The 285847-nt window shown below is 34.1% G+C and overlaps 2 protein-coding genes and 2 long non-coding RNA genes across 16 annotated transcripts; 3 read left to right on the top strand and 1 right to left on the bottom strand.

The window, feature by feature from the left end:
• The first annotated feature begins 62557 nt into the window (after positions 1-62557).
• LOC141453744 (uncharacterized) lies at positions 62558-226032 on the top strand. Of its 3 annotated transcripts, XM_074127307.1 has the most exons (4): positions 62558-62658; positions 63676-63742; positions 84803-85392; positions 223619-226032. In XM_074127307.1, exons 3-4 carry the CDS (start codon positions 85362-85364, stop codon positions 224812-224814), a joined length of 1227 nt encoding a protein of 408 aa, XP_073983408.1. In that variant the 5' UTR covers positions 62558-62658; positions 63676-63742; positions 84803-85361; the 3' UTR covers positions 224815-226032. The 3 variants fall into 3 exon arrangements, with proteins under 3 accessions (XP_073983408.1, XP_073983405.1, XP_073983407.1); XM_074127304.1 differs by lacking the exons at positions 62558-62658; positions 63676-63742; positions 84803-85392 and adding exons at positions 89278-89748; positions 195971-196000; XM_074127306.1 differs by lacking the exons at positions 62558-62658; positions 63676-63742; positions 84803-85392 and adding an exon at positions 89280-89748.
• A 9744-nt stretch (positions 226033-235776) lies between these two features.
• LOC141453720 (uncharacterized) lies at positions 235777-250861 on the top strand. 11 transcript variants are annotated; one of them, XR_012458140.1, is made up of 12 exons: positions 235780-237003; positions 239117-239323; positions 240800-240998; positions 241076-241142; positions 241228-244021; positions 244475-244656; positions 245085-245304; positions 246198-246363; positions 247075-247238; positions 248638-248807; positions 249515-249604; positions 250721-250861. It is a non-coding gene; the product is annotated as an uncharacterized lncRNA (long non-coding RNA). The 11 variants fall into 11 exon arrangements; XR_012458138.1 differs by having other exon boundaries at positions 235784-237003; positions 241076-243144; positions 243658-244021; XR_012458137.1 differs by having other exon boundaries at positions 235784-237003; positions 241076-243161; positions 243658-244021.
• Positions 250862-252651: 1790 nt separating this feature from the next.
• Positions 252652-268491, top strand: LOC141453718 (superoxide dismutase [Cu-Zn]-like). Its single transcript, XM_074127258.1, has 4 exons — positions 252652-252809; positions 266341-266541; positions 266732-266982; positions 268264-268491. The coding sequence occupies exons 1-4, from the start codon at positions 252756-252758 to the stop codon at positions 268361-268363; spliced, it is 606 nt and encodes a 201-aa protein (XP_073983359.1). The 5' UTR covers positions 252652-252755; the 3' UTR covers positions 268364-268491.
• Positions 257217-262644, bottom strand: LOC141453719 (uncharacterized). The gene is made up of 3 exons (XR_012458133.1): positions 262430-262644; positions 260672-260899; positions 257217-257500 (listed from the first exon to the last, which is right to left on the bottom strand). It is a non-coding gene; the product is annotated as an uncharacterized lncRNA (long non-coding RNA).
• Positions 268492-285847: the final 17356 nt, after the last annotated feature.

Below are 285847 nucleotides of genomic sequence, written 5' to 3'. Positions count from 1 at the left end.
CTTTAGATAATAATTTATTTCAAACTTTTATTAAAAACAAAAAACAAAACAAAAAAAGCGAAGAAAAACAACTTAAAATTAAAAATAATTACTTTGAACAACTAGAAGAAGATGGATTGTTAAAATGAGTGACCTTGCATAGAGAAAGAGAGAAGGAGTAACAAAAAGAGAGAGGAAACAAGGTCAAGTATTAAACTCTTCTAGAACACTATAACACTCAACATAGTATATGTAGGAGGCTAGGATTCATGTGACAGTGGCTCGTTCGTTTTAATGAGCATTTCCAATGAGCCCCCAGTGGCTTTACAACCTGCAGTCTAGCAAAACTAGGTTAATGAAGCTTTAGCATCTAAAGTTTCATACAGATTCTTGAACCAGAATAGCGGCTGATCTCCAACACAGGCGTATAAGGCTTTTGTGCTTGAAGCGCCAAAACTTCAGGTGCCTTTAATCGAAGTGGCTTTTAAGTTCAGCACTAAAAATTAAATAAAAAAAAAAGCAAACTCCTACATTTTTTTTTCAGTATTATTCCCCATCAATGTACAAGAAAATACATATTCTCAAAAAACCATAAGATTAAAAATTGATAAAGAGAAAGTTAAAGTTGTTTTTTTTTCTATGGTCCCCAATTTGAATCACGGAGTTATAAAGAAATTTCAGTCTTGAATTCGTCTTACAGAGGAGTAGTAGAGCACAAATTGCATAGATTTACTAATTGCTAGAGGCGCCACGGTAGCCGAGCGGTTAAGAGGCGAGACCTGCAAAGCTAATAAGCATTGCGGTACTGGGTTCGATTCCCACTCTTAGGCCGTGGATTTTATCTAAAGGTTATTGAAAGAAATTAATAGTAAAGTATGTTTGCTAGTCGCCTCCGTCCACGACACCTATGTAGGTAGTTGGATGTAAAGCCCCGCCTGAAAAAATAGGCAATTACTTTACTTTACTTACTTTACTAATTGCTAGTCACCTCCATAGTTAGACGTACAGCCGGTAACTTTCCTTTATGTTTGACGTTAACAGCTCAGAATTTCATACGCATTTCAGAAGCTTCATTTCAAACTAGGATCAAAACCTCACTTGTGAGATGGGTTACATTACATTAGTGAATAACTCGGTTACATTACTAGGCAATTACGGACTGAAACAATAAAATTAAACCAAAATAGCTAGCAGAATTATTTCTATATGTAGCTGCTTTGAAGTGACCCTATTCTTTTTGATTGTTTGTCCTAAAATTTATTATTATTATTATTTTGTTTAATAAAATAGTTGTCTTAAACTTAAAATTGACAACTTACAATTCAGAAACCAAAGAATTGTTCAGAAATTTCTGTAAATGCAGGCATAAATGCAGAGCTCTGTATACTGCTATCTCCTGATACCAATCCTAATACTTTTACCGTTTTCAACACTTAAAATTCTTACAAGTTTGAGCTCTTGTTCAAATCTAGTTCCAATTATTGTTAGTTTACTGCATAAAAATTTGATATATATTTATATACTCGTATATATTTTTTTTGTATTTGTACAAAACAACCTCTCGTTTATTTTTTTATTTTAATTACTTTTTTATAGTCGCACACTCGTTTGTATTCAAATAGCAATCGTTTAATCCATTACCTCTAATGAATGAAATCTTTAATAGCAATTAATAAATATATTTAAATTATTAATAAAATCTTGAGAAGCTATTTTTTTAATTATTTTTATATCTTCCTTTTCATTCTCACATTAATTTATTTATTGCGTTTTATTTGTAAATGCAGAGAAATTATATTCTACAAAAAAAAAACACAGCGAAGTTATTCTCCCTTAATCTGCTATTTTGAGATCTTACAGCGACTGAGCAGTTTTTGGAAATTGTATTTTCACTGGAAATATACATTTTGTGGCCCCCTGAATTTAGTAAAAGTAAAGTAAAGCCTATTTTTCAGGCGGGCTTTACATCCGCTTACCAAATTAGTGTAGTGGACGGAGGCGACTAGCAAACATACTTAACTATAAATTCCTCATATTAACACATTAAATAGAATCCAAGGCCTAGACTAGTACCGCAATACATCTTAGCTTTGCGGGTCTAGCACGGCTGCTTTGGCGCCTGAATTTAGTAAATACCTCTTAAATGTACTAGTAGCGGAGAGAAGTTAAGGAAATTCTGATCTAACTTAGCTATCAAACGTAGGCATTACCCACAAGCTTGGTGTAAACATGCACAGACTGGTAAAACAGAATTGTTGTTTTGTAAATTTTGTAAAAAAACTATTTTACATTATTTCTAAGCATTTTTAAATATTTGACAGCTTAAAAAATCAAGCGTTTATAACAAGTAAGTTATTCTACGCATGTACATCTATTTAAGAAATTATGTAAATATTACTCTAAGGTAGATACTGTAAACTTTACAACATCACTTAAAAAATCCGCATAAACACAAACCAAAAATGTATGAAAATGAATCTCCTTAAAAATGAAAAAATTATTTTCCACCGCACAATTAGTTAAGTTATAACTGCTGTGAGGAAACATCTCTCTTACTTCTTTTTTTACTGATGTATTGTTTTAAAAAAAAATACCACAATGACAGGCGCACATGTTGAGTTATGCATTTTGGAAGATAATACATTAATTTGCACGTAGATTTTTTAGTGTTTCATATGCAAATTTAATGTGCAAGTTTGTAATTTTTTCTCATCTTGAGTATTAGTGGGGTGTGTACAATAGATTGGATGGTAAAAGTGTAAAAAAATACCCAGGTATGGCACTTCAGAGAGAAGCAAGAATGTGCCTCATAAATCCTATTAAAAATACAATAAAAATTATGAGGAAAAACGTTTAAAGTGAAATAGACTATTTCTATGAGTAAGTAGGCCTATTTTTTTTTTCAGGCAGGCTTTACATCCAACTACCAAATTAGGTGTCACAGACTGAGGCGATTAGCAAACAATACTTTACTACAAAATTCCTCATATTAACACATTAAATAATATGCAAGACCTAGACTAGTACCGCAATACATCTTAGCTTTGCGGGTCTAGCCTATAACCGCTCGGCTATCGTGGCGCCTTACATAAATGAGTATGAGCAGTCGCATTTTTTACAGTTTAGTGAGTTCAGTTCAATTTATTTTTGAACTGTAAATTCCAAATTTAAAGAAATTGGCTGTCCGGAAATGACAATTATTTTATTTTTATTTTTTAAGCATTATTTTCGAATTATTTCTCTTTTAAATTGAACATGTCCATATTGAACTCAAATATTTTTAATTACAATCATAAAGTTTCAAGAAGATTTTACTTAGTTGAAGAGATAGTCGTCGTAGTGTTCGCCACAGACTTTTTAATTATATAATCAAATGATGAAAAACAAAAATCATTAACTTAAAGTATTACTTTAAATTTAAGACTATTATGAGAATCATTGCCAAGGTTATACTTTGATTCTCATAAATATAATCACTAATCAATTATTTAATTTTTGTTTTATTAGCATGCCCATATAATTTGATTTTAAATTAACTAAAGGTGAAAGTGGCTTATGTACATCTTTTTACTGATGATGACCTCTTCAAGGTTAAGAATAAATAATATTCCATCAACACTAAATTCAAAATTGGTATAGAAACTCATAATAATGATTTTTAATGATGCAATTAAACTAAAGTCTTAAGAGTCAATTTGCCTTCGGTAAATTATTATTTTGTTTATAATGGTAATTTTTTGATGATATTCTGCTGAGAGGCCAGATTGTGAGCGTCGCAGGGACTCAAGCTTGTGTGGGTGAGTCTTATTCTTTCCTCCCCAGGACGGTCAACTGTCTCAACGAGATCGCCCAAATCAACAAATGGAGGCCCCCATTTCTAGGTAATACGAGGGTCGTTTGAAAAGTCCGTGCAAAAATAAAAACTACTTAATTTTTTGGGGTAAACCTTTTTTATTTTTCAACATAGTCTCCTTTTAGGCTTATACACTTCGTCCAACGCTGCTCTAGTTTGTTGATCCCTTCCGAATAATAGGATTTGTCCAAGTCTGAAAAATAGCCATTCGTTTCTGCAATCACCTCCTCGTTTGAATAAAATCTTTTTCCCGCCAGCCATTTCTTCATATTGGGGAACAAATAGTAGTCCGAGGGAGCCAAGTCTGGAGAATAGGGGGGATGTGAAACGAGTTGGAACCCTATTTCCATTAATTTTGCGACCACAACTGCTGAGGTGTGAGCTGGTGCGTTGTCGTGATGGAAAAAGACTTTTTTGTGGGCCAATCGTGGGCGTTTTTCTTGCAGCTCGGTTTTCAAACGGTCCAATAACGATGAATAATTTGCACCTGTAATAGTTTTACCCTTTTCAAGATAGTCGATGAGGATTATTCCTTGCGAATCCCAAAAGACAGTCGCCATAATCTTTCCGGCCGAATGAACGGTCTTCGCCTTTTTTGGCGCAGATTCCCCCTTGGTAACCCATTGTTTAGATTGTTCTTTGGTCTCAGGAGTGTAGTGATGTATCCATGTTTCATCCACAGTGACGAAACGACGCTTAAAGTCCTGCGGATTCTTCTGGAACAGCTGCAAACCGTCCTTGCAACACTTCACACGATTTCGTTTTTGGTCAAGCGTGAGCAATCGCGGCACCCTTCTTGCGGATAGCTTTGTCATGTCCAAATGTTGATGCAAAATATTATGTACCCGTTCATTCGAGATGCCCACAGCACTAGCAATCTCATGCACCTTCACTCTTCTGTCATCCATCACCAAATCATGGATTTTATCAATGATTTCTGGAGTAGTAACCTCAACAGGGCGTCCAGAACGTTCAGCGTCACTTGTGCCCATATGGCCACTCCAAAAATTTTGAAACCACTTATAAACTGTTCTAATCGAAGGTGCAGAGTCACCATAATGTTTATCAAGCTTCTCTTTAGTCTCCTGAGGCCTTTCATAAAGTAGTGTTTAATCAACACACGAAATTCTTTTTCGTCCATTTTTTGAAAATCACTCGACTTACTCGATTCAAACGAATGCCAAACACAAAGAAATAGACCGATCTGGCTGAAACTTGGTGTGTGTTCTTCCAAGAGATGCTACTAACTAAACATAACCTCGATACGCGCCAGTGGTGCTAGCTCTCTGACTTTGCACGGACTTTTCAAACGACCCTCGTAAATAAGGTATATTGCTTCTGTGGCAAATTTAGGTATAAAATCATTGGAATTGGAAGCTGTAGACCGTCTTAAGCGTTGCAACGATCAACAGAGTATGATTTTAGGTTTAGTTAGCTCGTAAGTTTCGAATTCCGCAAAGCTAAGATGTGTTGCGGTACTAGTCTAGGCCTTATATTTTATTTAATGGTTAATATGAGGAATTTATAGTAAAGTATGTAAGGCGGTTATAGGCTAGACCCGCAAAGCTAAGATGTATTGCGGTACTAGTCTAAGCCTTACATTTTATTTAATGAGTTAATATGAGGAATTTTGTAGTAAAGTATGTCAGGCGGTTATAGGCTAGACCCGCAAAGCTAAGATGTATTGCGGTACTAGTCTAGGCCTTGCATTTTATTTAATGAGTTAATATGAGGAATTTTGTAGTGAAGTATGTTTGGCTGTTATAGGCTAGACCCGCAAAGCTAAGATGTATTGCGGTACTAGTCTAGGCCTTGTATTCTATTTAATGAGTTAATATGAGGAATTTTGTAGTAAAGTATGTTTGCTAGTCGCCTCCATTTTCTCTGTGACACTTAATTTGGTAGTTGGATGTAAAGCCTGCCTGAAAAAATAGGCCTACTTACTCATAGAAATAGTCTATTTCACTTTAAACGTTTTTCCTACCTTCGGGTAGGATGCCCTTTTTTACAAACTTCAAAACAATCCATCTCTGATTAGTATCAGTTTTAAAAATTGGAGTAGAAAGCAAATATTTGACTTAGAACCACAACAGGAGCAACATCTATTTTATATGCAAACTTGATCGCGAGTGATTTATACTCCCCCAGTTTACATCATATTATGTAACAAAAATTTCCCTACTTCTTTGTTTTTCTTTTCATTCTCTTTCTGAGCGATTACCTGTTGCCAGCTTAACAAATTCTCATTGGGCAATTGGCGAATGATGTAAGAGATTGTCTAATAAAATTGAAGTAACAAAACAGAATCTTCAACATTTTAAAAATTCACGTCAGGTCACAAGGTCCTCTCACTGTGTAGTTTTTTTTTTTTAATGTGAATTTCAAAATTCTAATAAAAGTTATATTTAAATTTTAAGAGATTATTAAATCTCTTACCATACTAGAATGAGAAGTTATTGTAGTCTTGCAGTTTTGTGTTTTTCACCAGGAAATAAATATACTAATTTTGAGATCGTTTGAAATCGGAAAATTTGTTGCGATAAATCAGTGAATAATCTGTATTTGGTTAGCACTACTTAAAAATTCTGAAAAGCGTGGGAAATTTAATTTTAATAAACTTTACTAAATTATAGTGAGTTTTTTTTTTGAGATAGATTTGGTTTTCGATTGTTGTTAATTGACGATTTTGGGGAAATATTGTGGTGCAGGGGGGGTCAATCAATACATTTAAACGCAAATTTTGGTTTCTCATACCAACGTTTCAGTAATATATTACCTTCTTGAGGGTATTGTAAAATTTGTGGAGTTTTATGTTTAATAATTTTAAGATGATATAGATCAAGGATGAGCAACACGCGGCCCGCGGGCCGCTTGCGGACCTCCAAGCATTTCTAAAATTGAATTTATTTTATCGACTTTCCCCCATCAATATATTGTTATAAAATTAATTATAATAAAATGGTAGTACATACTAAACCGAAATATTTTTTTATGGCGAGTTACTTGTCGACGACGTTTTTAAACATGCAATACGAACGCGCCGCGTCTGCGCGATTTTTTTGTGACGAGATACACACTATTCGGTTTCTTGTTCAAACATGCAATACGGACGCGATGCGTTTCGTACGAAGTTTCGTAAATTATTAATAAGAGTTAATCTATATGCGGCCCGCCAAAAAAACTTAAACTTTAAATTGGCCCATTGATTGAAAAGGTTGGTCACCAATGATATAGCTTAACATTAACCCCCACAAATTTTACAATACCCTGAAGAAGGTAATAATAAGAAGGTAACTGAAACGTTGGTATGAGAAACCCAAATTTGTGTTTAAATTTATTGATGGACCCCCACACCTAATTATTCCTCCAAAATCATTTACTGAATTAATTTTACAAGTTTCTTTTGCTCTTTTTCTAATGATTTTCTTTTAACTTGGAAAACACATATTATAATTTCCATTTGTTACATTATGGCCGTTCTATATCTCCCACTGTGAACCACGTATTCGCATGAAATTTTGTTCTCTTGTACACTTTGTTTTTCTCAATTATAAACTATAGTTATTTTGTGCACAGATCTATAAATTAGAAGATATAAAGGGTTGAAAATTTTTTGGGTCATGAAATTCTGTAAAATTATGGCCGTTCTATATCTCCCACTGTGAACCACGTATTGATATGGACTTTTGTTCTCTTGTACACATTGTTTTTCTCAATTATAAACTATAGTTATTTTATGTACAGATCTAAAAAGGTAAAAAATATAAAGGGTTGAAAATTTTTTGGGTCATGAAATTCTGTAAAATGATGGCCGTTCTATATCTCCCACTGTGAACCACGTATTCGTATGAAAATTTGTTCTCTTGTATACATTGTTTTTCTCAATTATAAACTATAGTTATTTTGTGCACAGATCTATAAATGTAGAAGATATAAAGGGTTGAAAATTTTTTGGGTCATGAAATTCTGTAAAATTATGGCCGTTCTATATCTCACACTGTGAACCACGTATTCGTATGAAATTTTGTTCTCTTGTACACTTTGTTTTTCTCAATTATAAACTATAGTTATTTTGTGCACAGATCTATAAATTAGAAGATATAAAGGGTTGAAAATTTTTTGGGTCATGAAATTCTGTAAAATTATGGCCGTTCTATATCTCACACTGTGAACCACGTATTCGTATGAAATTTTGTTCTCTTGTACACTTTGTTTTTCTCAATTATAAACTATAGTTATTTTGTGCACAGATCTATAAATTAGAAGATATAAAGGGTTGAAAATTTTTTGGGTCATGAAATTCTGTAAAATTATGGCCGTTCTATATCTCACACTGTGAACCACGTATTCGTATGAAATTTTGTTCTCTTGTACACTTTGTTTTTCTCCATTATAAACTATAGTTATTTTGTGCACAGATCTATAAATTAGAAGATATAAAGGGTTGAAAATTTTTTGGGTCATGAAATTCTGTAAAATTATGGCCGTTCTATATCTCACACTGTGAACCACGTATTCGTATGAAATTTTGTTCTCTTGTACACTTTGTTTTTCTCCATTATAAACTATAGTTATTTTGTGCACAGATCTATAAATGTAGAAGATATAAAGGGTTGAAAATTTTTTGGGTCATGAAATTCTGTAAAATTATGGCCGTTCTATATCTCACACTGTGAACCACGTATTCGTATGAAATTTTGTTCTCTTGTACACTTTGTTTTTCTCAATTATAAACTATAGTTATTTTGTGCACAGATCTATAAATGTAGAAGATATAAAGGGTTGAAAATTTTTTGGGTCATGAAATTCTGTAAAATTATGGCCGTTCTATATCTCACACTGTGAACCACGTATTCGTATGAAATTTTGTTCTCTTGTACACTTTGTTTTTCTCAATTATAAACTATAGTTATTTTGTGCACAGATCTATAAATGTAGAAGATATAAAGGGTTGAAAATTTTTTGGGTCATGAAATTCTGTAAAATTATGGCTGTTCTATATCTCCCACTGTGAACCACGTATTCGTATGAAATTTTGTTCTCTTGAACACTTTGTTTTTCTCAATTATAAACTATAGTTATTTTGTGCACAGATCTATAAATGTAGAAGATATAAAGGGTTGAAAATTTTTTGGGTCATGAAATTCTGTAAAATTATGGCTGTTCTATATCTCCCACTGTGAACCACGTATTCGTATGAAATTTTGTTCTCTTGTACACTTTGTTTTTCTCAATTATAAACTATAGTTATTTTGTGCACAGATCTATAAATTAGAAGATATAAAGGGTTGAAAATTTTTTGGGTCATGAAATTCTGTAAAATTATGGCCGTTCTATATCTCACACTGTGAACCACGTATTCGTATGAAATTTTGTTCTCTTGTACACTTTGTTTTTCTCAATTATAAACTATAGTTATTTTGTGCACAGATCTATAAATGTAGAAGATATAAAGGGTTGAAAATTTTTTGGGTCATGAAATTCTGTAAAATTATGGCTGTTCTATATCTCCCACTGTGAACCACGTATTCGTATGAAATTTTGTTCTCTTGTACACTTTGTTTTTCTCCATTATAAACTATAGTTATTTTGTGCACAGATCTATAAATTAGAAGATATAAAGGGTTGAAAATTTTTTGGGTCATGAAATTCTGTAAAATTATGGCCGTTCTATATCTCACACTGTGAACCACGTATTCGTATGAAATTTTGTTCTCTTGTACACTTTGTTTTTCTCCATTATAAACTATAGTTATTTTGTGCACAGATCTATAAATGTAGAAGATATAAAGGGTTGAAAATTTTTTGGGTCATGAAATTCTGTAAAATTATGGCCGTTCTATATCTCACACTGTGAACCACGTATTCGTATGAAATTTTGTTCTCTTGTACACTTTGTTTTTCTCAATTATAAACTATAGTTATTTTGTGCACAGATCTATAAATGTAGAAGATATAAAGGGTTGAAAATTTTTTGGGTCATGAAATTCTGTAAAATTATGGCCGTTCTATATCTCACACTGTGAACCACGTATTCGTATGAAATTTTGTTCTCTTGTACACTTTGTTTTTCTCAATTATAAACTATAGTTATTTTGTGCACAGATCTATAAATGTAGAAGATATAAAGGGTTGAAAATTTTTTGGGTCATGAAATTCTGTAAAATTATGGCTGTTCTATATCTCCCACTGTGAACCACGTATTCGTATGAAATTTTGTTCTCTTGTACACTTTGTTTTTCTCAATTATAAACTATAGTTATTTTGCGCACAGATCTATAAATGTAGAAGATATAAAGGGTTGAAAATTTTTTGGGTCATGAAATTCTGTAAAATTATGGCTGTTCTATATCTCCCACTGTGAACCACGTATTCGTATGAAATTTTGTTCTCTTGTACACTTTGTTTTTTTCAATTATAAACTATAGTTATTTTGTGCACAGATCTATAAATTAGAAGATATAAAGGGTTGAAAATTTTTTGGGTCATGAAATTCTGTAAAATTATGGCCGTTCTATACCTCCCACTGTGAACCACGTATTGATATAGACTTTTGTTCTCTTGTACACATTGTTTTTCTCAATTATAAACTATAGTTATTTTATGTACAGATCTATAAATTTAGAAGATATAAAGGGTTGAAAATTTTTTGGGTCATGAAATTCTGTAAAATGATGGCCGTTCTATATCTCCCACTGTGAACCACGTATTGATATGGAATTTTGTTCTCTTGTACACATTGTTTTTCTCAATTATAAACTATAGTTATTTTATGTACAGATCTATAAATTTAGAAGATATAAAGGGTTGAAAATTTTTTGGGTCATGAGATTCTGTAAAATTATGGCCGTTCTATATCTCCCACTGCGAAGCACGTATTGATATGGAATTTTTTTCTCTTATACACTTTGTTTTTCTCAATTCTAAACTATAGTTATTTTGAGTACAGATCTATAAATTTAGAAGATATAAAGGGTTGAAAATTTTTTGGGTCATGAAATTCTGTAAAATGATGGCCGTTCTAAATCTCCCACTGTGAACCACGTATTGATATGGAATTTTGTTCTCTTGTACACTTTGTTTTTCTCAATTATAAACTATAGTTATTTTGTGCACAGATCTATAATTTTAGAAGATATAAAGCAGTGGTTCTTAACCGGTGTTCCGCGAATATGGTCCAAGTGTTCCGCGAAATTTCAATTTTAAATGTATTGAAATTTAGAAACTTAGGAAAGATAGGAAAACAAAAAATTGTTCCTTTTTTTTAATTTGAATTTAATTTTAAGTTCTTGCTAAATACCGAATTTAAAATTATTTAATGTTAGTGTTCTGCGAGAAAAATATATACATATAATTGTGTTCCGCGTCTATGAAAAGGTTAAGAACCACTGCCTTATTGTAATATTATGCAAATGAAAATTTAATTGAAATGCCTAAATTCGTGGTCGATAAATGACGTGGCAGTATCGATTTCGGGGCGTCCCTCAAACAGCAGCTAAATTTTGAAGAAAACAAGTTTGCTTGTATTTCATTTGAACTAGAGGTAAGTACGAATTCTTTCTTTTGGTATCACAGATTTAGAGTCAACCGAAAATCAGCCTACCGGAAATGAAACTTTAATAATTTGATTTATTTTTTTTTTACCGGAAACCAAAAATACGTAATCCAAGGTATCCTCGAGTGAATTTTCATTTTTCATTTTTTTTGACACATCAACGGCTTTGGTTATCATATACCCATGATTCTTTCTTTGATTGGCTCCTTCAAAATACAGAGTTAATGGGATTCAGGCATCATTTTAAGGACAAATGAAGGTCAGATGCAATATTGGCTAATTAGAACTGTGGAGAGATACAGAAGCAGGGAGATCCATACGTGTGCTATGTTTACAAGAGATTTTATTTAAATTTTAATGGAGGTAGGGGATACAAGTATGAGGAACAATGGGCTGCTATTAGCAACAATATCTAATAAAACAAACATATAAATACCTAGGAATAATATACAATGCATCATAACTTTCATATGATAGTTTGTATTTATGGCATATGCAAATAATACAGCCTTTGTCAACACTAATAATATTGACAAGGCCTTCTTTTGTCTTAATTTGTAATTCTAATAAAATACCTATTTTTTTCTTTTTTTTTCAGTAGTTTCATTTGAAAAAAAAAAGCTTCACTTTACAGCATCCCTAGGGAATGAACCAAGTCACACAGTTCCAGGAAGTGAATAACCACTTCCCCAAACGTCTCCTCATTCAGGCGAGAGCTCCTCAAATAAAAGAGAGAGAGATATGTACATATTTCTTGGAAACAATTACGTAAGTTCCCATTGGAAGCTCCTGGTAGAGCGGGGAGTAGGTAGCAGTTAGATGACTCACGTCAAACTCCCTAAATGTTTTGTAGATGTCCTGAGGTTTGACTCACCAAATAAAAGGGAACCAGACTCACACCAAAGTAGTTCTGGGTAAAGACAGTAGTTAGTCAGGAAAAATCACAGTTATGTGTCCTTTAAAACCCTCTCCACAGATATTCTAAAGATAGTAGTCTAAATTAACTAGTAAGGAAGATTCTAGGAAGGCCGTTCTATCCTAGGAGCATTCTATAGTAATCACATGGATTGTGGAACCGGCAGATTGGATAAATCAAACATCTCACCACACAATGCCCGTCTGGAAGGTAACCTATCTTCACATCACCTCCCAGGCTCTCTAGGGAAGCCTCAGGAAAAAGAGTGGTTGGCTGTCCACGACGCTGCCCCCAGATATACTAAAGATAGTAGTCTAAATTAGCCAGTAAGGAAGATACTAGGAAGGCCGTTCTATCCTAGGAGCATTCTACGGTAATCATATGGATTGTGGAGCCGGCAGATTGGATAAATCAAACATCTCACCATACAATGCCCGTCTCTGCAAGGAAGTAAACACCTTCCAGGCTCTATAGGGAAGCCTCAGGTGAAAGAGTGGTTGGCTGCAGATTGGGATCATCTCTCCCTGGTGCCTCGTAAATCGCTTCTCCCCATCTCCACAGAGGGAGATATCCTCCTCTACCATCAAGTAACTGAGCAGATATTCTAAGGGCTACACTATGCTCTCTTCCAACGTCGCACTGGTTAGAAAAGTGTCGGACATCTTTGGCTTAAGCGAGGATGCGGACTAACTTCTAGCTCATTATCTTTAAACAATACTTTAAGCATTCATCTTCACACTGTTCCCTTTACAGACGTTCACAATCTATGAAGATTGTGGCTGCCATGGGACACGGGGCATCATGGGTAGGTAGAATTGGTATTCTATTTTAGAAAGGGTATTAGGCTATGGTAGAATTGGCTTTCTTACACCAATCTTTATCGTTTTTTTTTACAAATTATATTTATATTTTTTTTTCAATGTTCAAAAGTAATGCAACAAAGTAATTTTGCTGAGCTGTACCTTTGTCTTGAGTGACGTGAGAGGTGAAGTGACCACTGCCACCTCCTAGACAGGTTAAACCTCTTCCTCTGACAGGAAGTAAGGACCATGGGCGTATCAAAAAGTTTGGGAGGATTCCCAAGGAAGGTCCGGGAATATATGTTGCCGACGTGTCGATTATTTGTGTACGGTCTAGTATGTTACAGACCCTCCAGTTAAGTTGTGCTAGATCGTTAGTTCAGATCGTTGTAAAATTTGTTTGTGACTGTAGCGGCATGCGCAATGTTGCGTAACTATTTTAGTTTTTTCTGTATGAATCATAATTCACATCAGTTAACTACCAATATCATAAATTATTATTTTTATTATTTTTTTTCATTTATAATTGTTTTTGCTGGAACGAACAGTTAACATTAATTTTGCCGCTTCTTAACATTAACATCCATAGAATATTAAACACAGAACTGACATTACTTATCTCCTTTGTAGATAATAACATTTCTTCATAATGTGATTACCATCTTCACTAACATTAAACTTATTATCATTCTGTCCTTCTCAGCACGAAGAACTATTAGTTATTTTATCCTATTTACTTGTCTAAATTCTCCGCTGTTTACATTACGTGATTTGATTTTGAAATAAAAAAAAAAGAAAAAACATAAACTGTTATAATTGTACGTGATACAACTATTTCTGCAAATCGTTCGCGTTTTCTTTGATGTACTAGATAAAAATATGGGTAGGTTAGACGTTCTGACGAAGGTACTGGTAGGGTCTAATTACAGGCCTGTAGCAATCCGTGGATTTATTTGCCATGGTCAACATTTTTGTGCGGGCCACAGGTTGAAATTGATTAAAAAAGAACCAATTAATAAACAAAGAGAATAACTAGATACTTAATTTAAATTAATATATAGCTTTTTATAAAATTTCTTCGTGGGTGGAGGGGAAATGACTGAGATTTGAAACCCAAAGAGAAAACCCAGCCTTGAAGGATGCTGGTAAGAAGGTGTCAGGATTAAGAAATCAAAAGTTACTCCTACTGTTTGTAACCTCAAAGAGGGAAATGCCACACGTGTTGCTCACGTCATAAACTGGTAATTAATTCTTCTTAAGCTTAATAATGAGAGGGGCAATCAAAAGGCTATTGTGTCCGAGCGCTGGACATCCATGACGAAATCTGAGTTAAATATTAAAAAAAGGATATTTTTTCATAAATTACTTAATTAAAAATAAAAAAAATTGTGTCTCTCAATACGTCAGGCTTAATAAGTAAAGTATTGCCTATATTTTTTCAGGCGGGCTTTACATCCAACTACCTAATTAGGCGTCGTGGATGGAGGCGACTAGCAAACATACTTTACTACAAAATTCCTCATATTAACACATTAAATAAAATGCAAGGCCTAGACTAGTACCGCAATACATCTCAGCTTTGCGGGTCGAATGCAAGGCGTAGACTAGTACCGCAATACATCTTAGCTTTGCGGGTCTAGCATCTAACCGCCTAACATACTTTACTATAAATTCTTCATAATAACACATTAAATAAAATGCAAGGCCTAGACTAGTACCGCAATACATCTTAGCTTTGCGGGTCTAGTCTATAACCGCTCGGCTACCGTGGCACCTAGACACTTCATGATTTACTTGTCGGATAAGAACCACACGTTACGGGATCGATGGAAGGGAGGACATCTTCTCCACGGCTCACCACACAAAGCAAAGAAAGAACTAGTAAGTTTTTAATCTGACTAAACGGTAGCTCCAGTTGTAGGCTGTCTGAGTAAATATAGACATTATAACCTGAACAGGTTAAAACAATGAAAGGAACATTCCTCCGGGAATACAGCTTTCGTACGCGTTAAGGATTTATTTATACATTTTTTAATTACACTTGCTTCCTTCTTGAGAAAGTTGGTCAGCTCCGGAACAGGAAACAAAGATATTTTTTATTCCGGTAAAAGTAAAAGAGGTTACATTGCATAATATCTCTTTTCTCTTTGAAGTAAAAAACAAAAAACCAGGATACCTCTATGGAAGTACAGGAAGAAGAGAACCACTACAAAGGACTATCAATGGACAATAAGTATCCCATGGAATAAAATCAGTGATGAGGAGATGTGTGCGTATCATTATAATTGCAAATCTCCTACAGCATCCGCATCATATTCATCCTGTACGTCGACTTGTTTTTTTAAAAAAACAATAAAACAAGGACGATTTTCTAGTAAATTATAATTAATGAGGTTAATTTGAATATTAAATTGGTGGAGCCATCTATTATATTTCTGAATGGTATTTGTAAAAAGGTTCTTGCGCCATAATTTAATAGAGCCACCATTTAAGTCGTGTTTTAACTTGTCATTTTAAAGGCTAATCTGGTTATTAATTTAGAATATTAAATAGTTACTGCGGTAGTTTATTTTTATGGCCTATAATCGGTAATCATTACTAGTAAAAGGAAATAGAATGAGCAGGTGTAATTCAAAATTAGATTTACTTCCGTTTAATAGCCAATTTCGAAATTTTTACACGACTTCGGCAGTTCCTGTTACGCGTCTGAGTGATAAAGATGAAACAAACAATAAAAGGAAATAAGAAGTTGGAAAGGGGGGAAAGTAGGGGAAGAATAAGAAAAAAGCAGGTTAATGACGTAATGACTTAGAGTGTAGGTCGGCGAGGTGGGGGGGGGCCGCCCAAGTGGTGTTAGTGACCTAGCTACAGCCCTCTGTATCTCCACGCACATACAAACAAAGATACAAAGGCACCACACTGCAAGAAGATGATTTATTGTATACAAAAAAAAAAAAAAAATGACATCATTTCAAAACTATATCATTCATTTTATCATCATCAGTGCCAACCCCCTCCCCAAACACACAGCATCCCTCGTACTTAAATCTCACTATAAAAGCCATGATTTAGTATTTGTGCATGCTTATGTTTAGATACGACTAACGCAAACATATACACAGTTTGAACTTCAGTTTGATTAATAATCTTTTCTGATGATCTCTGGGAATTCTATTCTGTTTATTCTACATCCTGTTATTCTACAATTCTTTGAAATCTATTTCTTAGCTACTCCGTTGCACTGACAGCAAGTACGGAAGCGTAATGAATGCTGGATATCATCCGTTAAGATATGAGAGACCCACTGATGTGTATAATAAAGGTCATGATAATTTTTAATTAATTGATTTTACTGATAACAATAATAACACATCAAGAAATATGATTAGTTTTTTCTTACTAAACAATAACTATTGAAATCATGTCGAATATTCGATGTAGAGTTTCATCACGGGAAGTAATAATTTTGGGGTTCCCTCAGTAAATAAAATGTAGAAAAGTAATGCCTAATTTTTCAGGCTGGCTTTACATCCAACTACCAAATTAGGTGTCGTGGACGGAGTTCGACTAGCAAACATACTTTACTACAAAATGCCACATATTAACACATTAAATAGAATGCATAGAAAATAGTACCGCAATACACCTTAGCTTTGCGGGTCTAGCCTATAACCGCCTAACATACTTTACTACAAAATGCCACATATTAACACATTAAATAGAATGCATAGAAAATAGTACCGCAATACACCTTAGCTTTGCGGGTCTAGCCTATAACCGCCTAACATACTTTACTATAAATTCCTCATATTAACACATTAAATAAAATGCAAAGACTATACTAGTACCACAATACATCTTAGCTTTGCGGGTCTAGCCTCGAACCTCTCGCCTATCGTGGCGCATGTCTGTTTGAACACTAGCTTCAAAACGAAAAACGGCAGGTCGCTCTGACTTTCAGTACCTCCTTCCATGAGACCTGAAAGTAACTTGTCTAATTTTATTTACGATTTACTCAAAAACGATGCCAACGCTTTCATAATATTAGCACTCTTATAGGACTCATACTAAGATCGTTTAAGGACATTGGCTTATCCTTTCATGCGGTAAACGGAAATAACTGCATCAGGAGCTACACCAATCGCCATTAAATATAATTTTTGATTATTACTATTATAATTTGGTTATTTCTCTGTTACAGTTAACTGGTTATAAGGGTTCTTACAGTCTGTTCGACAGTACAAGATGAAATTATTATGCTGGAATAGCCAGAAGGACGGATATTGGGTACATTCCTAGTCGAAAGAGGGAGAGAGTGAGCGAGGAGGAATAATGATATCCGGATAAAAGAATAACTAAAAAGAAATAATGTTGACTAGACATTGCTAAGTGGTAGCTTGATGTTTATATTTTAAGGTTAGGACGGCTCTTTGGAAAGTATGCAATCATATTTAATGCAAGCCAAACTAGCGCATAGGAAGTAAAAGAGACAAAGAAGGAAGGTTTCACTAGAACTAAGATATTATAACCTTCACAGATAATACCGGAAATACATTATTTCTGGCGCTTTCTCACTTTCTGTACAGAGCTACTATTACTATTATTTTTTATTTAATTCTGAATTTGACGAAATTCGCTTGAGGAAAGAGAGAGGTTGTTTAGATTTTAAGATAAATACCAAATATAGTCTGAAGTAGTCTGAAACTTAACTAATAACAGCAGGCTTGCCCTGAGCAAAAGGATCGATCGAACGAATTAATCGAATTATTTCAGTAATTCCTAAACTAAAGTTGGTCGATTCATTCAAATGGTACAAACATGTTTTCTACCTTCTAATGGAGTGGTCACCAGAATTTATGATGGCGTCAAAATGAAGGCATCAGAATTAAAGAAAAAGAAAAGAAAATGAAGAGTTTACTACGAGGGGGTACCCAAAAATAACCGGAATTGCGTTGCCGCGCATGGAGCTTATGTAGTACGCATTTCTGCCGCTAGACGTGTATAGCGCAATTCCTTGCCAGTTCAGTCCTGCCTGTGTTGTCTGCCTGGCTTGTTCTGTTCATCTGCAGTGATTGTTTTTACCAGCGCTGTTTTGTTCTTTTTTCGTTTTTTATGATGGCAAGTTTAAGTGAACAACGTGCAGCTCTGAAATTTTGTTTTCTACTCGGCAAAAATGCTGCTGAAAGTGTTTTAATGTTGAAAACAGCTTACAAAGATGACGCTATGGGAAAAACTCAAGCATGCGAGTGGTTTACTCGGTTTAAAAATGGCGACATGTCGATTGATGACAAACCTCGTTCTGGACGTCCATCAACTGCCCGAATCGACGAAAATGTTGAAAAAATTCGAGAGCTGGTGTTCACAGACCGTCGACAGACAATTGATCAACTGTCAGAGAGTAGTGGGTTATCTTGGAGCTCGGTTCAGCGAATTTTAACGGAAGATTTGGGGATGAAAATGGTTGCTGCCAAGTTTGTTCCTCGAGTTCTGACTGACAATCAAAAAGAACATCGAGTTGAAACATGTCGTGCTTTGAAACAACAGCTTGAAACTGATCCAGACTTTCTGTCAAAGGTCATTACTGGTGATGAGTCATGGTGCTATGGTTATGACCCAGAAACAAAGCAACAGTCGAGCCAATGGAAGACGTCATCTTCACCCCGACCAAAAAAATGTCGTCAAGTCAAGTCAAACATCAAAACAATGCTGATTTGCTTTTTTGATGCCAAAGGCGTAGTCCATTCAGAGTTTGTCCCCCCAGGTCAGACCGTCAATCAAACCTTGTATTTGGAAGTTTTGAAAAGATTGCGCAATAGTGTTCGCCAAAAAAGACCCGATTTGTGGCAAACAGGAGACTGGTTCTTCCGCCACGACAATGCACCTGCACACACAGCCATCTCTGTTACACAGTTTTTGGCTAAAAATGGCATGGTTCCGCTGCCCCACGCACCTTACTCGCCTGATCTGACTCCGTGCGACTTTTTCTTATTTCCACGCATGAAAAAGGGCATGAAAGGTCACCGATTTGACAACATTGAAGAGGTCAAGAAAAAAACGAAGAAGGAGCTGTCAGCCATTTCTAAAGATGACTACAAAAAATGCTTCGAACAGTGGAAGCACCGTGGGACAAATGTATTAGTTGTAATGGAGAGTATTTTGAAGGGGATAAGGTTGTTCTGTAAAAAATTTGTAAATAAATAGCTTTTAAAAAATAATTCCGGTTTTTTTTGGGTACCCCCTCGTATATCAACCGAGATAAAGAAAAAATTTGACGTTAAGAAGGAAATTCAAAAGGTCCAAGGTAAAAATAGGAAGTCCTACAACCTCCGGCTAAAAGCTGCAGCACATTACTGTGTATGGGGACTTAGTTCGCCGTAGGGTAGAATGGAAACTGAAGCTCAAGAGTTTAGAACTTTGGTATAGTGACTTCCATAAAAGGTAAAGACACATATAATGTAACAAAGGATGGGGTTTTGTGTAGGGCTTACTAGAACTTCTTCCTGCACTAAGTTTATCAAGAAACGGATAACCTGAAAAGAGAGCAAACCTCCCGGGGGTGGAATCTGTTTGGAAAATTCTAATGGGGAAAATAATTGGCAACGTTAGGTTAGTGAAGAGAGGAGGAAGGTTTTTATTCGAAGTTAGGTCCTGGTTAGATCTATACATATTTCATCTTACTTTTCCTATACTTATATTTTTATTTTATTGAGACTGTTTTTTTTTTTATCTGCATTTTACATCGTGTATTATAGTATAAAGTATCCGCCATCTAGAGATACTTTTGTATGCGCCAGTGTTTTGTTTACTTTCCATGAAAAGCTTTTGAAAACACATTGGTGATTGTAACTGAGAGTGTATGGGCGGGGTGCCAGAGAGAGAGAGAGAGAGAGAGAGAGAGGGGTGGTTGGGGGGCGTAGAATTCAGTTTTGGCTTGCATGCCCTGACATGAAACAATACCAGCAACACCACCGCCACCCAAAAGCACCCTGCTGACGTCACATACACACCCATAACATCAGCGTTGACAGCTGGTACTGTAGTTAGGTTGGCACATCGTGTCCTACAGTCTATCTCACTTCCTCTTGCCTCAACGCTTGCCCCTAGTGTACCACCACCACTACTTCCTGTTCTAAAACAGGTAGTTTATATTTCTCCTCTTCACTTTTCAGCTCACACTCCGACATTGCTCTTATCAAACCAGAGCACTTCTTGTGTACAAACCTTTAGTCAGTCATTCACTTCTCTCCATGAATAAATTGAAACTATTTATTTCAATTTGTTTTGAAAAAAAACAACAATAATATTGTTTCTGGGCACAATGAAGAAACTTTTCCATTTTCCAAAAAGTGTGGTGGATTGTGATAAGGATTTTCCTTTTTATGATTTTTTTTTTTTCACAAGTATTGACAATTCAAAATGAACTACCAAACGTACAGGTTGCAGTACAAGATCCTACTTTGATTGCATTAGTTGCAAGTGATTAGAGAACATGAACGTTATAATTATTATTATTGACCCCATGGGGTGGAAACCCGCTGTAGGTTACCGAAAAAAAAAGTCCTTTACAACGAAAAACTATGATAGCACAAGCCAGGAAGGCGCTACGATGACCGAGCGGTTATAGGCTAGACCCGCAAAGCTAAGATGTATTGCGGTACTAGTCTAGGCCTTGCATTTTATTTAATGGTTAATATGAGAAATTTATAGTAAAGTATGATAGGCGGTTATAGGCTAGACCCGCAAAGCTAAGATGTATTGCGGTACTAGTCTAGGCCTTGCATTTTATTTAATGGTTAATATGAGAAATTTATAGTAAAGTATGATAGGCGGTTATAGGCTAGACCCGCAAAGCTAAGATGTATTGCGGTACTAGTCTAGGCCTTGCATTTTATTTAATGGTTAATATGAGAAATTTATAGTAGAGTATGTTAGGCGTTATAAGCTAGACCCGCAAAGCTAAGATGTATTGCAGGTACTAGTCTAGCCTTGCATTTTATTTAATGGTTAATATGAGAAATTTATAGTAAAGTATGTTAGGCGGTTATAGGCTAGACCCGCAAAGCTAAGATGTATTGCGGCACTAGTCTAGCCCTTGCAGTTTATTTAATGTGAGGAATTTGAGGAATTTATAGTAAAGTATGTTAGGCGGTTATAGGCTAGACCCGCAAAGCTAAGATGTATTGCGGTACTAGTCTAGGCCTTGCATTTTATTTAATGGTTAATATGAGGAATTTACAGTAAAGTATGTTTGCTAGTCATCTCCGTCCACGGTACTTAATTGGTAGTTGGACCTAAAGTCTGCCTGAAAAAATAGGCAATTACTTTACTTTTTTACAAGCCAGGAATGAAAGTCAATCATTCCATCGTCAATCATCTTGTTCTTTGGACGAATGTTTTGACTAATCTTTGGATGTCCTTTGAGTTGTCATCGTCCCTTGAGGAAATCTGTCAGTTTGTGGATTTCATGTTTCTAGATGCTGAGGCTGAGACTGAGAACTGTTACGGTTACCCCAGTCTGTTCTTCGTCTACCTCAGACAGGTCTAGATTTGGATTCAGCAGGTATCTTTCTCCTTTTTTCAATTCCAACGCGAAGAAAACTATCTCCTTACTCCCATAAAAGTGTACAAGTCACATAAATTAGGTATAGCCAAGGCGTCTGCGGTGTCATTCCCTTTTCTCGCAGGCATATCCCGTGGAGCGTGCGTAGTAAAGTGACTCAGTTCTCAATCCCCAATTCATTAACTCCGTTGTGGCATTCCCCGGACTAACTTTAAGCTGACATAACAACACATGAATTCAGCAGGTCTTTGATGACTCCTGGCTATCAGCAAGGATGATAATCTCTGGGATCCTGATAGCCCTTTTTTCGTGATTCCGCCTGGAAGTTGCTAGAAAATTTTCCCTAGTTCTTGGCACCTAAAACTCCAGTTCCAGTTCCAAACCCATCGCGTCTTTCTCAACAACAGAATGGGAGGATTTCCTGCAGCATTCCCTCTTTTTATTCATCTTTACGGAAAATTTGCTGACGAAATTATAGTAAACATTTCATCATCCCTGGACAGCTTAGGGGAGCTAGCGATTCTAGGGCAGTAAGAGTTCGAAAGTCTGAAATATGACTCTTTGAATATAACTTCGCTTTTATTTAAGGCGTTATACCCTCAATTGGATCACTTCCTAGTTAAGACTTACTTCATACACTTACTGCGCCCTCTATTTAACAAAAATCCAGTTTACTAAAAAACAGATTGCATAATCTTAACAAGGGAGAACAATTAGCAACAATCAGCGTTTAGAGCACCGTCTTTGCATACATAAATACACTTATATAAGTTAATAATACATGCACCTTCTCTTGTAAAAACAAAAAATGTATCCCTCATACCAATGAGTATATTACATAAGAAGAGGCGATGTCGTTTTAAGGAAGAACAATTATAAGAACTTCTTCTACAAGCTACGTAGAGAAACAAATATACAATTTAAACATGTTTTGTAAGTAAATAATTAACAAGACAGGAAATGGCGTACACTAAGTATTTGTAAAGGAGTCACCCGCCACACCGGTCTGCGGTAATTGATCAAGCAAGGTTGAATTTGGTGCGCTTTCTAGAAAGTAAGGAAGATAGATACTGAAATCAGGAAGGAAACTTGCTAGGATTAGCGATATAGATAAATAAAATGATCTTAGATCAATAAATAGCGATTTCTAGGGCACTAACCATCCTAGAAATGATAAATTTTTGAATGCCTTTTTTGTTTTTGTTAAGGCAAACAAAACTGTATATTATATTTAAGTGTAGGAAGGTTTTATTGTGCAGGTTATGATAACCTTACAATGTCAATGCTCTCGCATAACCTACACATTAGTAATGTATACAAACAGTACTATTAATAAAAAAAAATGATCAGAAAGCAGTATGTAGGCGGTGAATACACGTTCTTGTTCTCTCTGTCATTCGCTCATGTTATCACACTAAACAGAAAATGAAATAATAATCGTAATAATGATTAGTTATCTATTTTCTAATTAGAAATGCTGTGATATCTGTTAATTAAAGTTGACTTATCAAAAGAGCTATGATGGAATTCTGTTTTATCGATAATCCCTGCGAGAAAACATTCTCTTTAGGGATCAACATTCAGTACAGGCGCTATCTATCAGTGACCCAAATAATCCGGCCTCTAAACATAGTCAATATTTAATTACTGATAACTAACTGGCCCTAACTGATATGAAAGTATGTACTTTTTTTGGTAAATTGGATAGATTGGATTCCCAATAAAACAAGCTGAGAACTGCGTAGTAAATAATCACACGACTTCCTCCATATTTGTGTACAAAAAATGTCAGCTAAGCGCATTGAAAAATGGGAAGGACCTGATAAGAACCTGCACAATGTACTTGCTTAGCAGCAAAACGCAAGCAGGTCATGGTGAGAAAGATTACTTTCCTTAGTTTAAAGAAGATTACCTCTGATGCAAGCATCTAGATCAGGTAGGGACTAGCAGCGGGACTGCTCGTTAGAAGAATGGCCAGCGAGAGACCATAACTGATATGAAAGTTTCAATGTTTAGGTAGAGGCTAGCAGCGGGACCGCTTGTTGGAAGTATGGCCAGCGAGAGGCCAAAAACGAACACCGTTCCATTTCCTAGAAAGAACGAGCGCATTACGTACGCCGACCATTCCTAATGTTTAGTTTAAAGAAGATTGCCTCTGATGCAAGCATCTAGATCAGGTAGAGGCTAGCAGCGGGACTGCTCGTTGGAAGTATGACCAGCGAGAGACCAAAAAGGAACACCGTTCCATCTCCTAGAAAGAACGAGCGCATTACGTACGCCGACGATTCCCAGTGTTCGGGGCTCGCTCGCCTCCACCCTAAAGTTCTTGATTGGGATACCGGGAACTTTTTTTTCTAAAGGCCCTTATCTAAACCCATACTTTACTTCCTTAAGGAAGCTTCAAATTCTAGATTGGATTAAATTACTATATTTACTCTGTAAGGAAATTTTGTCAGCGAGGCCTTGTATTACACTAAAATGGGTACGTTTAGAGCCTTACCAGGTTTTATATGAATCGTTATCGGGAAAACGTGTTTCCAAACAAACGCTATTGAATAGCAAGGTTAAAGAAAATCGTGTAAATCAAAACCACAATCAACCAAAACATATATTCTACATTTTATAGCCTCTTAAAACTAAATTAATTCTATTTTCATCCAGAATTTTTAATAGAGTAAAGTAACTTTCTATTTTTTTCAGGCGGGGCTTAACATCCAACTGCCAATTAGGTGTCCTGGTTGGAGGCGGAAGCGTATACTTTACTATTAACTATATTTTAGAACAAATAAAGAGTAGTTATATACGCAGGAATCAGAATTTTTAATAATTAATGATAAATAGAATATTTCCTCCACTCCTTTCTACGAACATTGGAATGTCTTCGTTAAAGTGTTTCGTAAGATTCAATGATGGATTCTGCGCAGAATAGAGTCCATTGCACTCCAGTTTAAGAACACTTCCTTATACATAATTAATCTCATGGCTGTCCAAACTATTTTGGGCTTCATTAAAAGGCTAAAAATGTTTGACACATTTGACAGTACAATCGTAATCAATGCTATTGGTTCGACAAGTCAGCGTCAGGGTAGAGTTAATTTTTTTTCCCCTTCTATTTTTAAACCACAACAATATAGATTGGATGGATTCTAAGAAGAAGAAGAAGAAGCAGAAGAAGAAGAGGACGACGTAGTAGAAGACATGGAAGAAATCCTTTAATACCAAGAAAGCATACGCTACAGCAGCATCTTGCTTGAACGATGATCATTTTATTGACAACCAGTGGATGACTTGCCATATAATCCAAACAAAACTTAAGAGTAATCCCAATCTAGAGGACCTTTTTTCGTCTAAAAATGATTCTCAACTTTTTTTTCACTTGTGAGAAATACTTACAAACGTTTTCTTGAATAGTTTTTATAGTTAATACATGATTTTTCCCCATCTCAATTATGCCATTCTCCGATAAAATGCTCATGCAAATGCTGAAAAGTGATTCTGAGGAAGGATCACTATAAACATATATTTGATATCAACTATCTTTTAAAAGTAAAGTAAAATAATTACCTATTTTTTCAGGCGGGCTTTACATCCAACTACCAAATTAGGTGTCGTGGACGGAGCCGACTAGCAAACATACTTTACTATAAATTCCTCATATTAACCATTAAATATAATGCAAGGCCTAGACTAGTACCGCAATACATCTTAGCTTTGTGGGTCTAGACTATAACCGCCTAACATACTTTACTACAAAATTCCTCATATTAGCACATTAAATAAAATACAAGGCCTAGACTAGTACCGCAATACATCTTAGCTTTGCGGGTCTAGCCTATAACCGCCAAACATACTTTACTACAAAATTTCTCATATTAGCACATTAAATAAAATACAAGGCCTAGACTAGTACCGCAATACATCTTAGCTTTGCGGGTCTAGCCTATAACCGCTCGGCTACCGTGGCGCCTAACTATCTTTTTAGAATAAATTCTAAGATTCCCTACGTAACGACCTTTAAGAGCTCATATTTAATTGAAGAATAAAAATATCGGGAATTCTTTGGACTGTCTTCCTCCTTCCAGCACACAAATCCTCTTGTTCAAAAAATCTTGCCTCCAGGGATGATTCCAGATAGTGCTATACGTCGATAGAAACGCTGTTGATCTTTTGTATCACATTGTAACCAATTCCAGCGAGAGTGTTGCCTGTGGGCCACACTTCTCACTTCCAGCTGATCCAATCTGGAAGACTTCTTACATCAGATTCGCTGTTTACTCCCCCCCATGTAGATTACCCTTTGTAAATAGCATATAAATGAAAAAAAAGAAATCTAAGTTTTACAAGAACAATTAATTACGTAAATTGCCGCAAGAGTGGGTCGTGCGACTGATCACATGTGACTTTATTTTTGCGCCTTAACCACTTCAAGGTAACCTATAAAATCCGTTAATTGTCTCAATAAAACGATTAGAATAATCAGCCATTAAAAAGAGATTAATAAATTATACTCAATGCATCAAAAAATTTCCACTAAATTTTCCATTTGATGTGGATAAAAATAGCAGATTTATGTATTTATGGACATGGATGTAAATTACTGGTTGCTTTTAATAGATGTTTTAAAAGACGCTTAATAATGTGATTAGCTTAACCATTAAATTGCTTAAAAGGTCTTAAATTTCATGATAAGGGTAAATTTAGCTTCATCTTTGACAAATTATTCAAACAAAAAAAATCCTTGCTAAAGAATGTAAAGGTGGCTGCACTGTCTGTTGCATCATCTTAGTTCCTGCTGTTTTTTTTTTTTTTGTACCATCCTGCTGACATGCTCAAAGACATCTTTCGACCAATATTATGGTTTTTATGTAAAAGACTTGATAAAAGCGGTCAAAGATTATTGGTATACATTTTATTCGAAGTCCAACCTAACCCTACCCATTCTTTCTGATTTTCGCCTTCAAGCAAAATAGGGTACGTCTGTACGATGGCTGGAAACTGTTTTTGCAGTTCTTTACAGGATTAATGGCGTTTCTAGTTCTCTCAAATATATATCCTCACAAATATATCTGTAAACAAAGCTACAGTAAGGCGCCACGATAGCCGAGCGGTTATGGGCTAGACCCGCAAAGCTAAGATGTATTGCGGTACTAGTCTAGGCCTTGCATTTTATTTGTGTTAATATGAGGAATTTATAGTAAAGTATGTTAGGCAGTTATAGGCTAGACCCGCAAAGCTAAGATGTATTGCGGTACTAGTCTAGGTCTTGCATTTTATTTAATGGGTTAATATGAGGAATTTATAGTAAAGTATGTTTGCTAGTCGCCTCCGTCCACCGACACCTAATTTGGTAGTTGGATGTAAAGTGCGCCTGAAAAAAATAGGCAGTTACTTTACTTTACTTTTACTACTACTTCGACCAAGTCAAATTTTCGATTTTGACTTTTTACTAGAAGTATTCTTTTTGAAACTAGATTGCAACAATAAATCTTAGCTTTGCAGGCCCTGCTTCAAATCACTCGGCTAACTTGGTGCTTAAAAACCGAAGTATCAAAACGAGTCAATAGTTTTAAATGTTGAATCTCAAGTTTAGGCTTTCTGAAGTATTAGACTTTAGTGAAATTCAGTTCTCATATCCGTACACCCCTCAATCCTCAAAAATCACATTTCTCTTCTTCAGGGGGTCTTAGAATGCGCTTTTTTGGGGGAGGGGAGAGAGAGGGATTTCAGTTACTTAAGAGAAAGTCAAAAATCTGAATGGCCTTTTAAACGTAAAACCTTTTTTTTTTTTTCTTCTTGTTTTAAATATACAAAAGGCATTTGTGTAAACAAACCGCCATATAAAACTATGTCACACTATTGACTACAGCAGTAGCTAGAAGCATTGTAACAGTGTGTTTACATTTGTTTGACAGGTGTACCGATAATGTCATAAACTTATAGCACACAAAAGGAACTCACACAATCCTAAGTACGCATGTACCAATTGTGAAATCTCTAAACAAATATTTTTCACGGTAGATAACACTTCTACGTTTGCTATGATTCAATTCTATTATAATGAAAAGTAGAAACAGTGGAAGAGCGGGTGGGGGGAGAAAAAATGTTACGCAAATGTTTTCTGCAATAATTTATAACCTAAATTTTGAAAATAGTTCAACTATCTTATGGTCAACAGTGTTGCCAAGAACATTTAATTGTAGAGAAAATAAAATACAAAATACTCGTATAAACAATAATTGGTACAAAAATAAAATAAAAGTTAACTTTTCAATCACTTTGTTTCGGAAAAGGAAATACTGCATTCATGTACATTTTCTATTATGATTTTCCACAGGAAAAATCCTATTTCCATATCCCCGAAGTGGTTTTTACTAATTGGTATATATGTTTATATGTTGATCGAGTCTGTCTGTCTATAGAGATGTGAGTATAACTCAAAGGCGCTGACAGCAAAATTAATCCGTAAAGGAAGTGGGGCTGTAAGGATAATTGTAGGCCTATTAACTGGACAACTGCAGACTCAGAAATGGGCCGGGCAGATGATAGCCTTAGTAGATTCTGTCAGGAAGAGAAGGAGGAAACGGCGCTGCAGGTATTGTGTCAGTGTGAGGGCCTTGTCTGGGCTAAGAATGTTACTTCTCGGGAAGGGAAAAAACCAAGGCCTGAGTGCTGCATACAGGAGTCGCTCTCCCAGAATTAGGAGTCTGATTAAACGGACGGGAGGACTCTGGAGCGTGAGCTTTAGATTTGGGAACCAAGTCAAAATAGATCCAAAAGGGTCGCAGTGGCGTAGGCCTTGAGGCCGCCCTAGCTGAATCTTATAACTCAAATGCGTAAGATTCGGTGAAAATTCAAATCTGATATTTGAATCAGTTTGAACACGACAATAAGCACTTTTGGACAAGCGAAAGGGCTGCTTTATTGAATTATTTCTAAACTTAATATGTACGAGGGTCGTTTGAAAAGTCCGTGCAAAAATAAAAACTACTTAATTTTTTGGGGTAAACCTTTTTTATTTTTCAACATAGTCTCCTTTTAGGCTTATACACTTCGTCCAACGCTGCTCTAGTTTGTTGATCCCTTCCGAATAATAGGATTTGTCCAAGTCTGAAAAATAGCCATTCGTTTCTGCAATCACCTCCTCGTTTGAATAAAATCTTTTTCCCGCCAGCCATTTCTTCATATTGGGGAACAAATAGTAGTCCGAGGGAGCCAAGTCTGGAGAATAGGGGGGATGTGAAACGAGTTGGAACCCTATTTCCATTAATTTTGCGACCACAACTGCTGAGGTGTGAGCTGGTGCGTTGTCGTGATGGAAAAGGACTTTTTTGTGGGCCAATCGTGGGCATTTTTCTTGCAGCTCGGTTTTCAAACGGTCCAATAACGATGAATAATATGCACCTGTAATAGTTTTACCCTTTTCCAGATAGTCGATGAGAATTATTCCTTGCGAATCCCAAAAGACAGTCGCCATAATCTTTCCGGCCGAAGGAACGGTCTTCGCCTTTTTTGGCGCAGATTCCCCCTTGGTAATCCATTGTTTAGATTGTTCTTTGGTCTCAGGAGTGTAGTGATGTATCCATGTTTCATCCACAGTGACGAAACGACGCTTAAAGTCCTGCGGATTCTTCTGGAACAGCTGCAAACCGTCCCTTGCAACACTTCACACGATTTCGTTTTTGGTCAAGCGTGAGCAATCGCGGCACCCATCTTGCGGATAGCTTTGTCATGTCCAAATGTTGATGCAAAATATTATGTACCCGTTCATTCGAGATGCCCACAGCTCTAGCAATCTCACGCACCTTCACTCTTCTGTCATCCATCACCATATCAAACGAATGCCAAACACAAATAAATAGACCGATCTGGCTGAAACTTGGTGTTTGTTCTTCCAAGAGATGCTACTAACTAAACATAACCTCGATACGTGCCAGTGGTGCTATCTCTCTGACTTTGCACGGACTTTTCAAACGACCCTCGTACATCCTATAGATACATATATGTAGGACGGAAACGTACTTTACTATGAAGTTCTCGAATTAACTATAAATAAAATCCAAGGCCTAGAACGTGAATCGAAACCAGTGCCATAATATACATGAAACAACCCCTTTTATTAATGACCTTAGTTTTTTTTCATGTACTTTTTTCACAAAAGCCTTTTGAATATTTTTAATACAAGACCCCCCCTACATGCCAACTTTTCAGCAATCGAAACTTTCAATAATCGGAACTAATCGAAAGAAATTGTAATCGTTAAACATTTGTTAATTACGTTTAACTGTATAAAGTTTATTGCATTAAAAATCGATTTTACTATCTTTGGCTAGATAAAAATGAGTACGATTTTCTGCTTAAAAAACTTTCACCAGACAAATCAATTTTTACCAGACGAGAGATAAGTGATCTCTAATCATTATTGTTATCAATAAAAGAAGAAGATGCTGTAGAAATTTCTATTTTTTACGAAATGACCATGCAATTCTGCATTTTTTTTTCTTTTATAAAAGTTTTAGGTCCATTTCTGCTTCCTTATTGATGGTTTTGTTGTATATCCACCAGGTGAGGAATACTAGTTTGATTATGGAGGCTGTGATGGAATAGAAAGTGTATGTTGGCAATATGTAACGTTGTTTATAGAAAGTGGGTAAAATATTTTTTTTTTTACAAGAATTTTTATGAATTTTATAATATTTTTTACACTGTTAACATCTAAGATTGGTGTGACTGCTATCCTGGTTGTTTAGGTACAGTTTTACAGCGTAATAATTGGTAATAAGCATAAGCCCTGAAGATGACCTCGTCCTTAGGTCGAAAGGTTGGCATTAAATAATGAAAAATCATGGCAGAAATGGGCAATAATCTTACTTCCCTTTGGATCAATGATTCGATAACCAAAATCGATGAACAATCCAATGTTTTCCGGATGAGCTATCCAGGCTGAAGAATTCATGTGCTTTTTTATTTTCAGACTGTACGTTGTTCTTCTAAGGAGTCTCATAGTATTTGATTGGATACTGTGGAAGATGTTTCTTCTGAACCATCTTCTAAGTTTGGGTTACCAAATTTCAAGTTATGAAAATTCAATAGTACAATCGAAACTAACAATAATCGGAACTAATCGAAAGTAATCGAATTGAAAAGTTGGACGGGCTGGCAAAATCGATTTTTGATTTGCTGGCAACTATGAGAAGCGTTAAAATTTTTAACTTTCTGCCAATTTTTTTTTTTTTTTACGTGTTTTGAGTTATGAGTTTGAGTACTGGGTGATGCTTCCTGGTGTCAAACACAACAAGAGGGTTGTGCCCCTGTTCTACAAACAAAGAACCAAAGTGACTCTAGGTTTGGGCAGGAATCAGATCACTCTGATTACTGACCCCTATTCACAGGGCACGGAAGGTTCAAGAAGCACCTGCACAAGGTGGGGCTTATTAGCTCGTGGAACCGTTGGGCAGATTGTGCCAGGAAGAGGATGAAACGGCCTCTCACCTGTTATTCGATTGCTTTGCAATCGAGAGACTGCGCTACCGAAATCTTTGGTACCTTGAGATTATAGCGCAGAAGGAACTGGTAGGTAAAGCCATCAACCTTCTTAGAAGGGGAGGTTTCATCTACTAGACTTAAAGGGGGAAGGCACAATAAGCCTCTTGGTGGCTGCAGTGCCGTGGGGCATGGGTCCCGTCCCGTCGTGTAATGCTTAATCTCTTAATCTTATGGAAACATACTCGTAGATAGATCAATTTATTAAAAATCGATTTTTCGTTATAAAGCGAACTTTATCGATGTAAACTGAGAATCGGATGTCTTACGATTCCTGCACTTTTTCCTTTCGAGTAATAAGAGAATGAATACATGGAAAAAAATTTAAATTTTTTAAATAATTTAAAAAATAAAAAAAGGATAAAAGTATCAATTAGGGAATAACAAGTTTGTTAAAATTCTATTTCCGGTTGAACAATTTAATAACAAGGTAAAAAAACTTTTTGATTAATTGATAATCAAAAAAAAAATATCTGAGTTAAACATTTAGTTTCTAGAAGCGACCAAAAAAATTTTTTTAATTTTCAAACTCATATAAAAAAAAAAAGTAAAAGTGATCTGATAAGTTTTTTTAAAACAGGATTTACGTACGTCCAACTTGGGAGCCAGCAGCTGGTTTTGACGCAGATGGATCACAAACAACATGACTTGTTTTATAACAATCTTTCAGGGGAAAAAAATAAATATTTTTTTGGCTTGTCTCGACATGAAAACATGTCCGGTTTTCGAAAGTTCACTTTCTCCGGAAGTTTGTCCTGTATGCGAAAAAAATTTGGGTTTTTTTTCCGGAATGCTTTACTGTGTGTATGTGTGTGTATTCTTCAGAATAGAGATAACAAGATTTAATTAGACGATGAGAACGAAAGGAAAAAATCTAAAAAGTGGGATCTTTCCGTAAAAATAAAATCTCCTCGAACCTGGTAGAGCACTCTCCCGATTTTTCTTTACCACCATTTGTAAAATTAAATTTTCTTGAATCAGGAAGAAAATCTTTTTTTGGTTTTCCTTACAGATTACACTATTCCAAACCACTGGGTGCAGTATTTTCACAGCTTTCCGGTCCTGCTGAGCTCATGTCTTCACTTGCTCATCACATCTCTTAATCTCCACACTTTTCTGTTTCGCTCAGAGGGACTAAGGCAAAGGAACTAAGCTACAAAACATCTAGGGAGTGGAAGGAAGCATACGTCATTGGGAATCAAGTTTGTTGTTTCCCTATAGACGGCTATTTTTCCCAACACTTCCTCACCAGTCCACTCAAAAGAATCATGGTACCCACAAATGGCAGAGGCGATGATTGTATCCAAAACGGATCCTCCCAAAACTAGCCTTTTCCTCGTACACGCGCTTGCAGGTTACTTGAACTTAGCAACAAAGTCTTTATAAAAGTTTTGCTTGTGAAGAAGTATCATAGCCTACTTTGGGAGAAGGAAATTTAGGTCTAAAGGAAGGAAGCCATCCTAAGCTGCTGGGCTTTTCCAATTCCCAAATATTTTTCTTGAGATCTAAGACTGTTACCATGGCCGGAAGGTTCTGTAACCTTCTTTACTACATCCTCCAACATTTATTTCGGCGCCAATTTAGGAAATCTGGTGTGATCTTGGCGGAAAAGGGATGCGCCTGAGTCCTGAAGGTTATTATATACTTGACTACTGACTCCACAATCTTCTGAGAACTTTCCTTGGAGCACTTAATTCTTTTCTTTTTTTTTTTGGAGGGAGCCATTGAGGAGCTTGGCTTTGAGAAGAGAGCCCCACGCTTTCTGGAGAGCTTCGGTAAGCTTCTAGTGTTATCCTAGGGGAAATTCTTGAGGGGAAGATTGCTTCAAAATATTCAGAATAGGCAGTGGTGGAGAGGAAGGATTAGTTGACTCAAGAGAGTGGTTAGCTCTTGCTGCAGACTGCTACTTCTTCTCCTCGAAGTTTCCAAAGAGAATCACACGTTGGGAAAAAAGCTGGAAGGTTCTCTCATTGGGCAGGAGTAAGAGGTACAATAAGATCTAATTAAAAACAGCAAAAATATTTTGGAATAATTATTCAAATAAGATTTTTTTTTTTTTGCGCATCAACAGCTGAGGTTATTGGCGCCCGGAGCTTTTTCCAGTGCACTGCCGGCCTCCGGACAGTGTTCTCTCGTTACAGACAACACTGTCCATCACCGGACAGTGAGCTGTAAGAAGCTCATAGAAAGAGAAAATCTAAGGGTCAGCTGCTGGATTCGAACCCGGGACCTCTGCATGGGAGTCCAGTATGCTAACCTCATAGCTAATCCCTTCCCTATTTTTATTATTATTATTATTATTATTATTATAAAGCTAATATTGACACACATAAACAACCATTCCCCAAAAACCTCTTTTTCTTGGTGGAGGGTGGAGCTCAATGGAAATCAAAACTAATTTTTCCGTTGAAAACACGTCATCAAATATTTTGATGCCATCTCAATAACCAATAGCAAGAGAAAGCAAGCAGTACAAAATAAAACAATAATTTTAAAGTCATCATAGAAAAATAAACTTTACTCAGAATGGGCAAAAAATAAAAAATTGGTCACTATGATGTAGGTAACTAGGTCATGAAGAATATTTTTATATTGTTAGCCGTAACAAGGCGAAGAAGATTCTCCCCAATTCTGCCAGTGAAAATGAACTCTTTTGATGCTGAGAGAGGGAGGAGAGAGAGTGAAATCGTTGAGAGAAAGAGAGATGAATAACGAGACGAAAGAAGAATGACGTGTCCAGAGATTTGTCACGGAGTCGATCGTAGGTTCGCATACCAGCAATATATTCTACTATTTTTTCCTCAGCTAGCACACTCTAGGAGTGATTCCAGGTACTAGTAGTCTTTTTTTGTTACATCATTCGCGTATAGAACTCCCTACTTACTAGCAATAAGCATAAAATACTGACTGTATGGAACTAGCTTTTTTTTTCTTTTCAATACAAGCTGACCTAGATCTAGTATCCATCTTAAGACCACCCCTTAACCGGCCTTTATACAACTACAAATCATCAAGTGGGGAAAAATCAAACGCACTCTTCGTTGTAAATAAAGAGCATCAATTCTTATTCAGGTGATAGATGACAGAAACTATTTTCATGGTGCTTATTTTTTATATAGGACGGGATATTATTGTTGAAAAAATTAGACGCAGAACTATGAACAGTTTTGGATTCCAATGATTTTTTTTTTTTGCTACGTAATTGTTGTACAGTTTCCTTTAAAAAGTTAGGTACTTTTTTTTAGTCTTCTTCCTGTTTTGCTTTAGTCATTTTAGAATGTCCTTTTAGAATGTAGATCAATTGATATGCGTGTGAAGTATATAAAGCACATAGAAAGAAAAAAAGAAGCATGCAACATTCTATTGATGTAAATTAGACCGGCTCTAAAATGTTGAAGCTGCAAAGAAGTAGACACACAAAAAAAAGACCTCGCTAAATATGATCTTAATCAATTATAAAAAAAAAACACTTTTGGCAAAATCGATTGTAATTGGCAATCGAAAAGGGTAAACCTTGCTGGAAGACACGACAATGGTCAAGAGGGCAACAAGCTAAGATGCATCGTGTCAATTAGTGGGTTCCATTCCCAGGTCCTAGGCCTTGCATTTTATTTAATGTGTTAATATGAGGAATTTTGTAGTAAAGTTTGTTAGGCGGTTATAGGCTAGACCCGCAAAGCTAAGATGTATTGCGGTACTAGTCTAAGCCTTGCATTTTATTTAATGGTTAATATGAAGAATTTATAGTAAAGTATGTTGGGCGGTTATAGGCTAGACCCGCAAAGCTAAGATGTATTGCGGTACTAGTCTAGGCCTTGCATTTTATTTAATGTGTTAATATGAAGAATTTATAGTAAAGTATGTTGGGCGGTTATAGGCTAGACCTGCAAAGCTAAGATGTATTGCGGTACTAGTCTAGGCCTTGCATTTTATTTAATGTGTTAATATGAAGAATTTATACTAAAGTATGTTAGGCGGTTATAGGCTAGACCCGCAAAGCTAAGATGTATTGCGGTACTAGTCTAGGCATTGCACTTTATTTAATGGTTAATATGAGGAATTTATAGTAAAGTATGTTGGGCGGTTATAGGCTAGACCCGCAAAGCTAAGATTCCAAGTCCTAGGCCTTGGATTTTATTTTATGTTTGCTATGTCGCCTCCATCCACGACAACTAATTTGTGGCAGGCTGGAGATAAACCCTGACTGGAAAAACTAGGCAATACTTTAAATAAAATATTGCTTATCGCTTTTTGGTACCTGGATTCAAAGGGAAGAAATATTATTGCCAATAGTCATTTTTATTTATTTTTAGCCAAGCTTTCGATTTAAAGACGTAGGTCTTCTTCAGGGCTGGGACGGTACAATTGGTAACACTGGTCTGTTCACAAACAATATTAAAAATGACCGCTTAGTCAGTCCAAATCAGTTAGGAACAGAAGATACAACAACCTTTAATGTTAACAATGTTTCTAATTCATTCTAAAATCATCAATAAGAATGGTCAAAATATAATTGATTAACATTTATTGTGTATATCACAAAAATTGTGATTTATCCCACCCTTAAAAACCGAACGTACTTATTATTTGCCAACCCATTAAATGTTAGTAAGTATAAAATAAATAATTTATGTTATTTTTTTTTGTGGTGTAGTGGACAAGAAAGTAGACTTGTAAGTGGGAGATCCCCTAGTTCAAATCCAAGTGTAGCTTCTTATTATTTGTTAGAAAAAAAAATATATATATCTCTTTGGCTTTCTGAAACCAGAGAAGATTATGTCGCCAAAAGCATAGTGGGTAGAAAAATCCTAGATTTGGTAGAGGAAGTGGGCTATATCTTACGATTAAGCGCCTATGCAGGTGGCTACAGAACCTGTCCCGTGCAATAAATCAAATCAAATCTACAATTCGATATTTACACATATTTACACCGATTTTATTTATTTGCACAATTTTTCATTTCCAACTTCTACTTCCTTTATTTGAAATAAAAGTAATAATTTAAATTTCCCATAAAAATTATTGATTCAATAAGACATATGGATGGACGTAAATCATTCAGGTTTTTATGGCAGCATAACCGTGCCAAAAGATGCATACATGTAGGTAGATACTTAATGCATTTTACTTGTGAAAGTGTAAAGGATTTACGTTGTGTTCTTATGTTTATGATCGTCAGTTATCGAGTCTCCCGGTAGAAGATAAGAATTTTTTCCCCAATAGTAATTCACGCATTAGTTCCTCTACATCATTGTATTCCTTAAGGAGTGTAAAAGGATAAGTTCCTTTTATATACATATAATTTTATGTACTTTTAACCCATTATCCCTTTTATGTTTACAGGATATAACCTAGAAGAATACTTAGTTGTTTTGTGGAATGAATATGGCCAAAGGTCAGAAAGAAAGTGGTACATCGCGCTGTTAAGGGGAAAAAAAAGAAAAAAAGATGTGCATACACGATTTACACTCAAAAAAGAGAAGAAAGTGATTAGCTTAGTGAAGATCCCGGGTTCGAAACCAGCTTACGGTTCCCTAGGTTCTCGGTTACTAGCTAGCGGCTTCTTATAGCTCACTTTTCTCCGAGAGAATTCTGTATTCTGACGAACCTCTCTAGTAGCAATTTTATAAATATTTGGATCTCTACATCCTGTGGTGCCTCTCCAGTCTCCAGCTACGCCTAAGCAGCAGGCCTACAGAGTTCGGTATAAGGACTTAACTGGAATTAAGGTGATCCCTCAATCTTACAGCACTCCATCTTACTGAGAAACGGATAAAGGGAATGATCCTTTCAACCCGTGGGGAAGATGTTTGTGGAGGAAGGAAATATTAGTGTTGTTAAAGAGCTGTGAGCTATAAGGCTATAAGGTTCGAGCGTTCAGCGCTCGAACTCTCAGGGCTAAGCGGGTGTCTCGAGTCAAAGCTCGAGCTGAAGCCTCACAGAGAGCTCGGTGAGCCTCCAAGGCTCGAGCTTTTTTTTCTTTGTTTTTTAAATGAAGCATTTTATTTGTACTATTAATAAATTCATTTCTTAAAATAAAATCAAGTTATAGCAGCTAATGGATTTTTCAAACATATTTTTTGTATAAATGAATACAATAATTTCTAAAATGTTCGTTGCTCATTGATTTCTCGTCATTCCTTAAGAATGAAAAAAGGCTTGCACTTTGTGAGCCTCCAACTTGAGCTTCACGCAATAAATAATTGTGACTACAAATACATCCAGAAATTTCAGATTTTTTTAATTTTGTTTTTATCCTAAAGTAAAACGTTTTTTAAGTTGAAAAAGAGAGCGGAACAAGTGTTAAAAAGAGTTTCCGTCAAATTAAATAAATTCCCACCAACCGGAAAGAAACCACATGTTCCCTCCACAAGCTCCATCTGTTCGCCAAGTATTCCAGCCAGACCTAACCAGCGGAAATCCGTAGCACCTGCTCAGTTCTCTTGTTCTCAGCTGATCGTTTAATAAAGTATACTTTTTACCATTTCCATTTATGGTAATTTAAATGGTGGAGATATTTTACTGAATTTAGGATAAATGTCTTAGAAAATTTATTTTGATTTTATTCATTATATCAGTTTTGAACTCTGACCTGTTTTGAGCTCTCATCCATCGTCAGAGATCGATTAATAGGATTTCGATTTCACTTCCGTTACTGTCTCGCACTAAACTTGCTCACCGAGTGTGAGTAGAGCAAGACAGTAACTTTAGTCAAATCGAAATCCTATTAATCGATCTCTGACAATGGATGAAAGATCGAAACAGGTCAGAGTTACAATATAAACATGGATACTACAACAGATAAATTCAAATATATTACCCAGCCCTGGGAACCAAACCAAATTTCTATTTTCCTTGACTGGGTTTTCAAGACATCTGTGCAATTCATCCAAAACAAGGAAAAATGCAATGATTAATTACTAAATCTGTTTCCGGTAGGACAGTTGTATAAGGTTTGATCGTCAAAAACTGCACGAAAAAGCGTATCGTTGATAAACACCCAACTTTGACAATTTTTTTCTCTTTTTCTATCAAATATAAAATTCCCAAATTTTCTTTATAATATAGGGCAAATCCTCCTTTATAAACGTAATTTTTATGTTTTGGGAAAACATTGGTAAACCGCAATTATAAGATTCATTAAAAAGATCTCTTCAGTTAAGGGTAGAAAGGTCAATCAACCATTATACTTAACTTTTTCAACTGTAAGTTTTTGTTAAAGAGATTCATAACGAGATATAGAAGGTTATTAAATTTTGGGTGTTTTCAAATATGTTCAAATTTCAAACCTCTATATCTCTCTTTGTGTTTATCAGATTTCAATGAATCCTTTAGCGAATTGTAGAGAAACGTTAGCTCTATAATTGGTATAAATTGCAATGTTTTAGTGTTAGTAGTTAATGAGATATGGAAGGTTAAATTTTGGAGGTTTTCCGGATCCTTCAAATTTGAAACCTTTAAATCTCTTTTTGTGCTGTTATATTTCAATGAATTCTTTACCAAATTGTTGAGAAAAGTTAGCTTTATAACTGGCATGAATTTCAATGTTTTAGAGATAACAGTTAATGAGATATGGAAGTTTAAGTTTAGGAAGTTTTCAAATTCGTTCTAATTTCAAACCTTTATATCTCCTTTCGTACTGTTAAGAAATTAAAGAATTATTTACCGAATAGTAGAGAAAAGTTAGCTCTATAACAGGTATAAATTGCAATGTTTTAGCTCCTAAAATTTCAATAAAATTCAAGAATTTAATTGTTTGAAAACCAATTAGCGAACTTTTAATTGTGAGAAATACGAGTACATTAAAAAGTAATGTAGTTTACGGTACTATTTGCTATTGCTTGAAATATTGCGCACTATCTATTCATCGAACTACCCAACTAAATAATAATTACGTACTGAAGTGTGATTATAGTCTCTACTCTTGGTATATAACGGCTTTGAACTTAATCGTTTCATACAGTCATCATCTATTGACATTTGACTAAACCAGGCATACACGATTGTATTACTGGTTTAGCAGCTTCAACATGTAAGACTATGTGTATACCAGTCAAAGACCTTACATTAAATATGGCCTCATTTTCAGTACATAGTAGTATAAGTCATTAAAATAGTCTTTCATGGGTAATAGTTGTAAATTCACAAAAATTACATTACTATCTCTAATCAATTTGTAGGTGTTTTAATATTACAATCGAAGTGCTAGACCAAACGATTATCGATTACTCATAATTAAATGCCACCCGACCATCATTCGTTTGTAAATTTCCAATTAAATAGATTTCCGCTCCGAAGTGAAATCTAAAACGACAGATTTAAAAACAAACATTAAAAATTATGTTTTTCGCGTTCCCTTCAAAATCGCAATATTGGGAAGCCTATAACTTTGAAATTGAGCTTATCGAACACGGAAACAAATACTTCGATTATTCGATTATCGTACTTACTGGTAAGTTTACGATTGCGTGTGTGTACGAGAGAGTGTGATTGAGAAGGGGGTAGGTAGTAGCCAGGTGATTGTATCGATTTTCATAATAGTCCATCTATCTATCAGAGAATAATGGTACATTATGAATATTCCATTATCGTGAGAACTACTCCCAGCCAATCAGAAATTGAATACATATTCGAATAAATTAAACCTAAAGATTATATAATTACCTTTTTTTAATTGCAATTCATTTATTTTTTTTTTTATATTTATAATTGAAAAATGAAAATGTTATAAAAACCAGAAGAAAATTTGAATTTTCTTTGTGGATAAGGAAAAAAAGAGAGATAATAATTTTTTCTTTTCAAAATTATTTTGCCCTTGCTTTATTTACTTTTAATTAATTTATTGTTTAACTTGAAGATTCATACTCCTGAAAAAGACGCCACGACAACCGCGAGCGGTTAAGTTGCTAGACCCGTAAAGCTAGGATGTATTGCGGTACTAGTCTAGGCCTTGCATTTTATTTAATGTGTTAATATGAGGAATTTTGTAGTAAAGTATGTTTCTAGTCGCCACGATAGCCGAGCAGTTATAGGCTAGACCCGCAAAGCTAAGATGTATTGCGGTACTAGTCTAGGCCTTGCATTCTATTTAATGTGTTAATATGAGGAATTTTGTAGTAAAGTATGTCAGGCGGTTATAGGCTAGACCCGCAAAGCTAAGATGTATTGTGGTACTAGTCTAGGCCTTGCATTTTATTTAATGTGTTAATATGAGGAATTTATAGTAAAGTATGTTAGGCGGTTATAGGCTAGACCCGCAAAGCTAAGTTGTATTGCGGTACTAGTCTAGGCCTTGCATTTTATTTAATGTGTTAATATGAGGAATTTATAGTAAAGTATGTTAGGCGGTTATAGGCTAGACCCGCAAAGCTAAGATGTATTGCGGTACTAGTCTAGGCCTTGCATTTTATTTAATGTGTTAATATGAGGAATTTATAGTAAAGTATGTTGGGCGGTTATAGGTTAGACCCGCAAAGCTAAGATTTATTGCGGTACTAGTCTAGGCCTTGCATTTTATTTAATGTGTTAATATGAGGAATTTATAGTAAAGTATGTTTGCTAGTCGCCTCCGTCCACTACACCTAATTGGTAGTTGGACGTAAAGCACGCCTGCAAAAATAGGCACAATGGAATATCCCTTAGATCAACCCAAGCTAAAGTTGGACAAATTTCAATTTTCACTTCTAAGGTACTCATTATTTAAGGAGTTCAATTTAATTGTATCAACAATACCAAATTTAGCAGCTAAAAGGTACAGTACTCATCGTTATGTATTTCTGAAGCCATTTTCAATAACACGATAATAACTATTCTATTTACAATTTATGAGATAGTACAATATAATTTAAGTTGAAAATTTCGAATATTAAATCCAGTATTATAACTACACGTAACCGTACATAAATTTGAAGAGAATTTGACCTTGATCCATGTTTTTAAAGGAATGGAAAACAATTTTTTTAAATTTTGAACCAAAGTTTCCTTTCACCCAGTATTTTAAATACCCATAAATCGTTATTATTTTTATTTTGTATTTATTTATTTTTGGGCCCACATTATATGCCTGCCTTGCACGTCCAGCCTATGTTCCTTCAGGCTATATACTTAAGTATTTATTGTTTATTTAAATGCACGAATTTTTATTGTCGGCATTTTTTAAAGGTTAAATTCTGATTATTTATTTTTTTATTTATTCTACATTCTTTTGCTCTATTTTTAAAAGAATTTATTTTCGAGTATTTTAAATTCTCATCGGAAGTGACCGTTTTGAGATTTTTTGAGTCCCCCCCCCCAAAAAAAATAATTAATGTTTACAAAAACGGTGTGTTTGTGTGTGAGTGGTGAGCATAAATAAATAAATAAGGTTTAAAATAAATATTTTGAATCGTTGCTAACATGGGGTTGGGTAATAAAGTTTTGAACCAAATCAGCCTACCGGAAAGGGTTATGGTGGAGAGAAAGGTCTTCTAGATCTTCTATCTAAAGTGTCCATATTCAAGTATAATGGACGGCTTTATAATCTGTATAATATCGATAGGGAATTTAATTCAAAAATTACAAAATGAACCGGACATAGTTGCAGGAAGTATAATAAGAAAGGGAATAGGTTGTGATGGTCGGGTTTATGTGGAAAGTATGGATGGAAGGAAGAGTCCTTCAAGAAAATGTTGTATGGCTGGGTAGGGGGGTGAATGGGAAAAGGAAGTCCTTTGGAGGAGGATTAGAGTTGAAAGGCGGATCAAGGAGGCGGCAGGGGATAGGCAGCGCTAGCGGAAAACACAATTCCAAATAAAAAAAAAACAATTGAATGGAAGTGGGTAAATTTTATAATTTTTAGCTAAAAAAAAAAAAAATTATTACATGAATTACATTAAAAGTAAGGCGCCACGTTAGCCGAGCGGTTATAGGCTAGACCCGCAGAGCTAAGATGTATTGCGGTACTAGTCTAGGTCTTGCATTCTATTTAATGTGTTAAAATGAGGAATTTTGTAGTAAAGTATGTTTCTAGTCGCCACGATAGCCGAGCAGTTATAGGCTAGACCCGCAAAGCTAAGATGTATTGCGGTACTAGTCTAGGCCTTGCATTCTATTTAATGTGTTAATATGAGGAATTTTGTAGTAAAGTATGTTTGCTAGTCGCCTCCGTCCACTACACCTAATTTGTGGTAGTTGGATGTAAAGCCCGCCTGAAAAAGTAGGCAATTACTTTACTTTTTTTGTTTTACTCATTACATTAAAAGTAAATCATATGAATGTTTCACACAGATTTTTTTTGTGCGTTTTCTTAAATGAATATATTTATCTCACGATTCATTTGTATTATTTGCTTATTTAAATTTATTTTAATAATAATATAAAATAAATAAATAAATAAATTATAGAAGAAACTAATTAATATTCACGAGATGTTAAACAAAAATAAAATCAACCTGTGGCCATTTAATGTTCTGAGGTAGGGGCACATTCTCGAAGAATTATTATATAAGTAAGGAATTAGTGATATTTGCATACAAAAGAGTGTTCTCATTGTATGGTAAGGTGTTTTTTTTTGTTTTTTGTTTTTTAAACTTCCCGTTAGATTGCGTTCTCAAATCCTTTTTTATTTATATTATTATTATTAATAACAATTAAGAGGTTTAGGATAATGAGCTTCGTCTTTACTAATCGTGAATGGGAAAAATGAATGAATTATTACCAAACGAATGCAATGCAAGTTATTTGTTCACATTCTTTTATATAACTTATTGGTCAATCAATTATATACCGGTGTAATTTTATTGGACGAAGTATGTGTAAATGATGGATCGCGTGAAGTTTCTTTAAAAAATGAAGCAAGAAAATTTAGCAACTTATTAAGGAATTTTGCCATTCACTAGAAAAGATTGGGTGCTGTCACTGTAATGAGATATTATTTTTTTTACAGGCACACAGCATTCTTCCATATTTAACGTCAATTACTTTATTCTGGAACCAGGTTGTCCAATTCACTTGAAGCAATCAAATAAATACGATAATTTTTGTTTTCCCATAAAAAAAAAAGCTATAAATTTTTTCGCATATAAAACCCTGCTTTCAGAAAGTTGGCCTTTTTTGCAGTAAACTTTTTTTTTCTGCAACAGCAGGTCTCGATCTAGATAGTTGTTGTATTATTTACACGTGTATAAATCTACTTAAAAATGTATATCAGTACCTCGGAGGTACACAGCACTATGTCCAATTTTAAATTTTTTACAGGAGAGCAAATGAAAGAGTTTATTCGCGGTTTTTCCTTACTTGTAAGCCCAAGGGAGTTATTTTGGTTAAATCTTTGGTGGATAACAAGTAACATAGATGCACCATAAGTGATGATTGGGTAATAAAAAAAAGAAATATGTATTAGAAACATTAAAAAAATAAATTTCGAAAAAATGAAGTTAGTGTTGTGTACCTCCGGGGGGGGGGTACTGATATATAGACCCCCAAAAGGCACATCTACATAAAATTCCGAATCGAATGACACCTCACACATGAAAATCGGTTCATGCGTTTAGGCGCTTTACAAAAAAAAAAGTAACGAGAACATTTTCTGAAAATGCCGTTTTTCCCATTTTCAGCAACGTATTTCTCGAAATCTAATTAATCTATACTGTTGCAAAAAAATTACAGTTATAAAAGAAGATTTGCCCTATATTTTAAAGAAAATTTAGAAATTTTATCTTTTATAGAAAAAGAGAAAAAAATTGTCAAAGTTGGGAGTTTTTTAACGTCACGCTTTTCCGTGCAGTTATTTGATGATCAACCCTTATACAACTGTCCTACCGGACAGTTTTAATAACCGACTAATTCCAATTAATTAATTGGAAAACTAATGGGCCCTTCAAAGAAAGGGAAATAAACATCCCAAGATAGAGGAGAAGTTAACGATATTTTCAAATCGATTTGAAAGGTTCAAGTAAAATTACGATCGATAGTAACTCATCTATTTTATATTGTAAAAACATCTAAACAAATTTATGTTCTATATGGCCGGGGTGTTTATTGCCTTAAGAACGATTTCATACGAACGTTTTCTTAAAAAAAAAAAAATAAACAACCAATAGCAGCCGCGAAGAATCGTGACTCAGCGCTATGATTTTGAAAACCTCCAAAGAGGATTTTAACAATCAAGATTTACACCAATGGTTGTAAATTCTACGGCAAGATTTACTGCGCTACTGGCCTAAACGTATCTCCACAATGGCTGCCAACTTAAATGCCAAACTCACACAATAAATGCCAACATTGAATTTTTGAATGTAATCAATTATGTATTTATTTTTATTTATTTTATTTTTTTTTAACTTCCTGTTACCTCTCTTGTCCGGCTTTCAATATGGTCACCGGAAATACTTTTACAGCGAACCCTACAATATCGTAAAAACAATTATTATTTTTCAAATTGGTTTCTTTGTAAGTCGGTTTTATGATCTGCGTAACATAAAAATGACTTCCGGTATTAATTTTTTTTTTAAATTAAAGTAATTGCCTATTTTTTAAGGAAGGCTTTACGTCCAACTACCGAATTAGGTGTCGTGGACGGAGGCGACTAGCAAACATACTTTACTATAAATTCCTCATATTAACACATTAAATAAAATACAAGGCCTAGACTAGTACCGCAATACATCTTAGCTTTGCGGGTCTAGCCTATAACCGACTAACATACTTTACTATAAATTCCTCATATTAACACATTAAATAGAATGCAAGGCCTAGACTAGTACCGCAATACATCTTAGCTTTGCGGGTCTAGCCTATAACAGCTCGGCTACCGTGGCGCCTGAGAAACCCAAGTATTTCTACTGGAAAGAATCGAGAAACCCAAGTAAGTATTTCTAGTTGAGAGAATAGACAAAACCTTGCTTCTACAACTTCCGGTATTACTATTTTGGCGTTCGTAAGAAACGATCTAAATTAGTTTTGTGTGTGTGTGTATATATACTCGTATATATTCCACTTTCTAATCTATATTTGTCTAAAACGATAATTAGACCAACCCAGAGTTGTTAGTATAAGTGTGTAAGGGTTACATTACTCTCACCTACGTCAGCATTTAACAAATATTGATTTTATAGTGTCTACTTACAACCAATGATAATAATGTTTTGATTAAGAGCCAATGGAAATTTTGAAACCCAAATTAACGAGTAGTTCAAGAAATTTTAACTTTTTCCACAGGCAGAACAAAATTTCCAATCCGCCTTTTAGATTTTTAATGATGGTTTTTTATATTAAAACAATAGGTAATTAGGGAAGGGATTAGCTATGAGGTTAGCATACTGGACTCCCACGCGGAGGTCCCGGGTTCGAATCCAGCAGCTGACCCTTAGATTTTCTCTTCCTAGGAGCTTCTTACAGCTCACTGTCCGGTGATGGACAGTGTTGTCTGTAACGAGAGAACACTGTCCGGAGGCCGGCAGTGCACTGGAAAAAGCTCCGGGCGCTAATGACCTCAGCTGTTGATGCGCCAAAAAAAAAAAAAAAAAAAAAAATAGGTAATTCCCCCGTATTTCATAAAGAATCTTTGCAATAAAAATTCGTACCACAAAAATTAATGTAATTTTTGACTGTTTTATTCCGACCAAATTTTTCAATCAAATCTAAATTAGGCATATTATAATTATAATATAACTTATTCTGCAATCATACATAAAACCCTAGTTGATGGTTAACCGTAAATTAAATTCTCAAAATAATTTGTTATTCTTTTTGCATAGTTTCATTCTTTATTAAATACCTATGGAGGAAAAAATAGTGCGAAAATTCTAGAGTACATTTTTCTTAAGAAAATATAGCCTAAAAAGTCTTAATGGTGGAAGTTGGGAGTGGTATGCAGGCGTGTAATTGGGCGTGGTTTGCCCCTTCCTACCTACGGTTCTATTGGCCAGTAGGCACGCCCACTAGACCCCACTTCGATCCGCCATTAAGATTTTTAATCATAAATATTTCTATTAAAACATTAGTTTAGATTTTGTTTACTACTTTTCCCCCATAGGTATTTCATAAAGAATCTATTTACGCAATAAAAATTTATACTACAAAAATTAATGTAATTTTTAACTTGACCGTTTTATTCCGACAAAATTTTTTTGAATCAAATCAAAATTAGGCATATTATAATTAAAATATTACATATTCTGCAATCATACATAACTGAATGAGATAATTTAAAGCTTTATCGTTTTGTGTAAAAAATTCATCAGGAACATGATGAGAATAAAAGCAAACCAGAAATAGGGAGCGTAAGAAGCGAAAGAAGTTCCCGTTATTAATTATATTTAACGGTTTTCTTACTTTGACAGCGATGAAGTAATTAAAACTAAGAATCTTTTGAACCTTCACGAAGTAGAGAAGCACGCAATGAAGTCATTTCTCATTGTATTGTTGTTTTATTAATTAATTATTTGTTATTATTAATTACAAAAAATTCTCAATTTACTAATTTGATTACGAATTTCAGTCGTCAGACTAGGGACATCTTCTGAGAGCTTGTACTTATTTAACACCTGTAATCACATACATATGTGGGGCTAACTCCTTCCCTAATAAGTATATTATACATCATCAAGTCCACTAAAAGGTACATCTACATGACAAATTTCGACTCGAAAGCCACCTAACTCATGAAAATAGATTTTCGCTAAATCTATAACTTACAACCAACGAGAATTATAAGTAAGAGAAAGCCGTCTGAGTTTCCACGACTGATTTTTCCGAATAGAATTGTTGGGAAAATAATGTGACAGTTTTTCAGCTAAACAGGATATTAGCGTAAATGAACTAGCCTATCATTACACGAAACTACTAGGAAGTAGTGTAGTAACGCAGCAGTGCCGACCTACGGGAAACTAGCTGTACTGGAAAACTTGGATTTCTATTAAAAACATATCCGACAATAATAATATCATTTTGATTACCAACAGGAAATTAAACTTTACCATTAATATAGCCTTAAACTTCTGCGTTTATTTGTGTTAATAGTTAAATTTTCGATTAGAAGTTTTCAAATTATGTGTAAAATTTCATGAAAATATCCGGTACATTTCAGGAATGAGGAGTTTTTCAAATAGGGAAAACCAGTTTTCTTCAACTTCCTGTTGATTTTAGGCGGGTTTAACGTCCAACTATCACAAATTAGGTGTCGTGGACGGAGGCGACTAGCAAACATACTTTACTACAAAATTCCTCATACTAACCATTAAAAAAAATACAAGGACTAGACTAGTACCGCAATACATCTTAGCTTTGCGGGTCTAGCCTATAACCGCTCAGCTATCGCAGTTTCTATTTCCTGTTGATTTAAAAAGCATGATAGTTTTTTTTTTTTTACGCTGAATCGTTAGAATCTCCAAATAATAAGAGTGATCGTTGACCCCCCCCCCCCCAAAAAAAACCCTGACTTTTAAGCTAATTTCCCCCAATTCAGGCTACAGGAAGTTTTCTACATCAAGAGTCACCTTCATTAAATCAATTTTTGTAGATTTTGAGAAAAAAAAACCACTTCGTTTTAAAGCAAAAATGGGGGTGCCCAGAAATTGTTTCTTTCAAAAATGCCGTGCCCCATTTTCTTCTAACTTCTTCACTGGAAGTGGGTCACTGTTTTTTTTTCCTTCTGTTTTTGGTTTCAAGAGAAAATTATATATATATATTTTTTTTATATTCTGGATAAAGATTAAAAGAGAAAGAAACAGCACATGTTCAAAGGGCACGTGGCACAGACATGTGACACGACATCTCAGCACTTGTTAAGAGATTCTCCAGTCTGAAAGGACTGGAAGGAAAAAAAGGAACGTCTGCACCAATCAGTTTCAGAATTACCAACCCCCTTCCCAAAGTAAAAAGATGAAGTGTGACAGTCTGACCAAAGATATTTCTCTTTTTTACGAAATTTCCCCAACAAAAACACGCACGCACACCAATTTTTTTAAAATAAAATTTTCCAAGATTTTAAGGTGTTACCGATTTTCACGAATATTTCTAACATTGAAAAAGTGTCTTTAATCCTGCTCCCGTATGATAGTTTTATATATAGTTTTCCACCAATTGGGCCCACTATAAAAACTATCAGGTTAAACGTAATTTTCAATTAAAAACTATATTTTTTGTTCCTCCCTTTCACCCCCCGGTGCACTTCTCAATGAAGGGTCTCAGAAAACTATAGCAAAATTCTGTAACATCCGGTCGGTCCAAATTTTAGGAGGCTGAATATGAAGAGAGAGAGAGAGAGAGTGGTCACACGAGAAGTTCCTGTTTCAGGGCTCTAAGGAAAGAGAAGAGAAAACCAGTTTCGCAACTATCCTGTAAGGAGGAGAGAATTATAACCCTATTAATGATAGATAAGGCACTAAATGTAGGAATGCAGCTAATTGCACAATTATAGAGGAATATTTAATAAATGCAGAGATTCGGGGTGGAAGGGGGTCATTTACGTAAGAGTATAAGTGGAAGAGCGCACTTTAGCATATTAGAGGCATATAAATGATCATTAAAAATGCATAGCGATATAGGTAAATAATATAGTATAGTTTTACCCAAATAGATTGAATACATAGTTCAGATTTATCTGCGGTAATTGCCAAATTATACACCAGGTAGAAATAATTGGCATACGTTTAATAAACATTTTAATATAGACCTGATAAAACAGGTATTTGAGGGAAATCATTTTTTAAAAAAATACAAATACGATATCTACGGGGAAAAAACTCTCTGCCAGAAAGATTTTTTTGTAGGGTGTTGTTGTTCATGTACCTGGTTGTAGCCACAATAGATCCCAAAGGGGTCGCAGTAGGGTGTTGTTGTTCATGTACCTGGTTGTAGCCACAATAGATCCCAAAGGGGTCGCAGTGGCGTAGACCTTAAGGGCCGCCCTAATAGAATGTACCTGGGTTTGAGACTATGGAACAGTCCGCAGTAACCAAGAAACTGCTTTCGTTTAGAGAGGAAATAGGCCTCGGGCGGAAATCGAACTCAGTATCATAAATACATGTTAACTTTGTGGGCATTGCCTCTAATCCACTCGGGAATATTCTAGAAATACTTGTAAGTTTATAATTGTGTCAGTACACATCGAATTCCGTTCAATAGTATTCGAGATATTAGGGCCGCAAAGTTCAGGCAAAACGAAAGGTCACTAAACATTAGCTTCCAATATTTCCATTACTACAATTATATTTTTCTCGATTCTAGAGATAGTCAAAGTATATAATTGTACTATTATACATTTAATTATATTTATAATATAATGTATAAAATAAAAGGTTAATTGATTATTGACTACTATTGCTCTCCACAGATTGTTTTCTTTAATTTTCATAATAAAAGTCACAAAGAAACATACGGGAGGCCTTTGGACACTTTCAAGGTATTGGTAAAGGTTATTCGCCAGCCCATAAAGGAGCACTCTAGATAATGAAGTGGAACAAAGGATATGGCCAGCATCGAGGATATAAAGTTTTTATTGCTTGGGCAGAGCGTCATAAAAAAGAAAAGTTCCGTCTAATGAAATGTGTGATGTTCCAGGTGGTGGCAAAGTGATGAATGGGTCTTTAAGCTGGAAAATGAGATGGGAAGACCTCGCTTGGAAATTGCTCGTTGTCTGGATTGGAATTGGATATGAGGGAATCTACGGGAAGTTATGAAACTGGAGATACAGATCCAATTGAAGGAGCAGGCAAAGAATAAATTGGAATCAGATTTATGGAAATCTTTAGAGCGAAAGTGGGTGGGGAGGAATCAGGAGATCGTCCAGGATTAGTACTAAATACAAAGACAACTAAGGATCGAGTAAGAAGATGATAGATTAACTAGTGGCTTATCCAAACTTCAAGTTGGGTATCAATACGCAAATGACGGTTAACCTGAAGGAGGAAGGAATCCACGGAATCCAGGGATAAAGGTCATAGAATGAAGGAACAGGAAAACCGAAGCACTCTTTCTACTCCTTTCTTTAAAATATTAATAAGGATTCAATGTTTAAGATAAATTCCTAATATGAATACAATCACTTATCAAACAGAAGTGCCTGTGATTTTTCCCGGGCAAAGTCTAAGTTGCAAGAAACTAAGTCTAAGTTTAAGAGGAAGTCCTGTGAGTGTACAGATAGATACTGTCCCTGCGATAGTCAGGCGAGTGAGTCAAGGCAACTGAGACAGCTCTGTCCGGAAACGGACGTAGTCTCCATAGAAGATTTAATAAATTATTTCATCTCACTATTTTCTTTTAGTTAATTTTATATTACAGCCTTTGATTTAAATAAGTTTAATATTAACTAATTACTCATGAGTTATTTAGTTATAATTTTATGAAAAGAATCTTTAATAAAAATTATTAAAGATAGAATTAAAATAAAAATAATTTCATTATAAAGGACTTATTTCCACCACAAATCATGCTGAGATTTCTATTTAAAAAAATCCGAAGACTAGAGGAAATAAGGAGCATAAAAATGACCACCTAAATCCATATCCTACCTTATTATTGATGCAGACTGGGGATGCATAACCATTTCAAAGCAGTCACATATCCATCAATGCCTGCTCCTGAAGATACCTGCAGAATTCCGCACCATCTGTAAACAGAATGCTATAAAAATTATTAAGAAATTTGGAAGATTTTATTTTATTTATTTAAAGTAGCTTAATAATTATATAAGAGTATTAGATTCTGGGTTCGAATCCAACTGCTGGCCCAAAGTTTTTTTTTTTCTCTCTCTCTCTCTTTCTCTTTCTAAGAGCAGCTCAGCTCACCTGTCCATGATGGACGATATTAACTGAAGACCGGTAATGCCCTGAAAATACACTCCACGAGCCAAAGATCTCAGATTTTTGAATTGCCCCCAAAAAATAATAGTTATGATAAAAAAAAATAGAATTTAAATTCCTGGGAAATATCAAATTAAATTTTCCATTCCAAAATTACAATTAGTTGCTTTTCCTCCTTCAATACTGACCTCCTGTCGTATTCTCTCTCTCTCTCTCTCACACACACACACACACACACCTCGTCAGAGGAAGTATGGAAATCTAATTTATTTTTCCTCCGGATATACCCGCTTTCAAGTCCCCCCGATTCCGAATCAATGTCTGGTATGTATTTTTTGTCAAATTTTAAAACCGGAAATTAACTTTTATCATTCACTTCCTCTAAGGCAGCATTTCACAACCAGTGGTACCACTGGTGGTACCAGCGCATTGCTGGTTGAGGGTACGTGAAAAATAATCAATAATAGCAGACATAAAAAATTTTTTACGTTTTCAAATTCCTTTCTAATTCGTTCAAATTTAAAACGATTATATCTTTTTTCATGTTAATCAGATTTTAATGATTTCTTCACCGAATTGTAGAGAAAACATTGGGGTATAACTGGCACAAATTGCAATGTTCTAGAGATATAAGTTACCGAGATATTGAAGGTTAAATTTTGGAGGTTTTCAAATTCATACAAATTTCAAACGTTTATATCTCTTCTAGTATTTGTCCGATCTGAATGATTTCTTTACGGAAATGTAGAGAAAAGTTAGCTTTATATGTGGTATAAATGGCAATGTTTCAGTGATAATACGAGGGTCGTTTGAAAAATCCGTGCAAAGTCAGAGAGATAGCACTACTGGCGCGTATCGAGGTTATGTTTAGTTAGTAGCATCTCTTGGAAGAACACACACCAAGTTTCAGCCAGATCGGTCTATTTCTTTGTGTTTGGCATTCGTTTGAATCGAGGAAGTCGAGTGATTTTCAAAAAATGGACGAAAAAGAATTTCGTGTGTTGATTAAACAGGCAAAACGCCTCAGGAGACTAAAGAGAAGCTTGATAAACATTATGGTGACTCTGCATCTTCGATTAGAACAGTTTATAAGTAATTTCAAAATTTTCGGAGTTGCCATATGGGCACAAGTGACGCTGAACGTTCTGGACGCCCTGTTGAGGTTACTACTCCAGAAATCATTGATAAAATCCATGATATGGTGATGGATGACAGAAGAGTGAAGGTGCGTGAGATTGCTAGTGCTGTGGGCATCTCGAATGAACGGGTACATAATATTTTGCATCAACATTTGGACATGACAAAGCTATCCGCAAGATGGGTGCCGCGATTGCTCACGCTTGACCAAAAACGAAATCGTGTGAAGTGTGGCAAGGACGGTTTGCAGCTGTTCCAGAAGAATCCGCAGGACTTGAAGCGTCGTTTCGTCACTGTGGATGAAACATGGATACATCACTACACTCCTGAGACCAAAGAACAATCTAAACAATGGGTTACCAAGAGGGAATCTGCGCCAAAAAAGGCGAAGACCGTTCCTTCGGCCGGAAAGATTATGGCGACTGTCTTTTGGGATTCGCAAGGAATAATCCTCATCGACTATCTGGAAAAGGGTAAAACTATTTCAGGTGCATATTATTCATCGTTATTGGACCGTTTGAAAACCGAGCTGCAAGAAAAACGCCCACGATTGGCCCACAATAAAGTCCTTTTCCATCACGACAACGCACCAGCTCACACCTCAGCAGTTGTGGTCGCAAAATTAATGGAAATAGGGTTCCAACTCGTTTCACATCCCCCCTATTCTCCAGACTTGGCTCCCTCGGACTACTATTTGTTCCCTAATATGAAGAAATGGCTGGCGGGAAAAAGATTTTATTCAAACGAGGAGGTGATTGCAGAAACGAATGGCTATTTTTCAGACTTGGACAAATCCTATTATTCGGAAGGGATCAACAAACTAGAGCAGCGTTGGACGAAGTGTATAAGCCTTAAAGGAGACTATGTTGAAACATAAAAAAGGTTTACCCCCAAAAATTAAGTAGTTTTTATTTTTGCACGGACTTTTCAAACGACCCTCGTAGTTCATGAGATAATTAAATTTTTTACGTTTACAAATTCGTTTCGAGTTCGTTCAAATTTAAAACGTTTATATATTTTTTCGTGTTAATCAGATTTTAATGATTTTTTTACCGAATTGTAGAGAAAACATTGGGGTATAACTGGCACAAATAGCAATAATGTGCTCTAACGGATAAAATCAAAAGTTACTATCTAGCACTGCACTCCTAACTACATTTTTAACTCCTAGTTAAATTTTGTAAAAAAAGAGGGAAACCACCTTAGTCGAATTTAAGGAAAACTTTTGGATGTAAATAGAAATACCGGCACTACTACCAAGTAAGCGGAAGTAAAAAAATCCAAGCATAACAGTTTTGCTGTTATATTCACCATAATTAACAAACTTAAAAGTCGATTTGTCTGTTTGTTATTGTTGTTAAACCACTTAGAAAATACTTAACGAAAGCAAAAAAAAAATTGTGATTTCTTAATTGGTTGATAATATTTTTACCATGATAAATGTTTGGTAATCACCGTATCATGAACAAACAAATAAGCGCCAACGTTAAAGAGATTAACAAACAGTTAATTACTGTTTGTTAAAAGTATTAAAAATATGAATGGATAATAAAAGTTGTGGCAAACACTCGGCACGCGACCGAATGTCTCCATTCAGATTTACGTGTTTGTTATTTTTATTTTGTTGCTAAGTTGAATTTTATTTCTTCTTCTTTTTCTTATAATTTCTTGCACAATATTGTGAATTGATAACTTAAGAATTCTCTTTCTCTCGTGTTTTTCTTTAAATCTATCAGATCACTTTAAAATGGTCAAAGAATTCCTCCATAACCAACCTCCTTGTTCTATAAATCCGAAATAGTACAAGAAAATTCCCTTACAATCCTAAATAGTACAAAGAAATTCCCTTACAATCCTAAATAGTACAAAGAAATTCCCTTACAATCCTAAATAGTACAAGGAAATTCCCTTACAATCCTAAATAGTACAAGAAAATTCCTTTACAATCCCAAATAGTACAGGAAAATTTCCTTACAATCCTAAATTGTACAAGGAAATTCCCTTACAATCCTAAATAGTACAAGGGAATTCCCTTACAATCCTAAAAAGTACAAGGAAATTCCCTTACAATCCTAAATAGTACAAAGAAATTCCCTTACAATCCTAAATAGTACAAGGAAATTCCCTTACAATCCTAAATAGTACAAGGAAATTCCCTTACAATCTTAAATTGTACAAGGAAATTCCCTTACAATCCTAAATTGTACAAGGAAAATCCCTTACAATCCTAAATAGTACAAGGAAATTCCCTTACAATCCTAAATAGTACAAGGAAATTCCCTTACAATCCTAAATAGTACAAGGAAATTCCCTTACAATCCTAAATAGTACAAGGAAATTCCCTTACAATCCTAAATAGTACAAGAAAATTTTCTTACAATCCTAAATTGTACAAGGAAATTCCCTTACAATCCTAAATAGTACAAGGGAATTCCCTTACAATCCTAAATTGTACAAGGGAATTCCCTTACAATCCTAAATAGTACAAGGAAATTCCCTTACAATCCTAAATTGTACAAGGAAATTCCCTTACAATCCTAAATAGTACAAGGGAATTCCCTTACAATCCTAAATTGTACAAGGAAAATCCCTTAAAATCCTAAATTATACAAGGAGAATCCCTTCCCTTTATTTACTTGAAATAGTATCTCTCCAAATTCTTTTAAAACATACAATAATCTCCTCCAAGATCAGTTGAAGGCAATGTTCACCGTAGCAGTAGTGCAAAAAATAATAAAGTTTTCAATTTATACAAAAAAAACTTTTTTACAATAGTTTTGAGCACCCCCCCCAAGTCTCAAAACAAAAAGAAAAAAATAGTTTTTATCAATTAGGTGTACATTCTGAGGGTGTGTAGAACTTTAAATTTGATTTGTACTCTTGGTACGACCAAAAAAAAAACCTGTAAATAAGCTTTTAGACAATATTAACCTATCGATTAACACCCATCAATTAACAAAATTGTTTTTTCAGTTTATTTATTCGAGAATGTCTCCAACGAATTTATTTAAACTTCTTCTCTTGAGAAAATACAAATAAAAAGAGAGTAAGAAGATTTCTCAGATTTGGTCCAAGATAAAAGAAGCTGAAGACCAAAAAGTACGCTTTTGATCCCAGAGCTTCCTTTTACCTCTTACCAAGAAAAGCTGAAGAAATCAAGCATCATTACTGGGAAAATGTCTGGAAAAATCAGAGTGTTTCCACTCACCATCAATAAAAGCTGCAGCGCAGCAGCCGTTACAGTTCCTGAAAATAGTTTTTCCCCCCCACATCATCTGGACTACCAATAAGCTGAAATCACTTCTACCCTACCTCCCACGCAATGATTCCCTCTCCAGCAAAATTTTACTTCATTATTTTATGCAAATTGAAGTCCCAAAATACAGTTTGTTCCTTTTTCTTTCTATTTCTATGAAGCTTAAATTGCTTTTATATTGGTTTTGCCACCATGCTGGAGATTAGAATTTTGTTTTACATGATGTTATACAGTATTAAAATGCATCAATTATTTTATATTTATCAGAAAACATTTAAGTGCAGCTCCATAAAGGCGGAGCACAAAAATGCACATGCTCCGCCAGCTCATCCCAACCAAACTGCTGGCTCTGTAATCAATGCAATTGAATATCTAATGTAAATAAAATATCTTATATTTTCCAGTAATGACATGAATTTATTATCTAATAACTGATATTAACGCCATATGGTAATTTAATCTAAAAAAAAAAGAAAAAACCTTCACATACATATGTACATAAATACCGTTGCGAATCAAATGTATGTGCATTCAATTAAAAACAAATAATTCTATGCAACTAATTGATTACATCAAATTAAATAAACAAAAACAAATATATTTGATAAAATTAATTAAAAATTTTGGCAATTACATTAAAGACTAAGCTGTTATACACAGAATTTTCTCAAGGATTTGTTGTATGAGTCGACAGAAATCCTAAAACCTATGAATCAGTCCTCAGCAGTATAGTTCAAGGATATACTAGAACACGAGGTAATGTTCATGGGGAAATACAACAGAGATGGCATACTGGTGCAGATGACTGCGCAAAAACCAGAGCAGAGAAATATTGAAATGAAATTGATACTGATGGGATTTGGGCACGAACAGAAAAATTACAGCATTGGTGATCCTGACAAGTGAGTGATCATTGGGTAGGTGGAAGAAGAGGACATGATAGGCCTAGTGGAAAGAGAAGTAAAGGAGTAAAGCATGAGGGGAGATAGGATTGTACAGGAATACTGGGGATCTCTGGGTTAAGGCACAAAGAAAACGACAATAATGTGCAAATGTATTGGTTCATCGTTTCTCGTGACCGATTCATTAATCCGAAAGGAAGAAAGATTTATAGTCAATTTTAGTCCTAATTTTGTTCATTACTTTTATGCCAACCTTTCAACCTAGGGATTATGTCATCTTCAGGGCCTTTGCTTATTACCAATTATAATGCACCTGGATGCCCATCTAAATAGATCACGAAAAATGAAAGATGAACCAGAAGAAAGATGACCGAATAGATGCGGTAGTAAAGTTATTCCGAGCGACCAGAAAAAAAAAAAATCCTAGAAGAGATAGAGAGAGTGGGAAGGAAGGGAAACAGAAATAACAGCTCCTTAAAACGCAGCTTTCTTCCGAACTTTAAAAAGCTCAACTGAGTCTTAGATCACCCCCACTCCCAAAAAAAAACTAAAGAGCCAAGTAAAGGCAATGGAGATTGAAGTATCTGAGAAAAGCAAGTAGGCCTGTAAAAGTTAGGATCCAGAATCCCAAAACACGGTCAGAAGAGACCTAGCAGCCATAGCAACCACAAAGAGTGAATCTACTTCGCTAGAACGGAGGACGACCGTATTGCAAAATTCAAGTGTAAGAGAAAGAATTAGATATTAGAGGATAGAGTAGAATAGAATAGAATAGAATAGAATAGAATAGAATAGAAAAGAAATTTATTATTCTGGGACAATTGTCCCCTAAGAATAAATACAGGAACAAATAGAGGCCTTAACAGTTTGGCCTGTGATCATACAGAAATTAAATAAATAAATAAGTATTTACAAAAGTGAAAATATAATAAGTGAAAATGAAAGTAAAAATAAAATAATAAAACAGCAGGAATTAAGGAAATAAATTAAAACAATTAGAATTTCGGAGGAAGCTGAATAGAAAGGAGATAACTGAATAGACGGGATTTAAAGATGGATAGGGTAGGAGCATGGCGGACAGATGAAGGCAAGGAGTTCCAGAGAGAGGTAGCACGTATTAGGAAGGACTTGTCAAAGGATGAGGTACGGTGAGAGGGAATATAGAGATCAGATGAGCGAGATCTAGTGTTACGGGAATGGATGGAGGATTTAAACTTAAGGAGTTGAAAAATATAGGAAGGCCTTTGAGACTGGATGACTTGAAAAAGGAAAGAAGCCAAAAAATACTGGCGGCTATAGACAGGGGAAAAGCCACTTCAACTCATCGTAGCAGTGCGAAGAGGGATTGCTGGAAACAGAAATAGAGGGGAAGAAAAGTAAGGAATTGGCCATGAATAGTAGAGTAGTTAATGGAAAACAATCTTCAAGTTCTTTAGACAGTAGAAAGGAAGTGGATAATCGTGATAAGATAACTGAACAATAAATCTATTCACGATGGGCTACTATCAACTTGTTTCAAAATATTGGAATAAGTTATCACTTAGTATAATTCTAATTCAGTATACTTATCAGTATAACAATTATCAGTTTTCCTCCCCTCAACAATATTAATATTCTGCGAACAAAAATAATTCCTAGTATAGTTTATATTACGTAGTTTTTCAATGTAAATATTTATTTTAGTGTTATAAAACAAAACGAACCAAAAAAATGATTTAATAAATAAAAATAACTTAATTTATAATATGAATGTGTCACCTGAGGAACTGTAAATAAGGTAACTAAAAAAGAGTATATAAATATAGAATATAAAAGATAGAAAAATTCTGTTATCACCCAGTTTTTATAACAGTAGAAAAAAATGAAAAATTAATTATGTATAAATTCATGCACATGTTTATTTTACATTCATTTATGCATGTAAATAACCCACCTTATTATAGTAACACAACTCATCTTGCCTACATAATTTAAACAACAACCAAAAAAAAGTATTTTGGATTTAAAAATGTTCACGATAATGTAGTCAACATCATTGGGTGCATGCTCCACCAAAATAATACTAACATTGTGCAATCTTGTAGCATACTTGCTTGTTGCAACAATTGTTACTATAAGTTGTAAATAACCATAAAAGATAAAAAGAAGAAATGAATATTTTGGTAGGCAATCATTTTTTTTACAGAGAAGAAGCAAATTTCAAAAGATTCTTTGGAATAAAAACAAAAGTTTGGTGAGTACCCTCTAGACCAGGGATGAGCAACACGCGGCCCGCCAAGCATTTCTAAAATTGAATTTATTTTATCGACTTTCCCCCATCAATATATTGTTATAAAATTAATTATAATAAAATGGTAGTACATACTAAACCGAAATATTTTTTTATGGCGAGTTACTTGTCGACGACGTTTTTAAACATGCAATAAGAACGCGCCGCGTCTGCGCGATTTTTTTGTGACGAGATACACACTTGTCGGTGACTTGTTCAAACATGCAATACGGACGTTTCGTAAATTATTAGTAAGAGTTAATCTATGTGCGGCCCGCAAAAAAAAAATTTAAATTTAAATTGGCCCATCGATTAAAAAGGTTGCTCACCCCTGCTCTAGACTTAATACTGATGTCCTAGATCAGGGATGGCAAACCTTTTTGTGACGTGGGTCAAATTTTGTTCATTTTTTTTTTAGTACTAGCTCTTGGGGTCACTATTGCCCATTTACACCAGAGTTAAGTTTAAAAATTTTAAACATAACATAACTGAACAAAACCTTACAAAAGTGTGTTTTATCTGAAGAAAAATCTGAAATATGGTTATTTGCTTTGGGTTGACGATTTTTTTAACAAACAAAATATAAGTAAAATTATACATTTTATTTGATATTTTGTAAACACTTTTGCTTTATTTCCAAATACTACAAAAGCATTTGTCGTCATTTGCGCCTTTAGTACTGTAATGATCAAACTAAAGGTTTATAGATAGCATTTAAATTGCTTTTGTGTCAATGCGTGATTGAAAAAAAAATACAGATAGAATATAAATTATCCACAACAATTAGAAAATCTAAATCAACCCGCGTAAAAAAACAAATGGTTGCCTAACAATTGTGGGTCAGTGTCTGCGGGTCATAGGTTCGCCATCACTGTCCTAGATGGCTCCTACAAACTACAGAGATTCCATTCTGGACATAGATTGACCCAGGGAAAACTCTTTATAAAGAAGAGGAGATCTGGCAGTTTACAGGATAATCACTCTTCAGTCCCATATGTTCCCATCTCTAGCCCCAGACATCCTACCAGAATGTTTAGAGAATGATTCCTTTCAACTCCCCACTCAGCTACAAGTAAAGAAACCACAAAAAAAAAAACTTGGTGGGGCAGGATATAGAGGTGTCGAGCTACAGGGAATGATTATTTCCATCTGCCGGCACCCTGATATTTCTCCAGAGGGTCAGACAAAAAGTTATTTATCCTCCGTATTCTAAAATCATGATAAAGGACTAAAGATGGCCGAAGAAAGCTGTAAATGTGATAAAAGCAGTTGCTGGAAAAAAAAAAAAACCGAAGAGAAGAGACCCCCCCCCACGCAACTTGGAGAACTGGCGTTACAGTTACTAAGTACAGGCACTGAGAGAACGACACTTAGAAAAGGAGAAAGTACAGAAGGTGATGAGAGAAGAGATAATGAGAACTCTAAACTAACAAGTGGGAACTCAAAAAAACTCTAGTTCAGAATATATGAGTACATCTGGTTATTTGTTCAATTTCAATTTTAACGAGCATTCAAGAAAAAACAAACAAAACTAAACACAAATTTGAACATTGCATCTTACTTTTTGAAAAAATTCAAGATATATATATATCTTTCACTAAAATTAAACTAAACTACAAAGAATGAATACGAGGGTCGTTTGAAAAGTCCGTGCAAAGTCAGAGAGATAGCACCACTGGCGCGTATCGAAGTTATGTTTAGTTAGTAGCATCTCTTGGAAGAATACGCACCAAGTTCCAGCCAGATCGGTCTATTTCTTTGTGTTTGGCATTCGTTTGAATCGAGGAAGTCGAGTGATTTTCAAAAAATGGACGAAAAAGAATTTCGTGTGTTGATTAAACACTACTTTATGAAAGGCTATCCGCAAGATGGGTGCCGCGATTGCTCACGCTTGACCAAAAACGAAATCGTGTGAAGTGTTGCAAGGACGGTTTGCAGCTGTTCCAGAAGAATCCGCAGGACTTGAAGCGTCGTTTCGTCACTGTGGATGAAACATGGATACATCACTACACTCCTGAGACCAAAGAACAATCTAAACAATGGGTTACCAAGGGGGAATCTGCGCCAAAAAAGGCGAAGACCGTTCCTTCGGTCGGAAAGATTATGGCGACTGTCTTTTGGGATTCGCAAGGAATAATCCTCATCGACTATCTGGAAAAGGGTAAAACTATTACAGGTGCATATTATTCATCGTTATTGGACCATTTGAAAACCGAGCTGCAAGAAAAACGCCCACGATTGGCCCACAATAAAGTCCTTTTCCATCACGACAACGCACCAGCTCACACCTCAGCAGTTGTGGTCGCAAAATTAATGGAAATAGGGTTCCAACTCGTTTCACATCCCCCCTATTCTCCAGACTTGGCTCCCTCGGACTACTATTTGTTCCCCAATATGAAGAAATGGCTGGCGGGAAAAAGATTTTATTCAAACGAGGAGGTGATTGCAGAAACGAATGGCTATTTTTCAGACTTGGACAAATCCTATTATTCGGAAGGGATCAACAAACTAGAGCAGCGTTGGACGAAGTGTATAAGCCTAAAAGGAGACTATGTTGAAAAATAAAAAAGGTTTACCCCAAAAAATTAAGTAGTTTTTATTTTTGCACGGATTTTTCAAACGACCCTCGTATCTTTCACTAAAATTAAACTAAACTACAAAGAATGAATACAATTGCTTAAAAGACCATTCTTATAAAATGAATTTAGAAAATAAGACCAATGCAATTAAGAAAAGATTTTCATTAAGTTCTCTCTTTTATCTTAATCTTTAGATTTCAGCAGAAGCCATTTAAGTTTAACTGCTACTTCTGAAATTCTCTAACAAATCTCTGAGATGCCGATTGTAGAAAAAATTAAACAAAAATACTTTTAGAAAAAAAAAAAAAAAAATAAATCATTTAGATTGATTACCTACTTAAAAGGTGAAATCTAATTAATGGATTAGATATTAAAATTGCAATTATATTGTTGTAAGTGTTCACTAATCACAAATTAAAGCAAATTATATGATAATTTGTACAAAATTACAATAAGTTTGGATATTAATTCAATAATATTCATCCATCTTATACTACTAACCTTTTTAAGATTCATACTGTGAAATTGGGGGCAATTAAAAAAAAAAGAATATATTGAGGCATAAAATGTAGGCCGGCCCCCCCAAAGAAATATTTATTACTAAAATATTTCGACTTAAAATTATTAAGCATTTTTTTGTGATAAGAAATAATACAAAAAAAAAAATTTTTTTCACAATCATTTACAACTATTGTAGAAACCATTTTACATTTAGCCTCAAGGTTAATTGATGATTTATGGAATAGCATTTTCATTTAATAATTTCAAGTAAATGAAGTTAATTTTTTGAAAAATACACACAAATCTTAAAAATAATGTTTTTTTTCCCCAATTTAACCATTCCTATAATAAGTGATTAGCGTATTGAAACTCTTTAAAAATGAATGCAAAATTTAATCTTACATACCTTATCCCAGCTTATCCCTGAAGTTATTAGATTTGATTCTTTACTGGCTTTAAAAACAAATTCAAAGCAAGGGACTCTAAACAACTAATATTTGCAAACAATTTTTATAAACCACATAAACTTCTATAAAATACTTTATATTAAATTATCTTCTTAGGAATCAGTGAATTAAAAAAAAATCAAACATGGCTCCTCCTTTTCTTGGACGACTCCAGAATGTTCTAGAACAAAATGACGTCATAAATAATTTAATTAATACACATTTATATAAGAATAAATTAAACACTAAAAGCAATAAAAAATAATAGTCAAATTATTAGAAATTCATTAATTATTTAAATAAATAAATAAACAAATTCAATTTTTGAACTATGAAAAGAAAATAAAATTGAAAATTGTTTTTAAACCCTTTTTTTTGTTTAAACAATAATTCTAAAATAAAATTAAAAAAAACGATTTTAAAAATAGTCCATTCAATTGATATTTTTAAAAATAAAAAATAAATATATTCAGAAGTTTTCTAGTTTCATACAATTGCTTGGTCTTCTTCGGTGGGCTTTGCGTGTGACGCCACTTTTTTTCTTCTCATCATCAATGGCCGCCTCAACTTGAATTAGAAATTATGTAAGTAATATTTAAATTAAGTCATTATTAGATTCTTACATTAAAAATAAGAGAGAATCATAAAATGAATTGATAGCAATAAAACTATTAAAAGAAATTAAGAATTCTATCTTTAAAATGGTGGGAGATCTAATTTGAGTGATGCTGCTCTTTTGGGATTAGTGAATCTGTTAATTTAGCTCTGAATATTAGCTTAATTACTTTTAATAACGTTATTTATTCTTTTAATAGCTCATCGACATGTAATAAAAACTGTTATTACTTCATTTTATTGTTAAATAAATAAAATGAAAATGGATTAACTAGAATTTGAAGTGGAAGCTGATTTTTGGAGGTCATTTGAAAGTGAACTCTGCTCTCTATAAGTACAGATTGATTAAGAACTTTTAATGTGTTACTTTAACTGATAATTGGTTTCAGATTACTAATTAAATAATTAATTCTAAATGATTCAGATTTTAAATAAATAAAATTTAGATTTTCCAAGTTTTCTGTGAAAATGCTAACTTGAAATTTTGTTTTACCACTACGACTTTTCCATTCTGTTGTATCAGTAACGAATTTTTAAAGCTTGTACCTTGATTAATTCTTAAATTAATTGCAAGTAGGATCAATTCCTTTAATTTCAAGCATAATTTCCTGTTTTTGTCCATTTTTTCGTCTCAGAACTACTAGAAAAGCCCAGCTTCTTAACAAGAATAAGACAATATAGTTGCATTTTATGGTTTCATTTTCAACAATTAAGACTAAATGTTATAATTAGTGCATGTTTAATCAATTTTTCACATTGTGTCTTTCTTTTTACTTAAAACTAATGTAGATAAGCTCAGCTTAAAGACAAAAAGATGAACATTTTCTTCATCAATCCATTTTTGTAAATTTATTAAAAGGTACTTACCCAGGATTTACCCAATATCCATATGTACTGAGACTAGATTTAATGATTCTTCTTCAGGAATTAATTCTTATTTATATTAGTAAGTACCTAATTTAAGTTTTTTGTTGTTTTTATTCCAGGCCTTATCAAAAGTGTCCAGTGTTCTGCTACTCCAGAATCTTCCATAGAATGTACAGTTATTATCAGGTAAAAAAAACTTAACACAATGATTTCTAATTAAGCACTAATTAATTTACAGCTTCTACAATATTTGAACAATTATTATAACCTTAAAGATCAACCACAGTACGAAGTTGGCACCGTAATGGCTGGTCAAACTAACAATTTCTAACCTTTCTTTAACACCATCGCTAATAAGCAGTATTTTACAGCCACAGAATCTTTATTTGTTAATTTTGTTACTTAGTTTTTTATTTGCTTACTTTAAAATTTTACGAAGAAGCAGTAAGTTAGTTGTAACTAAAAAAAAATTCTATAATAATGAAAAGGATGACTAAAACGCTTCAATAAAAAGAATAAATAATAATTCAATTCTAGTATTCCGGGTTCTAAAAGTTCTACTAAAGATATTACCGGGACTAGATGACTTTTTTTTGTCCCCATTTTTGGATTCTTTTTAGGGTTTTCCAAACTTTACACCTCTTCATAATCGACCTACAGTACTCGATTCTCCTTGAAATCGACTCAAGGACAACTGCTAATCGGTTTCATAATTGTTGAACAATTATTAATATGTGGGTGTGACATATTTTTTATTTTTATTATCATTAATGTTCATTCTGATCCCAGTTAATGTTATTATGATTATTAATTAATACAAATTCTCTTAAAATTAATGAGGCCTCACAAAAGTTGAATAACTTATTAGAGGAATTGTGGCCACTCATTTTACCCAGTTGTCTGGGTATTAAATAAATGGTTTTTAGAAATTCTACGTGTTTCAAGTATAGTGAATGATTTAGCTGAACCAAAATATGGGAAATCGCAAAAAGTTTAATTTTTGGTTAAACTTGGTACAAACATTGGTTCTGCAATAAGCTTTTGGAAAAGTGATCCAACCGGAAATGCCATGTCATTGCACATATGTTTCTTATTTCTTTTTTTTTTACGATCTTCTCTAAAACGGCTCATCATGATTTCCTTTATAGGGTAAACTTTTTGCCCAATCCTTACTTCTATTTGAGACATTTTGCCAGGAAGATGACTTCAAACTATTCAAAGCCAGGTGAGAGACCTGGCTCACTCCTGTGTGATCAAATAACTCACCCAGGTTCTCTGGGAAGTCGAAACCGGCTGTTTACCTCTGTCATGAAAAGTTATTCTCCTTTATTGACTACATTGTCTTCCTGAAGAAAGTCAGATGCTTTTCTTAACCCACGTTAGTCAGGAAAGGCTAGTGATGTCCTAGGGGACTCCTACGACTTCAGAGATTCCATTCTGGACATAGATTGAGCAAGGAAAACTCTTTAAAGTCGGGGAGATCTGTCAGTTTTCAGGATAATCACTCTTCAGCCCCATATGTTCCCATCTCTAGCCCCAGACATCCTACCAGAATGTTTTAGAGAATGATTCCTTTCAACTCCCACTCAGCTACAAGAAGGGGTTTGAGATTCAGGTTTATTTCAATTTTCGACCTTTGGGACAAATCCTCAAACTATCTTTGTTGGCTAGCTCCTAGAAGCTGTTATCAGCGTTTTGGGGCGGAATAACAAAACCACTTTGTGGTAGAGATGAGATTTTTACCTACTTCAACCATCATAGCTGTCCATTCAACCATTATTTACGTCCTTTTTCTTCCATCATCAATTGCTTGTGGTGAATTCAATTTCCTCTTATCAAGCTTCAGCCATCCATTTATATTTGCTCTCCAAGTAAGGGAGTTTATGTTATGCGTGTGATTTGGAATGTTTGTGAAAAGTAAACATTTTTAGAAATCAGATTCTCTACATTTAACTAGATAAATCAACCACTGGTGATGGATAAAAAACCGAAATGGCAAAAACAGATGAAATCAATGATGTTGTCCTAGCAATGGGTACCCAAAAAAAATGTACCAAAAACATGTCAGAATGAACAAAATTAGCTACCGACGGAACTACTATTTCCTTTATAAAGATTCCAAATTTTAAATTTGAAGTGAATTTAAAAATAAATAAATATAGATAATTCTAACAGCTGTTGATTACAAAGCTATGGACGAGTAAATATTTTAACGCATGCGCGATAAACACACCTGTGTTTACATGGGATTCTATTTCGCTCTCCACAATGTTTATTTATTTTTTTATATTTTCGTTTTCTTTACTACAGTAAGAGAATTATATTAAACGCTCCTAGTTTTTAAGTATATTTTGTGAGAGAAATGAAAATAATAAGAGTAAGAGAAAGTCGGTGTGAGTGTGAGAAATAAAAAAATTATTACTTATTAATTAATTTTTTAATTAATATAATTAAAGTGCCTTAATGGATGACGGAAGAAATTGTCCCACTTTGGTTACATATTTTTGCAATTAAAGTGATAATTGATTCCAAAATCAGCAAATGTGTTGAATTAATAATTAATTTTTTTTTTTTTTAATTTACAAGAACTTTCTATTAATTTTTTTAATTTGGAATAATTAAAAAAAAAAAAAAAGATGTCCTAGAAAGTTTGTACCATTATTATTGGAATGACCACAACACGAATAAATGTTTTTTTTTATTTATTTTAGTGCACTACACAAAGAATGCGCTAGTATCACAATGTTGACGAGGTTTTTAGTTAGTTTTCTCTTATTTTTTTAATTTATTTTTTTCAAATTTTCACGGTGCTCCTACTTGTTGATTTTTTTTTTTTTGGAATGACGCATGTTTTAGCTGCATGTTGTTGTCTTGCGTCTAAGCGCACGTGGACGCGAATATCTAGGCAACTTGTCAACATGAATACTTCTAACGGCAACATTATTAGGACTTTCAAAAAACATGTTGCCTAAAAAAAAAAAAAAAAAATTTGATTATAACAACTTCAGTAGCAATCACATCCGCGACTACATTCTATAATTTGGCGGGCGAGGGAAGAATTATCAAGTATGTCCAGACATCAAATATTTTTTATGTAACCGCTACTGAATACTTGCCTCACAGCCAGTCAATAAGACGTCACAGCTTGTTCTTTGCTGGTGGAACCAGTATAAAATCCTAAATACTACCATAATGGCAGGGGCTAGTGTTGGTCTAGCGTGGTCATGAGCGTGGCTTTGTAAGTGGGATATCCCCAGCTCGAATTGCGCGAATATGGCTACTTTTTGATTGGTTAGAAAAAAAATTGTTTTAAAGTATATGCTTCCGCCCCCCTCCCCCGTCCATGATACCTAATTGGACGTTAAGTCCCGCCCGAAAAAAAAATAGTCGATTACTTTACGACTGCCACAGTGTACTGATAGTGCAATGTACTTCTCTTCAGAGCTAATTGATAAGTTTCTTAGCACAAAATTGATCAAATTTGAGTAACTACTTTGCCAAACGGATGTGCCACAGTTAACCAACTGGAATCGTCAGCCATTTCACTGAATTGTTGCTTTGCTACTTTCTTTTAAACGATTTCCTTAATCGACATCGATGTTCCAACAACTTCCTTTGAACATCTTAAGCTCAATCATCATATTTAGGCTAACAACGATTATTTGAAATATTTTCCTAATAAATTTTACTACTTAAGGAAAAATCGTGGGAACCATTTTTAAGAAAATCATAAATCGTGAAAACAAAACCTTTAGTAAAGAGGATACTTCCGAACCAATAACTTTCTGACAGGAACATCCGGGGGCGAAATATAAAGTTTGGACTACCTGCGCTGTGTTGGTTTTTCAGCAGGGGTTACCATAGATACCATTTTCTTGAAACTCTTTTTTTTTTGGACTCGGAAAACCTTTAAATCTGACATTTCCTCTACAAACTCGATTTCGAAAATATGGTCGTAATGCTTTTCTTAAATAGTGAGAGAAAAATTGATTTAATTTCATTGTTATTAAAGAATAAGCTGGAGGTATTCTTGCCATTCTGTGACGGCCATCTAAAGGTGAAAGTACTAGTATAGTGTATCGGTCAACTTGAAGCAAGAGGAAATCAACCAACAGTAACACCAACCATTCTCTATGGGAGATTGGTAGAACAGTGCTCCGGTCAGAGGGGAAACCTGGTCGTCTACTTCCGGTTATTGTGATTGTTTTTATTTCAAAATGAATTCATGAAAAATTGGTCGGCTGCGTTGATGAATTACTTTCTATTAGAAAATTATCATTTCTACCTTTCTAATTTTCCGCTGCTGCCCAAATAATTGTTATTGTTGGTTTCTTTTTACTTCCTGTTACCATACTAGTACGAAGAAGTATGGAGATGGAGTCAAATTTTCTGTGGTTTCCGGTGTTCTTAAAAGAGTTTTTAGTAAATGATCTGCATGTTTGTTTGTGTAGGTGAACATTATAGCTCAAAAAAGGAAAAATTACCTTGCAATTATCTCAAATCGGATTTTTCTTTTGTTTTTTTTTGAGATTTTCACAAAACAATTTCCATTAAACCTTGTTGCCACATTGCACGCAAGTCCTAAAACTTTCTGTATAAAATATTTATGCAAGTAAATTTGATTAAAGTTACTGTTAGAGGGAGTGTTGGTTTCCCTAAAGTAAATTAAAGGCTACTTTTCTGGCAAGCATTACATTCAACTACTAGCTAACAAATACTTTACTATAAATTCCTCATATTAACTATTAAATAAAATCCAAGGCCTAGACTAGTACCACAATACATATTAGCTTTGCGGGTCTAGCCTATAACCGCCTGACATACTTTACTGCTAAATTCCTCATATTAACATATTAAATAAAATGCAAGGCCTAGACTAGTACCGCAATACATCTTAGCTTTGCGGGTCTAGCCTATAACCGCCTGACATACTTTACTATAAATTCCTCATATTAACACTTTAAATAAAATGCAAGGCCTAGACTAGTACCGCAATACATCTTAGCTTTGCGGGTCTAGCCTATAACCGCCTGACATACTTTACTATAAATTCCTCATATTAACACTTTAAATAAAATGCAAGGCCTAGACTAGTACCGCAATACATCTTAGCTTTGCCGGTCTAGCCTATAACCGCCGAACATACTTTACTATAAATTCCTCATATTAACACTTTAAATAAAATCCAAGGCATAGACTAGTACCGCAATACATATTAGCTTTGCGGGTCTAGCCTATAACCGCCTGACATACTTTACTGCTAAATTCCTCATATTAACGTATTAAATAAAATGCAAGGCCTAGACTAGTACCGCAATGCATCTTATCTTTGCGGGTCTAGCCTATAAACCGCTCCGTCTATCATGGCGCTTTTGCTTTATTTAAAAGAAGATTATGTTGGAGGTGTTCGGAATTACGCTGAATAATGGACTTTTTGTGTGTGACCATTCGCTGCAAAGAACGTTTTAAGCACAACCAAATGACCACCTTTCACACCAAACGAACACAAACTACAGTTCTTTCTCTTGTTCTAGGTTTTAGTTCATTTTGTGCAAACTTTGCTTGACTACATAAATTATAGTGACGTAAACTCCTCTTCCTCTAAATTTATTTCCTTCTCAATAATATGGGAAGTTCGTAACAAAGAAAATGGTAAGTAGGTAACTGTATTAATACTTTCAGATAAAAAAAAATACAAGAGAAAAATCAAACATCCAGACAGTAATTGCTATTTACTGATGGCTCAAGTCATTAACAATCTATTCATATTTTCCATTAAGTTAATGAAGTTTTCCTTCAATAACGGTGTAAATGTTTTTATACATTTAATTGTGCAATGAAGGAAGTGTATATTATATTGATACACTGCCGCCAAGATTAGTTTTCTATAAAATGTAAACAAAATTCTTATTATCGATTAAATATTTATTTTATCAAAATGCGATAATCATTTTAAATATAGAAACTGTTGTCATCTACTAAATGGGGATGACGTCAGCTGTTTATAAATAATTAAGGAAAATTTTTTAAAATAACACTAACAGCGGTGAGAACTTGGACTAGAGTCTTTGAGGGGCTAAGATCCTGGACACTCGGATCTAAGTTTGGAAGACATCTTCCGGTCGGGAATTCACGCAACTGGGTTTCCGTTTATAACCTCGAAAAGGGGATATTGGGATCATACTTCTTGTTGGCCGTCAAAGCGTATTGAATTCATGAGTCATCAATTGTAAGTTAGTCTGAGGGATACCTCAACAAAAGAAAATAAACTGGGTAAAGACTTTTAAAATCAATCAAAGTAATCATTAATCTCAATTTAAAATTATAGATTATTAATAAAGTGAATATTTCGTTAAAATTACGGAAAATTGGGCCACAGAGTTTTCTATCTTCTTTTATGATGTTGTTTATTTACGTACCATTTTTTGTTCGGCATTTACTCATCCTTCCATTTTTTTTAACCATTTTTTTAAGAACTGTGGCCCTCCTCACCAGCCAATCTGTATAGGAGAAGCGTACAGTAATAACCACAAGACTGAGCACGCACACACACTTGCGTCTTGCAGTCTAGCAATTTTACTAATACACAGAAATAATGGGTTTGAATACCTCTTAGCTCGTATATACGTATAAGAGACGCGCAGAAGTTGCTGTCTATAATAAGATTCGCTTTTCTCTCTGAGCAACCAACGTCAGGGTTTGATATGTCCTTTATATGCATAATGTTATGCGTACATTCCAGTCCTCTCCCTTCGTCTCCTTGTCTACGTAATAGAAGATGGAAAAAAGTAAGAGTAAAAAAGTTATTCTCTGTTGGTTTATCTCTCTCTCTCTCTCTCTTCTTCGAATTCCTTCCAAAAAACTCAATTATAAGAAGAAAATAGAACTTTACCCTCAATCGGGAGGTGCTCATTGGGAGTTTCATCCGAACGGACGCGTGGTAAACTTAGTTCATCATTGGATGAAAAAATAACGGCCAATTTCAGACATATTTTGTATTTTTTATTATGCCGAGCTTTCGACCTAGGGACTAGGTCATCTTCAGGGCTGTGGAACATATTTTACAGTGTAGTTACAATAATTATATTACGTGTAAAATGAATATGTATAATGTAATGTAATTTACAATTACCTTACTCCGCTGGAAGGGATTTGCCGATGCTGATATTAGGTTCTTCAATTAGGCTGCAATTAAAGCTCTGACCTCTCCTAGTAAGAACCAAATTCTTGGAATTTGCTGGGAGCTTTGAATACTGTTTCGGTTGCTTGGTCTCCTGGTCACTCCGGGATTCCGCCCGGTAACGCCAGCTGGGTTCAGGTTGATTGAGTGGGACATGCGAATTCTAGCGTACCCATCTTTGTGGCCTTATCTAGTCGCCAAATTGTGCCAGCTGTGGTGAGTCCAATGTCACTGTGCGGCACTTTCTAGAGGTGTGTCCAGTTTATTCTAAAACTAGAACCCTCGTCTTCGGGGGAGGTTAAATGTTTCCCTCCAGGAGATTGTAGCATCTGGTAATCTTAACGAACTTTCTAGGTTTATTCCAGTGCTCTGAGGCGATTGAGTCGCCATGCTCCTCTAGTGTCCTGTTACGACTTTATTAGTTTATTATATTAGCATCTGGCAAACTTTTAGCCAGATTTGTTTTAAAGCCCCGGTATCTCTCATGAGATGAGGGGTGGGCGGGGAACATTGGCCATTTTGGATTGCCTGCGTTCCTTCCCCTTTTTGGTGGACTCCCACGCGGAGGTCCCGGGTTCGAATCCAGCTGCTGACCCTTAGATTTTCTCTTCCTAGGAGCTTCTTATAGCTCACTCTTCGGTGATGGACAGTGTTGTCTGTAACGAGAGAACACTGTCCGGAGGCCGGCAGTGCACTGAAAAAAGCTCCGGGCGCCAATAACCCCTTAGATGTTGACGCGCCTTAAATCATAAAAAAAAAAAAAAAAAAATTAAAATAATATTTTTTTTTTTTTTATGGAGGGGGAAATGCCCACGGTATGTGGGACCCTCACCCACTAAAAAACCCACCTCCCCAAGAGGCATTGAAACCCACCCTGGAACCACTTACGCATTACTTCAGGGTGGTGCCTCACAGTAGCCCATATGAGCTCCCACCGGCCTTTATTCAACTCTCTGGAACGACCGGAGCAGACGGAAATCCAGCTTCTGCTTCTTTCTTTTTAATACTACCTTGGCAAAGGTAACCACCCGGTCACAGCAATCTCTATGGGAGAGCATAATCCCCACTACGGTCTCGGGCGTAATTCTTCCGATCTGCTGTTCCAATCTCTCCCTCTCCGGCACCCATCTATCACACATAAAGAATGTGTGATGGGCATCATCGAGGTCAGAGTCTCCGAAGATGCATGACGGGTCTCCAACTTTCCCCATCCTATACAGGTACGAGGTGAAGCACCCGTAATAATAATAATAATAATAATAATAATAATAATAATAATGGAAGGAATTACCTATGCGGTTAGCGTGTTGGATTCCCGCGCGGAGGTTCCGGGTTCGAATCCAGCTGCTAACCCTTAGATTTTTCTCTTCCTAGGAGCTTCTTACAGCTCACTGTCCGGTGATGGACAGTGTTGTCTGTAACGAGAGAACACTGTCTGGAGGCCGGCAGTGTACTGAAAAAAAGCTCCGGGCACCAATAACCTTAGAAGTTGACGCGCCTTAAATCATTGAAATAATAATAATAATAAATAATATTAACAACAATAATAATACTACATTGACACAATTAGCCCTGAAGATGACCTTGTCCAGTGATGGCGAACCTATGATACGCGTGTCAGATGCTGTCACACGAGCTCATTTTTGGTGGACACGCATCTTCAAAGATAAAAAATTTCATAATTCAAATATTTGTCTCTCATAACGGCCAGAGTTGGTTATTGATGATAATATTAATATAAGTCTCAAAATGTAAATCTTCGGTTTTTGTAATTTAAATGGCATTAAACAAATAATTAAACTTTAAAAAAATTATAAATATTTCTATTTCTATTTTTTTTTAGTCTTTACTTCTGTGATGTGTGGACAGGCCACGAAAATTATGTTTCAATTTTTCAAAACATTGACACACCGAGCTTAACAAGTTCGCCATCACTGACCTAGTCCCCAGGTCGAAAGCTCGGCACAATGAAAAAAAAAATACATAATATTAAACTATGAATCAGCCACCAAAAATAACAAACAGTACTGCGATCTACAAAATTTTATTGTGGCTCCCTAAGATATGTGTAATTGTTTTTTAAAAAAAACTAAAATTTGACTTTCGATTTGCTAGATCCAAAATTTTACAACCAACTTCAACGAACTCTACAGGCCCCTAACTGTAATTGTATGAAATGTGTTGTAATGCCAGTGTAAATGTTGTTTTAGGATGAAGGCCAAGATTCCTGCCCATCTGGCAGGATATAGTGTACCTGCATTTAATTATTTCAAATTTGACCGGAAAGTTCGATAATTACCGCCTGTAGTTGCGTAGTAAGCGCTAAATATCGATTTAAATACTCGATACTATCAAGTTAAATGATTCCCCCCTCCCTATTAGGACAAACTTTCAAATTATTATATGGAAAAGGTAATTATTAATTAACAAGATGGTGGAAGGAAGTTCGAATAAGAAGAGAAAACCGGAAATAATTAATTTATCTTCTTTTTTTTCTGCGATTTTCCTTTCCTGAGTAGCTGTTGTGTTTCAAGTAACTACTTATCAGCAGTGAATTGTTTTAATTTCCATTTCAATAAAGCACCACTAGCGCAAGTAAAGGAAAGGCAATCTTCTTATCTTCACTGTCTACCTCTCCCTTTGGCCACATCTCCATTGTGTTTCTCTCTAGAGAACGTCGTCTCTACAATATGAGAGTCGGCCGCACAATGAAAGGGGACAAGGTATAATAAAGGCCTCCCTTTTTTTCCATTTTATGCCCTAGTTATCGTTAGGGCCCCAAATATTAATATCGATCCTGTAAACTCTACAACTATTACAAAGCTTATTGCTTTCTTTTTCTTCTTTCATGCTGATTACTCTTTCTTTTTAAGTCTTATTGTGTGCAGTCTTTTTTCTTTTTAGATTAAACTTATCGATCAGAGGAAGTATGTTTTGTAATCGTGCTGAAATTCTATTTAATTCTTTTCACCGGAAGTAAAGATTTGTGAATTCCGTGAACATGAAAAATCTGCTGTAAAAAAAAAATCATCTTACTGAAATTCTCAACGTCGTTCTATAAGTTTTTCCTTCAAGCTTCGCATATTTAAGTTACATTCCATTTTTTTTTTGTGTGTAACATTATACTTTGTAGAACCGTACAATACGCTGAATTATTATTTCTTTGGGAACTGTCCTAAATTAAATTTTTCTGCAAAAAAAATTATTCAGATAGAATTTACAGTATGTAATTGGTACTGAGCGACAAAATACGTGTCTCATCCCATGTTAGGATGTATTGGGTTTCCAATTAATTGCTCACAAACAATTTTAATGATTTTTATGACAAAATAACATTTAATTTGAAACGTAACAATTTATCGCCACTAGATATCCTGATATCAATACTTCTATACTTCTTTCAAACCTTCTATTTATCACTGCTTGCCTATGTGTCATCACCATTCTCATGAGCTTTCCCGCTTATTCCTGAGGGATATTTCCATGTTCCTCACTCAGAGCAAACCTCATGTCTCGAAGAATTTCTCGAAAAGCAGGAAGTCTAGTTTTTTCAATCCGTCTTTGCAGCACGTCTCATAGATGTTCAATGGTGCTTAGGATCTGGACTACAGCCGATCATTCTAAATATAGAATTGAAACATTTCCTAGATAACTTGCCATACCAACCTTGCGGATCGTGCATGAACAAAAATTCGTCCGAAACAGTGGGCGCTAATGGGATAACTTCCTCTGAAAAAAAAGTGTCTTGCACCTAGTCAGCAGCTGCTAACAAAGACGTACTATAAAAATTAATTCAGACCAAGCCTCCTGGTTAATTTCAGCCCAAATCTTAAATTCTATACCGCCACCAGAGCTTTGCCTTTGCAGCAGCGTACAGCTCGTACATCGTATCTTCTCCGAAACCAGTTCCAGGTTCTAGGATGTCCTCAGCAGTGCCCCTGTAACTCGAATGCCCGGCTGAGCAGACGGCAAAGACCTTATCTGGGCTACTTGATTCTCATCATGATTTCTAAATATACCCCAGCTATATGCGTCATGGTTATAGGCTAGAACCGCAAAGCTAAGATGTATTGCGGTACTAGACTAGGCCTTGCATTTTATTTAATGTGTTAATATGAGGAATTTATAGTAAAGTATGTTAGGCGGTTATAGGCTAGACCCGCAAAGCTAAGATGTATTGCGGTACTAGTCTAGCCCTTGGATTTTATTTAATGGTTAATATGAGGAATTTACAGTTAAGTACGTTAGGCGGTTATAGGCTAGACCCGCAAAGCTAAGATGTATTGAGGTACTAGTCTAGGCCTTGCATTTTATTTAATGTGTTAATATGAGGAATTTATAATAAAGTACGTTAGGCGGTTATAGGCTAGACCCGCAAAGCTAAGATGTATTGCGGTACTAGTCTAGCCCTTGCATTTTATTTAATGGTTAATATGAGGAATTTTGTAGTAAAGTATGTTAGGCGGTTATAGGATAGACCCGCAAAGCTAAGATATATTGCGGTACTAGTCTAGCCCTTGCATTTTATTTAATGGTTAATATGAGGAATTTTGTAGTAAAGTATGTTAGGCGGTTATAGGCTAGACCCGCAAAGCTAAGATATATTGCGGTACTGGTCTAGGTCTTGGAGTTTATTTATTGGTTAATATGAGGAATTTTGTAGTAAAGTATGTTTGCTAGTCGCCTCCGTGCACGACACCTAATTTGTGATAGTTGGATGTAAAGCTTGCCTGAAAAAAATAGGCATTACTTTTTACTACTTAGTCTTCATAGGACTTCATTGTCTGCAGCAAGCGCCAGTCTAGAGAAAATTATGGCCCCTTAAATCAATTAATCCACATCTTATAATCCTCGGCAGCGCAAAGATAAATTGCGCTGAAAGACTGTAGCCAGTCTATCTTCTAAGCTGACCTAAGTGTCAAACTCACCGGTTTAGCTCCCTGGCTCCTACTCCTTCCCAGTCTTGGGAGTCGTCAGTGTTCCATTACAGGATCTCCTGTAAATATCCTCTGACCTCGGTACATCAATCATAATGAAAGGAGAGAATAAATCGTGTTAATACTTCATACATTTCTCATCCAAATATTCCTTAAATTAATAATATTTATGGGTATCACACAGGAAACAGGAACTTTAGTCATCGCAGTTTTATTTTTATTATTAATATTTTTTTTAAAAGTACATCTTTTCCTTTAGCCATCATTTATTATTATTCATCGTGCCATCTTTTAATTAATTTCCTTTTAAGACTCTATTCTCTTTTAAGTCTCAGTTTGTGTCGCACTTTATTCTCTTTATTTTATTTTATTTTTTTTGACCACGATGTCCTGAGTACAATTATTATTCCAAAGATGCTATAAAAGTTGAATAAGGTCTTAGTACACGATATTTCCGTCCTTTGTCCACAAGTATTTAATTCGGCCTTCGAATAGTGTATATTCGTGACGTAGCGTTCACTCACACGAACAAATTCATACAGGGGCTAGCGATCGTACTTTGTGTTGTTTCCTGTCAGGACGTTTTTAAGTAATCAAGACACATTTTGATTACGTAAGTAATTAAAGATGTCTTCTTTTTTTTGTATTTTGTATAAAACATCAAGAATCGATTAGATATATATATATATTTTTTTTAATCTCATACATAGATTATAATTACTGTTAGTTTACTTTGCGTAATCGTACTTCCGGTAAAATTGATGCCTCTAAACCTTGACTTAGACGTGATGTTAATGGTTATTAGTAGCGTAGCTAGGAATTCGTCAGATACATAAACTAGTTGGGGGAGCCCGGCCCCCATTTCGTTTGCAACTAGCTGGCTGTCAAGTGCGTCATGCCTTCTCGAACAGAAATGTATGTTTTTGGCACGTTGGCAAACAGAAGTGGTAGTTTACTGCTGTAATTAAATTGTTTAATTGCTGGAACTCTCTATCTCTTCAGAGGTCAGACAGGAGCGTTATGTAAGTGTAAGTTCTAGTGCCCTAATGGTAATCCACTAGAAACAGAAAAAAAAAGAATAGTTAAGTTTAACTAGAAAGCAGTTTTTGACGATCAACCCTTATACAACTGTCCTACCGGACAGTTTTAATACTACTTGGGTCTCTCAGGCGCCACGATAGCCGAACGGTTATAGGCTAGACCCGCAAAGCTAAGATGTATTGCGGTACTAGCCTAGGCCTTGCATTTTATTTAATGTGTTAATATGAGGAATTTATAGTAAAGTACGAGGGTCGTTTGAAAAGTCCGTGCAAAAATAAAAACTACTTAATTTTTTGGGGTAAACCTTTTTTATTTTTCAACATAGTCTCCTTTTAGGCTTATACACTTCGTCCAACGCTGCTCTAGTTTGTTGATCCCTTCCGAATAATAGGATTTGTCCAAGTCTGAAAAATAGCCATTCGTTTCTGTAATCACCTCCTCGTTTGAATAAAATCTTTTTCCCGCCAGCCATTTCTTCATATTGGGGAACAAATAGTAGTCCGAGGGAGCCAAGTCTGGAGAATAGGGGGGATGTGAAACGAGTTGGAACCCTATTTCCATTAATTTTGCGACCACAACTGCTGAGGTGTGAGCTGGTGCGTTGTCGTGTTGGAAAAGGACTTTTTTGTGGGCCAATCGTGGGCGTTTTTCTTGCAGCTCGATTTTCAAACGGTCCAATAACGATGAATAATATGCACCTGTAATAGTTTTACCCTTTTCCAGATAGTCGATGAGGATTATTCCTTGCGAATCCCAAAAGACAGTCGCCATAATCTTTCCGGCCGAAGGAACGGTCTTCGCCTTTTTTGGCGCAGATTCTCCCTTGGTAACCCATTGTTTAGATTGTTCTTTGGTCTCAGGAGTGTAGTGATGTATCCATGTTTCATGCACAGTGACGAAACGACGCTTAAAGTCCTGCGGATTCTTCTGGAACAGCTGCAAACCGTCCTTGCAACACTTCACACGATTTCGTTTTTGGTCAAGCGTGAGCAATCGCGGCACCCATCTTGCGGATAGCTTTGTCATGTCTAAATGTTGATGCAAAATATTATGTAGCCGTTCATTCGAGATGCCCACAGCACTAGCAATCACACGCACCTTCATTCTTCTGTCAACCATCACCATATCATGGATTTTATCAATGATTTCTGGAGTAGTAACCTCAACAGGGCGTCCAGAACGTTCAGCGTCACTTGTGCCCATATGGCCACTCCGAAAATTTTGAAACCACTTATAAACTGTTCTAATCGAAGGTGCAGAGTCACCATAATGTTTATCAAGCTTCTCTTTAGTCTCCTGAGGCGTTTTGCCTTTCATAAAGTAGTGTTTAATCAATACACGAAATTCTTTTTCGTCCATTTTTTGAAAATCACTCGACTTTCTCGATTCAAACGAATGCCAAACACAAAGAAATAGACCGATCTGGCTGAAACTTGGTGTGTGTTCTTCCAAGAGATGCTACTAACTAAACATAACCTCGATACGCGCCAGTAGTGCTATCTCTCTGACTTTGCACGGACTTTTCAAACGACCCTCGTATGTTAGGCGGTTATAGACTAGACCCGCAAAGCTAAGATGTATTGCGGTACTAGTCTAGGCCTTGAATTTTATCTAAGGTTAATATGAGGATTTATAGTAAAGTATGTTTGCTAGTTGCCTCCGTCCACGACACTTAATGGATGTAAAGCCTGCCTGAAAAAAATAGGCAATTACTTTACTACTTTTACTTACTTGGGTTTCTCGATTTTTTCTCAACTAGAAATACACGATATTCAGCCACCTTTACCACTAAAAACAACTTTAAGTTTTCCCCTCAGTTCACTATTTCATAATCGAAGAACATTAAATGCGTGAAAAGAAAAAGAAGGGAAATCCCATGCAAATTGACAATACAGTATTGCTCCAAAAGAAAAATCAGTTCTTAGCGAAAAAAATCAGATTCTTCACCCACCAGGAAAATGATTTATCAATAACATTATTTCTTTCCCAAGATGAAAAAAAAAAGAAAAATGTTTATACAAGCCTAAACTGTATGAATCAACAAAACATTTTACTTTCTCCTCGATCTAATTTAACAGAAATATAGATATACTAGTGAAATCACAAAAGGACACGTTACAAATAACTATTAGGTAAGAATTGAATTAGCTTAAAAAAAAAAAAATTATATAATAAACAAAATTGACAATTACATAAAGTTACGGCTTTATTGGTGACTGGAGTGGACATATATATATTTTTGTTAATGTGCAATAGGCTGAAGGATATTGCAAAAGAAATGGAATAAAGCAATTCAAAATGAATCAATAGAGAAATGGACGACATTTTGATTTACGTTGTCTGTTCATATGTTTCCTATACAATGCTAGATTGAGGTTTCATTGTATTAGGTTACTATATTAGAGAGAGAGAGAGAGAGAGAGAGAGAGGGTGTGATAGAAGGCGTAAGTGGGTCTTATTTCTCAGTTCTTATCGCAGGTATTGTCAAGAGTTTAATTGTATTTATTTAGTCCTCTGGGTTGACAATGAAGTGATTGTAAAGTGTAGAATTATTTAAGAGTTTATTGGCTTTATGAAGTATCAAAAAGGCCGTGACAATAAACGAAAAGTTTACTATAAACAAACGTTTGAATACCGCCATATTAGTAGATATTTCTGTTAACAAATTATAATAAATTTAAAAAAATAAAATGTTTTGTCAAAGAGGAAGTTGTTACGTAAAACTAGGCTTACCATAATTACGAAGAGCCAAACCGGGACGCAGAGGAGGAAGAGGCTCATTTTCGTTTTGCTTTTCGCTTAATTTGTGTTTTTCATATTTGAAATGCAATCAAAATTATTAAGAACTGAAAAAATTTAAATAAATGGGCGCGGGGGAACGATCGGCCGGGGTGTCGGTGTTGTTCAAGTTTGACCGGGACGCCGGGTGCAGGGATCTCAAACCGGGACCATCCCGGTCAAACCGGGACGTATGGTAAGCCTACGTAAAACCCTTTTAGAATATAAATTCAATAATATTCCCTGGAAATGAACCCCCCCGGATCCCCCTACTTCGCGCCAAGAGCCATTTAATTGGAAATTTCTACAGGAAATAAGCGTTCGAGATTGAAAAAGAGGGTTTTTCAAAGGTTTTTTTTTCCGTGTGTGTGTGTGTGTGTGTGTTTTTGAAAAAAATCCAGAAAAAAAATTGCCGGACGCTGTATTACGATTGGGTGCTTACTCGATAAGAAGTTAGCAGTCGAAGTTCCTTAACCGGAATTCACCGCTTAACGTTGTTTTTTTTTTTCAAAAAACTCATTCATGTAAAATAATCGCCTATTTTTTCCAGGCGGGGCTTAACATCCAATTTGGTGTCTTGGACAGGGGGGTGGAAGCACATACTTTACTGTAAACGATTTTTCCTAAAAATAAAAAAAAAATAAAAAGTAGCTATACGCGGGATTCGATCTGGGGATCTTCAACTTACAAAGCCACGGTTCATATCTATTCGCAACATTGCATTCCTGGATCTGCAACTTTCATTTGAAACAGCTTTCCTGGAATATTCAGGTGGGTGCAATGGGCTTTTAAGCCTAATTCCACCTATTTAATTGTTGGCATCTAGGATTTATCCCATTTGAACTATTCTAAATATACCTCAGCGTCCATTATACCACAGATTTATGCCAACCTGATATCCCCTTATGGCACTAATGATAAGCGAATGATTCATAACCAATGCATTCCTCAGCGTAGCACCTGCATAATAACCAGTTATACATAATTAAAGCAAAAAAAAAAAAAAAAAAAATTCAAAGATAACCTCACGGACTTGACACCCAACCTAATCATAAAATTATGTATTCTACAAATTACACCAACTTACTTGGCCTATTTAAATCAGAATCTATAATGTTAAATACAACAACCTTGCTCCCATTTTGGTGTGTAATTTGTTTACAAAACAAATGTTTAAAAAAACATTTTTGGCAGTAATAAAATTGTTTAAATGGTGGGAGGGAGGTGATTAGCTATGGGGTTAGCGTATTGGATTCCCACTTGGGGTACAGCAGGGTTTGAAGCTGCCAGCTGCTGACCCTTAGATTTTCTCTACCTAGGAGCTTCTTACAGTTCACTTGTCCCAGTGATGGACAGTGTAGTCTGTAACGAGAGAGTACTGTATGGAGACCGGCAGTGCCCTGAAAAAAGCTCCGGGTGCCAATAACCTTAGATGTTGACTCGCCTTAAATCATAAAAAAAAAAAAAATAATAATAATGATGGTTATGGTTTTTTCGACCGTGGTTGATAGATGATTTTTGGTGAATATCGAGTTACGCTCTTAAATAAAACTTTTTTGCTTTATACCAACGTTTCGGTAATTTTTACTGCCTTCTTCAGGGTCTGTACAAAAGAAATATTACACTAATATAGATAAAATTGGAAAAATAAAAATAAATAAATAATAATTATTTCTAAAACACAAAATTAAATAGATAGATAAATATAATTTGGAAAGACATTATAAAAAAAGTTTGTGAAGTTTAATGTAGAGCTATATCATCGTAACTGTTAAGGATTCATGGAAAAGCGGGTTTATATAGAGGTAAGGGAGGGGTGAAAACAATAGGGCTGGAAAAACCTAAGGTATGGGGTGAGTAATTTGTTAAGTTACTGTTTGAAGAATGTTATTGTAGAAATTTGAAAGGTTGTCCTCATGTCTGTCCTAAAGTTGATGGATTTTTGTTGTTGTTTATTGTGGATCATTTCTAATATGTGACGTTTGTTTCTGTTGGTGTTAGTTGCAAGTATGGGAAAGTGTTGTCAAAATCAAATTCGTGTTGCTGGTCTAGGATGGTGTTTAGTGAGAGCAGATAAGGTATCGTTAGGTTTTTTAGTTTTGCAGTCGTGTTGGTGCTGGTACGAGTCTCTTGTTCAGATATTGGTGATGTTTGTCCGACGTATGTGGGCATCACAATTTTTGGCAATTGATTTTATAAATCACATCAGAACGGAACAATTTTGATGTAGGGTCTTTTAGTTTTGTGAATAAGGTATGTATGGTGTTGGTGTTCTTAAAAGCTGTCGAAATATTATGTTTTTTGAATATTAATGATATTTTTTCTGAAAGGCCGTGGATAAAAGGTATGGAAATAAACTTTGGTGGTTGTGAACTAAGAATGTGAGACAGAATGTTGTTAGGAAGTGTCAATGTTAGTAAGGGAGAGTTCTCTGGTGACTTGGTTCAGTATTTTTTCAATTTAAAATTCCACATTTTTTTGGGGGATAATAAAGATAATATCCAATCGCCCTTAGATTAAGGACTAACCAAGAACATCCGTTTTCCTTTTTCTTGATTTAGAAAGCCAGCAGCAGCAGCGGCAGCAGAAGAAAACCTAGAAAGCATTATTACTATCTTTCGATAATGTTATGGTCACTGGCGTTGAAAGAGGTTACGGTGAAATGGTTGTCTCACGACGAGATGAGGAAACATGTTCTCAGGAAGATAGGGGAAGTTGGGAGTGGTGTGGGTGAGAGCAGCGGGGGGGGCAGGAGAGCAATAAAAGCTTGGCTTAGAGGAAAAATGGATCCTCTGATGGTGCAGTGAACTGTTAAAAAGTGCTCTTTACAAATGGAGCGAAAGACAGAGCAATTTATTGCGAAGCATTTTTTCTCTAAGATGTTACGTTGTTGTATTATTTGTGATATTAATATTTATTTAATTATTTTTGTTAATAAAGTCTTGCCGCACTTTGGCTTTCTTGTATGGGCAAATAGTTAGAGCTAGTGTGACCCTATTAGAGCCTCTGGGAGCACACCCAGTTCTTTGGAGGTTACTAGGAGTGAACGCGGAAAGCCTAGGAGAAAGGCAACACTATCTGATACCAATGCACTGTTAAAGGGAAACGAGGCGGCAGATTTATTGGCCCGGTAAGGCTCTGCGGGACACTTCGTTGGTCCGGAGCCCTGTTTTGGGGTTTCGAAGTGTGTTAAGTCTGCGACCATTAACTTATGGGTGCAGAGTAGGTCTCAAGAGTGCTCTCACTGGGCAGAGACAGGCGAAGGAGTTCATAACGGGCTATTCGCCAAGGCTGACTGGCCAAATTAATCCGTCAAGGCCCGTGTGGGGCTATAAGAATAATTGTATGCATCGCATGAGTACCTGGTGGATTATAGCCTTTGTAGGTTCTGTCAGGAAGAGGAGGAGGAAACGGTACTGTACGGTGTTGTGTCAGTGTGAGGGGCTTGTCTGGGCTTTGGTTGTGATTTCTCAGGGAGGAAAAAACCAAGGTCTGTGAGCTTTATCCAGAAGTCGCTCTCCAGATTTGAGAGTCTGATTAAAAGGACAGGTCTGGAGGGTAAGCTTTAGAGTGAGGGGAGCCACAATAGATTCAAAGTGGTCGCAGTGGCGTAGGCTTTGAGGCCGCCCTAGTCTAATCTAATCTAGCGCACTGTTCCCTTACAAATGGCCTCTTCATTTGAAAAAAAAAACAAAAAACAATGTACTCAGGGAGGTGATAATTCCCCTCGAATCACTGTAAACTTTCCAGGCTCTTTGGTAAGCCTAGACTAGAGCGGCGACGGGAGCTAGGCTTATTTGGAGATAATCATTTCCTGGATGCAACACACTTCATCCACCATTTGTCACTGTAGATGTTCTGGAGGATTTTGCCTTCCCCAGGAACCAGGCTTTCGCTCGCTCTCTGTCTTTCTTCTTCCCTCTCTATAAGTGTGTGGTTTTAGCGAATACACCAGCTCGGAAACTAACAAGGCAGTTCCTTCCTTTCTTCCTTCTGGGGGCAGTCCCCCAAAAGGGGTCCCGGGTCTCCACAACCAGCCTCCTCCATTCCTCACGATAGTGGGGGATTCTAGATCGTCATCTAAGCACGCCCATGCTCCTCAGGTCTGCCTCCACATTATCTAGCCACCTCATACGAGGCCTCCTTCGATGAAGTCGACCAACTGGAGTGCAATATTAAGTTTAAATCCTCGATCCATTCCCGTAATACTAGATCTCACCTCATCTGATCTCTATATTCCCTCACACCGTACCTTATCCTTTTATAAATCCTTCCTAATACGTGCTGCCTTTCTCTGAAACTCCTTGCCATCATCTGTCCGCCATGCTCCTACCCTATCTATCTTTAAATCCCGTCTATTCAGTTATCTCCTTTCTACCCAGCTTCCTCCGAAATTCTAATTGGCTTAACTTATTTCCTTAATTTCTGCTGTTATTTTTATTTTCACTTTTTGTAAATACTTATTTATTTATTTTCTGTTTAATCACAGGCCAAACTGTTAAGGCCTCTATTTGTTCCTGTATTTATTCTTAGGGGACAATTGTCCCAGAATAATTTTCTTTTCTATTCTATTAAAATTGCACTTCCGGTTAGCCAATTAAAAACTTATGACAGGATCCCAAGTGCCATCTTAATCATAAAATCAAGTACCAACTTTCTTTTGCAATGTTCCAGTTTCCAGAGGTACTCTAAACCATAGATTTCCATAAATCTTTCTGAGGATCTTCCTCTCCCCAGACAATTCAGGGCCCGGCTCGTCTTTCCTGGTCAAAACCCACGTCCCACTTGCATAACTTACTATTGACCTCCAAAGAGACGGTGGTTGGACGGGGGGGGGGTGGAGCTGACAACCCACCTCCATAAAAAAAAAAAACATTTGTTGCGAAGACTCAACAACAAGGCAGTTAACGGATCAAAATCCGTCCACCGGAAGTAGCACGACAAGATTTTCTTGAAAGTGGCTCCAATTTTTGCACAAACGTAGATTACATATTTACATAATCTACGACTTTTATTTCCTATCATTTTTCTGGCGCCAAAAAAAAGAGTTTTAGGATATTTCGGGGGCTTGACAGGTGCCTAGCGTCTTTCTAATGTGTCTTTTCCGGTATAAGAAATACATTTTCTCTTTCTCCCAAAAATTCTGAGTTGTGTAAGTTATGACCTTGAGAGTTCTTGTAAGAGAAAGTCATGAGAGTGTCAGAGATAAGTCATGGATTACGGAACTAGCGTTTCAATGCTCTTTATTATATTCTATATAATATATACTAATAATACAAGTTTTTCTAATCAGAATTTTTCATTTTTCAGGTGGTGCGTGATAATCAATTTCCGCGGAGTGCTTTTTTTTTTACTTCCGGGAGTGTTTTTAATATCTTTAATTAAGGAATTTATGTATTAAATTTACGTTTTATTTATTTATATTTTTGCGATATATTTTGTTTTGAATTGTGTCAAGTGTCAAAGTGAGTGATTTCTAGAGGATCGGCGACTTCCTGTAACGTCATAAAGTTATATTTTCTCTTTGGTTTATTTGATGATGATTATTTTATTTTAAAAAGCATTTTGGCCTACAAAAGAATGAGGCAGCGAGAGTGTACTCAGAATTTTACATTTCCTCACTAGTGTTACAAGTTTTTTCTAATTAGAATGTTTCCTGCATTTTCAGTTGGTGCTTGAGAATTAAACTTCCGGCGGTTACAAAAAAATGTTTTTCTTCAAGTTTAACTTGTGCGTATTTAAAAAAAAAAATAAAAAATCGTGTATTCCAAAATTTATTCAGAAAAATAATTGTACGTAATACATTTTTTTTATCGGCGATACATTATTGCATAAATTGTGTCAAGTGTCCAGTGTCTGATGTTTCAAGATGGCTGCCAGAGCTACTCTGGCAACAAAAGGTGAGTTTTTATTTCATTTATTCCCTTTTTAAAATCATAAAATTATCGTAAAAAAAAGATAATAATGTGGAATTCAATGAAAATGTATTCATTCAACAAAATTTATCATCCTAAACTCAACCTCAAAAAAATTGAGTACCTCAGAGAAAAGTGCCTCAAAATTGTGCCCAAATTATTTTATAGGCCAGACAGCTGATTTTTCCATTTCTATTTTGTTTTAATTAAATAAACTCAAACTGGGTGAGTGGATAATTCGCATGGAAATCTATTCCACTTTAAAGGTCGATCAACTAAACAACCCAATGATGATGTAATGTTTATATGGTAACCATTCGTTTCCGGTGATGGTCAATCTTGTTAATGTAGGCGATTTTGTTAGAAAATGGGCTGGCTTGTTTGCATTTTTTTTTTTTTTAAAGTTTTGTTCACTTCCCATAATCGATTTAATTAAGTTAATAAGTCCAACTGCTTGGAATCTGTTGGAGTGAATAATTCGAACATTGATTATTAAATTTTAAATTGATAATTTTGGGCGATTTCTGCCTTAGAACCTCCAATTTCTCTTTAATATAGTCATTCCTCAGCATCCAAATATGTATCATCTTTTATCTTCTTTGCTGATGATACCATAATCCTATCTATTATAATTGATCCTGATACCCCTAGCTCTTTAAAAGTACCTGATTCACTTGCAGAAAAGCTTCAAAATTAAAACTATCTCGTAGGGGGGGGGGGGTGATCATCAAAAAATTGCACGAAAAAGCGTAACGTTGTAAAACATACAACTTTGACGGGCGCCACGGTAGCCGAGCAAAGCTAAGATGTATTGCCGGTACTAGTCTAGGCCTTGCACTTTAATTAATGTGTTAATATGAGGAATTTATAGTAAAGTATGTTAGGCAGTTATAGGCTATACCCGCAAAGCTAAGGTGTATTGCGGTACTAGTCTAGGCCTTGCATTTTAATTAATGTGTTAATATGAGGAATTTAATAGTAAAGTATGTTAGGCAGTTATAGGCTATACCCGCAAAGCTAAGATGTATTGCGGTACTAGTCTAGGCCTTGCATTTTATTTAATGGGTAATATGAGGAATTTTGTAGTAAAGTATGTTAGGCAGTTATAGGCTATACCCGCAAAGCTAAGGTGTATTGCGGTACTAGTCTAGGCCTTGCATTTTAATTAATGTGTTAATATGAGGAATTTAATAGTAAAGTATGTTAGGCAGTTATAGGCTATACCCGCAAAGCTAAGATGTATTGCGGTACTAGTCTAGGCCTTGCATTTTATTTAATGGGTAATATGAGGAATTTTGTAGTAAAGTATGTTTGCTAGTCGCCTCCGTGACACCTAATTTGGTAGTTGGACGTAAAGCCCCGCCTGAAAAAATATGGGATTACTTTACTTTATTTTAAAAAATTAAATAAAAGCGATTAAGTTTCAAAAAATTGTGAACTATTTCCAATATTTGCTTACCAAAATAAGAGAAATCGAAACAAATAAACAGAGGGTACGCGTTTAAAAGAATAAAAATATAAGAATTCAGTAAGTAAAGTAATCGCCTATTTTTTCAAGCGGGGCTTAACGTCCAACTACCATTTACTAGGTGTCGTGGACGGAGGCGACTAGCAAACATACTTTACTGTAAATTTCTTTTATTTAACCATTAAATAAAAAATCCAAGGCCTAAGACCGGGAATCGAACCTAGTACCACAATATGCATATTAGCTTCGCAGGTCTGAGAATTCAGTAATTTAAACAATAATATCATAAAGGCCGATTATATTTATCAAAGTTTGGGGGGTAATTGTTGAAAATCGGCCTATCTAAATCCGTCAATTGATTGGCCACAATGGAGGAGATGATAAACGGTTCAAAACGGAAATGAATAATGGAAACGGTCATGTACGCAACACAATGCCCACATAATATTCACTTATTGACTCTAGTCATATTGACAATATGCCATTGACAAGATTCTATGGGTAACCAACTCTTTCTCTTTCGTATACACAGGACAAAAAGAATTAATACGCGGATTTAATATCTACCCACAGATTTAATATTTCCACCACACTTACTGTCATTGTAACCGGAAGTATTACGTGCTTTTCAAATTTTTTTGGAAATTGTGATCACACAGGAAATAGTCAAATTTTGATTTCTGAGGTTAGATTAGATTAGACTAAGCCACTGCGACCTCTTTGGATCTATTGTGGCTCCTCTCACTTTAAAGCTCACCCTCCAGACCCGTCCTTTTGATCAGACTCTTAATTCTAAAGAGCGACTCTTGGATAAAGCTCACAGACCTTGGTTGTTCATCCCCGAGAAGTAACATCCTTAGCCCAAACAAGCCCCTCACGCTGACACAAAACGTGCAGTACCGTTCCCTCTTCTTCCTGACAGAACCTACAGAGGCTATCATTTCTAAGGTTACAGTAAAAGATATTTTTACATCCTTGCAGTCCGACAGAATGAGAATCTCATTATCTTTAAGGCTAAGTCCTCCAGTTCTCCTGAGATACTTTCAGCATAGGAAACTGTAGATTATCTGCAAAGAAAATGTTCAATAACTTGGGCGAGTTTCACTTCAAAGGAAGGCTCTGCGGGACACTTCGTTGGCCCGGAGCCCTATTTTGGGGTCTCCAAGTGTCTTAAGACTGCGACCATTACACTTTAGATGCAGACTAGGTCTCAGAAGTGGTAGCTTGCCACCCACAGGGCAGAATCAGGCGAATGAGTTCATAACGGGCTATTCGCCAAGGCTGACTGGCCGAATTAATCCGTCAAGGCCGTGTGGGGCTATAAGGATAATTGTAGGGTCTATTAACTGGGCCACTACAGGCTCACGAAACACATGCATTGCATGGGCACCTGGTGGATGATATAGCCTTTTGTAGGTTCTGTCAGGAAGAGGAGGAGGAAATGGCACTGCATGTGTTGTGTCAGTGTAAGAGGCTCGTGTGGCTGAGGATGTTACTCCTTGGGGAAGGAAAAACCAAGGCCTGTGGGTGCTTTACCCAAGAGCCGCTCTCCAGCATTAAGAGTCTGATTAAAAGGACAGGTCTGGATGGCGAACTCTAGAGTAGTGGAAGCCATAATAGATCCAAAGGGGTCACAATGGCGTAGGCCTTAAGGGCAGCCCTAATAACTAGAATCTTATCTCTTCACTTCAAAGACCACAAGCACATCTATAAAACCGGATGGATGCTTTATCGAAGAATGGTCCAGTCTGTAACCGATTCTTGTTCACCAAAATTGTGTACAGCGAGAATTTGGGCCTTGATGTTTATTGCCAAAGAGGAAAATCTTTTTTTCGCAGAGATTTTATTGCAGGCTCCCCCCCACTGGTGGCCAATTAAGCCAAATAATAAATTTAAACTTCATAAGCTTTTCCAAATTTTGAATTATTTTAATACGCGCAGATGCACAGACAAATTTGTGAAAACAATATTTTTGCGTTCAGAGTCATGAAATCACAAAACTAGTATGGCTGGTGAAAATTTTCGATAATATTTGCCAAATTCCTTCAGAGAAAAAATAAATTTAAAAAGAAAAAAAGTCTATTTCCGGTGAACTTCCATCATTAAAAAGTTTTTACGCGCGTAGATGACAGGTGTTTTTCTTTTTTTTTTGGTGCCACGGTTGATGCAGGTGTCTGGACTGGCACCAGCTTTGTGGAACAGAACAGAAGGGCGGCCAAAGGGCATTAATACGAGAGCTAATGATAATGAGCAGGATTCGAAGATTTTAATTGTGAAAGAAGCGAGCGCTAATAGAGACGGTAGGACGGCTAGAGAGAGATAGTGCTATATAGTGCTGGAGCTGTAAGTTGGGGCCGCTTCAGCCAAGAGTGGGGGACAATATCGTTCTCTTTACTTGCACAGAGCATCCAGTCACGTGCAGACTGTGCTGGCGTGCAGTTCGACCAAAGCCGAGAGTGCAAGATCGTTGTCTTTAGTTTATCCATCTCTTTTTTTTCTTGGTTTGGTTCATTTATACAGTGCATTTCTTTTGTTTTACTTATGTCTTATTTCAATTAAAAAAATTTGCAAATCAGATGGAACGGTGAATATTAAGAACCGGAATCTTGTTGCAAGATTTAAAGACTTTTTATTTTTTTTGGTTTCCGTTTTCATAAAAACGGAAGTGTGCTTTTAACCTACTTTAAAAAAAAAAAAACAAATACACAATATGGAAGAAACATTTGGCCCGAAGGATTTCAAAGAGAGAACCCTACGTAGGGTTAAAGAAGGTTTAGGACGTCTTTGTAGGCGAAGATCTGTCACAATAACGGAATACGATCCAAGTTTTAAAGTGTTATATTTGGGCAACGTGTTAACTGGTTGGGCAAAAGGTAAGAGTGATTTTTTTTGATTTTTTTTGTTTTTGAGCATGTTATAACTTGTTTAATTTGGTCCAACCTTCTTTTGCAATTATTGTTTTGTTGTGCCCTGATATGTGTGTCCGGTTTTCCTGGTTGACCTTCTCTACTACTTTTTCTCTTTGTAAGTTTTTGTACTTTTTAGTTCTTTTTCTTGTATTCTCATACTTTTTCAAAAATAGATTTTTAAATGATGCCAACATTTCTGCAAGGATATTTCTACTTCTTCAGTGGCTGTACACATTATTGTGTTGTCCCTGCTTAGCAGCTACAACATCAAGATTTATTTTCTCTTTCTACAGCTCTCAAAATTTTCCTTGAAACTCTGAATGTTTATTAAAATGTTAGTCAGCTTCAATATAATACCTCTACTATTGATGTCCTTTAAAACTGAAGTATAACATTCCAGGGACGTACCATAAAATCAATTTCCATGATGGGCATTTCAAAACAAACAAAACGATAGGCCTTCCTCATCGAATAGTTACAATGAAGTCGAAAAAGTGTTTTTTTTTTTTGTTTTTTTTTAATATTTCAAGTGAACCAACGTTTTTGTAAACTGGCGAGTTCTTCAGCAATATGGTTTATTGTTAATTATTTTCTTATTTTATAATTTAAGTCTTTCTCGTGCCATTTTTTGAGGCATTGCCAAAATGCTTGGTAGGATGAAAAAAATTCAATGCCGGCTACTCATCTAAATTTATTGCGGTAGTAGTCCAACAAGGCCAAGCGAATATTTAAACGACTACCTACATACAAGACTGGTGGAAACGCACGCATTGTTTTGAGCCTGAAAGCGGAAAGTCAGTGCAAGTTTTAACAGGAAAAAGGGAAAAGCGGTTTTCTATAAGGTTTGGTTCCTCGCGAGGGAAACACTAGAAAAATTCCCCATACTCTCCACAGTCATTAAGCGGACAGATTAAAAGAGATGCTGTAACTGCTGGGTGCCGATCATCAGCAGTCCCAGTGGAAACATAATGACATAGGGCTTCCTGGTCAACCCCCCAAGGAATTGAATCTCATAAGTGTTACAGGACCGTAAATCTCACGAATAATGCCACTTCATAGTTAGGCCTAACCACCCTTATAAGCCGCATTAAACGTGAACCTTCCTGTCTAAGCTTGATATCGAAAATTTGATTTGATCGTAACAATTGATCTTCCTAAAACAAACAGAAAATAATGACGTCAGAATTTCGAAATGCTCTTTTGATTGTTTTTCTGAATGTGTGAATGTAGTTGGTTATTTTGTCAATTAGGAAAAATCTCAAGAAGTCAAAAATCCTGAAGTCCATTTCTATACTAATCAGTAGATACGTCCAAGTACGAAATACTTATCATATTTTCAGGATTAAATTTATTACAAAAATGCTGAATTCAAAGAAAAATTTCTCAAGCACAACTTAATGTTTAGAATTGTCACTTTTTACGCGTTTTTCCGAGAAAAAAAAATTTAGGTCTTCTACTTTTAACTCCAAATTTCGTATATTCAAAAAAAAAAAAAAAAAATGTTCTGAGCAGTTTTACAATCTAGAAAGTGTTATTAATTAATAAATATATTTTGAAATTGGACACCACGATAGCCGAGCGGTTATAGGCTAGACCCGCAAAGCTAAGATGTATTGCGGTACTAGTCTAGGCCTTGTATTTTATTTAATGTGTTAATATAAGGAATTTATAGTAAAGTATGTTAGGCGGTTAGATGCTAGACCCGCAAAGCTAAGATGTATTGCGGCACTAGTCTAGGCCTTGCATTTTATTTAATGATTAATATGAGGAATTTATAGTAAAGTATGTTAGGCGGTTAGATGCTAGACCCGCAAAGCTAAGATGTATTGCGGCACTAGTCTAGGCCTTGCATTTTATTTAATGTGTTAATATGAGGAATTTTGTAGTAAAGTATGTTAGGCGGTTATAGGCTAGACCCGCAAAGCTAAGATGTATTGCGGTACTAGTCTAGGCCTTGCATTTTATTTAATGTGTTAATATGAGGAATTTTGTAGTAAGTATGTTTGCTAGTCACCTCCGTCCACGACACCTAATTTGGTAGTTGGACGTAAAGCCTGCCTGAAAAATTAGGCATTACCTTGCTTTTTCTTTTTTAATAAATAAATTTTAAAATTCGGATTTTGGAAAAAATGCAAAAAAAAAAAATAGTAGAAGAGTTTGAGAGTCGTAGTTAAAGAAAATCAGATTTCCCATTTTCATTGTTAGTAATATATTAGTCGTAAGATTAATTTCAAGGAAAATATTTTTTTACGTAGTTTTTACTTTATTACGTTTTGACATTTTCTTTATTGTTCTGTTTATTTCTACTCATCTTCTTCTTTGTTTTTTTTAAATTAATAGTTTTCACGAAAAATTAAAAAAAAAGGGGGAAAAACATTTGTATTCAAATCAAGCTGGTCGAACCAGTTTATCCGATTATCATTTTAAAGGTTTTCTAAAAGTGAACAATGAAAATAAACTTTTCTTCTTTAAATTTATTTTTAAAGCATTTATTTAGTTCCCAATCTTCAATTTAAGCATCAAGGACGGTCCAAACAAGTTTTTATTCAGATATTACGTCGTTGTAGAAAATTTAGGAAATATTTATAGTTGCCGCTAATTGTCGTCTGAGTTAATTGTAAATAATAATATATATATATTTTTTTGTATTTAAGGCGCGTCAACAACATTTGAGGTCATTGGCGCAAGCAGTTTTTTTTTCTCGCTTCCGGTCTCTGCTAGTTTACGTACAGTATTCTCTCGTTATAGATACTGTTGATAGTGACAGCGAGCTGTAAAGTTGCTACTAGGACGTTCCTTTACTCGATTTTTTTTTTGTTTTCCGAGAGAAAAGTTTTAAATAAAAGTTGTGGATTTATGCGCCACAAGTATTCTAAGTGTAAAGAAAAATTATATAAGCTGTTTTCCAGAATATCTAAAGAAAAGAAAAATTGGTTCGGTTAAGTGACAGTTTTATTTATTTATTTATTTTTGTTATTCTCGCCAAATATTCCAATATTCCTAATATTCCAATATTCCCAATATTCACATATACATAAAAGGTGAAAGAGACTAATCTACGAAAAAACGACTATTTGAGCCTGAAAACGGATATTTCCGGTGTGAATTCCATATCGAAAATTTGACCCAATCCCACAACTTCCTAAAATTTTTGAATTAATTTAAAGGAAATTCCTTCCTTGCAGGTACCATTTATTCGATGGATAGTTCACTTTTATTGGTCAGGCTTCTCTGTGAGGGTTAAAAATTCAGTAATTTTACTAATACTACAATACTTCCAAAACTTATATGAGTATTCAAATCATGCATATTCTTTTTCAATCTTTTATTCTTTGATTTCCATTTTCAAAATTTATTATAGTACTTCCATTGTGGAAGGAAACAGTGTGTTTATTCTCCTCCATTGATCTCAGGAAGTGACTTTGCTACTTGTATCCCATTATCTCGCATGATATTACTGTGTGTAGGAGTTCCTTTTATTCCCTCTTTTCTTCCATTATCTTTTATAATTCACGACGTCTTTATTTCATAACCACTTAATGTTTATTATATTCATCAATTCTGATTTATTTCTACATTTATTGTTATTTAAAGTAACTTTTTTTTAAAAAAAAGACTACGTTTGGTCACCCTATAGTGAGCGCCCTATGATGCCTGGCTACTTTTCCTAAACGTTTCCCTCCACCCCCTCACGTTAGCTTTGCAGGTATTTCCATTCACCTGTCCAACAAAACCTTGACCACCATAACGTTGGGCATTCATGTCGGACAATTCCTCTCGTAACATCCACCCACACTAATGATATTTAAATTATTTCATTATTTATTATTTATTTTTTTTTTAATAAAAGGTTATTTGCATTTAGTGTAGGCGCCACGGTTGCCGAGCGGTTAGAGGCGAGACCTGCAAAGCTAATATGTATTGTGGTACTGGGTTTGATTCTTGGTCTTTAGGCAAAGACCAAGCAAAGCTAAGATGTATTGCGGTGCTAGTCTAGGCCTTGTATTTTTTTTTTTTTTTTTTTTTTTTTTTTTGGCGCATCAACAGCTGAGGTCATTAGCGCCCGGAGCTTTTTCCAGTGCACTGCCGGCCTCCGGACAGTGTTCTCTCGTTACAGACAACACTGTCCATCACCGGACAGTGAGCTGTAAGAAGCTCCTAGGAAGAGAAAATCTAAGGGTCAGCTGCTGGATTCGAACCCGGGACCTCCGCGTGGGAGTCCAGTATGCTAACCTCATAGCTAATCCCTTCCCTGGGATGTATTTTATTTAATGTGTTAATATGAGGAATTTATAGTAAAGTATGTTAGGCGGTTATAGGCTAGACCCGCAAAGCTAAGATGTATTGCGGTACTAGTCTAGGCCTTGCATTTTAATTAATGTGTTAATATGAGGAATTTATAGTAAAGTATGTTAGGCGGTTATAGGCTAGACCCGCAAAGCTAAGATGTATTGCGGTACTAGTCTAGGCCTTGCATTTTATTTAATGTGTTAATATGAGGAATTTATAGTAAAGTATGTTAGGCGGTTATAGGCTAGACCCGCAAAGCTAAGATGTATTGCGGTACTAGTCTAGGCCTTGTATTTTATTTAATGGGTAATATGAGGAATTTACAGTTAAGTACTCGTATGTTTGCTAGTCGCCTCCGTCCACGACACCTAATTGGTACTTGGACGTTAAGCCCCGCTTAATAGGCATTTAGTGTGAAGTACCTTTATAGGTGTTCCTCTAAAAATTACTAAAACTAAAATCTATTAACTAACTAAGTCACTCAAGCTTTCATTCATATTAATGATTACGTTCATGCTAAAATATACGATCATGCTAATATACACGACCATGCTAATAAATACGTGCACAACAATTAATACAAGCACGCTTTATAATAAATATAACATAATTTCTTGTATTATAACAATTGTTTTCAATTGTTTTAAATAAAAAATAAATATTAATTAAAAATCCTGGGTTCGAATCTGAAAGCTTATAGATTTAAATACGTGTTATTTCTGGTCATATTAATTTAAACAAATTTTACATATTGTTATTGTAATGTTAAATTACGATTAATTTAAGATTTCCTATTTATTGTTATCCAGGTTAATTATTGATTAAGTTGAAATTAAAAGAACTAATTAAAAACCATTAAATCCAGGAAGTCGAAAAATTGGGTGGGGGTGAGTTATTATTAAAACAAGGACAGGAAAGGAAGGATTTAAAATTTTTTTAAAAAAAGTGGGTCGATGACCTCTGAATTAATAAAAGTTCTTTTTTAAAAAGTGGAGTATATAATTTGAATTAATTTTTTGGGGAGTTTTTTTTTATTACGAAATAAATAAATAAATAAATAAATAAATAAATAAATGCTTGGCTATGGTTATGTGTAAAGAAATAAAGAGCCGCGTATTTAGATAATAAATGTGAATGCTAGTTCGCCTTTATTTAGTTGGAAATAACCTTGTAGTGAAGAATAAATCTCTGAAATAGTTACGTCAATTTCTTCAATCACGTTTAAAGAAGTAGAAACTTAATTGTGTACTTTGACGCACTTATAGGTAATCTTATTACATGAACATCACTTTATTTGTTATTTTTAGAAATAAATTTCCTTTTTTTTTTGCCTTATTTCCTCTTGAATCCAAGTAAAAGGAAGTGATTATTTTACAATATTCAATTTTTACCGGAAATCTATGGTTTAGAGTACCTCAGGAAACTGGAACATTGCAAAAGAAAGTTGGTACTTGATTTTATGATTAAGATGGCACTTGGGATCCTGTCATAAGTTTTTAATTGGCTAACCGGAAGTGCAATTTTAATAGAAATAGAAAAGAAATTTATTATTCTGGGACAATTGTCCCCTAAGAATAAATACAGGTACAAATAGAGGCCTTAACAGTTTGGCCTGTGATTATACAGAAATTAAATAAATAAATAAGTATTTACAAAAGTGAAAATATAATAAGTGAAAATGAAAGTAAAAATAAAATAATAAAACAGCAGAAATTAAGGAAATAAATTAAAACAATTAGAATTTCGGAGGAAGCTGAATAGAAAGGAGATAACTGAATAGACGGGATTTAAAGATGGATAGGGTAGGAGCATGGCGGACAGATGAAGGCAAGGAGTTCCAGAGAGAGGTAGCACGTATTAGGAAGGACTTGTCAAAGGATGAGGTACGGTGAGAGGGAATATAGAGATCAGATGAGCGAGATCTAGTGTTACGGGAATGGATGGAGGATTTAAACTTAAGGAGTTGAAAAATATAGGAAGGCCTTTGAGACTGGATGACTTGAAAAAGGAAAGAAGCCAAAAGATATTGGCGGCGATAGACAGGGGAAAAGCCACTTCAACTCATCGTAGCAGTGCGAAATGCGGGAGTCTCTGGAAATGCTGAAAATAAATCTTATGAAGCAGTTCATGAGGCGCTTGAGCTTAGCTTCAATATCACCAGAAAGACCGCCATACACTAAACAACCATAGTCGAAATGGGGGAATATAAGAGAGGAAACTAGGAGTTGCCGGGTCTTAATTGGAAAAAGGTGACGGGAACTATTAAACTGCTTAAGGATATGGATGGAACGACGAGAGATTTGGGAAACATGGTTTTTCCAAGATAGGTTTTGATCGAAAGTGATACCAAGGTTTTTCACAGAGGAACAATATTTTATTGGGTTATTGTAAAGGAAAAGATTAGGAAGAGGAGCCAATGATTTAAGGAGTGGGTTGGAGCCAATAACTATAGCTTTGGTCTTTTCTACATTCAGGGTAAGCTTATTGTTCGTGGCCCATGCTGAGATATTATTGAGGTCTTCTTGAAGTTTAAATACAGCTTCAAACAAATCCGACGGGGAGAAGGATAGGTAAATCTGAAAATCATCAGCATAGAGGTGATACTGGGAATGAGAGATGGAAAGAGGAAGGTCATTGATGTAAATTGAGAAGAGGGTGGGTAAAACAATTTTACTGCAAATTGTTCAAGTTTTTCCTAAAAACGGTACATTACGCTGATTATACTCTTGCAGATCTAGTAACTTCCTGTATTCTTGCCTCCCCTTAGGGGAAAAGTTGTCTTAAACTTTCGTCTAAGTTGGTCCTCATATCTGTTCGAATCTGGACTGTTTGGCCCTTCAGATTTTTTCTAGGAGCTACTTACAACTCACTGTCATTTTTGATAAACAGTAACGAGTGAACACTACCGTAGGGCTGAATAATGAGCCGCCTCAAAATACTGTAATATCCTTTAGAAATTACGTATGTAATTTTGAAAAGTTTAAATTTTAAAGGAAGTTAACTGAACGGAAGGGCTGCTTAAATTCTGTGAGTCCCCCACCCTCTTTTCCTGCTCAAAAACGTTAATTTTCACCACAATTAGCACAAATTTTGAGTTTTTTTTTTTTTTTTTTTGAAGACCGGAAAAATGTTTTTCTTTTTAGAAAAACGAGTTTTTGAATACGTGTAACAAATGACAGGAAGTTTAGAAAATATCCAGAAGCTTAAACATAGAATATCTTGCTCACTTTTTATTTGCCTAATATATTCCAAGTTTACAAGCAACAAAGTATAATATATAAACTTTTTAAAAATTTAAATTATATGTTTATTTGTTGACATTAAAAATTTTTTTTAAAGTATCATTTACTACATAACTATTACTATCGGTACAATATTTTCTCCCCCCGAGAAAGAGGGAGTCCATGGAGGGGGGCAAAAACTAGCCAATTTAAAAGGAGTGGTATAACCTTGAATAGCCAACTATTTTGGCTACCACCTCTATTCAGGATAAATATTTGTTGATAATTTGGTTGGTGCTTTGTGTTGATATTATCGATAGCTTATCATAGCAACAAAGAATAAACAATATGCTTTATAGTTTGATTATTAAAATTAGAAATAGTAATAATAATATTTCTTTTTAATGTTTCGCTTTCTAATTCCATTTATATTAAACTCTTAATACCATTGGTAACCTTCTTTTTCTTAGCGGGTAACTAATCTATAATACTATTGGTTAGAATCTTTTTTCTTTTTATTCATTATTATCTTACTTCTGTTTCTAATCTGTGTCTCATTGTGCATTGTTATTTTGTATATACTTATTGTGGTTAGTGGGTAGAACCAGTCAGACTATGGCCACTTTCTACCAAAAATAATTTGTGAAAGGAGGGCAGATTTAGATCGATTCCTGTCCCCCCTCTCATTTTAAGAATTTAGTTATGAGGAGGAGGAGGAGAAGGAGAATTGTTATTAGATTTTTTTTTCCCTCCGTTCTTAATTAGTTGTTTTCCTTTTCACTTTCTCTTAACGTCGCTCCTCCACCTAAAGGGAAAATATTGAAATCGAGATTTGGGAATTTCCACCAGAAGTACCAATGTGTGTTTTGAGTTCACCCGGGGTAAAGGTCTAACGATCTATAGAAATCGAGCTCTGCCGGGAAATCAGGTAATGTTCAATTGTGGTAGCAGTGAAACGTGACAAAGTTTTCGTTTAAAAAAAATCTGAGAAATCTTTTTTTTTTCTAAAAAAAATATTATAAGTAAAGTAGTGAAGTAATTGCCGATTTTTTTCAGGCATGTGCCTTACGTCCAACTACCAAATTAGGTGTCGTGGACGGAGGTGACTAGCAAACATACTTTACTATAAATCCTCATATTAACCATTAGATAAAATTCAAGGCCTAAACTAATACCGCAATACATCTTAGCTTTGCGGGTCTAGCCTATAACCACCTAACATACTTTACTATAAACCCTCATATTAACCTTAGATAAAATTCAAGGCCTAGACTAGTACCGCAATACATCTTAGCTTTGTGGGTCTAGCCTATAACCAGCTAACATACTTTACTATAAACCCTCATATTAACCTTAGATAAAATTCAAGGCCTAGACTAGTACCGCAATACATCTTAGCTTTGCGAGTCTAGCCTATAACCGCCAAACATACTTTACTATAAATCCTCATATTAACCATTAGATAAAATTCAAGGCCTAGACTAGTACCGCAATACATCTTAGCTTTGCGAGTCTAGCCTATAACCGCCAAACATACTTTACTATAAATCCTCATATTAACCATTAGATAAAATTCAAGGCCTAGACTAGTACCGCAATACATCTTAGCTTTGCGAGTCTAGCCTATAACCGCCAAACATACTTTACTATAAATCCTCATATTAACCATTAGATAAAATTCAAGGCCTAGACCAGTACCGCAATATATCTTAGCTTTGCGGGTCTAGCCTATAACCGCCTAACATACTTTACTATAAATCCTCATATTAACCATTAGATAAAATTCAAGGCCTAGACCAGTACCGCAATACATCTTAGCTTTGCGGGTCTATCTTATAACCGCCTAACATACTTTACTATAAATCCTCATATTAACCATTAGATAAAATTCAAGGCCTAGACCAGTACCGCAATGCATCTTAGCTTTGCGGGTCTAGCCTATAACCGCCTAACATACTTTACTATAAATCCTCATATTAACCATTAGATAAAATTCAAGGCCTAGACCAGTACCGCAATACATCTTAGCTTTGCGGGTCTAGCCTATAACCGCCTAACATACTTTACTATAAATCCTCATATTAACCATTAGATAAAATTCAAGGCCTAGACCAGTACCGCAATATATCTTAGCTTTGCGGGTCTAGCCTATAACTGCCTAACATACTTTACTATAAATCCTCATATTAACCATTAGATAAAATTCAAGGCCTAGACCAGTACCGCAATATATCTTAGCTTTGCGGGTCTAGCCTATAACCGCCTAACATACTTTACTATAAATCCTCATATTAACCATTAGATAAAATTCAAGGCCTAGACCAGTACCGCAATATATCTTAGCTTTGCGGGTCTAGCCTATAACCGCCTAACATACTTTACTATAAATCCTCATATTAACCATTAGATAAAATTCAAGGCCTAGACCAGTACCGCAATATATCTTAGCTTTGCGAGTCTAGCCTATAACCGCCAAACATACTTTACTATAAATCCTCATATTAACCATTAGATAAAATTCAAGGCCTAGACCAGTACCGCAATATATCTTAGCTTTGCGGGTCTAGCCTATAACCGCCTAACATACTTTACTATAAATCCTCATATTAACCATTAGATAAAATTCAAGGCCTAGACCAGTACCGCAATATATCTTAGCTTTGCGGGTCTAGCCTATAACCGCCTAACATACTTTACTATAAATCCTCATATTAACCATTAGATAAAATTCAAGGCCTAGACCAGTACCGCAATATATCTTAGCTTTGCGGGTCTAGCCTATAACCGCCTAACATACTTTACTATAAATCCTCATATTAACCATTAGATAAAATTCAAGGCCTAGACCAGTACCGCAATGCATCTTAGCTTTGCGGGTCTAGCCTATAACCGCCTAACATACTTTACTATAAATCCTCATATTAACCATTAGATAAAATTCAAGGCCTAGACCAGTACCGCAATACATCTTAGCTTTGCGGGTCTAGCCTATAACCGCCTAACATACTTTACTATAAATCCTCATATTAACCATTAGATAAAATTCAAGGCCTAGACCAGTACCGCAATACATCTTAGCTTTGCGGGTCTAGCCTATAACCGCCTAACATACTTTACTATAAATCCTCATATTAACCATTAGATAAAATTCAAGGCCTAGACCAGTACCGCAATACATCTTAGCTTTGCGGGTCTAGCCTATAACCGCCTAACATACTTTACTATAAATCCTCATATTAACCATTAGATAAAATTCAAGGCCTAGACCAGTACCGCAATACATCTTAGCTTTGCGGGTCTAGCCTATAACCGCCTAACATACTTTACTATAAATCCTCATATTAACCATTACATAAAATTCAAGGCCTAGACTAGTGCCGCAATACATCTTAGCTTTGCGAGTCTAGCCTATAACCGCCTAACATACTTTACTATAAATCCTCATATTAACCATTAGATAAAATTCAAGGCCTAGACCAGTACCGCAATATATCTTAGCTTTGCGAGTCTAGCCTATAACCGCCAAACATACTTTACTATAAATCCTCATATTAACCATTAGATAAAATTCAAGGCCTAGACCAGTACCGCAATATATCTTAGCTTTGCGGGTCTAGCCTATAACCGCCTAACATACTTTACTATAAATCCTCATATTGACCATTAGATAAAATTCAAGGCCTAGACCAGTACCGCAATATATCTTAGCTTTGCGGGTCTAGCCTATAACCGCCTAACATACTTTACTATAAATCCTCATATTAACCATTAGATAAAATTCAAGGCCTAGACCAGTACCGCAATATATCTTAGCTTTGCGGGTCTAGCCTATAACCGCCTAACATACTTTACTATAAATCCTCATATTAACCATTAGATAAAATTCAAGGCCTAGACCAGTACCGCAATGCATCTTAGCTTTGCGGGTCTAGCCTATAACCGCCTAACATACTTTACTATAAATCCTCATATTAACCATTAGATAAAATTCAAGGCCTAGACCAGTACCGCAATACATCTTAGCTTTGCGGGTCTAGCCTATAACCGCCTAACATACTTTACTATAAATCCTCATATTAACCATTAGATAAAATTCAAGGCCTAGACCAGTACCGCAATACATCTTAGCTTTGCGGGTCTAGCCTATAACCGCCTAACATACTTTACTATAAATCCTCATATTAACCATTAGATAAAATTCAAGGCCTAGACCAGTACCGCAATACATCTTTGCTTTGCGAGTCTAGCCTATAACCGCCTAGCATACTTTACTATAAATCCTCATATTAACCATTAGATAAAATTCAAGGCCTAGACCAGTACCGCAATACATCTTAGCTTTGCGGGTCTAGCCTATAACCGCCTAACATACTTTACTATAAATCCTCATATTAACCATTAGATAAAATTCAAGGCCTAGACTAGTGCCGCAATACATCTTAGCTTTGCGGGTCTAGCCTATAACCGCCTAACATACTTTACTATAAATCCTCATATTAACCATTAGATAAAATTCAAGGCCTAGACCAGTACCGCAATACATCTTAGCTTTGCGGGTCTAGCCTATAACCGCCTAACATACTTTACTATAAATCCTCATATTAACCATTAGATAAAATTCAAGGCCTAGACCAGTACCGCAATACATCTTAGCTTTGCGGGTCTAGCCTATAACCGCCTAACATACTTTACTATAAATCCTCATATTAAGCATTAGATAAAATTCAAGGCCTAGACCAGTACCGCAATACATCTTAGCTTTGCGGGTCTAGCCTATAACCGCCTAACATACTTTACTATAAATCCTCATATTAACCATTAGATAAAATTCAAGGCCTAGACCAGTACCGCAATGCATCTTAGCTTTGCGGGTCTAGCCTATAACCGCCTAACATACTTCACTATAAATCCTCATATTAACCATTAGATAAAATTCAAGGCCTAGACCAGTACCGCAATACATCTTAGCTTTGCGGGTCTAGCCTATAACCGCCTAACATACTTTACTATAAATCCTCATATTAACCATTAGATAAAATTCAAGGCCTAGACCAGTACCGCAATACATCTTAGCTTTGCGGGTCTAGCCTATAACCGCCTAACATACTTTACTATAAATCCTCATATTAACCATTAGATAAAATTCAAGGCCTAGACCAGTACCGCAATACATCTTAGCTTTGCGGGTCTAGCCTATAACCGCCTAACATACTTTACTATAAATCCTCATATTAACCATTAGATAAAATTCAAGGCCTAGACCAGTACCGCAATACATCTTAGCTTTGCGGGTCGAGCCTATAACCGCCTAACATACTTTACTATAAATCCTCATATTAACCATTAGATAAAATTCAAGGCCTAGACCAGTACCGCAATACATCTTAGCTTTGCGGGTCTAGCCTATAACCGCCTAACATACTTTACTATAAATCCTCATATTAACCATTAGATAAAATTCAAGGCCTAGACCAGTACCGCAATACATCTTAGCTTTGCGGGTCTAGCCTATAACCGCCTAACATACTTTACTATAAATCCTCATATTAACCATTAGATAAAATTCAAGGCCTAGACTAGTGCTGCAATACATCTTAGCTTTGCGGGTCTAGCCTATAACCGCCTAACATACTTTACTATAAATCCTCATATTAACCATTAGATAAAATTCAAGGCCTAGACCAGTACCGCAATATATCTTAGCTTTGCGAGTCTAGCCTATAACCGCCAAACATACTTTACTATAAATCCTCATATTAACCATTAGATAAAATTCAAGGCCTAGACCAGTACCGCAATATATCTTAGCTTTGCGGGTCTAGCCTATAACCGCCTAACATACTTTACTATAAATCCTCATATTAACCATTAGATAAAATTCAAGGCCTAGACCAGTACCGCAATATATCTTAGCTTTGCGGGTCTAGCCTATAACCGCCTAACATACTTTACTATAAATCCTCATATTAACCATTAGATAAAATTCAAGGCCTAGACCAGTACCGCAATATATCTTAGCTTTGCGGGTCTAGCCTATAACCGCCTAACATACTTTACTATAAATCCTCATATTAACCATTAGATAAAATTCAAGGCTTAGACCAGTACCGCAATGCATCTTAGCTTTGCGGGTCTAGCCTATAACCGCCTAACATACTTTACTATAAATCCTCATATTAACCATTAGATAAAATTCAAGGCCTAGACCAGTACCGCAATACATCTTAGCTTTGCGGGTCTAGCCTATAACCGCCTAACATACTTTACTATAAATCCTCATATTAACCATTAGATAAAATTCAAGGCCTAGACCAGTACCGCAATACATCTTAGCTTTGCGGGTCTAGCCTATAACCGCCTAACATACTTTACTATAAATCCTCATATTAACCATTAGATAAAATTCAAGGCCTAGACCAGTACCGCAATACATCTTAGCTTTGCGGGTCTAGCCTATAACCGCCTAACATACTTTACTATAAATCCTCATATTAACCATTAGATAAAATTCAAGGCCTAGACCAGTACCGCAATACATCTTAGCTTTGCGGGTCTAGCCTATAACCGCCTAACATACTTTACTATAAATCCTCATATTAACCATTAGATAAAATTCAAGGCCTAGACTAGTGCCGCAATACATCTTAGCTTTGCGGGTCTAGCGTATAACCGCCTAACATACTTTACTATAAATCCTCATATTAACCATTAGATAAAATTCAAGGCCTAGACCAGTACCGCAATACATCTTAGCTTTGCGGGTCTAGCCTATAACCGCCTAACATACTTTACTATAAATCCTCATATTAACCATTAGATAAAATTCAAGGCCTAGACCAGTACCGCAATACATCTTAGCTTTGCGGGTCTAGCCTATAACCGCCTAACATACTTTACTATAAATCCTCATATTAACCATTAGATAAAATTCAAGGCCTAGACCAGTACCGCAATACATCTTAGCTTTGCGGGTCTAGCCTATAACCGCCTAACATACTTTACTATAAATCCTCATATTAACCATTAGATAAAATTCAAGGCCTAGACCAGTACCGCAATGCATCTTAGCTTTGCGGGTCTAGCCTATAACCGCCTAACATACTTTACTATAAATCCTCATATTAACCATTAGATAAAATTCAAGGCCTAGACCAGTACCGCAATACATCTTAGCTTTGCGGGTCTAGCCTATAACCGCCTAACATACTTTACTATAAATCCTCATATTAACCATTAGATAAAATTCAAGGCCTAGACCAGTACCGCAATACATCTTAGCTTTGCGGGTCTAGCCTATAACCGCCTAACATACTTTACTATAAATCCTCATATTAACCATTAGATAAAATTCAAGGCCTAGACTAGTGCCGCAATACATCTTAGCTTTGCGGGTCTAGCCTATAACCGCCTAACATACTTTACTATAAATCCTCATATTAACCATTAGATAAAATTCAAGGCCTAGACCAGTACCGCAATACATCTTAGCTTTGCGGGTCTAGCCTATAACCGCCTAACATACTTTACTATAAATCCTCATATTAACCATTAGATAAAATTCAAGGCCTAGACCAGTACCGCAATATATCTTAGCTTTGCGAGTCTAGCCTATAACCGCCTAACATACTTTACTATAAATCCTCATATTAACCATTAGATAAAATTCAAGGCCTAGACCAGTACCGCAATACATCTTAGCTTTGCGGGTCTAGCCTATAACCGCCTAACATACTTTACTATAAATCCTCATATTAACCATTAGATAAAATTCAAGGCCTAGACCAGTACCGCAATATATCTTAGCTTTGCGAGTCTAGCCTATAACCGCCTAACATACTTTACTATAAATCCTCATATTAACCATTAGATAAAATTCAAGGCCTAGACCAGTACCGCAATATATCTTAGCTTTGCGGGTCTAGCCTATAACCGCCTAACATACTTTACTATAAATCCTCATATTAACCATTAGATAAAATTCAAGGCCTAGACCAGTACCGCAATATATCTTAGCTTTGCGGGTCTAGCCTATAACCGCCTAACATACTTTACTATAAATCCTCATATTAACCATTAGATAAAATTCAAGGCCTAGACCAGTACCGCAATATATCTTAGCTTTGCGAGTCTAGCCTATAACCGCCAAACATACTTTACTATAAATCCTCATATTAACCATTAGATAAAATTCAAGGCCTAGACCAGTACCGCAATATATCTTAGCTTTGCGGGTCTAGCCTATAACCGTAAATTAATCATAGGTTAAATAGAAAACTCTCACGCTAAACTCGTAAATGTACCTCAGACTACGCTCAGACTACGCGTGTGCTATGACGGATAACATCAAAAATTTTTTCAAGTTTTTCTTAATTTGATTGATCCATCTTAGAAAACCTTCTTCATGTAGATTTCTATGTGGTAGTTGGACGTATAGCCCTCCTGAAAAAAATTAGGCATTACTTTACTTAGTTCTTTTTAAAATCAGAAGAGTTCAGTTAAATTTCCACGTTCCATTATTCTTCTAGGAATGATAATAATAATGTCCAACATGTTATAATGTTAACGTTCGCATTTATCACCAATGATTTGTCGCTTTACGTGATCGCTAAGAAAATGTATTGTATGTTTATTTCTATTGGATGTAACAGGTAAATAGGTATTATAAAAAGAGTTATGTGCTCCCATTCATTCTTCTGAAACCACTTACCCCTCCACTGTAATAATGATAATAATAATGACGACAATAATAATAATAATATTAACGTCTCGTTCCAGAATCTGTAAAGCGAATCGAATTCAGAGGACCCACTTTCCCTGTTTTACAAGTTCATGACACAGTTTTCTTCTTTCTTTTTTTGTATGTTATTCCTTTGTTGTGTCAGTGTGTGTGTGTTCTCTCTCACACTCTGACGAAAAAGGAGGGAGTAACATGACAACTTTCTAAGTATGTGTTAAAATTGGTGTCTTAAAGAAAATGCAATAATAGATGTATAATTAGATGGTCTCTTAGGTTTTAAATATATTTTGGATTATTTTTTACATATTTAATAATTAAGAAATTTAAAAGAAAAGAAAATCATGAAATGTCGAATTGGAAGAAATTTGGATTAACCGGAAGTATGAACTTATAAAATTATTTATTAATTTTTTTTAATTTCTAAAATAAAGAAACTGCTTTAAATTTTTTTTTGACTTTTTCTTGGTAGAGGTAAGGCAAAGTATTGCTATAGAATTTCCTGTATATATTTTTCACAGGGTATTTCCGTTTTGATGTGACAATAGGAGTACGTGAACCCAATATTTCTCTGGAATCCTTAACTTTATCCTTTTTAATTGGTTGGGCCTTACGTCCAGCTTATAAAGATCGTAAGTCTTGAATGGAAATTTTTTGTTTCAAACGGTTTTCATTAAACGTTTAACCCCTAATTGTACTTAGTGATTTGGCCTGAAAACATTACTAGGTACAGTTTTCCTGTAAAAAAAGTAATTGCCTATTTTTTCAGGTGGGCTTAACGTCTAACTACCTAATTAGGTGTCGTGGACGGAGGTGACTAGCAAACATACTTTACTATAAATTCCTCATATTAACCATTAAATAAAATGCAATGTTTAGACTAGTACCGCAATACATCTTTGCTTTGCGGGTCTAGCCTATAACCGCCAAACATACTTCACTATAAATTCCTCATATTAACCATTAAACAAATTGCAAGGCCTAGACTAGTACCGCAATACATCTTAGCTTTGCGGGTCTAGCCTATAACCGCTCGGCTGCCGTGGCGCCTACGTGTGTTTTTACACATTTATCTTTGGTTCAACCTATCTTACATGTCGCTTTCGTTCTTCCATCCATTCTCAGAGATAGAATAATCTGTTAGGTGTAAATATTTCAACTTCACTTATGCTTCCATCTTGCATACTACATTTGCTGGGCTCATGTTACTGTGGCCCGGAAACTTAAGTGAAGTCGAAATCTTCTACATCAAACTAATTCATCTACTTCCTCTCAAGTGTAGGATGAGATTCCTAAACCAGGAACACAATAAGGATGCGTGCACGAGTAAAGGCGGAAGTTATTATCCCCAGAAATGTGGACCTAACCACGATGTCAGCCATATTTATATGTTGCATTCAAGTGTGTATTTAAATAAATTTTCTTATACATTCCTTTAAGAGCAGTTCTAAGATCTATGTTCTAAGGAATAGATTTTGCACTCTGAAAAAATTGAATACTGTTACGAGAGTTATTAATTATTAAGGCGCTATGGTAGCCGAGCGGTTATAGGCTAGACCCGCAAAGCTAAGATGTATTGCGGTACTGGTCTAGGCCTTGATTTTATTTAATGTGTTAATATGAGGAATTTGTAGTAAAGTATGTTTGCTAGTCGCCTCCATCCACTGTCACCTAATTTGTGGTAGTTAGACGTAAAGCTCGCCTGGAAAAACAGGCATTTACTTTACTTTATTAATTATTATTTATATAAGGAGGTCCCCCGGGGACAATAGAATTTACTGTAAAATTTTGAATCATCGTTCTAAAATTGGATGGTAGCATTTTATGGTAAGGAATTTAATTGTGCCACAGCCTTTTGAATTTGTTTTTGGTTTTTTATCTAAACCAAATAAAATTTAAGTTTAAAATAAAATAGTTATTTTTCTGTTTTAAATAACTCACAATCTCGAAACTAAATAGTTTAAAAAAAAAGGCCTAATTTTTTTTTTCTTAGCAATGTTGAAAATAACTTCTTTTTTTTCATTAAAAAAAATGATCAAAGAGCTTTAGATGCCGAAGCACGCTGAGGCATGTTTACTTCTCTACTCAACACCGGCCGCCACTGCTGCTATCTGTCTATTTAATACCAAAAAGTAGAAGACGAAATGTGGGCAGGGTGAGCGGGGGGGACAACATTTAATAACGGTTATTATCCAACAAGCCTCCTACTTACTGCATGTCCGTATGTTTGTACGTTATTCAAGTGGGGGGGGGGGGAGAACCTCTTCTACAAAAAATAAAGAAAAAAGGGAATAATAATAATAAAATATCATGATGTTCTTCGTTCTTCTGCCACAAAGTTCTTCTAAAAAATCTTCTTCGTCATTCCAACACACTAAAGAATATGTCTAGATCTTTTATTTACGTTTTTTCTTTCACTTAGCTTTTCTTCCCTCTCTATAATGGCCTCCATTAAAAAATATTACTAGATTACCATTACAAAAAATGGGATGATAAATAAATAAATGATTTATTTAAATGGGAAAGATCTTTATAGAAATCTCCTCTCTCTCTCACTCACTCACACAATTTTTTTTAAAAAAAACGTGGACTTTAGATTTATTATTCTAAATTTTATTGTGAACAATTTATTTTAATAGTTTGATAAGTTGAAGGTCATAAAATTTGGTGGCCATCTTTTTTTACGCCATCTTTCTTCCTAAATATTAGATTTATTGCTACTTAAAGGTGAATGAATATCAGATCTTTTTGTAGTAACTTAAGTACCCAGGTTCCTCAATGATAAAACCCCTAATAAAGATTTTCGTATGATGGATCAAATCTTGGAGATTAGATTTTTTTTTTTGAAATTTTGTTCAAGGCGCGTCAACATATGACGTCATTGGCGCCCGGAAGTTCTCTCGTTAAAAGGAAACACTGCATTGCCGGCTCTGGTGGTCGCATCATCTCCCCAGCAATTAGGGGATGCAATCAATCACTGGCTTTTTCCCTTTTCCCCTTGTAGGGATGCCTGCAAGTGTGCCGGGTTATTGAACCTCTGTCCTTCCAGCAAATGTCTGTCCTTCCTGAAAAATCAGCAGGTGACAAGGTCAAGAGGCGTGCGAACAGTCCACTTTATAAACTTTAGTTTTGAAATACTGAACTGTTACTGAACTACAATTGGAGTTAGTTTTCGTAGTGGGGAGGATGGCGTCAAAAAGTAACTTCAATGAGTTATGCGGGTTTGGAGAACCGCTTTATAAATTTGTATGTGCTAGCTTACAGCTGGCACTTGCTAGTTGAGCCGGTTAGCGTGGGCCTTCCCCGATTGCAGTAGTGTAACCTAGTGATTATACGAGTTTAACTTGTTCCTTAAATGGGCCAAAGGGAAGTTGCTACCCTAGGACGCTTTTTGCTTTCATCAGGTCTTGTACATCAACACCCATACAGGTAACTGTATGCTCTGCGGGTCTAGCTTATAACCGCCTAACATACTTTACTATAAATTCCTCATATTAACACATTAAATAAATTGCAAAGCCTAGACTAGTACCGCAATACATCTTAGCTTTGCGGGTCTAGCCTATAACCGCCAAACATACTTTACTATAAATTCCTCATATTAACACATTAAATAGAATCCAAGGCCTAGTAAATTCTCCCCACTTGTAAAACGATCCCCCAACCTTTGCTTTAAAAGGGACCTCTTCACCAGGGTAAGTACATTTATTGGAAAAGTATTAAGAGGGACTGTGAATTGCAAGAAGAAGCTCCAACGAACCCTTAGCTAATCCCTTCCCTTTAAGACTATCATTTTTTTAAAAAAAATTCAAGCCGTTTTGTTTTTTTAGTTTAATATTAATGGAAATCCATTCTCTTATTATACGAGTACCTTACAGGCGTAATAAAAAATGTTTAGGGAATGCTCACCAGGTTTAATCCCCTCTGTTTTTTTTTGGATAATTCGTTTCATTTCCAGGAAACCAGGAAAAAAAACGTGATTTTTCGATTTTCCCAATGTAGGACATTCCATAAAATTTTCTCTATTATCCCTGGAAAAAGTGCCCTAAAATTTATATTAATTTGTTTTCAGATAAAGTAACCCAAATTTTTAAATTAATTTTTCTAAATATAGTTACTTTTTATTTGGACAATACAAAAAAATCATGTTCATGCTGATTTATGTTTTGATTTATATAAAAAATAAAAAAACACAAAATAAAGATGGAGTCTAGTTTAGAGAACGCCACGAACTAGTCATGAAAGCGGTCTACTCCAATGAAGGAGAGTTGGGGAATGTAGGTCTTCTCTCTTGAATGATGCAATGAGGTCTTAGCGCTCTGGCCGCTGACTCTCTCTCTAATTCTCTCATCTCTCTCGAATATTATTCTAGACATTTTTAAAGTGAAGTTTTTATTTATTTTTGATTTTATTTATTTTTATTACTTTCTGAAATTCTTCAATTGATGAAGATACATATTTTGATGGTGCTTATTTTCTATTTTGAATATTCATTAGAAATATTAAGTTATGAGGTACCTTGAGATCGACAAGTAAAAAGTAAAAAAAGTAAAGTAATCGCCTATTTTTTCAGGCGGGGCTTAACGTCCAACTACCAATCAGGTGTCGTGGACGGAGGCGACTATCAAACATAGTTTACTATATAAATTCTCTCATATTAACCATTAAATAAAATCAAGGCCTAGACTAGTACCGCAATATATCTTAGCTTTGCGGGTCTAGCCTGTAACCGCCTAACATACTTTACTATAGATTCTCTCATATTAACACATTAAATAAAATCAAGGCCTAGACTAGTACCGCAATACATCTTAGCTTTGCGGGTCTAGCCTATATCCGACTAATATACTTTACTATAAATTTCTCATATTAACACATTAAATAAAATGCAAGGCCTAGACTAGTACCGCAATACATCTTAGCTTTGCGGGTCTAACCTATATCCGACTAATATACTTTACTATAAATTTCTCATATTAACACATTAAATAGAATGCAAGGCCTAGACTAGTACCGCAATACATCTTAGCTTTGCGGGTCTAGCCTATAACCGCCTAATATACTTTACTATAAATTCCTCATATTAACACATTAAAAAAAATCAAGGCCTAGACTAGTACCGCAATACATCTTAGCTTTGCGGGTCTAGCCTATATCCGACTAATATACTTTACTATAAATTTCTCATATTAACACATTAAATAAAATCAAGGCCTAGACTAGTACCGCAATACATCTTAGCTTTGCGGGTCTAGCCTATATCCGACTAATATACTTTACTATAAATTTCTCATATTAACACATTAAATAAAATCAAGGCCTAGACTAGTACCGCGATACATCTTAGCTTTGCGGGTCTAGCCTATAACCGTTCGGCTACCGTGGCGCGCCTTATATACATTGAAAATTGTTACCTGGAAAGAAAAAAATTTTAACTAATTACAGAACAAATATTAATATATAAATCAATTTAAATTAATTTTCAATCAATTAAATTACATCATTATCTGAATCTAGTTAGACTTGATACACAAATGGTTGGCTACAGCGCAATAAAACAAAAAGGACAATTTTTTTGACGTCACTTTTGACGTCACTTTTGACGTAATAAACGAGTGACTTTGAAATGCAACACTAAAACAAGTCCATGAGGAAAAACTAGGAAATGAAGGGAAAACTCACTTCCTTAGTCGTGAAAAAAATGAAAACAATTTCCATCCAAAAAAGAAAAAAATTAATCCGTTACAACAAAAGAAAATATTGACTAAAAAAAATAAGGTACAAGGATCTTTAATCAGATAAATCGATTAATTAGTGACTAGACGGCTAGATAAAGAAAAATTCCTTGATCAGCTATAAAAATAAAAATCAATTTCTTACCTAGGCTATGCCTAGGCTACTGGTCTGTGAAGAGCGAGTCCCAATCCATGTCAAGGCACTTTAGGAAGGAAAAGCCGTAACATATGCTACTTTTTTAATAAACAATTAATGAGTGTTACAAAATACATTCTTACAAATATATACTCGTAGTACTCGTACATGGTCTATGATTCATCGTATTATTTAAAATATAAAAGAATTTAAAAGAACAAGAAGAAAAAAAAATGTAATAAGGTTCTTTTTAAAGCCTTAAAGATGATGTAAATACGCGACAGAAAAGTTAATGGCAAATCTTTGGAATAAAAAATTACGTGATCTAAATTGAAAATAAAATATTTTTACCTACTCAATTTGAATCATGTGTTCAATAAAGAGAAAAACAATAAATTAAGCAAACATCACTTACACTTACTAAGATCACGTCAAATTCTCAAATTTAGATGTTCACCGGAAGTAATCTGTTTGGAGGGCCCCAATTTTGTTTTCTTTCTGAAAAGTTTGAAAAAAGTATCTCAAAAAAAAAAAAAAAATAAAAAAGAAGAAAAATCATAGAAAGCTGAGAACTCGACTGAAGGAAGTCCCTCTACCGGAAGTGCTTGCCTATAGAATCAATTTCCCACAATTTTTAAAGATTTCCTTGGACCCAAATATTTTATACCAAAAGACAATGCTTCTTTAGCGCGGAAAATTCCTTTTAGGACATTCCAGGGGGGGGGGGGGTGGAGAGGAATTAACGAGGATTTGGTTAAAAAAAATGATCATTTCACTGTAATGTACGAGTTTTACTTTGAGAAAAACGTTACTTAGGACCAAAAAAAAGTTTTGACTTTTTTAAAAATTCAATTTTGTTTTTCATAGAATCAATTTTTGTCAGTCTTACACCTGTGAAAGTACTTTTATAATACTTGCAATTCTTCAGTATAGCTATCAGTATAATGTACGCTTTCACCGCCTACATACGTAATATTTTGAGTGACAAAAGCATCTCTAGACTTCCAAGTTTTTTAAGAGAAGTAGGTCAACAGGTTGTTTTAAGTTTACAGAATTGGTTTCTGTGCTTTTTTTTGTTTTTAAAAGTTTTATGCGGAAAATTACTCCCATAAAGGGGGAAAAATCCTCTCACTATTCCCTAGGGAGGATCTTTGCTGCCCCAAATACTCAGGCCCTCTCTGAAATCCCTCAGGAAGAGTGGGGCAGCCGGCCTGGTTAGCTTAACTAGCTATCTCCCAACTGAGTGGTGAAGTAAATGATAAGGAAAATCCACTTCTTCCACAGGAAACCTTTTTTTGAAGGTGGTGGCAGTATTGGGAGTACTATTTGAAATTAAAGCTGGGGTGGCCCAGCCAAAATTTCCAAAAAAATTTGTAAGTGGTACTTTGGATTAAAAAATAATAGAGGCACAGATCTGCTTTAAATCGCTCCATCAGGGTAAATAGAGTAAGTTACCAGTTCATAGTTTCCTTTATAGCCAGGAAACCGGCAATCCTTCGCAAAACCATTTATTTGAACCTTGGCATTTAAAAGAAAGTCATGTGAGTCTTCAGACTGGTAAATTTTCTTCAAGGCTGTTGATATAATGAACTCTGCCTCATTATGTGGTCAACAATCGATTGCGGACAATCACCTATCGGACTAGAGGTTTCTTTGACATACTGTGTAAAATCGTGGACATGTGTGAATGCTTGTAAATCATTGGTTGGTGATGCTAAACTGCGAACTCTCCTGGCGCTTTTCCAATCATTGAAATCGGTCGATGACCAATAAAAAAAAAAAGGAGCTGGCTGTTAAGGAAGGGGGAAAACAAAAGAAATCTCTGGATATTTTCGTGCAAGAGATCGTAATTATTCCTGAAATAAAGGACACCAAAACGCAACTCTCACAGGATAATAGATTTCCGCATTTACTAATCTTCCGTTTGTACCAAAATAAATAATCAGGAAGATGTAAATCATGTGAACGTCAAACAAGGAAATCTTTAATTCAAGAGATACATTTTTATTCCTCCTACTTTTTGGTTTAATAAATTATTATACAGGGTGACCAGAGTTATATGCTCCACCCACTTTTTTTTTAAACGGCGGGAAATTTCGAAAAAATAAAAAACACGTATTTAATCATTTTTAGTCTGGTTTATTTTCAGTGATTGACCAATTTTTTTAAACCCCTGTATCTCGAGATACAGCATCCAACTTTTGTTTTTCAATTGGAACGTTATATTTCTTGTTGCATATTTTTGTAGTATTTGAGCTCCTAAAAACAACAAAAAAAATTTTTTTGAAATCGGTTAGGTTTTCCAAAAGTTATGGTAATTTAAAATATGAAAAACAAATTTCAGTTTACTGTCAAAATTACGTTATTTTTTTTAAAGAATCTGTTCAAACTGGGCACAATCAACGGATAGGCAAGCCAAAACTCTGGACTCCCACGCTTTGGTTGTAGCAGCACTTATGGTAGCGAAGTCAAGATCTAGGCAGGCAAGAGTAATTCGACGTTTCAGATCATCGACTGAAGCCACGGGTTTAAGGACACTTTACACTTTATTTTTTAGGTATCCCCACAAAATATAGTCCATTTGGGTCAAGTCCGGAGATCGAGGTGGCCATTGGATGGGACAATGAGTCCTTACGCACTTTTAATGGAAATTTCTGCCCAGCTAACCTCGAACCACTCTCGCCGGGCAACCATCTTGTTGAAAATACATATCTATCCGACGTTGTAGATGAACATCTGCAAGCGGAACTGGCAAAACGTCTCTGAAAAAAAAGTTGGATACCTTTCACCAGTTAAGTTCTCTCTGTAGAAGTATGTGCCGATTAGTTGATTTCCTATAACTCCACCTAAACGTTTGTAGAAAAAGCAACCTGAACGTCGAATACTTCTAGCCTGCCTAGATCTTGACTTCGCCACGATAAGTGCTGCTACAAGCAAAGCGTGGGCGTCCAGAGTTTTGGCTTGCCTATCCGTTGGTTGTGCCCAGTTTGAATAGATTCTTTAAAAAAAAATAACGTAATTTTGACAATAAACTGAAATTTGTTTTTCATATTTTAAATACCCATAACTTTTGAAATACCTAACCGATTTGAAAAAAAATTTTTTTGTTGTTTTTAGGAGCACAAATACTACAAAAATATGCAACAAAAAATATAACGTTCCATTTGAAAAACAAAAGTTGGATTCTGTATCTCGAGATACAAGGATTTTAAAAAATGGGTCAATCACTGAAAATAAACTAGACTAAAAATGATTAAATACGTGTTTTTTATTTTTTCGAAATTTCCCGCCGTTAAAAAAAAAAGTGGGTGGAGCATATAACTCTGGTCACCCTGTATAATAAAAGTTTATTGTTTTATGTTTTCCAAAAAAAGAAAAAGAAAAAGATTTTTCCTTTTTGTGTGACGAAAACTTGGGAAATTGAATTATTAAATTATTAGAATCGTAAAACACGCGTAGTTGCGAACAATGCCTTCAAGATTTTCAAATCTACTCTCTCAATAAAGAAGCATTTTACGGTCTGATTTTCGAAAAACAAAAATTAGAACTTCCGTTACATATTGTTATTCTTATTAAACATTAAATTAGTGGCAAGTCCTTTTTTTTTTTCTTTTTTTTTAAGAGCATTGGTTCTTAATTTGGGACTCTATGGCGGAAGTAATAATTTTGATGATTAAATTTATAGTTTTCAGCGATTTTAAAAATTTTAAAATCAAAAAACCTTTGACCTAAAAAATTACGGTTATTTCTAGAGGGAGTTCGCATTTAGCGTTTAGTCGCTAAAGCTCATCTAACTTGAGGAGATTACATCATACTTTTTATTCGATATATTTGAGGCAGTAGCCTAAATTGTGGTAAACATCTTTTTTTGAGTAGATTCAATTTGAGCTTCACCCAGCTGCTGACTCTTAGATTTTCTTTTCCTAGAGTAGCTACTTACAGTTCACTTATCCCAGTGATGGACCAGTCTGGTCTGTAACAAGAGAAGCTCACTGTCTGGAGGCCCGGCAGTGCATTGAAAAAAGCTCCAGGCGCTAATAACCTTAGATGTTGACGCGCCTTAAATCAATTTAAAAAAAAAAAAAAAAAAAAATTAGCAGGGGGTCAATAAAAACTTTTTTGGTTCAAATTGGCTTCGTGGTTTTTGCAAAATTTCTAATCTCCTTCTTCAGGGAATTAGGAAGAAGCATTGAGATATTTATGTAAGGCTAATTTGGTTTGATAAGAGAAGTAAAAATTATACATTATTTGGTTCAAGACTTTAAACGAGGTCACCAAAATATTCATCAATCACAAAGGGAGCCATGGAAAAAAGGTAAAGAACCTCTACTTTGGAGGGTTGCTTACCTCACTTGCCCAGAAAAGCCTTTAATCGAATTTTCCGCAGAAAATTTTGAAAATAGAAGTTATTGAACTACACCATAAGTGTAAAAAAGAAAATTGTGTGTGGTTGTTAAAAAGAGAATCTTCAAAATTAAAATAATATTTACGGTTAGCCGATTTTCTTTTGTTTCCCCCCCCCAAAAAAAACCTTTAATTAGTACGCGCTCCAAATTTGGAGTTTTGGTAAAAATGGTTTTTTATAAAAATATGTATTAAATTTAATCTTAATTATTTTTGGAGAATTCTAAAGAACTTAATCAAATATTTGACCAAGAATGAGTGTATATTTTTAAAATTAGCGTTTAGTCGCTAAAGCTCATCTAACTTGAGGAGATTACATCATACTTTTTATTCGATATATTTGAGGCAGTAGCCTAAATTGTGGTAAACATCTTTTTTTGAGTAGATTCAATTTGAGCTTCACCTTGAAATGTTCTTAAAATTAAATGTTTATCAGAAATGCCTCTTCAAAAGTTGCAATCAAATTGTAAGAAAGTACGTTCTTATAATCGATGAAAAAACAAAGAAAATTTAAAATTTAATTATAATTCTAATCAGTTTAATTAATATTTAAACGACCTAAAATATTTTAAGAAGGGAAGAAAAATCTTGTTTTTCATCTCCAAAAAAAGCCACTTAAATGATCACAATATTAGATTTTAATTAAAGTAGATAAAAATTAAAGGCTAGAAGGTAAAAAAATTTCCATATTCTCTGTTTCCGAATGACGTCAGTTCCTACCACATTCAACCTGGTTGACACATAGTTCTTATCAGTAAATCTGTAATAAGGAGAACCGTCAAAATAAAGAAGAGCATCGTTATCATTTAAATGACTTCTTTTACTGTGATAAGAATTAATTTGCTTGACAGATTTCACAAAAAGTTACCAGACGTATTTAATTAAGGAAGGGGCTCCTCTAATCGCATTGTCTACAATATACTAACGTAGTCGAATTTTTTGTTCGTGCGTTCGTAGCGCACTCTGTCTGAGCTATGCGCGTCAAACCGGAACATGACAGCTTGGGCGACCCTGTAAGGTTTTGTTCCAAAATCGATTAATTCATAAACGCTACTTTATTGTATCGATATTTCATGATTATTGTCGAAAATGGTAGCAATTTTCCGAAATATATTTCTTTTTTAATTAATGATTTAAGGGGCGTCAACATCTAAGGTTATTGGCGCCCGGAGCTTTTTTTTCAGTGCACTACCGGCCTCCGGAGAGTGTTCTCACTCGTTACAGACAACACTGTCCATCACTGGGACAAGTGAGCTGTAAATTCCCTCCGCGTGGGAATCCAATACGCTAACCGCATAGTACTAATCCCTTCCCTTTTTCCGTAATATTGACTACCTGTTGGAGGATACTACGTCTCTTTTCATCACCTTTTCGCTGGAAAACTTCTTTTCTGGGCCTATTTCAGAGTTTAGTGATCTTTAGGCTTTAGGAAAATTTTGAAAAGCGTATTTCTTTCTTTTTCTTCTTTTTTCCGGCGCTACAGTTCACCAAGTATCTTAGACATCCTTACAGATCGGCGGCTGCACACTCTTCATCGTCTCATTTTGAAGTTCAGCTAAGTACTGCTTCATTCTTCGCAGGGTATACTCATCCCAAAGAACTAGATTCAACCAATTTTTAAATGACTTTTTTTCTTTTACTAGCTGACAGAGGATGTGGAGTTGTTTGTTTTCCCTGATATTTCACACGTACATAAGAATGAAAATTGTATAAAACCAGTGGTTCCCAACCTTTTTATGGCCAGAGACCATTTTAATCTTTTTGTTGTTAGCAGAGACCACAAGGTTTTCAATATCACAATAAACTACTTTTAGATTTTAAAACTAACCTATAATTAACATTGTGATTATGTTTTTCAGTTATATTAATGTACTTTTTGAGCTTGCAATTTCTTTACAAGATGGGTAGTAATCCTGAGGATTGATGAGATTGCTCAAAGCGACACGCACATCTTCATTTGCTTTTTAGTCGACTCCTGGATTTGTTTTTAGGCGCTCTACGTTCGCTCGACGTCTCTCTGACCGCGTCGTCGCCGCATGTCAAATAAATATATTATTACTTTAAAAATGTTAAGTGTTTCGCGGACCATATTTTAGGTTCTTGCGGACCACAGGTTGGGAACCACTGTATTAAACGCTGTACACTTTTAAACGAACTTTCATTGTCTTTCGTCAAGACTTCCGATAGTTGACTTCCGGTCTGATTAAGCTTTTATACAATGATTTCTTTACACTTTCTGTTATTATATCCATATAAATGGCATTAGATGGTGTTCTGTTCCCTCTGAAGTGACATTAAACTGAATTTTACGATGTTGTAAGGAGTTGTTATACAGGGTGAACCAGTAAGTATTGTCATAGGCCTACCGCGTGTAGTACATCTAAAGTGGAGTTCAATGACGTATTGGCCAACTTCATATTTTCCACTGTTCTTGAGTGACGTCACTTTAAAGTTTTTTTTCTAAAATCATTACTTTTTTCCAATAAAAATGTTATTACTCAGAAAGTTTTAATCCGAATTCGATTCTGATGACACGGTTAGAAAGACAGATAAATTTCCTAAAAATTGATATCATTTCGAAGCATAAGTTATTCTCCAAACAGCCTCAATCTTCCTCCTGGATGCTGGAAAAATATAAGTAATCGAAATTTTTAAAGAAAACTCATTAGACCCTTACGTGATCATTATCATACCTAGGTGCTGGCACTTTTTATAAAAGTTTCCTTGTCTAATGGGCTTTCAAACGGTATATCATTTTCTAGGATTTCTTTTATCTTCGTATGAGAAATTGCGTTTGTTTTGCTCGAAGGCTAATTTGCTTAGTTTCAAAATCTAACATTGTGTCAAATATTTCAGTTTAGATTTTTTTTTTTTTTTCAATGTGCAATAAGTAACCTTAGACTACCTTATTTTAAGACAATCTACTTTAAAAATTGACTACAGCTCCATCCACAAGAGTTTAATGAATTAAACAACAACAATACAATATCACTGCTGTATGCTCGTGAACACGTTTTCTTGCAAAACAAACGCAATTTCTCATACGAAGATGAAAGAAATCCTGGAAAATGATATACCATTTGAAAGCCCATTAGACAAGGAAACGTTTACTAAAAAGTGGCCAGCACCTAGGTCTGATAATGATCCCCATAAGAGCCTAATGAGTTTTCTTAACGAAATTTCGATTACTTTTATTTTCCTAGGTTCCGGTGGAAGATTAAGGCAGTTTGGAAAATAATTTATGCTTCAAAATGGTGTCAATTTTTAGGAAATTTATCTTGTCTTTCTAACCGTGTCATCAGAATCGAATTTGGACTAAAACTTTCTGAGAAAAAAAGTTTAAAGTGACGTCACTCAAGAACAGTGGAAAATATGAAGTTGGCCAATACGTCATTGAACTCCACTTTAGATGTACTACACGCAGTAGGCCTATTGACAATACTTACTGGTTCACCCTGTATATGTTATTAATTAATTAATATTATTATTAATTGTGTTGCTAAACACTTTGAGGAAAACTGCAAGTTACCGGATGTGCGAATCTCATACTCTTATCTCAAATGATTTTATTGCTATATTTTAAAAAGTTAATAAAAAATTATTTCTAAATAATTCCATTGAACTCGAAACACATACAAATTTTGACGCCAATTTATTTCTAAAATATTGGACAATAAATAAGTAAATAAATGAATGAATTGTAAACAAATATAAAAATGTGTACGTGCGATGTCGTCATAGAAATTGTGTGTGACTATTTTTTATGGTACCATAAAATTTCATTGGCAGTTTTGAAATTACGTTGGATAATTGGTTAAAAATATGTTTTTTTTAAAAATTATGACTAGAACTTCTCTAGTATTGTAAGAGAAATTATTCAGAATAGAATATTTTTTTTTATCCCTAAATTCAATGCGCATCATCAACTGAGGGTGGTTTTACCTTCGGGTATTTGTTTGTTTAACCAGTTAAGCGTGTTTGACGTGTACGCACGTCAAATCAAATCTCTGTTACGGTGTGCGTTCGACGTGTATACTCGTTGTGAAATAGATAAAATTGCCATTAACTACAAAAAAACTCGAAATTTTAATAAAATACAATAAGAATATAATTTGGTGGGATGTTTCCTTTATCTTACCAATAGAAATGCCAAGTATTTTATACGGAGGGTGGTGGAGGGAGCCAGCCAAATGATAAGTGATTGGTACATGTTTGGCCTCCGCATTAGAGATTGGGGAATTATCACACATAAATAGTAGCTCTCAACCCTTGTGCAATGCCCGTTTTTACCTTTTAGATAGAGGTTCAGACCTCACAGTAAGAGCATGATTTCATTTTGCACAGAGAATTCAAAGCTCTCTTTTCTTCTCTTGTAAAAGCTCTTGCGTCTATAGTTAACTGGAGCCTTTGCAGTTAACTTGAAGCGGTGCAAGATTTTTTTGAATGAGCACCAGGATGCTCTGGTAATCTGTAAGCCCACAGAGAGATTGCAGGAAAAAGTCGCTTGCAGTGACTATTAGGACGCTTTAAACTTTTAGTTGTTTTTGCCCTGCGTTCGACGTTTATACATTGTCATTGTCTGATTTTAACTGTGGGGGGTTTTTTAAAGACTAAATTCCACGCTTATCTGGTTAAAGGTACATTGCGAGACCTCAGACGTAATCTCACTTCCGTTATCACTGTCCCATCATCGCAGCTGTAAGAGCAAAAATAAGAAAAAAATCTTAGAACATTATATTTAATGCTTTTAGCTTTATACAAAACTTAATTTATTTTAAACTAATTTAATACCAATAAAGTTTATCCTAATATTCCCTGATACTGGTCCTTTATCTGCAGCTAAACTAGCTGATAACTGTTTTTAAAACAGAAGAAAAGATAATATGGGTTCTAAATTATTTCACAATGTTTTTTTATCTAAATGTTTCAGATATATCGCCCGCATTATTAGAAAAAACGAATAAAAGTTTATCGATTATTTTATCGATATTATGTATTAGTTTTACGAAAAGAAAGGAAAAAAAAAAACCGGTTTATCTGTAAACAATTTATTATTATTATTATTATCATTAATCGATACACATGTGTGTTGAGGTAAACGACTTTTGTTTTTACATTCAGAAATACTTTGTATTAGGTAAATCGATTTGTGTTAGAATTGTTTAAAATAAAAGAGAATGCTCTTTATTTATATCAGACAGAATTTTTTTTTTAAATTTCATAATGGCAGAATTTCATTTTTCCCTCTTTGGCAATTTAAATTCCTTATATCTGATCAGATTCTTTTCTTTTTCTTTTAATTTTTATAAATTTTAGTTTTGTTGCAAATAACATTTTTTGGGGTTTTTTTAAATTGTTTTATACCAATTTCTTCAGTTTCAAAATTCGGAATATAATAATTGTTGCCAGTGGAATGAAAAGTTAATTTAATTTTCTCCTTTGCGTGTGCCTGAATCAGCGAATTGGCACTATAAGTGACAATGATAACACTGAGTAGTAGATAGAAACGAGTGGAAAAGTTACCCAGTGGTAACACTCCAAAAAAAAAATGAGACTGTTAGTCTAACTCTCTTCACTTAAGACGAGTTCACGTGGAGACTGTCTATCTAAGACTTCTTGTTGGGGTTGTCAGGAAGAGTACTTGAAGAAAGATTTTGAGCTAGAGGATTTTGTGCGTGTGATTGCAGGTTGAAGTAAACTTTGTGGAGTAGTAACCCAGAGGTAATCCTCCAAAACACAGAACTATTAGTCATTCTCTTCACTGGAGAGGTGATCACGAGGCCATACTGTCTTTCTAAGACGTCTTGTCTGGGTGGTCAGGAAGAGTTCCGGAAGAAAGAATTTGAGCTAGAGGATTTGTATGAGATTACAGGTTGAAATGGTGTTTCCTATATCTTGTTTTATCTTGATTTGGGTGGTAAAAGGAATATTAAGATCTATTAGATCCTTTCCCTGCTCTCCAGCCCATCTCGAAGACCTCTAAAAACCCTCTCTCTAACATCCTCCTTCCAGGTTCTTCTTGGACGTATCTGACGTCTACTCCTCTCTTTTTCACACTTACCCAGATCCATCTATAGGCGGCCATCCTGATAAAACGTGTCCAAAAATCAGCTTCCACGTCCAGCTTCCTTTTTTTTTTTTTTTTGGATACTAGCTAGCATTTCTGGTTTTGTCCTTTTTTTTCTCTTTACCAGGTTAATCTCTCTAAAGTATCGCTTCTCCATTGTTTGGAGCTGGCTCTTTAGATTCCATGTTTCGCTGTAGTAAGTTAAAATTGATGGAAACACAATCTTGTACACCTCTATCTCTTTCTCAAAATCTCTCTCTTTCCAAAAAAAACGCATGAAAGAATCTACCTGTTGCTCCAAATCGTATTCTTCATTACCCCTTCTACCTTACCATTTTTTTTTGTTTTAAATTAGCTCCCAGGTATTTAAAAACTTTTTACCCTTTTTGAAAATTATAAAATTAATATTAAAAAAAAAATCTATCGAGCGGGACAATTCCTAGAATTAAATCAAATTAAGTATGACGTTGATTTCTATTAATATCAAGGAAGCGTTGCAACTAGACGCTTGCGTAATTTTTATCATCGCCTTTGTCACACATCTTCATTTTTAAATTGGTTGACGCCTATGATTCATAAGGTTAAAATGTGGCGGACATTTATATTAACATTGGCCAGGTCAATAAAAGGGGTAATTGATGGCAAGGCACCATTAGGTACCATTATCGTTTGATATTTCGGTTCCTCCTTCTCCTCAGATTTTGGTCCTCAAATTTTCTCCCCTATCATTATATTTATTGAAGGTTTTTTCCCCAATTTTCTTTGCCTTTAATCTTTAACGTTTGGAAAACTCTAATGCATCAGTTTGTCTTCCCAGTTCTCCAGCCCATCTCGAAGACCACTAAAAACCCTCTCTCTAACATCCTCCTTCCAGGTTCTTCTTGGACGAATCAGACGTCTATTCTCTCTCTCTCTTTTTCACACTTGCCCAATCTATCTAAAACGTGTCTTCGAGATGGCTGTAGAACTGGGAAGACAAACTGATGCATTAGTGTTTTCCAAATTGGCATTTCTAACAAGCAGGAAAATCCTTTGGCACCTTAAGACCACCACTATTCGTTAAAATCCTGGCCCTTTATAAAAAAAAAAGAAGAGGAGGTTCACCTACTTACTTCCTCCAGTAGATTTCCCAAGGGATTGGCCAAATAATCCCTCACTTGGCTTACCTGTGTCAGAGGGAATAGAGCCCAAACCCTTATTTCAATTTTACTTGGATCTATTTCTTGTAACATTTAGTGAGGAATCTTTTTTTTTTTTGACCAAAAAAGCATTTCCAGAATATTTTTAGTCCAATTTTGTTATTAAAAATTTTTTAAGTTTTGCTACAATTATTATTATATATTTTTTTTTTAACACGACTCAATAAGGACAAAAAAACTTTAAACTGTAGAAAAGCCATCAGACTGTGTAATTATTGTTGCTAAAATAACAATATGACTAAGCATGACAATAAATTCAGTTTTTATTATTATTTTATGACAAGACATATTTTATTGTTTTTTTTTATTATTTGTATTTTGTTGAGGTTCTCCCTCCCTCTCTGCGCGTGTCTGTCAGTGAGCGTGTGTGACGTCATTAATGATTTAAAAAATTACGACTCTCAATCATTGAACAGCTTATTCAAAAAGAAAAAAAAGTTTTGTTTCACGACATTCCTTAGTTCATATTTTTAAAAATATGTATTTTATTATTTAGAGGGAAAACTGTTTACAGACTTGTAGCTAGTTTACTTTTCGATGATACTCTAGATTAGCTGGGTTGTTGGAATTCTAAATATTTTTTCTTTTTTCGTGTTCTTGGTCATTTTCAGTTAACCTGAGCTAATTTATGGTTTAATATCCAAAATTTAAAAGATGGTTGTAGTCCTTGGACAGTGGTTGATAAGAACTATAATTTAGTTCATCAGGACTAAAAAAAAAAGAAAGAGATCTGGGTGTTCACAAAGTCATTATGGGTATACATAAAACTTATACAAAGTAATTAAAGGTATTATTTTTCTAATAGGTACATATAATTCAAATTCTAAACTTCAGACGGGCTTTACATCCAACTACTAAATTAGGTGTAGTGAACGGAGCCGATTAGCAAACATACTTTACTACAAAATTCCTCATATTAACACATTAAATAAAGCCCAAGGTCTAGACTAGTACCGCAATACATCTTAGCTTTGTGGGTCTAGCCTATAACCGCCTAACATACTTTACTACAAAATTCCTCATATTAACACATTAAATAAAGCCCAAGGCCTAGACTAGTACCGCAATACATCTTAGCTTTGCGGGTCTAGCCTATAACCGCCTAACATACTTTACTACAAAATTAACACATACTCATATTAACACATTAAATAAAATGCAAGGCCTAGACTAGTACCGCAATACATCTTAGCTTTGCGGGTCTAGCCTATAACCGCCAAACATACTTTACCAAAAAATTCCTCATATTAACACATTAAATAAAGCCCAAGGTCTAGACTAGTACCGCAATACATCTTAGCTTTGCGGATCTAGCCTATAACCGCCAAACATACTTTACCAAAAAATTCCTCATATTAACACATTAAATAAAATGCAAGGCCTAGACTAGTACCGAAATACATCTTAGCTTTGCGGGTCTAGCCTATAACCGCTCTCGACTATCGTGGCGCCTAAATTCTAAACAATCCTTAAAAGATTTATGATGAAGCCTCTTTATTGAAATATTTAATTAATTATTGAAGGTCTTGTGAATTGATGAGGATGAATTGATTCTCCAAGGTCGACTGTCTGGATTATCTGTTCAACTCCATGGATAAGTTAGGATCACTCTTAAGTTTCCCCTTCTCCTGTACCAGCTCTAAGATTTCATAATCCAACCATATTGCTGTCATTGTTTTAAAATTTCAAAACAATTTCAATACTTCTGGTTTTAAAAATTAAGAGCCCGATAAAATAAAAAATAAGGCTAAAGCAAAATTTAAAATACATTAAGTTGGTTTTATATATTAGGCATCAGTTTGGTGTAAGCAGATGAAATAAAACAGCAAGGGTTACAAACTTATAAACTATGACCACAGTAGAATGAGAGAGAGAGAGCTATAGTTAATTTACATAACAACCTGTCCTATATACTCTGTATGTATGAGAGAAGCAGCGACAGAAGTCAAGTTGGCTAGCCAGCATCCAGTTTTTAAGATCCTGTCTTAACTTGCAGTCTAAAGGCGTTTGGATCTTCCTCTTCACTTCAGACACAATGTATTCTTCAACTATCTTCGTGTTGAGTTTATGTCTGTACATGGTCTTCGTGGAAGCCGTCGGTCTATAATGTTTAAAATGTTACGTATAAAATTTTACAGAAAATGTTTTCTGTTTCGTATAAAATACTTAGCAGTTCTATTGGTAAGATAAAGGGAACATCCCACCAAATAATATTCTTTATGTATTTTATTAAATTTTCGAGTTTTTATAGTTAATGGAAATTTTTCCCAACGAGTATACACGTCGAACGCACCGGAACAGAGATTTGGATTGACTTGTATACTCGTCAAACGCGCTTAACTGGTTAAGATTGACCATAAACTTGGACTTTCCCTTGCATAAATATAGATAATAACTTTTATTTCAATAATTTCCCGACAATATCCTGTTTAGGGCTTCTAAAATGCCATTTTCGTCAATCAACAGTTTTCTTTTTATCTAGCAAACGTAATGGATAGAATTTAGAGTTAGAAATTAAATGTAATTAGAAATTAAAACTCGAATATGTATTAAATGACTCTTTTAATTGACCAAATCGTACAATTTTAAAATCTAGCCAGGTAATAATAGTGAGAGCTAGTATGCATTGTGGTACTGCGTTCGATTCCCGGTCTTAGGCCTTGGATTTTATTTAATGGTTAAGTAAAGTATGTTAGGCGGTTATAGGCTAGACCTGCAAAGCTAAGATGTATTGCGGTACTAGTCTAGGCCTTGCATTCTATTTAACGTATTAATATGAGGAATTTATAGTAAAGTATGTTAGGCGGTTATAGGCTAAACCCGCAAAGCAAAGATGTATTGCGGTACTAGTCTAGCCCTTGGATTTTATTTAATGTGTTAATATGAGGAATTTATAGTAAAGTATGTTTGTTAGTCGCCTCCGTCCATGACACCTAATTTGGTAGTTGGACGTTAAGCCCCGCCTGAAAAAATAGGCGATTACTTTATTTTAATAGTGAGAGAAAAACAGGAAATAATAAAGCTCCGTTTCTTTTCAAAGTGAAACCCGCTTCAAGCATAGATATAATGACAGTTTCGTTGCTTATGGTGCTTTTTCTCTGACAGAACTTCCCCTAGCGTTTTAAGAGAGTGTGAGACCTAGAAAATACTCCCACGATATTGAGTTGCCTTTTTTTCTTTAATCTACTGTGTGACCATAGAAGATAGGTTCCCCAAAAACTCCTTATAATTCCTTTAAATGCTAAATGATGACTCTACAGGTCGGTGTATACAGGATATCCTTTTTTCTTTTCACTCAGGTAGTCTTCTACAGCTGCCATCTGTCTTTCTCTCTTTTTTTTCCCATTCGAAAGGGAGTCTTCTGAGTTATGGCACTGGCATTTAGTTGGGTTTTTCTCCCCCTTGAATGCTAGACAGCAGGGTTGTTGTAGATTGACCTGCGCCGCTGTTCAACCCCTAACTTGAAGAATTTATAATCAAAGGTTATTTTTTTTTATCATCCTAGGTTAGCCTAAGGGTAAATCAACCCTCTAGAAATTTATAGCATAACATTTGTTGCAGTAAAAGTGCTTTTCTTTGTATTAGAAATTACGATTAGTAGACCTTTTGGTTCTTGTTATTTTTTTTAAAACTTTGTATCCCTATGTATTTATATAAAGTTATTAGTTTCCTTTGTAGCATTTATCCAGGCAATTTTATTTTTTACTGATATTTGAAGAAAATTAAATTACGTAAATTTGGTTACGAGAAAAGTCGTGTTTATGATTATTACCACTTCATCTTGATTTGCTACTCTGTGAAAATCATGAAAAAGTTTTTCTTACAACTTTTACTCTTTAAATAGGTCAGGAAAAAAAAGTATTTAACTAAATAAGTTGGTTCTAGAAAACTTCTAGCCAATTAAAATGAACACAGTTTTGTAAGTAGTGTGGATGGCGCTTCTCCACAGTACTTTCAGGATGAAACTTCTTTAACCAGTGTTGTAAAGAAGAAGATAAAGAGGGACTTTTATTTTTGTTACTTTTTTTTTTGGACGGAGGTTAGGAATTAGAAAAGTTGGTACACCTGATTCATATTTAACACCTTTTAAAACTTCTCTTATAGTATCTGGTTTTTTTTAAATGGCTGTGTGGTGGTAATAGTAGGGAAGTTTTATATGTGTACAAGGAGAAGTTGGTAAACTTGTGTGTATTTAGTTGTTCATCCTTTCTAACTTTTCTTTTCTCTCTTTAAGTCTCTCTTTGAGAGTCAAGTGAACTAGTTGACCCCTTGCCCTCTTGTCCATTCTCTAACTTTTCTCTCAGCTCTGCTCTAGCTATCACGTGACCCAACCTTCCTATAATGTATATATTTCAGAAAGTCAGCAACAGGGTAATATTAACGGCCATTCACAAAGACGCGCTGAAAGTATATGAGTGCCCGTTTTACTACATTCTTGGCGCGTACAACACTGTGTATGTGTATTTGTATTTGTGTATCTCTGTATCCCTTATTAATCATAAATAATTAAATCGCCAAGGTTAGCTTCTCGATTATTTAGCGAATCATATAGTTGCAAATGTTAAATTGTTTCTCCTATATAATATTATGTAATACAAATTACAATTATTAATATTATTTTTTTTATTTAGATTTTTCTAGAACATTAATTCCACAATATTCTCTATACTTTGGTGCCCAAACTATATAAAAAATAGTTTTACAGCCTTTGTGCTGATAGACATAATCAATGAGAGACTTTTTTTCTATAGTAAGAGAACTTTTTCGAGTTTTGATGGTGCACAAAATATTTCAATTATAGAGGGATACTTTTTTTTCTTTACAGAAGAAAATAGCTCGCAAAGTCAACAATATCTTGGATTTCAACTCGTGTTTTTAATATACGGCAAGGTAGAGATACTATGTACACATGTCTTTTTTTTGAAATTAAGTAAAAAATTGTTAGGCTACCCGCAATGTTGCCGTGTATTTCTGTATTAGAAGCCAGCTGGTTCTATAAGGGTCACTTTTTCCAGAATACTCGAAACTGTGAAAAACTTATTGTTAATTGTTAATTATTATTGTTAAAAAAAAGATTATTTAAATATTTTAAACTTGGAATGTTTATTATTATATTTAGTCCTTCAAAGGATAAAGAAGTTTATTTAAATATTTTAAACATGAAATGTTTATTATATTTACTGCATACGTCATTGAAAACATTTCTTTTTTTTAAAATAATTATAAGTTTACTTTTCAAAAATGAGAAAACGTGACAAACAATGTCAATAAATGTTTTGCTAATATAGTTTTGCTTTTTGTTTTCCTTTTTTGTCGAACTTAACAAAAAAGCAAAATAACCTAAAAGAGCATTTAAACATAATAATTAATAGAAAAATTATTAGATAATATAATTCCGAAACTAAATTTACCTTCCCATAAGGAAAATGATAGATTATTATTATTTTAATCAACATTTATCGTATATTCTTATATATTTCTAGTTTTCTTATTTCCGTTTATATATTTGAACTTGAATATATTTGACAATATTTATTTATTTTTAACTTTCCCTCAATTTGAATTGCAGATAGCCATTTACGATCATTACGCACGGATTTTCCATTTTTTCCACAACAAAAATGAAAATTAAATTTAAAATATATTTTCATTCAATTCCATTAAATTGACGTTCTCAAATTTTTTTTTTTTTTGCGACAGATCTTTTTTTGATGGCCAAGAGAAAAGAGAGATTTTAAATGGTATTGTCAGGGAATTTTAAAGGTTTCGAAACTTTGTAAAAGTGTTTTCTCACTGGCTGAACGGTTTGTTCACTGCTTCACTTAAACATGCATGAGCACAAAGAAACTAAGCCCTCTCTGGCCTAGAAGCTATTAACTAAGTTCCTCACAGATTCCTTGATTATTTTGTCAATAGGTTAAGGATTCGAATTATTGTGTTTGCGGATAGTGTTATTGACTTATATTAGGATGAAAATAAATAGATAAGTAGTTATCTAAAAATAAATTTCTTTCTAAAGAAAGTAAAGTAATTGCCTATTTTTTCAGGCGGGGCTTTATGTCCAATTACCAATTAGGTGTCGGTGGACGGAGGCGACTAGCAAACATACTTTACTATAAATTCCTCATATTAACCATTAAATAAAATGCAAGGCCTAGACTAGTACCGCAATACATCTTAGCTTTGCGGGTCTAGCCTATAACCAACAAACATACTTTACTATAAATTCCTCATATTAACATATTAAATACAATGCAAGACATAGACTAGTACCGCAATACATCTTAGCTTTGTGGGTCTAGCCTATAACCAACAAACATACTTTACTATAAATTCCTCATATTAACATATTAAATACAATGCAAGGCCTAGACTAGTACCGCAATACATCTTAGCTTTGCGGGTCTAGCCTATAACCAACAAACATACTTTACTATAAATTCCTCATATTAACATATTAAATACAATGCAAGACATAGACTAGTACCGCAATACATCTTAGCTTTGCGGGTCTAGCCTATAACCAACAAACATACTTTACTATAAATTCCTCATATTAACCATTAAATAAAATGCAAGGCCTAGACTAGTACCGCAATACATCTTAGCTTTGTGGGTCTAGCCTATAACCAACAAACATACTTTACTATAAATTCCTCATATTAAAGTAATAAATAAAATGCAAGGCCTAGACTAGTACCGCAATACATCTTAGCATCTTAGAGCGGGTCTCGCCTCTTAACCGCTCGGCTATCGTGGCGCCTAAATTCATTAATAAAACGATTCATTAATTCCCTTCCCAAATTATTTCGTGGGGGCTCTTCTAAAAAACGTCCAAATATTTGCCAAGTTTTTGTTTTTGTTTTTCAAATAGTTTATTATTATCATTTCTTCTACTAAATGGCTACAAAATATATTTATTTATGTACTTTTTGTACATCAATAGAAGTATAAACATTTCCTGTAATAAATTCCAATAGAACACCTGCTTATAGAAGAGAGAAATAGACAGGTAAAAACGTGAAGTTGTTAAAAAATTGCAATCTAACACACACATACACGCACACACACCCAAAGTCTACGCAACAATCATGCACGAACAGGTAAGGTTAAGATTCAAATGTTTCTATATAGTAATAATGTCCTTGAACTTTTCCATGTAACATGAAATAAAAACATAAAACATAATATGTTACTATAGAAATAGTCGTTTAAAAATATTTATTTTCAATTTTTGTTTGCACTATTGTACAGAGAGAAAGAGTATAGGCACTACGATAGCCGAGTGGTTAGAGACGCGGATCTTAGTTGCAAAGTTTGGAAATGTTTTGTGGTTGTGGGTTCGATTCTCTGGTTCTTGGCCTTGGATTTTATTTACTGAAATAAATTAAGAAAAATTGTAAGATATTTTTGTTGTTGGCTCCGTAAGCCTCCGTTCAAGACACCTAAAACGACCGACTTAAATTTATTTACTAGCCCTTAAATATAGGCATTACAATACTTTAATAATTATTACTGTCTATTATTTTTGGTGACTGATTCATTGTTTCAGTTGGATGAAAAAATAACTGTCAGTTTCATGATATATTTTTATTATGCCGAGCTTTCGACCTAGGGACTAGGTCATCTTCAGGGCTGTAGAACATATTTACAGTGTGTTAACAATAATTTTATTACAATGAATGTGTATAATGTAACGAAATTTACAAAAAATTATTTACCTAATTTACAATATACTGTTTTACATCATTAGAGGGTTGGTGTGTCTTCTGTCTTGTCTGTTCATGGACTGAGTGTGATCGGTTCTATGTGTGATATATGTTTGGTTGTGAGGAAAGTCAGTGTTGCCAATTGTCAAGTATGTTGTTAAAATTGTTCCGTGTCAGTTTTGAAATTTAGACTGTTTTCTGTCTTAGATATGTATATCATTTCTAGCACTTTCCCTTTTTTGGTGTATTGGTTTCTGATTTAAGTATCTTTGGATTTTTGGGAAAGATCGAAAGTGTGATGATTTTCTGTGCTGTGCAATTTTATTTCATCCTATTGATGAAATAAAATTCCTCCTCTCTCTCTGCTAGCTCTAATTCATTTCTCTCGCCACTACTGTCATTCCTGACAATACGACTGAATCGCCATTTGACTCCGAGACTTCCTCGAGGTCTGAAGATCATCATCATCATTAATATCGTATAGAGAGTGTTACCACTGGGTAGTTTCTGTCCTCCTGCTCTTCACGCACCATTTACCTCTTCATCAGATTTGCTTATTGAAGAAGACGTAATACAGATTGCAGACTACATAAATTTAATATATATATATATATATATATATATATATATATATATATATATATATATAAAACCGCTGACCACGTGTTATTTGAAAGTGAATGAAAAAAAAGCGAACATATTTTTGTATGCTAATTTGTACGTGAGGTCAACCCAAGTTTATGTGCAAAAAATATCTTTAGCGTTTTTTGAATGAAATTCGATCACATGCAAGTCCTCTCTAACCAAGAAGTGGTCTGGATAAAGTATGAGTTGAAAGGTGAATGTCCGATTATATAAACATAATTGACGCTCTTTTTTTTACGCGGGTAAGTCGCCTACATAGTTGCGTAGAGGTAGTAATGTGATATAGTTAATGAAGGTGGGGCGTTTTTGCTAGTACTTTAAATTCAAGTATATCTAGTTAAGTTAAGTTTCTAGAGAGCTGGCTCTCTCCTGACCGGGCCTCTCTAGAAAGAGAGAGAGAGAGGATTTTAAAAAAAATCGAACGATTCCCCCCGACTAGACTTGAGGCCATTACTCGAATGTCGTAACATTTTTTTCCCCCCTAAGTCACCCGATTGGTTTGGTGTTTTGATTGCAGACATTGTATTTGTTTACCAGTGGGTAACCAGGTGAAGAGGGGGGAATGAGCCTGCTATTTCAAAGTTTAAGGAGGAATGCGTGCCTTTCTTTGAACTGAAACCAAAGAAACCGGATTCAAACTGTGACCATTTGCGAAATAGGTTATTTACCTTTGATTTGTGGAATTATTTTTTTATTCTTTAGATTTTAATCGATAAAAATCTTCGATTAAATCTTAGAAATCTTATTAATCGATAAAATAACATTCTAAAATACAAAAAAAAAATTGACATAAACAATAACAAGTATCGATTTACGAATTAGGTGTTCAAGTTATTTACGTTGCCTACGTTATCTGCTTCAGCTAAACTGATTTATCGATTTTTTTTGTTGTCTCCCTTGTTATGTTCATTCGGTATTTATTATCATTATGTAAACATTATATTTTTTTGTTTGTTTATTATAAAGTGGTTAAAAAAATGTTATTTCTCAATTTTTTTTTTTCGATTTCTCAACTCTACAAGGAGTTACGATTTATCTATTCGCTCGCTTATTCCTTCTTCTGGGATCATCCTTCTTCTGTAGGATAAATCGTATTGTTTAAATATATAATATATGAGAACTTTTTTAAGTTATTTGACTTTAATTTAAGGCGAGTTGATTTTTTTAAACTTGTAATTTATCGATTCATTTTTCTATTTGTTTTACAGTTTGTTTTATTCTGTTTCAGGTAAGTGAAAAATCGATATTGCATGCTGAGCCATCTCAATGTAAGTTTATAATTTTACGAGTTTAATCTATATCCTTCTTTGAAATATTAGTCCTGTATGAACATGATTTTTGTTCATAGCAATTTTAGGTGATTAAAAGGGGACGTTAAATGTTGCTAAATGAAAAATATTCTCATCTGATATTGTCATTTTTCCCCCCATTTTTTCAGGCGGGGCTTAACGTCCAACTACTAAATTAGGTGTCGTGGACGGCGGCGACTAGCAAACATACTTTACTGTAAATTCCTCATATTAACACAAATAAAATGCAAGGCCTAGACTAGTACTGCAATACATCTTAGCTTTGCGGTCTAGTCTATAACCGCCTAACATACTTTACTATAAATGTCTCATATTAACACATTAAATAAAATCCAATGCCTAGACTAGTACCGCAACACATCTTAGCTTTGCGGGTCTAGCCTATAACCGCTCGGCTATCTTGGCGCTGTGAAATTATTATTTTATTTCTGAGACTTGTCAATTTTATTTTTATTTTTTTAAATATTTTTCGAAAGTGACTTCTATCTTTACCAAGCTTTCGACCTTGGGTACCAGCTCATCTTCAGGGCTTACGCTTTTATAACAATGTTAGTAATTTTTTTTACATTATTACATTTAAGGTTGGTATGTTTACTGTTCTGACTGTTCAGGAACTGGTACCTAGTTCAGATACTATGAGTACCTAAACAGTCAGGACATCAGGAACATCAACCTTAATAAGTAGCAATGTCAAAAAGATTGTTAATAAGCATAAGCCCTGAAGATGGCCCCAGAATAACAAGGAGAATTTCTGTTTTAAGAAAGGTTTTAGGGTTGGAACAGTTAAGGTTAAGGCTTTCCCACTAATTTGTCATTTCATTATAATGTACGGTTTTACAAACTATATTTTTGGAAAAATTCAGAATTGGGAGAAAAATAGTTTTTTCTCAACGAACATGGAGTAAGCGAAAAACGAGAAAGAGAGTTTCCATGTCATATATATTTTTTACTTCTTTAACTAGAAAACTGATTTCTTCCAGTTCCATGATTGTGGAAATTTTTAGAAGAATTTTCTCTGAAAATTAAGAAGGTTTTTCTTTAGTCAGGGTTGTTTATTATTTACGGACATTTTGTTAAATATGCCGTATAATGTTTTAGGGTCTTTTTAAAAAGTTCCTAATTAAAAGGGGAAAAAAACTACTTTAATTAAAATTGTGAAATTTAGAAATATGTCCCTTTGAAGGGTTGTTCTTCCCCCCCCCCCATGAAGTGTGTATATATTTATGTTTAAATATATACATTCTCATTAAATGTCAACGATTATTGCGCATGTACAAAGCCTGCGGCACTAAACAGGTAGTACATCGAAGTATAATATATACACACTTCATGTACATATGGTACGTATGTCTGTTATGTACATACATAGCCTGCAGCATATATCGTAAATGTAAAAACTGATGCTTGCTTTCTAAATTTATGACTAATTTATTTGTATTTGTATTTAGCTTTGTTCTAAAAGACTATGGCTTCAGTCATTTTTTTTGGCAACTTTTTGAATTGATAGGCATAAATAGTAAATATACAGAACACGTAATAATAATAGGTCTATCTGCTCTTTTTTAGGGCTATCACATTGTTTAGAATATTTTTCTTAAAGAATATTGATGCTCTAGGAGGGGACTACGTCATAATTCCTTCAACACTACTATTTGAAGTGAATAATATAACACATTGAGGCGCCACGATATCCGAGCGGTTATAGGCTAGACCCGCAAAGCTAAGATGTATTGCGGTACTAGTCTAGACCTTGGGTTTTATTTAATGTGTTAATATGAGGAATTTATAGTAAAGTATGTTTGCTAGTCTCCTCAGTCCTCGACACCTAATTTGTGGAAGTTGGACTTAAAGCCCACCTGAAAAAATAGGCGATTACTTTACTTTACTTTTATAACACATTGAAGACAACTCTCTATTCCTAAAATGGATTCATAACTTTAAGAAAATTCAATTGGGAAAACTGCTGATAGAGAAGTCGTATGAAAATTTTATACTAATAAAAATTAATTATAGTCGAGTCGAAGTTTTCTTTTTTTTCTCTATTTAATACATAAATAGATAATTGTCTTTTCTTTTTGGCCTACTTCAGTATGGAGTGAAAGTCAGTAAGTTTGTCTGTTCGTTATTGCATGATAATAAATACGTGCTTAAATATAATAACATACCAAACGGTTATTTCGAAAACTATGCGGTAAATGACCCCTAAATATCTTTACAATTATTTTTGTTTAAAATTGTTTATGCAGAAGTTATTAGTTTTAACTCAGGGTTTTTCTTAATTTTTCTCTTATCTACTTAAGTAAGAGAAAGTTCTGCGTTTGTGCTGCTTTTCAGTTTTACAAATTTTCACAAGAATTGTACGTTCAGCATGAGATATGGTCACTTTTTTGGATCTGAAAATGGCTTTGGAGATCTATCTGGGCCCAGATAGTCCAGATTTCCCTTTTTTTTTGCCTCTTTTGATGATATTTAACAGTTCTCTTGTAACACCTGCTGATTGTAGTCACTTTCATTTGTTCTGTAATCTACTGAGACACACCTTTGATTTGCTACATTTACAGATCATTAACTTCTCAAGCTGGTGGAGCGGATATACTAATGCATTTTCGTTGTTTTACAACTTTATTGGTCTTTTGTTGAGTGCTGTTCCTTCATTGGTCCACTTAGATTGATTTCATCATATCCTGGCAGGAATCCCAACTTTCTGTAGGATGCAATAAGGTTCTAAACAAAAAAAGAAGAAGGCTGTATGTCCAACAACCTAGTTATGAGTTACGGACAGAGGCGACTAGCAATCATACTTTACTATAAATTCCTCATATTTACCATTAAATAAAATGCAAGGCCTAGACTAGTACCGCAATACATCTTAGCTTTGCGGGTTTAGCCTATAACCACCTAACATGCTTTACTATAAATTCCTCATATTAACCATTAAATAAAATGCAAGGCCTAGACTAGTACCGCAATAAATTTTAGCTTTGCGGGTCTAGCCTATAACCACCTAACATACTTTACTACAAATTCCTCATATTAACACATTAAATAAATTACAAGACCTAGACTAGTACCGCAATACATTTTAGCTTTGCGGGTCTACCATCTAACCACTCGGCTACCGTGGCAGCTATTTTGATAAGGTAACAAACTTCTGGGTTTTGGGTTTTCCTCGGTGGAAAATTTTAGTTTCTCCATTTTGGTGCATCAAACACTTTTGTAGACAACTACCAGGATGTTTTAAGGCTTAGCTTTAAAGCAATTCTTTTTTTTTCACCATTTAATCTTATTAATATTGCATTTATAATCATATTTTATAAGTCCCCACGGTAGTCGAGCGGTTATAGGTTAGACCCGCAAAGCTAAGATGTATTGTGGTATTAGTCTAGGCCTTGCATTTTATTTAATGGTAAATATGAGGAATTTATAGTAAAGTTTGTTAGGCGGTTATAGGCTAGACCCGCAAAGCTAAGATGTATTGTGGTATTAGTCTAGGCCTTGTATTTTATTTAATGTTTAATGTGAGGAATTTATAGTAAAGTATGTTAGGCGGTTATAGGCTAGACCCGCAAAGCTAAGATGTATTGTGGTATTAGTCTAGGCCTTGTATTTTATTTAATGTTTAATGTGAGGAATTTATAGTAAAGTATGTTAGGCGGTTATAGGCTAGACCCGCAAAGCTAAGATGTATTGTGGTATTAGTCTAGGCCTTGTATTTTATTTAATGTTTAATGTGAGGAATTTATAGTAAAGTATGTTAGGCGATTATAGGCTAGACCCGCAAAGCTAAGATGTATTGCGGTACTAGTCTAGGCCTTGCATTCTATTTAATGTGTTAATATAAGGAATTTTATAGTAAAGTATTGTTTACTAGTCGGCTCCGTTCACGACATCTAATTTGTGGTAGTTGGACGTAAAGCCAGCCTGAAAAAAATAGGCGATTACTTTACTTAACTAATCCTGTTTTGTAAACTACCTTCAATCTGTGATATTTATTACGTAATCTTATTCAGTTATTTTATTTTCTAAAACAGTTGGCTTGCCCGACATATGTTCTAATTATCTTCATTCATAAAATGCCAACAAGCATGCGCAGTATGGAAATTTGACATTTCCATTCTTCCATTTTGTAATCTCATGATAATTATTTAATGAACTATTTTAGGTTAGTTTTTATAGGTTACTTTTTGGCATTTGTTTTGTTTAAATTAACTTTTTTTTTCAACGTTATTTATTTTTTCACAGTTTTAAAAATAAAATAATTCATTTTTTTTAATTTTTTTTCCTGTTGCCATTCTTTTTTTGACTAAAATATATTCATAATGTTGCAAAACACAAGAAGAACGAACTGAAGCAACATCTACGCTTTCAAAGACTCTATAGAAATAAGTAAAGAACCAGATTTGATTACGTTACACTTAAGCCGTTCACTAAATAAGGTGTAAAGGATCTTGTAAGAGTAACTCAGATCTTGATGGTGAGGGGTGGGGGAGGGAGATATCGCAAGTAAACCTGTTTTATTTTATTTTATTTTTTTTCTATTTTTATTTTGAAATCTTCTAACACACTTACAATGGATTTCTTTGGGCGCGTTTGTATTTATGTGGGTAACTTTGATTTCTTTTAAGAGCAAAACACCACTACGGGCGTTTTTATTTTTATTTACACGGGTAGTCGAGTGGGGGGTGCGAGTGAGGAGAGTCAATCTAGTCTTTTTTTTTTCTTTTTTTGGCTTTTGGCTTTTAGAGAGGTTTTTAAAAGATAATAAATTGCAACACTAACCTGTACTTCCGGTCAAGGATTTTTTATTGTTATCAAGATTTTTAAAGTTTCAGTTTTGCTGTTTTATTTTGTTCGCACAGTCTGTTTTCTAAAAAAAAAAAAAAAAAAAAAAAAAAAAAAAAAAAAAAAAAAAAAAAAAAAAAAAAAAAAAAAAAAAAAAAAAAAAAAACAGTTTCGAACTTCTAGGACCTTAAAATGGTTATTTCTAGTAAAATTCCAAATAGAAGAATCCCCTTTAAATTGCAATAATTCTTAGGAAGGATAAAAATCCTTTGACGGATCCTTGAGGACCGTCTTTTATGTTGGGATGCCTCTAAAATACAATTTAATATTAAATATAAAGTAATGAAAAAAAAAAGAAGTAGTTTTTTGACAGAAAATGAAATATTAAAGCAAGAAGTAACATCAATCAAGAAGGAGCGAAGAAAAAGAAAAAAAAATTAAGGAGAATAAAAATGAAATTAAGAAGAAGACGCTCGGCGAGACGAAAGATGTGGAAGCTAGACGGTAAATCGCGAAGTTACGAATGACTCACGACTAAAACGCTTTGAAAACTGCCAGCACAGAGTCACGATTGGTTCATCTTCAGAACATTCGTCGTGGGAAAACATTTTTCTTTTTTTTCCTTTTCATAAAAAAAAAACAAAAAAATGGGAAACAAAAATACCATTCCCCCCTACCGCCACCAAAAGTGCGCGAAAAAAAGGTGTAATTTATACACATACCGGTAGAGTGCTCTTCGACGGACTACATGTGGATGTTAATTCCCACGGGCTACATTATTTAACCACTGCCTTATGTATTTTTTTTTTTTTTTTAATTTTATTTAATGTTTTGGCCACCTGAGGTGAAAGCGCTAGTCGTAACTACTAGGCTTGTTGCGTAGATTATATTTTGTATTAAATGTCGGACATTTTTAATAAAAAAAAAATAGTTATAAAATTTTTTCATTATTTATTATTATTATTATTCATAGTTATTAAACTTACAGCTAGACGGCAGTAAAATAAACTTTCACATAATTAATTATTATCACTGGTTTTTACAGTATAATTAATTTGAGTTTCCTGTTACAACTGTGCACTATAGGGTACTTATTGATTTATGGGCGGAAGTTTATCAGACTGTCAACATGAATATCTGGTTTTAGTGAAAGCTACCCACATCCGGTGGTTTTTTCACATATTCCTAGGATTAATAACTCAGGAGTTTTCCTATTTAAAATTTTATGTTTTCCACGAAATTATTATTATTATTATTATTTTAGAAAAATGCGTTTTTCTACGTTTTAATACTGAGCATCGTGCGACACCCACATTCATGATAATGAATTTACGCTTTTAGGTAGGCCTTACGTTATTTATATATAAAAAAAAGGTTAATATGAAGAAATAGAACTATAACCATTTTTGAAAATCCCGTTTTTGCTATCTTTTTTCTCGAAATATATTTTTGTAGGCGGGCTTTACATCCAACTACCAATTAGATGTCGTGGGCGTAGGCAACTAGCAAACATACTTTACTAAAAAATTCCTCATATTAACCATTAAATAGAATGCAAGGCCTATACTAGTAACGCAATACATCATAGCTTTGCGGGTCTAGCCTATAACCATTCTTGACTATCGTGGCGCCTTCTTGAAATCTATTAAATTTACGTAGTTGCAAATAATAACACTTACAAAGGGAAGGGATTAGCTATGAGGTTAGCATACTGGACTCCCATGCGGAGGTCCCGGGTTCGAATCCAGCAGCTGACCCTTAGATTTTCTCTTCCTAGGAGCTTTTTACAGCTCACTGTCCGGTGATGGATAGTGTTGTCTGTAACGAGAGAACACTGTCCGGAGGCCGGCAGTGCACTGAAAAAAGCTCCGGGCGCCAATAACCTTAGATGTTGACGCGCCTTAAATCATAAAAAAAAAAAAAAAATAACACAAACGAGGTTATGCTTTTTATTTTACAGGGAATTTGGAAATTTTATCTTTTATAGAAAAAGAGGAAAAAATCGACAAATTAATTTTCTACTTTATACTTTTCATGCAGTTTTTGACAATCAAGTGTTACTGTACAGTTTTAATCAAAACCCTTGAAATACAGTCTTAAATGAACAAGTCTTAACTTTTTAAAACTATCCTTGAATAGCGATTTTGTTTAATGTGTTAATATGAGGAATTTATAGTAAAGTATGTTAGGCGGTTATAGGCTAGACCCGCAAAGCTAAGATGTATTGCGGTACTAGTCTAGGCCTTGCATTTTATTTAATGTATTAATATGAGGAATTTATAGTAAAGTATGTTTGCTAGTCGCCTCTGTACACGTCACCTGATTTGGTAGTTGGATGTAAAGCCCGCCTGAAAAAATAGGCATTATTTATTTATTTATTGTGACATTATTAAACTAGTGAGAGTTTTATATGGGTTTAAACAAAAAATAAATTGTATCCGTTTACAGAAAGTTTCATTACACGATATTTTCCACAATCACTACAAATTCGGGAACTATTGGTCCAATCGCAGATTCTCTTTCTTCCTTCTTCCATGCCTTTAAGCGGTATTTGTAATCTTACATGCGGTAAGATTTTATTAGTTCTTAATTTTTATCGTCATATATCATACGAAGGTTTCATTCTGTATTTAATTAGCACTGTCTCGTTTACTGCCTGATGACGTATAAACAGTTAATTATTGACAATTTTACAAATTAACTGTCTGATATTAATGGCATTTATATTAATATCGCAAACGAAATTTCCCGTTTGTCTGTGTGTATTACTATATATGTTTTATTGTTTTAATTAATTAGTGCTATAAATGTTAATTAGTGTATCGTTTTTCTATCGGCTGCATCGTTTAAAACTATATTTTTATTCGTATTGCACTATTATATTATCAAATTAGGATTTTTATTATAGTGTAATAAAAATTTTACTGATTCTTCAGTTTCTAGTTCAGTATTTATATTTAAGTATATTACCTCCACTTTTTTTTAAAAGCGGCATCACTTAGCGATTTGGAGTCGAATTTTTCTAAATTGAGTAATCTTTACTTTGAAATATTTAATTCTCTTTAAATTGAAAGCTCAAATTTTTAATACTTAAGTCTATCTGATAACGAGGTTTACGTCAGAAACTGTTTAAACGGTTGTAATTATTTGGATGGAATGGGATTATTTTAGGTATAAGTTTTCACGATTTTTTACACTTATAAATGACAGAATCGATTCGCCTAAAACTTCCTATGCTATAGGCATTCACATTAAATGATCATTCCATATTAATTTTTGGTTTTGTTTTATTTTACTTTTTTAATTGTATCATTTTTTCCTGGATTTGATTCAAGGTTACTCCAGAGAAGGACTTGCTTCGGTTTTCCTGGAATGTGCATTTCAAGTGTTTTTGTTAGTTCATTCAATCTATTAGGTACAATAAGCAGGTATTATTATGTTGCTAAAATTTCGGACTTTAAAGTAAAATGCCTTAAACGGAAGTATTATTACGCTCGACTAAAATTTTCATTTCGTAAAGTTTATTTTAATCTTTTTTGGACAGTTAGAGGCTTAGGTTTTTTACCCTCTGTCCTCTTCTTACAACTTACAGGCTAAAATTCCTATAATGAATTTAATTACATTACTACATGAACAACTATTTATTAGCCAATAGAAAGATGCTTGGACTAATTTATTCCAATTACTTAACGTACATAAAATCTAATTGGCTTAGAATTTATTTTTGTACTAATTTAGTACCATTCACTTTTCCCCTTTCTAAATGTCGCAGTCAGTATAATGATAGAATGGGGAGGGGATATTTTATAGTTGAATGATTTATTGGCTTTGCAGAATTCGTCCCTCATTCATTTGTACAGTACTTTCTATTGGTTGATTTTATTTCTAGAAAATTATATAAAACATTGCCTGATTGACTTTTGACTTATGTAATATTTAAGGCTTTAATTTTAATTGATTTATTTATTTGTATTGCTCTTAATTTAATGTTTTCCTTATTAGATTTCCGGAAGTATCTAATCTGAATACTCATAATTTTCTTTTACTGCAATTTAGAAAACTAAATTTTATGAAAACTTAGAATTTTTACTGAAAAAGCTACCATTTTGTAGAATCATACTTCCTGTAATACAATAATCCAACTCAAGTGTTTTACCGATACGATTGATTCGCTTACTTTACTAACAGGAAATGGAACCATATAATGAAATGGTACTTTAGGGACAGCTTAATTTAACCCCGCCCTCACAATTCCCGCTTAAATGAAAATTCCTGAAAAAAAAAATTTTTGTCTGGAATTGATTGATATACAGACAGGTATGCTATTTACATACAAGAGCCATTTTTAAAACAAAAAATTTATTCAAGTAAAATAACTCATCCAGTCAGCCTGATTTTCTTTAAATTGGGGGATTTCCTTATTAATAGCAAAAAAAGTGAAGTAATGCCCATTTTTTTTAGAAAGGCTTTACGTCCAACTATCACGAATTAGGTGACGTGGACGGAGGCGACTAGCAAACATACTTTACTACAAAATTCCTCATATTAACATATTAAATAAAATGCAATGCCTAGACTAGTACCGCAATACATCTTAGCTTTGCGGGTCTAGCCTATAACCGCCTAACATACTTTACTATAAATTCCTCATATTAACACATAAAATAAAATCCAAGGCCTAGACTAGTACCGCAATACATCTTAGCTATGCGGGTCTTGCCTCTTAACCGCTCGGCTATCGTGGCGCCTTTAATAGATACTTATTCACAATATACTGAAGTGACGAAAAATTTGTCAAACAAATTGTGTTGCGCACAAGTATAGCCTATGCTTTTTTTCGCTATTCTACACGTGACAACCTGTTCTATTAATTGTTTATGGTACTTGTACCCAAATTACTCGATACAACCCAGCCCAAAATATTAAGAACACAGATTCTTGTTAGATTATTCACACCCAGAAGGTGGTGAAGTTGTAATTCTAAAAACGTACACTGCCGTCAAAATATAGATAGATGCTGTTTCAGTCTGCGGGCCAAAACGTTAACTTCTTCTCCATTGTTGCTATTCTATTATTCCTGTCACACTTGCCTGTTTTTTTTTTTTTTGCCTGTTTATGTTTACTTCAAGGAATACATCCTAATTTGCATAATATATTATTAAAAAACAATATCCTACAAAATAATAATGAGTCTCTTTTGTGTACTTTTAAAAATCATTCACGAGTTTTCTGGATAGTGTTCTCTCTCTAATCCAATACCCAATATAAGGGGCAATGATTTGTACCGTGTTTAGCTCTTCTAATTAAATAACTTTGTTGATTTCTACGGAGCAGTTTTGGTTAATCTAAATGATATTCGAGTCTTCCTTTACCACTTCCAGGAAATTGTGTTAATGACATTGCAGAAAACATTGATAGGAGCCTTATTATGGAATCCTCCAAATTACTTCTTTATTAGTAGGTTTGTCATTTTAAATCTTTTGACCTCTTGAAATATCCTGAAATCTATTTTGTAAGGAAAAATGTTTTTTCTTAAAAAAATTGAATCTCTAAAGATGTTTCTGCATAGGGTAACAGATTTTCGAAAGAATTGAATTAAACAGGAATGAATCGTGTTTATTTCCGTTGTAATCCTGTCTCATTTTCTTACTTTTTACGATTACTATCCTGTCATCCTAAACCTGTAACTCAAGCCGAAACTTCCTCCTAGTTATAATCCCAAATCCTAACTTCTGGAAAATTCCAGCTATGGACTGGCGTCAATCATATCTCCAGCATGTGTACCATTTATTAGAATCAACTTTTTGTGTTCAAAGTTTTCCAAATTAAATTCCTTGTAATAATTTACGGGGAATTTCAAAAGCTTCCTTTGTATGATGAAGCGGCTAAAAGCGGGACAAAATACTCGATTGTCCGGGAATAAAAACTTTCCCCCTTTTTCCTAAGTTAGGGCGTTGTGTTAGATACAACTATAATTAGCGTTTAAAGTGTGGGCGTTGTGTTACCTCGAACAACCTTCCATCATTAGCAGCTAGTAATCAATGAAGCGGAAACTCTTAGATACTCTAGTACTCTCCCTACTTGATTATCTCATCCTCCACTTCCATTCTTTTACTCTCCTTCGCCCACCTTCAACTTCTTGTAAAAAAACCTCATTAAACATTGATGTCCCCCACTGTAATCTCTGGTATATACTCGATTTGTAATCGGATAACCTGGTTTATAGACCTGGTAGATTATTTTTTTATTTTTAATAGCATTCTTTATGTGGGCCTTACACTTCATACTTAGGATCCTATTTCAGTGGCTTCAACCACTTCACCACCACCACCACCAGCTGTAAGAAAATAATACCTGTTAAGAAGTTGATCCCTTTCTTTTCATGTAATATTACTCTTAACACTTGGTTTTCTTATTTCTCTATATACTTCAAAGTAAGGACTTAACTTTTATGTAATTAATATTTTTTTGAGGATTAGTGTATCTTTCTACTTGCGGTACGGCACCTGTCGTTTTTGTTTTTTTCTATCCCGTTGAAATTTTTACCGAGTTTTTTTTGCGACGTAAATTATTTCCTTCTTACTTTCTTTTATGCAATGCTTTAGTATGGTCTGTGTGTTAGTATAATAGAATATCGCAAAAACTGTTAAATTCTGAGGTACTTGGTTCAAATTTCGGTCTAGGCATTGGATTTTATTTAATGGTTAATATGAGGAATTTATAGTGAAGTATGTTTGGCGTTTATAGGCTAGACCCGCAAAGCTAAGATGTATTGCTGGACTAGTCTAACCTTGCATTTTATTTAATGGTTAATATGAGGAATTTATAGTAAAGTATGTTTGGCGTTTATAGGCTGGACCCGCAAAGCTAAGATGTATTGCTGGACTAGTCTAACCTTGCATTTTATTTAATGGTTAATATGAGGAATTTATAGTAAAGTATGTTTGGCGTTTATAGGCTAGACCCGCAAAGCTAAGATGTATTGCTGGACTAGTCTAACCTTGCATTTTATTTAATGGTTAATATGAGGAATTTATAGTAAAGTATGTTTGGCGTTTATAGGCTAGACCCGCAAAGCTAAGATGTATTGCTGGACTAGTATAACCTTGCATTTTATTTAATGGTTAATATGAGGAATTTATAGTAAAGTATGTTTGGCGTTTATAGGCTAGACCCGCAAAGCTAAGATGTATTGCTGGACTAGTCTAGGCCTTGCATTTTATTTAATGGTTAATATGAGGAATTTATAGTAAAGTATGTTTGGCGTTTATAGGCTAGACCCGCAAAGCTAAGATGTATTGCTGGACTAGTCTAGGCCTTGCATTTTATTTAATGGTTAATATGAGGAATTTATAGTAAAGTATGTTTGGCGTTTATAGGCTAGACCCGCAAAGCTAATTGCTGGACTAGTCTAACCTTGCATTTTATTTAATGGTTAATATGAGGAATTTATAGTAAAGTATGTTTGGCGTTTATAGGCTAGACCCGCAAAGCTAAGATGTATTGCTGGACTAGTCTAGGCCTTGCATTTTATTTAATGGTTAATATGAGGAATTTATAGTAAAGTATGTTTGGCGTTTATAGGCTAGACCCGCAAAGCTAAGATGTATTACGCTACTAGGCTAGGCCTTGCATTTTATTTAATGGTTAATATGAGGAATTTTCTAGTAAAGTATGTTAGGCGGTTATAGGCTAGACCCGCAAAGCTAAGATGTATTGCTGGACTAGTCTAGGCCTTGCATTTTATTTAATGTTTAATATGAGGAATTTTGTAGTAAAGTATGTTTGCTAGTCGACTCCGTACACGACACCTAATAAGCTTAATTTTTATTATATATTTTTTTTTTTCATTAGAATAAAAATCTAATCATTCTATCTTTGTTACAAAAAGAATTTTTCGAAAAGATTTTAATTTCATTCTTATATTGTAAATATTTTCATGAATATTTAAACAAGTTTTGGGGAGGGGCCAGCTCAGGTATGCTAAGCGAAAAAAGAAGAAGTTATTTTTCCATTATGTAATCAAAATATTTTTTATTATAATTATCTGCTTTTCTCCTTAATTAAAAATGGTTTCTGGCCCTTTTTTTTGTCGCCATTTTTAACATCTTTTGTTGTGACTAATTTACGTAAATAAATTCTAGGGTTCTGTTAATTTTATGTTAATATTTTATTTATTTATTAACTGGAACCGCACACATACATCTACTATTTAGGCAAACACGAATAATGTCGAACCATATTAAAATTGATCATAAATATAAGCCTTGAGAAATCGGCTATAATCTTTATTTTTTTACCTTTGCAAATAAACTATTTAGGCTTACTTAGGCTTAGGTAATTAATAAACTATACTTATTATTATTTAAACAATAAATTTGAAGAGATATTCATAAATAAGGCCTTTTATGAATAAATAAACTGTATAAGGAATTGAAAAATACAAGAGCTTCACCTATTGCAGATTGCTTTGAACATGTGGACGACGCCTACGCAACCTCTGAACAAGTTACACTCCTTAAAAAACAACAAATGCGGGCCTTTTCTTTTCTTTTTTTTTACACGCCTGACTCAACTTTAAGCGAGTATAAAAATAAATAAATAAATAAAAAGACGTACATAAATATCATTAAATAAAATATTTAAATTTAATTTTTCCACCCAAAATTATTATCAGATTAAAAATTATAAAAACATCTAACTGGAAGTATAATCATCAAAGACATTTCGGGATGGATTTCGGGATGGACGAGTGAATAGCCAATCTTTACAAACTTCTCTAGATGCAAAGATAAAATGTATTTCTGGACTACTGTAGGCCTTGCATTTTATTTAATGTGTTAATATGAAAGAATTTATAGTAAAGTATGTTAGGCGGTTATAGGCTAGACCCGCAAAGCTAAGATCTATTGCGGTACTAGTCTAGGCCTTGCATTTTATTTAATGTTTAATATGAGGAATTTTGTAGTAAAGTATGTTTGGCGTTTATAGGCTAGACCCGCAAAGCTAAGATGTATTGCTCCTTCTCTCCACAAAGAAAACAAAAAAATTATTCGTATTACTAAATTAATTTTTGCTTATTGTTTATTTTTTAATTAAAAAGCCTGTGATAATTGTTGATTTTTTGTTTTTTGACTACCTGTGGGCTCACATAGAAGCTGGTATTACGGTTTCTATAATCTTGGGTGGTGCCCTTTTAAATTTAGGACGGTTACGGTGAAAAGGTTTCCCCTCTTCCTAAAATTATGTTATTCTGTTTTGTTTTTTTCTAATTGAATTTTTTTTGTCATTTTTAGAAACTTTTTAAAATTGGTTGTTTCTGTTCACGTCAGCTTGATATTAAATCTTCTTGAATTACTTATTCTTTTGTTGTTCACATAGGTTTATGTTTTATGTTTTACATTAAAATTATGTTTATTTGGTTGGTTCATTTTAATAATTGGCCATGTAAAATTTTGTATGGGACTTTTTTTTCCGCTTAAATAAGGTAAAAACCATATACCTAAAACATAAAAAATTCTTTCATTCATTTCTCCCGGCTACATAACATGTATCGTAATTAATCCTAAATAATAATAAAATAAAAATAAAGTACATAAACTAATAATAATAATAAAGTAAAAAAAAGTAAAGTAATTTTTTCAGGCGGGGCTTAACATCCAACTACCAATTAGGTGTCGTGTACGGAGGCGACCAGCAAACATACTTTACTATAAATTCCTTATATTAACCATTAAATAAAGTGCGAGGCCTAGACTAGTACCGCAATACATCTTAGCTTTGCGGGTCTAGCCTATAACCGTTCGGCTACCGTGGCACCTACCATAATAATAAAAGCATAATCCTTAAATGAAAAGAAAATAATAAAACAGGAACCAGGAATAGGAATAATAATTATTGCTGGGAAGGGATTAGCTATGAGGTTAGCATACTGGACTCCCACGCAGAGGTCCCGGGTTCAAATCCAGCAGCTGACTCTTAGATTTTCTCTTCCTAGGAGCTTCTTACAGCTCACTGTCCGGTGATGGACAGTGTTGTCTGTAACGAGAGAACACTGTCCGGAGGCCGGCAGTGCACTGGAAAAAGCTCCGGGCGCTAATGACCTCAGCTGTTGATGCGCCAAAAAAAAAAAAAAAAAAAAAAAAAAAATTATTGCTATAAGAGGAGCTACTTAATATCGTAAGAGGTAAGCGTACTGCATTCCCCTTGCGAAGTCCGACTTCGAATCCAGCTACCGGCTCTTATATATTTCACTACCTGAAGCAGGATTCTTTTTTTTGGAACGAGTGAACTTTCCCGGTGACCGGCAGAGCTTTAAAAAAAAAAAGCTCAGGGCGCCAATGACCTCAGATGTTGAAGCGCCTTAAATTAATTGATAATATAAATACAAATTCAATACGATAAATTCACAAATTTATCTTAAAACGGAAATTGTATGTATAACTATAAATATAATCTCTTATTTTGATTATTTGTTTATTTTGTGTGCATATATAATTCAAGTGGAATAATAACAATAATTATAGAGAGAGATTAGGAAACTGTAATACACAAGTTGATCCCTTTCGCTTTTTTAAGTGTTTAGCGATAGTGGTCGGTAGATTTAACCAGGGAAGCAATCTATCATTGCGCGCATAAAGACTACATCTGTTTGGTTTTCTAACGAAATTACCTTTCACTTACTTTCACTGTTTGTTGCAGATTTAAAAAAAAAAAGAACACATGATTAGAAGGTAAACAACCTGCGCAATAAACATCTGATTCCAAGCAAACAGTAAACAGCTGATTTAAATTAACGCAACAAATTAATCAGCTGACTTAATGATGCTTTTTATTGCGAAAAGAAAAATTTAATGTGAAGTCATTCATTATTTATGAACAATGATCTTTTTTTTTTTATTGAACAACATTTTTATTCATTAAATTAAAAAAAAAGGCAGATACTTGGTATTTTGTTTTGTAATTTAAATTAATTTTGTCATTGTCGAAGTTCATAGCAAAGAGAAAGTGTTTCGATCAGAGCAAATTTTCGTAAATTATTGAATACTTGAATTCGATTTTCAATTCGATATGTGGGCGTTGTGATAGATCTATTTCTATTTTTCATTTTGGTTCAGAAGAACATTTTTCGGTCGAATCGATTCAGTGGAAGTGACAATTTACTGAATCGATTTTTCACCGATTCTTAGGATAGCTCTCTATCAGATCGAACAGAAACTAAGTACTTGAGAAGTTCTAGGAAGAATGAGGGAGCCCTGAATGCAGTCTTCAGATTATCAGAATTGGTTCCAAATTGTTTAGAGTGTTCTGGAGGGAGGTGTCCAAGTCCTTCAATCCTGGTAACTGCTTAGACTCTCTAGGGACATACCAGTGATAACGTCATACAGTTGTTAGATCCGATTCCCCAGGCAGAACATATTTTGCCTCATTACCTGTGACTTTCCAGGCATTCAAGAATTTCTACTCCCTATAGATCATTAGCCTCCTCTAAAGAGTCGTATGTTCTTCACCCACACTACATTTACAAAGGTTTTAATGGGGGAGGTCAAATGCTTTTCAAAGGGCGGGTTAAAAGGGCTAGGAAAGGCTACTTACTGTGGAGGGATGCTCTGTTTTCGGCCCAGTGACCTCTATCCTTCTGCACGGATATGCGATAAGGGGCCGTACTTAAATTACGTAACGAACGCAAGGGGGGAGGGGGGTAAGGCTCGATTGTTACCATTCGTTATGGTTCGGGGGAGGGGGTTTTTGAATGCTTGTACGTAATTTTTCCAATTGAATCTATAATTTTTTGGTCATTAATGGAAAAATACTAACGATATTTTTCGCGCCAAATTCTACTATAGCCAACCTTCATACATCTTGAAACTAGCGCTATACGGTAGTTATTGGTATTATATCATTTAACTTATGGTACAAGTTTATAAGGTCGGTAAAAAAGTTAAAAGTCGGTAACAAAAAATTACGTACATTTGGCTAGGGGGGGAGGGGAGGTTGACATTTTGTTACGATCTGTTACCATCGGGGGGGGGGAGGGATTAAAAAGCTCTTTAAATTGCGTTACGTAATTTAAGTACGGCCCCTAAGATGTGATGGAGTGGACCAGGGAAGTGATATGAAGAGAGGGAAGCAACAATTTGGGATATCTTGTTCACAATCTCTTTACTAGAATTGGCTTTTCTAAGGCTGGAAACATAGTGGAGCGGCGAGCAAAGCGGCGATGATAGCGAAGAGCAAAGCGGCAAAAACAAAAACTAGAAATAGATAGAGTTGCTCTATCTTCGCTTTGCTCGCCACTATGCGCGGTCCCATATGTTTACTTGTGTTTGATTTCGCCGCTTCGCTCTTCGCTATCAGCGCCGCTTTGCCCGCCGCTCCACTATGTTTCCAGCCTAAGTGAGACAACTCTTTTTGCCCATCTCTTAGCAAGATGGAAAAAGATATTTTGAGGATTACTTCTATCCCAAAAATGGGGATAAGTCTTAAGTTGACCTGACTCTAAGTGAAAAGTAAAAGTAAAGTAATTGCCTATTTTTTCAGGCGGGCTTTACGTCCAACTACCAATTAGGTGTCATGGACGGAGGCGACTAGCAAACATACTTTACTATAAATTCCTCATATTAACACATTAAATAAAATGCAAGGCCTAGACTAGTACCGCAATACATCTTAGCTTTGCGGGTCTAGCCTATAACCGCTCGGGCTACCGTGGCGCCTTAACCCGCCCTAAGTACATTGTCCTGTTGGAGGCACCACACAGAGGCAGAGATAATATTTCTCCAATACTCTCACATAAATATGCAATTTTATTTAAATTCTTTTCATTCAGATTGATTTTAAATAGGGTTTTCCAAACCGATGCGCTTCACTTAGAAGATCATTTACTGCAACAAATCTCGTTTGAATCCACCTAACATTGATTGACACCAAACACGATTCGCAGTATTTACTCTTAACATAAACGTTTCTTCATTGGCCCACCCTGTTCGGCCCTACAATCTCCCGTAACTCTGAACCTTTGCTTTGAGCTGACGTCAAAGCTCACATTATCTTGTAAGTTTTCCTGTTTACAATTAGGAAAAACAATACTTTCCTGGATGTATTTGTGATTACCTCGAAATGCATGCATTATACATTATATTGAAGCAGTCATAGTATAATATTGTGTCCAATTTCCTCAAGGTTTATCAATTTCATATGTATATTATACTATAAATAAAGTACGCCATTGTTTTATTAAACTGAATTAGCATTTATATTGTTCTGTAACTATTTTTTTCTTGATAATTATTTTAATAATAATTTTATTATAATTAATATAATTATGAAATATTTTTGATTGGCTGTCAGACAAAAATCAATCAAGGATGGAAAATCATTGTTCTTTGTAGTAATTGATAATATTTTCCTTTTTCTTTTTCTTTTAAATGGTTTAAGGCGCGTCAACATCTGAGGTCGTTGGCGGCCCGAAGCTTTCTTTAGTGCACTAGTTTTAATAAAGGACAACAAAATCTTGGATAGAAAAGATTTGAAACTATTGCCGGGTATAAAGCTAAATTACAGTGATCAGGAGAACGAACTTTTAGCGCCATAGTTTGTCGAAATTCCATAATTTTTATTACACTGAAAAAACTCTTGCAAAATATTTAGCAATTTTTTTACATTTCCAATTTATTCTTTGTTAACCTTGATTTTTAATTGTTACGAGGTACGTGATCAGCTACAGATAGTTGTGATTATGTTTTTGCTCCAGTTGTTATAAAAAGTGTTACAATGTAATTAGACGAGGAGTTGTTTCTAATTAAAGAACAAAAATATATGGCAATGAATGTAAAAAAAACAAAAACAGATTGAGTTAACTCTTTTTTTCGTACGTACCAAAATTCACAACAAACGTGTTGAAAATAACGATTAACTATCTTCGATTATTATCGATACATAGGTGAACATTTTCCGATTAAAAAATCATTTATAAAAAAAAAATTACCAACCAAAACTGATATTGCTTCGAACACATGTTTTTTTTTGTCCACGGTTTAGTGTTCTGCTCGCACTTTAATATAAATTCCTCATATTAACACATTAAATAAAATGCAAGGCCTAGACTAGTACCGCAATACATCTTAGCTTTGCGGGTCTAGCCTATAACCGCCCAACATACTTTACTACAAATTCTTCATATTAACACATTAAATAAAATGCAAGGCCTAGACTAGTACCGCAATACATCTTAGCTTTGCGGGTCTAGCCTATAACCGCCCAACATACTTTACTACAAATTCTTCATATTAACACATTAAATAAAATGCAAGGCCTAGACTAGTACCGCAATACATCTTAGCTTTGCGGGTCTAACCTATAACCGCCAAACATACTTTACCACAAAATTCCTCATATTAACACATTAAATAAAATGCAAAGCCTAGACTAGTACCGCAATACATCTTAGCTTTGCGGGTCTAGCCTATAACCGCCAAACATACTTTACCACAAAATTCCTCATATTAACACATTAAATAAAATGCCAGGCCCAGACTGGTACCGCAATACATCTTAGCTTTACGGATGTAGCCAATAACCGCCTAACATACTTTAATATAAATTCCTCATATTAACTATTAAATAAAATTCAGGGCCTCGACTAGTACCGCAATACATCTTAGCTTTGCGGGTGTAGCCTATAACCGCTCGGCTATCGTGGCGCCTAACATTTAGTTAAACTCCATCGCTATTATTCTACTAATTACTCCCTTTTCCATCAACTCTACTAGTAAATACCTTCATCTCATTCACTATCTATCCGCCTGCATATTTCTCCTTTCTCACCACTTGAAAATATCTCGGAGGGTTGCCATTGGACAACTGCTCCATTCTTGCACTTATCATATTTACTAGATGCAAGTTTATGCAGTTGTAAATTTTTCAATAAATAATTGAAAAAAAAGAAGTTAAATTTAGTTGACTATAAAAAAAGTTATATTCCATAAAGACTCAATTTTTATAAAAAGAATTAGTTACAAACACTCAAGAACATCTGTTAAATTTGAAAGAGAGTGAGAGAGAGAGAGAGTGAGAGAGAGAGAGAGAGATAAAATATGATATATAAATTCTCTTGACTATCCGCCAATTAGATTACTTGGCCGGACTGCGCTAATCAAATTGAAAACACTCTAACCTGGTTTAATGGATTTATAAGGGAAACGAATATTTTCCCTCCTTTTTTGCATAGTTAATGGCGGGATACCCGTCCGTTTTATTAACCTTTTCCAAGTCAATTACTGCAATGAAAGTTTTTAAATGATTTCTCTTCGAGGTTTTTAGAAGTTGAAGACTTCTAGGAGCTGAAAACCAGGTGTATATCTACGGTTTATCTACGAAGACAAGAAGATATACTTTAACCAACTTTTACTACGTTAGTACGTAAATAATAGGACACCTCATTACAATACGTATTAAACTCATATGTTTAAAGGAAACGAAGCGTCCATTGGGAGATCCTGTTTAGAATTTTCGCAACCATTAATTTTGACCAAAAAAGCCTAAGAAACCCGTAGGGGAAAGTGGATTAGCCCTGCGGATATCCCAGCCTAACAACATGAACATGAGCAACATATACTGTTTACACCCCAATACATTTACACAGTACACATAGGGCACATAGTCATCTGCACAAGGTGGGGGCTTATTAGCTCGGGAACCGTTGTGCAGATTGTGCAAGGAAGAGGAGGAAACGGCCTCTCACCTGTTGTTCGATTGCGTTACACTCGAGTGATTGAGCTATGAAACTTTTGGATCTTTGATACCAGCGCAAAAAGAACTATTAGGGAAAGCCCTCCACCTCTTTAGTAGGGGAGGTTTCGTCTACTAGATCCAAAGGGAAGCTGGCACAATAAGCCTCTTTTGGCTGCGGTGCCATGGGGCATAGGTCCCACCCCGATAATCTAATCTATATGCCTGAAGGAAACGAAGCGTCCATTGGGAGATGCTGTTTAGAATTTTTGCAACCATTAATTTTGACCCAAAAAGAGCATTTTAGTGATCATGACGAAATTTTCTGATTGCGATTTTGGAACCGGAAATACAACTTTTTGATTATGCTCCTCATTTTAGTGTGAGTGTATTCATACCACATTTTATTAATTTATTTCGACACCCAAAAAAACATCATTTTGCTAACAATAATCTTTCATTAAATTAAGTAATCTGTATTAACCAAGTTCTGTACACTTAAATCCACTCATAACAATGGTAAACTTATTTCGGAAATCAGTTAAAAGTTTTACCAATAATCTTGTCTTATCATCATTATCATTATTTATGTACAAATAAATTAGATAATTGTTACACACGATGTTTCCTATTGATTGTTTCATCAGGTTATATATATGAATATTGTATTACAATGTGATCGATACATCTAATAATTGATTTATACTTTCGATTATTATAAAACATTTCGAAAGAGTTCTAAAAAAACTATCATATAATGATACTTCTCAGTTTTCTAATGCTTATGTAACCGGGTGAATAAAAATAAGTACTTTTAGTAAATGGTACTATTGAATAATTACATTTAAGATCAGTATTGACTGATTAGGGTTAGTTAGAATTCTGTACAAGTTTGTAAAGGGAAACGGAAAGATCGTGTTCTTTTTTTTGAATTGGTGGACTATTTGGCATTCGATTGAAGTATTACATCCGGATTAACTGCGGATGGTGACTTTAATACGCACACAGAGCTGATTTTTTCTTCACCTCGCTCCGCAGCTGAAATTCTCTCTCTCCGCATACTAAGTCTAAACTACCACCCTTGACAGCATCTCTCTTTTGAGCTATTTAGGTGGCAAAATTTTCAAGTTAATGCTTAAATATTCTTTAAAATAAAGTTTTGTAACCGAAATATCTGCTAGATGTGGGATTTGTCTGGTAGTCTAGTTGGTTATATTTTATTGCAAACTATGAGCTAGAGGAGTATCTAACTGACCGTTGCAGTGCAAATACCTCATGATGATGTATCTGCACCGTCAGTAAAAATAACGCAACATCTCTGGCTGGTCCAGTGCAGCTGCTTATCTTTTACACTTTTGAGTAATGATTTCTTACTTCTTGCACCTGCTTTATCAACATTTCTTATGTGATCTTTTCTTTGATTTTATCCTGCACTGCGGACATCCAAAATCTCTTGTAAGGGAGGGGGGTCTAAGAATGATTTTGTGTGTAGTTTTCTTTTTTTATTTTCATTTTATTTTTCCAATCATTCAAATTTTTACTACTTCTTTTACGTCAAAGAAAAGTGTTAGTTTCCGTTCATTTTAATCTAACAGAGGGAAATTAATTTCATTTTAGCTTCCTTTCGCCTACAGTTTACCTAGTGCAGGACCTCAGATTTCTTGCAGGAGTTCGATTCTGTTTGTGGCACCCTTAAGAGCAGTTTTATTGGGAGCCGGCTAGGACTACACCGTTCTCGGAATAGCTTCCGCTGTTTGGTGCCCCCGAAGAGCGGAGTTAAAAGGTTCTTGTAGCGTACTCAAGACACAATACTCCAGGTTGTTTATACTTCCTCCTTTTTCAAGAGGAACAGGAAATGTAATGATAGTGACAAATTTTCTAAATTTTCTAATTTTTAGGAACGCGTAACTCCTAAAACCATTTCCGCTGTAATTAAGCTAAACTTTCACATTTAATTATAAGCAAGTTTGTAATTTCAAAGCTTAATCATCTCTCTCTCTAAGAGGAAGGAAGTCTGTTGATACTAAATTTTAAATCTTTTTTTTTTTAATTGATCTTTACTGTGAGTGCTGAACTGATTCGCTAGAATTCTGTTGATTGATTGATTGATTTTTATAGCCAATGAGAGTTAACGAATGGCAGCAACTAATTGGATTGATCATTCTGACACGTGTCGGCCCCATATTCTATTCATGTTATTTGAGTGAGCTCCTCTCATGTATGTTTGTGACTTTATAGAATATAATAAAGTGATTTTTTGTTTTTGTTTTGACTCCATTCTTTTCTGCACTCCTGATATAAAAATTTATTAGTGAATTTCCAAGAGAATTATGGAAGCGCTTTAAAAAAAAAAAAAAAAAAATCAGTTATTAAGGTAAAAGAGTCCCATTGGGAGCTAATTAATTTAAGGAAGTTCATTAAAATAACGATCTTTTAAATTAAAAAAAAAATAGTCCAATTATTTTATTTAAATAATTTCTCGTACTTAAATTATAATCAGGAGACCCAATAGTAAGCTCCTAGCCAAAATCAGGATACTGGAAGTGCAATTTATTGAAGAGATCAAGGATTTGTTCAGGTTTGGCGCCTGCATGTGTGGAAACTCGCAAGAACTTCCTTCCTCATGAATACCTCATCATTAAATCATATCTTGCTGATGGTTATTGTATGATTGTGCAAGGTTACCTACCACCCTTTGCTCCTTATCCTTGCTGGTGTCCCTTAAAGAAGTATCCTAGTTCCTTTTCTTTACACACAGGCTCACCTCCTACTACTTTCACTTACGCCGACGGTAAGACCATCCTGTAACCCTGGTAATGATCCTATGGTATCCTCGAACCTAGTGGAGAACCAAGGTTAATTACCGATAATCCAAATTTTTTTAGTTCTTCTTGAAAATAGTGGTTAGGTCCTCAGTGCTTTAGTATATCTTTGATTTTATTCATCTTAGCACGCATATTTCTTTGTATTTTTCACTGATTTCAGTCTTTCATCCATCACCAGTGGGTAATTTAATGGGTTTAGTGCAGAGATTTTGACTTCTCCAACAGAAAAAACCCCAACCACATACCTCTATCAAAGGTTTACAAAAGTTTCATTACCTTGGGTACTACAACTCGACAAACGCTAACCTGGAATCCTCTATCTCGGCGAAAACGAATTAAATAAACAGATTTTAATTATTTAAATTAACTATTGGACGCACACGCATTACAGCATCCAAAATCCCTCATAGACTAGTTAATCTTTGTCTGTAACCTTATTATATTTCTATATTGATCTTCAAATTCCCAACATTCCTTCTTCTTTTTTGTAATCCAGACCTCAGATTCCATTTCCAGTTATCCTCTCATTCTAATCCATTAATCCCCGCCTTTATTCTCCCTTCTGGGTCGGTGGCCTCCAAGGATCAATCAGCGATGGCTGTCTAATTCATCAGTCATAAACCTCTACGATTTTCTTATTTTACAAAACTTGGGCTCTAATTACACACAATCATTTCTGCAGCTTTTTTTGGTTTGAACCAACCCAAGAAAATTTGTTTTCCATAAGTTAAATGGGTAATTTTCTTTGATTTAAGAAACTTTTCCAAGTAAATCGTGGAAACCGGAAGCCGCGAATTGGGTCTCTTTAAGCAATAAACAATTCCTTCTCATTTTCTTTAAAGCCAGAGTCTTACTACTGGGCGTGCGCGTTGACAATATTGACTTTAACATTCTTTTAGTAATTTTCCGTATAATTATCTACCAGAATTATGGTGCCACAATGTGTTTACATCAAGATTTTAAAACATGATTCCTTAATAAATTTTATAATATTTACTTTTCTTGACTGGCGCACTCTATTGTTTATATATTCATCTGCCTTTTGTTTAACGTCATTTTATTTTTAACTTCCTGTGTATTTACTTTCTCACCTCGTCTGGTTCACATCTTGACGAGTTTTTTCTTTACAAGAAAATCCTTTTCAATGAATTTATTACTTTTATCGTTGGCGCCTCGGCTTTTGTTTATTTTTCTTTTATTTTCTTTAACCAGATATTCTGTGTAATTGTGCAATTTAAGAAGCCATTCAAGATTTCAAGATAAGAGAAATTTCGTTTTTCATTTAAATGGGAATTGATAATGAATCTGTCTGTCTTCTAAATACATGGTTAATCATAATGCTCGGCTTATCGTGCAAAAATTTTGAAAATATAATTTTATCTAATTCTCTCGGGTATACTATCTCTGTTTCCCTTTACGGATACCAAGTTAATACCGAAGGTTACCACTTTTATCTGTAATTTATTATTTACTTATTTATTTTGCGAGGAAATTTTGCACAGTAAACTGTAATTAGATCTATTGTGGCTCCCATTCGTACCAGATTAAGTTCGGCAGTTAGTAATGGCTATATCCAGAAAGTTGGGTACATTCCCCACTAACGATCGGCACTACAGCGGGAAATGGGCAGTTAGTTAGACCACTCCCTTCCTGGGAGACATTTTACCTCATCCCTCTCCAAGGTGTACTCCAGGAAATTCTAAGTATTCCCAGACCAATGGGGAACCAGGCTATTTCCAGAGTAATACTATGGTATGCCTGGTAAAATGTTCCAAGTGCTGCTCCAGAAGTTTTGCAACATTGACGACACTCTTCAAAGTAATGTAAAGTAATGCCTATTTTTCTGGACACGCTTTACATCCAACGTCCAAATAAGGTGTCATGGACGGAGGCGACTAGCAAACATACTTTACCATAAATTCCTCTTATAACCATTAAATAAAATCCGAAGGCCTAGACTAGTACCGCAATACATCTTAGCTTTGCGGGTCTAGCCTATAACCGCCTAACATACTTACTATGCATTCCTCATATTAACTCATTAAATAGAATGCAAGACCTAGACTAGTACCGCAATACATCTTAGCTTTGCGGGTCTAGCCTATAACCGCTCGGCTATCGTGGCGCCTTAATTGACACCCCCGCAAAATAAAAGGATGTGATAGTTCTAAGGTATTATTTTCTTACTAACTATGGTTACTAGTATGGCGCTATAGAGGGAAACCACAGCTGAGTTGGGTAACCATTCCATGAAGCCTCAACAATCCTCTGAACCCTCAGGATAGGATGTATCCTCTTTTTTTTGGAGGGGGGATAAAGACTAATGCTTTCCTCGACCCATGTTAGCTAGGCAATCTTCCGTTAGCTGGTAACTTCGAAAGCGATGTCCTTACTTCAGAGACTCTATTCTTAACATAATTACACCTGTTCCATTCATCAACTATTGTGCCGCTCCTACTGTCATATAGTCTCCCCTTCCCTCTTTTCAAACATCTTCTCTACGAGATGTTGTAGAGACATCATCTCGAGGACGGCTCTACGAGATGTTTGATTGACTCGTAGATATTCTGAGGACGGCGCCACGGTGGCCGAGCGGTTATAGGCTAGACCCCAAAAGCTAAGATGTATTGGGTACTAGTATGGGCCTTGCATTTTATTTAATGGTTAATATGAGGAATTTTGTAGTAAAATATGTTTGCTAGTCGCCTCCGTTCAAGAAACCTAATTTGTGATAGTTGGACTTAAAGCCTGCCTGAAAAAATAGGCAATTACTTTACTTTTACTTTTCACTTAGAGTCAGGTCAACTTAAGACTTATCCCCATTTTCGGGATAGAAGTAATCCTCAAAATATCTTTCTCCATCTTGCTAAGAGATGGGCAAAAAGAGTTGTCTCACTTAGAAAAGCCAATTCTAGTAAAGAGATTGTAAACAAGATATCCCAAATTGTTGCTTCCCTCTCTTCATATCACTTCCCTGGTCCACTCCATCGCCTCCGTTCAAGAAACCTAATTTGTGATAGTTGGACTTAGAGCCTGCCTGAAAAAATAGGCAATTACTTTACTACTTTTTTTACTTTATTCTGAGGACGATTCTTTTTGTCTATATCTCAGCAAGATAAAGAGATATGGGTTTGTGCATTATCTCTAGTCCGGTATTAGGAGAAATCCTCAGATCGAGCAGCTGGCCGGAGTAGGATACGTCACATCCTATCTATTTTATTCTTCGTCAAATCATGCAGTACTATTGGTCATGTGTAGAGTGTTTTTTTTTTAAAGATTTAAAGTAAAAAATATATGAAACCGTTATATGATGAAATGCCTCACTAGTGGGTATAAAAAGAAACGAATAGCTGGTGATTATTATTCGTACCAATCAATAGATAATATTAAAAGTAGACTAGAATGTTATTTGGTAGTTGGTAATAATATGTTTTAGCACTTTTCTGGATAAAATAATTGTTGAGAAGTAGTTGAAAAGGGCGTGAACATTTTTTTGGGCGAACAGTTGGAGGAAAGAAGGTAGTAAAGGATGCTTTGATCATTTCTTTCTATTCTATTCGGAAGGTATCAATAGAAGTGGTGGTGGAGGGTGCCACTTTCACCAGAAGAATGTTGATGACCCGGTGGCCCGCAGTCGGCAAACTAACCACATCTTGGCGGCCTCCAAGTTAGATGGAACGTGAGTGGGGGGAGGAGAACTCTGCCTAATAAAAAAAAAAATCTAATATTGTGTGAATGTGGTCTTCTATGTCGAACACCAACTCAGGATTCTCTCTTCCGTTTCTTTTTCTTTCTTTTTTTTTTGTCTTTAACCTGTCTTCTTTAAGGTTAACCTTCTTGTTCAGGTGGGGAAGGTTATTCTGTGTCTGTTTACTCTACTGGGTCGTAGAGATCAAGAGAAGAAATTTATACTCTTGATTATCTCTTTGGTTGTTCTACCTGTTCTTCCTTCCTACTTTAGGTGTGTATTTCTTTTTTGCCTTCGTCCTCTGAGTACCGTTACCGGCGGGGGAGGGGGACGGGGAATCCGGTTGCTTTTATTTTTTTTCTTTATTTTTATTTGTTATTCTTTAAACAGTTTTAGAAACGAGTGAGAATTAAAACAAGGCAAAACAGTTAACAATTTATACAGGTACTCCAGGTACCTAAATAGTATTTATATATTTTATGATTATCACCCCATTAAGTTATACTTTAATACATAAAATATTTAGTCTTACAAATTTATGATACCCATTTTTTATTAATTAACCTGATATTTACAGTTTTACAATCTGTGTTACTTTCTATCGATGTAGTAGTTCGAGAATAAATCTCGAAAATTTACGCTTTTGCATTTTTATCGTAAATGTCGGTTCTCTGTCTGTAAAAGAAGTATTTACGCTTGTTCTTTGTGAGTAATATAAACAGGAAGTTCAAATTGATGACATCACAAAACCTCGTAACTTTTGGGAAAAAATCTCGAAACAACCGGATGTTTCATTTTTTTAAAAAATAGATTTTTTATTTTGGGTATTTTCTTGAGAATAATTCCAATATTTATGTTGTTCCCTTTGTACATTTCCTGGGGATCACCAAGGGTGCAGTTCGTTGATGCTCTCAGAGATTGGATCTCAGGAGAGAGAGCATGAAAAGAACTGGGTGATGCTTCCTGGGGTTAAACACGGCAAGAGGGTTATGTCCTTGCTGTGTAAACAAAGAACCAATGAGACTGCTTGGGCAGAAGTCCAGATTACTCTGATCACAGTCCTATTCACACGGGGAATGGTAGGTTCAGGAAGCAGCTGCACAAGATAGGGCTTATCAGCTGGGAACCGTTGTGTGCAGATTGTGTCAGGAAGAGGAGGAAACGGCCTTTCACGTGTTATTCGATTGCGTTGCAATCGAGCCGGCTGCGCTACGACATCTTTGGTACTTTGATACCAATGGAGATTATAGCGCAGAAGGAACTGGAACGGAAAGTCCTCAACCTCTTTAGATAGGGGGAGGTTTCGTCTACTAGAATTATAGGGAAGACACAATAAGCCTCTTGTGCTGTGGTGCCGTGGAGCTTGGGTCCCGTCCCGCCTTTTCAAAATCTAAAATCTTGAACATTTCTGCAACAAGTGAAGCTGATACAAATATGATACGAGTACTTGGTATAAATACATGAGTAGCATGTGAGAAAGAATTCACACATTGTAGGAACTCCCAAAGGAGAACATTTCACTATTATGCACTGGCACTTAATTCATTTAGAAGATTGCGTGGCCACCGGCGCTTCAACCGCGTCTGGGAGGATTTTCTGGGAGGATGCAGTAAGTTGAGATACTAGTGGATTAGGATGTGAGGTAATTGATGTGTGGCATTTAATGTAACGGGATCTTGCAGTTTCTGTAACATAGCGAACAAGGAGATCTCGGTGCAAGGTACAGTTTGATATAAAATAAGTATTATCAATTCGACGGAATATTTTTTGATTTGTAGGAGTGGATTTTATAGATATTGGAAGCATTGGCTGAGGCCCAAAATTACATGCAGCATGTCCAGACAGGTTTCAATATCGTTATAAGTCGTTATTGTTTAATGAACGTATCGATCGCTTGTCAAGAAGTCTAGAGACAAGTTTGAATCATCTGTTTAGTTCTTTCCATTTGAGTCTAGTATGTGTATTTCCAGGTTAGGCGTTTGTCCTTGAAGAATCCTGGGTACTTACCACAATCTGTTGTAGGTAGAGGAGTGAGGTTTTTAGGTAAACGGGTGGAATTGCGTAGTATATCAGAATAAACGATACTTACCTTTCAATTACGATTCACACCTTTTTTAACGTAATTGATTCTGAATTCATCTCTTCCAGCCTTCCTCACAGGTGGGTCTATCTTAAAAGGAATTCACTAATGATCACATCATACTGAGGTGGAATTAAGGTGTATCGCAGTTTCAGCCATTACCTCATCTGTTACTTGTTTCCAAGTTTTTTATTTTTAATTTTTTCATCGCTTATTTTACAATTATTATATTGCAATTATTTCTATTATTTTTATTTTTTAATGATCTTTCGGTAATGTCATTTTTTATTTAATCTTTCTTCACAATGCCAACCTTAATATCAATCATTATCCACCAATTAATTTGATCAGTAAGCGCCACGATAGCCGAGCGGTTATAGGCTAGACCCGCAAAGCTAAGATGTATTGCGGTTATAGTATAGGCCTTGCATTTTATTTAATGGTTAATATGAGGAATTTATAGTAAAGTATGTTGGGCGGTTATAGGCTAGACCCGCAAAGCTAAGATGTATTGCGGTACTAGTCTAGGCCACGTATTTTATTTAATGGTTAATATGAGGAATTTTGTAGTAAAGTATGTTGGCTAGTCGCCTCCGTCCACGACACCTAATTTGGTAGTTGGACGTAAAGCCCGCCTGAAAAAATGGGCAATTACTTTACTTTACTTTTTAATCCTTTTTTACTTCTTCTTATTAAATACCTTATTAAAAAGTTAATAATAGTTAAATATGTTTTTTTTTGAGATTTGGAATTATTTATAATATAATTTAATTAGAAGCTCCAGAATTTGTGTAAATGTTCACAGCAGATTTTGTTTTTGTTCTGTTTATTAACATTTTAGAACAAAAAAAAAAAACATTGAACAATGGGAGAATGTATGTTTGTTTGTTCGTAAATGAATAAAGTACGACGTAATTGCGTTTAGATGCACATATTTAGCTGCTTTGGAATGTGTTTTATATAAGGTGCGGTCATCCTATTGTTGGTACAATAAAAAAAATGGACTTGTCAATATATTATTGAATATTTTGATGATTGTAAAGTGGTATTTATGTACATATCCCATACAAGTACTTCATTATTTAAGTTTATTGACTTTGCTATCATAGTTTGCTCTTTGTTTCCCAAGGACAAATGTACTATTGTTTTTTTATTTTTTGGTTAATTAAATATAATTTTTTTTCTGGCCTTTTAACTCCATTAATATGGCAATTACGACAAAAATAATTATCTACAAAATGCAGTTTATAATTGTAATTACCCAATTTTTCAAACCTAGAATTCTTACAGTAGTTCTTTTTTTCTTTACCTTAACATGACAATTTCAAAAGATGGTCGTAAATGCATTAAATTGGGCCATTTTATGGGAAGCCCAAAATTTGTATCCTCTCTTCTTTTAATTTTTGATTGTTTTTTTTTTTTTGGGCGCACCAACTGCCACGGTCATTAGCGCCCTTAAACACGTTTCTGTAGCCATTAGAATTGGGGATGACACGTACACCCACCCCCGAACAGCTTCCAATCACAACACCTTGCTCAAGAAAAAAAGGCAGGGTGGAGCTTAACTTGGTAAAGGTGACATCAAACGATATATCCCCTCTTAGTCCATCGATCTAATCGATGAATGGACCAAATTTTTATTTTCTTTGAAAACTGTTTCTATGATTTTGTTTAAAAAAAAGCAATAGTTGTGTTTAAGTTTCTAGTAAGTACTTTCTGTGATATGCGCTGAGCAGTTATAGGCTAGACCCGCAATGCTAAGATGTATTGCGGTACTAGTCTAGGCCTTGCATTCTATTTAATGGTTAATATAAGGAATTTTGTAGTAAAGTATGTTTGGCTGTTATAGGCTAGACCCGCAATGCTAAGATGTATTGCGGTACTAGTCTAGGCCTTGCATTCTATTTAATGTGTTAATATAAGGAATTTTGTAGTAAAGTATGTTAGGCGGTTATAGGCTAGACCCGCAAAGCTAAGATGTATTGCGGTACTAGTCTAGGCCTTGCATTTTATTTAATGTGTTAATATGAGGAATTTATAGTTAAATATGTTTGCTAGTCGCCTCCGTCCACCACACCTAATTGAATAGGCAATTACTTTACTTATACTTTCTGTGATTTTGTTCGTAAATTTTTCCATATTCGTAATATTGGTAACCATGATTCCAAGTCAAAATATATGAGATATGGACTTGACATTCAGAGAACTCAATACGTTACTTAAATTCAACTGTCTTGAGTGCCCGGTAACGATCTAGCGGTTAGTATTATTAAAGTACTCTTATCGCCTTGCTACCAAATGTATTCTTGATTACCTAGACAGACTCACACACTTGTCAGTAAAGATACAAACAGGAAATACCAACGGTTATGTCGAAATAACTATGAGAGATACGAGTATGCCTGTAGAAAAAAAAAAATGTGTACAGTATTGAAAATGTTACGGGGGATTTGTAATTGTGATATCCACCACTTGAAGCGCTATGATTGCAGAAAACACTGGTTAATGTCTCCAAAGCAATTTTCGAAACAACTTATTTTAATAATCGCATTAGTACTTCATCAGGTGGAAGTTAGTCTCAAAGCTCAGTACTTACTCTATCCCTACTTTTTCCTTACTTTACTCGGAGTGAGTAAACCATAGAATATCTTTTTTTGCCATTCGATGAGGATATGGACATGGAGATGAGATGCTGTAAGTAAATACTGTATTGCATCAATCTTGCATCATCTCTACATAATCTTCTTCAAGGGACATTATCTTCTCGCTAATTTGAACTGTCCAAATATGCACCAGGAACCCATAAACAAACTGCGCTAACCTTTCAAATTTTCAAGATCGGAAGAAAAACAAGACTGGATTGCTATAAATGTCCACCTATATATAGACTTAACGGAATCGAAAGGTTAACCGTGCATTCCAATTACTTCCGTTTTCAATCATTCCTTTGCTCTCTATCATATTTCTAATCTAACCCACCCTGCCGACCTTAATATCAATCATTATCCACCAATTAATTTGATCTGTAAGAGCCACGATAATCAACCAGAGTTGATTATCGTGGCGCTGCCAAGTGAACAGTATATGGAACCATACAAATCGCAGTAATATTTTGTTGTTTACCTGAGACTTACCTGAGACCCCCCACTCTCCTAATGTGCAGAACAAATAGAACGTTAGCAAAAACTTTTAATGTAATGTAAATAATGAAAGTTTGTTTATAAAAATTAAGTTACCATGGTTACGTAAGGGAAAGTCTTGTGAGTCTTCCGAGACTAGATTTGTTTTTTTTTTATTAAGAACTAGTTTTGTTTTTTTAAGCCAATAAGCCGCCTCCTAGCAGCTGACTAGCGACTGCTCTCTCCCATTGGTTAATTTTTTTTTTAATGCCGTCGTGAGTCGCTATTAAGAGATAACTTCTAATTAGGCCCCGTTTTCTACTTTAGTATTAATTAAGTATATCCAGTATATTTTTTTTTTAAATGCTGGTTACAGTTTTTGTTTTTTGGAAAGTAACTTTTTAATAAATATCTTCTTTTTTTTAATGGTTACGTTGATTTAAGTTCATTAATGATATTTAAGCATTAATAAGTTTTTTATTTAATTTTTATTTTTATTATTTAATATTATTAATTGCGCATATTTCTCTCTCTCTCTCTCTCTCTCTCTCACACACACTCACTCACTCACTCACTCACACAATCACTCACACAAACACACATGCATCTCTTATAAGAGGTAATACAGCAATCATGCCCTAGAAAACGAAAAAAAACCTTAAGCGGAAAGTAACAGGATTTTAAAACTAAATATCCCTTATTTTTTTGGATCAGGAAATAAGTTGTACAAAAACGATCAACGGGAATATACTCATAATTTAATAATTTTTGTTTTTTCCTTACTTCAACAAAAAAATTTAATAATATCTCTGTGACAGGGATTTTGTTAGTTGGACTTCACTCTAAAGCGGCAACATTGCTAATAATAACCAGAATCCTTATCACAGTCGCTTTTTTTTATCTGTTTAGATAATTTTACTCTTTTTTTCTAACGTCCTTATTCTAATGGATAGAAGGGATAGAAGCTTCTGGTCTTCCGAGTTGTGGGGTTTCCGCTATACGAACCAGCTACACATTCCAAGCAAGAAAAATAGAAGAAACGTATCTGCCAAAAGACAAAAGAAAGAAAAAAAAATTGCATTATTTAAAAAGGGGGACGACCTTGTACATGGACAAGGAACTTGAACACCTGGATGTTGGACTGGGAATATCGACCAAGATGAGCACTATGCCTGGATATGGATATTGTATAGTATTGACGTAAAAAAAAGAAAAAGAAAAAGAAAGCTTCTTTAGAACGGTTTTTAGCAATTTCCTATACTTCTGGAGTGGTGTGGTTAAGAGTTTAAGGGATAGAGCCGGGAGTGTTTGTATTTTTGATAAGAAAAGGGTTGCAAGTTTGTATTGGGAGTATCTTTTGGGAAAGGATATAAAAAAATGTTGATGGCTGAGGTTTTTACATTTATACATTTTGATGGTTCCTAAATCTAGGAAAAAAAAGGAAGTAGTTTTTAGAGTTTCTGTGTGTGTGTGTGTGTGTGTGTGTGTGTGTGTGTGTGTGTGTGTGTGTGTCAACACTTTTACAGGTAGCTAAAGGCGCCACGGTAGCCGAGCGGTTATAGGCTAGACCCGCAAAGCTAAGATGTATTGCGGTACTAGTCTAGGCCTTGCATTTTATTTAATGTGTTAATATGAGGAATTTTGTAGTAAAGTATGTTAGGTGGTTATAGGCTAGACCCGCAAAGCTAAGAGGTATTGCGGTACTAGTTTAGGCTTTGCATATAATTTAATGTTTAATATGAGGAATTTATAGTAAAGTATGTTTGCTAGTCGGCTCCGTACACGACACCTAATTTGGTAGTTGGGCCGCCGTGAAAAAAATAGGCAATTATTTTACTTTTACAGGAAGCTTTTTACAATTATTTATTTATTTATTTTAAATAAATCTGAACTGAGTAGCCAAAAAATATTTGCTAACTTCTCGTGCTTCTATTGTTAATAGATAATTTGCATTCAGAACACTATAGTGTCCTCCATTGTTTTGTTAAGATGTTTACAAAAAAACTTGCGGGGAACTTTGACACCTTGTTGTTGCTGGTTGGGGGGCGAGGTGGGAGGTTTGGAAGAAGATCACGTCTCTTACATTCAGACTTTGTGAAAGTATTTATTAACAATTTCTCTTGTGTAAAGAATAAATATTTTTATAAACTAATGGAATAAATATTCAAGTGGTTTTTCATAAATAAATAAACAAAAAGAATTGTGAAAAGTTCTTATTTGGCGCGAGTTTAACATTTACTACAACTACTATCTTTATGGGTCACACACTAATATTAATCACTTCGCTTTTTAGTTTTAAATTCTTTATAATTTTTATTTTCAATTGTGACGGAAAATTAGCTTAAAGTAAAAAAAGGGAATCACTGCGGCAAAAGAAAATCAAGTGTATTTCCATTTTCATTTTGTTTTTCACTTAAAATCTATGTTTAAAATAATAAGACTACACAAAATCTATAGAAATTTTAATCAGCCAATATAATTTCGCCTCTACTTAATGGCAAATATTGTACTAACAGTGGCCATATAATCTGACTCCATTATTAAACCCTATTGGCAGCTTTTGTGTTGCCAATAGGTTGGTCGTCACCATGGTAACCATGGCACTGTTATTATTAATCATCTGATATTCTAGAGGACCGATTTGCTATACGGGAATAGTAAATTATGGGATGAAAGACCCGAAAAAAAAACTTGTGAGTGATTCAAGAAATATGCATGTTAAGACACGTATAAAATTTTTTAAAATTACAAAAAAAAAAGAAAAAGTATTATAACTTATTAAGTGACCATCCGGTAATGCAATTAGTTGCAAATTTTTTTTTAAATATTTAGATTTATTTTGTATTAATCAGCAGGATCATCTTTTGCGCTTTATAAATCGCTGATCTCTTATCATTAAAGCAGCATCAAATCTCTATTAGCTAGCAAACTGGCTAGCAATATTGCAATCTTACCCGTTGTGACATTTCTGATACAATCTAAACAGAACTTTTTTGCCTATTTTTTCAGGCCGGCTTTACATCTAACTACCACAAATTAGGTGTCGTGGATGGAGTTGATTAGCAAACATACTTTACTACAAAATTCCTCATATTAACCATTAAATAAAATGCAAGACCTAGACTAGTACCGCAATACATCTTAGCTTTGCGGGTCCTATCCTATAACCGCCTTACATACTTTACAACAAAATTCCTCATATTAACACATTAAATAAAATGCAAGATCTAGACTAGTACCGCAATACATCTTAGCTTTGCGGGTCTAGCCTATAACCGCTCCATTTATCGTGGCGCCTAAACTTTGTGGTTTTATTTTCCAATAAAATTTTATTTAAAATTGTAACTTTCTTGAAAAATCAATTACGTAATATATTGCAATATGAAAATGTTGTTTGAATTTAATTTTTGGAAAATGGTTTTCAATCCAGACTCCTCCTGTTCGTAGGTTTTTCTCTCTTTCTAGAACCCTAATTTTAGCTCATTTTCTTGAGATTTTGTTTTTTTTCTTTTCAAAGGGGACAAGATCTCATTTATTGACGCCCTAAATGAAATTAAATAATTCAGACAATTATGAATTTAAAATTTTCTCCTATACTTTTTGAATTATTTATTCAAATATTCAATTATTTTCTCATGAATTACCATGACTGATATTTCTAAACTGTCTAAATTGTTGAATATTTTCTCCGATACTTCATCAATTAAAAATTAATAAATCATAAATTATTACCGGACCTTTTAAGGGAAGAAAAATATGGTCTTTTTTTTTGAGATAATAATTTATAAATTAGAACTGCTCAAATTCTCCTTTATTATTTTTTACATCTACAGTTCGTTTATAAATTAAAGAAAACATTTATTGACATTTTTCGTCAATAATTCTTCAATAAAAATAGATGGGTTATATCTATTACAGTTCTATTATTTTTTTTATTTCTATAATTTTTTTCCGCTTTTTAAGATGTTTGTTTCTTTATCTCTTTTTTACTCTTTCTAAACATTTAAGACCAATTAAAGTTGTTGTTTATTTTGTTTCTTCCACAATCTTCTTTATCTTTTAAATTAATCTATTTGAATAGATTTTTTTTGAATTTTGATTAACTCAGGATATATAAACAATTATTTACTACTTCGATTAGTTATAAGCTTTGTATTTTATTTTAAACTTTATCATGCGTATTTATCAGTAATCTTTTTTTAGTACCATTTTATCCCCCAGATATATAAGATCTGAAATCCACACTACTATCTACTTATCTTGAATTTATGATAGTGTGAACCTATCATCCAATCTAGACGTAACGTTAATGACAATCCCCAGCTTCACTATAAAGAAATCGAAAGTTCAAAGCTATTAAAAATGGCCACCTATCAAGTTACACGGAAAGACATGTTAAGTTCTATGTTTACTTTATTCTCAACACTTTCGACAGGATGTTCAAAACTGATGTTTCCTGTGTCAGGTTTTTGATGGTCAATCTAGATAAGGACAAGTCAAGATTTCTGAACAAGTGATTATTATGACCGTGCCAAGAAGAATGCTTCTTATACGAGGGTCGTTTGAAAAGTCCGTGCAAAGTCAGAGAGATAGCACTACTGGCGCGTATCGAGGTTATGCTTAGTTAGTAGCATCTCTTGGAAGAACACACACCAAGTTTCAGCCAGATCGGTCCATTTCTTTGTGTTTGGCATTTGTTTGAATCGAGGAAGTCGAGTGATTTTCAAAAAATGGACGAAAAAGAATTTCGTGTGTTGATTAAACACTACTTTATGAAAGGCAAAACGCCTCAGGAGACTAAAGAGAAGCTTGATAAACATTATGGTGACTCTGAACCTTCGATTAGAACAGTTAATAAGTGGTTTCAAAATTTTCGGAGTGGCCATATGGGCGCACAAGTGACGCTGAACGTTCTGGACGCCCTGTTGAGGTTACTACTCCAGTAATCATTGATAAAATCCATGATATGGTGATGGATGACAGAAGAGTGAAGGTGCGTGAGATTGCTAGTGCTGTGGGCATCTCGAATGAACGGGTACATAATATTTTGCATCAACATTTGGACATGACAAAGCTATCCGCAAGATGGGTGACGCGATTGCTCACGCTTGACCAAAAACGAAATCGTGTGAAGTGTTGCAAGGACGGTTTGCAGCTGTTCCAGGAGAATCCGCAGGACTTTAAGCGTCGTTTCGTCACTGTGGATGAAACATGGATACATCACTACACTCCTGAGACCAAAGAACAATCTAAACAATGGGTTACCAAGGGGGAATCTGCGCCAAAAAAGGCGAAGACCGTTCCTTCGGCCGGAAAGATTATGGCGACTGTCTTTTGGGATTCGCAAGGAATAATCCTCATCGACTATCTGGAAAAGGGTAAAACTATTACAGGTGCATATTATTCATCGTTATTGGACCGTTTGAAAACCGAGCTGCAAGAAAAACGCCCACGATTGGCCCACAAAAAAGTCCTTTTCCATCACGACAACGCACCAGCTCCACACCTCAGCAGTTGTGGTCGCAAAATTATTGGAAATAGGGTTCCAACTCGTTTCACATCCCCCCTATTCTCCAGACTTGGCTCCCTCGGACTACTATTTGTTCCCCCAATATGAAGAAATGGCTGGCGGGAAAAAGATTTTATTCAAACGAGGAGGTGATTGCAGAAACGAATGGCTATTTTTCAGACTTGGACAAATCCTATTATTCGGAAGGGATCAACAAACTAGAGCAGCGTTGGACGAAGTGTATAAGCCTAAAAGAAGACTATGTTGAAAAATAAAAAAGGTTTACCCCAAAAAATTAAGTAGTTTTTATTTTTGCACGGACTTTTCAAACGACCCTCGTATATTAAATCACGGAGTAGATGATCTGTGCTATCAGTGGCGTTCAAGTTGCAGTTGCTATGACTTATTCTGCAGTTTTAAGAAAAAAAAACAAAAACCTTTCTTTGTTACTTTGATCCAGCGATTTATGCACCAGTCGTTTTGCATTACTTTCTCTGATTGCAGCGCGATTAGACAAGGATATAGTGAGTCAGTTTTCATGTTTTTCTTTTATGGAGTCAGCCATGCAGCTAGTGCAGCCCACTGTTGCACAACTTTCGGGGATCTTTTCTGAGCGTATCATGCTCTATTAGGATTTGGATTTAGGCTACCCTGGGCCCGATTAAGATCCGCTGTCAGTTTATGGTGGGGTTGCTAAAAGCAGTACCATTTACTTTGTATAATAGACAGTAGCGGGAGATGGAGAAAAGCAAGCCCGAAGTAACTATTTCTCCAGCCAAAGAGCTGTAAAAGATTTTCAGAACTCTGGAGTAAGGTTTCCCGCTCGATATGGCTGCCAGTACTTCACTATTAGTGAGTGAACTCGCCCATTGCTGTTGCTTCACCCATCGTACGCTTAAGAAACTACAAGAATGGCCCTTAAAAAAAAACTTCTTCAAATTGCTGGGGAGTGATTGTTCTTTCCCCACAGGACCCCCAAAGTTGAGCTTCCTCCCTTCCAATGATGACATTGATGGCTAATTCCTTCTTCAAGGAGATCTATACGTCCTAATCCAGGTATCACGAATCGATTATATGATCGAGTGCACTATATCTACAAGTAATTTTCTTATATATTTAGCACTTATAAAATCAAATTTCCAGACTAGTTGTAATCCCCAGTCCCGCAATAGATCTACATAGTACCGTTAGTTCTTGCTTTTTAGCCTCTCTCTCTCTCTCTACTGAGCCCAGCATTTTAACCCATTGTTCTTACAATGCTCAAAAAAAAAAAAAAGCACAGCGTTTTTCAGATGATGTCAGTTTTTAATGACGTAATATATGACGTATAAGGTATTGGTAGCAAGCAAGGTAACCGTTGTTATATCTTGTAATAAAATCGTCACACATTTCCTTGTTACGTCTACAAATCTAAAATAAACGTTTGTTTTTTTTAATTATTAATTTATTTACATTATTACGTCAATAAAAAAGTAATTTATTTTTATTGCACTTTCAACTTGAAAGTTTCAAGTACATTGATAATATATATTTATAATATCAAGAATATTTTATTTATATTTTCCGTCAATTCTTCTCAATGTTGCGTACTTCTTGTTATAACTCGCATTTTATTGTGGGACGTATTATTTTTATATATTTAATAAATTTTTGTATATCAAAATACAGAATGTTTGTATTTACATGTATCTTCTTTTGTGTTTCAGGTAAGGGCATAAAACAGATCTCATTAAGCAAACCAATAACTGTAAGTTATTTAAGATTTTAAACGTTTAGCTTCTTTATAGAAAATATATTTAAACAGATCAGGTGGTATCTTTGTCAATCGTAACAACTTAATGACGTAATAGTTGGTACTTGAATTTTATAGTTTCCTCTTTAGGCATTTAAATTTACCGTCAATTCTTCTTAAATGTTACGCTCTTCGTGCTCATGGTGTATCTGTCGTATTCTTTTTTTAACTTGGAGCCTAAACTTAAATGTTTTGTTCGCCTTAACTTCTAAGAATTCATGTTAAATGCTGCAATCGTTGAACTTACATTTAATAACAATACAATTTTGTGCAAGGAGGTTTTCTTTTTTGTCAAGACGTGGAAATTCTTATTCCACCTTGTGGAAATAGTATTTTCCAAGTGGAAAAGGTCACAAATTGAAGTTGAATTGGGACCAGTAGAGTAAACCAGTAGCCGCCTCTCTGGGTCAGTCTGAACGGAAAGAAATGTGTGCATCCGGGCAATACAAGAGAGTGCAGACAGTGAATTGACCATTGTTGTCCTCCAGTTGAACAACTCAGTTCCTCTTGGTTTGGTGAGAAGCGGGGGGGGGGGTAGAGAGGAAGGACTTCCAGTCTGTACTCCTCCAATAGGCTCTCTGCTGGTGACGGCTCATTTCCGTCCTCCGCTAGATATTTCGCTTCATTTCATTCCATTGGAAAAAAAAAAAAAATAATGGTGAAATAAATCAAATAATAATTGTAACATAATCTAGTTGACATTAAATTAATATTTTAAATCAGATTCTATAAAAAACTTAAATTTTACAAAATTTGATGTGAACACGCAAATTTCTTAAATCACGTAATTAATATTTTTTTAATTTAAAAAAATGACAACATTAATATTTTAAATTTTCACTTTAATTGAACACATTTTAGGCCAAAAAAAATCGCTGATATCTGAAAAAAAAAAAAAAAAAATCACTCATTAAATTAGCATTAAATTGTCACTTCCTGTCAGCCAATTATCTACAAATTTAATATTTAGGTTACATATTTAATTATTATTAATTGAATGTTCACATCAATTTTTTTTTTGTTTTAATCTCTCTCACTAAATTTATAGATTCAAAATTTATTTTGATTTTCTAAATCACGTCAGCTACGTGAGTGTTCCAGAAAAACAAAAAAAAAAACAAAAAAAACAGGTTTAAACTGGTGAAAAGGTTATTTAAATTAAAACTAATAATTGTTCTGATTTGCTGTGTACTTATTTTCAACAGAGCTTGACAATATCAAGATATAATTTGGTTATTTTGAGTTCTTGTTAGTTATTGTTATTGTACTGTTAAACTTATTCGTTGTGTTCACCTAAAAGCACTCTTACCATTGACATCTAACGCTTTATCTTAATCGAAATCTTTACAAAGATGACGTTTTATATACAATACAATATATTTATTGCTTATAAAGGTTACAAGACCCTTTAGCAAGGAGTTTGCGTGCGACATTTTTTTTTAACAGAAAAATTTGTAAATTAAATAACACTTTACTATACAAGAAGAAAAAAACAGAAATAAGTACCTGTAACATTTAAAATTATAAAAAACAAAAGTAAAAAGCCAAGCTACTGAGATACAAAATCTAAAATAAAACAAAGTAAACATGAATATAACTACAATATAACTACAATATAACTATAAATATAACTGAAATGAAGACTTTAACAGATATTAAACAACCAAATAAATATTACTGGCCAAGGAAACCATGAGATACATATTATTATTCCAATTGAAATTCAACAAATTTATTCATTCTGTTCAATAACTAATAATATTAGCTATTCATTAATAATAAAAGAGCGCAACTTAAAAGCTCCGATAGTGTAGTAATATAAATCATTAATTTTCATCAAATTATCTATGGTAAGAAGTTCGGACAGTCCACAATTGGTACCCTCTATGTATTTATCTATGTAATGTTTTCTGAGCGAGCATGACGTTTTATATACAGAGTGTTCACTTTTTAAGACGGCTCAAATGCATTTCATGCTAAAACGGTTGATCTGAGCCAAAAAAAAATGCGTATAGGAAAAATTGGTTGCCTATCACCTCTAGTTTCAGAATATGTCACTTGATTTTAGATTCCTGCCCGCCATACGCGGCAGACGTGCGTCCAAAAGTTAGGGTTCGCAGTTGACCCCTATTTTCATATAAACTGTTTTAAAGAGTATAAAAAGTTATGAAAGATACCGGAAATCTTCAAAATTAATGGTGCTAGGTGCATTTCAAAAATCTGGTATTTATTAATCATACTTCAATTTTTTGTAACTTGTTATCAAAGAGAAAGAAGAGCACGCGATAGGACAATTTTTTTGTAGTTTTTTCATCCCATTTCTTCTGAGAATATTGCCAAGGCAGTAAAGCTAGTACTTTTCTTAATATCGGGAAATAAGTCGTTTTCCGAGTGATTTTCTAAGAAAAATCAAATTTTAAGAGCTTTATATACTCGTAGCTTGGGGGTCGCAGTTGACCCCCCATTTTCATCACTCGGAAAACGACTTATTTCCCGATATTAAGCAAAATACTAGCTTTACTGCCTTGGCAATATTTTCAGCAGATAGCAAACACCATAAAAATTGTCCTATCGCGTGCTCTTCTTTCTCTTTGATGACAAGTTACAAAAAATTGAAATATAATAATTAAATATCCAGATTTTTGAAATGCACCTAGCACCATTAATTAATTTTGAAGATATCGAATTGCAGTTTCCGGATTCTTTCATAACTTTTTTACACTCTTTAAAACTGTATATACAGAAAATAGGGGGTCAACTGCGAACCCTTACTTTTGATGGTCTCGCGTCTGCCGCGTATGGCGGGCAGCGAATCTAAAATCAAGTCACATATTCTGAAACTAGAGGTGATGGGCTACAAAGTTTTTCCCTACCCATTTTTTGCTCAGATCAAACCGTTTAAGCATGAATTGCATTTGAGCCGTCTTAAAAATGAACACCCTGTACACTTGAAAGATGTTGAAATACACCATTTATCGTCGTCTGTAATAGTAAATAAACGTTAAACAAAAAATTGTACAGCAATGCTTATTTCCTTTTCCGTTTTAAGTGAAGAGCTTTGTCCTTGTGTCATGGCGCATGTTCTCTAAGTAACTTTTTAAAGTGTACTTAGAAGTTACTGGCAAAATTTGCTACTCTTTTGTTTCGCTTCCCTCCTTTATCTTAGTTTAGCTCTTTATTCTTTATTCTTTTGTGTTTTGTTTTAGATAAAGAATCTTTCTCCTCTTTAAGTGTACATTAAAAGATAAGCAAGAAAATTCTATTATTCTTTTGTGGTTCCTCTTCCCCCCGCACCGTTTGTACTTCCTGTCGCCTACGCCAATCACTTTTCAGCTATCTTTCTTAAAGCTTGATTGATACTGCGTACAATGGAATTCATAATTCTTTAAATTCTTTGGCGATACTGATTGTTCTGGCAAATCTTTTCTGCAAATTATCCTTGCAACTTCTGCACAGTTACTACACAATACAAAATTCAGCCTTTAATATTCCACTATACGTAGATGATTTTCTTGAATCAATATTGTTTGGGGGGGAGATGAATGCATCATTTGGAGGGGGGGAGACACTATTTATAAACATTGTCTTGTGATGATCATAACCTATCCACCCAGCTGGAGCAAATAGAATAAGGTCCCAAAACTAATTTGACGAAGGTTTTTCATAGAATTGGTACTATGTGGTATTTAAACTTTTTCAAAACGGAATATTCAAGATAATCTGAGAAAGAAGATCATGGAGAAAAAAGAAAAAAAAAAACCTTAGATTTCATGAAAGTGGCTACTTAGTTTCAAAACTTTTGTCTAATGTTTCCTCCCTCTTAGGGTGAGATCTACATCTCTGAGTGGGAGTGTCAGACTCAAGATAGCCTCTAGTGATCATAAAATGGGCTAAAATGTTGTTACTTTATTTATTTTCACAACTGCAGTATAATTCTGCAACAAGTGAAGCTGATACAATATCATAACATAATAAATACATGAATACATGGAGGGGGAGAATTCACCCATTGGTGAAACTCCCAAAGTGGTACAGTTTACAATTGTACACTGGCCTTCATAGAGAAGATCGCTTGGCCACCTCCGCTTCAATCGCCTGGAAGGATTCTCTGGTAGAGTAGTAAGCTGGGGATACTAGTTGATTAGGATGTGAAGTGATTGATGTGTGGAATTTAATGTAACGGGATCCTATAGCTTCTGAAACATTAGGGAACAAGGAAATCTCCAAGTGCAAGGTAGAGTTAGAGAGACATAATAAGGAGCATTAGCGGATTCGACGGAGTGTTTTTTGACTGGAAGGATTTGATTTTTTTTTTTTAGATATTGGAAGCTTTGGCTGAGTCCCAAAGTTCCATTCCCGTAAGTATCGTAGTGTAGATAAGTCGTTTATTCTGTAGTGAGAGTTTAGATCGTTTAGGTCGAGAAGTTTGAATCGTCTGTTCAGTTCTTCCTCGTTTGAGTATAGTATGTGGAGTCCCAGGTTAGGCGTTTGTCCATGAAGAGTCCTAGGTACTTACCACAATCTGTTGTAGGAAGAGGAGTGAGGTTTTTAGGTAAACGAGTGGAAGGATAGTTCGCCTTAGGGAGAATGTAATGTTAATTACTTTTGCTTTCATTAATTTTAATTCTCCATTTCTTAAGCCAATGCAAATTTCATTCCCGTGGAACTGTTAACTAGAACCATACGTTTCTTCATTGTGCAGAATTAAAATCAGACAATGACAATGAATACACGTCGAACGCAGGGGGCAAAAACAACCAAAAGTTTACAACGTCATAATAGTCACTGCAAGCGACTTTTTCCTGCAATCTCTCTGGGAGCTTACAGATTACCAGAGCATTCTGTGCTCATTCAAAAAAATCTTGCACCGCTTCACGTTATGCAACGGCTCCAGTTAACTAGAGACGCTAAAGAGCTTTTACAAGGAAGAAAAGAGAGCTTTGAATTCTCTGTGCAAAATGAAATCAAGCTCGTACTGGAGGTCTGAACCTCCTATCTATGCCAATGGGATTGAAGGAAGCGATTGGCAAGGACGCCGGGTCTTTTTGAGGAGAGAGGATTACCGTATCATCGGCATAAGTAAAAAGGATTAGGTATGAGGATTGGTAGGAATATCAGCGGTGGTGCTGATTTAAAAGCGGAATTTCCGATTGAATTTCTGACTAGCGATCAAACAGGCAAAGCAATATAATTCTAATAATAATTTTGAACATCAATGCATTGCTAAAACTATGAATTTTTTACGCCGATTTTAGATATTTATATAGATACGTATATTTAAACAGAACTAACTGCGTTGAAACTAAATTTAAATCAACAAATCTTTTATCTGTGAGCTGACACCCGAGACAAAAAAAATTATCTCTATTTCAATATACTTAAGATTTTTTTTTCCATGTTATAAATATGTCTACAAAATTTTGCAATTCTTTTGTCAACAAAATTGCCTAATATACTTCTTTTTCATTTGTTTGTTTGTTGTTTTTTGAATTGCGCACTCTAAATTTGTACGGCAATCTTAAAGCTAATTCTAAATTTAATTAATTACAAATAGTTTCTCGAATTATTAAAAAGCTTGACTTTGTAAACAAAACAAAACATAAAATAGATCAAATTAAATATTCAATAATTTAAGATAATTTGTCTGAACAATGGGTGAGTGTAGGCTAAGATAATTATTTAAAATTATTAATACATTTCTTAAGTTTAATTAACAGGAAACCATTAATTTAATAGAGCTTTAAGTTGGAATTAAACATGAGCTCCTTAATTGTAGATTCAGCTTAGTTCGCATTCATATGCTTTTCTACAGAAACGCACACGCGCGTACTAATCATATTTCCCTTCTGTGCTCCTGATTCTCTTCCACCCACCCACTTCTTCAATTCTTCCAGTTCGCTTATTCAATTGTAATGTTACTCCCACTCAATTACTAAGGCCAGTGTTTGTAACGGATCTTTCTACATACCTTACCTACAAACAACGATCTGGTAACAATTATCATCTATCCACCCACATTTCTCGCAGAGCTTCTAACATTAATCTACATATTTTTCGTCGGTGTGTCTAGATCGTATGATTCAATATTTTATAGTGTCTTTGTTCATTAAGAAGACCATTCCACGTTCTTATTTAGTAATTGAATTTTCTTTTAAAATCAGCATTCATACTAACAAAGATACGTAGTTAGACTTCATGAAGGAATCCTGACGTCAAAGCTCCTCCCACGTAATTTAATTTTTTTAATTAATTGCCCATTTGTTCAGGCGGGCTTTACGCCCAACTACCACAAATTAGGTGCCGTGTACGGAGGCGATTAGCAAACATACTTTACTACAAAATTCCTTATATTAACCATTAAATAGAATATAAGGCCTAGACTAGTACCGCAATACATCTTAGCTTTGCGGGTCTAGCCTGTAACCGCCTAACATACATTGCTACAAAATTCCTTATATTAACCATTAAATTAAAACTGTCCGGTAGGACAGTTGTATAAGGGTTGATCGTCAAAAACTGCACGAAAAAGCGTAACGTTGAAAAACACCCAACTTTGACAATTTTTTTCTCTTTTTCTATAAAAGATAAAATTCCCAAATTTTCTTTAAAATATAGGGCAAACCCTCCTTTATAGCTGTAATTTTTTTGCAACAACCCAGATCTAATAGGTTTTGAGAAAAAAGTTGCCGAAAATGAGCAAAAACTGCAATTTCAGAAATTGTTGTTGTTGTTCTTCTTCTTCTTCTTGTTGTTGTTGTTTTTTTTTTTTTTTTTTTTTTTTTTTTTTTTTTTTTTTTTTTTTGGCGCATCGACGTCTGTGGCCATTAGCGCCTGCTCACAGTTTCTTTTCTCACATGAAGGCCACTAGAGCTGGGATGGTACCCTATTGTCCTATCGGGCTGCCACACACATATCTTGCTCAGCAAGGCAGGGTGGAGCCTAGGCAAACGGAAGCAGACCGCGCTCCCCTCTTACATCATCGGTTCTTCTTCTTGTTGTTGTTGTTGTTGTTACCTTTTTTGTAAACTGCGTAGCGCCTAAACGCGTGAACCGATTTTCATGAATGAGGTGTCATTCGATTCAGAATTTTATGTAGATGTGCCTTTTGGGGGTCTCGACGCTGTACATAGAATAGGAGAGGAGTTAGCCCCCTTTATGTAAGGCCCCCTCCAAAATTATTATTACTAATTACTCTGTAAATCTTAGCCCGATTTTGATATAATTTGGTAGGATGATAGAGTTAGGGCTCCTCTACGTAACATTAAAGCGGCGATCAGCTCTTACACTTGTTAAGGGAAAGTATAGCAATCGTTTCAAATTATCGACACGTGAACCGATTGTCATGAATGAAGTGTCATTCGAATCGAAATTTTGTACAGATTTGCACTTTAAAAGTCTGAACGCTGTGCCTCATAAGGAGGGGAGTTTGCCCCACCCAAGTAAGGCCCTTTCTAAAACTATTATTACCAATATTTCTATAACGCTTAGTCCGATTTTGATAAAATTCAGCTCGAATAGTTGTTAAAGCTCCTCTACTTGGCTGTGAAGGGCCATCAAGCTCTTGCACCTACTAAGAGGAAGTACTGCAATCGTTAAAATTATCAATGGGTGAACCTATTTACATTAATGAATCGTAAATCTTTGCCTTTTAGGGAGAAGTACTGTAATCGCAGTTTATTTTTCTTACTCCTCTTAAGAGGAAGTACTGAAATCGCAGTTTAATTTTGCTTTTTACGTACAAATACCTTCCTATTTTATTCAAAACGCTTTCTCAAAAAAATTGTTATTGAGGATGGCAACTATAATCATTCTTTAAAAAGATCTCTCCAATGGTAGTTACAGTTCCGACTTAACACCTTATCAGGTTATAATGATAGAATTGCTTATTCTAAATTTAAAAAAAAATCTGTGAAACAGATAAGTAACTTTGTAAAATAGACAAAAATGAAAATCTATCCAAAAGGTACAAAAATCTCTTTAACAAAAACTTACAGTTTAAAATGTTAAGTATAAGGGTTGATTAAACGCCAAAAGGTACACAAATCAGCAAGTACCCAACATTTCATTCATGCTTAGCTGATATAATTTAAGTAATTTTGCTGCATTAACTTTTTCTTCACATTTTTTTAGAAATTATTAGATGTCACAGACCCTTATGCTGGCTAGATCATTCATAATATTATTTTGTTATAATCATGATAAAATGTATATTATATCTTCGTTTTTAAATATAGGTACTTTATTTTAACTCCATTTCAAATTATTCTTTGGATTTATCTTTAATATGCCCTTTATTTTTAGTAGTCACATATACATTCATGTTAAAGTAGAGAAAAACAAAGTTAGAGTCGGCTACTGTTTAAATTTGAATCACGGATTTAACAGAATATTTCAGTCTTGAATTCGTCTTACCGAAATATTCGTGAGCACAAATAACTCACAGTTAATAACAAGTAGATTATTCAACAATTATTCATTTCTCAATAAATTGTAATTTAATTTAGTCTCCCTAATTTTACTTATAGTAAAATACTGGAATAATTAGCTGCCCTAAAAATATGCATATCTTATTTATTTTATATTACACATATTACAACATTGAAGGATGAATACCTAGATTGAGAATGTAATTGAAGAAAACTATATTATTTGCGATAAAGCCAGGTAATTATTACCTATTATTATAAACGTTTGACTACTACATAAAATAACAATTACTTTAATCGAAGAATGAACTTAAACCGACGATTTAAAAAAAAAAATAAAATAAAATAAACAAAATCATTGATGTATGTTGATATAAGCATTTTTTAAAAAAAGGTTTTGAATTTTTTAGCCTCATAATTTTTTTTTATTTTTTATAACGTTTTTCTTTTTCACCTGTAATTAATAGTTTGATTATTATAAATAACTAGATATTACAGTCAAACTACAGTGCTACTTGAACAAATATTTTGTAGATGAAAATGGCCAGCATAAGGGTCGGTGACATCTAATAATTTCTAAAAAAATGTGAAGAAAAAGTTAATGCAGCAAAATTACTTAAATTATATCAGCTAAGCATGAATGAAATGTTGGGTACTTGCTGATTTGTGTACCTTTTGGCGTTTAATCAACCCTTATACTTAACATTTTAAACTGTAAGTTTTTGTTAAAGAGTAGAATATAAGGCCTAGACTAGTACCGCAATACATCTTAGCTTTGCGGGTCTAGCCTGTAACCGCCTAACATACTTTACTATAAATTCCACGTATTAACACATTAAATAGAATGCAAGGCCTAGACTTGTACCGCAATACATCTTAGCTTTGCGGGTCTAACCTCTAACCGCTCGACCATCGTGGCGCCTTAGCTCCTTCCACGTGAATCAATCAATATTCCTTGAGAAAAAAATTCTCAAAAGGCAAAAAATAGTTGACCTTATATATATACATTGTGCATAAATTCAAATGAAGAGGATGTAGCCTCTCTTACACGACGAAAGGGTACGTTTTAGGAAGTACGTCATTCTAGTTGTTCTCGAAATGTTCTCTTTACCGGAAATAAATGCAAGTAATTATTCAATAAAGTATTGAAAGTATATTTATTTCATAATAACAAAATTAAAACCATTAAAAACCTAAAGAGGTTATCATTAACATTTATGACCAGCCATAAATTATAAAAGTAATTTCCCGTTAAAAGAACAATTTTCCGAAGTTTTCCCACGCATTCATCCCCCCCACCCTTCGTCAGTTAATTCAGTAAATTGTGCAGAAAGCTATAATGAGTCATTTCCAGATCATTTGGTATCGCGTTGAAACAGTTGTAGGAAAGAAAAAGAAAATATAAGCATTACATGTGGTTTTTCCCCAGCTAGATAATGATTCTATACATGTGAAAATGGGTGGAAAATTGTTCTGACTATCGATTTATTCTATCTTTTCGAATAATTTACGAGTATTTCGTATATTTATTGATTTGAGAAAAGTTTTTTTTTTGGTTATTCAGGGGGGGGGCGTTAAATGTTATTCATAATTCACTTTTTTTCTTTGGAATTTCGGGAGCTGGAAGATGAAAATTTAATTTGGTCTCATCAGGAAGCTGAGCAATCGCAATCCCTTAACTGGAAGTACTACGTCACTCATTTTTTCGAGATTTTCCGGCAAATGTCTTAACGATTTCCTGTAAACTTTGTGAGCTCATTGTACTTATTTCGGTCTGGATTATGCTTTCCCCTAAAAATTGCTATTTTTAAAATAAATAAAGGAAAAAGGAAAATCGATTTCCCTGGACCTCGCCTTTGAAAATCCTAATTTGAAAACCACAAATTGTTGCGTAGAATAACTTTCCTTGGATAGCCAACCTGGGGGATAGACCGAGGAAGGAACTCCATTGCAACCGTTGCTCCCACTATCCAAACTATTGTATACTACTCCACAGGAACGTCATTATCCCTAAAGTTGTGCCCAGACCAATGAAATGCTCTCCCCCTCAGAAAAATGGGGAAGTCAAATTTGAGCAAAAACGGATAAAAGCTCCACACCCTTGCTTTTCCAAGCTCAGCTTTCTCAGGGGGGGCTCTTTCCTGTATTAAGAGTTTACATTTTTCTAATTTTTCCTTATTTTACCTTCCGCTAGTTATTTTTTTTTTCTCCTTGCGGGCAACATCTAGTTTAAGGACATGTTTACAATTTCAATTCCCCCTTTAATAACTAAAAGATCTGATCGTTAAGTCGTAACTATATAATGTATAATCTATACATTCTTTAGATGGTTATGATAATTTAGCCTACCTTTAATGTATAATTATCTAAAGATTAGTATCATTAAATGGCCTAGACAGGCCAACAATATGCAAGGAATGTTGCTAGAGTCGCGGCTTAATTAACCAGCTGAAAGGGAGATAAGAATTGTTTGTGTATGCTAAACCATCGGCACGCAGATGTATACGATACATGGTTTACAGTATAAAATTAAATAGAAAGATCTTTCCGCTGGCTGTCTTCCGTTGGACATCCTTTTTTTTACGCACAATATACACACGTCAAACCAAATCTCTGTAATGAGTGGGGGGAAATTGGCGTTTCCGGTAGCACAATTCTATCCCGAAACTTCACTCCTCTGTTTTCCCGGATCTCAGAGCCTTTCCTGCAGTAAATTGCTCCTATTTTGCGAAGTTTTGACGGATTACGTCAAGTTTTCAAGACCTAAACTTTAATATTTTTTTCTATACAATGAAGAATGTTGGGTTCTAGTTAACAGTTCCATGGAGAATGAAATTTGGATAATTTTAATGTTTTTAATTACTAAATCACAATATCGTGCGAAAATTTCACACGAAATTATCTTAACTTACTTTTTAATTAAGTATTTATCGTGTCCTTTTTTTTTAGTTTAGTTTTTTATCACAGCTGGAGCGCTGTCTGTCTGTGAGTTCGTTAGAGCAAACGTTATATACATAGTAATACTTACGGGATACACTTCTTATAATGTTTATAATTCACAATAAGATTGTAGCACCCCGCTTATCATCGCCAACAATACGCTATTGTATTCCTTATCGCGTTATACCTAAAGTTCACGTATATTTTATTGTATGTAATATTTTATTATTCTTCTTTTAATTTTTTGTTTCTTTTAATTATTTTTTTTTTTTGTTATTACAATTATGTCGCGAGCGTGACATCAAACAATTAAAAAATTGCACGAGAAAAAAAAAAGAAGCACTTATAATAACAATGACGAAACTAAAATAACAATGTCACCATTCTAATTAAGAGATTCTATTTCATTTATTTAATTTGATAAGGGATCCATTTTTATTTTTGTATACATATTAATTTTTTAAGGCGTAAAAAATGTAATATCTTCTGTCACAGGTTAGTTTATAGGGTTAAATATTAAAAAAAAAAAAACTTCCGGTCTCTGTAAATTGAGGGTCCTCCTAGAAGAGCTGAAGGCTACAGGGGAGGGTGTTTAAAAAAAAAGGTTGACTTTTAAATTTTAAAGAGCGCCAGGCGAAAAATCGAAAGTTCATTTAAAAATAAAAAGTTTCGTCCGTAGTAGAGCAAAATCGATTAATTAATTAATCGATTGATTGATTGATTTACTATCAATCAATCAATTTCAAATTATAACAATAAATGCAAAATATACCCTAATTTAGAAGTTTCAGTAACAAAAATGATTTGGTTTTTTAAATGCTTTACGAAACGCATAAAAATTAAATTGATTTTAACGTTAATAAATCGAAATCTTTCAAAAATGTATATTTTTCTTAGATTTTTTTTTTTAAATACAGCTTCTTTAATTATTCATAACTTTGGAAGTACATTAGATTAGATTAAATTAAGGCGGCCTCAAGGTCTACGCCACCGCACGACTCCTATGGTTCTATTGTAGCTCCCCGGCTTTAGAGCTCACCCTCCAGACCCGTCCGCTTAATCAGACTCTTAATTCTGGAGAGTAACTCCCTTGGGTAAAGCTCACAGGCCTTGGTTTTTCCTGCCAGAGAAGTAAACATCCTTAGCTAGGTCAAGCCCCTCGCACTGACAACACGTGCAGTGCCGTTTTCTCAGAACATACGAGGGTCGTTTGAAAAGTCCGTGCAAAGTCAGAGAGATAGCACTACTGGCGCGTATCGAGGTTATGTTTAGTTAGTAGCATCTCTTGGAAGAACACAAACCAAGTTTCAGCCAGATCGGTCTATTTCTTTGTGTTTGGTTTTCGTTTGAATCGAGGAAGTCGAGTGATTTTCAAAAAATGGACGAAAAAGAATTTCGTGTGTTGATTAAACACTATTTTATGAAAGGCAAACCGCCTCAGGAGACTAAAGAGAAGCTTGATAAACATTATGGTGACTCTGCACCTTCGATTAGAACAGTTTATAAGTGGTTTCAAAATTTTCGGAGTGGCCATATGGGCACAAGTGACGCTGAACGTTCTGGACGCCCTGTTGAGGTTACTACTCCAGAAATCATTGATAAAATCCATGATATGGTGATGAATGACAGAAGAGTGAAGGTACGTGAGATTGCTAGTGCTGTGGGCATCTCGAATGAACGGGTACATAATATTTTGCATCAACATTTGGACATGACAAAGCTATCCGCAAGATGGGTGCCGCGATTGCTCTCGCTTGACCAAAAACGAAATCGTGAGAAGTGTTGCAAGGACGGTTTACAGCTGTTCCAGAAGAATCCGCAGGACTTTAAGCGTCGTTTCGTCACTGTGGATGAAACATGGATACATCACTACACTCCTGAGACCAAAGAACAATCTAAACAATGGGTTACCAAGGGGGAATCTGCGCCAAAAAAGGCGAAGAATGTTCCTTCGGCCAGAAAGATTATGGCGACTGTCTTTTGGGATTCGCAAGGAATAATCCTCATCGACTATCTGGAAAAGGGTAACAACTATTACAGGTGCATATCATTCATCGTTATTGGACCGTTCGAAAACCGAGCTGCAAGAAAAACGCCCACGATTGGCCCACAAAAAAGTCCTTTTCCATCACGACAACGCACCAGTTCACACCTCAGCAGTTGTGGTCGCAAAATTAATGGAAATAGGGTTCCAACTCGTTTCACATCCCCCCTATTCTCCAGACTTGGCTCCCTCGGATTACTATTTGTTCCCCAATATGAAGAAATAGCTGGCGGGAAAAAGATTTTATTCAAACGAGGAGGTGATTGCAGAAACGAATGGCTATTTTTCAGACTTGCACGTATCCTATTATTCGGAAGGGATCAACAAACTAGAGCAGCGTTGGACGAAGTGTATAAGCCTAAAAGGAGACTATGTTGAAAAATAAAAAAGGTTTACCCCCAAAAATTAAGTAGTTTTTATTTTTGCACGGACTTTTCAAACGACCCTCGTACATAGGCTATCATCCATCAGGTGTCCATGCGATGCATGTGTTTTCTGAGCCTGCAGTGGCCCAGTTAATAGGCCTACAATCATCCTGATAACCACACGTATTTAAAAGTTTTGTATTTAAAAGTTACAAAACATTTAATTAAGATTTTATTATGATTAATGGTATCGACCTCTCAATATTAATCGATTTTGCTCTAACACGGACGAAACTTTTTTTTGTTTTTAAATGAACTTTCGATTTTCCGCCCGGCGCTCTTAAAAATTTAAAAGTCAACATTTTTTTTGAAACATCCTACTACAGGATAGTAACGGAGGCACATCACAAAATCTGTTGAACAACATCTAACTTAAACTGTATTCTCTCGATTTTTTCCCCCCTAAATATCCAGAAAATTTTCTAAGTAATAAATTTCGCAGAGAAAATAAATTTATAATTTGAAGTGAAAACTCACAAATTTTCCTCAAACTCCAAACTTTTGAATCATATAACGGTTTCAAAATATGTACAGTTTCGAAAATTTAAAACTATTTCCTCGTACTAAGTCATACATATTTAGAGGGAAGAGGTATAACGATAAAAATCTTCTTATCTAGTTGGCATTACGCTCTAAACGTTGAATACTATTGAATATATATCGTAACAGTGCTTACTGGGTTAGTCTTTATTATTTTTTTTTTGTTTCATTGTTTGCTGATGTACAGGAAATAACTTTGGAACGACTTGAAAAAAAGAAAGAAATGCATTAGTATGTAGTCTAACGGATATGCACTTTGAATTGCACATATTAAACAACAAGGAAAAGCATGTTCGTGAACATAAGCTGTGCGTGCTTGTGTGAGTGTGTCAGTGCGTGTGCACATTGTTGAGGTAGAGGAGGGGATGGTAAAGAGGAAGATGTGATTGAGTTTTTATCCTTTGTTGACCTCCTGGGAAGGATAGAAGGGCACACCGGAAATACCTTAGAAGAAATATTTTTATTTGTGCATAGTTTTGTATTTATTTTTCCCCGATTACGTATTTACTTCTTCTGAAGATGATGATGATGACTCTGAGTGTGTTTAAAAAAAAAAAAGGTGGGGATTCAGAAGATGGCTTTGTCGTCACTGTGGAGAGAACATAGGCTCGAAAGCGCCATGTCTGAAGAGGGGTAGACATGGGAAATCTAGGTTCATCATGTGTTGGGAGCTTGCGATTAATATTCTGGATGTAGAAGGTTATACAGTTTGGAGCTTATGCAGTTTGGAGCTTATGCAATTTGGAGTTTATACAGTTTGGAGCTTATACAGTTTGGAGCTTATACAGTTTGGAGCTTATACAGTTTGGAGCTTATACAGTTTGGAGCTTATACAGTTTGGAGCTTATACAGTTTGGAGCTTATACAGTTAATAACAAAGTAGCGTCTGATCGCGTAAACCGATTCTCATGATTGAAGTGTCATTCGCTTCGAAATTTCATGTTGATGTTGGATTTTATTAAGTGATTATTTTCTGTATCAATTTCATTACATAATGAACTGAATTATGGACCGTGAATAGTTTAAATGTACTTTTGAAATTCACTTGCAACTTATTACTATCAGGTACAGTGTTGTAGAGATAATTATCACCAACCTTGGCAATCAGGTTTTTCTCACGAAGTTACATATCCCACGATTTTTCCTCTCTTTTTAATAAAATGAATTCATGTAATATATATATATCTAATTAAATTACATAATCCTATTATATTCATGGTCACTGTTCTCAGTGAATACAGCTGTTAGCTAATTATTCAATATTGGCATTTTCTGTCTACTTCCCCTTCAGTTGCTATGGTGATAGTTTCCATGGCAATTCCATCTTATCATTAATTTCAATTATTTTATCTCTCCTCTCTGAAAGGAACTATGGAACGATACACTTTACCATTGAAATGCCTTAGTTCTGTGTAATGAACGGTACGGCCACCGAACATAACATTTAGTGTGAAATAAAAGCTGATCATGCTCAATGTATCGAAGTGAAGCGACTTACAGGAAGTCGTAAGTCGATTCGAAACTTACTTCCAGGTTTCCCAAATTCTCCTATCCTGGGACTTTTTTTTAAAGCTGCTATCTATTCTTGGACCCATCTAGCGTCTTAAAGATTTGTTGTTCTTTGTGTCTTTCTGAATATATAGAGTACGTGGTAGGTTCAAAATCCAGGGATAAAAAAAACTCTTCCTACGCCTAGTACTGACTAATTGTCAGTCTGACTAGAACTGTCTAATTCCTATCTGCAGAACATAACGAGAAATTTTAATTCTTAACAGGATATTATGAGAAATGAGAGACTTCTAAAAATATACAGTGGATTGCACAGACAAGTTAATATCTTGGTCACTAATTAACTAATAATTATAAAATAATAATAATTAGAATTTAAAATAATATTAAAAAATTTTTGAAAAAAAAAAATTCTGAATATCGTACAATCTTTTTATCTTGATAAAATTCTTTTCCCATTATTACTGGTGCAAGGACGCATTTAAAATTTATTGTTAACAAAAGGGGCTGTAATTAAAAAAAGGCTTGAAATCGAACGCTAGTCCCGCAATACATCTTAGCGTTGCTGTGCTCTTTTCAGTCGCTCAACAATCCGTAGAGCTCTTACGTTTTTCTCTGTCTTAAAAAAAATCATCTATTTCTCTAAACGTACGGTACTTGGCACCATCTTTCTCTTCTCTAAAGTACTTTCTGATATCAAGTACAACATCCCCCCCCAGCTCTGAAGATCTTCTATAATTTCCATGACTTGGAACAAAACAGGTTGATGAGAGAAGTATCAGGAGCAGTACCAGTCATGTCGGCTGGAGAATTACCAGGAAAACAAACAGTTAAATCGCATTATCCAAATTGTCTGTGTAAAGGAGTTAAACAGTTAACTTTTCTTTTTTTTTTCTTTTTTTTTACGTCTTGGTCTCTGATATTTCCTGCTTATTGCTTTTTGTGTGTGTGTGCGTGTATGTGTGTTTTTTGTGTTTTAGTACATTATTATTACATTATAATGGGCTGATGATGGGGTTTTAATTTGCCAGCATTCTGATGGTGAAAGAATGTCGTAAAAATATTTTTATTTCCTCACTTCGGGATATATCAACGTGTTTGAGATGTACACAAGTTTTAACGGAAATTGGGAGAAAAATGGTAGAAATAGGTGAAGATAATAAAAGTAATCAAACACCTCCCGAGCAATCTCCATTTTTTTTTTTTTTTTTTTTTTTGATATAAATCAAAAGAAATTGAAAGTAATCAAAGAAATAACCACCTCACAACTTTTTAAAGGTGAAATTACCTTCTCTTTTTTTTAATTGAAAGTAAAAAAAAATTAAAAAATAAATACGTTTTATATCCCACGCATTTACGTCTTGTTTAGATAAAAGTTTTGAAAAGTGATCAATAAAAACTGGTCGAAAGTTTTTAATTGGATCATTTACATTAATCGAATCTTATTAAAATATTCTGGATATGAGAACTTGTAATTTTCTAAAAACAGATTATATTTAATAACAAATTTGTTTTGTATAAAAATGGCTACGTGTTTTTTTCCCACCTTAAGAATTGTAATTATAATTTTTTTTTTGGGGTAAAATTAATTGATTATTAAAATTTGAAATTTTTAAAATGGTTTAAATTAAATATTTTTAATTTTTTTTTTTTTTTGTGAGTGCCTGAAACGTATCCTGAAAGAAGATGAGTGCTTAGAAAAAAATGCAAAGTGATTAAACCACTTTATCCCAACAGATTATCCTAATTCAGTATTACTGAATAGCTCCATACTCTTTTCTGTAGCATTATTTGGGGGGGGGGAATTGACCCAGAAAATTCTACCCAGGTTGTGCGACTAATTGTTTGCAAATATCAAAATATTGTTGCAGTTAGGATCGATGAAGGCGCCACGATAGCCGAGCGGTTATTGGCTAGACCCGCAAAGCTAAGATGTATTGCGGTATTAGTCTAGGTCTTGCTTTTTATTTAATGGGTTAATATGAGGAATTTTGTAGTATAGTATGTTAGGCGGTTATAGGCTAGACCCGCAATGCTAAGATGTATTGAGGTATTAGTCTAGGCCTTGTATTCTATTTAATATGTTAATATGAGGAATTTATAGTAAAGTATGGTTTGCTAGTCGCCTCCGTCCATGACACCTAATTTGGTAAGTTGGACGTGAAGCCTGCCTGAAAAAAAAATGGCTTTACTCTGCTTTGTAGTTGGGATCGATAGGAAAGTCTCTTAAGATCTCTGAAGAAGGTGGATGGTCCCATTCTGTAGTAGAGTTTTTGAGCATTCGATCTTTTAGTTTACGAGGACAAATTGAGCTGCAAAACTGATCTAAAGAAAATCTTTGGAAAAATTTGTTTTTTCTGGAAAATGGTTCAATAAAGTGCGACTTCCGGTAAATAGATTTAACCAATAAATTATTAGACTGTCCCCAAGGAAACTCCTAATCGTAACAAATCATAAATTTGAATCTACGATTTTTTTTTTGGTTTCTTTTCTGAGTTATGCTTTCCATAAAAAAAATAAATAAAAATATTAAAATTTAGGCCAAGGAAAAAAATTACGTAAAAATATTAGACAAGATTAAAATTTAATAGTTGGAAAATTTTAATATTTTAGTTTTTCCCCCTCCTGAAAAATTTAAACTTTCCCCAAATGTGGGGGGAAAAAAGGAAATAACCCAAATTTCTGTTTTTGGTTTTTTTTAGATGCTTATGCCTGACCATCAAAGCCCATTTTCAATTTTTATTTTCTGTTTCTTTCCAGTTTTTATGGAATAAATGGTAATAAACTTTTATTGCCTAAATTAGGAAATTCATTCCGTAAACATAGTTTTTTATTTTTTTAAATTATTAACAAAAAAATTAAGAAAATTTTGTTATTAGTTGTACAAAGTGTTTATATTCTCTCATTACTAACTACATAATAGTTCTTTTATTAGAATCTCATTAAAAGGGAAAAAAAATTTACTAAGTTATTATTAACGTAATTTGACCTTTATTGGTGATGGTGGGAGGTTTACCAATAATAAATAATAAACAATAAATAAAAAACTAATAATAAAATGCTTATTAAATATTTTTAATTTTCTCTAATAATTAAGATTATTAGAAAAATTTTAATTTAATAATTTAATACTTTTAGTAATTTTTATTTATTTTTACAGTTAATGAGTTTTTTTTTTTTTTTAAATCTTTTTGAAAAAACTTTTACAAAGAAGATTGTCTTTAAAGCCAAAATACATTGCAAACTAATTGTTTGCAAATATCAAAATATTGTTGTAGTTAGGATCGATGAAGGTGCCACAGTAGCTGAGCGGTTATACATAGGCTAGACCCGCAAAGCTAAGATGTATTGCGGTACTAGCCTTGTACTCTATTTAATGTGTTAATATGAGGAATTTATAGTGAAGTATGTTTGTTAGGCGGTTATAGGCTAGACCCGCAAAGCTAAGATGTATTGCGGTACTAGCCTTGCACTCTATTTAATGTGTTAATATGAGGAATTTATAGTAAAATATGTTTGGCGGTTATAGGTTAGACCCGCAAAGCTAAGATGCATTGCAGTACTAGTCTAGGCCTTTGCATTTTATTTAATGTTTAATAAAAGGAATTTATAGTAAAGTATGTTTGGCGGTTATAGGCTAGACCCGCAAAGCTAAGATGCATTGCAGTACTAGTCTAGGCCTTTGCATTTTATTTAATGTTTAATAAAAGGAATTTATAGTAAAGTATGTTTGGCGGTTATAGGCTACTCCCGCAAAGCTAAGATGTATTGCGGTACTAGTCTAGGCCTTTGCATTTTATTTAATGGTTAATAAGAGGAATTTATAGTAAAATATGTTTGGCGGTTATAGGCTAGACCCGCAAAGCTAAGATTTATTGTGGTACTAGTTTAGGCCTTTGCATTTTATTTTTATGTTTAATAAGAGGAATTTATAGTAAAGTATGTTTAGCGGTTATAGGCTAGACCCGCAAAGCTAAGATGTATTGAGGTACTAGTCTAGGCCTTTGCATTCTATTTAACGGTTTATATGAGGAATTTATAGTAAAGTATGTTTGCTTTTCGCCTCCGTCCACGACACCTAATTTGATAGTTGAACGTAAAACCTGCCTGAAAAATATAGGCTTTACTTTGCTTTTGTAGTTAGGATCGATAGGAAAGTCCCTTAAGATCTCTGAAGAAGTAGATGCCCCATACTCCATTTACGGTAAGATCATCCACACTTTCATTTCTGTCTAATGGCGGCAGGCTTTCAGTAGTTTGGAGCACAACTATCATTAGTTTTATCTATTATTTATCATCATTTAATATCTATCTCAAATTATGGCCGAATTCTGTAGAAATAGAACTCTGGTGGGAATCATTATTCTGCGCTCCATGAATTTGAACTAGAAAGCTACCTTCAGAAGGTCATCTGAAGGCTACAGATGGAACTTTCTGAAGACATAGTTATTACCTTTTAAGGCAAAGGCAGAGAGCCTTATACAGCCACTAAAGCTGAAAAAGGACTGTAAAATAAACTATTAGGTGTACCTTTTTTTTTATGTCTTACTGTAATTAAAATAGTTCCATTTAAAAGCTATAATATTTAAATATTTTTTTTAAACTATAAATGTTTGAAGACTCCAAAAATATTTATACTTAGTTGGTTCTAAAAATAGTTATAAAATTTCTTTTTATCGAAGCCGGCCTTCCAACTATAGAACCGACAGAGCATCCATGCCTCTTAAATATTTATTTCTAGTAACAAAAAGTAATTTACTGCGCTTAATTACACTAATAACCTATAAAACTTCATGTACATCCTTTAAAAACTAAAATAAATATAGTAGATTCTGAATTGCTGACCTTAGAGTGTACTATTATAAAAAAAACTGGCAAAAACAGAGTTTATATACTGTATAGTGACTCCTTCTTCAGTCTATAAAAGTGTCTTTTATTTTTATCGTAGAATACAAGCATCTTCTTACATTAGCAAAAGTGGCAGACAGGTAAAAGAACTCCTGGGACTGAGATGGCCTGCAAGGAGCTACAGTCAGTCAGTTCTGCTAGCTCTCTGGCTAGCTTGTTAAATACTTGCATTGTTATACTATGTAAATAAGGACTGTTTGTCCAGGTTAGTCTCCTTCATTATCTTCCTTGGCGACCACTTCCGTTTTGCCTTTTTTATTATTCTCGTTATAGTCTTTTTTTACATAATTATTGCTTTATTAAAATCTATTTATTATATAAATCTTTCTTCCTTTTTACCTGTAATTTTTATTTTTTATTTTTACCTTCTAACAAATAAACTTTTTCCGGAAATGTTTGTCTTGGGAAACACCGAAGACACTTCCTCTACTTCCTTTTTCCGCAGTTTACGTAATTAAATCTTCTTGAAACTTACTTCTAAGGCGCCACGATAGCCGAGCGGTTATAGGCTAGACCTGCAAAGCTAAGATGTATTGCGGTAGCTAGTCTAGGCCTTGCATTCTATTTAATGTGTTAATATGAGAAATTTATAGTAAAGTATGTTTACATTAATGAAGAAATAGCTGACAAATTTTTCAACTTAACTACAACCATCAAAATATGTACTTATGGGCGTATGTAGGTATGTATGTTTGTCTGTACATGCGTAGAGAGAGATTATGAGCATGATTGAGTGAAAATGCTTTTATGTGACCTTAATTTAGGTTATATTTAAGTTAGTAGTTATAACTGTAAATATGACGACAATGCACATACTAACTCATTAGTTAGAAGTATCTAATGTTGATGTTCTGTCTTGGTCATGGAGAAAATCTCTCTCTCTCTCTCTCTCTCTCTCTCTCTCTCTCTCTCTCTCTCTGTCTGTCTGTCTGTCTGTCTGTCTTACACACACACAATGTCCTAGAATTATTCTATTTATTAGACAATGATTGTTAAAACGATCCTTGATTATTATGATTTAATGACAATTACCTTTACACTAATACTAATTAATTAGGGACAATGATTATATAAAATGATGATTCACACGAAAATCTTATTAAAATTCTCATTAACACCGCTTTCATCATCGTACGTGATGAGGGTTAGATTTTTAGATATGTAGCAAGATCAAAAAATAGAGTCAAATCCTCCGCTGCTCCCCCCCCCCCACTCATTGACCTGGAAGATTTATTGTGGGCTGGTTTGGGCTTTTCAGTTTGTTTGTTCGTGGTAAAGGGTACAATGTTTACAAGGCTGAAGCATTGAGCGGGTGTGCGACTGTGTTAGTGTGTGGGTAAGCTAGACTCATCAATTACCTCGGCTGTCCCCCCCCCCCCAAGTAGTCGTATGAAAAGTTACGAATGTCAGTGTTGTTTTAGTGGCAACAATCAACAGCAGTAAACATTCATTGACACAAATTATTATATAACTTTATTCAGTATATACTGTAATAAAATTAAGTCATACATTTATTACATCTGCTACAGCCTGTATTCATTCATCAAGGCGCTACGATAATCGAGCGGTTATAGGCTAGAGCCGCAAAGCTAAGATGTATTGCGGTACTAGTCTAGGCCTCGCATTTTATTTAATGTTTAGTATGAAGAATTTTATAGTCAAGTATGTTAGGAGGTTATAGGCTAGACCCGCAAAGCTAAGTTGTATTGTAGTACTAGTCTATGCCTTGTATTTTATTTAACAGTTAATATAAGGGATTTATAGTAAAGTATTATAGGAGGTTATAGGCTAGACCTGCAAAGCTAAGATGTATTGCGGTACTAGTATAGGCCTTGAATTATATTTAATGGTTAATATGAGGAATTTTTAGTAAAGTATGTTTGCTAGTCGCCTCCGTACACGGCACCTAATTTGTGTTAGTAAAGCCTGCCTTAAAACATAGGCAATTAATTTACTTTTTTTATTTTTACTTTAATATTCATTCATCACTTTAAATTATGTTTTAAAGAGATCAGTATGGATTTAAAGTTTATCGTACATTCAACATTTAGTACTTAGTACTTTACTACTGTAGTTTAGTATTTACTAATGGAATTGTTGTTGAACAGCAATTTAATTTGAAAACTTTCTGCAAAGTGTAGTTAGGTTTGATAACGAAACGAAGTATTAAAACTGAAATATTGACGATTAGCCTAAATGGATAAAGTTTTCTTGATAGCGGGCGAGTTAAGTCTTAACTCTTTAATTACGTCCTAAATTAACTTCCATTAGACATTAAAACTTAAAATCTGTATTTCAGATTACTCTGATGTATTTAAGGAAATTTTGTTACTATTATTTTATTATTTAAGCTGTTTTAAATATAGTCTTTGTAGTCTTATTTATTAATATTTTATTAATAATTTTAATTTTTGTTTCAGGTAAGAAAACTTTACAGTCAGTTTTAAAATGTAAGTCAATGAAATGCTTTAATAAACAATCTTTTATTTCTAAATTTATGTCCAACTTTTGGACACCTGTAAGTGGATTGTGTTAAGAAAAAGATGAGAGAGTTTGCGCGATAGAATTTTTAAAGATTAGTTTTCAATTGGCGTTCAATGATATATCTATAAGACGCCACGATAGCCGAGCGGTTATAGGCTAGACCCGCAAAGCTAAGATGTATTGCAGTACTAGTATAGGCCTTGCATTTTATTTAATGGTTCATATGAGGAATTTTGTAGTAAAGTATGTTTGCTAGTCGCCTCCGTCTACGACAGCTAATTGGTAGTTGGACGTAAAGCCCGCCTGAAAAAATAGGCAATTATTTTACTTTTCAATGGTATATATATTAATTTGAATTTCTATTTATTTGTTTTATCTAATGAGGCTAATTTTGCGGAAAAAATACGAGTTGCAAGAAACGTTTTCGAGGACATAGAACGCACTTTCGTAGTTTGTTGATTATGCCTCTTCTGGTGAAAAACTATAATTCAAACACTCATCTTGCTTCCTGAATCATCTATGGCAAGTCCAGCCATGCAGTCAAAATTAACTGGACTTGCAAAAGAGAGAAAAAAAAACCGTGAGCATGCTTCCTTCCGATTTTACGTGTATTCAGCAGGCAGCCAAAAACAAATACTTCCGGTGAAAATTTGACACCATCACTTAGCCAAAGAAAAAAAAAAAAGAAAGTCACGTATCCAAATAATATTAAATTAATTGAAGAAGATATAGGAACATTGTGGAAAGTGACCCCGATATTATTTGCAGTATATTATTTTTAATATATTATTTATTCTTGTCAAAGTATGATATTGCTCCAATTATCCATTGAACTATATTATGGTGAATGAACAACCTCCATAACTAACTACTGTGAACGAATGTTCATTTCTATACTTTAATATTCTTTTCTAGTTCGTTCTAGTCTTTGTTCGCGGTCGTTTCTTTTTTCTTTTACTCAACCGGCCGTGTGGAACTTCTTTATTCTCATGCTTCTTTCTATTATCACAGACTTAAGGTGTATTTTTCTGCAAATTCTATTTATTAACGACAATAAAGGGTGGCGATCGTTTCAGCGAATCCTATTTATATTTTTAAAGGATAGTTTGTCCTCTAAGAAGGATTCGAAATAAATTTCTCAATTCTTGAAATTTAAATATGCATTTTTTTTTTTTTTTAATAGATTCGTTTGTAGAACTTTGTTTTCATTGGATCATCATTTTTCGAGGCCCCTTTTTCCCATGCAAACTTTACATACAACTACCGAATTAGGTGTCGTAGACGGAGGCAACTCTCAAACATACTTTACTACAAAATTCCTCATATTAACACATTAAATAAAATGCAAGGACTAGACTAGTACCGCAATACATCTTAGCTTTGCGGGTCTAGCCTATAACTGCCTAACATACTCGTACTTTACTATAAATGCCTCATATTAACTGAAAAATTTGGGCATTACTTTGCTTTACTTTTTACATTCTCTTTAGAATATGAATCCCATTTAAAAAAGTTTTAAAAGTGGGCATTTTTTCATTTAAATAGGAAATATATATTATCATACATTTATTTATTTTTCAGCATTACAATATGAATCGTTCTGAGTATATTTACTCTCCTTAAGGGATTAAGTAAGGCAGCTTACTTCTAGAGTGCCTTTTTTTAATTATTTGATTGTTCTAACATCAAAGAACCACAATATTTCTCTGGCTGTAGTATATAGCTTGAGGAAGTAACCAAAAAAAATACTTAAATCGGCTTCCAAATTCTGTTGACAAAATCTAATTTCCAAAGTCTTTTTTTAAACTATTTTGAGACTATTTAATCGTAGTGTTTTTTAAAGAAAGAGATTAGTACTTTTCGATTTCCTAGTTTCACTAAGAACAGTAATATTTAATTATTTTCTTAAATAAACTTCTAATAATAATAATAAAAAAAAGGGTAATTACTCTAAAGTTCTAAATGTGAACTCTGACTTCTTCCAAGTTAAAAAAAAGAAAGAATTTCCTTTTTTGAGAGAAAAAAAAAAATTGATTTTCTACATTTTAAAGGTCATTTATTCAATGAAAACTCGATGGCAATGTTAGGCAGTTTTATTCTCAATTTTTTTTTGTATTCTTTATAAATACTTTGTTTAGTTCAGGCGCCACGATGGCCGAGCGGTTACAGGCTAGACCTGCAATGCTAAGATTTATTACTGTACTAGTCTAGGCTTTGCATTTTATTTAATGTGTTAATATGAGGAATTTATAGCAATGTATGTATGTTAGGCGGTTATAGGCTACACCCGCAAAGCTAAGATGTATTGCGGTACTAGTCTAGGCTTTGCATTTTATTTAATGTGTTAATATGAGGAATTTATAGTAAAATATGATAGACGGTTGTAGGCTAGCCTATAACCGCCTAACATACATTGCTATAAATTCCTCATATTAACACATAAAATAAAATGCAAGGCCTAGACTAGTACCGCAATACATCTTAGCTTTGCGGGTCTAGCCTATAACCGCCTAACATACTTTACAACAAAATTCCTCATATTAACAAATTAAATAGAATGCAAGACCTAGACTAGTAACGCAATACATCTTAGCTTTGCGGGTCTAGCCTATAACCGCCTAACATACTTTACAACAAAATTCCTCATATTAACACATAAAATAAAATGCAAGGCCTAGACTAGTACCGCAATACATATTAGCTTTGCGGGTCTAGCCTATAACCGCTCGGCTATCGTGGCGCCTGTTTAGTATTAGTATATAAGATGCCAATAATTGTCCGTATCCCTGAATCAATCTTATTCTTTATTTATTTATTTTTTTTTATCAATTAACAGAAGTGATAAAGTTGATTGTTAAGCAAATAATTGAAACATTGGAAAATTTCCTCAAAGTCTAAACTGTTATTTACAAAAAAAAATTATAAACCGAAATAGCTATTAAATCTCCTGCAATGATGTCATGATTATTTATATTTAATAAATCGATAACTAAGATAGTGTTTTTATTAATATCGCTTCTCTAATTGTTATTAATGTATTTGTTTTGATATCATATCTATTTAAACAGTATTTGTAGTTATAAAACCTAGTTGTTCAATGTCAATCAGAATGTTATATTTGTAGTGATGAGCAAGCAAAAGGGTGAGGTTAAATAAACACATCATAGGATCATATATTTACTTAAGTGTGACGTAAAAATTGGTTCTAAAGTCACATTTGATTATCTGCTCTTACACCCTCCCTCGAAAGTATTGTAATCGTGTGGATATTCAATTTTGAGTTAATCACCGATAATATCCGTTTAGAAATTCTCTTGAATGTGCATGGATATTTGTATTCACTCAAAAAGCGAAAAATCGTAAAAAGAAAGATCAGAGACGATATTTTAGATAGATTTTTAGTTTTTCACAAGATAACAGTAATCGCCTTTCTTTTTTTTTTCCAAGCGAAGCTTAACGTCCAGCTACCAATTAGGTGTCATGGACGAGGGCGGAAGCTCGTACTTTACTAAAAACAATTTTTTTTGTAACAAATAAAAAGTAGCCATACGCAGGATTCGAACTGGTGACCTTCCACATACGAAGCCACTCACTTAACCACTAGACCAACACCTGCACATACAGTATTTTTGGTGAGAACCCAATTTTTCTAAAATTTGATATGATCTCAATATATCCTTTTTCAGTAATAACTTGAGGAAGTAAACAATGACGAAATTCAGTTGGAATTGTAATGGTTAGGTTCTCACTCTAAAGTATAGTTAGTGACTCCAACCAGCTGTGTAACCTTGAAGTTCATGTACCTTACCTCACTTTAATGATCTAGCTGAGATAGTTTATTATGGGAACTATGTGGTTAAAGCCATGGCTAGCCTACTGATATATGTGATACAATACTGTTAAAAGATGGCGTGCCATGGATAATTTACCAGTATTATACCTAAGTTCTTATTATCTTTAAAATGGAGTACCAGATTCGCTGAGTTCGAATATATTCTCTGATATTTTTTTAATATTTTTTTTGCGGATTATTCTCTTTCGTATTGTAAAATTGAGACTGAATTCACCCACAATCTTACTCCGAGAAAAGTTGTAGACATTTTTGTTATTAAATGCATATTTTATGATCTCATGAATGGGAAAAACAAGTTTCCTAAAACCTATTTTCAGGTTTTATTTATTTATTTTTTTTAAATATTGGGCCAAAATATAGTAGGAAATCCGGTTCACACGATTTTCTTTCAACTCAGATTACGTAATTAAACTTTGTCTTTGATTTTATCAGGCTTAGCTCGCATGTTTTTTGTGTCCCTGACAGGTTTCGGAATTTCATCCATCATCAGAGGTAGGGTAATCGTTTTGGTGGAGAGATTTCAACTTCTCGTTTATGTTTCTGTCTCGCACAATACTTGCTGACTGAATAAAATCTATTAATCGGAAATCTACTTTAAAGCGTTGATTACAAGCAACCTCACAAAGTGTCAAGATCCCCAAAAACACATCTACATCAAATCGATTGACAAATCAATTAACAAATCGATTTAAAATCGAATGACACACCTAAGTTGTAAAAAAATAAGTTTGAACTTCCGTTCCCAATTGAGTTTGAGTTAATTGAGTTGTTGCTGATTAGGCACTTAGACCAGCCTGCCATTAGCAAGAAGTACTTAGACAAGCTGTTGAGTATGCCAATTGTTGTTGCAAGGATTGATGTGACAAGGGAGTGCAATGCAAAGGGGCTGCTCTACTAAAGGATCGTAATATATATTTGACGTGATTCTCACCCTTAGCGTTCACCAGGTTCAGGGACAGCGCTCTCCTCTTCCTTCCCCCATATTGACCTGAGTAGCCCAGCCAATACTAGGGATAAGGAGGTAGGGCAAGTGAACCCTGTGTATGCTATACTACAAGCGGACATGTTATATAATCCCCTTATCTATGACGAGGGACATCTGCGTTTCAATGACCCATTTACCTATCCTGCGCATTAATACTCCCCACCGCTTAGGACAGCCCTTGTCCTAAATTTCCAATATCATTATGTAAATCTCGTTAGCCCTTTCCTGTACGTTGCTGTTACTATTAATCTGGATCATCAAACTATTTATAACCCTAAATTACTATCATCGTTGCACAATTTCTGCCTTAACCTTAGCAAAAAAACGCTTCTTTATTTTTGTAAATCCACTCGCTTCTACACATCTTCTACTTAAGTAGATTTCAGTCGAGGCTTGCATCTAGCAGCTTCTCAAGAAAAATCTTAAAAATTTCCTTCCCCAAAAATTATTCCATCCATTTATATTTTGTAATTTTAACTTTACCTTTTTTAATGTGTTCCAAAAATTTTAAATGTTTGTAGATAATTTTACAAAAATTTGTCATTTGTAAAACTGATTAAAGATAAACTTAAATTACGCTAAGTTGATTTTTATATATATATATATATAAATATTTAAATTTATGTATATTACTAGTAGAACCTGTTTACTACAGGAGTTGTAGGGAAGGTTTCTGCAGGAAGTAGAGGAAATCACTAATAACTATGTACACAATATTATTTTATATCTTCCTGCCAACTTTTTATCAAAATCAGGCTAAGATTTACTGTGGGTTATTTTTTAGTAATACTTTTAAAGAGAGGGGGGGGCCTCCTCACAAAAGTGTCAAGATCCCAAAAGACACATCTACATCAAATCTATTAACAAATCTATTGACAAATCGATTTCAAATCTATTGACAAATCGATTTCAAATCTATTGACAAATCGATTTCATATCGAAAGACAAATCAATTTCATATCGAAAGACACGTCCTACGTTGTAAAAAAAAAAAAAGTAACAATTTTTGAAAATGACGTTTTTTCTCCTATTTTTTTTAGGGGAGGCCTCATTTATGAGTTAAAAACAAAAAATAAATTAAATCAGCGTCCTTTTTCTAACCTAATCATGATTTCGAAATTAAAAGAAAACTCGTATAAAGACAAAAACAATTTAAAAAAAATGCTGAATATACTAAGAGAGAGAAAACACGATTTCAAAATTTATTTACATTCGATAAGATATAACCTTTATTAACCTGAAAGGTTATCAGCTGATACAACATTTTGCTGAACCACTGCCAACATGATTGGTAATATGAGAAGTAATTAAAAAAAAAATGAAAATATCTCATTAAATGTGAAAATATAAAGAGATCAGGCAACACTGTTTTCTCCTAAATATTTATGTTTTCCCTACAATTATTATTTTATACGTTTTTAACACTTTTTTTTGGCTCGATTTTATGCTAATAATTTCTTTTCCTTCTAATAAAAACATAAATAATACTACGACATGCTCCAGTTATACATACGAGTTTTATGTGGTTTCACATACATACCTACATACATATATACTCCCCCCCCCCACCTCACCAACTATGTGCGCACAAAGTGTAAATGTGCAGTATGTGTTTTGGTTTTGATGCGACTCCAGCCATCCTATATAAAATTATATTGTGAGGTTAGTGGAGCGTCAACATTGCCGGAACTGACGTCACATACACAAGCCCGCTATTTTCTCATTTTATATGTATGACCATGCTTTTTATTTACCAACCTAAATAATGTTAAATAATGGTTATTTATTTATTTATTTTATTAGCTGTTCATAGATGAGTAAAGGGGATAACTAGAATGGGTGGTACATTGGTAATAATTTGTCCATTAAAAAAAAAAAAAAAAAAATGTCAACATTCACTCTGCTTTCACTTACTTAATGGTTTCCTTCCGACTTAATGTAAGTTTCATTTCATAGAACCTCTCCCTAAAATTTATGTTCATGAAAAGTATCAGTTTTAAAGTCATTTCTGGTGCTTTCGATTGTTTATGGGGGGAGGGAATCTTGGAAAGATTAAGAGAGATGAACTGTCCGATGTATATCTTTCGTATGGTGGCGTCATTTTTGCGAGACAGGGAGGTTTTTGTGCGATCAGATTATCAGCGAGTCTCTCTGGATGTTACGCGGGGCTGTCCGCAGGGCTCTATTTCGGGGCCGATCCTATGGAATATAGTCTTCGACGATCTGTTGGCTGGTGACGTTCCGGGATTGCTGGGTAGGGTCGCATACGCGGACGATTTAGTTCTTGTGGTAGGACGTAATAGTAGGGCGCAATTGGAGGCTAATGCGACATCAGCGTTGAATTATGTTTGCACATGGTGTAAGCATAATAAACTAAGGATTGCTCCGAATAAGACGGTGGCGATGTTGTTGAGGGGGTCGCTTGCCCCTACCCGTCAGCCAGTAGTCAGATACTGTGGCGATAGGCTGAGTTGGGTGTCACAGGTCAGTTACTTGGGGATGATCCTGGATGCGAAATTAAGCTTTGTGCCACATGTAAGGGATTTAAGAAGGAAGGCTAGTTCTTTTGTCGGACAATTGAGATCGGTAACGAGGAAAGAATGGGGATTGAAAAGGAAGGTAGTGAGTACCTTAGTACCTTATACCGTGGGGTTCTGGTCGCTCAGGTGACCTACTGTGCGTCGGTTTGGGCCCATCGGGTGGGGACCGCGATTGTGAGGATGCATCTTATGGCCGTGCAACGTTCTATTCTGTTGCTCATGGGGCGTTATAGCCGGACCACATCCACGGAGGCTTTGCAGGTGCTCACGGGATGCTTGCCATTGGACATGGAGGTGGTTAGGGCCGCGGTGAGATATGGTTTGCGAAGGGGCATAGAGGTGCGTGTCCCCATGTTAAGAGCCTTACGATTGTCGGTGGCTGATATGACCGAAGATTACCGGTTATGGTTTAGGGAAAGAATGTATGGCGAAGTGGAAGAGGAATTAAATTCGGAATTTTGTTGACATTATTCAGTTCTTATAAAAAGCTCTTTAAAAAATCATTTTAATGACGTCATATTTCCTAGGTAGCTCCAGTAGGTTGTCCGGTCATTGTGCAAAGAAATAGCATGTTAGAGAAAAACTCTACCATTCCCCTCGACTAAAATTTCCCTAAATCGAATTTTTTCTTTTGGAAAAATGTTGCAAATAAAAAAGTACTTAGTTTTCTAAAACAAAATCGCGAAAAACTTAAATAAAAGATTTTTTTTTTTGGGGGGGGGCGTTTATTGTGCTACAATCAGCGCGTTAGCGCTATAAGTAACAATGATACAATAGAGCAACAAATGGTAAGGTAACGAACGAGTGGAGAAGTTACCCAGTGGTAACAATACAAAATATTGGATGGTTAGTCCCACTCTCTTCACTTGAGAGGAGATCACGTGGCCACTATCTTTTAAGACGTCTTGTCCGGGTTATCAGGAAGAGTTCTTGAAGAAAGATTTTTTAGCTAAAGGATTTATATGAGATTGCAGGCTGAAGTGGAGTTTTCTGTATCGTGTTTTCAGCAACTTGGGTGACAAAAGGAATGGTTAAGGTCAGTGTTTATAGTCCCAGGTTGGGAGACATAAAATGGAGCGTTTACAATAGTTCCAAGTATTTTTAGATTGTAAGAGATTGAATCCTTTGGAGAGATTGGAGCGTTTGGTTGAACCCCACAGCTCTATTCCATACGCCCAGATGGTGAACCCCGCAGCTCTATTTAAGTAAAAGTAATTATAAACATGGCTCGAGAAAATACCTCTAAGAAAATTTAACCTATCCGCGATTTTCCGTTTTTTTAAAAAAGATACACGCACAGATAAAAGGAAAATACCTCAGAACACTTTCCATCGGGAAAAAATCTCTATGCCAAAAATTTTATTACGAATATAATTACGAGGGTCGTTTGAAAAGTCCGTGCAAAGTCAGAGAGATAGCACCACTGGCGCGTATCGAGGTTATGCTTAGTTAGTAGGAGGCAAAACGCCTCAGGAGACTAAAGAGAAGCTTGATAAACATTATGGTGACTCTGCACCTTCGATTAGAACAGTTTATAAGTGGTTTCAAAATTTTCGGAGTGGCCATATGGACACAAGTGACGCTGAACGTTCTGGACACCCTGTTGAGGTTACTAACTCCAGAAATCATTGATAAAATCCATGATATGGTGATGGATGACAGAAGAGTGAAGGTGCGTGAGATTGCTAGTGCTGTGGGCATCTCGAATGAATGGGTACATAATATTTTGCATCAACATTTGGACATGACAAAGCTATCCGCAAGATGGGTGCCGCGATTGCTCACGCTTGACCAAAAACGAAATCGTGTGAAGTGTTGCAAGGACGGTTTGCAGCTGTTCCAGAAGAATCCGCAGGACTCTAAGCGTCGTTTCGTCACTGTGGATGAAACATGGATACCATCACTACACTCCTGAGACAAAAGAACAATCTAAACAATGGGTTACCAAGGGGGAATCTGCGCCAAAAAAGGCGAAGACCGTTCCTTCGGCCGTAAAGATTATGGCGACTGTCTTTTGGGATTCGCAAGGAATAATCCTCATCGACTATCTTGAAAAGTGTAAAACTATTACAGGTGTATATTATTCATCGTTATTGGACCGTTTGAAAACCGAGCTGCAAGAAAAACGCCCACGATTGGCTCACAAAAAAGTCCTTTTCCATTACGACAACGCACCAGCTCACACCTCAGCAGTTGTGGTCGCAAAATTAATGGAAAGAGGGTTCCTATTCTCCAGACTTGGCTCCCTCGGACTACTATTTGTTCCCCAATATGAAGAAATGGCTGGCGGGAAAAAGATTTTATTCAAACGAGGAGGTGATTGCAGAAACGAATGGCTATTTTTCAGACTTGGACAAATCCTATTATTCGGAAGGGATCAACAAACTAGAGCAGCGTTGGACGAAGTGTATAAGCCTAAAAGGAGACTATGTTGAAAAATAAAAAAGGTTTACCCCAAAAAATTAAGTAGTTTTTATTTTTGCACGGACTTTTCAAACGACCCTCGTACAATAGATACAGTATTTAAAAGAAAGTAAAAAAATAAAACCCTAAACACTATACTTCCGGTTCTTTTTTCCACGGTGGATAAACATTGCTACCATATTTTGTAACATGCATTGTCATTGGAATTTGCTTTGTAGTGTAGGTGTTCGCTAGTCATTTCCGGTATTCACAGTCAATCTTAAAGAAAACTTCAGTCATTTCATGTTGTATTTTCTTTTTTGTTCGCTTTGCCTATCTGTCTGAAGAGTCGTCTTTGTTGAAGTATTTTATAAATACAGCGATATAATTTCTAAATAAGATATTTTCAGTTTTTACATATTTTTCAATTTTTTTCTTCTTTATTTTATTAAATGATTTTTTTTTAATTTATTACGAATCGAAAAAAACATCTGTTTAAATATTGATTTTTCGCATAGTTCGGATGCTGTAAATATTGGAATTTTATTTGTTTTATTGAAATAATTATAAAAAAGATTAAAAAAAAAATCTCTTGTTGGTTTGAACTAAATTGAAATATTTAAAAAATTACAATAAAATTTTCAAAATGAAGTATTCTGCTACCAGAAATTGTTTTCATTCGATTATAACTAAATCGATTTCCATTAAACTTGTTTTACTTACCATCTCTTCTAATTGCTTAAAATTTTCATTCCAAACAGTTTGACAAAAGAAAATATGTATATCTGTGGGGAAAAAAATTATGTAAAGATGAAATTTTCCTTGTCCTATTTCTTCTACAAATTGAAAATTTTTGCAGTTGATAGTAGAGAGAAAATGGCGGTTCTGGCGCACCTAAATTGTGCCAGATTCAAACACCTCCAAATCTGACCGGGTAATCATCGAGTTCAACGAAGCTGTAAGCCATACCCATACTTTAAAAAAAGTAATAATTTTTGGTTGACATAAAAATCGAATTTACTGAATACATAATACTATCTAATGGAGCGGCACAATTGTACCAACCAACACCTGGAGCCAAAATAACGGAAGATATTCTAAAAGAAACTCGAATTTTTTCTTAAGCTCTAAGTTACCGGTCTCTTCACCCTATTTGTTTTGTGTGAGTGCTTTTTTAAACTCATTTTTCGAAAAAAATAAGCATACGCTTAAAAAAAGACCCTTTAGTCTGTGGTTTATTTTAAACTTCTCTGTCATAAACCTATTTATTTCAAACATTATTCTGAACAAAATTATTATTTAACAGTTCTGAGATCTGAGTATATCTATACCGATTTAAATCTTTTAAATCTTTAGATCTTTTAAAACGATTTCTTTTTTTTCTTTTTTCTTTTTTTGTGATGGTGCGGATTTCAGCCTCGTCAAATTCGATGATAGGTGGGGGTAGAATAGTGATGATGGGTAAGGCTTACAGCTTCGTTGAACTCGATGATTACCCGGTCAGATTTGGAGGTGTTTGGATCTGGCACAATTTTGGTGCGCCAGAACCGCCATTTTCTCTATACTGTTGATAAAACATTTATTGTTCGGTGGTGGCTACTTTTTTGAGGATCCCATTCCTGATGAACGTTCAAAAATTCATGTTTGCTGGGGACAAGTTTCAAATGAAGAGGAAAAGACTTTTAAGTTCCGTTTTTGCGATATACGAATTTTATTATAAAAAAAAAAAATCATTGTTAACTATTTTTAGTTTTAGAAAAAACTAAATCACTGTCTCATAAAGGTGGACGCATTTCCGGTTACAGATTTCATTCAAAAGCATTTAAAAATAGAAAACGAAATTCAAGCATTCTCGTTACTGTAACACTCATTGAAGTAAAATTGCTGAATGGTCATTACACCGAAAAATAAACTTACGTATGTCTCCTATAGTCGAGCGGTTATAGACTAGCTCCGCAAAGCTAAGATGTATTTGGCGGTAATAGTCTAGGCCTTGCATTCTATTTAATGTGTTAATATGAGGAATTTATAGTAAAGTATGTTAGGGGCGGTTATAGGCTAGACCCGCAAAGCTAAGATGTATTGCGGTACTAGTCTAGGCCTTGCATTTTATTGAACGGTTAATATGAGGAATTTTGCAGTAAAGTATGTTTGCTAGTCCGTACACGAAACTTATTTTGGTAATTATAGCTCACCTGTAAAAATAGACATTACTTATGCCACTAATTTTTTTCAAATTATATTATTTTTCGAGTGTTTGCTGTACAAATATTAAAAAAAAAAAATTTTGGTCATCGTTAATTGCAAATAAGGCTTGTAATACAATTGGATTGATAATTTTGTCATTATTAAATTAGTTTGGATATTTCAGCAGTCAGCTGATAAGTGAGTGTTATAAGAGGAATCAGCTGCCGATAGATTATCTACGTCTTCAAAAAAAAAAAAAAAAAGAAGAAGAAATAGCGACTGACAGTAACTTCATTTTTTAAAAAATATACTAACTAAGCAACACTTAGACATTATGAAAGATAACTCCTTCATCAAGTTCAACTTCAACAAGTGGGTAAATATCATTTACACGTGTGCTGATGTTTTTTCTTTTATTTCGTCACCAACTGACATCACAAATCTTTCTTTGTACAATAGGCGCGCTCTGTAGGAACTATTAATTAAAAGTGATCGTTTCCTGACATTTAACATGACAGTATGAGGGTGTAGGGACATTCTGGCATGATTATCTCGTATTTCCAGCATCAGTACATAATTTTGGAAGAGAGATTCATCGCTGAAAATTGATTCAAATTTCTTGCCCATAATTTTTCTTGAGGTAATATATGAAAATTGTCATGTGGTCTGTGAACTCCCAGAACAGAAGAACATCTGTTTTGATATAATTTAAATGGACATAAATTTTCTTTTAAAAATTCAGTGACTTAATGGCTCAGCTTGTTTCTAGTAGAGTGTGTTAGAAGTGAAATCGAAAACTAATCAAAAACATGGCCTCAAGCTTAGTATTTATTTGAGGCCGTACAAGAAAGAAGGCAAGCCACCACTACATGTTACCTAATATTAAGAACTGCGTGTGCACCTCCCCCAGTGCTGCACCAGGTCCTTCTATGGTTGGACCACTTCTCAAAGTAAACGTATTGGTTATGACGCAATGAAGGAATAAAGACAGAGAGTGCCCTCTCGCTCTTATATTTCCTCACTGCGCCTCCCCTCTAGGGGTCTTATATGGGGGTACCCATGTTTCAATAAAATATGATTGGTTGTACACATACTTAAGGGTCCTTTACCTTTCTATTTATTTATTTATGCTTATATTCGTTCGGTTTTGTAGAAGTTTAGTTCAGTTCATTTGTTTTCTTAGTTCTGTCGTTGTCTTAGTGTTGTTTGTAAAAATGATAAAGTAAAGGAGCCACGATTAAGCGGGCAGTTAAAGTCGAGACCAGCGAAACTACGATGTATTGTGGGTACTGGGTTCAATTCCCGAACCAGGGCCTTGCATTTTTAATTTTTTTTTTTTTTATTATGAGAACTTTATAGTAAACTCGAGTACCTAGACATTCAGGGTGTAGAGCCAATGATGCTGCAGTTTCCTAGACAAGGTACCTAAATTTACTTCTTCTGGTATTATCCTTCAGGAGACGAGAAGGAAGATAGGTTGGCTAAATTAAACTTGTTCCTCTCCTATATTGTTCACGAACCTGTCCCAATCTTGTTGGATGAGCTGTTAAGATTGTCGGCAGTCTAAATTATCTAAATAATGGTTCTCTGCCTTCTACGAACATCTCTTAGTTTCCTATTTTTGGATTTCTTGTTGGAGGGGCATTGAATTTTTAGGAGACCAACTTTGTATCATAAGTCTTGCGCCAGAAAATAATTTTATCGAGATTTTGAGACAGGAGGAATTACTCATTCATCTGTAGAAGACTGAATGCGGTGAGTGGAAATAGTTTCTCTTAATGACCAATCAGATCAAAACAACTTGGAGGCTGAAGACTTTAGACTGATTTCCCTTAAAAGTTTAAGGTTCAATTGGACTGTTCTGAATTTTGGGCGCCTCGAGTTCGTTTCAGTTTTTCTTCTGGGAATCACAGAATACATTCCCTACACCCAGATAAATAATAATCGCAACTTTCAGAAGGGCTAAAGCTAAATAGAAGGAGCAGGAGTGGTGGCTTGCCACCACTGGGCAGAGACAGGCGAAGGAGTTTATTAAAGGCTATTCGCCGAGGCTGACTGCAAAATTAATCCGTCAAGGCCGCGTGGGGGCTATAAGGATGATTGTAGGCCTATTAACTGGCCACTGCAGGCTCAGAAAACACATGCAACGCATGGGTCTGGCAGATGATAGCCTCTGTAGGTTCTGTCAGGAAGAAGAGGGAACGGTACTGCACGTGTTGTGTCAGTGTGAGGGGCTTGTATGGCTAAGGATATTACTTCTCGGGGAGGAAAAAACCAAGGCCTGTGAGCTTTACCAAAGAGTCGCTCTCCAGCATTAAGAGTCTGATTAAACGGACGGGTCTGGAGGGTGAGGTTTAGAGTAAGGGGAGCCACAATTGGTCTCCAAAGGGGTCGCAGTGGCGTAGGCCTTGAGGCCGCCCATCTAATCTAATCTAATAGCAGGAGTGCATTGAACTCCCAATAAAGAAGCTAATGAAAAAAGTAATATGAAAGAACTCCCAGCACTATCTACTGGTCCATTATATGAACTAAAATAAAAAAATAAAAATCCACACAAAAATTAGGTATATAATATAGGCAATAGATCTGGTTTCGAATTACCTGTTTGGAAGTGATTATATCGGCTTCAAGATGACATAAAGAAAGAGCATTCTAGTGGTTAGGTATCTAATTTCAGCGATAAGGAATGTGGAATTCTGTCATCATGTACAGCAGACCGTCTGTGTGTAATGGATATCTTTCTTGATTCGGTTCAATTAAAATTATTTCTTTTATTTGCAAAAATAACCAGTCTTTTTTTCCACACATTAAATATATTTCTTTGTGGCTAATTTGTAGAGAGTCAAGACTATTTTCAAATCGTTTCTATCCATATACGAGTAAACTGAACATGGGATTCGTACAATTAAAAATTACAATAATCTTAAATTTCAACCAAATTGGTTTTTACAAACAATCGTGGGAAAATGATTTTTCAAATAAAAGCCCTTAAATTTTAATTGGTCCATTTTTATTACTCACTGGTTTTATTATTTATTACAATATTAAACCAATTAAAATTAAAGTACAATTATATCAGTTAAAATAAACATCGGGTTATCTCAAGATTTACAAGTTGACAGTAGCCACTTATGGAATCTTTTTTACTATAATAACACCTGTCATTAGCCCATAAGGACAATAAATGTTATTTGATAATAGGATGATAACACAGGGGGGTCAAAAAATGGTTATAAAAAATTCAAGGATGTGATTTTTTTAAAATCATGTTTTGATGTAAATATAATCACAAAATTCTGAAATGTAATTAATATTTTTAATTAAATGATATTCTTAACAAATCTTCACCAGAGTGATAAAATTTGGTCACGTAAAAAGGATTTGACAGATTAGCACTCGTGACTTTGCCTTTGACTTTTCTCGTGATTCATGCAAGCATAATTGTTTGTCGAAGTTTTCTTTTACACTTGAAAAATCTTAATTAAACTTTTTATTCATATAGTTAAGCTGCTAAGTTGATATTAGTATAACTTCTTCTTATATTATTTGAAAGGGGGGCAGTAACCATGCGACGTTGAAGAACTAAAAGAGTTCCTTCCTGGTCCCAGATCAGTCCTTACATCACCTCTCCAGTCACAAGATTTACAAGATATTCTTAGATCCGAATGGGTTTTGCTGCAGCACCTTGGCTTCCTCCTTGTATTACTAGAATGTCTTATCTTCCTTAGATATTCAGTTAGTTATAGGCGCCACAATAGCCGAGTGGTTATAAGTAATAATAATAGGTTATAACCCGCAAAGCTAAGATGTATTGCGGTACTAGTCTAGGCCTTGTATTCTATTTAATGTGTTAATATGAGGAATTTTGTAGTAAAGTATGTTTGGTAGTCGCCTCCGTCCACGACACCTAATTTAGGTAGTTGGACTTTAAAACCCGCCTGAAAAAATAGGCATTACTATTCAATTAGTTATTGTTTCCTCCGTCTCACCACATAATTTACACGTTCAAAGTTTGCGTTCCCCTTTCCCCCCCCCCCCAGATGTTCTCTTAAGTTGACCGTGTTTTGTGTGGAAACCCCGTCAGCTTTCGGGATTAATATTCCTGAGGCATGGTCTCAGAGAAGTTTTCAGTTATAATTGTCCAGTAGTTCAGACTAGGAAAACTGGACTCTGCAGATTTTATCCTCTTCCTTCTTCAATACCTACTCTCGTACAAAGAGGACAAACTGGGATACCTACCCGAAGATTTCAAGCTGGAATCCAGCTGCTGGCCCTTACATTTTCTCATTCTAGGAGCTTCTTACTGCTTACTATACACAATCATCTGTAACTCGAAAAGACTAGTCCGAAGTTGGAAAAATTGCTACTTCCATTTGAGAGATTTTTGATCGCTCAGTCGAGTCTCCTGAAGAGACTTAATCGAACAAAGCACAAACTTCCATTTTTTTTTCGTGTGAACAAACTTGTACCGTATTCAGACTAAAGGCACCTCAAAATGGGCTTTTTCGGTGAAAACTTGACCTGAATAGCAGGACTTCCTTCACCTATATATATAAAAAAAAGGTTGAAATCGGGATACCAACAATGTCTACCCCTTGTAAGTCCTTAGAGCTTCCGCTCCTTGAATAGAAGCCTCCATTCTCTAGAACTGAATGTTCCACTTACTGAGTACTTCCGCTCTAGCCATTCCTCAACACACCATACCTTTCCACCTTCCTTGTATTTCCACCGTAACCAGATCTTTACAGAAATAATACAAAAAAAAACAAAACTGTAGACATATATGTATATTTATACAGTCAAGGCTGTTGGATAGCCAGAATAGGGTGCCCTTGGGAAGGCTGAGAACTGGGGAACGTTGGTGTCCAAGTATATCGACAGTTCCGTTATTATTATGTACATTTTTTTTTACCATTCTCCATACAATGATCTAATAATTACTACTAGTACCTTCATATTATTTTCTTAAAGAAATATACTTCAAAGTAAAGTCCTTGAAGAATCCCTTTCAAGGAAGTAAGCAATTTTACTTAAAGAATGAGAAAAGTAAGATGATTACAAAAATTAAACATTACTGAATTTTTTATAAGTATTACAAAAAAAAAAAAAATTATTTGCAATTTATTCGCAGAAAGGCGCCACGATAGTCAAGCAGTTAGATGCTAGACCCGCAAAGCTAAGATGTAATGCGGTACTAGCCTTGCATTTTATTTAATGTGTTAATATGTGGAAGTTTGTAGTAAAGTATGTTAGGCGGTTATAGGCTAGATCCGCAAAGCTAAGATGTATTGCGGTACTAGCCTTGCATTTTATTTAATGTGTTAATATGAGGAAGTTTGTAGTAAAGTATGTTAGGCGGTTATAGGCTAGATCCGCAAAGCTAAGATGTATTGCGGTACTAGTCTAGGCCTTGCATTTTATTTAATGTGGTAATATGAGGAATTTTATAGTAAAGTATGTTAGGCGGTTATAGGCTACATCCGCAAAGCTAAGATGTATTGCGGTACTAGTCTAGGCCTTGCATTTTATTTAATGTGTTAATATGAGGAAGTTTGTAGTAAAGTATGTTAGGCGGTTATAGGCTAGATCCGCAAAGCTAAGATGTATTGCGGTACTAGTCTAGGCCTTGCATTTTATTTAATGTGTTAATATGAGGAAGTTTGTAGTAAAGTATGTTAGGCGGTTATAGGCTAGATCCGCAAAGCTAAGATGTATTGCGGTACTAGTCTAGGCCTTGCATTTTATTTAATGTGTTAATATGAGGAAGTTTGTAGTAAAGTATGTTAGGCGGTTATAGGCTAGATCCGCAAAGCTAAGATGTATTGCGGTACTAGTCTAGGCCTTGCATTTTATTTAATGTGTTAATATGAGGAAGTTTGTAGTAAAGTATGTTAGGCGGTTATAGGCTAGATCCGCAAAGCTAAGATGTATTGCGGTACTAGTCTAGGCCTTGCATTTTATTTAATGTGTTAATATGAGGAAGTTTGTAGTAAAGTATGTTAGGCGGTTATAGGCTACATCCGCAAAGCTAAGATGTATTGCGGTACTAGTCTAGGCCTTGCATTTTATTTAATGTGGTAATATGAGGAATTTTATAGTAAAGTATGTTAGGCGGTTATAGGCTACATCCGCAAAGCTAAGATGTATTGCGGTACTAGTCTAGGCCTTGCATTTTATTTAATGTGTTAATATGAGGAAGTTTGTAGTAAAGTATGTTAGGCGGTTATAGGCTAGATCCGCAAAGCTAAGATGTATTGCGGTACTAGTCTAGGCCTTGCATTTTATTTAATGTGTTAATATGAGGAAGTTTGTAGTAAAGTATGTTAGGCGGTTATAGGCTAGATCCGCAAAGCTAAGATGTATTGCGGTACTAGTCTAGGCCTTGCATTTTATTTAATGTGTTAATATGAAGAAGTTTGTAGTAAAGTATGTTAGGCGGTTATAGGCTAGATCCGCAAAGCTAAGATGTATTGCGGTACTAGTCTAGGCTTTGCATTTTATTTAATGTGTTAATTGAGGAATTTTGTAGTAAAGTATTATGTTTGTTAGTCGCCTCCGTCCAAGACACCTAGTTTAGATAGTTGGACTTAAAGTCGGCCTGAAAAATTGGGCATTACTTTACTTTTTTTTTTTGATCAAATTTATATTTCCCAATGGAAAATCAGTATCAGCATAATCTTATTTTCTCCATTAGTTAGAGATAGTGAATAATGTATCATTTTAAAACAAGTAATTAATTTATAAAACTTTATAATTATTTGCCATGGCAAAAAATAAATAATAATTATACTTTTTAATTCTTTTTAGTTTTTTTTTTTTTTTTCATTTTCTTTCCTCCTGTGAAACACTTTATATTCAAAAAAGAATTAAAGAAAAATTAAAGTTTTAACGAAATGAAACAACTCCCTTCCCCTTCACCAGTGTTTTAATTTGTTTATTTTGTGTAGCATTTTAAACTGAATCTAATTTAAAACTTCTTAATTTATTATTCTTTTGCCTTCAGCTTCTTGTTTTAACACCCATCAGCTTCTTGAGGAGGATTCCCTCACTCTATCGCTCCATCTTCAATTCTCTCTTGTGTAGATGCTCAAAAACGGAATAAAAATAGACTTATTTGAATTTTTATTTCGACTATTGACTTTTTATCGATAAAAATACAATATCGATTGGAGCGAATAGAATTAGTATAATGTATTTCTTAATCTGGAATATCGATTAAGCGTGGGTTTAATAAAAATTGTGCCAGTTTTTGTTCGTGTACCCAAAGTTCGGGTGGGGGGGGAAGTTCTTCTATTTTTAGAGCATTTTCTTTGAAATATTTATAAAGTTTAAAAATAGTGGACTGAATTCTTAGTTTAAGGTTAACCTAAAAATAATTTCTTTGTTAGTGCTTAAAACTAAATCAAGGCTTAGCTTAAGTTTTAACAATGAAGTGTTCTTCTTTGTCTAGATGTCTACTGTCCATTATTTGGTGTCTCTTAGACTCCCTCTAGTCGCTTCCTGAACTTCGCTGTCGGTTCCTGCAGCTTCCCTGTTTTTCACGTTCAACAGCCACTTGAGTCTGCCCACCATTCAACCATTTCAATCATCACCATCCTCAATGACATCCTAGCGAAATTTCCTGCTTTCAGCACTATAGATTTAACTGTGTCTTAACCAATAGGAAGTTGTCCTGTGAGTCTTGTTAGCACAGGGATTCCAAGAGACGAGCCAACAACACCTTGGAAACAAGTAAAAACCAGTTTAGAAACATTTTTAGACTTCTTCAGAAAATCTGTGAAGTTATCACAGGTGGTAAAGAAGGATAGGATAAAAGTCATCCTTTTGTGGGAGGGCTGTTTAGGTCACCAAGGTTGGTGCCATAATCTGCTGAGTACACCCTCTAATCCTGCAGATTTTCTGGAGAACCTGGAGATAGTTACCCTGGTGTTGAAGTGAACTATATCTACTCTCGGGGGGCATTGCATGGTGGTTGCTGGCACTAGAAAGAGATTGTCCTTATTAACCGCGCTACCCTGTGATTGGCTTAGGTAGTATCAGGATTCGAGGGGTGTACGAGAGGTCGTATTCTCTCTAAAATACTTCTAAATACTTCACTTTAGACGCCATCATTGAAATACCAGTGGGGTGGAAAGTGATACCAATGGGACGTTCAAAATCAATTAATCCAGGCAATACATTAAACAATGCAGCAATTTAATATAAAATTCTAAGTACTTTCGTTTTATTGAAATTATAAATTTAAATTTCATCTTATTGGATAAACCGCTAAATTTAAATATCCTAGAATTATTTTAATAAAAACAAAATCTAAAAGGAAGAGAAGGATTTTTTTTTTTAAATTAATTTTTTACTTTATTATACATTACGTGGGTGGCTATGATGCTCATATCACCATGGCAACGTGTATGGAAAGCGCTTAGATTAGTCAACTGGAAAATTTTAGATTTGCATCAAAGTGTGTCTCCACGTATGATGAAAACATTATAGAATAAAGTTCACTTTATTTAATGTTAAATATATTCCAATTATTGATTATTTATTCCGATAGTTAAAAGAAAAAATTATAAAATCTAAAGAAAAAATGTATTTATAACACTTAAAAATAGTTAAAAAGATGGATTTAAATAGACTCCAGTGGTCTAGTCTACTCGTAAATGATCGTCTATAGTATTCGTGTAGATATTCATTTTGATCATTTTTCACTCAAACTTGCTCCAAAAATCTAATGATTTTTCTTTAAACTGGACTTTAGGTAAACAAAAATATATATATTGTAAATTAAAAACATTTTCCATAATCGCCACGATAGCCTAGCGGTTATAGGCTAGACCCGCAAAGCTAAGATGTATTGCGGTACTAGTCTAGGCCTTGCATTTTATTTAATGTGTTAATATGAGGAATTTATAGTAAAGTATGTTAGGCGGTTAGAGGCTAGCGAAGCTAAGATGTATTGCGGTACTAGTATAGGCCTTGTATTTTTTTTTTAATGGTTAATATGAGGAATTTATAGCAGAGTATGCTAGCTAATTTGGTAATTGAATTTAAAATCCCCTAGAACATTAATTTTGGAATGATTTTGAGCACGCTAAAGTGCCTTTTTAATATCTTTTACGGTCTTACAGCCTCTTTGTCTGTCTGTCACACTATTCGGAGATCGGCTCTAAAAGATGTTCTAATCGCTAATTACTTTAGATATGACTTGCATTACTTTAAAATAGTAGTAAAGTCATTTAAGAAATTTTCTTTTCAGCTGCAGTTTCCCAGCCTCCTCCCCCCCCCCCGATTGCATCTTGTCACTAAAATCTTTCCAACAAATGACTTCGTTAAAAATGAAACAATTGAAAAAAAAAGTTTCATTTTTCTTTTGAAATCTCGCATGAAAATATGAAACAAAACATGACTGAACATCCGTACACGATACTTAACCACCACAAATTCAACCATTAATGTCTTCTTTTCAAGGTCATTATGCAATATAATTTAAAAAAAAGAAAAGAAAAGAAAAAGGAATACGATGTTTTATTATATAATAATCACGACTGAATTTTTTTCTTCTTTATTAAACAGGATATCCGCCTTGTAAAGCTCAATTCGGCGCTCTTCTCCTACATTTCTGTAGCCTTATTTAATCATTTTTATCAGATCCATTTCATTGATAATTTCGTGCTTGAAAATCTAAGAATAGCCTTCTAAAATTTCCCTGCCATAGAATTTTATTTTATGTAGGGTTCAGTACCATAGCGACCAATAGAATTTCATCATGTCTTTCCCCAAGAAAAAATGGTGGTGGCTTACGAGATATGGGTTTTCTTCTCTCTTTTTTTTTTTAAGTTCTAGAACTTGGTAACTTAATTTATTATTCGAAGCAGAAAAAGCGCGATATAAGTGCGAAAATGTTGTGTAAGATCAATGAACTTTACGAGGCTTAACTAATTCCTGTAAGTCTTGGACTTAGAGAGACAAAAGTATCTTTCAAATGAAATCCAGGCTTCCTGATATAGATTTGAAGGTAAAACTACGGGAGTCTTAATACAGGCAAATCTCGATATCTAGCCATCCTTTGCTAAGAACCGACAAAAACAAGATGGGTCACATGATTTGATGATTTATGAAATCCAAAGGAACTGTTAGGTTTAGTAACGCCATAAAAAAAGCTGCAAAGAACAAGATGGAGGTTGAGCTAAGGAAACTGCAATATACGAGATAGGATCAAATTAGAGAAAATGACGATATTAAGCCAACCTTTGCTAAGAACCGACAAAAACAAGATGGGTCACAAGATTTGATGATTTATGAAATCCAAAGGAACTTTTAGGATTGTGCACGTACCGCCGTAAAAGGGTTGCAAGGTACAAGATTGAGGATTGAGCTAAGGATACTGCAATGTAAATAGAATCAAATTAGAGAAAATGATTCTAGCTTGTATGAATCCCAAAAATGAATGATCTTTTAATTATTATTTAAAAACAAAAAATCCGACATCTATTTCAATTTTCCTGAGGGAAATCGTTAATAAAAAAAATCTCGAGAAAATAGGAAAAACTGGGAAATAAAATAAATAAAACAAAGTCACTCCTCTTTGGGTTGGTTGCATTCTAAATGAGAACATTTTCATACTAAAATGCAAATCCACTTCCGCTTATTAAATGGAGGTAAAAGTAATTAAAAATTTAAAAAGGCAGGGGGAAAACAAGAGGCCCTACTTGTTCTGCTTAATATTAACAGAAGGACAATAAAAAAAGTACGTAGGTGTGTTAGTAGCGTTCTTGACATAATATCCAGCATCCAGGTTGGTCTTACGAGATGTTTCGGATTTAATTATGAAACCATCATCATAGGTATGCTACTTTTCTGCCCACATTCTCAACTGTTGAGAGGATGTGCCTACGCAAAATTTTTGTATCTTTTTTCAGTTATATATCCAGTTTCTTCTACCTATTTCTTCTATTGTATCTTTTGCATAAGTTAACCTTGACTATCCCATAACACTATGGAAGAGTTTGTTTATTTCGTAAAATTAGTTAAACAAAAATTGTCATTTATAATCCTCCTAAAATAATATAAAGTAAAACCCCATTCAAATAAAAAAGTTAACAATATTTATCATCCTTAAATCTTGTCTCTACTATTTATTTAATCGTCCTTGTTCGCTAAATAAGAGAGAGTATGTGTGTGTGTGAGAGAGAAAAATAGTCAAGTGTTGGTTACGCATGCTCAATAAGGCTGTCGTCTTGTCAGCAACGATACAAGACCCCCAAGTATCTGGGGCAAGGTGATAACGATAGAATTCATTGAAACTCATACGCTTAAATTGTCTAACATTAAGATACATTTTTTTTTTAATATTTATATAAATGTATACATTTATTTGTGCCCAGTGGTATCATGGAGGGAAGCGCTGGCAATAAGCTTTTCGTGCCAAAATGGAAGTGTTATTTTAATGAATGGAATTTGCTAAAAAGACAGGGCTTTACATCCAACTACCAAATCAGGTGACGTGTACAGAGGCGACTAGCAAACATACTTTACTACAAAATTCCTCATATTAACACATTAAATAGAATGCATGGCCTAGACTAGTACCGCAATACATCTTAGCTTTGCGGGTCTAGCCTATAACCGCCAAACATACTTTACTACAAAATTCCTCATATTAAACATTAAATAAAATGCAAGGCCTAGACTAGTACCGCAATACATCTTAGCTTTGCGGGTCTAGCCTATAACCGCTCGGCTATAGTGGCGCCTTTTTTTGGATTTATTTTTTATTTTTTCAAAATTGGCACTATCGTTATCTTTGGTAACCTCTGGCGGTTCTGAGAGAGTAAGATAAGGGAACCTTCTTTCTTAGGTGTAATTTACGCCTTCCAGTTCATTTATAATACTAAATAGGAAGTCAGTAAATAAATGTTTAAAGAAATTTAAAGAAAATCATTTAAGCGGAAATGTCACTTTTTCGATGAATTGTTAACGGTTTTATTACGCTAAATTTCATTTCTCAAGAGAATATTCTCATTTCTAATTTTGTACAATGAGGGGGTTCTGATAAAAAAAAAAAAATGAAGGGAAAATATGTTTTACGCCACCGGAAAACAGAGAACACTGTAATATTTCCTTTAGAAAAGCTCCTTACATTGACATTGTACTTAGCAGCACTAAGTATTTTCTACTTCCTTTCTACAGTAAAGAGCTTAAAGCGATCTAATCATCTACTGTCAATAACTATTTGTTCCCATTTCTGAAGAGCTTTGTAGACATTATGTCGTACACTAATCGCTTAGGAAGGGTTCTATTCTATTTTCTTTCCACATTCCTTTACAACATTGTCCGCCTTCGTTTTCTATGAAAAATATAATCTTTCATGGCATTTTCTATTAATTAATTTGTTGTTTACGAAATCTTTAGTACCTTGAGACCAAAGGAGATTACAGCGCAGAAGGAACTGGTAGGGAAAGCCCTCAACCCTCTTAGAAGGGGAGGTTTCATCTACTAGACTTAAAGGGGAAGGCACAATAAGCCTCTTGGTGGCTGCGGTGCCGTGGGGCATGGGTCCCGCCGTGTAAATCTAAATCTAAATTTGTTGTTCAAATGGCTGAATCATTGAATCACTACGCCTCCATACTTCCAACTAATTGTCTGCGACGCTTAAATCGTTGATGGCGTCGCCATCTGGGTGTAGCAGCTGTTGATCCTCCCGCTGTTATGGTATCCATACACTGGATGGCCGTCTTTTCCCATCAGTGTGTACTTGCTGACCTTCAGCCATTCTACTAACTCATTTATGGACTATAACAAGTCAGCTGTTTTACTCTGTGCAGTTGTCAATAATCTCAATATAAGATAATGAAGCAAAATAATTAAGTTGTTATAACTTGTCCGGCTACTACATTCAGTAGTTCCTCAGGAATTCTAGAATCCCTGTGAAGTACTCCCAGCCTTTACTAAGCAATTGCTCTTCTCTTGGATTCAATTCACACGTCTTCCCAGAGCATTAGAGAATTTTAAATTTCGGGTTATTTTACCGTGGAAAAGAACGCACAAGAATTTGGGTATGCAGAGAGAGTTTTTAGCTCGGTTGTCGGATTGCCCTTTAGGGGATACCATTCCACAGATGAAGAAGTTGGATTTGTAAAATGATTTTATAGCTTACACGTAGAACCCATCTTTACAATTTTTTTGTTTTTTTTTGTTTAGGTAATATATGAAAAATTAAAATGCATTTACTTTTCAAAATTCGGAGTTTTCGAGACCTGCGAAGCTAATATGTATTGTGGTACTGGGTTCGATTCCCCCGGTCTTAGGCCTTGGATTATATTTAATGGTTAATATGAGGAATTTATAGTAAAGTGTGTTAGGCGGTTATAGGCTAGACCCGCAATGCTAAGATGTATTGCGGTACTAGTCTAGGCCTTGCATTTTATTTAATGGTTAATATGAGGGATTTATAGTAAAGTATTGTAAAGTTTTTCCAAATAACTTTACTTACAAAACTAGTGCCTGCCACTATTTATTTTAATAATATGTGGGTTTGTTTAAATAATAAACTCGCTAAAGTTGTAAGTAATAACCTGATTTATTAACACGTTAACATTACTCACATTAACATTTACTAGCAACTAACGCTATTCATTACAGTCACCATTTACAACAGTCACAACAGTTTACTGTTACTTATTCACTACGTAACGCCACAAAACTGTTCCACGACTGACCCCTGGTCCACACTGCACCGAATTGCGCTAGACTCAACCGCACTAGCAAAGCTCTACTCACGAACTGACTACCTGCCCAACTGGCTAACACTGAAGCACTCCGTAACACTGACTCTCTCAAAACTATCACTTCCAAAGTGTCTCCCAAAACTGTCTCTCAAAGACTGACTCAAAACTAACTGATTAACACTCGTTAAGAACTCCTTAAAACTGCTTAAAAACTGACTTCTCCAGCTGTGTCGGCCTCCTTTTAACTGCGTGCCTCCCTCCAACTGGGACTGCCCTCCTCCAACTCTCTGAGCATAAGTTTCCACGCCCTCCTGACGTTCATTGGCTGGAGAAAACATACTGCTACCACCTCAGCTGGGGCCGCCCTCCTCCTACTCTCTGTCTCGCTCCTACCTGTCAATCACTGGCTGGGAAAACACATATGCCACCACCCCAACTGAGGCCTTTCTCTTAGCTGGCTTTTACACAGGTCACTAACTCCTTGAACAATCTAGCCCTTTCCTTTCTAGTTCAGGTAGTGACCGGCCCTTTGTCTACACAGTGGTGGCCTGATACCGACTTTGGTCGCTTAACCCCTAGAACAATCTAGGCCTTTCTTCTCTGCCACAGGTAAATACCGCCCCTTTTGTTTATGCAGTGGCGGCCTGTTACTGACTTTGGTCGTTCAACCTCTAGAACAATCTAGGCCTTTCTTCTCCGCCCAGGTCAACTTCGTTACAGTATGTTAGGCAGTGTGTTAATATGAGGAATTTATAGTAAAGTATGTTTGCTAGTCGCCTCCGTCCACGACACCAAATTGGTAGTTGGACGTAAAGCCTGCCTGAAATTCTGAGTTTTCCATTGATGCTTTTATTTTTGTGTTTAATGCACAGAATGCAACTTCACTTATAGGCATTCAGTAAGGTCATTAACATCCAATATGTTATCGGACATTTAAGTCTATATCTTTTAATGCGCTCTAAGACTTGAGTGCCTTTTTTTGTCCTTCTAATGATTTAAAAAAAAAAAAAAAAAAATTAAAAAAGGACAAAATTACAGTTCCTGCTTTTATAGACGTTTTGTTTGTGCTTCAGAGTTGGTTAAAATAGTTAAGCCGTAGCTGAGAGCCTAGCTAATGGTTGTTTCCAACGAACATAACAGTGGTTTTTAGAACTTCCAGCTAGATAAAGATCGTACGGAGAGTAGAGCTATGTAATTAACCTAAGTTCGTTCCCACAGTGTTGAGTTTGTATATAGCGCATGCTCTGTTCAAAACTTTTTACCTGACTTTACTTAATTTTATTTATTTTACCCAACTATCTCCGTAAAAAGTATTTATTTACCATTTTAAGCTTTAAAATTTTAATAATCCCAGTTACTGTGTAAAAAGCAGCGAGCAACGTTGCCCTGGCATACGCTCGAAATGGCTCGGAAAGGTACACGACCAACTGATCAAAAGGATCTCTTGTCCCTTATCTATCTATATATATCCTAAGCCAAGGGGACTTAATAACACCCTTCTGGGTTTGCTCGCTCAACGCCCAACTATTCCAACTTATAAACTTCATCATTACACTGCTTTTAGTGAAGTTTTCAACTCTTACCAAAGTTATAACTTAGTGTAACTTAAATTTTAAACTTCTAATCTAAATTTTGGAAATATATTATTGCAAAATTATTCATTTTCCTGTTTTCTCTAGTAAAGAGGAAGTAAAATGCATTTGTGGTAATATTTTCACGATTTAAAAAAAAAGAAATTGAGATATTATCCGGAAAAACAGGTTGCTGACGCTGTTAAAAGCTCTGCCAACAATTAATATGAAAAATTGTCTAGAATAACTTTTTTATAATTACTTTGTTTCCGCCCAAAACAACATTTCTCTAAACGATTTCCTTTAATTCCTTTGTTCCAGGCGAAGGATGTGTAGAGAAACCATTGAGCACTCTTTGGAAAAACTACCAAGGATCCTGCAAACCAGATGTACAAATGAAGGTAACAGTAACCCAGTCCGGATTGAAAGCTGTCACCAAGGAGCACGGTCTGACGGAATACTGGAGCCATAGGATAACCTATTGTGCAGCACCAACCAATTATCCAAAAGTATTCTGCTGGGTGTATAGACACGAGGGCAGGAAACTTAAACAAGAATTACGCTGCCATGCGGTACTATGTTCAAAGGAGAGTACAGCCAGGAGAATGGCATCGGATCTTAGTTTTAGACTGGCACAAGCGCTTATAGAATTTAAACGTGACAAATTGAATAAACAAAACGCTAGACTATCATTGGCCAATTCAGTGTACGATAATCCAACCATGCCAAGGCGTAAAATACTACTGTCAACTGGTTCACAAAACTATAGGCCACCATTGGAAAGGAGTAAATCTGCGCCGAAGTTAATGTCAATCGAAGAGAGCGTAGAAGAGGAAGAAGAACCGGAAGTAGTTAGAAAAAGTTTTAGATCAAGAGAACGAATGAGGATAATGACAGCAAGGCAGGAAGATCCGTTTAAAGAGGGTGTCCACGTACCCGGCGAATTTGATCTACAAGAAGAATTCAAAGGATTTGTCGAACCAAAAGAGGACAACAAAGTAGAATTGAATCCAAGTGTTTTACGGGATAGGAATCCAGGAAACCACAACAACAAGGAATTAATGCGCATGTCCTGGGGCGGCGAAGAGATCTCCGAGAACTATAATTCTGATCTAGTTTCCGGTTATGATCTGGTAGAAACTTCTTCAGAAACAGATCTTGATGAACATCATTCACTTGTACTATTCCAAAAAGAAATTCTACGCCGAGATAGGAAGATATTATTAGAATCATTGATAGAATCTGGTGCGGAACATCTAGAATCAACTTTAACGAAATTATATCCAGATTTAGACTATTTAGACGAAGAATCTACACCATCTTTGCAGAGTATTTCAAGCGGTTCGGATCGTCCATTGAAACATGCGTACGATTTGGATTCATTGTCTGAGGAGGATAGCGATGAAAGTGGTTTTGTTGAGGTGGCCAATGGTGATGATAAAATTCGTGATCTACCCCATCATCATCTAGTAAAACCTTGTCTATTAACTACTAAATCATCATCATTAGAAGTTTGAACTGTGGGGAAAATATTTTATTTAAATTAAATTCATTGAAAGTAAGGGAATAGAATTTTTTTGGAGGGGAGGCGGGGAGTTCTTCGATGTGTGTGTGTGTGTCACCCAAACAAAGCCCCACCCACCAATTCCAAATTACACAAAAATATTACGCTATTTGTATATATATATTTTTATTTATCTGTAAATAATTTATTTTATTTTACGTTCATTTTTTTGTTTTTTACTTTGTATTTATGATTTGTAAATTCTTATAAATATTATCAATTTTATTTGTTTTAAAAAAAGAAATCACAAATTTAAAAAAAAATTAAAAAATGTTAAATTTTGTACATATAATATAAAAATCAATTTCTGAAATACATAGTAAATGGAGATATAATGAAAGAGAAAAGAAAACTTACATGGCTTTCTCTTACAGTAATTACTTACTCAATTTTTTCTGAAAACTTGGTATTTTTACTTATAGTTTTTCTTCAATAGTTTAATTGTAAGGGGAAAGAAGAAGTTTGTTAAAAGAGTAAAACAAAATTTTACCACCAGACTCAAAATTTTTAAAATTATTTTAAGTTAATTAATTTAAAAAATCAATCTCATTGAAGATGATTTAATTTTCTCACATTTTCGTGAAAATCAAATTCAATTTAATAGCTCTATTTCCGGTTGCCTCAGTTTTTTTTTAAATTTGGAATTTTTTTATTTCTATTATATAGATAGTGAGGCCATATGGTGAGTAGTGACGTTAATATGAGGAATTTTGTAGTAAAGTATGTTAGGCGGTTATAGGCTAGACCCGCAAAGCTAAGATGTATTGCGGTACTAGTCTAGGCCTTGCATTTTATTTAATGGTTAATATGAGGAATTTATAGTAAAGTATGTTAGGCGTTTAGAGGCTAGACCCGCAAAGCTAAGATGTATTGCGGTACTAGTCTAGGCCTTGCATTTTATTTAATGTGTTAATATAAGGAATTTATAGTAAAGTATGTTAGGCGTTTAGAGGCTAGACCCGCAAAGCTAAGATGTATTGCGGTACTAGTCTAGGCCTTGCATTGTACGAGTACATGAATGGGTACTTTAGAAGAATATTTAATCGTAACTCTCATTCAGATACGCCTTCAAAAAATGGATATTCATTGCAAAAATATTTCAAAATTCAAATTTATTACAGTTTTACACAATGAGTACAAAAAAAAAAAAAAAAATTAAATGAAAAACAAATGGGCCATTTTCGGGAAATGTGTAGAAAAGAAAAACGAAATTTCACTTCCGGTTCCAGTTTTCTAAAAAAAATAACTTTTATTTTATTAATTAAATAAAATAATTTTCACACAGATCAATTTGTAAGCAAAAAAGAAAAAAACACTTTTTCGTAATCCGGAAAAAAAATAAAATTTAAAGATGTATTTTCTGGTGAAAATGGAAAATTTTTGAAAACAAATTTCTTCTTTTATTAGGCAAAAAAAAAAATTTAGAAAATCCCTTAATTTCAATAACATACATTATAACGAAAGAACTAACTCAGTACTATATTTATTTATTTGCTATTCCAAACTTGTTATTTTTATAGATTTTATGATATTTTGAGTAGACCCAAATAGTAAGAGAAAGTACAAAAATAAAATTGAGGGCTACCTCATTTTTTTTGATCGGAATCTCAGCTAGAGATTTTTTTTGTTTTGTATGCAGGGGGGGCGGGCGACTTTGAATGGTATAGAAACGAAAATTTTTGTATGGATCACATGGTGAAGTTATTCGATGATTATTATACCAGTAAATAGGAGCTCCAGTTCCCACATGTTGAATATCAGGAGCATGCAGAACTGATTCTCCTGTGAAGAGAGAGAGAGAGAGAGAGAGTTATGACGCATTGCCTGCCAAGCTTTAGGCCCTCACCTCGTTTAAGGACTGATTCATATCGCATACTAGGTCAAAACTTTCAACCTAGTATTGTCATTTATTTTTCTTCACTAGTTGAAAAAAAAGAGAGTTTTATTTTCTCCAATAAATTAGCTAATTTAAAAACAGCTGTGAAAATTTTCATTTAAAATAAAAAAATATTTTGTTACCTATGGTTACATATTTATAAAATTAGCCAGTACTTTTTAATTAAAATTACATTTTTCGTAGGCATTAATTGAATAGTAATAAAAATTAATTATATATACAGTAAAAAAATATGTTCGTTGGAAATTTCCCATCAGTAGCCATTAAAAAAAATTGTTCTTTTTTTTCTTTTAAGTTAATGTGTAAATGTTTTTCATGTAAGTTTGTAATTAGTAAAATTTATATATATATATTAACTTGTATTTTGAAAGTCGTTGTTTCGTTGTAAATAAATTTAAATATATTTAAAACAAAAAGCAAATGGTTAATTTGTTCAAATTCCTTTCTACCATCCGTTACTGAATAAGTTAGTGTCTTAGAGGAAAGCTTAACCTAAAAGCTGCAAAGTTTGCAGTGGAGTGCAAGTATAAGAAAATAGGCGCCACGATGGCCGAGAGCGGTTATAGGCTAGACCCGCAAAGCTAAGATGTATTGCGGTACTAGTCTAGGCCTTGCATTTTATTTAATGTGTTAATATGAGGAATTTATAGTAAATTAAGTTTGCTAGTCGCCTCCGTCCACTGTCACCTAATTGGTAGTTGGACGTAAAGCCCGCCTGAAAAAATAGGCAATTACTTTACTTTACAATACAAGCAAATCGTTGGAACATTTTTATTTCAGCCATTTTGGAAGTAGGTATATTTTGTTTCATTTATGTATACACAAACATTAACATAAAAGTCTTCATCACTTTTTCCCAAAATTTGTGTGATTAAGAACAATCTAAAAAAATATAATCTAATAAAGACACTGTTTCGGTTAATCTATTATCTTAAAATTTATGATACTAGCAATGCTTACTTCATTTTCTTAAAAACTCGTTGAAAAAAACAATTTTCTCTGGTCAAAGTTTCATGTAATCGTGACAGAAAATTAGGCAGGTTATCACTCATTTTTCTTTTTCTTTTTTTTTCTATGTACGTAAGATCTCATTTTTTTTCGCCCCAAAAATTATTTTACTATCTACCAAGAACTATAATTAAACTGGAATGACGAAATATGAAAGTACAAGTATAGGTTATATAAAACTGAATGTATGGGTCTCAGCCGAAGCCTGGAATGGTTGAAGACAGAAGACCTTGAAGGAGGTGACGGCAAGGTCGCCTCCAGAGGAGACGAGGTGCTGCAAGGCGGGCCCGGCTCGACTACAGCAACAACAAGACACGGCCCACTCTGCACAACAATAAAACTACCAAGTCTAACACAAACTAAATAGAATAAACAACCAGAACGATCGCTGTTGCTTTACCAACAGGTCCCCCAGTACTTTATGTTCGGATAAATAACGCAGCATAAATATCGTTATACTACGTGTAATGTGTAGAAAATTCTATTTGTGCCTACGCTAAATAATGGGCCCATTATTGTATTAAATTTACTAAAAATAGTCCAAATTTCAATCGCTGAAAGTATGCAATAACTACTTCCAAATGCTTAATTAGCAAGTTTTCATTTTTACATTATTTATACTAACAGAGTTATGCAATATTATTAATTTAATAAATTGGTTATTTCAGTTATAATAAATACAATTTTAAATTATATGTAAGTAATATTTTTTTAATTGTAAGAAATTTTAGGCAGGCAACACTGTTGTGTAACCTAAAAGAAACCTTCATGTACATACTGCTTTAACGTCATAGTGCTGTGAAAAATCTACGACGATAGTGACAAATTATGAAAGTACTAAAAAGAAAATTGAATGAATTCCAGAGAACTAATAAGTAGTTTACATAAACTTACTAGTATAACAATAGTAAATAGACAACAGCAAGATTATCTTCGTTCCAGTTTGTGGAAACACGTGTAAGTACAATAGAAATTTACAAATGTCTTTAAAAAAAAAACGCTCAAGTTAATCCATAACCTACCAAAAAATTCAACGAGTAGCCTTGTTAATCGTAGCAAATTTGCATTATTCTACCGATTCAGTGTTCGCGTTTATCTGAGGAATTGATTAGACAACATCGAGAAGCCCTAAAGACATAAAAAAAAACTTTATTTTTAAACTATTTCTAAGCAATAATAATGGATATAATAGATTTTTTCAGAAATAGTAATACACTCCATTCAACTATTATTCGAAGAAAGATACGAAACAAAGTTAGTTCGAAAGTTAGAAAAGAGATAACCATAAAAATGAAGTAATTACAAGAAAAAACAAAACAAAAAGAAATAAAAACTAATGTTTTATGGATGAAATATCACAATATTCTAGGAATAAAAAAAAGCAAACCTACATCCATGACTAATGTTACTAACGATTGCCAGCTTACAATCAGAATAATAAATGGTAACAACATTGATATGAATATCAAGAATATATATTTTTTTTTAAACATCAAGAGTGAGCTAAAGTTACTCCCTCTTAGGTATAAGATGTATTCAAGTGATTCATCAAGAATCTCAGAATATAAGTTACCTAATAATTAAGACATGAATCAGTAATAGTGAATAAAAAAGGGAAAATCAAAATAAATCTATTGTGAACACTCATAAAAGACTTATTCTTCTTACAATTATCAACATTTTCTTAAAACTCGGAATGTTTACTAATATTTCGACTTTATGATATAATCTTTTTATAATTAAAGGACTTGTAAAAAGCAACGTTTTGTTTTAAAAGCTAAATAGAGGATATTCATTATTGCAGACAAGTGATTCTCTGTAAACTCAGAATTTAGCAACACATTCAATTCTTTCTTAATATTTCTTAGATGATAACACCGTACAATTTAGTGAAATGGCACTGAAGAAGCCTTCTTCTACTCCACCCTAAAGTGTATCATCTTGTTCGGAAGATGTGTAGATGTTTTTTTTTTCCTCCCACAACAAAGCGTGTATCCACTTCCACCCGCTGACATTTACGAAAACTTTCTGGAGATGCAAAAAATGCCTTCCTAAGCTAATGCGTTTGCTAAAAAAAGGTTTTTTACTCTCTAAGTGAGAGGCGAGACCTGCGAAGCTAATATGTATTGTGGTACTGGGTTCGATTCCCGGTCTTAGGCTTAGATTCTATTTAATGTGTTAATATGAGGAATTTATAGTAAAGTACGTTTGCTAGTCGCCTCCGTCCACGACACCTAATTGGTAGTTGGACTTAGAGCCTGTCTGAAAAAATAGGCATTACTTTACTCTTTTTTTTTTCACTCTCTAAGTAAGATGGTTTAGGTTACTTCCCAGTCACTCCTGGGCCATTCTCTGGTTGCGTGACACCACCTTGGAATGGGCTAGGATGTGAAGAAAGTATCCCCAAGTCTGGGAGATCTTGCTTCCTGACACAGTGAGCTCCTTTCCCGAACATCTTGCCCTCAGATTTTCTGTGGATGACTCCCTTCGCCCACACCACTCAGCTTTGTGGAGGAATGTAAGGTGGTTGAGAATCTTAGCAATCCCGATTATGGAACAAGTACTCTTACTGTTTCTATTGCGACTTCTCCAAGAGATGCTTTTTTTTCCGGTGGACACCACAAAGAAGTATAGATTGGGTTTTGCGCTACCATTTATATAATAATAAATGAGCATATTTTATAAGTTTACTTAGAAATTTATTCTTCAGAACATTAATTCCAAAATAGAAAAACATATTGAATAAATTTATTTTCTAACAAAACAGGTGTGTTTAACAAACAACAACCACAGAGGAGAGAAATGTTAGATAAACACAATAAATCAGTGAGAGGGTCAGGAGAAGGAGGTAAAAGCAGCAAAAACTAGATGAAAGTAAACACGACAATTAGCAAGCATTTAATAAATATGTCCAACAAGTAAGTAATAGGCGTCAAATAATATTAAATGAATTTTATTTTTGTAACAAAATTTTTCCATAAACTAAACTTTTTTTGCTGGGTAATTGTGGGGGATCAGAAAATGTTTTCTTTAATATTCAGAAAATAATATTTCGATCAAATCAAAAGAAAGAAAGAATATATTTAGACCAGTCGATAGGCACAATCTCTTATTTTGAATGAGGCACAAGTTGGTTGGTACCAGTGAACAAAGTGCTAGCTCTCTGATTCCTCCAAACTTATTTAAAAATATATACATATATTTCAAAGAAATTGATAAAATTTATATGAGCAACGATCAAGATTAAAGTTGGAGTTGCCCTATTCCAGAACATACTTGAGATCTATTCTGTAAAATAGTAATTCGGAGTAATCGATTAATCTCAAAACTTGTTATTGGTCCAAAATATTAAAAAATAAAATGGATTTATGTTGTAATTAATGGCATGAAATAAAAACTGGCTAAATTAAACTTGATATAAGTAGTAAGTAAGTAATGTAATCGCCTATTTTTCAGGCGGGGCTTAACGTCCAACTACCAAATTAGGTGTCGTGCACGGAGGCGACTAGCAAACATACTTTACTGTAAATTTCTTTTATTTAACCATTAAATAAATTCCAAGGCCTAAGAACGGGAATCGAACCCAGTACCACAATACATATTAGCTTCGCAGGTCATTTGATATATTTATTTAGGTATTTTACCATCTTGCTTTTTTTCTTTACTACGAGGGTCGTTTGAAAAGTCCGTGCAAAGTCAGAGAGATAGCACTACTGGCGCGTATCGAGGTTATGTCTAGTTAGTAGCATCTCTTGGAAGAACACACACCAAGTTTCAGCCAGATTGGTCTATTTCTTTGTGTTTGGCATTCGTTTGAATCGAGGAAGTCGAGTGATTTTCAAAAAATGGACGAAAAAGAATTTCGTGTGTTGATTAAACACTACTTTATGAAAGGCAAAACGCCTCAGGAGACTAAAGAGAAGCTTGATAAACATTATGGTGACTCTGCACCTTCGATTAGAACAGTTTATAAGTGGTTTCAAAATTTTCGGAGTGGCCATATGGTCACAAGTGACGCTGAACGTTCTGGACGCCCTGTTGAGGTTACTACTCCAGAAATCATTGATAAAATCCATGATATGGTGATGGATGACAGAAGAGTGAAGGTGCGTGAGATTGCTAGTGCTGTGGGCATCTCGAATGAACGGGTACATAATATTTTGCAACAACATTTGGGCATGACAAAGCTATCCGCAAGATGGGTGCCGCGATTGCTCACGCTTGACCAAAAACGAAATCGTGTGAAGTTTTGCAAGGACGGTTTGCAGCTGTTCCAGAAGAATCCGCAGGACTTTAAGCGTCGTTTCGTCACTGTGGATGAAACATGGATACCATCACTACACTCTGAGACCAAAGAACAATCTAAACAATGGGTTACCAAGGGGGAATCTGCGCCAAAAAAGGCAAAGACCGTTCCTTCGGCCGGAAAGATTATGGCGACTGTCTTTTGGGATTCGCAAGGAATAATCCTCATCGACTATCTGGAAAAGGGTAAAAATATTACAGGTGCATATTATTCATCGTTATTGGACCGTTTGAAAACCGAGCTGCAAGAAAAACGCCCACGATTGGCCCACAAAAAAGTCCCTTTCCATCACGACAACGCACCAGCTCACACCTCAGCAGTTGTGGTCGCAAAATTAATGGAAATAGGGTTCCAACTCGTTTCACATCCCCCCTATTCTCCAGACTTGGCTCCCTCGGACTACTATTTGTTCCCCAATATGAAGAAATGGCTGGCAGGAAAAAGATTTTATTCAAACGAGGAGGTGATTGCAGAAACGAATGGCTATTTTTCAGACTTGGACAAATCCTATTATTCGGAAGGGATCAACAAACTAGAGCAGCGTTGGACGAAGTGTATAAGCCTAAAAGGAGACTATGTTGAAAAATAAAAAAGGTTTACCCCAAAAAATTAAGTAGTTTTTATTTTTGCACGGACTTTTCAAACGACCCTCGTATTACTTATTACACAGGTGACAAAATGACAAAATAGTTTTATTTTTCACGGAGTAGTACTGCTTAGAGGTAGCTTATCGATGCGTTTCTCTCAGAAAGGGAGGTCCTCAAAAACAGACGATTCTCTTTGGCAAAATATTCAAATAAAAGTATTTAAAAAGATTTTTGTAGCGTTGAATTTATTTTTGATAAAATCGTCCAGAAATCAGTGGAAACGTACTTGGCCAAAAACTTAGTAGTTTTAAATAGCGATATTAGTTACAAAACTGAATAGCAGTTTTGAACTTGCTGCAATTATTAGTTTTTCAGTTATCTTGTTCCATCCTAGCAGCTGAGATCGACAATTGCTGCAGGCTTTGTCTTTACCTTTTTTGTTCTTCTTGGTTCAACCACGTTAAGATAAGCCTGAAAGATTATATTTTAGACTACAAAATAACTTTCAATGTATTCTCTTTCTCTGTTTACATGTTTGCTGACGACTTGAAAAAAACTTAACCAATGAAGACATTGGTGTGGAGGATCCACCGTGGATGAAACTTTCATGCACCACCTTAAGAAACCTTGGCCAAAGAACAAAGTGGAAGAAGTAGACCTAGATTGAAAATGGGGGAATCAATTCCCCCAAGTCTTTTAAAAGGCACAATTATTGTGGACCAACCGTCGAAGTTGGACGATGAAAGAATGGTGAAAACTCTACACAGTAGGGGGAACCTTACATCGCCTTGGCGTAGAAAGGAAAAGATAAAGAAGAAGAAGATGAAAGAAGAGGATGTTCTGTAATCGTACACACCCACAAAACGCCATTAGCTATACATTTTCTTCGTGCCCAGTTTTCGAAACTTATATTTTTCTTTGAAAATTGGGCACCATCGCAATGCTTACAAGAAGTAAAGTGAAGTAAGGAAACACAAATTCTTTATTTATTTATTTATTTTTATTTTTTTTGTTATTTATGTATTGTGTCTGTTGTAATACCAAAATGTATTATTAAAAATAAATAACAGAGAAATTACAGTGCGGTCATAAACTCAATTAATTGGTTATATTTATTTATCTTTTAATGGCGTACAGGTGTTTTAAAAAGGCCAGATATTAATTGAAAAATACCTACGCTAAGTCATGCTTACTAGTTGTACGATATAGTACTTTTTTTTTTTAAAGTTAATTCACCAGTTGGTAATAAAGATTTTATACTAACTATAAATTCTCACTAGTTAGTACAGCATCCACTATCTTGTTAAAATTAAAAATTAAATTTCTCTTTAAGTAATGTGAAAATTTATGATCTAAATAAGAAATTGGCCCAAAGTATAAAAAAAATAAAATGAACTTAATGTTATAATTAATGGCAAAAAATAAGAACTGGCTAAATTAAATTTTGATATGTTTATTACGGTATTTTTTCATTTTCTGTAAAAAGAAAAAACCATAGGGGGGCCGCTCAGATAAGTGTTTTTTCTTACTCTGGTCAGTTATTTATAGAAATCTATTTTCAGGGATAAGAATAACCACTGGGTATAGACCCACATCTTACGAAGTAATCGCTCTTCTGATTTCCTGTGATATGGTTCTTAGCCTCCGCCATCCAGTTATGCTGCGTCCTAGCCAACACTACATCTTGGTATCACAGTTTAGGTTTTCCAGCCCTTCCGATTTCCAATCTTTAGAGTTTCATTCATCAATTTCTTCAACACTTTGTTTAGAAGGCCAATCAATCTCAGTCTGCAGTATCTAATCCAAATTAGAAGCTCATTCTAACAGAGCTGTATTATTTCTACGTTGTCAGATCGTGCTCAGCAAAACTACCAGCTAAGAATTCTTGCACGGTTTTTTGAAATGGTCCAGATTTTTGTTGCCAAAACAGGTCGATTAAAGAGTTCTTTTTAGTTCTAAGATTTTTTTTGTTTTGTCCTTATTATTAGCCGCCATCAAGTTCCTTTCTACTTCCTGGCTTTACGGCCGTCAAAAGGGATTCAAAATAGAACACAGAGATGTTTTTAAATTTTATAGTTAGGAAGAAGAGATCAACCCCTAAGTAAAGGTAGGTTACAACAAAATATATTTCTTTATTTTAATTGTTAAGTTCTTGAGAAGTAGTTCTATTAAACGTGGCATCCTCTAAGCCAGCCAAACTTTTTTTGATCATGGGACCCCCTATATAATTTTTCGAAATCTCCATCGACCCACCCATAAAAGTAATTTTCAGTTAATTAAATTAAACTATTAGGTACTGTGTTTGTACATTTATTTTGTGATTTTAAACACGTATTAAAGTAATTTTACATTGTTTAATAATAGTTTTATGAAAAATATCTTGAATGTTGAAATTTAAATACCTTAATATTTATTAAATAATAAGTAAAGTAACTACAGTATTGCTTCTTAATTAATGAGATAGATGTGTCTGGTGTTTCTTTGCAAGGTTTGCTATATTGGGTTCGAAATTGTTTTTCCTTCGACCCCCTGGCACAGATCGACCCCTACTTTTGTTAAATAGACTCCTGGGGGGTCTATATAGACCACTTTGGCGACCTCTGCACTAAGCAATTTCCAAAGATACCTTTTAAAATTATTTATTTGCTTTAAAAATATCTGAAAATTTACTTTTGATTTATAGTTAAATTTTACTCGTAGATTGCTTCCACAATTAACTGTTTTATACTTTAATTTCATCGGTTATTTATTGAATCGGTTGAAGTATTTTTTTTTAAATACTCAAATATTCTTTCAGAAAATATTTCTTAAATTAATTTTTTTTGTTCTTGGAAAAAAAATAATAACTCTAACAAAAGTAATTGCATGGACGTAGAATTCCGTCTAAATGATATTAGCCTCAAATATTTTTCAGAACAGTATATTTATGAAACAAGTTTAATAACATAACATAATTATTAATGGACAGAATTCCTGTTTAATACCCCACACTTAGAGCGCTAATAGATTGTTGCTAAATTTGGATTACACTCATTAACTTCTATCCTTCTATTTGTTTTGCGTTGTTAGTTGTAGTTATTACTGCTAAATGTATTTTTATATATGTATACTAAAAAAAATACACATACACAAAATGATATAAAAGATTTTGTCTTAAATGAAATAAAAGATAAAGTAGTGACGGGGAATGGACAAATCTCAAAAGATTTTTCCAGAGCACTCTAGCCTAAAATGCTTCACCAGGCACGCAACACCTGTAAAGATAGTGTAATTTTGAGTTCAGTGAACCCAAAAACTCAATTTGGAGAAGCAAAAAATCTAGCTCATCATCACAAAAACCTCATTTCCTCATACATTACACTTTGTAAGTTTGCATTTTCAGCACAATCATTGCCACTAAATGAAACGGCTATCTGTTAATAAATATTTTCGTTCCTAAAAGCGAAGTTTATTTTTTTAAACAAAATTCAATCTCAGTTACTATTGAGATACCAACTAGAATAGGTGGCGATAAGCAAAGGAAAGAATACTTAAGTCGAGTTGGAACAGCTGTAGTCTAGCTACTGTTGGTTAGCCTTGGCGGCTATCGAGAGTAAGAAGGAGATACGTATGTATGCGCGTGGCAGTCACTAGAAGAGAATCGGATTGAAGCATTCATCAACAGCTAGCTTCTAGAAGGAATTTTTTTAAAAGCAGAACAATGTATCTCACACCTTGCAAGACACAGGTAAAACTGCCGTTGACAGCACAACTGGTAATGTCTAAAGTGGAAGAAGAATGGTCTTCTGACAAATCTTCAATTTAGGTCAACTTTCAATGTTTTATTGGCCGATAAAAGGGAAAAAGTTTACAGAAAAAAAGGTAAAAAACTACTCTATATTGGAAGTTTTAGAATAACAGTATGGACTAATGTGGTTGGATACAAATGGAAACTCTGTTTTTGGAATTTAATATATAATGAAAATGATTTAATAGTTAATTATTTTAAATTTCATTAAATTTTAAATATATAGGTTATAGGGGACAAATCAAAAACATAACCTTCCACCGAATAACCTACTAGCAAACTTGCCTCCAAATGAGATTACATTCCTCCGAATAATCTAGGAGCGAAATCACTTTTACATGGCAGTAATTGTTCAGATACAGTGCGAGTGCAATTAACAGTAAAGTGCGGATCTAACGTAGCTTTAAAAAAATTCATTCATAAGTATAGAAAGCAATGTGCAAGACAATTCCGAATCATGCAATTTCAGATTTACTTATTATTTTGTTCCCGTGGAGAAGTCTGGGTATTCTCAAGTTTTTCTTCCCACAAAGAAATTGAAAATAAATGCGCAAAACGTAAGTAATTAAAACATTATACCAAGTTAAAATAAGTCGATAATCTTTTACCAGTGTTCAGATTCGATATTGTCAAATTAATATTTGTTTAAATCTCTCTTGAGATTATAAAGCTGGATAAGTAAGACAAGTCACAAAACAGATAATGAATGAAGTAAAGCACAGCAAAATGCTGCAAAAGAGAAATAAGACCTAATTTACGCCGACTGATACTGCCAGTCTTAATTAGTATTTTATTTGAAATTCAAACTTCTTTGCTACTTTTTAATGTTCAAAGCTATAATTATAAGTTAATGAAGAATTATATATTTTTTTAATATACCCATTTAGAGTAATTATAGCACTAATTAACAAATTATGTTCTTTTTTTTTGGTACATAATATGCGGTGATCATTAGCGCCAATTACAAATTCTTATCGTTTTGATATGGATGAATTGAGAAGTGTGATAAAATTTGTAAATTGCATTTTAACAGAAAATATTAGTTTTCAGTTCCCCTAATGAAAAAAACAAAAAATAAATTGATTTTATCGCGTTTTCTGCCACTATTTTGGCTACGCAACAAAGGTGAGGTAATGAGATAAAATTATTTAGGTCTATCATAATTTATTGAAGTACTCAGTTATTCAAAATTAAAGGCGTTCATAGAGCGCCTATTATTATGCAGGAGCACACAGGAGTTAATTAAATTTGGTATTGCGTAACTTTGAACCGATATTGACAAGTTTAAGTTAACCGTGCTCATGGTAAGTATAGATTTTTACCAAAATATCTCTACTGAAAATTGAGGAAAAAAGAAAATGCTTTACATTTTTTTGGTTAGAAAATGGTACTTGCATAAATATCATAATACTTATTTTCAAGTAAAGTACGCTAATCAAGTCTAGCAAATATAATTTTTTGATATTTTATAAAATTTGCTCATCATATAAAAGGGTTTTTTGATCTGTCTGGAGATTCATTCCTTAATTTTAGTTTTAGTTCAGGCTACAATACAAAAATTAAACCTCTATATCTCTGTTTCCATTGTTCCTATTTTAATAAATTCTTTACCGAAATGTAGAGAAAAGTAAGCTCTACAACTGATGTAAATAGCAATGTTTTAGTAATAATAGTTATTGAGATATAGGAGGTTAAATTTTGGGAGTTTTGGAAACGGTTGAAATTTTAAACATGTATATCTCTCTTTCTATTGTTCCTACTTTAATGAATTCTTTACCGAATTGTAGAGAAAAGTAAGCTCTACAAGTGATATATATGACAATGTTTTAGTGACAATAGTTATTGAGATATAGAAGGTTAAATTTTGGAGGTTTTTGCAAACAGTTGAATATTTAAACCTCTATATCTCTCTTTCTATTGTTCCTACTTTAATGAATTCTTTACCGAATTGTAGAGAAAAGTAAGCTCTACAACTGATATAAATAGCAATGTTTTAGTAATAATAGTTATTGAGATATAGGAGGTTAAATTTTAGTGGAATTGGCAAAAAGTTTAAATTTTAAACTTCTACCTATTGTATATGAATATAGGCAGCATAAGGGTCTGTGACATCTAATTAATTTTAAAAAATATTAATGAAAAGTTAATAAAGTAAAATTACTTAAATAATATCAGTGAATTATTAATGAAATATTGGGTACTAGCTGATTTGTGCACCTTTTAGCGTTTAATCAACCATTATACTTAACTTTTTGTTAAAGGGATCATACTTATGTGTATGTATAAATTTTACCTGAAACTAAAACTCAATTAATTAGAAAAGTCTTCCGTAATTGATATCGTAGATGAAATCACTACTTATTACGTAAATAGTTTTCACTGCAATGAATTCTGACGTTATGTAATGTAATGAACTAAAATTATATTTGTCCACCCTTAACTGATTTCATTCGAATTGGCCCTGCATTAAATCTTTTCAATATTTCCATTGACTTAATGAAAATTTTTATTATTACGTAATACTGGATTTCTGTTAATACAGAGGGTAAATAATTGATCAATTTCGCTTTTCAATAATTGATCAATCTTTCATCCAGTATACATAATAATTCAATTGAAATGACTTTTTTTTAATTTTTTTATAGAAATGTCACACTTTCTTATTTTCAGATTGGTTTTCCTTCTAAAAAGAAATGAAAAGTAGTGTCAACTTGTGAAAATTCTCACTTTCTAGAGGCAGTAGTTTTAAATCTTAAAGTCGCGAACATTCAATGGGATACTTGTAGCCTCTGAAATGCGATCTTGCTAGATGGTACTTGGCACTGTGAGGTAAATGACAATCATAGAGGATGCGCCACACCTCATCTTCTTATCATGGTAATAAAATTCCTTACTACCGCTCTTTGCATTATGTGGAGAAGGCTACATATTCATTTTCCCTCCGTAGATTTCCTTTCCTGGACGATTTAAGGCTTCCTTCCCATCCAACCATATTCTTTTCTTAACATTTTATGTTATACTTAACCATATTTTTTAAAAAAAAGTCCGGTTCGGCTTCAATTTGGTGGATTGCTGGCTTTCAATTAAGGATGCCCATAATTGTACCTGTCTTGTCCTATCTCTATCTTATCTCTCCTACCTATTACATAAAACCGACTCACCATAATGTCGAAATTCTTTATTTCCTGAGAGTCAGAAAGAAATGAAAAATGGAATCAATCAATGACTTACATTACATAGTATACCATATCCCTTTAAGTATCAAAATAATTAAAATTCATCCTGACATTTTATGTAATAAACTCAATCCAGAATCATCTTTCACCAATTCAGAAGAAGTAGAAAAAAAGAAATACTTTGAACTTTTTACTGAATTTAGAAAGGCAATTTTATTTTATGTTTCAAAAAAATATTACTTGCCACATGCACATGTTTAGTGAAATGGTACCGGTCAACCCACTTTTAGATTTGTGTAATGTGATCCTGTAATAATGATGTAACGTAAAAGTAAATTTTTCCAAAGAATTTATTACATTAAATCACTTAAATGCCCAATAAATCAGTATAAATGTTTATTTAAAGAGAAAAATAAATAAATAAATAATAATAATTTGAGTATTCATGTACATGTTATATAAAACGTAGGTAAACCTTTGTTACATATATTTACTTTATTATTTAAAAAAAAAATAAATAAAAGAAATGGGATATTAAATAAATTAAAAAAACTAGTTCTTAACGACTAGTAGCCTCGTTGCGTCACTAGAGCAATCTAGTATTGTCACTGAGAATTAATACTTTCTAACAGATCTGAAAGGTATTATGTAAGAGGTATTATGTCTGTCTTTTTTTTTTTAATGAAACCTGAGACATTTCTTTCTAATTTACAATCTAATTGATAAATAGAAGTTTCCATTGGATTTTGATGTTAGAGAGAAAAGAAAAACGACTTCTTTCTTAATTGTAACCGAATTAACTGAACTAAATTACCATTACTGAATTACATTTTTCAAGCTATTATTTTGAAATATAAATTAGCTTATTCAAAAGGAAATTTAACCTTCTTTCTAATTAGCTTATTGAAATCGCTTTAGCTTTAGTAGTTTGAGAAATATAGGCAACTGTTAGCTAAAAAGTAGTGATACTTAGAAAAAACATAAAATTAAAAATATCTATAAAACGGAGCAGAATCGAGCCATAGTTTATATAGAATATTTATCGTTGCAATTGATGCCTAGAATCACCTCCCGAAGTTTCGACCATTCCTCCGTATACACCCTGTACAATCCTTCAGAATTTATAGAATTAAAATTAAGTCTATAAAATATTTTATTTAATTTTTTGCGCTTGCAGGTGACACTCAGTGAGTAGGGTCCACCTCTGATCCAATGCAAAGAAAATGTTTTATCTTCTTCCCGATTGCCCAGTAAAGGACAGCTGCATTAAAAAATGATGAATATCTTGGACCATATATTTCACTGGTTGGCCAGAAGCAATGAATTAAATGGAGCTCATGGTAAATTACCTTAAATTCGATCCAAGGCCGGTCAGGGTGTGTATGATTGAAGATGTTATTATTAGGTTAAGCCTTAAGCTGCAATGTAAAGACTTAAAGTTAACATTTTCTAGGTTTGGGCACTTATTTCTTGGTTAGCTCGTATTTGCTCAATCTGTATTCTAGTCTTGGAAGCTTGCAGTAAGTAGATGTGGTTTGGTTGAAAAAAACGTTGAAGTCGAATATTTGATCCACCTAATTCTGGAATGTGCTAATAACTCTATAGGAAGAGAACGATTATGGAGGTCTCTGTTATAGCTACTGGATGTCCCTTTACCTGCCAATCTAAATACTATTCTTGCATCTGATGATGGCAGCATTTACACAGAACTCTTTGAATTCATAAAACACAACAGGATAACTCTGTAAGTAATCAAAAATACTAAAGAAGCTTCGAAAGAAGAATTTAAATGGCTGATTTGCTAAGTTCAAGAAGACAAAAACAAAGGGAAAAAAATATATTTGATCACATCGCAATATTTCCGTATCTAGTACGAGGAAATAAAAACTCTTTAAATAAAATTTACTTCTGGGACTACTTCTTCAAAAATATGAAACCATTGTAATACTGGGTGGGTTACAATGAATTCCAGAAACTAATGGCAACTACTAATATTGGGTAATGAATGTAAGGAGATATAGTTCCACATGAGGCACAGTAATTCTAGTAGTTGAGTGTATGCGACTTATCATTCTGTCACAGACATTTATGTGATGAACAGGAATACTACCATGCACACAGGACCCACACTTCTGTGGGTAACCTATATATTTAGGCGTTAGAGGCGCCACGGTAGACGAGCGGTTAGAAGCGAAGCCCGCAAAGCTAATATGTATTGTGTGGTTGTGGGTTCGATTCGTGGTCTAGACCTTGAATTCTATTTAATGGTTAAAATATGAGAAATTTATAGTAAAGCACGTTTGCTAATCGCCTCCACCCACGACAACTAATTCGGTCGTTGGACGTAAAACCCGCCTGAAAAAATAGGCACTACTTTACTTTAATATTAGGCGTTAGAGCAGAGTAAAATAATCTGTTGAATAAATCCTCGTTTTGTTGAAGTTATTATTAAAGGACAACACTTAAAGTATAACTCATGGCCGCTCGCGCTAAAAATAAATAATTACTATAATACTCGCTCTTAAAAATACCATAATTTATCGATAAGTACGTGAATTTTATAGTAGTTATTGCAACAGAAGAATCGATACAATGTTGTATTGGAACAACCATACAAATTACGTTTAGTTACATACAGAAAATGGGGCTACACATCATTTAGAATTAAACGGGTTCGGTTCCCTCAGACTGGGGTTAGTTAAAGGTGGCTCACTGATTAAATAATATTAATACAATAAACATGGCATACTACGGCGAATACAATGAACGAAAATATTTATTTATCAGTAAAGATTAAATTATTTTCTCTTCTTATAGTGAATATTAGTTGATGCTCCGCCTGGAGCCTGACTTGTAGTAGCAACATCAAGAAACTCCAGACAACAGAGAACAAATTTCTCAGACTCTCCGCTACGCACTAAAATTGACCCTCCACGAGACTGCATCCATTATCCCGCAGTACACTCCTACATCCAAAATCGTCTGCTGAAACTCCTTTCCATCTTAGACTGTCATCCTAATCCAATCTGCCATGACATAGCCTCATCATCCTCTTACGATCCTTCTATTCAAAGAATCAAACACATCCTTCTCTAATTTTCTACACTAGCTGCAGGTTTTTCCTCTTTTTCCCCTGCATTCTTATTCTTCAAATCTTAACCTTTCCACATACCATTGTTGTGAAGGTTATAATGTATTGTACATTGGCACTTCATGTCTGTATTTATTGTACATATTTATAATGAAATATTTATTATCTATCTATCTGTCAGTTGATGAAGGAATTGCAAAGAAGTTTGTTTTTTTAATTTATCTCTGATGCTGCTCCAAATCATTGCAAATCATTAGCAAGTGGCCCTTTGTGTTAAATAGGTTGCAACTGCCTACCTTAAAGGGACGTTTCACCTCCACTTCTTCTCCAAAACTTCCATAAGAGGAAAATGCTATAAATAAAAGTTATAGCTCTGTATAAGTGCCAGTGAGGGTTAGAAGAAAATTGCAACTAATTGGAAGATCGATTCGGTAAATTGGCACTTTTGGTGAGCTGATTTTGTTGTAAGGTTCGTTGTTAGTTCCTATGGTGACATCGATTCGAAGTATGAAATTCGATTGTTCTGCTTTATTTTCTATTGATTTTTTTTTGTTTAAATCAATGCCTCAAACCAGATCAATTGGAGGTAAAAAGCTAATATCGTGAATTTTATCAAATTAATGACATTTTGATGGTACAAATATTTAGAAGTTCTCATTATAGAAAGATATGAGATCCTCTCTACCAACAATTACCTACAGAAAACAGACTCAAATTACACGAAATCAAATATATAAATCACATAATCAAAACTCCAATCAAGAAGGCAGTTACATTACAGCCAGCTGATATAACCACAACAGCGTAAAACCTCCACTCTTCTCGTATACTGCACACACGCAGCTCGTTACCGTATTTATTTCTATAAATACCATTGATGTTTTCATTACGATTGATGTAAATATTATTTTTATAAAAATAGTAAGAAATATGTTGTTGTTTAGCCAGCCAGAGCTCGTTACGATCAATGGATTGACGTCAGCTGGTGGCTTGCAATTACCACCCACTCAGTGGGATCTCAAGACACCACTATTTGACACTCCATACGCTGCCTACGCAGTTAACCTGCCCCTCTACAACATAAAATGTTAGTTCCTAATATTAAAGTACTAACTAGATAATTGTGTCTCATTCATTCAGTAATTATGCCAGCTGGTAGTTGATTTAATCCTGGAAATGGTTTCTTTTGAGTGAATCGCTTCGTTCACCACCATTCAACACAATCGTGAGAACAAGAAACCTTTTCATTTAAATTGATCTCATTTTTGGTGTCTGAGGGCTTTATAAATTAAGAGGTGTGCCATTCAGGTGGGTGCATAATGATTAAGGTATCATATTTGTTTTATTTCTTTTCCGCCTTAGCATTCATTTTGTTTCTTGAACTCATGTTATTTCACCAACGATCATGCAAACTTGCACCTTTATCTTTAATAATGCGACTAAATGCATTATTTTTAGTGTTTTTTTTTCACTATAGATTATATCAATACCTTTTTTTCATCTATGTTCTTAACAATTTGATTACGAAATCGATATACTTGGACTAGATTAAAAATATGTTCTTTTTTTCAAATCATACGCGGTTCGATCAGAACTCTGGTCGGTTGCAACATTCTAGTGGCACTTTTTTTTAGTCCTTTTTGTTTTTTTCACAGCTTTATTGTTGAAAAACTGATGTGTTTTGTGCTTGTCTAATAGACAATATCTATAAACTAATTAAGAGATTTTTATGAACTGCTTGGCAAAAAAATTTTATTGCAGAAATAGAATGGTTTGAATAAATTCTGTTACTTTAAAATTCTGGACCCTCCTAGCATGGTGCCTTGGTATTTCTACACGTAACTTATTCTGATGAGAACAAAGTATTACGGATAGCTCTAATATTATAGATCTGAAGACATAGCTTTGATGGGTGCAATGCTCATCTAAATCTACATTTTAAAGTAAGTTTATATTTTTCTTTATTTTCTTGATTACTGTTGCTTATAATTTGAGAAAGAATAATTAGGAATGATACAAATTTAAAAATATTATTCAATTTGGGCTGCAATGCAAGGTTTCTTACTCAATAATTAAAATAATTTCCTAACATTGGTTACAAACATTCAAGCGCCGCACGACAATCAAATTTTTTATTATATTATTTCAATTATGATCAAATTAAAGAAAAATTAGTGCTGAAAATTAAGACAGATTTACTAGTAACTAAGAGAAAATAATAAACGATAAGTTCAATCAAAAAATTTGGTAAAAAAGCATGTCTGTGCTATCTAGCGGCGTTTGGAAAGTATAAAAATAAAAACTAGAAAAATAGTACTGCATTCAGTCGCCGCTAGATGGCTCGAAATTTACAGTATGTACTGTTTTACAGAAGACTGGAGGTCTACAGTGAACTTGAAGATAGAGTTGATCTGCTTGGTTGCATAGCAACATTGGATTCACAGATAGTAGCTTATTTACTTTAAGGATGTAAGGTCGTCTATTGAAAAGAAAAACGATAAGTTTTATTCCTTTTATTTTCAGTTATTTGTAATTTAAGGAACTATATTCCATTCCAATTGTAAAAAGAAAATTTCAAGGGATATGTAAAGGTAAGTCTAAATCTAGTAAGTGTAAATTTTATTTAATTATTACAATAGTTGTATAATTTGAAGGAAAAATACGGCTGAGTCTAAGACAAATATCCAATATAAGAAGATAGCGAACATTAACTGCAAAATATACGATTAACTAAAAGGAATCTTTCTATTTCAAATTATAAGAAATATATTTTTCTTTTAAATCTGAGCACAAAAGTGGCAGTGTCTACTATCTAGCGGCGAGTGCTAGAACTATTGCTGAAAGGTTAGTTCCTGGTAGTTCTAGCAAACGTCGCTAGGTAGCATGAGAATGTACTTTTGGTACTTTGCTTGTCCTATTGACAGAGAAATTTTATTATTTTGTAATATTTATTGTGCAAATAATCTTGTTTAAAATAAAGATGCTTCTAGGCAACTATTTATTAAATATAGGTTTTATTCTACATGCTAAAGAACATAAGGAAAATGTACAGTATTGTATATATTTCCAAAATTTACTTATTTAAAGAAAGATTTTTTACTTCAAATTTCATACCATAATTTATTGATTCATTTAAGCCTTTTTTTAAATAAAGTATGTTAGTCTGCAAGTGGATGGGTTCGCGTGAATTGTTTAAAAAAAACTATTTAATATCAATTATAATTAATAAAAAATGAATGAGTTCTTGTTGACTTCAGAATGAGATAATATTTTCTGTTTTATTTAAAAGGATAAAACTTGAAAGGAAACATTAAAACTAAGGTCTAACATTTCTTTCGGATTTTTTTTTTTAAATGGACATCATTGCTTATATTATAGGATTGTGTACGCATCTGGAATTGAATTACTTGTAATCACATTGCTCTGAAATTTAGTTTTTTTTTTGTTTTGCAAATTTCAAAATGTTTGTTTTCTTCTTTTGCAGAATAACCGCTGGAAATCATTTTGCAGTAATGAACTTTAATGTTGTTACTTTCTGATCGTTTAGTAAATTTAGATTTATAGACACTGTAGAGAAGACTGATTGAGCAAATAACTCCATTAGAAAATGAGCCAGTTACTGCAGTCTGCAATGAAAACTACTTTTTTTGGTAAGTAACTCCAATAAATTTTTTTTTCATATACTTTTATTTGTATTATTGAGCAGAAATAGTTAAATTAATAGTTTAGTAAGTTTGTGGATGTAATTAGTAATTAGTAGATAATTTATAAATAAATACATTTTTATAATTTTTAAGTCCGGAATAATTTTCGATACCCCTTGTGAGAATTTCTTTGATTTTTTGGGGGGAGTTTTACATTTGCTTTTATAGTTTTGAATTGTCTTAAAGCTATCAATTTTTGTAATTCTACGTGAGTCAAGTCTCTTTGTCAAAAAGTAGTTGACATTTTCTACTTGCTTACACTTTTGAAATATATATACAAACAGACTTGCACGTTATGATTCATATGAATAATAATTCAAATTAGTCGATTAGTTAAACAACGAATTTAATCCTGCCAATCGAGTTTCTATTATTTTATAGAAGATAGATATTTTCATTTGTGCATAGTAAAAACAATATAATAAGCTTCTCATTCACAATCCTAAACAAAGATGCTTGGCTGTTTAAAAATTTACTTCAGTCAGTAATAATGATAATAAACATTTAAGTAAATCTTGTGCAGTATATTCGCTGACCAATTTAGTTTTAATTTAGATTTAGTCTCTTTAATGGTAAGTTTAGATCATTTTTACTAAAAGAGTTGAAACAGTGTAGATTTTTGTTTTAACCATCTTGATTATTATTTCTTTGTTGTAGAGAGCTCGCTTATAAATATATAGCGATGTCACTGACATGTTACGACTGTAAGCAGTGATCTCCAGCTATCTCCATTCAGTTCTACAAGCCATTCTGTTCCAAAATAGACAGTCACCAGTCTCAGTACTTCTGAAGGTGCTTTATCTTTTCAAAACTTCTGATATGTAAGTACACTAATCATGGTATTTGATTACTTTATTACTCAAGAAGAGCTTATTATGCCTTTTTCTGTTCTTTTAAATTCTTACTTAAAATTAACTACATACTCTAAATTTTCTTCTGATTCGTTAATATTTCATTTGAATCAAACTATTATTCCTAGCGAAAAACATTTTCTTTTGCCTAAAGTGCTGCCACTTCAATATTCTTCAGTTTCCAATTAATTTCATGTTTTCTGCATATAACACATTTGTTCGACTTAATTTACGTAATTTACGAAAGAATATTCCATTCCAGTTGTAAAAAGAAAATCTCGTAAATTATCAAACTTTTATGAGACATGTTAAGGTTCTAAGAAGTGTAAATTTTATTTTATTATATATACTGTTGTATAAATTGAAGGAAAAATATGGCTAAATTTAAGTCTAAGACAAATATCCAAGTATAAGAAGATAGCGAACTACAAAATATTCAAATAAAATAAATCTTTTTTTCTCAAATTAAATATTTAAAAAAAAAATCCAATTGAGCACAAAAGTAGCATTGTCTACCATCTAGCGGCGAGTTCTAAAACTATTACTGAAAGGTTAGTTCCTAGTAGTTCTAGCAATCGTCGCTAGATAGCATGAGAATGTACTTTTGGCACATTAGCTTGTTAACTGTCTCTATATAGACACTAGTAAAAAGGTTATGATAATGCTCGTGTTTAAATAAATATTCTTCTACCAAAATTAACTACGTATAAATGTATGCATGAATTTAAGATGTTTAAAGGTTAAATAATTACAGATATAATTGATCGTCGCCATAATCAATAAATATCTCTGTAAAACAAATTATCTCATTGTTAGTACCATCATGCTTTCAAATACCCTCCCAGAATAACCCCTTATAAATTCTCATGATTTTTATATTTAAAAGTACTTCTTCTAAAGTTTGAAAGTACAGTTTTGTGTCCTCATCAGGTAGGTTTCCAATAAATGTTTTCCACTGCTAAAGAATTAGAAGCTATACTAATTTTTGTAAACACAATCTATCGCTATAAGTTTTACTCTATCTAACTTCTTGAGGGCTTGCCGATGTTAAAGAAGAAGAAGGAAAAGAAGGGTTATAGTGAAATTAATTATTTTTTAATAGTTAACATTTGCTTTGGTTGATGTTTATTACTGGATTTACACCTTTTCTACTATTTTGGTCCCAAAGATAGCTTAAATTTTGTTTTATAAATTATGAATACCAAAATATCTTATCATCGCCTTATTTCAGAAAACATCAAACTTCGTTAATGCTGCTTCTAAAAAATGCAGAATCTATAAGGCAGCATAATTTTTGTTAGAATAAGTTGCTGTATATTGAGATAAAGGTATATTAAATAAACACTGATTATATTTTGTTGTTTAATAGCCAGCTGAAGTGAGCACAGTATTAGAAACTGCAGTCATGAGCCTTCTATCCTGTATCCAGTGCTTTCCAACACTTTGCGAGCTTGCAGCCTAGTAATGCTCAGCTTTCATCTGGAAAGGATTACCTCTATGGACCCTTTTTTACATCCAGCTGCACACCAATAATATTAGGTATTTCTCATCAAGTGTATTCTGGAGTATAAAAAGTAATGGAATTCTACTTACCACTCTGCATGTGTGTTTTTGTTATCCAGGTAATCCTATCTATTATTTCATACGTTCCAAGTATTACACATAATCTAAAACTATGTTTTTGATAAATAATCTTTCCTTTTTTATCTAAATCAATATGGTTTTAATTTTTACAAAAATTGATTGAAATATTGGCGAATGCTGTTGCATTTTCAATAAAATAAAAGCATTCTTCAGCCTGATTAAATATTTTTCAAAATTAATCATGTTTGTAAGCAAGCTCTTTTTTAACAATAAATTTCCTTTAAAAAATTGTAATTTTAATGGAAAATAGTAATATTTAAAGGATTTAAAAAAAAAAAAAAAATTAAATATCGTATTGTATTCTAGGAAATATTAATAAAAAAAAAGTTCTCAAGCATTTATTTAAATTTACATTTCAAGTCTGTATCTTAAATCATCAAATAAAACTAAATATTTTTTAATCTATTTTCATAAAAATGATAAAACTAATTTATCATTAATTAGTGCATTTTTCGGAAAAATATAGTACTCCTTTTATTCCTTTAAAGATAGAAAGTATCTTTAAAAACGGTTGAGTTTTAATGCGTAGAATAGTAGAACACTTGGAATTCAAGATTAACTCCTATAAACACTTTATTTCATTAAATAATGATAATTTTCAGATTCAGCCAATACTAGGAGTATATTCTGTTCATCAAGCCTATTCATCAAATTAAAACTAAAAAGACGTTGAGAAAACATCGTCTAAATGAGTATGTACAAACAACTTTTGTTATGAATCAATTACTAAAAACTAACAATATTGTTTAGATATTTGTAATTTGCATGTTTGTATCAGAATCTTATTTATTGTATGATTTTCTGACTTTCATGGACAGAAAGTATTGTTACTTAGCAGGAAAATAAAGGAAAACGTTTGGTTTTAAAAAAAATCTATTTATTTAATACTAATTTTTTGTTAACATACATAGTTTTAGTATTTTACTCTCTTTGATATATAAAAATACATATATTAATTAATAAATAACAAAAAGAAGTGCTAAAAATCGTTAAAATTAGGTGAAAAACCAAAAGAAAAAATTAGTTCCAAAAAAATCCGTCAGAGGGCGCCACTTATCAGAGAAGTTATATAGTAGTTCACATATTTGCCACCAGGTAGCACTGCTGTAACCTTCCCTATATATACAGCTGTCAAGGCAATTTCTCTTCAGTACGACTTGAATGATGCAGGGGGATAGATCGCTCGTCGCTCCAAACTTATATCATCTAGTCTAGTCTAACATTCATCACCTCTCTCTCAAAGAATCATGAGGGGAGATGTCGCTTCGACGGTTCTAGTCTAACATCTATCACCTCTCTCTCAAAGAATCATAAGGTGCGGAGATGTTGTCGCTTCGACGGTTCTCCCCACCCTGCCCCGCCCTTCCAACGAACTTAGTTATATACCCATCCAGAGCAAGATGGCGGACAGTTCACTCACCTGATCCAGTGGCCACTAGATCGCTCCAGCTGTCTATTGCTCTTAGCACACTCTCACGACTCTGCCAGCCATCTTTAACCTTCCTCTTAGGTTATCTTTTTTACTTCTACCACTCTTTAGACTCTGTAACCTTCCTTTTAGGTTATATTTTTTATTTTTAATGCATTTTCTTCATCATTTTGAATATTAATAAAATATTATTCATTATATTCGTTTTATTTTTACTTTTTCATGCTAATTAACAGATTTAATAGAAAATAAATTAAATGAAATTTTAGACTTTTTTATTCAGCAACAAAATTAATTTTTTTAAACATGCAATTTTTTAATGTTATAAAAACGTGCATATTACGAGTAATAACTACTTACTCTTTTTTTTTTTTTACAGATTCCTAACCAAATTTGTTGGTATATTCACATTTGATTGATCTTTTACGACTTCTTCACTTGGGCTTCCACTGATGTACACTTTTGCAGGCAGTACTCCAGTATCAGCAGGATTCATTCTGAAAATCATTATTTATTGTAACTTGTATAATTAAAATGTTCAGTGAGTTTTACCTAGCATTAAGAAACTAGAGAAAAAAATCTGTAACAATTTATGTATATTATAAAAGTTTAATAAAGAAGACTAATTGATATAAAGAACTGACTTTTTTTTAAAACCTAAATCTTTTCAATCAATGATAATGAAATATATATATACATTATTAAGAATATACATATATTTTATTCGTTTGTGTGTGTGTGTTTAAAGTATATTAATTAAGCATATATAAACAATTAGAAAGTTCTTATTAACTAGCGAACTGTGTAGATGCAGTAGATTGCTTGACAAAAAAAGTGCAAGATAAATACATAAACAGGTTACATGAGATGCAGTGAAAAATGCAAGTGTATGGTGGTAACATATAAGTCTAGAGAGTCATCAACATTATTAAACGTGAGTGTAAAATGGCCACATATAAGTCTTGTGAGTCACGATCACGATGATGGTTAAATGTAAGTGTAAGGTGGTCCTATATTTTCCAAAATCCGAAAACACAAATGATAATTAGATTTCAAACTTTTCTCCTATAAATAAAATTTAGGAAAAGCTACATCATTATCGATAAAAGATAAAGAAAAGTTAACAGAATTATCGTGCGGCAGAACTTAAATGATAACTATGTAAAGATCTGCTTAAAGATTGTAATGAGTAAGCTCTATCCAAGCAACATTGAATTTAATTGGTACTTACAGAGGTAGTTGGAATGCTTAAAAGAAATTAATTTAGAAGTTTTGGGCACAAATATAATAATCCTAAAGAAGAACTTTGTAAATTAATTAATAATTTTGAAGAGAGAAATATGTACGCAATGTTTAGTTATTTAAAAAAAGTTTTAAAACTAAGATCTTACATTTTACAAAGTTAATAAAGTGAACATGAACTTGGAACTCCTTTGTAACAGATACATTTGTGTCTCTATACAAATAAAGATGATAATAATAGTAAAATAACACATTCGGAATAACAAATTTCACGAAATACAAATCATTTTTACGAAGCGGTACAATTTAGCATGATGTACTACTACCAAGTGGTACGTGAGCCAAAAAAAAAGGTTGGCTGGTCTAGAGATTCATCAATATTATTAAACGTGAGTGTAAAATAGTCTTATATAGGTCTAGAGAGTAATGTATGTAGGTGAATATTGTATGTATAATGTAAAAACTTGTAATAAAAATAGTATTCAATTATTTTCACTCAATCTACAATTCAATAACTTAATTTGAGGACATATCCGAGTTACTTAAAGATGGAAACAATAACATGTTTTGTATTAAATTAAAAAAAAAAAAAAAAAAAAAAAAAAACCAAATTCTACATACCCAAGCGATCTTGCGGAAGAAGAACTGGCAACTGGGATTGCTGAGTAGTTGATGATCTTGAATAAGCTCCTGTTGAGCGCAGTTTCAAGTTGGAATTGTCCCATATATGTATCCACATTCCTCCAATTCAATAATCTGCAACATGTAATTAATTGTATTCACTGTTTTTTTAAACATAAAGTTTATAGCAGTTTACAAAAAATAATGGTATTAATACAAATAATAATACATTATAAAATCAATGGTTACTTGAATGAGCAAGTTTGAAAAAAAAAAGAATGTTTAATCTCTATTGAATTATTAAAAATATTAAAAAATAAAAAAAGATATTGAGAGTTGTAAAAAAAAGTAGAAAAAATGTATTAGTAAATTTTTAAAAAATTTCTAATTAAATTCTCTTTTGCGGCACACCCTATTAAACGGTGCGAGCCACTTTTTTGTTGATACGGACAGGTAATAATTATGTCCTAAGTGGGGAAGTCTGCAGTATATAGTCGGGAAAGGAGGTAGGTGGTACCCGCCAGTAGTTCGACTGTACGTTTCACGTGAACATGTGTAGACAAATATTGTGTGTTGCGATTCTATTCTCGGTCGCTTGGGCTCAGGTAAGATCACTTAAAATTCACACATTTTATGACTTCATAATGTATAAACTCGCCTAAACTTGGAAAATGAATGTATCTAAATAATGAGTATTAAATTATCAAATTACAGTATCTTGTTCGGTTTTTATAACGTAATTTATTCAACTAATCGAAAGCAAAAATGCCAAGACTTTTGCCAAGACTTTTTATTATTAAAAACGCATTTGTGTTTTTACAATCGCAATACTTCCTTTTAAATGTAGTAGACAAGATTTAAGAGTAAGTCATATGAGTGTATTAGGCCCACAGAGATGTTTTTAGCTTGAGATCTCAATAAATATTTTTATCTCTAACCTGCTCAGTTGTTTACAAAACTAAATAGACGAAAGTGACAACTGAATGCCGGGCACACTGATATCGTAACACTGTAACATTACCATTTCTGTATTACATAACCAGCACGCAATGGTGGGGAAATTATTTCAAAGAGGAAGCCTAGAATTAGCCTATAGTCATCATCCAATAAACAGTGAGAGACAGGGCCAAAACGCGAAAAATATAGAACTAGCAAATTATATAAAGTGAAAAGCGACAATGCCAGGGATATTGTATAAAAATCATCACCTATTTTTAGGCTACAAATGAGAAGTTAAACCTAAATTTCGAAGTTTATATCTCACCTGGAATCAATAGTTTCAACACATCCTAAGTAATTAAACTGATCCCAATATTTTCTAACAACTCGGTAAGGGACTACTGCGATCAAGATACATCTTTGGAGATCGAGTGATAAAGATAAAAGATATAAGGAAGATTTGGCCAGTTTTGTTAAAAAGAAAGTGCCCAATAGCAACGGAGGAAAATTAAAAAAGAAGGCCCTCACCAATGTTTTACAGTAAAACTGTTACCCAGTATTGGTAATGCTAAACAAAACCACACAAATATACAAGTAAATAAAATATAATGATTAAATTAATTAAAAGCTTCATTAGAACGAAATATAATACAAATGAGTCAACTGATGTGCACTACCAGCAAAGATTTGTAGGAAATTACATGAAGTAATTATATTCTAACAAATAACCTTTTTTGTAAGTAATCAACACTTAGTTATAAAGCTATGAACTGCAAAAAATTACTGTCCGAACTTGTGGATTTCACTTAGAAAGCAAAAAAGAGTTGATGTCAACCACATTCAAAATACGGTTGACTTTTAGGTGGGAATCCTACTCAAAAAATAAACTATTAATCTCAAAATAAACTTAAGTTGAGATCAAAATATTTGAAGCCACAATTACTGCTCTAGGGAAACAAGAGAATGAAAATTATAAAATTCCAACACTTTATACTACGACTTAAATAATATTATTTGGAAGTTATCAAGAAAATAATAACAAATGAACTAAACACATTATCAAGTAAACAATTTCAACTAGTTTGTTTAGAAAACAATTACATTACTCTGAACACTTACCTTAGTATGAGTCATTTTGAGCAAAGCAAGGTCAAATATTTGGTAGGTTATCTTCGTTCACGAAATTCTTCATATCTTAAAACACAAAACATTCTAATTTTGCTAGGAATGACCGAGTTTTCCTTGTTTTGACGACTAGTCGTAGATCCCACATGCAGATACCATTACACTAGCCTTGCCATCTATAACCTTCCCCCTTGCAATGGCCGTTTAAATCAGTGTATTATAATTACTCAGTTACATTAATAGAATAAAAATAAGCTAAGATTGCGAGTTAAAAACTTATCGTGTAAAAAAGAAAAAAATTAAACAGTAAAATGACTTTCTCTCACCCCAAATATAAGTATAATTTTTTTTTTAATTTTGTATACATATACACACATTTTATGTACGTAAACACAAAAAAAAAGTAATTTCATTTATTTACGTGATACCATAGCTTCTTCACAACATAGAATGGCAAGAAATGTTTTAATGGGTTTAAACTTTCCGAAATTTAAGTTTTTAAAAAAGTTATAAAAAATGTAATTGTAACCGTAGATTACGTACGTTACGTAGAAATTACTGCTCTAGGACAAAATTAAAAGGCTGAACTCTCCTATTTCTGTAGTGAAACATAAATCGATTTGAGGCGTTCTTTCTTAAGCTTGATTAAGTAATCTCAAAAATTGGGCATATGTAGGTTTAGATTAGATTACATTCTGTGGAATTGAACATTAGCCTTTATCCCGGAACCCAAGGATCAGTTGCGGCCCTCTCTAATTGAAGCATCTCTCCATTCCTGTTTGTCAATTAGACTTTAGAGTGGAAAGGGACTTCTGAGTGAAGCTTACAAGGCTTTAAGAGGGTTTATTTTCTCAAACTTGCCGACCATACAGGTCTTTCGTGCTGTTTCTCCTCTGGCTTCCGGTGTACTGTAGTTGCTCCCTAGCATACAATTGCGAATAATTCACTTTTTCGCCTCCCTCTGCACTGAGGTTTTTAACAAATATGCTATGATCTTAGCATCCTTGCTTTATTGACAGCACTACTAAGATATTCTGCTACTTCGAAGATGACTATGCTTCTCTGAGGATTCCATGGAGGGTTCTCAGGGCAGGGAGGATTGCTTTTGTCTTACGTTCTCGCGCATCCAGACGGTACTCATCAAATGTCCATCCAGGCAATCTCAGGAAATGGATTTACTTCTCAAACCGATCCCCGTCTCCTAGAAATAGTTCTGAATGAGCCCCTGCTACACTATTTTCAGTATTTCTTGGAGAAAATATAAAAATTGAAAATCCTAACTTTCAGATAGGCTTTACACTCGTTACGTACATAAGTACAAATCTTTTGCAAATGACTAGAAAAATGCAGGTAACGGTTAAAGAAATAGGAATTTGAGTTATTCAATTCATATTCATAAGTAATTATATCGGTGTTAGAATCGATCACTTTCTGAAATCATCTCCCAGCTGAATTTCACGCTCATTTCCTAAAAATGTCCTTCAATAAATTTGCCAAAGGGAATGTTTAAAATAAAAAAATATTTCTACCTTTTTTCCCTATAAAAACTCTTTTTAGGGCAATTTTTTAAGAAAGGGATTTTTAGGGTTCCCTCTACCATGCCCTTTTCTACTTATAAGAAGATTCACTTAGATAAAGAACGATCGATTTACTTTAATACGATATGGTATCTACTCAATAATTTTCATGAAAATTGATTTTACGCACTTATTCCGGAGACGACATGCTTTCCACGAAATTCTTTTACAATGGTGAAGCCAAATATTTATAAATCGATTAGATATTAATAAAATTGTGAGAAAAAATGTCATCGTATTTGTTTTTTAAATTAAATGTATAAAAAATATGGTAAAAAGAGCCTACTACGTTTTATAAAAATAGATGAGTACGAGGAGTCAATGAATTTAACAAAATAATCGATCTCAGCAGATTAAACTGAGAATCAGCAATTTTGCTACGCTAACAACAGAGACAATGTTCACTTGAAATTATCAAAAATGCTCACCTTTTAGTTAAGCACTTTTTATATTTTTCAAATAATTAAGGGAAAATATTGCGATCATAATATCATAAGATATTATGCGATCATGAGATCATAAAAGTCGGTAAATTTTTACACAAGGTTTTCTTTTTTTTATAACTAGAATAAAATATGAATAATTACAGAAATTAATACTGCAATCCTAAAAATACTTTATTTATAACAAACATTTTTGATTCGATTCTACGATATGAGCAGCATAACAATAAATAAACAGTTTTAACATCACTCACCTTCACCTTTACCTTCGTTTTTAGTGAATACGTTTGGTAAGGTTATGTAGTTGCAGGTTTGTTTACATGTTTTGATACTGTTTACGAATTTATTAGAGACAGGATTCTGGTTGTTTTATATTTAGATGTCCTCCTTTCTGGAATAAACACGTAAAAGAAAAATTAATTTTGATAGAACATTAATGGAGTTTGCTTTATTTTATTTGAAATGTAATATACGAATTTAGCTAAATTTAATAAGTATTTTAAACATGTACATATGTATACCGAATGACACCGATGGCTTTGCCAATTCGGAGAAGAAAACTTGGTGCTGCAAAAATCTGCGATGGATTGTTTCGAGAGAAAAGTGGAGAAAATTGCACCAATTTTGATGCGACAATTTCAAAGCATGTGTGATAAGCGATCTATCAATTAACAATTAAGAATAATGTGATCTTCTTCATTGATTCTTCAAAGCTGTTATCCTAGTGGACAAAGCCAAGTTCTGTTAGTTAGTCATCTGGTAGTTAATCGACTGAGGGTAGGTGATATCTTCATAATGACTGCCGGAACCACTGCGCTTAAGCGAAATGAATTGCTTGACGAAGTTGCAAAAGAAGGTCTCTAGCTGCTATCACAGCCTAAGGATTTTGTCTTCCATGATAAACGTAGATAAATGGGAAAATACAGGAAACTATTAATAAATATTTTATTGAACAAGCAAATGAGAAGAACTGATAATCAGGTTCTATTATTCCAAATACGCTTCCACAAAAATTGTTCACTGCTTGCTCCAGGCAAATCATTAGGTTCGATTACTTGAGGACGTATTTGCACTCAGCTGATGATCCAACATGCTCACTCTGTAAGGGTTGAGGAGTTGATGAAGAAGCAGCACCACGTAGATCCCTCAAAAGTGAAAGATCAACTAGCGGACCGATAAATGGTTCAGTGAGTCAAAGCTGAACTGGGTTATCTGAAAATGTACAAAGCAAAAGTGCTGAATAGAACAGAGTCTATAAAATAGAACAGTTTGCCAAAATAATAAAGTGTTTTTTTTATATTTAAATAAAATATTATAGCTATTTTATGGCAGATTACGTAGCAGTTAAATGAACCATAAATATCAGAGTATAATTGCTTTGCCATTAAAATATTGTTCGTGTATTGAAGGCGTCATCTCTTTTTAAACTCGATTCAACAATAATAATGAAAATAAAACAAAAAATTTAATAATTTGTATTTTATAAAAATAAAATTCAAAGTTAAGCACTTTTTTTAGAGTTCATACCCTATGGAGACTAAGAAAAGACACTAAGTTTCTGTCAGATTGCACTCCAAGTGTCGCTAGTAGGCCTCTGGTGCTTGGAGGCCTAACGAAAATTCCTAAATACAACTATTGAGAAATCCTAAGACCTTGTACAAATGCAAGGTTTTTGGATTTTTCTGGCAAGTATTTTATAGTTCTTATTCTCTATTTTCTTCACAGGGAAAAAGTTGATTAACCAAAAACCTCAGGAGAAACTGTATCAGAAAGTTTGCCAGCGATGCAATCTCTGGTGTGACCAGAAGAGATCACGTCGCAAAAAACGACTATTGGATAGAATTCCGAATCTCGTTAAAGGCATTTACCGACAATTTCATTCAAAAGGATGTTGCCTCTACAGTCCCTATGATAAAGGGCCAGCCAGCCCACTGTTCCTATAATAATAAATATTTTCCAACACTTGCAATTTTTGATCGATTGATTTTTCAAAGAACGTATTCTGTAAATGTTTTATTAATTTTTCTTTTTAAAAAAATGACAGAATTGATCGATAAAACACATATCCACATGAATGCAAAAAGAAGAAGAAGACAATTTTAGGGAACTGTGTACCGAGTGAAAAGCTGTAAAGGAGCGATTTCGGTGGTTGGGTCATTTGCATAGGATGGATGGGCAACGTTAACCCCCGGAAAAACAACTACGCTTTTTCTAAGGCGGAAAAACACTAACTGAGCTGATTGAAGGACGTTGAGTACCTTCATGTCGAAGATGAATATGTAGCAGTGGTGGAGAAAGGCGAGTGGTGAAGAAGCAAACAAAATTTAATCAGGTTAAGAAGAGACTACAATGTTCCTTTACTGCCATGTTCCTGTACGTCCTTGCATAGACATTCATAAAACACACAATCATTAGAAAGAGATTGTAACCTCAAAACTGTTTTAGAACTTGTCTTAAACTCTTAAACTTTGTTAAGAGATAGTTGAATCATGGCACAATAAATTTAGAAATTTTGGCACGCCCCTTTAGAATCATTTGTGATGAGCAGATGTGCTTGTTGCAATCAAGTTAACCTTGATTTCTAAGCTAATTATTAATGCAAGTTTGTATCGAAGTGATGAAAACATTCGGCTGAGTAATTCTCTGAAATAACCTTGATACACCTTTCTTATACTCTTGATCTTTCTTATACTCTGATTTTCCGGTAAACAAGATCAACATAAAATTAATGTTTGGTACACCCACACGACTTTTCCTTTAAATTTAAAGTTTTTACTAAACTTTAGTTGCTTTCACTCGCAATAAAAAACGCGACTCTTAAATAAAGCGTCACATCTCAGAGATCGCCCTCGTAGAAAAAAAAAAATTCAGAAATGAATTTTTGAAAAGCGATAGTTATTTATCTGAGTAAATGGTGATTAAACTTATTTGGAGAACCAACTAAGTCGATTAAATTGACTGGTCACTGGAAGAGCAAGAGGTTCCAGGAATGCCCACGGGGTTAGTTGGTGAAACATAGGTTTCGATGCTGGATACAAGAACTGGAAAATGGATTACAATGGATTGGAATTAGAAAGATAAGGAAAAGAACAGGTGTAGGGAAGCCGGGCGACTCTAATTGGAGGAGTTCAAGATTCCAACTTCGGACCGTACAGCTTCAGAAAAAAGAAGATGAAGAATGAAGATAGATAATTATTTAGTAAACATTCTCTCAGAAAAATGTTTACTTACAACGGTTAGACTGCAGTAAACGAAAGCCTTTAGACTGTTTCTGATGAGAATATTTTCATTTTACCAAAATAACAATAATAATAAAAAAAAGTTGATTCTAGAAACGTAAACAGTTGTCCAAACACAGATTGTCTTATCTACGTATTTAGTTTTGTCAACTATCTATATTTATTAATTATAAAACATCTGTTCACTTTTGTAGCAATAAGCTGTTAGCGCCAAATTTAATTAGGGTGTCCAAAAATAGACGCTGTTGTAAACGTATGGTATGGTTAGCTTTTTTTTAAAAAAAAATAAAATAAACTAAAAATAAAGATAAACAAAGATGTGAAGGAGTTAATTTTTTAAATCAGAAAATGACTGCAAGTAAAACAATTATAAGATCTTTAGACTACAAGCTTGTAAGAATTGAGAAGCGGCGGAAGAGATAAAAAAAAGGATGCTTAGAACTTGGGAAAAGCAAGATGTTGAAAAAAAGTTTATGGCTCGATGTAAAAGGAGAGGCGTATCAATGACCATGACAAATGAAGTACAGTAGATCACTGTTTCTCAAAATGGTAGATTGACCATAAAGAAAATCCAAACAGAAGAAGGCACTAGAGCAAGGTAAAATAAATTGAGAAAGGCAGTAGAATGTTCTTCAAGTGTCAGGCAAGATAAAATAAGTCATGACGTGGAAAATGTTGTTGACCACAATTTCCTTTTTAAAGGGATCAATCAAGAGAAGGCACCTAATACCAGGATAAACAACAATCATGCACCATGCGCTTTAGCTAACCAGAAAAAGAACGGATTAATTCCAAGAAATTTCAACATAGAAATTAGTAAGTTCCAGAGGAATGAAACTTTTTAAAAATTGGGCACCATTATACTGTTTCGAAAATTTGGCTTCACGAATAACAATTCAACAAAGAAGCTCTCCAAATGAGTTCGTTTCAAACTTGAAATAGTGAGGAATATATACACAGGAAAATATATATTTTGGGTCTTCTGAACCAAATAATAAAACTACTTTGACCTTAACACTGTAATAATCTGTTTTACAAACTGGATTATATTATTAAGAGTTGAATATGTCTTAAAAGTTGGAATTTGAAGAATAGTGTTAAGTTAGAACCACGGAAATTGTAATAAGAGAAAGTAGCAACTTACTTCTAGACTTCCTGGTCGAATTGCTCTTAAGTCCTCACTACTTTTCATTCCAGTGTTCATCACGAAGAGCTTCTTTCATTCCAGTACTCATCACAAAGGGCCTCAGTCCTCTAATTCCTTCTATTGTACTCTCTCTGCCACAGTTAATTCCTTCTACTCTCGGCTACGTCTGTGCTGCATTTCCACGACTTCACTTTTCAGCAAGGAATCTGTTTTAGTAGAGGCTATCTGTGAATTTTACACTTAAATTTACTTTAAAGAAACAACAAGAAGGTATACACTGTAAAATAAATAAATAAATATAAAACTTATGTTGTAATCACAGTCTTGATCTTAAACTACTTAATCCAATTTAAGAACAAATTGTATTTTCTAATAAATATTTATTTGCCTACAATGCACAGATTTATACTTGAAATATTCCTTTTTCCTCCCAAAAAATTGATTTTAGCAGACGAATATTGGGGAATTTCAGTGATTAAACTTCATTTTAATTGGTCATTTTAGCATAATATGGCTATTCTTAGAACTATGTAAAATTAAACAGCTGTTGAGAACATTAAAAAAAACAAAAAACAGGTTTGTGTTCGGAAATATAAGTCTGGGTGTATTAAGATAATTTCCATCAACAATAAGTACTCTCCAAGCAGGCCATCGTAACCATTTTTATAAGACTATCCTAGGTTTCGTTGTATTAAAGTTATTAAACATTCTGAGCACAAAATTTGTTTGTTAGGGCTTGATAGATGTCCAATGCTTTAATTTTTAACCAGCTTTAACTCGGAGGTGTTAAGAAGCTTCGTAAATAAGTAGCTAGGTCTTATGTGATACAAAAAGCAGTTCTTAGAACATACTTGAACAGAATAGCTAATGTTGAAATGTACCTTCTAATAAACACCTGTGCAAACCCATAATTTCATTATTTTGCTTCTAATCATTTATGTGCAATGAATTGTTTTTGTAAGAGGTAAAAAATATTAAATAAAAATTCCTCTGTTATGTAAGAACTCTTACAAAGAAAATGCAACCACACGAGCTCATTATGTATGCTCAATAACTATTCAGTTATTTTTTGTGAAATTTGATAACATCGAGCATGCCATTCAAACTTTTGTTTGAATCATATTTCTGCTAAAATTTAAATTGGCTTTAAAGTTTTAGATAAATCAGTGAGTTAAACTTTGAATGTTCCATAAAATACGAGTATATGTTGCAGTACGAGGAAAGAACAGGAATTTTCCTCAATATTTGACCTCTTACAAAACAATTTAATTGCACTTGAATGATAAGATGCATTCACTTGAACTAAACGTATAATAACAATTTTCGAAAAATAAATAATAAAATAGTGAAACTATGAATTGCAAAAGTGTCTATTAGAAAGTGCAGTAAATCATTTGCAATTCTGTTCAAGTATGTTCTAAGAACTGGTTTTTGTTTTACGATAGAACTAGCCACTGATACGCAGCTTCTTAACAGCTCAGAGTTGACGCACTAAAAAATTATGCATTGGGCATCTATCAAGCCATAATATAGTGATCAAAATGATAAACAATTTAAGCAACCAATTCCGTTTCAAAGGGAAATCAGAAAAGCACATTTTCCAACAAAAATAAGTACTTATGTGAAAATCTAAATAATTTTGCAAGATAGTTTTTTTTTTTTTTAAAGAGATTCCAAGATGTCTTTTTCAAGTACTTTTCAAGAAGTATAAAAAAAAAGTTATCATAAATAAGTTAAAAAATATGTCTTACTTACCTCAAAGAAGTTCTATCAAGGAACACTCAAAGAAGCAGTTTAGGACGTAATCTCTCAGGAACTCACAAATGAATCGTAAACATTTCTTCACCTTTCTCTAATTAACTGCCGGTTCAATTCTCCCCATACTGTAACAATTTAAATAACAATAAGTAATGCTCGTCTTTCATTCTTCAACAATTCCAATCACCACTATTACACTACCAGCTGATTAACCTTATCCATACTAATTACATTCAGCTGTTAATCAGATTCAAACTGTTTTGATTAAATATATCTGCTGATAATTAGCCACAAAATAATAGGATAAAATCAAAGCGAGGTCAAAATAAACTGCTTCATTATCTAAGCAATTATGGGCTGTAATTAAATAGATTACTGTTCGTGTGTTTTTTAAATGCTTCAATCTGGAACTATTTTTTAAAAAAATAAATTAATATTCACTTGAAAGTCCACCTTGCAGAAAAATTACTTTCAAAATTTAATAGTTCAACAAAAAAAGAATTTTTCACCGTCACTTTTTAGAACATATTCCAATGTTGCTCTAAAGAATGGGTGAAAGAGAAGTTTTTGAATGGGTGTTCAAATCTATCAAAGATGTTCAAGCCAGAACAGTGAATTACTTTAAGTAACTGAGATATGTAGACGACAATGTTAATGGCATGCTATCAGGTATTGGATAAACAAGGAAAGCATCAGACATGCTTGATTTGATTCTATGAAGTACTGAACTCCTTCCTTGAATTAAAACATACAAGGGAAATAGAGGTGGACCATAAGGATGCATATAGAGAAACATCGCTAGCATCTGGAATTAATGTTTGGGGATTATCTGCTAGAAAATCGGGAAGGAAGAAAGTTGAGCATTCCGAAATAGAAGACATTTATACGTACAAAAGAAAAATACCTCATTACAATAGAGAAACAGAGACTGAAATAGTTTGGCTACAGAAACAGTATGGAGAATGGGAGAGTTCAGAAAGAAGTGCTAAATTCGGAACAGAAAAAGAGGAAGACCAAGAAGAAAAATGGATGGATACCACGAGGGAATGAAGGGATAAGGGCTCGCTCTTAGAAGAAGGGGAGTGGAAAAAGGCAATACTGTGTGATGCAAGAGCACTAATTTGTAATTACGAACTACGATCAAAGGCTGGTTGGCGTTTCTGTTTCTCCACGCATGCAATATTTGGAGTGATATCAAGTGAGACGTCTGTGAAGAGTGACCCCCGGCTTTTAGGGTGAACAATCACTATTAACTAAGCAATTACTTTCGTGAATTCAGGCTTTTCTTTAAAAGTAGTTTGCAGATGAACATTTAATTTTAAACAAATGCCACAGAATTTATATTTGCTTTCTCTACGGATCGACTACTTGTGATTCTTAAGTTGTAGAAATCGAGGCTTCATTTAAGAACAATGAAACTGGGTGGAAAGTTCAGTATATCAAAACTTTATGAGTAATTTATGTTTTGTCTTCGAATGACCCCCACTTCAAAAAAAAAAAAGTGAACTGCTTTGATGAAGAAATCTCATCTTAATAGCAAACAAGTCACTACACACGTCATGATGAGTAAGAAAGGGGAAGTGAGTGAGAGAGCAATAACTACTCAAAAGACGCCTTGTAACAGTTGCCTAGTTTTGCAAGGTCGCCCTTCCTTCTTTTCTTGTTAACATTATTGGTTTACAGTGAGGTCCCTGCTCTTGGGCCAATAAATTATCAGTCTTGTTAAGTTTTAAAAAATATATTAACTAACAATATGCTGATGCCGTCACTGGGGAGAACATAAAGTAAAAGGAGTAAGAACCCAACTCAGAGATTGCGGATCAGCATTGGTAACAAGTTAAAAGTGATTCATAGCATAACAAAAATGGTTGTTTTAAGTGAAGAGTCGCCCCGGTTTTAGCCACCCTAATAAAATAAAAAACTACACTTCGGTAAACATCAAAGATGCCAAGAACCTTGAAGAAGTGATTCTAATCCACTTCCACATACAGGGCACTGTAAGATGGCTAAGGATGTGTCATATCGGTTTGGCAAAGGACAGCCAGTGCTGGAAAGGGTTGTAGACAGTGTTCGTTGCACTTAAAGTGTGGTTTTTTTTTCTTAGGTTTATATGTAGAGATGAAAACCTCTTACCTTCAATCTTTATCAAAGAATCTCTCCCAAAAGTTTTAATTCTAATGAAACATAACGAAATTAGTGTAAACTTTTAGGTCGCAGATGAACCTAGCTCACGGTATCTCATTAAATCGCCTTTTCTACCAACCTATTTTCTCCACTCTTAGAAACCTAACAAAACATTATTAAATTATAATATTATACAGTTATTAGAACTATATATTAAGACTGATTTTTCAAGGACAGATAGAGGAAAGTTTGGTGCAACTTAGTATCACTCCCAAAAAATTAACGCAGACTGATTGATTGCCCTAATCGAGCTTTCTTCTTAACAAAAATAACCAAACGACCTTTTCTATCAATTCGCAAACCTAAGTAGTCCGAAAACCATCTTTAACCGAAGGTTAAATATTAGTGCAACACAAAAACTTTTCAAAACTTGGTTTTCCTTTTACTGTAATATTTATCTTATAAGTAAGAATCCCTTTTTTTTTCTTGAAGAAATAAGTCAGAGATAATCAAAGAAAAAGTGGGGTCATTTAAATGAAGTTTTAATTATGGTTGATGCCTATGGTAATAAATACCTTAGAATGAAATCCTATTTTTTTTTCACCCTTCGCCTAAGATATGTAAGATTAAAAACTTTCCAAACATCACTTCTATTAAACTGTTACGCCTTGGGATCACTATAATTCTTTTAGGTACCACTTTTCCCTGTTCTCGTATGAACTCAGTTCGGGTATTGGGACCATATTTTTTGTAACCTTCCTCCGTTGCAAGTGGGCTTATTCTTTAGTTTCTAACACCGACGAAGTTATTGTTTAACTACACAAAATGTTAATTGTGAGTTTACTGTTTCGGTTTTGAGATACTTTATACGTAGAAACATACCCTGAAGGGGAAAATTAGGTAAACATTCAAGTTTGAGGAAAACTGTCTATATTAGATGTGAGTATTTATTCCCTTTTGGACTTAACTGCATTAATATATTTCGATCTTTTTTCCTTAATGTCCATGAACTATGTGAGACATGATGAATCGTGGGGTATTTCCCATCGTGATCTAAATTAGTACGTACTTTCCTTATTATACGGAATACTACCATGATGCTGATAATGTTTGTTTCTTTATAAATAAATGTGTAACTTTAGATTTGATACATCTTTTGATCCCAAAATCACCTTTATATTATTATAACATTGCTGATCCTGTGCATGAACGTACTTAAGTTTAAGTGCTGGGTAAAATTGTAGAATAGGACCCTCACACATCCTGGCGTGTGTTTTTAAAGTACTTTCTTTGCTAAGGTGTTGATATAAAGGCGAGTAATATTTTATTCCATAACTTGTGGGGACTTGAAAAAACAGTCGAAGTGTTTTTATCTTTCATCTTGTAAGACAGTCATCAGAGTTCTAACAAAATATCCGCAACTAATATAACCAGAATGTTAAAAAATATTTAGATTAGATCAAATTATTAATTATGTTATGTGTAATGGTTTAGTAAAAAAACAAAAACAATTTTAAAACAGAAAATAAAATATAAAGCCTTTTTATCAAAACCCTAGCAGCGAAACTTATAAAAATATATACCTAGATTAGAAGGGGAGTGAAAATCCCATTTAACCAAGTGATGTTAGCAGGGTCAGCTGGCAATCATTAAATGATGCGAAAGAACCTCGATGACATGTCTATTTCATTCCCAGAAAAGAGTTAATATACGCAAATCGTATTTGTGTTTCTAATCCATGCCTCCAACTAGGGTCTAAATAATAGATTGTTTTCTGTTGACAGGAGAGAAGAGCGATAGTGGTGTTGAGAGGTGAAGATCCTAGAATATTTGGCAACGTTACCTTCCATCAGAAGTACAACGTTGTCGCCATAACGGGCACGATCGTTGGCTTGTCAGAAGGTAAACATGGATTCCACGTGCATGAATTTGGCAACCTAAGCGGTGGATGTGCCTCAACAGGTTCTCACTTTAATCCATACAAGGTATACAACAAGAACCATTGCTTGAGTAAATAGTTTGAAAGAATTGTTTTGATTACAAAAAGTAAATTGAAGTATTGTAAAAGCGTTCCAATAATATCATGTTATTATTTCACTTTTTAGAAGACTTTTTTTTTGTAACCAAGAAAAATAGTTATTGTTGTTTAATAAATATTTTGTTTTAATATTACAGAAAAGTCATGGAGCGCCGACTGACGCTGAACGACATGTGGGGGATCTTGGCAACATCCTAGCTAACCAAGAAGGAATTGCAACTATCTCCATGGCGGACAATGTAATCCAGCTGATGGGACCAAATAATATCATTGGACGAGCCGTCGTTGTCCACTCTGGTGTAGACGATCTTGGTAAAGGTGGAAACGCTGAAAGTTTAAAAACTGGAAACGCTGGTTCGAGAGTTGTCTGTGGAGTCATTGGAACATTGTAATGCTTCTACTTTTTTTTTTTGTTTTTTAAATATTTAATTTTTAAATTTTCATATTGTTTTTATTTTTGATAAAATCCTTAATAAAATATTTTTTTTTTAGCTTTTAATCCTATTGTGAGTGTTTTCGTTTTTATCCTGGACCAAATCGCATTCCTATCCATCTTTGTTTATGTTTAGAATCTATCCGCACAGTCATTTCAATAATAATAAATAAATACTAATAGAACTTTTGTTACCAGTATTCCAGAAAATGCCTAGTCTTCGAGGGTTAAAATGTCCGCCAAAAGAAATTTAGTAACATAAATATGAATGAGAGACAACCTCAAGGTTGGATGACAGTTGTGTTCAACCTTCAAAGGTTGAAGGTTGAATAATTTAAAGAATTGGACCTTGGAACTAGAAAAACAAAAAATTAAGATTGAATTATGCGTCATTCCAAAAAATTTAATTACATAGCTCTACATAAAAGTTATGAAAGTTACTCTCCTTTTTTTGAAGAACTTCGTGATGTCCGACTGAATGATCATTCTTACAGTGTTAACATGTGCATCCAAAAGCTGGACCATCTTTAAGATAGATAAAAAGAACCTCCTTGTATTCTAGATCTAGTAAAACAAAAAATATTTACATATTTTTTTTGAGAAGAAGAAAGAAATGGATAGCACTAAGGGACGACACACCCAGAAAGATTGATGGATCTACACTAAGCTGACTGGATGATGTTGCAACGATACGGAGAATCTTCTGGATATTCGCCATCATACAGCAGTAGCCACCAATAGAATCAACTAGAAAATTCTCACTATTTTAGGAACCATCAAGAGTTTTAGCAACACGAAGACAGAAGATCGCTACAGTCCACCATTAGAGAAAATGCTCCGACTAATAGTGACAATTTTAAGTCATAGTTGCCTGGAAAATTCCAATCCCATTCCGATTCTGCCCGCTGAAAAAGTTACATCAACCCAAAATATTCCAAATACTCTACGAGTAAAATTTACGGCAACAATGCAACATGAATTCTGAAAACTTTTGACCGGCATTTTACCCCACAAAGACTTGTTAGATGCCTGGAAATTCTAGGTCACAAAGTCAAGTAACTAAAAACTTTTTTGTACTTTTTTTTTTTCTTTTTGGTTTTTGGAAATGGCTTAACTGTAAGTTGGCTTTGTTGCTTTTTCTTTTAAGCTTCGCAATTTTTTTAGTAATTTCTTCATGTGAAATATCTAATATCATTTTTTTTTTCTTTTTTTTTTTGTTTCGAATCATTGTTTCAGAGACCAAGAAGCTTCTTCAGTATCGTCTCTTTATCTGGCACCATTTTTTGTGCTGGTGCCATCGTTTCTTCTATCTTTACATAACGCTATCACTGTTTAATAAAATAATTTTTATAAAAAAATCGTAACAAAAAGCACACCATCATAATTTTATTTATCATTTTGTAAGTAAGGTACTTAATTTATTTATTTGTAAATAAATAATTTTAAAATAAAATAAAAAAATTATTTCTTGTTGATTAATTGACCCACATAAAAGTGGTAATATTTTGGAAATTATATTCAATGAAAGAGAAAGTGAGAAAATATATGATAATAATAGATAACCCAACCAAGATTAGGAGTGAAAGACTTCAAAATAATTTTGATTCATTCATCATTCTTAATTTTCACAAATATTGGGAACAAAAAGGATTTTGAAATGTTCATAATCAGCATTCTCCTAGAAATCATATTTTTCTCAACGAAAATTAATGTTTAAAACAATAATGAATCAACAATGTGTAAAACAATAATTGAAGCAAACCTAACTCTTCCACTAAAGAAATAAGGTGAAAAATACCACCTTTGTACTCATTTTTACTGATTAAATAATATATAAAGATTCACTTAACTTAGATTTAAAAAAAAAAAATGTATTACTGCACAATTATCCCGCAACATGAAAGATATACTGATAGAAGAATCATGGAGTGGAGTTATCGTCCAGTAATGACGTTTCAAAAGGGAAAGTTAATTGAATAATCATCAATAAATTGTGAAAACAGAAACAAAAAAAAAAACCTCTGAGGAAAATGTCGAGAAAGTCGACGAATGGATTGTCCTGAAGGCGAAGAAGTAAGTATTGATGTATTTATTTATTTTTAAGGATGATCTAAGATGTAAGAATGAAACTTTTTGTTACTAAGATACTAAATCTATTTAAAAAATGCATAGACATGCTATTTCCTGCCAATGGGGAAAAAATTAGTAAAAAAAATTTAAATAGCATTTTTTCTAGAAATAATTACCAAAAACCGTTGCTAATCTCATTGGCGAACGGGATGTGTGAGTAGGCGTACTGCAGCTAATGACGTATGGCACTGTAAGCCACTCCCTCACCAATAAAAGCACAGTTATCCAATACATAAAATGGTGCTCTTTCACTTTCATTCAATGATCTAGATTTTACTATCTTTTACTTCAGGAAAATATTTCGCTAACTTTTTTGATTCTGCATTACACTAGAAGTATGAAACTGGAAATATAATGTTCGAAACATGTTTATTTTGGATATTTTTACGATATCAATTTTTATGGCATTCTTCGATAATTTATCAAATACCTATGGGGGAAAAATTAGTAAAAAAAATTTAAATGGTATTTTTTCTAGAAATAATTACCAAAAACCGTTGGCTAATCTCATTGGCGAACGGGATGTGTGAGTAGGCGTACTGCAGCTGATGACGTATGGCACTGTAAGCCACTCCCTCACCAATAAAAGCACAGTTATCCAGTACATAAAATGGTGCTCTTTCACTTCCATTCAATGATCTAGATTTTACTATCTTTTACTTCAGGAAAATATTTCGCTAACTTTTTTGATTCTGCATTACATTAGAAGTATGAAACTGGAAATATAATGTTCGAAACATGTTTATTTTGGATATTTTTACGATATCAATTTTTATGGCATTATTCGATAATTTATCAAATATCTATGGGGGAAAAATTAGTAAAAAAAATTTAAATAGTAGTTTTTCTAGAAAAAATTACCAAAAACCGTTGGCTAATCTCATTGGCGAACGGGATGTGTGAGTAGGCGTACTGCAGCTGATGACGTATGGCACTGTAAGCCACTCCCTCACCAATAAAAGCCTAGTTATCCAATAAATAAAATGGTGCTCTTTCACTTTCATTCAATGATCTAGATTTTACTATCTTTTACTTCAGGAAAATATTTCGCTAACGTTTTTGATTCTGCATTACACTAGAAGTATGAAACTGGAAATATAATGTTCGAAACATGTTTATTTTGGATATTTTTACGATATCAATTTTGATTGCATTATTCGATAATTTATCAAATACCTATGGGGGAAAAATTAGTAAAAAAATTTAAATAGTATTTTTTCTAGAAATAATTACCAAAAACCGTTGGCTAATCTCATTGGTGAACGGGATGTGTGAGTAGGCGGACTGCAGCTGATGACGTATGGCACTGTAAGCCACTCCCTCACCAATAAAAGCACAGTTATCCAATACATAAAATGGTGCTCTTTCACTTTCATTCAATGATCTAGATTTTACTATCTTTTACTTCAGGAAAATATTTCGCTAACTTTTTTGATTCTGCATTACACTAGAAGTATGAAACTGGAAATATAATGTTCGAAACATGTTTATTTTGGATATTTTTACGATATCAATTTTTATGGCATTATTCGATAATTTATCAAATATCTATGGGGGAAAAATTAGTAAAAAAAATTTAAATAGTAGTTTTTCTAGAAAAAATTACCAAAAACCGTTGGCTAATCTCATTGGCGAACGGGATGTCTGAGTAGGCGTACTGCAGCTGATGACGTATGGCACTGTAAGCCACTCCCTCACCAATAAAAGCACAGTTATCCAATACATAAAATGGTGCTCTTTCACTTTCATTCAATGATCTAGATTTTACTATCTTTTACTTCAGGAAAATATTTCGCTAACTTTCTTGATTCTGCATTACACTAGAAGTATGAAACTGGAAATATAATGTTCGAAACATGTTTATTTTGGATATTTTTACGATATCAATTTTGATTACATTATTCGATAATTTATCAAATACCTATGGGGAAAAATTAGTAAAAAAATTTAAATAGTATTTTTTCTAGAAATAATTACCAAAAACCGTTGGCTAATCTCATTGGCGAACGGGATGTGTGAGTAGGCGTACTGCAGCTGATGACGTATGGCACTGTAAGCCACTCCCTCACCAATAAAAGCCTAGTTATCCAATACATAAAATGGTGCTCTTTCACTTTCATTCAATGATCTAGATTTTACTATCTTTTACTTCAGGAAAATATTTCGCTAACTTTTTTGATTCTGCATTACACTAGAAGTATGAAACTGGAAATATAATGTTCGAAACATGTTAATATTGGATATTTTTACGATATCAATTTTGATTGCATTATTCGATAATTTATCAAATACCTATGGGGGAAAAATTAGTAAAAAAATTTAAATAGTATTTTTTCTAGAAATAATTACCAAAAACCGTTGGCTAATCTCATTGGTGAACGGGATGTGTGAGTAGGCGTACTGCAGCTGATGACGTATGGCACTGTAAGCCACTCCCTCACCAATAAAAGCCCAGTTATCCAATACATAAAATGGTGCTCTTTCACTGTCATTCAATGATCTAGATTTTACTATCTTGTACTTCAGGAAAATATTTCGCTAACTTTTTTGATTCTGCATTACACTAGAAGTATGAAACTGGAAATATAATGTTCGAAACATGTTTATTTTGGATATTTTAACGATATCAATTTTTATGGCATTCTTCGATAATTTATCAAATATTTATGGGGGAAAAATTAGTAAAAAAATTTTAAATAGTATTTTTTCTAGAAATAATTACCAAAAACCGTTGGCTAATCTCATTGGCGAACGGGATGTGTGAGTAGGCGTACTGCAGCTGATGACGTATGGCACTGTAAGCCACTCCCTCACCAATAAAAGCACAGTTATCCAATACATAAAATGGTGCTCTTTCACTTTCATTCAATGATCTAGATTTTACTATCTTTTACTTCAGGAAAATATTTCGCTAACGTTTTTGATTCTGCATTACACTAGAAGTATGAAACTGGAAATATAATGTTCGAAACATGTTTATTTTGGATATTTTTACGATATCAATTTTGATTGTATTATTCGATAATTTATCAAATACCTATGGAGGAAAAATTAGTAAAAAAATTTAAATAGTATTTTTTCTAGAAATAATTACCAAAAACCGTTGGCTAATCTCATTGGTGAACGGGATGTGTGAGTAGGCGTACTGCAGCTGATGACGTATGGCACTGTAAGCCACTCCCTCACCAATAAAAGCCCAGTTATCCAATACATAAAATGGTGCTCTTTCACTTTCATTCAATGATCTAGATTTTACTATCTTTTACTTCAGGAAAATATTTCGCTAACTTTTTTGATTCTGCATTACACTAGAAGTATGAAACTGGAAATATAATGTTCGAAACATGTTTATTTTGGATATTTTAACGATATCAATTTTTATGGCATTCTTCGATAATTTTTCAAATACCTATGGGGGAAAAATTAGTAAAAAAATTTTAAATAGTATTTTTTCTAGAAATAATTACCAAAAACCGTTGGCTAATCTCATTGGCGAACGGGATGTGTGAGTAGGCGTACTGCAGCTGATGACGTATGGCACTGTAAGCCACTCCCTCAACAATAAAAGCACAGTTATCCAATACATAAAATGGTGCTCTTTCACTTTCATTCAATGATCTAGATTTTACTATCTTTTACTTCAGGAAAATATTTCGCTAACGTTTTTGATTCTGCATAACACTAGAAGTATGAAACTGGAAATATAATGTTCGAAACATGTTTATTTTGGATATTTTTACGATATCAATTTTGATTGCATTATTCGATAATTTATCAAATACCTATAGGGGAAAAATTAGTAAAAAAATTTTAAATAGTATTTTTTCTAGAAATAATAACCAAAAACCGTTGGCTAATCTCATTGGTGAACGGGATGTGTGAGTAGGCGTACTGCAGCTGATGACGTACGGCACTGTAAGCCACTCCCTCACCAATAAAAGCACAGTTATCCAATACATAAAATGGTGCTCTTTCACTTTCATTCAATGATCTAGATTTTACTATCTTTTACTTCAGGAAAATATTTCGCTAACTTTTTTGATTCTGCATTACACTAGAAGTATGAAACTGGAAATATAATTTTCGAAACATGTTTATTTTGGATATTTTTACGATATCAATTTTGATTGCATTATTCGATAATTTATCAAATACCTATGGGGGAAAAATTAGTAAAAAAATTTTAAATAGTATTTTTTCTAGAAATAATTACCAAAAACCGTTGGCTAATCTCATTGGCGAACGGGATGTGTGAGTAGGCGTACTGCAGCTGATGACGTATGGCACTGTAAGCCACTCCCTCACCAATAAAAGCACAGTTATCCAATACATAAAATGGTGCTCTTTCACTTTCATTCAATGATCTAGATTTTACTATCTTTTACTTCAGGAAAATATTTCGCTAACTTTTTTGATTCTGCATTACACTAGAAGTATGAAACTGGAAATATAATGTTCGAAACATGTTTATTTTGGATATTTTAACGATATCAATTTTTATGGCATTCTTCGATAATTTTTCAAATACCTATGGGGGAAAAATTAGTAAAAAAATTTTAAATAGTATTTTTTCTAGAAATAATTACCAAAAACCGTTGGCCAATCTCATTGGCGAACGGGATGTGTGAGTAGGCGTACTGCAGCTGATGACGTATGGCACTGTAAGCCACTCCCTCAACAATAAAAGCACAGTTATCCAATACATAAAATGGTGCTCTTTCACTTTCATTCAATGATCTAGATTTTACTATCTTTTACTTCAGGAAAATATTTCGCTAACGTTTTTGATTCTGCATAACACTAGAAGTATGAAACTGGAAATATAATGTTCGAAACATGTTTATTTTGGATATTTTTACGATATCAATTTTGATTACATTATTCGATAATTTATCAAATACCTATAGGGGAAAAATTAGTAAAAAAATTTTAAATAGTATTTTTTCTAGAAATAATAACCAAAAACCGTTGGCTAATCTCATTGGTGAACGGGATGTGTGAGTAGGCGTACTGCAGCTGATGACGTATGGAACTGTAAGCCACTCCCTCACCAATAAAAGCACAGTTATCCAATACATAAAATGGTGCTCTTTCACTTTCATTCAATGATCTAGATTTTACTATCTTTTACTTCAGGAAAATATTTCGCTAACTTTTTTGATTCTGCATTACACTAGAAGTATGAAACTGGAAATATAATTTTCGAAACATGTTTATTTTGGATATTTTTACGATATCAATTTTGATTGCATTATTCGATAATTTATCAAATACCTATGGGGGAAAAATTAGTAAAAAAATTTTAAATAGTATTTTTTCTAGAAATAATTACCAAAAACCGTTGGCTAATCTCATTGGCGAACGGGATGTGTGAGTAGGCGTACTGCAGCTGATGACGTATGGCACTGTAAGCCACTCCCTCACCAATAAAAGCACAGTTATCCAATACATAAAATGGTGCTCTTTCACTTTCATTCAATGATCTAGATTTTACTATCTTTTACTTCAGGAAAATATTTCGCTAACTTTTTTGATTCTGCATTACACTAGAAGTATGAAACTGGAAATATAATTTTCGAAACATGTTTATTTTGGATATTTTTACGATATCAATTTTGATTGCATTATTCGATAATTTATCAAATACCTATGGGGGAAAAATTAGTAAAAAAATTTTAAATAGTATTTTTTCTAGAAATAATTACCAAAAACCGTTGGCTAATCTCATTGGCGAACGGGATGTGTGAGTAGGCGTACTGCAGCTGATGACGTATGGCACTGTAAGCCACTCCCTCACCAACAAAAGCACAGTTATCCAATATATAAAATGGTGCTCTTTCACTTTCATTCAATGATCTAGATTTTACTATCTTTTACTTCAGGAAAATATTTCGCTAACTTTTTTGATTCTGCATTACACTAGAAGTATGAAACTGGAAATATAATGTTCGAAACATGTTTATTTTGGATATTTTTACGATATCAATTTTGATTGCATTATTCGATAATTTATCAAATACCTATGGGGGAAAAATTAGTAAAAAAATTTAAATAGTATTTTTTCTAGAAATAATTACCAAAAACCGTTGGCTAATCTCATTGGCGAACGGGATGTCTGAGTAGGCGTACTGCAGCTGATGACGTATGGCACTGTAAGCCACTCCCTCACCAATAAAAGCACAGTTATCCAATACATAAAATGGTGCTCTTTCACTTTCATTCAATGATCTAGATTTTACTATCTTTTACTTCAGGAAAATATTTCGCTAACGTTTTTGATTCTGCATTACACTAGAAGTATGAAACTGGAAATATAATTTTCGAAACATGTTTATTTTGGATATTTTTATGATATCAATTTTGATTGCATTATTCGATAATTTATCAAATACCTATGTGGGAAAAATTAGTAAAAAAATTTAAATAGTATTTTTTCTAGAAATAATTACCAAAAACCGTTGGCTAATCTCATTGGTGAACGGGATGTGTGAGTAGGCGTACTGCAGCTGATGACGTATGGCACTGTAAGCCACTCCCTCACCAATAAAAGCCCAGTTATCCAATACATAAAATGGTGCTCTTTCACTGTCATTCAATGATCTAGATTTTACTATCTTTTACTTCAGGAAAATATTTTGCTAACTTTTTTGATTCTGCATTACACTAGAAGTATGAAACTGGAAATATAATGTTCGAAACATGTTTATTTTGGATATTTTTACGATATCAATTTTGATTGCATTATTCGATAATTTATCAAATACCTATGGGGGAAAAATTAGTAAAAAAATTTTAAATAGTATTTTTTCTAGAAATAATAACCAAAAACCGTTGGCTAATCTCATTGGTGAACGGGATGTGTGAGTAGGCGGACTGCAGCTGATGACGTATGGCACTGTAAGCCACTCCCTCACCAATAAAAGCACAGTTATCCAATACATAAAATGGTGCTCTTTCACTTTCATTCAATGATCTAGATTTTACTATCTTTTACTTCAGGAAAATATTTCGCTAACGTTTTTGATTCTGCATTACACTAGAAGTATGAAACTGGAAATATAATGTTCGAAACATGTTTATTTTGGATATTTTTACGATATCAATTTTTATGGCATTATTCGATAATTTATCAAATATCTATGGGGGAAAAATTAGTAAAAAAAATTTAAATAGTAGTTTTCTAGAAATAATTACCAAAAACCGTTGGCTAATCTCATTGGCGAACGGGATGTCTGAGTAGGCGTACTGCAGCTGATGACGTATGGCACTGTAAGCCACTCCCTCACCAATAAAAGCACAGTTATCCAATACATAAAATGATGCTCTTTCACATTCATTCAATGATCTAGATTTTACTATCTTTTACTTCAGGAAAATATTTCGCTAACTTTTTTGATTCTGCATTACACTAGAAGTATGAAACTGGAAATATAATGTTCGAAACACGTTTATTTTGGATATTTTTACGATATCAATTTTTATGGCATTCTTCGATAATTTATCAAATACCTATGGGGGAAAAATTAGTAAAAAAAATTTAAATAGTAGTATTTCTAGAAATAATTACCAAAAACCGTTGGCTAATCTCATTGGCGAACGGGATGTGTGAGTAGGCGTACTGCAGCTGATGACGTATGGCACTGTAAGCCACTCCCTCACCAATAAAAGCACAGTTATCCAATACATAAAATGGTGCTCTTTCACTTTCATTCAATGATCTAGATTTTACTATCTTTTACTTCAGGAAAATATTTCGCTAACGTTTTTGATTCTGCATTACACTAGAAGTATGAAACTGGAAATATAATGTTCGAAACATGTTTATTTTGGATATTTTTACGATATCAATTTTGATTGCATTATTCGATAATTTATCAAATACCTATGGGGGAAAATTAGTAAAAAAATTTTAAATAGTATTTTTTCTAGAAATAATTACCAAAAACCGTTGGCTAATCTCATTGGCGAACGGGATGTGTGAGTAGGCGTACTGCAGCTGATGACGTATGGCACTGTAAACCACTCCCTCACCAATAAAAGCGCAGTTATCCAATACATAAAATGGTGATCTTTCACTTTCATTCAATGATCTAGATTTTACTCTTTTACTTCAGGAAAATATTTCGCTAACGTTTTTGATTCTGCATTACACTAGAAGTATGAAACTGGAAATATAATGTTCGAAACATGTTTATTTTGGATATTTTTACAATATCAATTTTGATTGCATTATTCGATAATTTATCAAATACCTATGGGGGAAAAATTAGTAAAAAAATTTTAAATAGTATTTTTTCTAGAAATAATTACCAAAAACCGTTGGCTAATCTCATTGGCGAACGGGATGTCTGAGTAGGCGTACTGCAGCTGATGACGTATGGCACTGTAAGCCACTCCCTCACCAATAAAAGCACAGTTATCCAATACATAAAATGGTGCTCTTTCACTTTCATTCAATGATCTAGATTTTACTATCTTTTACTTCAGGAAAATATTTCGCTAACGTTTTTGATTCTGCATTACACTAGAAGTATGAAACTGGAAATATAATGTTCGAAACATGTTTATTTTGGATATTTTTACGATATCAATTTTGATTGCATTATTCGATAATTTATCAAATACCTATGGGGGAAAAATTAGTAAAAAAATTTAAATAGTATTTTTTCTAGAAATAATTACCAAAAACCGTTGGCTAATCTCATTGGCGAACGGGATGTGTGAGTAGGCGTACTGCAGCTGATGACGTATGGCACTGTAAGCCACTCCCTCACCAATAAAAGCACAGTTATCCAATACATAAAATGGTGCTCTTTCACTTTCATTCAATGATCTAGATTTTACTATCTTTTACTTTCAGGAAAATATTTCGCTAACGTTTTTGATTCTGCATTACACTAGAAGTATGAAACTGGAAATATAATGTTCGAAACATGTTTATTTTGGATATTTTTACGATATCAATTTTGATTGCATTATTCGATAATTTATCAAATACCTATGGGGGAAAAATTAGTAAAAAAATTTAAATAGTATTTTTTCTAGAAATAATTACCAAAAACCGTTGGCTAATCTCATTGGCGAACGGGATGTGTGAGTAGGCGTACTGCAGCTGATGACGTATGGCACTGTAAGCCACTCCCTCACCAATAAAAGCACAGTTATCCAATACATAAAATGGTGCTCTTTCACTTTCATTCAATGATCTAGATTTTACTATCTTTTACTTCAGGAAAATATTTCGCTAACGTTTTTGATTCTGCATTACACTAGAAATATGAATCTGGAAATATAATGTTCGAAACATGTTTATTTTGGATATTTTTACGATATCAATTTTGATTGCATTATTCGATAATTTATCAAATACCTATGGGGGAAAAATTAGTAAAAAAATTTAAATAGTATTTTTTCTAGAAAAAATTACCAAAAACCGTTGGCTAATCTCATTGGCGAACGGGATGTCTGAGTAGGCGTACTGCAGCTGATGACGAATGGCACTGTAAGCCACTCCCTCACCAATAAAAGCACAGTTATCCAATACATAAAATGGTGCTCTTTCACTTTCATTCAATGATCTAGATTTTACTATCTTTTACTTCAGGAAAATATTTCGCTAACTTTTTTGATTCTGCATTACACCAGAAGTATGAAACTGGAAATATAATGTTCGAAACATGTTTATTTTGGATATTTTTACGATATCAATTTTGATTGCATTATTCGATAATTTATCAAATACCTATGGGGAAAAATTAGTAAAAAAATTTAAATAGTATTTTTTCTAGAAATAATTACCAAAAACCGTTGGCTAATCTCATTGGCGAACGGGATGTGTGAGTAGGCGTACTGCAGCTGATGACGTATGGCACTGTAAGCCACTCCCTCACCAATAAAAGCACAGTTATCCAATATATAAAATGGTGCTCTTTCACTTTCATTCAATGATCTAGATTTTACTATCTTTTACTTCAGGAAAATATTTCGCTAACTTTTTTGATTCTGCATTACACTAGAAGTATGAAACTGGAAATATAATGTTCGAAACATGTTTATTTTGGATATTTTTACGATATCAATTTTGATTGCATTATTCGATAATTTATCAAATACCTATGGGGGAAAAATTAGTAAAAAAATTTAAATAGTATTTTTTCTAGAAATAATTACCAAAAACCGTTGGCTAATCTCATTGGCGAACGGGATGTCTGAGTAGGCGTACTGCAGCTGATGACGTATGGCACTGTAAGCCACTCCCTCACCAATAAAAGCACAGTTATCCAATACATAAAATGGTGCTCTTTCACTTTCATTCAATGATCTAGATTTTACTATCTTTTACTTCAGGAAAATATTTCGCTAACGTTTTTGATTCTGCATTACTCTAGAAGTATGAAACTGGAAATATAATTTTCGAAACATGTTTATTTTGGATATTTTTATGATATCAATTTTGATTGCATTATTCGATAATTTATCAAATACCTATGTGGGAAAAATTAGTAAAAAAATTTAAATAGTATTTTTTCTAGAAATAATTACCAAAAACCGTTGGCTAATCTCATTGGCGAACGGGATGTGTGAGTAGGCGTACTGCAGCTGATGACGTATGGCACTGTAAGCCACTCCCTCACCAATAAAAGCACAGTTATCCAATACATAAAATGGTGCTCTTTCACTTTCATTCAATGATCTAGATTTTACTATCTTTTACTTCAGGAAAATATTTTGCTAACTTTTTTGATTCTGCATTACACTAGAAGTATGAAACTGGAAATATAATGTTCGAAACATGTTTATTTTGGATATTTTTACGATATCAATTTTGATTGCATTATTCGATAATTTATCAAATACCTATGGGGGAAAAATTAGTAAAAAAAATTTAAATAGTAGTTTTTCTAGAAATAATTACCAAAAACCGTTGGCTAATCTCATTGGCGAACGGGATGTCTGAGTAGGCGTACTGCAGCTGATGACGTATGGCACTGTAAGCCACTCCCTCACCAATAAAAGCACAGTTATCCAATACATAAAATGATGCTCTTTCACATTCATTCAATGATCTAGATTTTACTATTATTTACTTCAGGAAAATATTTCGCTAACTTTTTTGATTCTGCATTACACTAGAAGTATGAAACTGGAAATATAATGTTCGAAACATGTTTATTTTGGATATTTTTACGATATCAATTTTTATGGCATTCTTCGATAATTTATCAAATACCTATGGGGGAAAAATTAGTAAAAAAAATTTAAATAGTAGTTTTTCTAGAAATAATTACCAAAAACCGTTGGCTAATCTCATTGGCGAACGGGATGTGTGAGTAGGCGTACTGCAGCTGATGACGTATGGCACTGTAAGCCACTCCCTCACCAATAAAAGCACAGTTATCCAATACATAAAATGGTGCTCTTTCACTTTCATTCAATGATCTAGATTTTACTATCTTTTACTTCAGGAAAATATTTCGCTAACGTTTTTGATTCTGCATTACACTAGAAGTATGAAACTGGAAATATAATGTTCGAAACATGTTTATTTTGGATATTTTTACGATATCAATTTTGATTGCATTATTCGATAATTTATCAAATACCTATGGGGGAAAATTAGTAAAAAAATTTTAAATAGTATTTTTTCTAGAAATAATTACCAAAAACCGTTGGCTAATCTCATTGGCGAACGGGATGTGTGAGTAGGCGTACTGCAGCTGATGACGTATGGCACTGTAAGCCACTCCCTCACCAATAAAAGCACAGTTATCCAATACATAAAATGGTGCTCTTTCACTTTCATTCAATGATCTAGATTTTACTATCTTTTACTTCAGGAAAATATTTCGCTAACGTTTTTGATTCTGCATTACACTAGAAGTATGAAACTGGAAATATAATTTTCGAAACATGTTTATTTTGGATATTTTTATGATATCAATTTTGATTGCATTATTCGATAATTTATCAAATACCTATGTGGGAAAAATTAGTAAAAAAATTTAAATAGTATTTTTTCTAGAAATAATTACCAAAAACCGTTGGCTAATCTCATTGGCGAACGGGATGTGTGAGTAGGCGTACTGCAGCTGATGACGTATGGCACTGTAAGCCACTCCCTCACCAATAAAAGCACAGTTATCCAATACATAAAATGGTGCTCTTTCACTTTCATTCAATGATCTAGATTTTACTATCTTTTACTTCAGGAAAATATTTTGCTAACTTTTTTGATTCTGCATTACACTAGAAGTATGAAACTGGAAATATAATGTTCGAAACATGTTTATTTTGGATATTTTTACGATATCAATTTTGATTGCATTATTCGATAATTTATCAAATACCTATGGGGGAAAAATTAGTAAAAAAATTTTAAATAGTATTTTTTCTAGAAATAATAACCAAAAACCGTTGGCTAATCTCATTGGTGAACGGGATGTGTGAGTAGGCGGACTGCAGCTGATGACGTATGGCACTGTAAGCCACTCCCTCACCAATAAAAGCAGAGTTATCCAATACATAAAATGGTGCTCTTTCACTTTCATTCAATGATCTAGATTTTACTATCTTTTACTTCAGGAAAATATTTCGCTAACTTTTTTGATTCTGCATTACACTAGAAGTATGAAACTGGAAATATAATGTTCGAAACATGTTTATTTTGGATATTTTTACGATATCAATTTTTATGGCATTATTCGATAATTTATCAAATATCTATGGGGGAAAAATTAGTAAAAAAAATTTAAATAGTAGTTTTTCTAGAAATAATTACCAAAAACCGTTGGCTAATCTCATTGGCGAACGGGATGTCTGAGTAGGCGTACTGCAGCTGATGACGTATGGCACTGTAAGCCACTCCCTCACCAATAAAAGCACAGTTATCCAATACATAAAATGATGCTCTTTCACATTCATTCAATGATCTAGATTTTACTATCTTTTACTTCAGGAAAATATTTCGCTAACTTTTTTGATTCTGCATTACACTAGAAGTATGAAACTGGAAATATAATGTTCGAAACATGTTTATTTTGGATATTTTTACGATATCAATTTTTATGGCATTCTTCGATAATTTATCAAATACCTATGGGGGAAAAATTAGTAAAAAAAATTTAAATAGTAGTTTTTCTAGAAATAATTACCAAAAACCGTTGGCTAATCTCATTGGCGAACGGGATGTGTGAGTAGGCGTACTGCAGCTGATGACGTATGGCACTGTAAGCCACTCCCTCACCAATAAAAGCACAGTTATCCAATACATAAAATGGTGCTCTTTCACTTTCATTCAATGATCTAGATTTTACTATCTTTTACTTCAGGAAAATATTTCGCTAACGTTTTTGATTCTGCATTACACTAGAAGTATGAAACTGGAAATATAATGTTCGAAACATGTTTATTTTGGATATTTTTACGATATCAATTTTGATTGCATTATTCGATAATTTATCAAATACCTATGGGGGAAAATTAGTAAAAAAATTTTAAATAGTATTTTTTCTAGAAATAATTACCAAAAACCGTTGGCTAATCTCATTGGCGAACGGGATGTGTGAGTAGGCGTACTGCAGCTGATGACGTATGGCACTGTAAGCCACTCCCTCACCAATAAAAGCACAGTTATCCAATACATAAAATGGTGCTCTTTCACTTTCATTCAATGATCTAGATTTTACTATCTTTTACTTCAGGAAAATATTTCGCTAACGTTTTTGATTCTGCATTACACTAGAAGTATGAAACTGGAAATATAATGTTCGAAACATGTTTATTTTGGATATTTTTACGATATCAATTTTTATGGCATTCTTCGATAATTTATCAAATAGCTATGGGGGAAAAATTAGTAAAAAAAATTTAAATAGCATTTTTTCTAGAAATAATTACCAAAAACCGTTGGCTAATCTCATTGGCGAACGGGATGTGTGAGTAGGCGTACTGCAGCTGATGACGTATGGCACTGTAAGCCACTCCCTCACCAATAAAAGCGCAGTTATCCAATACATAAAATGGTGCTCTTTCACTTTCATTCAATGATCTAGATTTTACTATCTTTTACTTCAGGAAAATATTTCGCTAACTTTTTTGATTCTGCATCACACTAGAAGTATGAAACTGGAAATATAATGTTCGAAACATGTTTATTTTGGATTTTTTTACGATATCAATTTTGATTGCATTATTCGATAATTTATCAAATACCTATGTGGGAAAAATTAGTAAAAAAATTTTAAATAGTATTTTTTCTAGAAATAATTACCAAAAACCGTTGGCTAATCTCATTGGCGAACGGGATGTGTGAGTAGGCGTACTGCAGCTGATGACGTATGGCACTGTAAGCCACTCCCTCACCAATAAAAGCACAGTTATCCAATACATAAAATGGTGCTCTTTCACTTTCATTCAATGATCTAGATTTTACTATCTTTTACTTCAGGAAAATATTTCGCTAACTTTTTTGATTCTGCATTACACTAGAAGTATGAAACTGGAAATATAATGTTCGAAACATGTTTATTTTGGATATTTTTACGATATCAATTTTGATTGCATTATTCGATAATTTATCAAATACCTATGGGGGAAAAATTAGTAAAAAAATTTTAAATAGTATTTTTTCTAGAAATAATAACCAAAAACCGTTGGCTAATCTCATTGGTGAACGGGATGTGTGAGTAGGCGGACTGCAGCTGATGACGTATGGCACTGTAAGCCACTCCCTCACCAATAAAAGCAGAGTTATCCAATACATAAAATGGTGCTCTTTCACTTTCATTCAATGATCTAGATTTTACTATCTTTTACTTCAGGAAAATATTTCGCTAACTTTTTTGATTCTGCATTACACTAGAAGTATGAAACTGGAAATATAATGTTCGAAACATGTTTATTTTGGATATTTTTACGATATCAATTTTTATGGCATTATTCGATAATTTATCAAATATCTATGGGGGAAAAATTAGTAAAAAAAATTTAAATAGTAGTTTTTCTAGAAATAATTACCAAAAACCGTTGGCTAATCTCATTGGCGAACGGGATGTCTGAGTAGGCGTACTGCAGCTGATGACGTATGGCACTGTAAGCCACTCCCTCACCAATAAAAGCACAGTTATCCAATACATAAAATGATGCTCTTTCACATTCATTCAATGATCTAGATTTTACTATCTTTTACTTCAGGAAAATATTTCGCTAACTTTTTTGATTCTGCATTACACTAGAAGTATGAAACTGGAAATATAATGTTCGAAACATGTTTATTTTGGATATTTTTACGATATCAATTTTTATGGCATTCTTCGATAATTTATCAAATACCTATGGGGGAAAAATTAGTAAAAAAAATTTAAATAGTAGTTTTTCTAGAAATAATTACCAAAAACCGTTGGCTAATCTCATTGGCGAACGGGATGTGTGAGTAGGCGTACTGCAGCTGATGACGTATGGCACTGTAAGCCACTCCCTCACCAATAAAAGCACAGTTATCCAATACATAAAATGGTGCTCTTTCACTTTCATTCAATGATCTAGATTTTACTATCTTTTACTTCAGGAAAATATTTCGCTAACGTTTTTGATTCTGCATTACACTAGAAGTATGAAACTGGAAATATAATGTTCGAAACATGTTTATTTTGGATATTTTTACGATATCAATTTTGATTGCATTATTCGATAATTTATCAAATACCTATGGGGGAAAATTAGTAAAAAAATTTTAAATAGTATTTTTTCTAGAAATAATTACCAAAAACCGTTGGCTAATCTCATTGGCGAACGGGATGTGTGAGTAGGCGTACTGCAGCTGATGACGTATGGCACTGTAAGCCACTCCCTCACCAATAAAAGCACAGTTATCCAATACATAAAATGGTGCTCTTTCACTTTCATTCAATGATCTAGATTTTACTATCTTTTACTTCAGGAAAATATTTCGCTAACGTTTTTGATTCTGCATTACACTAGAAGTATGAAACTGGAAATATAATGTTCGAAACATGTTTATTTTGGATATTTTTACGATATCAATTTTTATGGCATTCTTCGATAATTTATCAAATAGCTATGGGGGAAAAATTAGTAAAAAAAATTTAAATAGCATTTTTTCTAGAAATAATTACCAAAAACCGTTGGCTAATCTCATTGGCGAACGGGATGTGTGAGTAGGCGTACTGCAGCTGATGACGTATGGCACTGTAAGCCACTCCCTCACCAATAAAAGCGCAGTTATCCAATACATAAAATGGTGCTCTTTCACTTTCATTCAATGATCTAGATTTTACTATCTTTTACTTCAGGAAAATATTTCGCTAACTTTTTTGATTCTGCATCACACTAGAAGTATGAAACTGGAAATATAATGTTCGAAACATGTTTATTTTGGATTTTTTTACGATATCAATTTTGATTGCATTATTCGATAATTTATCAAATACCTATGGGGGAAAAATTAGTAAAAAAATTTTAAATAGTATTTTTTCTAGAAATAATTACCAAAAACCGTTGGCTAATCTCATTGGCGAACGGGATGTGTGAGTAGGCGTACTGCAGCTGATGACGTATGGCACTGTAAGCCACTCCCTCACCAATAAAAGCACAGTTATCCAATACATAAAATGGTGCTCTTTCACTTTCATTCAATGATCTAGATTTTACTATCTTTTACTTCAGGAAAATA

Source organism: Rhodnius prolixus, unplaced genomic scaffold (genome assembly GCF_049639745.1).
Source record: "Rhodnius prolixus isolate KJV_2025 unplaced genomic scaffold, Rpr scaffold_3, whole genome shotgun sequence".
Taxonomy (NCBI): Eukaryota; Metazoa; Arthropoda; class Insecta; order Hemiptera; family Reduviidae; genus Rhodnius; species Rhodnius prolixus.
This window is presented reverse-complemented; position numbering and strand designations above follow the sequence as displayed.

What these genes read in the sequence shown, in the direction of transcription:
- LOC141453718 (XM_074127258.1), top strand. Translation starts at nt 252,756, where the DNA reads ATGTGTAGACAAATATTGTGTGTTGCGATTCTATTCTCGGTCGCTTGG. An exon ending in TCTCGGTCGCTTGGGCTCAG is followed by an intron (nt 252,810 to 266,340) that starts GTAAGATCACTT and finishes TTCTGTTGACAG; the next exon opens with GAGAGAAGAGCGATAGTGGT. An exon ending in CTCACTTTAATCCATACAAG is followed by an intron (nt 266,542 to 266,731) that starts GTATACAACAAG and finishes TTAATATTACAG; the next exon opens with AAAAGTCATGGAGCGCCGAC.
- LOC141453744 (XM_074127304.1), top strand. Translation starts at nt 89,586, where the DNA reads ATGGAAGAAACATTTGGCCCGAAGGATTTCAAAGAGAGAACCCTACGT. An exon ending in GTTAACTGGTTGGGCAAAAG is followed by an intron (nt 89,749 to 195,970) that starts GTAAGAGTGATT and finishes TTTTTGTTTCAG; the next exon opens with GTAAGAAAACTTTACAGTCA. An exon ending in TTTACAGTCAGTTTTAAAAT is followed by an intron (nt 196,001 to 223,618) that starts GTAAGTCAATGA and finishes CCTTTGTTCCAG; the next exon opens with GCGAAGGATGTGTAGAGAAA.